We start from the raw sequence: 287,031 nt of genomic DNA, 5'->3' as shown, positions 1-287,031 counted from the left end.
CTCCTGGAGCGGAGCTACAGATGGAGACTATAAACACCAGCAACCATCACCACCGCCTGCAGCAGCATGGCTTTCCCCTTGAACAAGCCTGGAAGTTAAATGCACAATCCTTCTTGCTATTCTAGCAAGTGATGAGCTTGAGCTGCAATAGCAACAGAATATGCTAACTTATTTTGAGAAAGTGTCAAGCAATAGAAAAATCTGTGTAATTGCAAGCAGGAGCAGAATGGAGCGAGGAAATGAGACTGGCTGTGGCCATCTGCTCCACAGAGGTGATGGTGTGGCCTGGGCAGGCACATGCCATGGAGGAGGTAGCAATCCTGCCCTGGGAGAGAGAGGGACGGTTTGGTAAGGCATCCCTCCAAGGCTGGAATTAAAATAGGCAATTAAAAGCTAAATCATTATGCTGTAACCTAACGGGTATTACTCAGAAGTGAATAAGAAAATGATTGAACTGGACCACTAATAAGCATCAGCGAGGCTGTCACTGTCCGACCGCAAAGCCTGAAATCCATGAGAGACTGTTCTCGGACTCCAAGCGCGTTTGGGATTAGGCATGGCCTCTTCGTGCATTCGCTCACATTGTAGAGCCGTGAATCCAATTTCACAGACCACACTAACTCTTTGAAAGGAACTTGTCCGTATGTTCTTTACACCAGCTTCTGCGCTGATCCCTTTGCAACAGCACTCATTTTGTTTCCCAGATTCACGAGGTTCAGAAACTGGACCTCAGGAAACATGCTAACCCGATTCAAACAGACCAAGAAACGTCTTCCCAGATAACATATTAATATCTTTTTCCATCATAGAAATCACTAGCACACATCCATAAGATATCAGCACATGTCCACAGACAGGTCTGAGCATCAGGCTTCCTTCAAAGAAGGACAATCAAAAAGCTCTCCTGGCTCGCATCAAACTCACTCTTTCACTGTATTTGATAATACTTGTTCTTTATGCACAGACAGGAGACGAGGAAAGCAAGGTATTATCTCATTACTGACACTGATCACAGTTCAGGCACTAAATCCTGCCTAAGAGAACATGCATCAAAATATTCATAACTTGATTGCATGAGAAGAAACTGTTATCAGCCTGCAGCGCGGAGAGGCGGTGTCCTGCGACATTCAGGAGACGACGACCAGAGCGTGCCCTTCAAGTTTTATGACTGAGGCCAAAATTTGCCAGCATTTCATTATGATCTTATTAATATTATGAGATCGGGGAAGAGTGTGGCAACAGGCAGAATAGAATTTTTATTATTATTATCATTATTGTTATTGTTATTATTTCAGCCGTATACCCATAACAAATCAGCTCTATTATGTCCCCAGGCTTTCTCTTTGGCTTCCCTAATCTCATTGCTACTACATAACCTCCAGCTGGCTTTAAATCTGACTGCCATGTGCCACTTCCCTATTTAAATCTCCTTGCTTTTTATCGGCTTCATTTTTTAAGTATATAATTTACATTTCGTTCCCAGTGGATATAATAAAATGTCCAAGTGAGTCATTCTCATTGTCTCGCCACAACATGAGGAAATCCCAAATGATGTGATTTCTTCTTCACTCAGCCTTGAGTTACGGGGACAGTAAAAGCCAGCTTAGCCTGGCTGCATCAGAAGTTGGAGCACTCGAGACTGTTTTGTCCTAAATAGATCAGGGACTGCAGGTTGTCATGGGTTTGCATCTATTCACATCTTGGATGTTGGGCATTTTTCCACTAGAACAAGGCACAGATTTCTAGCCCATCCTCTTGGCTGCTACCTCACTGGGGTGACTTCTTGCCCCAAAGCATGGCCAAAACCTCTGCCTGTCCTTGCCCAAACATGAGCACCAACATTTCCCAACGCCTGGCAATAAGGAATTGAGTAATCCTTCTCCTTCCCTTTCCCTCTGGCTAAAAAAGGAGCAATGAATCTCCTGGTATAAGCCACTGTTGGCAAATTATATGTGTTTTCCAGCAATTATGGGATAAAACAGATTCATTCAGTAAATCCAACCACTTTCTATCCAGACCCCCACACCGCAGCTCTTCAGTTGAGAGCCACCACTGCGGAGCAGGGACCTGTCATGGCAGTTTCAGGCTGCCTTTCCAAAAAGCCCCAAATTTGGGAAGCAAACAAGGCCAGCCTGCCCCACACCTGACTGACCAGGGCCAAGAGAGGTCAGAACACATGGGGTTCGCCCAACTTCTGGGGAGGTCCTGGCAGAAGTCCTTCATGGGAGATGTTAAGAGACCCATCAGCTGTGCCAGCAAGGAAGAAGATGCTGTAATTTGCTGTCTGTCCTTGATGTGAATCCTCCCAAGTACAGGAAAAGGTGTCCAACTTAATGTCCCAGAGACCGCAGAACAGGCAAAACTGCCTTTCCTGTGTCATATTTTCAGAGCATTATTCCTAACAGACTCCATGAAATCTCTGGCACATCTTGAATACAAAACCTGTGATTTCACATGGGAAAGGAGCGATGAGATATCATTCGTACAGGAGAAAGACATTTGACGACATCAGTCGTGCACCCTGCCTCCCCGAGTGAACCCTGTCACTTCAAAGAATTGTTCAGAAGAGGCTTCTGAAGACGACATGTTCACGGTTCCCACCACACTGCAAGTCTTGTCCAGCCTGGATTTAGATTAGCACCAGCACACACTCAAGCCCTGCTCCTCAGAGAAGAGCATCAAACCAGTACACGCACTGCAGCTGTGAACTGGAACCAGCTGACAACACAGCAGCCTCTGTGGGGCAACGTGTTCCTGAACTTCATAATCTTGGGAAATCTGATAGTTTGGGTGGGAGTTTACCCCTAGGATTTAATTCTTCGTTGCCCTGTGAAGCTGTGCAGCCATTTACATACATGTCAAACACACACCAGACAGATGTGAGGACTTGCTGCTGCGGCTGCAAAGCCCCATGACAAATTCAACCATTTAAAAGTTCCTAACACCTGGGTTTTGTTAAGTTTTCTGGTAGCACGGCTTTTAAAACTCTGCTACTACATGCTGGGGTATGATTAAAGTGTTTGGTTTTCCATGGTAACATTACCCATCTATAATCTTGTTCCTTAGCGAGATCTGAGCCAACCGTACTAGTAATTTCCTTTAATAATAAGTCTTCAGGAATAACTCTGCCCTTTAAACCTGAAATCCAAGGCAACACGTGATTGACAGATATCACGGCTTTCAGCTAATTGAATATTCTGAATGCTCAGCTGTGGCAGAGTTTTTGAAGGAAATAATTGCAGATGCCAGGCTCCCTGGGGCAGTTCTGCCATCACCTGAAGGTGTGGCGCAGCCCAGGGGTGACTCTGCCGGGTGGTGGGGCTGCTCCCCCCATCTAACTGGAGGTAAATGGAACTCCACCCTCAATTGCACAAAGCAATTAAGCATGCTGTGCTAATTAGTTACAGCAAGGATGATCTTCTAGACAAGGAACATGCAATTCCTTGTAAATGACACTGCCATGGAAGTGTTAATTTTCTTTTAAGAGCAAGCTGCCTGGGTATAAATCAGATGCTGCAGCCACCCCAAAATACAAATTGCCATGCAAAGATCACAGTTGAAGGCAGGGAGAGCGAAGTGCTGCAATATTTTGCACAGACTAGATAGCCTTGTAACACTCATGAGATGTATCACAGAGATGCACTGTGCCATATCAGCTTAACTTTTTTTTTTTTTTTTAATGGTGCGAAAGCATGTTCAGTACATCACAGCTCTGAGCCGGGTTTAGGACTTTGGACAGTGCTGTAATAAAATTATTTGCAGGGAACTATAGAACTGCAAAGGAAAGGCACATTGCCACTTTGCAAGTGTCAGAGGATGAGCTCTTCTGCAGTTTGTCACAAGTTCAGCCCTGCTGCTGTCACTGCTGCTCTTCAGGAGGGAATGCCTTTGTATATCTTTTCAAGTACCTCTGTATTTTCAAACACCTTTGTATTGGAAAGCCCACCTCCAGCACAGATGATCTGTTACAATAAATCTCAACCAAATCAAGTGTGCTGCCAACAGGAGTTGGAAGGTGTCCATGTGCTTATTGCACGCACACGCTACATATCCCATTGCTATTGTTCAGTAATAAATGTATTCATAGCTCATACCAGTTCCCTGCCTCAGATTCAGATAGTGTTACAGCCAGAGAAGACACCTGTGTGGACTGGAAAACACATACCTAATATAACAGTCTCTCTCCACCTCTGTAATACAGAAGAAGTCAAGTGTTATGCACAATTCCGCTGCAAAGATCTCGTCTGCTCTAGGGCCTCCAGGTCAGCCGTAACCTGGGGTCTCCCAGGGCTCAGCAAATCCTTGGGCTGAGCTTTGAACAACAGGCTCCCGGGAAAGGAAGGGAAAGAAAAAAGGCAAAAGTTGAGTTCCTGAAGGAAAAAAAAAATAAAAAAGGCTTTACAACATTTGCAAAACTAAACCCACTCATTCAGCAATTGAGCCCTGGGAAAGTTTTAGCCGCTCTGCGCAGAAGGAAGTATTTACATCTTTTAGTCGCAGGATGCAGGTGGTGATATTCTGGAGAAAATTACAAACATATTGTAGGCATCTTGCAATTTTATTGCTGTGTTATTTTAAGTAGATCTAGGTACATGGCAGCACACCCAAGCCCAGATGGCCGTCATTAGGCACAGAAGTTGGAAATAACCCCTAAAGGCAGCTGCACTGACAGGATCAGGCTGTGGTCCCAGCCCTCACACCCCCCCAGGACCACGCCAGGCTGCCTTCCAGGCAGGGTCACCATCCCGCAGCTTAACGAGGGTGCGTGGATCAGTCCTGCAGGCACAGGAAGGCTCATCTTTCTGTTTGGCATCAAATAAAATACAAGTCGCATCACGTGTGTTAATGAACACACACATCACTGGCAGGGCTACTGCATAATTTATCACCACAAATACCGTCTATCTCCAGAGTTTTCATAATTCTCATATCTTTATAAATAAAGTGTTAGCCTGCCTAAAAAAGGGAAAGACAAAAGTTCAAATGCAAGCCATAAAATGCAGTAAAATAAAGAAAACAGTAACTGGAGAGGAAGGGATTCAATTGTAATTTTGCAGCTTTCAAATGCCACATGTTCCTGAAATTCTAAATTTTGTAGCAATTCTACTCAGCACACGGGGTCTGAATCATGCCCTGAGTGCAGAAGGGGAGGGAAGCTCTGCTATTAGACTGCAACCGAGACACACTTTAGCTGTGATTACGTAAAGCCAAGTGCAATGTTCCCCACTTTTTGGTACACTTTGCAGCATTAGAGGCTCAAAAATTTCTTTACAATTATAAATGTAGTGAGGTAAGGGTTCTCATTTTTCTGTACAACACCTGCATACTTCCACATGCAACTGTAGTACCTGAGTATTTATTGCAGCTACAATAACTTTGAGAACTGTTGGCTCTTGCACTTTTCTTTTGGCCAAAACTCTGCTAGAAGCAACAGGCTTTTGTGTATCTTCAATAGAGGAAAATACCTGAGGGTTTGCTTTTTCTTCCTTTTTTTTTTTTTTTTTTTTTGAGGTTTGATGGTAAAAGGTAAAAGGTGCTATGTTACACATATCATTTTTGTAATGAAGACCTCTATCTGACCAGTGACTCCCACAACAAATGGTAAATGCTTGTATAAAAATCTGTAAATGTCCCACTTGCCAAACAGAAGAAATTGTGACATTCAAATATTCTCACCCAAGAGCAAAAAGACAGTCTTCAGCAGACCAGAAGGGAAACAAGCAGATTACACCCCCAGAGACAGGAGAATATGCTTGGAAAAGCTTTTAAGTATCTCAAAAGCAAAGGGTTATTTGAAAACCAGCGTGCCCGTTGGACATCTTGACGTGAACATGCTGGTTCCATCAATACCTCTATAGCAAATATTTCAAGATAATCTTGTCCCGAAATAGAAAAACTACCTACTATATTTGAACGCTGCCATCACCGTTGGGTTCCTAACAGAGAACTAAGGTTCAGCATGATCACACCGGTGGAGCTGTGTAATCCTGGGGCTGGAGGAGAATACAACCGGGCTTCGGAGGGTGGTGACATTCTGGGGGGGTTGCTGGTACAGCATAAGCACCCCCAAAGTCAGCTGCTTGTTGAGTACTGATGCAAGAGCTACCTGGCCATCTCCTGCTCTGAGCAGCAATGTGGCTCCATCTTCCCAAGAAGGCTTCCCCAATTTGAAGGGGAACACAGCCAAGCCCTTCCCTGAGCCAACAGGGCATCTTCAGCCATGCCTTGCAGCAAATGCCATGAATAGAAGAGAAAGGCTTGTTTACTTTTAGAGAAGGGGCATCTTTTTGCTCCTCTCATAGGCAGCAGCTCCCACCCATACCCCTAACGGGGCATCCCTCCTCTTGGCAAGGTCTCAGCAAAGCTGCAGTCACAAGCCCTGGAGATGGGAGGAAACCACATTCTCCCAGCTCTCAAACCAGGGCCAAGCAGCCAAACCACCCCCTGGTTTTCTGCATTTTCTTTTATTTTATCACACAGGCAAAATGTTTCCCCTTTGCTCCTCACCCTCAGTGGAGCCTCCTGCAGAAACCGCTGATGTTAATCCCAGAAGTGATTTAAAGAGAGGGGGGGAAAGCTCTGTAAACCCAAACAAGAATGAGACCATCTGGCAAAAAGCAGCAAAGCCTGTTAAAAGCCCACTTTGCCCTTCCTGCAACTCCAGCACAAGCTGTCAGTGGCATTTCAATAGGAACAGGTTTCATTTACAGTGCTGCACGCAGTGCTCTGTTTAATTTAGGCGCTTTTTTTCCCCCCCTTCAATACTTGAAGCTGGTGGGATTGCTTACGAAGTCAGGTATAATCCAGCTTGAGTAACAGCATCAGAGCCTGGACCATCATCTCTAAAGTCTGAGCCCTCAATCACCCAAGCATCTGTTTGCAGTTCAGTGTACAGAAGGAATTAAACAGCACTCAATGCAACAAGGAGCTGAGCAGAAATACGCAGACTTGTTCAATCTTGCTGTGTTCCTGGCACTAAACTCTTCCTGCAATAGTCACCCACACTCTTGCCCTGCCTTTCGAGCACAGCCTGTCTCGGGTCAGGTGGTAGCACCACCGCTAGATCAGCGGAGAGCTTTGGTAGGGCCTTTACTCATTACCACTATTAATATCAGGACCTGAGAAGCTTTATGTGACCTTTGGGTCATAGAATATCTCAAGGTAGAAGGGACCATAAGGACCACCGAGTCCAACTCCCTGCTCCTCGCAGGACTACCTAAAACATTCCCAACCTTACCATGGGAAAGCAGCACCACATCACTCCTGCATCCATCACTGGATGGAAAACAGAGAAGCCTAAAGAAGCTACAATGCTTTTATTAAATGAATAAATGAAATTAATTCATTTCAGTCCAAAACTTCTAAGGATATTCAGTTTATGCAGAGAAGATTCAAATATTTAGGACAAGCACTAGAATAATCATGAGTCACCATCCAACATCACTCCGGTGCTGCTGCTGAACCACCACTTCTTAAACTATGTGTCATCTCCAAACTATCCCAAAGTCTCACTGGCATATTTTTAATGAGAAACCATTTCTGCTGCTGATATTTCCACCTCTGGATCCTGCTTTATGGTTTAGAACTGGCATGTTACAAAGAAATAAAGCTGGAACTCAACCAGGAGGCGTGGTGGGAGCCATGGCGGTCATTTTCCTTTTAATAGTTCTTATTAACCTTTGTTAGGAAATCAATCACATTAATCTTGGGAAAAGAGGCGTGTTAATGACTGCACCAATTTAGTGGGTGTTTTATCTTTCATATTCAATTTTATTTTTTGCAGGAGCATAAAAAGGAATAGTATCAAGGCCTAACAGGCTTCGGAGGTACATCAGACTCCTCTGAACATCAGCAAAGCTCTGCTCTGAGCACTCCCTCTTGGGAGTTACCACTGATTTTAAGAGAAGTTAATTGCTGCTGTAAACATGAACATGAATCTCCAGTACAGGGTTGGCTTTAGTCACTCTGGGACTGGGGTTTCTGAGGACAGGGGATGGGAGACCCTCTCCTGCTCTCAGCAATCACACACTGAACACATCACCTGAGCATCTTCTGCAGCCTTCAGAAGGGTTCGTACGGCCTCTGATGGCTCAGAGCCATCGGGGACCCACACAGAGCAGGGCAAGGCTGGAAGGCAAAAGGATGGCTCTTGGATACCGCAGGTGACGTACAGTTCCTGCAGTGCTGCTCGTTGGTCTGGGCTCTTTTCCAGCACCAGGCACTGCATTTCCTTTAGCGCTGGGGAAGGAAGGAAGGACGGACTCAACTGGAGATCACCCAAGATAAAGCAGCTGTTGAATAGCTGGGGAATCGTTATGTCTCTCCCAGACAGAGAAATGTTTCTTCCCTGTTCTGAGTGAGTCTGCCACAGCTTCTAAGACACATTATGGCCCAACATTGCAGCTCCACAGGCATTAGCAATTCCCGTATGACAACTGCACATGTGTGTAATTGGAAGAAGAAACGGCTAAGCAAGTAATTAGGCAAGCAAACTATTTACAGATATAAAATAACCACTTTTCAGATACCAAGTTCAACAAAGAAATGGGTAGTAGCAGCATCCATGTAATTAATCTATTAACTAGTGTTTTGGAAATGTATTTCTAAATCTGTATTTACTCAAGCATGTAGCAATCATTCGTATATTGCTCTGGAAAGGGTTAGATGATGTCAGGTAAAATTCATCATATTATAATCCCATAATTAGCAACATTTTTTCTTTGTATTTATTTCTGTTACCATGCAGTAACATTTAGGGAGAGTGGTGCCTTTCTTTTCGATTGTTTTCCTATTGCACAATAATGGGAATGTATGTCGAGTTGAGAAAACAGACTTGTTTTGCCCAAGGTTAGAGAAGATCTCTGTGATTTTCAAAGTTGGAGTTTATTTTGCCCAGTCCCACAGAAGTAAAGACTTTTTCTATTCATATAAACATACTCTTACAGCTCAGGTGGATTAATACGTAAGAGCTCATGATGTTAGAGACCCACATTTTTCAGGAGAAAAAAAAATAAAAGGTCTGGGGATGCAGTGAAAGAAGAACATAGAATCATTTAGGTTGGAAAAGACCCTTAAGATCAAGTCCAACACACTCAAAGGAAAAAAACTCCATTTCCAGAGGGTTTTTTAATTTAAAAGAAAAAAAAAAAAAAGTGGGTAAGCACCCCTCCATATCGCTGCTGCCCTGGCACAGAACAGCAGCTCAGTTCACCTGCTCCTTACCAGCAGCACTTGCCTCCCAAGCGGGGGGGTCCCGGAGCATCATCCCACCACATCGGCACCCACAGGTGCCACCAGCACCCGCTGGCCCAGGGCTGCGCTTGGGTGATGGGTGCAGCCCTGGCCCCCTCCTCCCCCAGCAAGCCTGAGGGATCACACCGGCTGTCTCACCGCGTCAGCTTGTGTCTGAAGGGATCCCAACGCCGATTTCTGAACTTATTTTGCACTTTTTCCATTTTTTTTTTTCCTGACTGGAAGGCTGCGTTGCATGGCGCAGTCACACTCCCCCCTGCTGGCTGCTTCTCTGAAAGCAGGACAGCATCAGGAAAAGCGGGGGGAAATAAATTATTTTAATACCTAAACTGATGATTATTTTCCTTCTGGGTATTACTTAGAGAAAAGTTGTCCTCAGCAATGACAGTTTCACAGCACCAGCAAGGTAAGCTTGCTCACCAGTTAAAATACCTTCTTCTGCTTGCCTCGCCATGCAATTCTTTCTGTAATACAACTTCAATTCAACGCTTTACCTGCTCGCCCAGCAGCCGAGGCCGGGCAGGGAGCAGGCAGCGCTCCAGGCCAGCGCCATGGACGACAGAAGGATCCTTTTGCTCTCACAGCCACCACCTGCCCAGCAGCAGAATGCTTCTCATTTGTACTGTGATACCCATAATATTCACACTGAAATGAGACAGGATGAGTGTAGGGCTTTCCTGGGGTGAGCAGATAAAGAAACCACCCAGTGTTTTGTCCTGACATTCTCTTAAAAATCAGCTCCTTCTGCAAACCAGTCCCATGCAGACCAAGGCTGACGTGGAAGGACCAACCTTGCTTCTCAGGCTGCCTGTTAACATGCATCCACAGACAGGCCACTGAACTCACACTTCCCAGCTTCTCCTGCGCACCCAGGGCTCAGGATCCTGGGACCCTCCAACATGGATGGTCAGGAAACCTCTCAAATCAGCAAAACCCCATTAAACCTGCCGCACTGGCACGTGACTGCGAGGGAATCGGGAGTCAGGCATGCGCATCCAACCTCCTGCAATCTCTTGACTTCCAGAATGAGCAATCATGCATGGAGCTGACAAAAGGAGCAAGTTTGGATTCCTACAATGTCACATTCAAGATCATACTCTCAGCTGTGCCATTCACGCAGAAAAGCCTGTCCCACCAGCTTCAGCCACAAACAGTTGGAATTTGCAGTATATAAAGTATACATAGCTGCTCCAGGGCTTTCCACCACTTCCAGAGCCAGTGTGATATTGGGACTCTCAAATCTTTACATCTCACTACTCTCCAGAAGGACCTTCTTCACTCAGTTCCAGGCAGGAAACGAGATCCCAGACAGGCACATCTGCACAGCCCGTTAGCTGACAATGCAGCAAGCTTTTTGGTCAAAGCTCACCACCACCTAAACACCTCATCACAAACCACGCAGCCACCACAAAGGACTCAACATGCTGCCACCTCCCCTGGAGTGACCGAGCCACGTGGGAGCACACCGCAGGCACCGCTGCACACAGTTCTACACCTTTATTAAGCCAAACAACAAAGAGCCCAAAAGAAGGCTGCCTCTCAAACCGCCCCAACACTGCTAAGATAGTGTGTCACAGAGCCTTTCCGTCATTTTGCGGTACGACCCAGCCCAAACTCCGATAGGATCAAGGACAGTTTTCCTTCTCTGGGAAGCACCTATTTAAATGCAGAGGATTTTTCCCATAAATGATACTGAAAACATGACATCACTGCTTGGATGATTGTGGCTTAATTTCCACACTATGCCGTAACACCCTTTACTTCCACCTTCTTTCCCTCCCCAAACAAAGTGGAATACAATTCTCCTTTCCTGAACATCTGGTATTCCAGCTGTTGGGATTCACAGGCAGCATGCATTAGAAATTAAAATCTATTCTAGATTAACTTGTAGAACTTGTCAGCTAATACCAAAAAGACAGTTTTTAAATGTTGAAAACACTTTGCATCTTTATAAAGGATAATCAGCTGTTCCTTGCTGGACTGACTGCAGCTCAAGAACAGCCACCCTGTTATAATTTAATCTGGAAATTTAACAGAACTATTAAGAATAAGCATGAGTTATCCTTAAAAAATGCATCCTAAAGTGAGTCATCACAGCCAATTGTAATGCAAAAACTATGCCATGTAGGTACTTTTGAAAGTTTTATTCACTGTCCCCCACCCGCAAATAAATGCAGGGACAAAAAGGACTTCCATCAGTCACAAGTCACCATGTGACACTGGCAGACGAAAGGCAATAAATTGCTAAAAAAATTATCCAACATGACTCCACTGCCTTGCAGCACCAGCTGATAATAAGCATCATCTTTGTGATCAACAAATGCAAAAGTCTCCCAACTCACGGTATCTGAATTTGAAATATTTCAGAATGCTTGGTACATCTGTGAACCTGAACCTCAGTTCTTAACCCCATCAGCTTCCTTAAATAGCTTAATCGCATCTGTTTCAACATTGTTTACAGAATGGTACGAAGTGATTAAATCTGGTTTCACTTAATCTTTAATAAAACCTCAAGAAGTCCACCTCAATAAGGATAACAAGACCTTTGTATTTTGATTTTAATAAAGATGGGAAATTGCCAGGATTAGTGGTTTTAAGTGTTAATAACTTCACAAGGCAATAGACCTTGTAATTAAAAATAAGTTTAAGGGGGCTGCTAAATGATTTTGATATGATTTAAGGACCAATTACAGAAAAGATGTCATTCTTCCCTTTCTAATTAAATATATTGGAAACAGTGAAGCTGAGAAGTTCTGATGTTATCCATTTTTTATTACAGCGAGGACATTCATATGCTCTGTATCAGAAAAGTTTAACAAAAAAACCAGTATAAGGACTCGTCTTTAAAGGACACTTGATTGTAAAAGAAAAGGTGTAAGAATGATGTTATTAGTTCTGCTGCTTTGTGGCAGCTGGGATATATGGCCTTGAAGATTACTGCTCTATCAGCCTTACATCAGGATTTAGCACTCCCATAAAGCTACTCAGCTTTGCAGGAGCACGAAATGCAGCTTCAGTTCGGATTTGGGGCAGGAGAGGGAAGCACCAAGCAGGCGCTGTGGGCGGCAGGGACCATGCACACAGCACCACCGCAACAGGGCGGCACCACCCCTTCACCTCCCCACTCAGGGATTTCCCTCCAAGAAAACTACCACAAAACAACCACCCAAACCAAAAGAAACCTCAAATCCTCAGGCTGACCTGGCCTCTCAGCAACAAAAAACACTATGCAGCAACCAGCCGCTCCCCCGGACTCTACAAGGTAAAACAGTCTTCTTTGGGTTTGGTTTCACAAGACAGCTTAGTAACAGCTTTACAACAAACCAAATCAAGAGTTTGCCGCTACTGGACGGGGAACATCTCCATCTCTCCTAAACATTCCCATCACTTGCCTTGAGCCAGCTCTGGCACTGGCCTGGCTGCACAGTGCCGTGGTTTAACCCCGGCTGGCAATTCAGCCCCCAGCACCGCTCGCTCACTCCCCCGTGGCGGGATGGGGGGAGCACTGGAAGGGTAAAAGTGACAAAACTCACTCGGGGGCTGAGATCAGGACAGTTCAACAGGCAAAGCAAAAGCCGCACAGGCAGAGCGAAGCGAGGAACCCGTTCACCGCTCCCCAGGGCAGCCGGTGCTCAGCCATCCCCAGGGCAGCGGGGCTCCATCCTGCCTAACAGGGGCCGGGGAAGACAAACGCCACCACTCCGAACGTCCCCCCTTCCTTCTCCTTCCCCAGCTCTATGTGCTGAGCACGAGGCTCATGGCAGGGGACATCCCTGGGGTCAGGCGGGGTCAGCTGTCCCGGCCGTGCCCCCTCCCAGCTCCTTGTGCCCCCCAGCCCGCTCGCTGGCGCGTGGGGTGAGGAGCAGCAGAGCCCTTGGCTCTGTGTAAGCCCCGCTCAGCAGGGACTGGGCAGCCCTGTGTTACCAGCACCCTCCCCAGCACAAACCCAAACCAGCCCCGTAGCAGCTACTGGGAACACAATTAACTGTCCCAGCCAAAACCAGCACAGTGGTAAGCCAGCTCAGTGCCCCAAATAACTGCAAATCAAACCAGGAAAAGCAGAAAGATTAAAAAAAAAAGAGGAATTTTTACAGTGTTAGAACCTACTTACCTTCCCGAGCAGGGCAGAGTGGCGAGAAGCAGGAGCTGACACCTCAGGGTATCAGGCACTCAGCACCCCAACCTGCAGGCCCATCCCACCACCCCTTACAGCCTCCATCTCCCCAGCAGCAAACTGGGAGGCCCTGCTCCTTGCTCCTTCCCTCCCAGAGCAAGAACAGCTGCTGCTCACCCTGCCCCCCACCCCAGCCCGGGCAGCACCTGCCTCCAGGTCTAGGCAGGCAACTGAGGCCCCAACAAGTTCCAGCTGACACCCAGATTTCTCCTTGCTCTGCATACCAGCCCTTCACGGACAATAAATCTAACAAAATCTCGCCCCCTGTGGCTCATGGCAGTTTCCTAAACTGACCGTGACCTGGAAAACCCCTGACCAAGGTTTTGCCCACCTTGGCCTGCAGCTGTGCAGCTCCCCGTTACGAAACTCAACAAAGATTTCCCAAGCCTGAGTCACAGCTGCAAAAGCATCCCCCTTCTCCTTCTAGTATTAATAGTAGTCTGTGCTAGAGCCACAAAAATATCCCTTTCCCTTTTCTAATATTTTTGTAGCATTTAAATTTGTTTAAGAGATACCACATTTTTCATCTCCACATTGCAAATTAATTTCCTGTAACTCAAACCACCCTGCTTAGATAAACCATTCACCCTGTACACAACTGAGCCGCAGCCAAGGACAGTTGACTTAGCTGAATAATATGCACTGGTGCTAAATGAAAATTAAACTATAAATATTTTAAAATACCTGATTTCCCAGATAGTAAAAGTGAAATGTATCATTTGTTTAAACTATCCTATTCATTCTTTCTTTCCTTATTTCACAAAACCCAACCACTAACAAGAACCTACATAAATAGAGCTTCAACTTTCATCTTGAGAAGTTTAATCAGAAAGCTCTTCAGGAATATTTTATTCCTTTTATCAGAATATTGATGGAACTCATAATTCACCTTAATGTGAGAAAGTTTCCTTTCTTCAGTAAAGAAATTCATCAAGACATTTCTTGTTGGTAAGATCTGACATAAATCTGCTTGCTTTTTCCTCTATTTGATCTCAGCACTTTATGAATTTTTTTGATTGCCTGCTCTTAATTTTCCACAAGCAAATTCAATTAAAGAAATTAAAAACCAGTGCTCAATTCTGATTACCTCATCAGCAAATGGCTCTTTTATTGCACAACAGATGACATATGCCCCACTCTCCTGGTGCTGCTGCAGCTCTTATAAAACTGGATCATGAGAAATTTTTCCCTCTTTACCAGTACTATTAGGAAACAACTACTCAACCCTGCAAGGCACTTACCCTGTTCAGGGAACAATCCAAGGGCTACTGCGAATGCAAAAATGTCCGGGGGGGGGGGGGGGGGGGAGGAAGTGGCAAAGTCATTGCATGCATTTCAAATCTTCATCTGCACAAGGGCACAGTCCCTTTTTTACAATACCAAGATGACAAAATGACACACAAGTGTGCTGGAGAAGCAATTTAGCACAGCGTTAACAGGGTGGAGGTGATAGTTTTCTCTATTTTCTAGCTTTGTTTCCGGTATCATCTCACTACAAGTGATGGTGAGCGAGTATACACCATGTCACACGGACTGGATGGCAAGACGTCTTTGGTAACAGGCTGATTATTTAGCATCCACCTTTTCAGGACACAAATAACCAGCATTAATTGGTATTGCAGCCTCTATGCTATGCAGCCATTATTAGCTGAATGCTGGAGCAGATCAGCAGCAGACAGGTGTTAAGAATAATGATATTCCACAAACATCATTACCCAAATTAATTCACTTAGATGCATACACAAACTTTCTGCTTCAGTATGACCAAACGTACCTCTTGGGGCAACTTGCTACAATGGCTGTCAACCTGATGAGGAAAGTTTCACCCCTGGTATTTAAAACACATCAGCATCCTAGAAGAGAATCCACTCAGACAATTCCCCAAAAGAAACCCACTGTTTAAAGAACTTCAAGGGTTTCAAATCTATGTTAATTCTCTGTGAATTTAAAAACATTACTTTCAAATAAACTGCCCTTAGTACCATTAGTAAAGAGCCCTTACCAAAAAATATTGGCATAAATATTTCTAAGAACTTTTTCTTATTTGTGAGATAAAGAGGATGTGCACAATATCTAGAGCAAGCAAAGAGTAACTGCTCAGCTTAGGTGCTTGGAGTGAAGTACCCAGAGTGAGGCAAAGTGGCACTCTGCTCAAGAAGATGCGCGTGCAAGCTGTGATTTCTTGACCTCAAACATCAGCTAACAACTCAAAAAGTATCTCAGTACTGATACAACTATAGAGCAAAAGGCTCAAGGTATGATTTCCTCCTCTAAGGTAGCCTCATGCAAGAGAATCTTCAAAGACAGCTAAATGGACTTTTCAAAAAAAAATTTATTAACATCTGCATTACAGCCAAAGTGAGTTGCAGTCCATTAGGTCTAAATACTGTCAGGTGCAGCTAATGAATACTAAATCTGTGGGACAGGTATTGTCACAGCACAGCTGAACAGAAGAGCATTTTAAAATGTGATGACTGCAAAACAAACTGCGAAGAAACAGGTTTAGTAACCAAGCTGATGTGAGGCTTTTGAGCCTTCCCTAAAAACTCACAGATGTTGCTATTAGCTGTGTGCACTCCTCCAGCAAAAGTTACTGGGTTTTGAAAGAGTGGGTTTGTTGGAAAGAACAGCTCAAAAGCTGGAAAGCTAATAAATTTCTCTCCCTACAGTCTTTTCAAAAGGACAAACAATTTTAGGGAGGACAAGGAAATGCAAGATTTATCCTTTTATCAGAATATTGATGGAACTCATAATTCACCTTAATGTGAGAAAGTTTCCTTTCTTCAGTAAAGAAATTCATCAAGACATTTCTTGTTGGTAAGATCTGACATAAATCTGCTTGCTTTTTCCTCTATTTGATCTCAGCACTTTATGAATTTTTTTGATTGCCTGCTCTTAATTTTCCACAAGCAAATTCAATTAAAGAAATTAAAAACCAGTGCTCAATTCTGATTACCTCATCAGCAAATGGCTCTTTTATTGCACAACAGATGACATATGCCCCACTCTCCTGGTGCTGCTGCAGCTCTTATAAAACTGGATCATGAGAAATTTTTCCCTCTTTACCAGTACTATTAGGAAACAACTACTCAACCCTGCAAGGCACTTACCCTGTTCAGGGAACAATCCAAGGGCTACTGCGAATGCAAAAATGTCCGGGGGGGGGGGGGGGGGGAGGAAGTGGCAAAGTCATTGCATGCATTTCAAATCTTCATCTGCACAAGGGCACAGTCCCTTTTTTACAATACCAAGATGACAAAATGACACACAAGTGTGCTGGAGAAGCAATTTAGCACAGCGTTAACAGGGTGGAGGTGATAGTTTTCTCTATTTTCTAGCTTTGTTTCCGGTATCATCTCACTACAAGTGATGGTGAGCGAGTATACACCATGTCACACGGACTGGATGGCAAGACGTCTTTGGTAACAGGCTGATTATTTAGCATCCACCTTTTCAGGACACAAATAACCAGCATTAATTGGTATTGCAGCCTCTATGCTATGCAGCCATTATTAGCTGAATGCTGGAGCAGATCAGCAGCAGACAGGTGTTAAGAATAATGATATTCCACAAACATCATTACCCAAATTAATTCACTTAGATGCATACACAAACTTTCTGCTTCAGTATGACCAAACGTACCTCTTGGGGCAACTTGCTACAATGGCTGTCAACCTGATGAGGAAAGTTTCACCCCTGGTATTTAAAACAACATATTAATATATAGTCTTCAAGAGGACACTGTTACTCATGCAGAAAGCCTGGAAGAAAAACATTTAGACTGGTTTGATTCAGCTAGTTGAACTGTGTTTCAAGAGCTCTGGAAGACACCCAAGATGGAATAAGGTAACACATCTATGAACTCCAGAAACCAACAAAATACACTTTATCTCTACTGATTTAAAGTCAGTCAACACTAATTTTCTGCATTTTTAAAACACTATTCTGGTTTTGTCGTCAAGTGGCTAAATATGTAACATCTGCCTTGATGGCCTAATTCACTGGATGGAAGGGACAATTTTGAAATTATTTGAAAGAAAACTTTTAAAGTGGGTATCGCTGTACTTCTGTGCAGTCAGGCATTTTCAGTTCCTCAGTCAGTGCCTGTGTAAGGCCAGTGGCACTAAGCTGAAACACAAGTGTTCTGCAAAGTGTGAACATACAATTATTTACTGTCAAAATCACGCCACTTTATGAACAGTATTTCAGGAGAAAGCTACTGAACTTCTTGGATGCGAAAACATTAGCCACCTCCTCCAATTCCAGTGCTTCAACATCCTAAATACCTTTGCAAAGTAATCTCTCCCTTTGGATCTTAACCACAACAGTGTTACGCTTTAATGTGGGTATGTTCAGGTAAGAGTTTCAAGTATCTTCCACAAGAATTATTAATTCTACAACTTAAGTAACAAATTACTTGTTACACAACTCAGCAATTCCTACAGCTTAGAAGATTTCATTTAAGCCTTGCTATGTAGTTTACATGCCATTTAACAGATGCATAAAACAAAATTCCATGCACCCCTACACAGAGCTAATTTCATCAGTAACAGAAAAGGTGGTTTTGAACTGGTTGTACAATCCCAAGCAGAAGCAAGCTCTTTATCGTAAGGTACTGTATAAAAGCAGTGAAACGGTTAAGATAAACACAAGCTTATTATCGTCATTTATTTTAAAAACCTTATTCAAAATATTATGTGATACAAGTCCAAATATGTTAAAAATTACTGCAAGAAAAGAGTTTGGGGGTATTTTGTTTGTGCTTTACTTCTTGTGGTTGTGAAAATAATGCATTTAACAGTAGGATTTAGAACTTTTAGCACTTGATTTGTAAGATCATATCATGCCTTCAGATTCCACATGCCAACAGCTCTAAAGTTGATTTTCCAAAATGTTACATAACCACTTGAATACCAAGTCATTAATTATGGGGTTCTGATCCAGCGCTATTTACATATTTATCAGTCTGAAAACTAAATCACAAATACAATGTACAGAAAACTAAGATTTTATATTTTACAACTCATGAAAACATAAATAATGGAAGTACAAAAGACAATGTAAAAAATACCCTACTGTACCAGTAACTTGATTTACACTAATGCATAATGTCTGTCAAAAATTAAGAGTGCACTGTCCACAGACTGGCAGTCCCACACATCATTACTTCCATCTGCCTGTTACCTGGGTCAGAATAACAACAAAATAAATTATTCTCACATTTTCAGGCTTCTTCCATTTATAATACAGCAAACCACATAACCGTTTCCCATCTGTCTTAAAATTCCACAGAAAGCTTTGATGTATTGAAAGCCTGTCAACTATATATATTTTAGTAGGATTATTCAACAAGGCTTATTTTCCATTCGTTAATTTTAAAGACAATGAAGTAGTCATAAATACCATTAGAGAAAAAACATGGACAGACATGAAGCTGCATACCTTTACAAAGATCTTGAACGTTTTAAGGAAATATATGGTATATAACTTCTGAAATAAAATGGGTTATACGTAATTATTTTCAAATTATTTACTGCATGAACACACACAGAAATTATGAAATTGCCACACTAGCTATTCTGCCCAAAATAGGATCAAATTATGCAACAAATCAGAACCAAAAAAACCAAGATGCAGCATCAGGATTTAAGCACAGAAAAAAGTAATCATATTTTAAGTTTGCAATACAGTGGGATTTATGAGCCACATAAGTGATTAGCAAAGAGATCGTTAATTTGATTTAGTGATGCCAAAGTCATTAATTTATTAGACCTAAAATATTTTATGCTTATTTTTTGTATTACCGCTATTACGACTGCTCCAGACAGAAGGAATGATGCTTAATGAATGGAAAGAGCACTGATTATTAAACTCAGCATGTTTACAGTTGATACAAAACCTGACCAAAGTAGCAAACAGATGTATCATGCCCTTGATCTTCCATGAGATTTAATCTCAAAAACATCCAGGTCAAAGAGAGTACATCTCATTTCAGCACAAGCAGCATATTTAGAATACCTGAATATCATTACATGACTAGGCAGGCAAAGAGTGTTAAGTTCAGCAAACTCAAATCACAGTGCTTTCAAAATACATAGTCATTAGTTATTTTCAGGGAAGGCATTGCTTCATTAACATTTTGATCTAAACGATGATATTCCACTGTCCTGGAGCACAGGCCATCCCTCCATCTTCGGCTCTGGACCAATAAGAAGATCTGAAAGAAAAAGCAGCTGATTTACGTAATGCTATGGAGAAACATTTTGGTTGTGAAAGGCAGCTTAACAGTTCTATTGATACCTTTTCCACCCCTTGACCCTGGCAATGGCATTACTGTTGCTCTAAAACACGGCACTGGCAGTCAACCATTTCCATACCATCCTTGCCATCGAGTCACTTACCAGCAACCTCAATTGCAGTTTGGCAATAACATGGCATTCAACCCGTAACTCTTCTAGCAGATGATGTGTGCAGCTTCAGAAGCACTGCATATACAGGCTATTAAATTATCTCCAGATGGTGACATTTTTTAGTTTATTCATCTTGCCTATTCTGGCATTTCAACCTTGTTAAAAATAACTGTATTACTGGTGCTGGAACAAAGGCAACAGAAGCAGCAATACTGGAATGTGATAAACTGTTCCTTCATTACAGCTCAGTGCCCCCTTCAGGAGTATCAGCAGAGCAAGAACAGTTAAAGGGGCTATATGATAAACTACAGCACTCAAGTAACCAGTTTTAAATGTCTATTACCTTCACCCTATTTAGCCTCCTTTCTTACTGACATTATCAAAGAATCCACTTTACTAGACAGCGCAACTATACGGGCAAAAGGGGAAATGGGACAATATAAGTGGGCAGAGGGAAAGAAGGAGGCAAACCTAAACCAATTTGGTGCCTCACGCAAATACATGCCACTATCTACATACTTAAAAAGTACTAGTGTATTTTCTGCTCCCCAAATTATTTTTAAGTGCTAAAAAGTAATACCAACAGACAGCTTTTCAATTACTCAAATGATACTACAAGCATTACTTCACTTACGTAGCAGAGAAAAGGCATTTTTTAATCATTCATTTGAACTTCACTCAAAAGTAAAATTTTCAAATGTAACAGTCTTCAACACTTTCCCCTATAAAAAACTGGCAATGCGCGTTCCAGATAGGCCACTGCACTGTATAAAGCAGAAGTTTGGGGGGTTTTTAGCTCCGTTCTTTTCAGAGCCCCCCAAATCCTCGACCAAATCAGTGCACTCCACAAGAATAAACCCTACATTTTCCTCGTATCTAAAAACTAACCTATTTGTTGGTGGGGTTTTTTTGCTTAATTTCAAATTTGAGCATGCATCTGTACTGGGTCTGGCTGGGCTGGAGTTAATTTCCTATGCTAGCAGTACATTTCGACACAACACTAATCAGGCTACTTTTGAGATAACCAAGATTTAGGTTGTACTGAAGAAACAGCTACCTGAAAACACTAACTTGGACCTTCTCTATGTAAAACTACAGAGTGTTAAACATTTCCTAAAAGTTTGTAATTAAGTTCTCAGAACATCTATGATACAAAGACCACCTTAAAGTGAGTACTTATTACAAGGATTATCACAGTTAGAATAAGAACATTCCCATGTCATTTGGGATTAAACCTTCCTCAATGTGCTGTTTATAATCCTGCGCAGAAACAAAATTAATCAGCCACCTTCACTCCACTTGGGTCAGGCCTCATTTATAGAGCTCATGCTGTATACTGCCAGTGCCCATTAATGCACTGACTGATCACTGATGTTATCAATTAACTGATTTTCTAGCCTAAAATGTTTGACTCGAGTTAATTTTCATCATGCAGATAAAAATAACAATCATGATCTGCATATTAGTACCACAACAAGGCTAAAAGGTCAAAGATTTCATTCTCCAAAAAGCCAAGTTCCTCTTATTAAAAAAAAGTGTAAAAGGCAATACAATTTCATTTTACAAACTGTTTCTCTCAACTTTTCACAGCACACCTACCTTCCTCTTATTGTGATAGGTGACATAAACAACAGCTACTAAGAAAGCAACTACAACCAGATGAAAAAAGAAATGGCCGTCTTCTTCTTCTTCTTCCAACCCTGTGGCAGAAACTTCTTTTATCTTCTCATCAAGGGTCTTGATATCCTCATTGTAATTACTAATGGTGTCAGAGTCATCATCTTCTGGCATGTCTAGAAGATCTGGGTTGTATCTGGAATTTGAAGTCATTTCATAAGGACCATAATCATCTCCTCCATCTGACTCTATAGTTTCTTTTATGATGGGTGGTGAACTATTTACTGTGTCTTTCAAATCTGTAAGAAGATCCTCTTCCTCAATTTTAGTATCTTCAGAAGCATCAACATCCATTTGAGATATTGGACTAGCAGTCACCGCACGAGAAAGAACATACGGTGGAGAATCACCTTTTGCTGTAGATGGTTTTACTGCAGTCACCGGATTGATTTTAGCTGTTGTTGGAACCACCTCTTTTTTTGTTGGGCTTGCCTCTTTTTCTGTTGGGATTACGCTCTGGAAGCTGTCTGTCAAATTTTGGGATCTACTTAGTGTTTCATTCTCACTTTTAGACGAAATATTTTTCTCAAGCATCTCCACTTTCACAGAATCTGAGAAAAGGATGAGAAACAGTCAATACTACGCACAAGGCACTAACTTCTCTTGTGATATTTCAGCTATAAATAAAAATTATTGCAAGGCATTGACTTCACAGACAAGAAATCATACGATGAACAGGGCATATTTCACACTGCAAACTTTTTAGACTTCATATGCAGACATACACACTCCTGTACTTTGGCAATTTCTAAGTCCTGAGTGGGACAAGAATTAAAGCTTGGAAGCACATGTGTTCTAGGTTAGTGAACTAGAGTGTCTCTGAAAAATTTAGCATGCATAATTTCCAGACTCAGAACTTCAGAAACATGTCCTCCCTCCCTCTATGGATTTATGAACTCTTGTAGAATCATATGTGATTAGTCTTTTCTCCATCATCAAACTCTCCCACAGAATTTGCTGAAATCTACAGAGGAAGAAGTTCTCAGTAAGGCTACTCCTGCAGTTACACGTTTTTAATCTTTCACCATTACTTATTTCACCAACAAAAAATGAGAATATGCTACATGTCCCCTTCAGTCAGGACACAACATCCTAGCATCTCTTCCCAGGCACTTATTTTTATTGCATTTGTACACACAGAAAAAGATTTCCATCCTTATGTTAACTCAAATGAAACTACTGAATCACAGCTTAAAAAACAAAGCTGAAGAAAGGACAATCTGACTGCACACGCTCCTGTAGGAAAGCCTTTTGCTGGCAGCAAATTATTGTAATGAAGTCAGCAGCACTGCTATGTAACAGTGCACCCTCAGGCAAATTCAGAATCTCTCCAATGCTAGGATGGCTTTGCAGAATCTACATAAAAAACAAGGTGAGCATTAAAACCACATGCAGGGCCCATCATCCCTGCCCTCTACCCAAAGTAAAAAAAAGCAGGGGGAGGTTATAAATAGCCAATGATTTTTTAATCCTAAAAAAAATAGCAAAGAGCAAACTATTCATGTTTACAGCATGTCACATCCAGTTTCAAATCATGGGGCACCTTAAAAACAAAGAACACATTTTAGACTTTCAGTACACATCGTAATTTAAATAGTGGAACCATACCTACCTTGTATTTTGGCATGCCAAACTTTTTAAAATTTTTATTTTAAAAAAGTAACAATACTTTCATTAAGCACTCCCAAGGAGCTCCCTGGTTCACTGGAAATTTACAGATTCTAGAAATGAAGCATTCAACCGCTTGTGTCAAATTACTCATAAGTAAAATATTGTACAGGGGACACTGAATCATGTTATTCATGAAACATATTTACAGAGGATCAGTTACAACAGACTTCTTGTATACATGGTACACTTTTCCAGTATGAATTACCCTTTAACCAACTGTAAAACAGAGGAGACTCGACTAATCCCATATGAACTAGACATTATGGTGCCTCTCTGCTAAAGTCTGAAGTCAGCTGCTTTACATTTAACACTGTTGATGTTGTTGAAGAAACTACTAGTCTGAATTACCGTATCAACAATTAACTTGTTCAGTTCTTGTACAGGACAGATTTAGAGAATTCTTATCTCCCCTCAGGAGTCAAGCCAGCAAATTGCATACATGGAGATAAATATAAGGAAAGGTATCTGCAAGATAGTTTAGCATTTGTAACTAGCTGGCATGATATGAGTGAGGTAGGTAAACCTCATTGCTACCCTCACCAAACACACCAAAAGTACTCAAAAGTAATAGCTAAACTGTCTGAAATACAAACAAGCGTATTTTTCCAGAGAAACACACTGCATGTATCCTTACACTTCAAATTATTCTTAAACTCATTTTAGCATGAAAGCTTTAGAAGGGTATGTGCTTAAATGCAAAGGACTCCCACTAACTAATGCTGCAGCTTCAGAATGAGAAATAATGATTTCCTATTATTCCTGAAAGAAGTTATTTTTTGTTTTAATAGGAGCAGCAAGTTTAGCAACTACATTACAACTGATTTATATCTACCCAAAATTATTTGGCATTATAAACGGTGGTTGCACTGTTTGTAGTTACACAACACTGTCAGATGATGTTGGACATCTATAGATGCCTGGACTCCAGAGATGCCTCAGCTTCAGAAATAGGTATCAACGTTCAATCATGGTGACAGAACTAACAACGCAGTCCTGTGAGTAAATGCTGCAGATAAAAACATCCCATCGGGTCAAAATTCACTTCCAGGTAAAGTTGCTTTTTAGAAAGCACGCTATTCCATGATTTTTGTAGTTAAAAAACTCCTGGTTTCCTACAGGTTTGTGTCCCACATCCTTAACCTCTTCCTTCATTACTACCAACCAATTAGTCGAGGTGAGGGGCAACACAAGCAGAGCTGGTTTGGATATACTTACTGACAAGCAAGAGAGGAACGCACACCTCAAATCAGCTCCCTTCATGTCCTTAAATAATTCCCTTTCTTTTCACTGCCCAACCAATACTCCACCTAAAATAAGGAGGAACTCACTGCACCTGAAATACCTTATTTCTTATTAGCATGCGGTTTTAGTTGGTCTGTACGTTGAAGGGATGCAGGAGAAGGAAAATGGACTTAACGAAGAGTCAACTCATAGAAAAACATCAACAGATTTTCTCGGGGCAGGGGGGAGGCTAAAAACAGACACCCAACTAGAATAATTAGAAAAGACTATTTAGTCTGATGAGTGAAGTAGTCAGCTAAACTGATTTTCACAGACCAAACCCAGGCGAGCGCCTGGCCGCCAAGGAGCAGCACTTTAAACGGCGCTCCCTCCGGCCAGCCTGCCGCCAAGTCCCTCAGAAAAACAAGAGAACAGCCGGCCGAGACCGGCTCCCGAGGCCGGCCGGCCCGGGCTTGCCCTGCACATGGCCGAGGCGGGCAGGGCGGCCGCCGGCGAGTGGGGCGTCCCGGCGGGCCCCGCCGGCGGCCGCAGACACCTTTAGGCCCAAAACCACTGGAGACGAGGCCGGTGAGAGACCGGCGGGCCGGCCGCGCAGCGCCCACAGACCGCCACCCACCCACCCACCCACCCACCCAGGCAGCCCGCCAGGGCCCGGTCCGCCCCCCGCCGCGCTCACCGGAGGCTTCCTGGCCGCGGGCCGCCAGGGCCCAGCCGCAGAGCAGCAGAAGGCAGAGAACGCGGCCCGCCGGGACGCCCCGCTCACCGGCGGCCGCCATCTTGCCAGGCACCCTCCACCGACGTGGCGCTGGCCCCGCCTCCCGGCGCTGGGCGGGAAGGCGGGAGCTGCGCGCCGGCGGGGCGGTGGCCGCGCATGCGCCTGGGCGGGAAGGGCGGGAGAGCGCCTCACAGGAGCTGAGGGGGAGCGCGGCGGCGCGGGCTGGCATGGGGCCGTGAGGCGCGCTGGTAGCGCGGCCTGACAGAAATGGGGCGGTTTCCGTCTCCTTCCTTGAGACGGAAATTGGTGTTAAGGCTCTCCCCACAGAGCCATTGCCCTGGGAAACTGTTCACCAGCGTCTGCATGCTGCGTGACGGCTTCATGCTGTGGGGCTCACAGAATGCTATTTGGCAGAATTAGATCTAGGAAAAAAGCTTGCTCGTTCTTACCCTCAGTGAGGCGTTTCAGGCTCCAGGAGAGGGCTTGAAGCTGATCACCAGAGCACAATTTCCGAAACACAAGATGCCTCAAGCATGAGAAAACCCAGAGCAATGGCTTCAAAGGCTCACGGGGATGCTGAGGGAGCACAGGATGCACACAGCATACAGGAACGTAAACCTGTTGTGAGCATGTGCCACATTACTGCAAGCTGGTTGTACATGGTGCGTTTTGATCAGTGAAGGCTAATTGCCTACTTTTCCCTAGACCTTAGGTTAAATATCTAAGGCATAGTAGGAAGTACTCAGGAATAGCTTGTGGTTCAAGGGAAGGTGGCCAGCGTTGCACAATCTGCAGCTGTTGCTGAGGCAGATACACAGCCTCACAATGTCGTAACGCCATTGCCTCACCAGGCACATCCTCCTGTACCACAGCCTCTTGCTGTCTGCATGCCACCCACATTGACTGCTTACATACGAGAAAATAACAGTCTTAATGAAAAGCCACTGAAGTTTATCCCAACTGATAGCTGTTCATTGCTCGCGCCTATTCATTTACAGAACGATAATTCAGCTTAGTGAATTCTGCAGTGAAAGAAAGATAAACAAGTCATGTTATCTTGTTTCCTTTGTGAGCTAAACACATGCAGATGTGCAGTTGTCAGAGCTTAGCGAGCATTAAGAACGTGGCCATGTCTGGAACTTGTATCTCCAAAGTTTTTTATTTGTGTGGTACAAAACATGCACTAAGATGCTGCCAGTCTGCTTCTGGAACCAAGAATTAATATGAAATTGTTTTCACAATTAATACAAAGACAAAGTAAAAGGTGGCGTTTCAATATTTTATTCAAGTTGGGTTTGGGTTTTTTATCCATTTTTAGCAGTGTCAAGTACAGCATTTTGGGGTCTAGTTCCACACAAAATGGAAGACTGTCTAAAAATGTACCCATTTAGTCGCTAAAAAAAAGTGGTAATAAAACAAAACTCCATTTGAAATTTAGTGATACAACTATGTGATTGCAGTTACAAAGACTCTTCCCTGATTATGGTCCTGTCTTACAAGCATTCCAGTCAGTGCAAGGGAAAGGAACCACAACACAGGACAGGCAGGATTGGCTGAGTCACATCAAACCTCCTCTGCAACGCACTTAGACGAGGTGGACAACCTAAAGCATTCTGGAGACAGCTGTAGGTGTAAGATAACCAAAGACGACAAACCATTGATGAAATACCTATCTAAGAAAAAGAAAAATTTAAAAAAAAAATCCCTTTTTCAGACAAGCTTGCACATCCCATCATGAATTGAAACCTTAAGGTTGGAACATTCTGCTTATAAAATTTACAGTACAATATAGTGATCTGCAATTCTGAACAACTCAGTTTCTTACCACATCAACGTATTCCTTGTGCAGTCAATGTGTTAGTAAAGGTAATCAATACCTTCCTCCTTCCTACCACATGGCAGCTGACAGATATGATGGGCAGTAACATTCAAAAGAAAAGAAAAAAAGCCTGGAATTGGGAATTTTTTAATGCTTTTGTCTCCATTTCTTTAACAACATCATTTTTAAAGCTTAGCTGTCTTTAACCAGGACTAACAGGACTGATACTGAGCAATACTTGCATCCCAGACAAAACATTGAAAGGTACACTATATTCTGAAGGTAGCTATGCTGTATTTTCAAATTAGTGATTGCAGAATCACTCCTTATGCTTCAAATTCCAATCCTAGACCAAGTTTGTGACCACCTGCGTTGACGTTCTTGCCATCCAACAAAGCTGACAACGTCAGTTTGATACCTGTGAAATAGAGAAAAGTGAAAGAAAAGACAACTCTTAACACCTGGACCGAGCTTTATGTTCAGTAAATGCAGTCTGTGTTAACTGCTTTAATTTACTGGCTAACAAGGGTAATGTCATTTGGCGGCTAGCCTTGTAAGGATTGGGTGTTTTAAAACAATGTGCAGATAACAAATCTTTCTGAATTACAGAAGTTATAATAAACCATGGTGATAGATTCTGCTTTTTATCACTCCAAATAATTAAAGCTGAGTCCGTTCACTGCTGCTGGTCTACTGATTAGATCCAGTGTTATGAAAAACTGGGACCTTGATACATACCCACCTTTCTAAAACACTTTAAAATCTAGGTATGAAAAGGCCCAAGCCCTGTCTACTGTAGTACCTCATTTCAGTCTGCTTGGTATTCTGGCAACAGATTTATATCAAAATAATTTTACAGCAGTAAGACTGTCCTCGTCCTGGACCAGGGGACCTTGAGAAAGTCACATTTTTAAGCAAAACAAACTCAGTAACAGGAAGCCTCTGAAAGTACTAAAAATGCATTTACTTATCTGTGAAACACCCAATTGTAGATAAATTTTGTGCCAACATAAAAGAGTATCTGACTGGTCAGTGGATGGTGGTCTGGTAATTCTGCTTCCAGCAGACATCCAAAATGGACAGAGCAGTCCCTGGAAAAGTTCATCACTGGCTTGCCAAGCAGAGCAGCAGCAAACTTACGAAATCAGTCACATTTTGTCAACAGAAAAACTCTTATGTATTTCAAGATAAAAAAGTATCACTTCATTGATCCTGAATTTCTTCTGCATAGACCTACCTGGCTTTAAAGTCTGAGTGTAGCCTAATCCAATCAGACTGGAGTTGTTCACTTTAGCCTTAAAGGGAAAAAATACCATATGTAAATAACTCAGTATCTTTCTTCAAAGTCCTTCCCACTTGAAAATTGAGTAACACCTTTTCAGCATGTAAAGGATTTCATGTTTTAGATCCCAAAAAAACCTAGAGTTAATTCTGCCCTAACACAAATCCAGAATCTCAACAAATTTACAGTCACTATAGAAAATAATGTGTTTATTAAAGTCGGGTTTTATTTTTTCAAGACTTACATGAAAAAATTTTCAAAACAGTGCCCAACCATAAAACATTCTGTGTTGCTTTTAAAGAAAATCCAATAGTTGCGCTTTCGTGCTGCCATACACAAGACAAATAGATACACATGCCAACTGCGCACAATCGAAAACTGAACTGCATCAAAACCACACTTCATGATTTAAAATTGCTTCACATTTCCAGTATGAGAGCCCATTCTTAAGTCACTTATAAATGTACATGCATAGCACTCACAGAAAAAGAGGCATCTGGGTCAATCTGATACTTGGCTGCTATTCCAAAGCGAGTGTTGCTATTACCGGCTGTCCAAGCAAGATTAACGGCAGTTTCCAGTTTATCATTCACCTTCTGGTAAATGGAGCCTCCAAACTCCGTTCCATCATTCCTGGAAGGAATGCATTAGTCTAGTTTTAGACTGCACCCCAAAACAGTAATCTCTTTTTTTCCAGTAAGATCTGTATTTGTAGAACATTCACTTACACCTCATTTAATATCTCTGTACCAACTAAGATAGAGACATTAGGCCAGACTGGTTATGAAGTCGTTTTTAAATACTTAAATTCATTGATGGTTACTGTATTTCAACAAACAACTTATGAAGCTGAAAAAAAGCCATGACAAACTGTCAAAAATAGACCAGTGATGACAGCTTCCAAATCTCCCTCCTTTGTAGAATGGCAGTCTTTGTAGTGAAGAGATTTATTCTTCCGAGCATACCTCTGAAATAATTATTTTTCCCAGACATCGTCTCCCAAGTGCCCTGAAAGGGCTGCACCCTGCTCACAGAGCCTCAGCAGTCATCCTAAGACTGCCTCGTCAGCATGCTTTTACCAGACACAGATGGACCGTACCAGAAGGGAAGATGCCAATTTAATGTCCAAGTCTATTGGCTTTTGCAAATGAATACCATTTGCAATTGTCCTTATGGTACATCTGGACTGTTGATGTCTGTACTAGAAACCGAAATGAAACTAGTTTTACTTTGCAGAGAGCACTGGCCAACAGCTGAACGAAGACAGCCTTCTAGCACTGCTACCGAGTAGTACAGCTTCCAGTTACTACTGACACCAATGTCACACAGGGAATAAAGTCTGGTAAATAAAATGCAAAACGTTAGAGCATGCAGATCATAAAAATAAGAGCAAAAGACTTCTAAAAGCCTTACACTCCTTGTAAACCAGTGAGCATCTGAATATCCATTTTTGTTTATTTTCTTAAAAGAGGATATAAACTACTGCACAAAATGGGCTTTAACCACAGGAAGGCTTCTACAAATAAAATACTTGTGAATATTTCTAAACTATGAAATAATCTGCTTCCAATTATTAAGAGTATACCAAACCTTCAGTGATTAAAAAAAGGGGCAGATTCAGAATCTTTCCATTTTCACCCCTTTGGCCTGATATTCCTGAGTTCACAACAGTTGCAGAAACAGTAGTGATATGCCTATTTAAAAGTTCAAGCAATAGCAGCAGGCTTTTAAATTGTTAGAGCAATTCTTCCAGAAAAACACTACAATACTTACTTCAGATAAGACTGAAGCTGACACATAACTGCATGTGCTTGGCTCTCAAGAAAAGGAGGGATTAAAAAGGACTGAGGAGAGCTGGTTATACAGGCAGATTTTGTGCAAGGTTCCCACACAGCTCTGTCTTGACCTGCAACATTAGGGGGGGCGGTCTGAGCTATGCTTAAAAAATTAGGAAAGGCATATTTAAAACTAGAAATTATCCAGCCCTACCTCCCTTTAATTGTTATTATTATTAAAAAATAATAATAAAGCCAAACCTCTTTTTAATTCTAATAGTAATAATAGCACTTTTCAGATGTAGATTTAAAAAAAAAACCCAAAAACATTATCCCCCTATGAAAATTAATATATCAAGGCACCATCAAGGAAAGCAACTTGCTGAAGTCCCCAGCTGGTCTGTGTAATGTCAGGAACAAACTACAATGCTTCAGGCCCCACCTAGTTAAATTATCAACCCTGCCACAGCGTTCCCGTGAAACACTGAGCTGTCCAGACGTAACCCAGCAGGCTAGCGATGGGCGTTCCCTACACAGCTGCTTCCGGGATTATATAAACACTGACACATTTCAAAGCTGAAACGTCAAATACCTAACTGATCTATTAATATCAATAAATAAGATTTCTATTCATATCACACATTTATGGTTTTGCCTGTCAATTGGTGGAGTACGAGTATTAAATAGAGAAGGTGTCCTCCTGAAGTTTATTTATCATCCACATACAGTAATAGCAACCTAAGAAACAGACCCTCAGGAATCCAAGGAGCCGTACAGTAAGATCTGAGCTCCTGCCGCTGTTATAAAGTTAAATTCGGCTGTTGCTTCAATCAAGAGTAATAACAATTACAGCATTTTATAGCAAAAGCCAATAATCCACTGTTTTGAACGTCTACAGTGTAACAAAGTTGAAAGTCATTACGCTTGAAGAAATAACTCCTGAGTGAAGGGGGGACCCCGAATATTGTTTTGATTAAACAATTTTGATGAAATTCTGCCCACATTTTCTTGCTTTGGCAATCCTTCAAACATACTGTCTGGGCTGTGAAAGTCCAATTGTTCTGTAAGGCAGTGTGAGCTTCCTAAACCACATGTCTGCAAAACAGCATGAAACAGAACAGAAAGCCTTTGAAGAAGCAGCTCCAGGAAGGCAGAACAGTTGTTCAGCCCCCAAATGGGAACAGCCTGCAATAGCTCTGCTACATGCAAAATATCCAATTACCCAATGGAATGGGAAAGAGGGGGGGGACACGGGGGGCAGGGGCAGGGGGGCAGGGGCGGGGGGAATGGATTAGGGTTTGTCTAATCTTTAAAATCTGTCTTCCCCAAAGGCATACGTTGCTTTTTTAAGAGGAACAGGAGACAGAGAAATAAAGGTTTTCATGGAATTTGGTCCTGGTTTCCCACTGTTCATACATTCAGAAAGGACAAATGCTTGTGTAAATTGATTATTTAGTTGTAACACTATAACCATATGCCTTCCAGTATTAAAACAAACCCAGTTCTTATTTCTTCCAATCATTCCCTTTTGCTTATTCTCATTCATCCTCTGATTAACTCATCTACAGATAAAACCACCATTTTTGTTTGAGTTTGACCTGTGCAAATGGAAGGTATTGCTTTTATTTCACAAAGAATATTTTGATAACCCACCTCTTCTATTATTCAGCTAATAGATTCTAACAACCCTTATCTGTTAGAAAGACAGACACTGGATGCTTGGGTGCTTAGTGTGTTCCAGTTCCTTCCATTGTGCACTCCCTCACCCACATATTTCAAAGAAAAGCTAATGGAGCTAAGAAAATGCAGCTTCCCATCTTAAATGCAGAATTAATTTCAAATCCACCATTCCCTCTTGCACCACTGCTGAACCTCTGTCCCTTTCATTGTGCTAGTAAGCAGCAAAACCCTTTCAAATTCCTTTGTAATGCCCGTCTGCCAATACTTACACATTAGTATGAAGCTGGAATTCATCAGTCTTATAGCCAACAGCAAAGTTGCTCTGGGTTACTCTAGACTTTGTTGTCTCAAAAGTCATTTGGTAACCTGCCAGCCACCCCTCGTAGCCAACCACCAGGGCTCCACGTATCGAAGGACCAGCAATATCGAAATCCATGTCACAGCCGATGTTGATGTGTTCCCTTTTGTACCCTGTCTTAACTTTAGCACTCTTTTTCCTACAGAGAAAAGAAAGAATCTCTTACCTTTGAAAAGCTACATTCATAGGTAGCAATTCAATCAAATCAGTTGCTTTAATTCAGTGTAACAGTTCTTGAAAACAAAGTCTAACCTCCAGAGAGCAACATGGTATGTCACCTTACCTTTCACGTCTGCAGAACCCTAATTCAGCTACAGTGAATTATTTGCAATCAAGCAATAAAATGTGGCACAGTGCCCCAAAAAACACTCCTGGGCTGCGCTCTGAAAAGCAGCAGCACAATAAACCAGACGGGAGGTGACAAAAACAAATCCTCATCTCCAACTAATCTGATGGTTTTGGAAGGTTGGCAGGTGCGGGTAAGGAATGGAAAGTTTCAGGTTTGCCGTAGAAAACCAACAGTGGTTGGCCTGTGCCAAACAACTTTTAAACAATCCTAATGAACTCGGTAATTTCATTTACTGTGACAGATGTCAAGAAATCACTACTTTGTCTCCAGCTTCCTGAGGGAAAGTCTCTGCTGCTAAGGAAGTAGTCTGCTTCAGTGGCTCTGACATCCTCTTTTCTCCTTCGGATGCTTTACGAAGTGTAATGGTTACAGCCATTAGCAAGGCTGCCAGGTTAATACAGAAATAAACTTTCCGGAGTCACTTGTTTCTTTTTATACTACTGGCCAGAACAGTGTTTTCTCAAGTGTCTTCAGGTCGGTTTACATCAAGGGTGCAGACCCTCGCAAGGCAAGACAGTTGCGTCCAATATATTCAGCTACTCTTATTTAAGATGTCTTTCTTCTCTTTTTACCTTCCAAGTGTCTTCTGCCTTTGACCAAATCTTTTACTGAAATCTTTCGGAAAAAGTCAGGCTAATCTGAAATTGCAAATCAACCTTTTTTCTTTTTTATTTCGTTAAGAATCCTACCAGTTAAGAAATAATTATCAACAAACACTAGAGATCATTCTGGTTAACAAACACACAAAAATATGTAGTTAATCTAGAATTACAAGTGCACTGGAACCAGTTGACAATCCAGGACACGAAATCTAAGAGAGGGTGAAACCTCCACTGGGACTGTAACCCCAGCAGCCTGCAGTGCAGCGTGCTGCTCTGGGAAGCTAATGTGCAGAATATTTTGACTCACTGGCAGCACTGCTTGCAAAAAGATAATCAGGGGAAAAAAATAAACCAACATCTAGACCTACAGCTGCTGCTTAATCCCTCTGGCCCACATAAAGCGTGGCGTCCAGTCGCCCTGTCAGAAATACTTACATACCACCAAGGCACGCTGCGGCCAGCAAGAATTCAATGATAAATTCAGCTCGGGAGAAGAGCCCAATTACTGTTTTGAACTATTAGAGCCATGACCACCTGGCTCCCCAAGCTTGTTAAGCTCTGCATTACAGCTGACTTGTTTAGTGCTTTTATTCAGACAGTAGCTCATCCTTTGACACAGCCAGAAATACACAACAGGAGTGCAAACAAAACCTTTTCTTCACACCCTAATTCTGATTGAAATTTTCAAGTTTCTGTATGTGAAAGTCTGCTTGCTATAGCTTAGGATTAAAAGGGGATTGTTAATACTAAGATTTAAATCAGATGTACATGATTTCATCATACACAGGCTGATTATTAACCCTCTTGATATCTTAGGACAGGAGTAAATAAGTAAGACAGCATTCCGGGAAACTTAAAATAAATAAAAAAAATGCCTTTTTTTGTCACTTAAGCTTACTCACTTCTTACCCAGTATTAGGAGAGAAGGAGGAGTCAAAGGTCAGCTTCAGGCCACGTGCAAGCTGAACAGAAAAGAAATTCACTGGTTGGATTTATAATTGGAGTTTGCCATTAAGTGAATTTGCAAATTACCTCTTCTGAGCCAATAATTACCTGATCTTCAAGAGTAATCTCAGTGCCTAGCGTGTTGTCAGTGTTCCACTTTTCTGTGAACATCAATCCATATTCCACCCATTTGTATTTTGTTTCCAAACTACCACTAACTTTGCTCGTTTCTGAGTTTGCTGAACCTGAGCTTGTAAACTCCTAAAAGGAAAAAAAAAATATATATATACATATACACACACACATTTTATATATATACATGTGTATATATTTGCAAATAGATATATATTTACATGCAGGCAAATACACTTGTAGAATATATCAGTCATTACAATTTGGGGTATTTTTCAATACTGCAGAGTTCTCAGAAGATTTAAGTTTGCTAGTCATTAACATCAACGCACTCTTGCCCCCCCAAAATGTCAACGTCAGGGAGAAAAAGCAGGGAATGGATACGGGACAGGAAGGTGGACAACTCTGGCCACCAGCGTCACACAGACTAAGGTGCTATACCAGCTGGATCTGTGCATCAGCATGCAAGTCTGCAAACGCTTTGCAGAGGTATTCTGAATACACTTTAATACACAGTTACATTGCAGCTATCCTTGTTCAGTGACTTAAGAAAAAAGTGCAGCACATTTAGAAACCAGCATATTCGTATTTCTGCTCGTTCAATCCAGTGAAGCAAGAGGGAGACACTGACACTTCCTCCAAGCACAGGCCACGGCGGTGGCCTCAAATAACATCATTTTCATAGTAAGCAATTACCACGGCTGCAAAGGAGCCCTTCGCTGTATTTTCTACTCTGATTTGTGCAGAGTCTTGTATATTATAGAACAAATAAACGCAAAGTAACTTGCAAGATTATAATACAGCTAAAAAATGATAAGGGGGGAGTAAGTGATACATATTTAACTTTTAAAAAGCAATATACAATAAACACAAGAACATTGCAGTGTTTTGGATTTGTTTCCAAAATATTTGTTTCCAAACTCACCAGTCCATTTTCAGATTTTGTTTTCAAGTCAAGTTTTATTAATCCAAAACCTAGAAGTAAAAAATTTATATTTAATTTGAAAAGCATTTCCAAGTTACTTCATAAAACTCCCTTCTAAATCACCTTGAACTACTAAAAAAATTAACTAAGGGTACAGTTGTCAAACCATGTGTTTTTATGAAGCAGATTATGCAGTTTATACTTACTTAAGATAGCACTTGACTGATTAATCCTACTGACCTCAGCAATATAATTGGGACCAAATTAGTTAATAATATCTTCATTCACACTGAGCAGCATTCTGTTCATAAGCAGACTACTGACACCAGTGATCTTATTCATGATACAAGGAAACAGTCAAAATAAAACACACAATTTTATATTTCCAAACAGACAGCAGTCCTATGGGGAACAGAAGAATTCTCTGCAAAGAAAAGTAAGCTACCCTCCCTTTCCAGACCGCAAGGGCAATGTGAAGCTGTGATAGAAAATTCCCTGGATTTTAATGGAAATTATTGGAATATTTATCAGGGGAAAGTAGTAAAATCCCAACAGTTTCATGAAGTAAGTAGATAGTGAAAGACCAAATTTATTTTTGCTTTATTTACCATATCCCTTGGTGAAAACATCTCTGGCGGATTTGCCAAGATCAGCGTAAGCAGGTGGAACAGCCATTTTCTAGGGGTAGGAAAAAAAAAAAGGGACATTACAGTGTTCAGAAATTTAATTCATGTATGTAACAAGAAACTTATGCCCATTTCAGCCAGTTTTATTTTCTATCCACCATCTATTAATTAAATACAGCCTGAAGAAAGTAGCTATAGCAAATAGTGTGATTTGATTTTGTTCATTAGCCAGGAGAAGCAATTACCATGCACTTGCCACTGAGGATGAGGAACAGGTTGCTGAACAAATATGTGTTTTAGAGAAAGAAACTGTCTATGCTTTTCCAAAGACTTAACTGTTGTTCCCTTATCAGTGTTAACTGCATCAACAACTTCGTTTTTTTAAAGGCATTTCTCGGAAACGTTTATCTCGTTTTTTCCATGGATCTACACATTCTGATGCATAGATTAGGGCCCCAAGTCATCCACTCAGGAAATCTATCTGGGACAAGCATCTAGCACCACGAGCATCTCTCTCCCCCTAATTCAGAGCAGCAAACGGCTAACACTTGTGTTAGCAAAATGGACAGTCATTCTTCTGCTTCACTCTTTGACTTTACTACTGCTGTTAATGGGCTAAGAAGTCTCCTTAGACATTGACCTTTAAGTGTTCTTCTGTTCATCAACTGGGAAAAAAATGAGCTTGCTGAGAAAAATTAAGGCTGAATGGATGCTATGCTGTGAAGTCAGGCAGTCAGGAGGGCAGCCACAACCCCACTGCAGCAGCGAAACCTAGACCAGAGTTCCCTGCAAAGCCCAGAGCGAGGCACCAGCGTGCACGCTGCAGGGGCAGCTTTCTCCACCACGTTTTGTTCGGTAGGGATGCCCACATTGCCACGTAGGTCCTCACTTTCCCATCTGCAGCAGGCCCTGACCATTCTTAGTTCAGTGGCCTCCTGCAAGAGACAGGAATGGATCCCATTTTCTCAGCCACTGAGAAAACCATCTTATCGTATACAGAGAAGAAAATAGGATCCCAAGAGGAACAAAGCAACCACATCTACTTTCTTATCCAAGTGTGGTCATTTGTTCTAGGGAAGCAATGTCAAACAATCTGAAATGGCGTACACCTTCTGTCATTATAGACAAGATTTCATAATTTTAAAAAAGCAAAGGAGATAAATCACACTTATATAGCTGTTCCTCTTGATACCAGACGTTGCACTAAAATTCCATACTCCCAAACTTTCCGCTTATGCAAAAGTAATAAGCAGTTTATTATACAGGCATGCAAATGCTTAAAAAATATCCTGCCAATCCTTCCTCCAACCTACTCAATGTCAGCAGAAAACTATTCCTTTGAACCACAAACAAAACAGCTAGCTCTGAGCATGAGGGGGCTCTTAGCAGGCTTTTGGCTGTCAGCTTGGGTGCAGTTCTCTGGGCAAGCACACCGCCCCACGAACGCCAGATAGGGAGTTTCAGCAGTCACTCAACGCCTCAGGCACTCAATCCAACAAGTTGTTGCCTGTTAAAGCAGGATATAGCTATTGCATAAATGAAGAATCCCTATCCTAGAGGGAACAAAACAAATCTGGTGGCTAAATACAAGCAAACGGTCTTCTCAGAACACAAATAAAGTAGGATACGAAGGTGCATACTATGATGTAGTTTCAGTGGCAGAGACTACCTGGAAGCATGTCATCTCTTTCCAGTTATAGTTCAGTAATAAGATGCAGCCCCAAATACATAAGCAGCTAAACAGTTAATGTTAAAAAAAAAAAAAAGGCGGGGGGGGGGGGGGGGGGAGTATTCCATATTCCAAAGCAGTTTCAGGTGCTTATATTAGACCTAAATGTCTCCCTCCATTTTTTTGTACAAACATGAAAGCAGGGATTTACTGTTTATACACAAAACCAGCCTTTAGGAAAACAAAAAACAAAAAAACCCCAAACAAACAAAAAAAAACCCCACAGCATACGCACAAAAAAAAATACCAAGTATTAAAAGATTTCTTTACCTAATTCCTCTGCTCCTTGTTCAAGTCACTAGAAGCAGAGGACCATGCCTTGCTTGGGGATCATCCCTTAAAGTCAGAGCCAAGGCAGCACTTGGGAGAGGGATGGCAGAATTCACAGAGGGCTGTATGTGTTCAGGAAACACTTCTTCCTGGCCAGAGCAGCTCGGTCTCATGAGAACCCTCTGATGGGTATTTCCATTTGGCATCATCAAAAATTAAAAACGTTAAAAATCCCTACACTTGAAAATCAAACAAGCATTGCTTTGGAAGAAAATGACTGCTCTGCCAGCTACACTACGGAATCCACCAGATCTATTTTATCAACAGGCCCTTTTGAGTCACTTCATAAAATCAAAATATTTTCTTGAAGACTGAATACTGTGTACTTTTGGTTTGGATTTTGTAGGTTAAGTGTTTCCCTTATCCAAGCCCACGAAGCCAAGTTTTGCTCCCGCTGACACATGTGTATCCCCACCGGCTGTGGCCGAGCTGTGACAGGCTGCTCCGCTGCTGAGCCTGGGCCATGGCCGTGGAACAGTGGGAGACGTCAAGATCTCCACTTAGGCAATTACTATAATTAGGGGACAATATTGAAAGCCAAATCCCTGTCGGTTGTAAGGCAAATCATGTAATGCACACAGAGTGTGGTGTTTAAAATTGCTGAGTGTGGAAATGACTACGAACTATGTACCTGGCGGTTAACCTTGCTGTTGTCAGCCAGAGCAAAAATAATTATTTCTGTTTGCACTGGCTAATTGGAAGCCTCTTGTTTAACAGATGGAAAGGAAAACTGATTACATCCTGTGCAAGTGCAGGTTGTAAGACAAGCATGCTTAACAGGGATTCAAACTCTTAAAGGATCAAGGAATGGCCGTGGCCAAGTGCCCTTGCTTTTCACCAGTGGAACCCCAGCACATTAACTCAGATTAGTCGGGACTGAAATGCATTCAGTGCTTTTATCCTTGTCCAACTGTGCAAATAGCTCAGTGACTACGCACCTCAATACCCACACAAAGCAGGCCATGCAGAACATACCTAACACGTTCTAAGTTGGAAAATACCTTGAAATACTGTAGCGCAGGTCATGACTGAAAAAAACCTGAGCTGAGGAGTTACCTCCAGGTGCTGCTGCAAGCACAGCCTCCACAAATGCCTCATTGGAACTGCCACAGGGAGAAAATAGGAAGTTTCCTTTGGAGCTGCAGGACCCAAGAGCCAACCCTAATGATGATTTCATTTAAAGACAAACACGTCCAGCAGGCCAAATTTGAATATTTTCCAGTGTCACAGATGGCAAAGTTTTCACCCTATGATGCAGTTCTGGGCAATTAAATCAAAATTAGCCTAACAAGCAGCAAATCCCCAGGGGGTGCCCTTGGCAAATATAAGGACTGGCTGCCGACAAATGAAATCTTACCTCTGCTCGGTAACTCTCTTACGTGCCTAAGTTAAAGTTTCCCTAACACTGACTTATCAACTTTATGATATTTACATGAGGGAAAGGAGTAATATAAAAATTTAAGATAAGAACAAAGTCCACAATAAGAACAAAATTCCCATGAAACACAATGGGAGTCTATCAGATGCAAGGCTAAGAAAATAAAAAGGTTGGATTTAACCTTACTCTAGCCATATTTTTTCCTAATAAATTTGAATCCGTGTACCATTTCTTGATGGTAACAGCCGATCTGAACAGTCCAGCTCCCCATCTCCACAAGCAGCACCCCTGAAAGGACGGTAACTGCAGAGCTGACACATAACAGCTGCCGGGGACACCGGCATGAGGGCTGGGAGGGACCGACTGCATCGGGTCATGAGATCAGGTACAGTCTGTCTGCAAGAGGAAAAAAGTACACGAGGCTCTCTTGCCTCAAGATAAAAAAAAAAAAAAAAACCCAACTGATTAATTTATTTCTCATTTATGTCCTTAATTTTTTTAAAGAAAAAAATATTCCTTGGTATGAAGCAACTTTTAAGCACCTTTCTGGAACCCCAGCCTGTGCAGTGTCATTTCACAACCAACATATGTTGTATCAATAAACAGACCACGAAGGAAGGTGCTTTTGCTCTGGGGAAAAACAGGGCGCAGTTCTCTCCGTGTACCATGACAGGCTTGCTGGGGTCACCAGGTCCGCACGGCACCCATGTCCCTGTCCCACCGTCCAACATCCCGGGCTGCCAGGTGAGCACGGTGCTGGCTCCACAGTTTGGGTTTTATGATCCAGATCACAAATCCATTCAAGTCATGACTACAGTCTGCTTTGAGTCAGGTTCAGAAGCCTAATTGTGATGAGATTTAGAGACACGCATAACTGTAAATACATGAGTAGTCTCACTGAGGTCAAACATCAAGCTCGGCACATGCACGAGTCTTTTGAGAAGCCAGTATAAGCATGGGATTTGTAAATACCCTGCATTGTGGGACACAGTATTAAACAAGACTTTTTGCCCTAACTTGCTCCTGTGCCGACATCATGTAATTCATGCCCTAATTATGACCCAAAATACAGGACTCTGGAATCCACAATCTCTTTCATGCAGGCATTAGTAAACCCATGCAGCATCCCTCTGACACTTGCCAGATCACAGCCTTCCTACCGCAGCTTTGCTTTTGAACTACGTACATGATGGAGCAGATTTTGTTTCTAAAGATTGGTTTATGCAGTATCTCTGCAGCCAATAAATATACAGAGGAGATAAACCCCTTAAAAGCAAATGTAAATATTATTATTTAGTCTATACTAATATTTATGGAATTAAAGAAAGAGCCTGCTCTTAATTGTATGCCTATAAATTAAGAATGGCAATGCTGCATGGCAACCCCTTATTAAACTATCACATATAAGTATCAATTAAACAAAGTTGGGGGATATTGCAGCGTGCTGTAGCTACTGTAGTTACCAAAACTGCAAGGGAAGAACAAAGAACTACATACCCTATACGTTAAATTAAACATTTGCGCTAATTACCTGTTTCTTTCAAACACCTGCAGAGGAGGGGGTGAGCAGCACTGCTGTCCCACCCTGCGCCACCAGCACAGCGTGGGGGCAAGGCTGGCACACGCCCCAGCAGAGCGCTCAAGAAGGGACATGTCCCTCGCTCCCAGCCCCGCTGCAGGAACACCCAGCACCAGATCAATGGGGATGACTAACTAAAACGGCGTGTTGTCTTCCAGCGCAGTCTGACAGCTTGCCCCCCTCACACAGAAGACGAGCACCCACCGCACTGGAGCTCAGTGACGGAGGCGGATGGATGGGTTTTACTCTACCTGCAGCAGATGCCAAATGCCAAGAGGGCCTGAGCTGTGTTCCTGACTGCATCCCACAGACAGCCCCGGCTGGGGACACCGCTCCCGCTGCCATGGCAACCGACAGCGATGTCCCACACACCATCGCACCCCCAAAAAAGAAAAGGTGCAGACTGTGGCTCAGCATGAACCTTCAACGGAGAGCGATGGGTGGAGGCATTACTCTGGGATGTCTTTTCAATAGTGCAAATGCCTTTTTCTGCAGGAATTCTGACGAAATTTTGTAGATGAAATGCCATGAGGCAGGTGATTATTGAGCCATCCAGTGCACCGAACAAAACAAACTGCAACACACTTCTGACCCTCCTAGACCATCTGAGAAATGAGATGGGATATGTTTTAACCGGTACCACTATAAATACTCCCACTGTAATATCCCCCAGAGAAACAGCCCTGTGCTGGTCAGTAGGGATGAGTCAGCTCCACTTTGCTTTCAGAAAATGTTGTTACTATTTTTTTTATTTTTTTTAAAAAAAATGCCTGAAGATGGAATAAGTCTTTCACCCTCCAGCAAGAGTCGTTCCTGTTGAGGGCTGTGACGAGGCAGAATGGAGGCAGCTGCACCGCTGCTGCGGCCGCACTGTGCTCCTGGCTTGGTTTGGGAGTGGAAAACCAAGTCCTCACGATTTTTAAGCTGACATTATTCCCCCCTGCTCCAAGAGAAGAGCTACATCGTGAGAACAAGCAGGAAAAAACGAAACAAAAATCAGTTTGGCTGCCTGGAGTCGTTTTTTTGGTGCACAGAGTTATAGAGCCACAGAACGGTTTGGGCTGGAAGGGGCCTTAAGGACCACGCAGTTCCAGCCCCTTGCCACGGGCAGGGCCACCGGCCACCAGCCCAGGTTGCCCCCAGCCCCGTCCAGCCTGGCCTTGTCAAGATGAATTTGCCAACCTGCCAAAACGCCACCCGACTGCGTCCAGGTGTGGTGGAAGGGATGGATGCCAGCGCCACAGCCATGCCGGACCCGGCCAGGCACGGCCATCTGCCACCTTCGACCCCGGGAACGTCAAGGGCGATCCCCACCGGCGCCAGCCTTCCTGCAGCCCCCCGCCCGCCTTTAACCCCCCCGGCGGGGGCAGCGCCCGGCTGGATGGCCATGCACGCTCGGCACCGCGACGGCACGGCGGGGCGAGGCGGCTGCGGGGCAGCACCAACTCCCGGCCACCCTGCCGTGTCACCGCCACCCTGCCGACCCCCCCCGCCTCGGAAACAGGCCCCAGTTCCGTAACGGCCAAGCATTATGTAAGCGGCCAGTCCCCCCCACCCCGACGTGCCCGTGGATCGCGGCACCCCCCCGCCCCGGCCCGCCGCGCATCCCCCGCCCCAGCCCCACGGCTCGCAGGGGGCGGCCCGGGGGCGATGCACCCCCCAACGCCCGCCCTACCGGTCCCGCCGCGGCGCCCGCAGCCCGCCCCGCACTGCCGGTGCCGCCTGGGCCTCCTCCGGCGGCTGCTGCCCCTGCCCGGCGCCTCCCCGGGCTCTGCGGCGGCTGCTGCGTGACGGCGGGCGGGGACCGGCGGGTGGGGACGGGCGGGCAGGGGGCGGGCGGCGGGGCGGGCCTTGCCGCCGCACCGGGGCTGGGCCGCCCTCCCCGAGCGGCTGCCGGAGCTGCGAGCCCAGACCCCGCTGGCCCCGGTGCGCAGCACCCACGGGGTGCCCCGGATCCCAGCCCCGGGCACGGCACCCCCGGGATGACCTCGCTCCCAGCCCCGGGCACGGCGCGCACGGAGTGACCCCGCTCCCACCCCCGGGGTATAGCACCCGCGGGGTGACCCCGCTCCCGGCCCCGGGGCACGGCACCCGCGGGGTGACCCCGCTCCCAGGCCCGGGCACAGCATCCCCGTGGGGCCCTCGCTCCCAGCCTCGGGGTATAGCACCCCCGGGGTGACCCCGCTCCCAGCCCAGGGGCGCAGTACCCCCGGCACGCCCCAACTCCCAGCTCTGCAGCGACCCCCACGCCTCCAGCCCCCCTGGGTACCAGCACTCATCCTCCCCTCCGGCAGAAACCTCCTGCATAGATACAATTAGTTAAATTAGAATTACCTAGGCTTAGCGCAATTCTATCTCCCCGGCTTGTTAAAATTCTCATTCCCAGTATCTCGGTTGAGTCAAGAGTGGCGAGAGAGGAGGAGGGGAGTTTGGGGGGCAAGTTTGCGCAGATGAAGCCACGAGTGATGGCGAGGGTCCCAAGGAGCTGTGGGCAGGTAGGCTCCCCAGGCGAGGACCACCCACGGGGTGCAGAGGTGCTCCCCCGAAGAAGGGGTTTTACATCTCCCACGGCTCCTGCTCAGAGCCAGAGTCAGCCCACACAGCTTACAGGGAACTTGGAGCTGAGTCGGGAATAACATTTTCCCCGGTGACAAAGGTCAGTGCTATCAGAGGCAGCAGAGCCTGAGGCTGGGCCGCTTTCAGGGTGAGATATAAAACCAGCCCTTGGCTGGTGGAGGCTCCTGGAGTGCTCGGGGCATCACCCCCAAGATAAACAGGAGCATCATCCCACCCAGAAAACTGCTGGTGGCCTTGATAGTCACCCTTCTGGCCTGGGCATCCAGGGGAGACTTGTGTCAGAAAAAGAAATCATTGCTAACAGCTCACAATCCCACCCACGTGAAGTCTTATTTAGCTTTTTTTAATTATTTATTTATTAAATAATTCTTTCTTTCCTACTCTTCCTCCCTCGCGCAGGGGGAAGGGATGGCGAGAGATGGTTTCCCGGCTTGTGCCCTCACCTGACTCATGCCTTTGCTTTCCCAGCATCTCCCCACCAAGGCAGCACTCCCTGTGCCCACAGCCACTGGGTGCCCCAGCACCCCCAGCCACCCAGGCCAGAGTCACCCTCCTCAGAAACACGACTGGAGCACACACACACACGGTACCGGTGAACTCTGAATCAGGGTTCAAACTAAACAAACCTTGTGAAGGACTTCATGTTGAACAGAAACATGTAATTGAAGAGGTGTGAGAGGTTAAGTGAGGTCTCTGGCGTTTCTTGGCATTCCTGATGCGGTGGCAGGGAAAAGGGTTGCATATAGCCACACACAGACCTTGCAAACGCAGTGGTGGCAGCAAAGGCTGAAGTGATTGTGCCTGATAAAATAAACCCTAAAACAAAGTGCACAGCCTGCCACCAGGATAGGAACCCATGGAAACAAGGTCTCTTTCAAATTTGGAGACTGACTTCTAACCACAGTCATTTCGTTGATCCAGCTTCCGAGGCAACCCTACAAGCATGGGTTCTGTAACCAGAGCACAGGGTAAAGAGTCAGCTTTGGGCAGCCTCTCAGCTCTCCCGCTCGCAGCAGCCCATGCCTTCCCTCTTCCCCTGTGTTCTGGGGCTTGTTGGAGCCTACTCAGGGCTGGCTTCACTCCCAGTCCCATGAAAAGACCTACCCCAGCAAAAACAGCGGGGCAGCTTTCTGCTGGGGCACATGGAGCCCCATCACCCCAGCGCCAGAGGAGCAAGGGAGGAGAGGGGGCTGCCAGCACAGAGGCCAGTCCCCGGTGGGGAGCAGGAGCACGGGGTATCCCCACCATCCCTTTGGCTCAGCCACAGGGCACACTTTCATCCAAGCAGCAATTCCTCACCCTGCCCCCTGCCAGAGCGCGACCCCAGCTCTCTGCCCTCTGCAAAGGTACATCACATGATAACGAGCGCAACGTATAGAGCTCTGCCTCCCTGCCTTGCTCCCTCCCCTGGCATCATCCCTGCTGCTGCCTCATCTTCTCAAATACATTATTTTATTACCTCCAAGCATTAAAAGTTCTTTTAGTGCCTGCAGGCATGCAGGGATTTCAGCCTGTTCCCTACAGCCTTTCTCTAGCTCAGGAGATTTTCACACCACGAAGGACTTGCAGTGTGGCCAGAGCCGCGCGCGGGCTGAGATCCATCGCAGCCAGCATGTGGCATGACCAGCCTGCTGCCTGCCTGGTCCTGTTGCAGGTGCTGACGGAGGTGGGGGGCCAGACGGCTCATGGGATGTCCCCTCTGCTGTGGGCACAGGGAAACATGCGGCTGGCACCTGCAGCAGCAGTAACAAGGCAGCAGCTGAGCCCTGACCGTGTTATTTTGAAAATCCATCTTGCGCACTTGCTATTTACCCCACTTTTGACTTTTCTGGTTTTCCTCCTTCAGGGCTTTCACTCCCGGCAGTCTCTGAGCCTTTTCCCTCCACCAGCAAGACCAAGAAGAAACCATCCAGACCCCTGGCCCCACACTCAGCCCTTCCAGCCCCACGGGCATGCTCAGGGTGCTCAGGGGCTCCTTGGAAGGGTGCCATGGGTTGAGATTAATTTTCACAAGCTGCCTCTGCAGTAGAGGCTGAGGCGATGCCGCAGGTGGGCTAAGAACGAGATGTTTAATACCTGCGCAGAGATAATTTTTCATTCCTTTCTGGAGCATGAATCTACCAAAAGATGGCAGCAAATCTCCTCGTATGGAGCTGGGCATCGGCGTCATCTGCTCTGTCGGGCTGTGCTTTATACTGGCTGTGAGCTGTAGATTATCCTGTCGAGTGCCAGATGAACTGAAGGATTACACTAGATGGTCTCGAGGGAAACAATCTGTGCTTGTGACTTCGGTTTACATTTTAAAGACTCCCTCAACTGTATAAGAAATCACCAAAATGCTCCAAGTGTCAGTTCTCTCTTCTGTTTGGGCAGCCCATGGGTTTTGGTAATGCTACACCTTCCTTTATTTTACCAGGTGAAATTGGTATAATGGAAATGGAGTAAAAGGGAATCCATCATAACAGATTTAACAAATAATAATGCCTCACATAGTTCAGATACAAGGTCCATCTAAATGTTCCTTGCCATCACAAGCTTTAGGTCTCGAGCACTCAAGGGAGGCTTGTTTAACACCAGTCTGCTGGAAAATCTGGAACTACCCCACCCTTTGTTATATAAATCTGCGTGTCAGCCAAAGGATTATTTTTAAGCTGTGTCCTATATCACTAATGGATATAGCCTTCACCCTGGGTCTGATACTGTTTCATACCAATTGCACTGGGAATAAATGAAAGTCACTAGCGTTTTGCTGCAGGTACCAACACCACCAGGTTCCAGCCGTGGGGCTGGGCTCCCCGCCGGCTCTGCCCTGGACTCCTGCTGGTGGGGCACAGCTCTACGCCTGTTTTGCACAGCAGTTTGTGGTAGGAAAGTGGGAGACACGGGAGGATCAGCCCTTTGCATCTCAAAGTATGCTTCTGATTCAATTCCTTCATCAAATGGCATCAGTAAATACTATTTTCGTTAATCGCTTTTATATAGCTAAACTATGCAAAACTGTCATTTCCTCCCAAAAGAACCTAGCTGCCTAAAATGAAGCTGTGAGAAAAAATTGCCCTGCTGTTCATTTGCAGCTTGTGAATTTTACATGAACAGCTAGGTCTAATTCAGCCTCAGCTTCACTCATATCATGTAACATGTTTGAACAGCTGAAAAACTCATCAGCCATAGATCCAAGATGTATTTGTTTGGGAGCGTTTGATTTGGCCCTCTTTAATAACAAGAATGTTTTCAGCTTGTTAACTTGCAAGGAATTAATTCATAATCAGTGAAGAACATGCTGATGGAATGATAAAATAAGCGCAGACGCCTCGCTGTTCAGCATCACGCTATCTAAACACATCTTCATGCCTCTTACACTTATAAACTCAAAGCAGGTTTTGTTGCTCAGAGGCAAGCCCTTGCTGCCTGCTGTTCCCAGGTCAGAGGACAGGCTGTTTCCACCACAGAAAACATTACAGCGGGGATGCTCACACAGGTCCAGTGCTCCATGGGGCATCTGTGTATCGTAATAAACAATTTCTACCTTGACCAGTGTAAACGGGCTGCTTCTGGTCTCTAAGAATGAACACAAGCAGCTATTTGCCACCATCAGCCCAGCCAAGTATCTGTGGGCATCAGCAAACAAGCACTTGTGGGGGGTTGCAGGGCTGCATGGCTTCACCCCTCACCCCGAGCATGGCACTGCTGCTGGCTGGGACCCGGGAGCCACGGGCAGGCACCACGGGCACAGACCCCTGTGCTGCGCCGGCTGCAGCGGAGCCGGGATGTGCCCAGCACTCTCACCGCCAGCCCTGCTCCACAGCCCTCACACCCGCGAGCGTCACTGCTCCCTCCTTCCCTGGGCTCTCAAGATCACAGGATCATAGAACAGTTTGGGTTGTAAGAAACCTTAAAGACCACCCAGTTCCAACCTCCCGCCACAGGCAGGGACACCGGCCACCAGCCCAGGTTGCCCCCAGCCCCGTCCAGCCTGGCCTCGGGCACTGCCAGGGATGGGGCACCCACAGCTGCTCTGGGCAGCCCGTGCCAGCGCCTCGCCGCCCTCACGGGGAAGGATTTCTTCCTAACATCTCATCTAAACCTCCCCTCTTTCAGCTTAAAGCCATCCCCTTCATCCTATCACTACATGCCCTTGTAAAAGGTCTGTCCCCATCTTTCTTATAAGCCCTCTGTAGGCACTGGAAGCCGCTGTAAGGTCCCCCTGGAGCCTTCTCTCCCCCAGGCTGAACAACCCCAAGTCTCTCGGCCTGTCCTCATCGGAAAGGGGCTCCAGCCTCTGACCGTCTCCGCGGCCTTCTCTGGACTTGTTCCAACAGGTCCACATCCTTCCTATGCTGGGGCCCCCAGAGCTGAACTCCTTAAACTTCTCAAAAATGGTTGAGTGGTTTAAACTGGTTATTTTCACAAAACAGAGTATGGGCCAGCTAATGGTGCAAGTTTTCCTTGAGGATCTGTAACGTCTGGGAGAAGCAGCCGGGACAGGCAGGCTGTGGGTACCCTAGGGCAAGCACAGGGGAGGGGGACAAGCAGGTTCAAATGTGGCTGTGCAGTGGCAGGGATTCTGGATGACCAGCAGAGATGGCTCAGGCTGGAAAGGTCACTAGTTGTTTCCATCTGTCCAGTCCACCACCTGCTTGGAATTTCCAGCTGCTGCTCAGCTACTTAATCAAGATATGGACCCACAGTAGTCATATTCTGCCCTAGCAAGATAAACCCAGCCAGAGCCTAGTTTTGCCCAGCACACCAGGCTCAGTCCTTCCTGATGCTGAGAAAACCACCATAGCTGGTAACGAAGAAAAGAGATGTAATGAATTGAATTCTGCGGATGGATGCTGTGAGGATCAGCACATCTCTGGCACGATGGAGCCCAGTTCAGGCTCTCTCCTGGCTGCACCTAAGTACCCTTCATCAACCCAGCAGGGGAGGTCCACTGAGAGAATAAAAACCAGTTCAAAGCACAGGAAAAAGGCTTATTTTCATATTTCTGAAGTAGCACCCAGGAGGCTGACCAGTGATGGGCATCCCTGATCGGTGTGCTACCCCAGCATTGTGCCGTGCAGTCTGCAGTGGGCTTGGGGTTAGCAGGGGTGGGGGGCATGGGGGTGTTACAAGCCCAGAAAGGGCTGTATTGATTTTTAAGGAAGAAAGCCAAAAAGCAGAAAACAAAAGGGAATGGCAATAAAAGCTAAACTCCCCCAGCTTCTTTTGATCTTGAAGAATAACAAAGAGATTGACCTGACATTATTACGCCCCTCGCTCACTCCCTTTGGGTTATGTTTTCATTTCCTGTAACCAGCAATGATCAAAGCCAAGAGCTTTTCCATCACTGTATATTTTCCTTCTCACCCTGAACAAAAGTTGCAAAGGCTGCAACGCTTTCTCTCGCGCCTGTCCTGGACCAGTAATCTGCTTCAAACAGAGCTGTTTGCAGGAGCACAAGCTCCCGTGGTCTCGGTAACCTCATCTCCACACTGCAGAGGCAAACCTGCACCTCCCCAGGCAGGTACGCACCCTCAGCCTTGGGCGCGGGCTGTCAAAACAGATGTCATGGCTTTTACAACTTGTTTGGGGAGAGCTGGAAACTTAATATGTCAGATGAGGCTGGCTGGAGCAGTTGTCTCTGAGGACAGAGCACGAATTATATCAGTAACCATGGGGAAGTGGTGAGTGACTCAGAGGCATCAAGCATGCCATCATTGCAAGGAGCTGTGACTGCAGGTGCCAAAGAGATCTTCAAAGAAGAAAGGAGGAAAGAAGTTAAAGTCGTGCCCTCCCAGCATACATTTTTTTCTGCAGATGTTAAAGGATGTGGCAGCGTTCTTCATCTCTCAGGGAAAGGAAAAATCAAAATGAAAGTTTTCACAGGCCACAGTATTTTCTAAATATACATGATTATCTTGTCTTGAGACCAAAGTTAGAGAAGCGGCAAAGATATGGTATGTAAGATAAATAGGTGATAAACATAGGCCAAGCAAAATGTTATTTGTAGGCTATTTAAATCTAGGAAGCATTGGCATTAATTTGGCACATAAGTATTCCTCATTGTGGTTACAGAGCTGCAAACACAATTATTAGCAATACAGTATAACGTTTCTCTTACTTGCCCAGCACCAGACTGCTGAACAGAATTGGAAGAGAAATGATTCATCAAATAAGGTACAAGCAGTGGGCATGACAGAAGCTGGCCCCTAGATTAGAGATTTTTCTGGCCACTGGCTACTGAACCTATTTGCAAAGCAGAGTGCAAATAACCTTTCCAGCCTCACCAGGAAACGTGTTTGCAATGAAGAGGGAACACAGAGACACGAAGCACCTTGTGGTGAGACCAGCCCAGCCCCACGGGGCTGGATCGCAGAGGGGATCAGGTGCAGTCAGGTGGGTCACTCTGCAGGCACCGTCCCAAAACGCAACCTCAAAGCTGATGGCCAGAGCCACTGAACACAGCCTGCACCTGTCTGCCGGGTGTTCCCAGGCAAGAACGTGGTCAGAAAAATTAAGATATCCAGCATCCAACGTTGAAAACTGGCTCAAGAGAAACCAGCCCTCACACATTCAATCAGCAGATATCAAAACTGCAATCGTGGCTCATCCATGGGGCATTTACCAGGGAGCTGCGGTGATGGATGAGAGATTCAGGGAAGGAAGAATCTGCCAAGGCTCGCCGCTGACTGCCGCTGTTGGCACAGCAGCAGGTTTTACAGCCATGTAAAATGTTCGAGGAAAATCCACCTTGGCAAACAAGAACTGCTGGAGCTAAGAGGATGCTTGTTTTTGTCATCTTCGCAAATGAAGTTTAAGCACTAGAACACTGCTGGAAGCAAACAGGGGCTTGGCAGCAAAATATTCATGCTGGATTGACATTTGCAAAAAAAATAAAATTTGCAAGTGGTTCAGCTCTATTTAAGTGATTATTTAATCAAGTCATATTTAGGATGCCTGACTGAATAATCCTGCAAATACAGAAAAAATATAACACGTTTTTTTAAAAAATAAAACAAAACTAAAAACATGTGCTCATCAGCCACAGTGTTTCTTCTGTGCAGTTAAACCAAATGCATGAGATCAAATGTAAATGTGGCTGGGTTACGGGTGCACATCCCCAGCTTTAAATGCAGCTGTAGTTTCAGTATCCTCTAGAACAGGACACATAGGTTTAGACTTCAGGTCTTTAAATTCCTTCAGATAAAACTGAGTATATAAATGAGATCTTCTCTAAGCATTGTCACAAATTGTCCCTGCTGTTGCTCAGTGGACATGACTGTGATTAGCACTGAAGAGGATGGTGGGAACTACCATCAGACTTGGACAGCAGAATAATTTTACCTGTTTAGTGTAATAAGCAGCATTCATTAAATTACTGGGTGTCCTAAATAAGAGGTACACCCATACAGAAGGGTGTGCACAGGGTTTCTATTGGAGTATATATTATTTTATATACAGCTTTGCCATTTGAGCTACTTCTTCCTAAGGCAGCAAGGAATATCTCTGGTTCAGGAAAGAACAGCCTGTACCAATGAGTTGCATTTTTCAGTTTTCTTCCCACAGAGCCCTGCAGAGAAGCAAAGCACACACGGAGGGGACCAGAGATGCCCAGTGGGTCCTCCTCAACTCCCCACAGCTTTAGACCCGCCCTGGGTGTTATACAGGAATAGCCAGAGTTCATTTCAATTCCGCAACACACGTGTTTTTCTCTTAAAAAAACTCAAAATATTAGGACTGGCCAACAACTGACTGGCAAGAATAGTAGGGATGTAATACTAGAAACTCGAGGGGAAGGATTACATGGTCAGGAGCCTGCAAGCGAAAAGACCTTTCACAGCCCTTTGAGCAACTCCTGGCATCAGATTAAAGCTGGGTATCAAGTGCACTTGTAATCCCATCCCTTGCAGGAACAGAACAGCATTAGCACAAGACAAATTGCCGTTCGCAATTGAGGCTGGGGGCTGCTCTGGGGAAGAGGGTGGGTGTTGTTTTTTTCTGGAAGATGAAAGAAGATGGCTCAGCTGCAAAGGGGTATTCCTCAGAGGGCACAGATCCTGCTGTCGGGGGAGCAGGCTGTGCCACGTTGCTGAAAAAGTCTGTCCCCACATCTGCTCCAGGCTCCTCTGAAAGGGGCTTTTTGTGGTCATTACAATTCACACCTTCCAGCCAAGGATCGCACGCAAAGTGCTGGCTGGGAGCTTTCCTTTCCAGCCTGCTTTATGTTTATGAAAGCACCTGAAAAAAGGATTCGTTCTTAAAGAAATATTTTCTAGAGCTGGTGATGAGTGTTGCTGGTTGCCTTGGGGTCACCCCACCGAGCCTTGCAGGGTGGATCAGTGGGTGGCTCAAGCCAAGAATCCTTAAAATTTCTGGTTTGGTGTTTATATAAAAATAAAGGCAGGTGCAAGGTGCAAATGCTGCAAAATGATGGCGCAAAAGATTTTGCATATTAGGTCTATGTGGGAGAGGTGAGGAGGGCTTCCCTTCCACGTTGGAGGGAAGATCAGAGCAAAACCTCCACCTCCTTGCTCAGATGTAGATGAGAAAATAGTTCAGAAGCTTCACTACACTAAGCTGAGCTCAGGGCAGCCTTTTCGTGGATCCCAACGGAGTTTGGAGCAGACATTTTTTCCCGAACACAAGCCAAAGCATTACCCGATGTCTGGCACTTCGTGCTGAGGCTGGGAGCAGCCCATCTCCCGGGGATGCTGGCCTCGAGAGAGAGCTCGGCAGAGATTTGTTTCCCTTTCTGCATCCAGCCTGGATTAAGTCCAGCACGCAGGACAGTAAGAGCTGCTTGCAGAGCATCCTGTAAGGATGTGGGTTTCTTTTTTGGAAGAAATTCTGCTCTTTGATCTACTCCACCTAAGAGAAGGAAAGGGCAATTTTCCTCTCAGCCCTGAGAAACATCAGTCACAGTGTGGAAATACAGTTAGATTATTGTGAAAGAATAAGGCAGAAGCTGACAATAAACACTGACTCCATACACACACATGCACGCACTCATCAGTCTATTTCATTGATTATAATTAGCGCTACCAATTTCTATTCTTTTTTGATCAAAGGGGTTTATTTCTGTCTGTCCAAAAGCCTCTTTTTGATCTTTGGTTTTAAACTTTGATTGAAAACTCTAGTGACAGGAATTCCTCCATGAGTTCACCACGCCAAGCCCTGAACAAGGCACCTAATAAACAGAATAGCTCCTCTCAGCGGACGCTGCAGAGGTCCTGTTGAGCAGCAGATGTTAACACCAGCCTGGGGGCAGTTTTGGAGCACTTTTGACACTTGGTTTCAGCCACTTCAGGCCATAACTCTGATGCACATCACCCCTGTAGTGACAGCGGAGGGACAGATGTCCCAGAGGAAGGGGACCAGCTGCTGAGGGCCACCACCCTGTCCCCTGCCGCCACCGCCCGTTAGACCACTGCTATTCTGCACTTTTAGACTTCACTCACCAATATTTTTGGAGGCAGTTATTCATACAAAAACAGAATTTATAAGATATGCTAAAAGAAAATCCTTATAAAGATAAAGCATTTGTTTTATTTATTATATGGTATTTCTTGGGCTTATGTTTAGTGCTTGCAAAAGAAGGGAGAGTACCTGCCCTACCCTGCTCCATCCCTGCGATGGAGAGAGCAGGAGCAGGAGGTGGCAGAGCCACGCCAGAAAGCAGAACAATATTTAATGGGGCTACAGGGCAGGTCTGGGTGTGTTGTATCTACTCCGACAGCAGAAGCAGCCACAGAAGTATAAAAAAAAAAAAAAAAATAATGCTGAGGGAAGAAACCTCACTGCCTGGCTTAATCTCTGCTAGTCAGGCAAGAGCAACTCGCATGTGCCATCTAGTGATGCTGATATTTCATATATCGAGTTCCCTGAGCAGGATCAACAATATTCAGAAAGGCTTGAGGGTCTGTAGCCTGGAGGACGGCCACCAGCAAGGCTGCGCAGGCAGCCACGTCCGACAGCCCCAGGCTGCCAGCACAGCCCTCCGTGTGGACGGGCTTAGGAGCGACATGAACCCAGACCCCACAAAAAAACCCAAACCAAATTTCCCAAATATAGTAGCAAGGCTTGCATTCACATCTACACACTCTTCCATGCAAGCATACAAAAAAATATACCTGGCAGAACTAGAATCACTAAATATCTAAGAACTAAATAAATTTAACTATTCTATAACCAGAATAACTAGTAGCTAGGAACTAAATAGCACAGAAGGCACCAATGCTTAAATCTGAAGAAAACCAAAGATTTTTTTAAGAGCGTGTTAATCAAAGATGGTCTGGGACCATTATCCAGGGGCAGCACATACATGCGGATCAAAGCCTCAGGGCTGTGTAGGATTTATAAGGGCAAAGTAAGAAAAGCAGCAACCAACCAGCAGACACTGGGATTACCATTTTAATTACTGGAAGTGGGTTTGAAGGGCAAGGACTGAAGGAGGATGTGGGAATAACCATTAAAGAAAAAAAAAAGAAAATGTCTTGCGCCAATAGGCTTACTGCTGCATTTGTCACTTGGACGCAGAACGAGTTATGCAGTTTCCCATCCAGGCTGGGGAGGAGGTGGGCAGGGAGATGCCGTGGAGCCAGCAGCCTCTCCCGTGCTGATGGGCTTGAGACCATATTATGTCACAGCAACAAGGGATGGAGAACCATGGCACTCGTTGCTAAGTGCTGGCAAAGAAGCTCTTCCTCAAAAGCTTATTAAAAATAAAATAAAAAAAACCAATGGGACAAGCAACATGCTCCAGAGCACCTAACAGCACAAAAAGCAAACCAAGAAGGTCAGGGCAGAGAGTGACTACATAGGAGGGCAGGCTCCAGTGTGTTTTGGGGTGGATATTAGAGGGGTGCAAATCCAGCTGCCACCTTGAGACATTTGCTCAGACCTGAATCCATGGCCAGGCTGGGCAGTGTCACTTGAAGAAGTAAAACTGTGCTGAGGGCACAGCCCAGGGCTCCTTTGATCCCAAAACCTCATTAGATGCAGACAAAGTGCTTGTGTTGAGCTTTAATCTGTCCAAACAAGTTCCCATATTTACCTATAACTGCATTGTTTTTCAGGCTCCCACATGCTGTCCTCTATTGCAGGATACTTTCAACCTCCACCGAGGCAGTTACATCTACTCAGGATTGTTGTAGCCCACCTACTACTCCAAGAAACACCTTCTCCAAGCGCAAGGCACAGGGAGAAGAATGGATCAGCATTTTCCTTCGCTGCAGGCAGTGCTCAGCCTTGGCGCCCTGAGAAGGAAAGCTGCTCTGCAAGACGTGCCTCCAGCCACCTTGAGGAGTTAGCTCTTGGGGACAGGACCCAACTCTTCCCTTGGCTGTTTCAAATTCTGCAGCTTGCTGAGACCTTACCTGAAACCTGGAAGACACCCCCAGATTCTTCCTAAAACATTTAATGCCCTGCTCCTTCAGTAATAAGATGAACAGTTCTACTCACTTTCAACCCCCAAATGATTGCCCTTTTCCCTGAAAGAACTGAAGATTTTATCTCTCGTTTCCCTACACACCTACTCTTACTTTTCTTTAAGTTTATCCCTGAAAGCCCTGAATTCCTCTTGCTCGCTTTTCATGGCCTGCAGCTTTTCTTTTAACATTAAGAGCATTGTTTCTGGCAAGACATTAAGGGGCTCATCAGCTGCCAACCTGAAAGCCCTAAATATCCCATTTGCATTCATATTTTGATAGCCCCTCCATCTCTGCTGCGATGGTGTCTCTCCCTCTCCAAAAGGCTGGCTGTCTCTATCCTTTTGGCCCAGGCTGGGATCACACCTTTCCTCTTTCCACCAGAGAGGACTCCAGCCGTGACAGTTGCCCGCTCGGTGAGGAACAGGGGATATTGCCTGGCCTGGACTTCAGGAGCCTTACTTTCTTCTGCCTCAGGTGTCTTCCCTTGCAGAAATCTCATCTCCTGGTGAAAAGCTTGGCTTCCCCATAAAACTGCAAGTTTGGGGAGGTGTTGGTAGGCTGCTCGTGAACTCAGAGATGGTTTCTTTTTCCTTCTGTATGTTCCCGTGAATATGCTGCCTGTTTCCAGCAGCAGCTGGTGCTCCCCAGAGGGCTGTACAGCAGGGTGCCTTCAGCATCACTCTCCGAGTCAGCTGCAAGGTTTTAAATACATCAACCACATTACAGCCTGGCATGGCCTGGCTGGCTCCACATCCACAAACACCCACCACTTGTGGAGCAGAATATTGCTCAACTGTCTTCACCTGCAGGCCACATCTCTCAACAGATGTGCCTCCAGCAGCGCTGTTGCCTGGCTCCTTTCCCTCCCACCCAGTTCAGAGCTTCCCCCTGCAGCTCCAGCAGTCCTCTCCCTGGTTTCCACCACCACACATGTCCCAGCCTAAGATTTGTCACAGCAGGGAAAAAAAAAAAAAAAAAAAAAAAGTCTCAGTCTGCCTTTGTTTCTGAGTTATAGGAAATGCTTTAAAGCAGGCAAAACCAGACCTCCAGTGGAGTGTGAAGTGGGATGAAGCAAGAACAACTCCCAGAACTTGTGATTGCCCGCTGATATTTTTATGTCACCAGATTTTATTAGGTCTTGTCCCCTTATAAATCAATTTCAGGACTTCAGCAAGAAGATTTGAAATATGAAGTGGAAGAAGGTGATTAAGAGCAGCCATAAAAAAAAATGAGCAGAGCTGTCATAAATTATGGGCAGCACCATATATCCTGCCAATTAACACTCTGGGGAGAAAAATATCACTTGGTTTTAGCTCTCCTGCATCCCTTGGGGAGATCGGTTGTCACAGCTCTCCCTCAATAAGTTCTTCATAGATGGAGGCATGAGTTAAATTAATTTGTTCCCATTTTAGGACCAGTAGGATTTGCACTGACAGCTGCCCACATTTGATGGGTATCCCCGTAGCTGCTGTGAGTTTAACCTCATAATTCAGAGATGACAAGTTAGAAATTCCCCTAAGAGTAAAACTCAACGTTCATCACTTCCAAAGCCATGGATGGTGTTTCCCAGGTTGCAAGCTCTTCCTTGTTTGAGTCTGCAGCGTGCAGGGCAACCAGGGAGGAGAAAGACTAAATTCACTTTTCTTTTTTCTTCATATTATTGTGGAAAAGGCACCTCCTGAGCCTAGCTTTGGAGATGGGCACCAACACCAGCCCTCATGCCCTAGCCTTCCTGGAAGGTGCCCTGTTCACAGGCTCTCACAGATCATCCGCAGCAGTGGCTGGCCACGAACATGTGCAGTGCACATACGTTACCGTTTAAACCCCAAAGTGGAAACAGGTTGTGAACGTTCCTGGTACAGATCACGCACAAGGCTTCTTCTTTAAATCAAAGTTTGACCTAGTTTAGGTCTTCCTTTCTCTTTCTTTTAGTTCCTTGGGCTGAAATGAGCTCTTCTGGAGTGGCCCAGTGAAGCCGAGGCTGCCCTGTTCCTCCCATCCCACTATCCTTTCCGTCCAGCTCAAAGCCTCAAGCTATGGAGCTGGCTCTGCCACATCTCCAGCCCCGACTCCTCACACCTCTGCCCACACTCAGCAGTCATTAAGCCAGACACTAAGCCACAAGCACAGCCTGGGATGAGACCGAGCAGCTGAACAGCTGGCGAGAGCCACCCAAAATCTATCCCAAAACTTCTCCAAGCCGTACAACCAGGAAAGCATCAAAGCCAAGGCGCAGAGCTCTGGAGCCTCTCAGACCCAAGCAGGCCACAGGAGAAATAATGCCACACTGTCTTCTTGAAAGAGGAATCACACTCCTCGCGTGGGCAAGGAGCACATGGCGGAAGCAGCTATTGCAGTGTGCTGTGCTGTGCTGTACGGCAGGCTTGGGCGAAAGTCACGTTCACAACTGTTTTCAGGAATGGTGTCATCTTAAAGAGACTAAAAGCTTTTAGCTTTAGGGCAATGAGTTGAGGTTTTTTGGTTTGGTGTTGGGGTTTTTTTTGGTTGGCGTGTTGGGGGTTTTTTGTTTGGGGTTTTTTTGGTTTGTGTTAGTTGGTTTTTAAGCCTGACTAAGCAGAAATAATTCATTTAAAAGATGGCTGCTCACTGGGTTTCTTCAAAAAAGGCAGCACTGTCCATGCAGAGTTCCCTTAAAAACCTCAGATCTCTCCAGCCCCTGAACACAATTGTTGCATGGGCAAAGCTCACCTTTGGCCAAGCTGCCAGCCCCAGCGGTGTGAGCTGGGTGGCAGCAGCATGGCCCGAGCGTCACTGGATCCAAACCCTGCTCTGTGACCAAGCAAGCAGCCGGTGCTGGCAGGGCTGGAGGAGGTCGAGCAGCCAAGCTGAAGCACTGCTTGCCCGTACCCTCGCCATTATAGTAGAGTTGGTTGTTTTATTCTGGGTCAGTGACAGTCCCACAAGATTTAAAGGCCCTTTTGTTCAGCCTCTCAGAAAAAAAACAAAAATTATTTAATGGCAGCCTCCCAAATTTCCCCAATCTCATAGAGACTCACAAACATCCTCTAATACCTCTGAAATAAGGGAAATCAATCATAAAATCCTCCTCCTTCACTGTACTAGAAAGGACATGAAAGCAATTTCTCCCTCCAGCTCTTTGCTGGCCTCAGCTATTTCCAAGCAGGAGTGGCGATGGGGCGAGCCAGGCTGGGACAGACACAGCCCGGGTTACGAGTGTGACACCGTATGGAGGGACGGCTCCTGCACAGGAACACCAACCAGCTCTGGCAAGGTGCCTCCGTATTGCACAGCAGCACCACAGAGGGTTACTTATTTGCCTGTTTTTTTAAGTTTTCCTCTCTTAGGAGCAACATTAATGCCATACCAAAACCTGAAGTGCATGCAGCTACTTCCGACACTGGTAAAACCCAACCCTGCAGTTCTTTGAACATGTGCCTGGCATCTTCCTGAAGCACTTGCTCTACATCTTCCTCCTACTCTTCCTTTTGCTTCTGTAAATTCAAATTAACTACTTAGAGGAGTTATCTGCTTTTCTGTGCTTAACAGTAATATAATCTCTAATGAAATGGCAAAAAAGCTTCAAAGATCAACTGTGTTTTCAGGTCTGTGACATCTACCACATACCTTATTCATAAAACAAATCCGTGTCTCCCTTTAAACTAGCTTGTGAATTGCTGAGGCCTTTTTATACTACCTTAGTCAGATTAGAGATCTTAATTGAAACTTAAATGGTACATGGTCTTTGCAGGCTGTAGGAGCTAATGAGCAGTTTCCATTCAATTTGATCAAGAAATATTTAGGCAGAGCTGGACAAAACCACAGTCTTTACAGAATCGTGGCTGTGTGTCAGGCTACAGCTGCTTCACCCGACTCAAAACATGCGTGCTAGCAGGAAGATGACAAGAGCTCCTTTTTCACTGTCTTTCACACCCCCACCCCCACCCCCACCCATCTCTTGTCATCTCTGCATCTATACCTTGCAACAGCCAGAGTACTCCTGGCGGTGGGTACACATGGGCTTGAACCGCAACCAGACATCCCAAATCCATTGCAAATTACTGCTGTTGTAATAAAAGCTTCTGCTGGGTTTCCTGGCATTGCTAGGGTCTGCTTGTGGTACTTGGCACACGTTCACCAGCTGGGACATAGCCACTGCATCACCTGCTTTCTGCACTGATAGGATGTAGGTCTCGTTGCCCTTTTCTGATGAGTCATGCGCTTTGTAATAAATGTCAAGAGCTACCAGCTCATCGTATGACTTCTGGTAAGCCATTTACCTTCTTTCTAAAGGTAGCACCTACCAGCGTGGCACTGACAGGGGCCAAGTGGTTCAACTCTTCAGTGTGTGTGAAAGGCTCACATAGGAAAAAGTACAGGGCCAAGAACCGGGCACCGCTGCAGAGGGACTTGCTTTGGTTTGATCTTTGCAGCATCCGTCAGTGGGATAACACCGGCTTCACCGGGTCTCTGCCCTGGGCAAAGCCAGGGCTCCATGGTTCATGCCCAAGGGTGGCACAAAGTATCAACTCCACCACCACCTCCTGGGCTGCCCCTTTGCCCCTCGATGCCAAAATCGCACGCGACAGCCAGGGAAGAGCAGGGCTTTGCAGCTCCAAGTGATAGGCACGGGTTCCCCATACCCCTCCGAGCAGCGGCAGCGTGAGATAGTCTCCATTGTGATCCCCTACCACTGCTGCTTTTGCAGCCGCTAGACATAAGTAAAATACGCAGTTGCACCATCACAAAACCTGCTTCCCAGATGCACTGGGCACAGTGAGGGACCTTTTACGTTCTCCCAAGTCAGGAGTCTGCTGCTGTTAGCACTGTGGTCTACCCAATGCTGTTTACTCCGTTACAAGCAAGCAGTTTGCATTGATGGTGCGCATGGCCTTAAACATCCATATGTGTTATAGAAACATTTGGACTAATTAGCAAAATCCACATCAGAAAGTGCAAGTTCCTGCTATCCCTCCCATTTCATTATGAGTACAAGATCAAGAGGTTAGAGACCAGCCTTTCAAAGGTTACCAGCACTTAAATACTTTGGCAATCTGGCCCTGAGCAGTTAACGTGAGGCTGTGCGGCAGCTGTGTCAGAGCCAGGATCTCTCAGGAAGAGATCTGCTGCAAATACTGGTTTTGTTCTTACAGACACAACCCTCCTATATCTTCAGTAGCAAGCGCATTTGCTGATATACAGAGAGGTAACCGTAGCAGGGAGCAGAACAAGGTCACACAGTCTAAGAAAATCAGATTTGATCCTCTGAATACACCCTAGAAGTGCAACCAACCCATTTCCACTGCTCCAACAGTCTTACTCAAAGCTCAGGCAGGGCCAGAGTAAGGCATTTTGAACAAGAAGGGTATGATCTTTTTAGACACTTCTACTGAGGAACTTCCGCAGGATGGAAACACGCGATACCACAAAAGCCATGAAGTGCCCTTATGTACAATGGAAGAACTATTCCCATGAGAAGACCGTAGGTGTGCGTGTTGCTGAGCCCAGGCATGTCTTCTAGGTCAAGCAGTGGGTGTTATTCCCTGTCCAGTAAAGGTATCACATGCTCATACCAGCCTTCAACTGTGTACGTGGCAGTTCTGCCTATCCTATCAACCGACCACTTATGAAAAAAAGTTAAAGTAACAGCAGAGGGACACTTTTGGACCCTACTCTCATGCACAGAAGTGGCAGAGGAGAACTTGTGCAGGTCTGTTTTTACAGACACAAGTGGGAAGCTGGATTTGCCAAAGAAAATCACTTTGCTCCTCCAAAAGAATTTTCACGTGAGGTTGGCCATCAGTCTCAGCTCAAAGTACAGCTCCAGGGGTGTGTTATGCTGGCACGGTGACGATCTCCTTGCCAGGTTACTTGGTATTCAGGATCTTGGAGGGGGGAGCAAAGCTACCCACTATTTCCTAAAGAAAAATGTAAAGGGTCGTTTTGTTTTGATGTTTCAGTATTGGCTTTCGAGACACGCATTAGGAAATACAGGCTCCTACAGAATTGTTTTTAAACTGTGCAGTTCGCCCCATTTGTGAAAGGATTTTGGATCTGCTGCCTAGTGAGACAGACGAGCTTTCTTCTGCATGTCTGTCACCTTGCCAGAGCCTGGGAGCTTCCACAGACACCAGCACAGAATCGGCATCCCCTGGTGGGTTGTTCCTGAGATCCTGATCCTGCCACACAGCTACTTTGACCCTCGTCAGTGTGTTCCTTAAGGCTTGTAAGTACAGCTGAACGCTGGATAAAGCGTAGCAGTGGACATTACTGTCATTTTAAGCCATTTTCCTTATGAAAGATTCTTTCACAGGTATCCTTAAAAATTACATTTAGGCAATTCTCAATAAGACCTCTATAAATTCCTGGTTACTTGCTCTTTGCTGACTTTCTCACTACCAATAATTATCATGGTTTGCCCGCCTTCCAGCAGAACCTTTCTTACTTTCCTAATTAAAATTCTTTTGTGGCCATCATCTAAGAACTCATAATCCAGAAAACTCAAGCCATTGCACAAACCAGACCCAGCTCATACCTAATGTAAGCCCATTGCAATAGAGTCAACAGTTACACCCAAAACCAAAGAACCAAAGCCTGTGAAGAGCTCCTGGGCTCCTCCAGCCTGCCTTTCTCCCACTGGGATTACTCTCTAGCAAACCTCCCTGAGATTCATAGCAATGTAGTTTTCAAGATCTCATTTCCAAGGGCACATCCTGTTATTTCATCTGTAGTTTGCTTCTCCCCACCCTTAACTGCTGCTCCACACACTGTGCTAATGAATAATGGTGGCATCCCAAATGCTGAACCCCTTCAGCATCGTAAGCCGTGACCACCTTAAGCATCGCTTGGCTAAGCTTGCTGTATTTGGCTGGTTTAACCTTTCTTCTCCAACACCCCAAAAATTTTTGCCCTTCTCACAACTTTTAATTAGCCAAGGAAAAACTCCAAACCCCAGTGATGCCCAAACCTGAACACAGCCACTGATGAGGAATACGTAACGTCATGTGGTAGTGGGTAATACCATGAAAATGCCCATTTGCCTGGATAACTGAGATTCATTCCAAAATCATGCCTAACATGGAAACTAACACGCCACCCCAATGCCAATTATTAGCTTCAAAGGCAGCAGCACAGACTAATGCTGTAGACAGATAATATCAGACATCCCTATATTAAAGCAAACACAAATGATTTAATTTCATTTCAGATTCACCTGGAAAATTCTGGCTCTCCCATTTATTGTGCTGGTCCCCACGTGTCATGGGAATGGCAGCTGCTGTGTTTGCCCATCCTACCTCCGTCCCAGCTGCCACCGCTGCCTGTTTGCTAACCTGGGCTGGTGGCACCACGCCTTGGCCAACTGTCAAGTCTGTCACCACAGCACACACTAATAGCAGGTATTGGCTGTATTAAGGTGAAATTAGGACTCTTGGGGAGAAGTTAATCATGAACTTCAGGTATTAAAAGAGAAAAACCGAACTGGCCTCTCACCCGGGTTACAACGGAGTTGTCATCTGATTGGTATTAATACCAACAAGTATCAAAGAAGTTAAAATTTTATTTGGGCTGTACAGTGAAGTTGCACGATGTCTTCTGGTTCAATCCATTTTTAACAAGGCATTTTATTTTTCAGTTTAGTAGCATTTCAGTAGCTCTCAGGAAGCCTTAACTAGCTTGTTTCATGGAATAACATGTTGCAACACATGCTGGCTGCATGGTGGATGACAGGCAGTCTATACTGACTAATCCATGTGGGTCCCGTTGGAGAAACCACTCAGGTCAATGGGAATTGTCCAAACTGGAACCAGCTGCTTGTGCAAGCTTTTATATTGGCCTGGATCATTTCAAGAATTAACTTGCACTTGCTCTACCTCGTGTCAGAGGATCTGCTCTTCTCCCAAATACTTGTGTTTCTGGGTCCTGTTCTGTGAAGAAAACATTCAGGGAATTATCCCAGCCCTCAGCATCCCACAGTGAGTTACACAGGATGATGAGGAGCAGATAGACCGTGCTGGAGTCCCACACCACATGGATTGTGTGGAAATGCAAGGAATGAGTATAGTGCAGTTAAAAGAGAATATCTGCATAATGCATATTTACCTTTAATTGCCAAGAATAAATTCCATGAATGTTTTTATGCGCCTTTTTTCCAAGGTTTCTGGCTTGAGTTCTTTACAAAGTGACTGTAGGTCTTTCAGCACAATCCTGAGCATCTGGTTTCATTCATTAAACAGTTTGCTTCCTCATAGGATAAAAACAAACCTGGCAGTTGACATATCTGTGCAGAGCAAGAGCAATGCCAAGCCATCGTCAAAGCTACTGCAGTTTGAAGTTGGATCTAGACCTGACAAAATACCCCACAAGCTTTTCTCCTCTTCCCTCAGCTAAAAGCTGATCCCTCTGACAGCAGCCGCTGCTGTGCCGCCAGCATCAGAGATCTGAAAGTGCAAATGCACGGGCAGCTCCAACAGCGCACAGACAGAGGGGCAACAACTCCATAAACTCATGCCTCAGCCAGTCACTGCCTGGCTGCCAGAACACTGGTTGTAAGAAACCCTTGTGCGACGGGGATGGAAGCGGTGCTGAGCTATAAAAACATTACAAGGCTTATATAAAGTGACACAAAAACGTGGAGTTTTGTTTATATTCTCCCCTGACAAATCCTGTTGAATTCTATAGGACTCAATGATCCTTATTCATGTGATGGTTATAAAACTAGCAGAAACTTTGTAGTTCTATTAAATTCTACAGTTCCCTCCAATACTTGGGTGTCAGAGGGACTCTCGAGGGTGTGAACTGGACATCAGGAGTGGCCAAAGTCTCTGGATGCCTCTCTTCATGTGATATAAATCTTTAGCTATAAGGGCTCTCTAGCAATTCCCTCTGCAATTCACGGTCAGACAGAGTCAGCGCAGGGTCTGCATTTCACTTAAGTCCCCCTTAAAGTGTGAAAAGAAAAGAGTATTGCTCCAGACTTCGGCAAAGCAGCCAATTTCGCTCCGACAGAGGTAACACCACCAGCTAAGGCATATCCAATGCATTGCCTAGCCCAGCCCGTGGAATAACTGGTGACTGTTTCCCCACTTCTCCCAAGCTATGTGAACTGCTATTTCCATCGCTAACCTAATTTTGTTCCATCAGTTTCACAGCCATTTGCCTTGGCTTAATCCAAATGTTTTGGACAGAGTTTTTAGAGGACCCTCAAGGAATTACCCAGCCTTATCCCTTGGACTGATTCTAGCAGGGATGCATAAGGGGAGTATTTCCATTGTGGGGAGCTCGCTCCATTAAGTCCCCGTGAAATGCCAAGCCTAAATGCCTAAGTCCACCACTGGGAATCGTCACCGAGACAGCAAATTGTGTTCCCGTGTTTCAGGATAAGAGCAGAACGCATTTTCAGCTCATCATGCTGAGCTTTATACCAGACACTGAAACCCAGAAATACCTACTCCTAAAGAGGGGGCAGGAGTGTGTCACGTAACGTGTTCTCCCAGTGGGAAACAACGTGGATTTACAATCCAAAGGCACCCATACATTGCTCAGAAATAAATCATCCACAGAACTGATTTAGCGGACAGTGTGGAACAAGGAACACTGTGCAGAGGATTGACAGAAGCCGACTCAGGCTCCTGCCTTGTGCCTCCTCCCGGGGACAGACTGGGGAGCATGCAGCGGGTCTGGCACCCGGGGGCACGCACCCCCCGCCACAGGGCACGCCGGCCCATGCACGGCTGTGGCACAGCTCGCTCCTGCCTTGGAGCAAGAGCAACCAGAGGAGACAGCTGCCTGCTTTCAGACACGCTTGGATGTCCAGTGCAGACATGCCCAAGCCCTGCCCCAGTGCAGGACCAAGCACCACGGACCTGTGCCCAGTCTTGCAGCAGCCCAGGTGATGATCCCATCCAGGGTGGCTGCAGTCCAAGCAGCCCACTTTCTTTCCTCCCTCCCCTCTTTTTTAATTTCCCAGTAAATTGCTGGGAAGTCTTCTTTAAAAGAGATCAAGCCCATGCAGATTATTTTTAAACAAACATTTGGCAAAAGGCTGGACTGCAGCTTAACAGATGAGCAGAGAATTGGTCAGTATGAAAATTCTGTCTCCAAGCACTGGGGGGGCAATGGAGGGGGTCGTTGTCGTCATCCCCCATTCACAAATGCTGTAGCAAGAAAGCTCTTTAAAAACACGACAAAGAAGAACATTTGAATGATTTTCCTTATTTTTTGAGCTTTCAGAGATCAATGGGGAGAATGGATCAGGTTTTTCTGCCCTTGGTTTTTTTTGCTCAGTCCCGACTGATCCACAGGGCACCATTACACATGTTGTTTTACGTGATCCAAACTTAAAAGTCATATTTCTGTCACCCAGTGGCAGAGAGCAGCCCCTTGTACTCCCAGCGGCCAGCTGAAAGCAGGTCACAGCAAAACACAACTCTTAACACATCTTTTGACAGAAAGGTTTGTTACATGAACTCCAAAGCACATGAAAACATTTTGCCTTCCCAGATCTCAGCAGGAGTTGTCTTATTTTTGTTTTCACATCATAAAATTCTGCCAATTATTTCTAAATAGAAAATGAGCCCAATTAGGGGAATGAGAAAGGAGGAACCCAAAGACTGACACATATGAGTTTGACCCGCGCTGTCAGAACTTGCATTTAATGGGTTTAGGTCCATTACCCATTTGTGCAAGTCCTAACCAAGCCCGTCATGCTCCAGCTCTCCAGGAGATGTACCACAGCTCTGCAGTAATAAGATGTCAACTAAAACCAAGCCAAAGCCCCAAACTTCCCTTCACAAAAGATACAAAAAACCAGATTCTACAGAACACCTGGCTAAAAAGATTATACCTCTTCGCCTTTCTCTTGGGGAGGGAAGGCAAAATTTAAGTCATGGTTTCTCTATAGGTGAGCACAAAAAACACACCAGCGAGAAGAATCAGAAGCTTGGAAGCAAGTATCTGAGTAGGTGTCCAATTCAACTTTTGGACAGTCAGCAGAAAAGGTAAGTGGATTTTTCCCCATGCACTAAACATGGTTTATTGTGCTGGGCGTAAACGATTGCTACAGCGAGAGATCAAAGCCTGACGCATTATACAGAGGCATTAACTGAAGGCTTACCATACCTGCCATAAGATGTGAAACCAAGTTCCTGTGGTCAGTGGAGACCTCATGACCTCTCACAAGAGTTGACCACAGCATCCTGGTGAAATACCAATAAGTTAATTACATTTTGGCTTTAAGAATCCTCTGCTGTGTGAACAGACTACGGGAACTTCTTCTGCAAGGTCCAGAGAGCCCCACCAACCCTTGCTGGCACTTGGCATTCGGTGAGGAGCAGTGCAAGGGGTAGGTATCGGAGTCCAGCTCATTAGGAGCTACTTAAGCCAACCTGTAGGTGGATTTGGACCTTACAGGAACAAAGCTGCCACTGAGGATCAATACCCCCCGCCTGCTCCGCGAGCACGAGTTCCCCCTTCCATGCCCAGACACCCCCGGCGCGGAGGAGCCTACCTGTAGATAAACCGACCTCCATTTGCTGCCTTTTAATCAGGGCTCAGCTTGCTAAATATTGTGATTGGCAATACCCCAAAAGTAGGTTTCCTGAGTACAGACGCTTTTTTTAAAGTGCGACAACGAAGGGAAAACGAACGGCGAGCTCTGCCTTTGAAGCTGAGATTTCGAGGCAAATAAATATCAATGTGCTATCAATGGTGTTAAGATGCACATTCCTCCCAAACACCACGGCAACGGCCCTCCCCTGTTTTCCAGGTCCATGTGCGTGTGCTGCCCGGGCATGGGTCCCGTCCCCTCCCCACGCTGATGCACAGCACCTTTCCCAGGCGAGGAGAGGGGGCAGGAGGTGGCCCTGGTGAAGCCAACAGCTTTATCACTGATTTCACAGGGTTCCACCTAACATGCTGCAAAGCCTCAGCGTTGACAGCACAATATAAAGTTAGTCGAGGCCAAAAATTTTGCTGTGTTTGCATACATCCCACTCTGGCTGAAGAGAAACTGTATGTACACCCTGGGGGAAAGACCTGGCATTTAGTGTTTTGGCCCATTAAGACAAACTGCTAACTACTTATCTGACCCTGGCCCCAGGGAGACACCAGTAACTCTCCCCTATAAAAGATCTTTACAGAATTATTTACCTTCCTCAGTAACAGTTTTATGAATTCCTGTACTTTTCCCCTCACCGTTAAAGATACGCTAATGCCAGAAATGTATTGCTGCTCCATAGAGAGAGATATGCTACTACAATCACATCTAATAATTAAAAAAAAAAAAAAAAAAAAAGAAATCATAGGTTCCAGCTCTCTGTCCTGTAGGTTGTATATACAATACAGCATAAAATTCACAATAGCTCAGCTCTTATAACTTAATTCAAATTTTGACCAGAACTCACACAATTCTTTCAGTAGTTTGGATCAAGTTCTCATAGAAGGAGCTAGTAGGTACCTCAAGGAAGCTATCCGTTTGCTATTTCACTATGCTTCATTAGCTCCAAGCTCCAGACAGCAGTAATGACAAATTTCAAAAAATTAAGAAAAAACAAAAAAAGCCCAACAGTTAGCTTAATTGGTCTAAAAGCAGTCGTTTTCGTTTTCTGTTCTTTGTGAGGGTTATGCTCTTGGGTTTTTTTCAGATGTGGTTACCTTCATTTTTCTTAGAACGGCTCCTTGTTTGCCCTCTCTCCCCTGCTCACAGGGCACTTGCTAACTGGAGAGGCAGACGGGCAGGGGAAGGTATCTTTTCAATTTAAAAATAGGAAACTGCAAAGCCCCATGAAGTTTTCAGTGCTACAGACAAGACATGAGCAGCGGCGCTATTTGAGGTCGCAAGGCTGTTTTAGGCTGGAGCAGGGCAGCACACGGGCCCCTCGACAGCATTTCACGAGGGGCTGATGCTCTCCCCGTGGAGGGGACCTGACCACGTCGCTTCTTGCCTTCCCGGAGCTGAGACCTTTCAGTCCTTCAGCTGCGCGGACAGACGCTGGGAGGAGGAGAAGTTACAGAGTTCGGCCCAAGCGACGGAGCCAGAGGGCACCTTGCAAGCAGCTGGGTTCCCTGGGGCTTTGCCCGGTGTCTGTGGGAGAGGCAGAGCCAGCTGGCCTGACCAGCCCAGGCTTTGCTTTTGCAACAGAGCTGATCACCCTATTCCTTCTCGATGCACACACTGCGGGCCACCCGTGACTCACAACCAAAGAAAACTCAAACCAAAGCTGCACATGGGGAAGAAACGCCTAAAAGTTACATTATTATGTAAAGTGAGTAGGATCTACAGTGCTGAAAATCATTTCTGAGAAACCCACAATACTAGGCAGAGTGCCACAACCCTCATCCTGCTTATTGTCCTTTCTCAGCCTTGGCAAGGGAAATTACTGCTTTGATTTATGGGTCCATTGGTTGCTTTCCTGCATGGAAACAACCCTGTAAAAATCAGGGCACTGTCATGCAGCGAGTGGTGTCACCCTCCAGCACAGGAGCAGCTGTGAACACGTCACCCACCCGCGGGACATCACAGAAACCCACTAAGGGCTGTCGAGGATACAGCAAGGGGGAAGAAACCCAGGATGAACCCACAGCATTGCTCATCTTGAATTTTTTAGCATTAGACAGGAAAGTGAGAGCTGGTCTTTGATCATGAGAAGTCGATGTTTTGTGCCAGAGGGGATGGCACAGAGACCTGAGCAGTAAGTAGGGGGTGTCTTCACTGTACGTTTCCTTTGTGCAGCAAACCACTAAATAACATAATCACAGCTGTACAATTAACACACCCACCCACCCCTGCTGTGCTATTGTCAGAGATTATTTTGGCTGGTCACAACTCACAGCATTTCCACTTTGCAATAAGCTGAACCTTCCCGAGCACAAAACTCTCCCACAACTGTTCCTCCTGCACTGAGACCCCCCCTCCCCCAGCCCCCCAGAGGCACCTTACCGTGGAACTCCTCCTTGGCCAGCCAGGCTGAGTCGCTCCCTAGCAGGGGCAGGGGTAAAGCTGCCAGATAAAGCTGCCATCGCACCTGCAGGCTTTTAACTGCCAAACTGGTCACTTCAGTACTGGCAGGTGGGAGAAAGGAGTGACCGTGGGCAAACGCCAGGGAGGACAACGCAGCAGCTGCCCCCACCAGCCAGCAGCGAGGTGCCACTAGATGGTGACAATGCCCACAGAAATTGAACTACCCAGGAGGGAACCCCATCTCCAGTGTGAGGCCACTGTGCACTGAAGGCATTATTTGGAAATAAAAGGTTAGCACTTCTTGTTTGTAAAGAATGAGAATTAATTTAGTCGGTGTTATGGTCAAAAGCACCGGGAGGCGGCGGTGGTTATGAAGAGGTGAGTGAATTCACCTGCTTGGTGTACGTGTGAAATGAGCTATCTCGGTGTGGCCCACATCAGAAATAGATAAACTCCATTTATCTTCATTTCCCCATGCGGCTCCACTGCATCTCTGGTGACCTTGGGCTTAGATCAAGTGTAATCTGGGCTGTGGGATTCACCCGTCATTCCCAAATTGAGCTGATAATCTTCCACCGGGCAACCTCAGCTGCTCTGCCCTTGTCCCCAGCGCAGGAGCACACGTGTAAGAGCTATCACTGCTCACCTGCCTGGATAGTGCCCTTGTGCTGCTTTTCATAGAACCACAGAACAGTTTGGGCTGGAAGGGACCTTAAAGACCACCCAGTCCCACCCCCTGCCATGGGCAGGGACACCAGCCACCAGCCCAGGTTGCCCCCAGCCCCGTCCAGCCTGGCCTCGGGCACTGCCAGGGATGGGGCACCCACAGCTGCTCTGGGCAGCCCGTGCCAGCATCTCACCACCCTCACAGGGCAGAGTTTCTTCCCAATATCTAATCCAAACTTCCCCTCTTTCACCTTAAAGCCATCCTCCCTTGTCCCTCACCACCTGCCCTTGTAAAAAGCCCCTCCCCGGCTTTCTTTTGCATCACACATTCCTGTTTCAAGCTATTGGTTTACAGCACATTCAAAGCAACATTTCAGCAGGACTCTGGCAGTCCATTAAATAACGATGAATTCAGTAAAAAAAGGTGGTTACAGATAATCCATAAAATCTGTAAGCACCAGTGCTGATAAGCAGGAATTGGACGGTAACTGGTTACCAGTTTGCTCCCTGTGCAAGCACCGGCATTAGGGGATGCTTTATGCCTGCGAAGGCTCCTCAGCCACCTCCTGGAAGTCAGAGTTGTGCGAAAACGAACAGGTTCGCTCACCTATTTCACCTACCAGCGTGACACTGTAAGACCCTGGATTTGTCTTTCATTCTGTATTAATCACCTAAATGATGCCTTCAAGAAAATGTAAGTTTTCCAATGAGTAGCGGAGAAACTTTTTCCTGGCATTTAATAATCTTTGTCATCTCTGATCAAATGAAATTAAGGGCTCATTTACATCTGGCTGGTTATCTTGTTACTGTAGCTCTTTCATCCAAAACACCCGCTAAAACATGAGAAGGAGCCCAACTTGAAAAAAAACAAAAAAACACAATACCCAGATTCTTAAAAAATCTATATGCATGTTGTGACCTGCTGTTTATCAGACTTGTGCTAGCTCTCGGCTTGCTGCAGCGCAACGCTGAGCAAGGCTGAAGCCACCACCATCGTTACCGCTGAGCAGACAGCAAATCCACTTTTTTTTAATTCTGTTAAATAATGCCACAACGGTGATGGAAAGAGGGGAACTGCTGGAAAGAACAGAGAGCTTGCAGAAACAATGACGAGATTTGCAAAAGTATGGTAAATAAATAATCTTTTGAAGGTGGAAAGATAAAAAACCTGTGGGTAATTCTGAAAAATAAGAAGACTATTAACATGTAATTAATATCTGACTTCGGGCTTTGTTTGGCTCTCCTTAAGCCAGCAGAAACATCCTCGTCTCCCCCAAGCAGCAGCGCCATGGATCTGGTGGGCACTGCAGGCCAGGGCTCCGCAGTCACACACTGCAGAGCAGAGCTGCTGTCAAGCCCAGCATCGGCACAAATCCTGAGCAAACCCAATCACTCAGGCCACTAGTGCAAACCACACTCAGTCACTAGTAGCAGAATAGCATTCCTGTAGTGATGGAGTACCTCTGCTGCCCAACTGTCCAAAGGATAAACAATTACAAAAACACCATTTAAGAGTGTGTAGAAAGAAAAGGACATCTTCCGTGATGTGGCAAACAGCTGGCAAGGGTATCTGCCAAGCATCTTCACCATCCTTTTTGGGGGATGCTGCAAATGCCATTGCCCAGCTTCAGTTTTCTGTTTTGCTGAGCAGAGTTCTCACCGAGGTGCACACAGACGGGTGTCACTGTGCAGACCGAGATACTCCCACTGCAAATCCCCTTTGCTTAAAGATAGGACTAATTTTACTCATTTCTAAACAAAGCTTCATCTCTTTATTTGAGAATAACTCATTTCTAAATGGGAAAAAAAAAAGCCAGTGAATATTAAAAAAAAAAATAATAATAATCAGGTTTCAGTTTTACAGTGAGTGTGAAATACCCAATTCTGACACTTTTCACTTTTCCTATATGTTGCATTTATTTGCACAGCTCTCCTCTTAGCCAGGCCAGCAAGCGACTGCAAACTCAAGGTTTCACCCCTTCCAAGACCACATAAACCCTGAGAGCAGGAGCCTCAGCACTGGGGTGCCCTCCTCGGCATTAGCTGGGAGACCCAGAGCTCTCCTGAGGGGACATCTGGCAGGGGTGGGTCCCTGCACAGGGATGGAGGGTGCTCCGGGGGAGCCCCTGAGGGTGGAGGTGTCCTCAGCTACCGACAGTTCCTCTAGTGGAACCACAGACCAAGCTGTGGGCAGCATGGCTGTGGGAAAAATGCCATGTTAGAAGGTGCAAATAAAAAATATTCTTCTGCAAAGTGATGCTCTGGCTTTTTCCCAGTTGTACAGAGATTTTTGTGAAAACCAGTCCGCTCATGTACACAACCACCCACTCTCACCTTGGAAAACAAAGACAGCAAAGAAATTCAGAAAGAAAAGAAAATTGTTTTGTGTTCCCATCATGGGACCTCGGTGTGGGGAGTTCCTCTGCTATAATATTTTGCCTGTGTTCCCTGCTCGGCCCAGCCTGGGGCACGCTGTGGGCCGCGGGGCTGGGAGGGGGGAGGCAGGGCGAGAGGCACGCATCCCGAGCCGTGGTTCCCTGGGCAGGGTCTCCGCATCGCCCCCCGTTCTCCCTGCGCTCTTCTGCGGCTCCTAGACCTTGGCAAATTGTCTGGTTGCTAGAGGTGCCACCTGAGCCTGCCAACTGTCGGTGCAAACCTCACAGCAGCTTCAAAACCTGAAGGGAAAACATCGTCCCAACTTACAGGTGGGGAATTAGTGCTTGGGGTCAAGGCTGCACCCCCTTCTCGGAGAAGCTGGGGTGGAAAGGAGCTGGTGTCCCCAGGGGTAGCAGCCAAGCGGGGGCCAAGCAGACACCTCATGGAGGCAACCAGAGCTTTGGGGAAAATACCTTTAGTCTTTCAAGATTAAAGGCAGGGTTTCAGGAAGAGCGAGCAGGCACTCAGCGCCTGCAGCTCCCCAGCGCGGCCCGCAACGAGCCGGGCACAAGATGGTTCCCCCGGCAGGGCCGAGCCGCGGCCGCGGAGCCCCGCCGTGCGCTGGGGTGTCAGACGGGGAGGCGGCCATGGGAGGTGCGTGGCCATGCAGCCCATTCCCACTGCAGTGCAGTAACCAAAGTGCTTAAAAACAAACTGCCTGTGGTTAGTTAAATGGAAAATATGCAAGATTGTTCCCTTCCCCGCTACGTGTTTGCCCTGAACCCAGCTCTGCAGCTGGGGCCAAGCTGTTCCCATGCCCCACACCTTCGGCAGGGCAGGAGAGGGCCCTGTGCCTCCCCATCACCCTTTCGTGCCCATCTCCCAGGGACGTGCATGAATGAAGAGGTTTTGCAATTTTTATTGCAACTAATAATACCCATGGTAGACTCCAAAACTCCCTCCAGGACCACCCTGGGGCTAGGCGGCCGCAGGAGAAGCCTTGTCCCCCATCGGTTCAATGGAGTGCAAACTTCTCTGGTCTGGAGAAAACTGCTTTCCATAGTGGCCCAAGCTCAGCCGCGACAACAAGAGGGCTTCGTTATTGTAACCCGTGCCTCCAAGGTGACAATTACTTCTCCAGACCTATGAAAAACAAAAATCATTTGAATATTTCATCATATAAACAACCTGATTCTCAAGCCTGGGCTCGGTTATTCCATCTCAAAACAGATGTGCCGTGGAAGATGACAAAGCAAAGGAAAGGGACCACCAAACAAATGCTTTCTACAAGCACAGAATTTATCTAGGTCTCATTGAAATAAACTGCTGTATCCCAGCAGTGAGCACTGCAAACTGTCAATGATTTCCATGTTTCCCCGACTTTCTGGCACACATATGGAAATACGTTGTTATAAAACATAAGCAAAAATTTCAGACTAATTAAAGGGATTTTTATCTGGTTAAAATCATATCTTGTGTGGGGTTTTTATTTTTTAAAACAGGCATCTCCTTGCCTGTGTGTTCTGAATAGCGTCTTAGATTATTAAAGCAGAAAGAAGCTTCACAAAGCTAATTTACACCACGCTGTTATTGTCTGTTTATTTTTGCATGTCTCCCAGTACAGTCTAGTCAGCCCTCCCTTTCTTCACCAGCGCTTTCTAATCAATGGCATTTTCAGACTCTCTTGCCCGAAAGCAGGAGACAGGATGGTTCAGTGGTTAGGGCACTAGACAGAAATACAGCTCCCTGCTGCCAGCGTCCCGTGGGATCCTGGGCAAGGCGCTCACCCGCTCTTTGTCTCTACACCCCATCTGTAAAGCACACCATCTTCCCAACTCACGGGGCTGGCCCAAAGCGCACAGCGTTTTATTTGAGTGGGGTAATGAGGTACAGACTCAGCTTATGTCTGCCTCCCTGCATGCCACCACCGTTTATCAAGAAAAGCTACAAAACGATTGATGGGAGGTGTACGTTGTAATTGTAGGCAGTAACGCAGCTGTAGGTAAGGCATATGACTTTGAAGAAAGGAGATACATGAAAGCGTACAAGGGCGCTTCAGCCCCTGGGGTGGAATGTAAATACTGGCTTTCCGGGCAAACACCCTGCTCCAAAATTGGAGTAACTTTGTTCAGGCATAAATACCGTGCTTTAAATAGCACGGCAGTGCCTTATCTTCCTATCTCGACTGTTAAGGAACCCTTTGTTTTTCAGCAGACTGCCACTGGCCCCAGCGGAGTGTGGCGGCCAGGGTGGGTATTAGCCCCCATGGCGCCTGGCACAGCAGCAAGGGATGCTCGTCCTGCTCCAGGGAGACCCCTGCACGTCACAGACAGCCTGGCCAGCAGTGGCTGGAGATGCACAGGAGAACACCTGGGAGCTGGAAGGGAAAGGCAGGGCCACCTGCTCCCCCACCGCACGTCTTAGACCCAGGTTACGGCCGCGAAGCCGGGCAGCAGCCCTGCAGCCTCCCAGGAGCGCATCCCAACGCAGCCACGCAGCACGGGGCAGGTGCCACGCAAACACCAGCCCAGGTCCCTCTCTGAGCTCCCTCGGGGGCTTCAGGGTCCCCGGAAAATCACTTTTTGTCACCCTGTGGAGTCTGAGAAACTAAGCAAAGGCTCTTGGTTATCACTCTTGAGCAGAATCTGGAAAACATGTGATTTAATTCAAACAGCTGGTCTCTTCGCCCTCTGTAAAATACTACAGGTAGCTTGAACAAAAAGGGTATTGGTATAGAGTTTTCCATTTCAAACAGGTAAAATCCAGCTCAAGTCCAAAAGAACTGCCAACATAAATGAGGTTGTGGTACCAAGTTAGCTCCTTCTCTGGCAAACTCAGCATCAGGACACAGCTGAGCCCGCTGCGGCTCTGGCTGTGCTAACGGGGAGGGGACCTGAGACAACGACCCGTGTCGGACCTGCCGGGGCTCACCAGTAAGACCACTGCCCAGGCAGGGTGGTAGGCTGGGCCCTGGCAAGGTAACCGTGTAATGACCAGGGGAAAGCCTGAAGCGTTGTTACAAACAGTGAGTTTTTGTAACAACCGAATTCCCAAGGCTTGGCCGTGCTGGTGGGAGCCGAGTTTGGTGGCACACCCACCGCGCGTCGTAGCGGGTCAGTAAGCTACACCGCTCTCTGGGGTGTGATGCTACGTTCTCCATAGGCCTGTTTCATCAGTTTAAAACCCTCCATAAATCCAAATGTGTATGTTCATCACAACTGCTATGGATGCTGGGTTGCACAAGCATATGTTCCTAATGCACGTGTGAATCACCAGCAAGGTGAACCCATTTGTTTCCTAAGTATTATGGGGTGATTAAGTTTCCTGTTTGTAACAGAATCCATGAAAAAGCAACAGAATTTTCTGTTTTCTTCCACATGCACAGGCTGGTAGCAATAATCTATCAGTCAATTACTGGGAAGCTTTCATAACTGTAAAACACATACCACTGTATGCGTACTGGTAACAGTAATACCTACAATTACTGAGTAAAGCCCAGTTTGCCTTAAAACAGTAGTTGACTATAATTACTTATACTTACCTAATTGCAGCTCATCACACCCCTGACTAAGCGGGGATCAGCAGCACTTTCATGAACATACCTCTGAATGCAGTGGTGCACATGGAGCAGGCATTGCCTTGGGGGAACGTGAGCACCAAGGACTAACCCATTTAATCAGCACCCAGATGACGCCAGCCCCGAGTCAGCCCAGCTCCTGCCACCCTGTAACGTCGCCCTGCGGCCAGGGAAGCCCCGCCAGCCACATCTACAGGACCCATGTTCATGCACCAGCATCCTCAGTCAGGCTCAGTGCCCGGGGAATCGCGGTCAGTAGGTGAAGATCCTGTGGATAACACGGGGCGTCCACCAAGTGGACACATACAGATGTTTCATAAAGCAGAAGGCAAATAATTAAGACCTTGTCAATGCTTTAATACTCATTTCTGATATGAGCTGCTGATCTGACCCACAGGTACTTATTCATTCAGCAGGACGTAACAGCACGTACTTGACTTTAGCCATGTACACTATGCACATGTTTCTTTTCTGAATCAGGCTTATAAGTAGTCCATACCTGGAGTTGATTATTTTTTTCCACTGAAGTTTTGTGAAATATTAAGAGTTAGAAAGAAAGTTTGAAAGGAAATATTTCTTTTATTGAATGCAAATAATTCCTTTCTTCTTGCTACTGGTCTACAGGCATTTAAGGCAGAGATGGGCTGAGGGAGCAAGAGGTGAAGGTCTTCCCAGGTCTGCAGCTGATCAACAGGAGCACGTTGAACACCAGCACCGGGCTACACAAACAGCACAGCAGTGCCATTTTCTGGGAGCCTTGATATGTCAGGTCTTAGGTGAAGAGCTTGGTTACCATAAATGGCTACTGGGAAAAATGAAAAAAAAAAAAAAAAAATCAAAATTAATCATTTGGGCAGAAACCTGCTGGAAACAGAGAAATAAAGAGCAAACAAAGCCTATTACCGGAATGGCCAGTGTGGTTCTGCAGGTGGCTGGTGGTTCACAAAGGCCATTTTAGCCGGTGTCCTGCGGGGCAGCCCCGCCATACCGGCCGTCACATGCTCCCCTGCCCCGCTCAGGACCAAGAAGTTCCATGACCTTCTCTGCCTCTCCATCTTGTGAGTCTGTAACCATCATTTCAGCATGTATCACTCACAGTCAGTATTATTAGTCATCGTAATATTATCCAGCTGCTTGTTGTTTTTATAAAAAATAATAATAAAAAAAGACGACTATCATATTTAACTTTATGAACATTTTGCTGTAACAAGACTCTACCAGATGTTCTGCCCCTTGATTATGCATGCCACAAAAGCGTGTTTTATAATGACATAAATACAAAGCAAGATGAAAGTCATGGAAATGCCTGTGTGTTCTTTTCTTAACGCAGCTGCATTTGAGACGGTTTTTACATCTGTCAAGCATAAATCAAACAGGGAAAAACGATCCTCGGGACCAGCCCATTCCTTGACAGAGTCAGTGTTTTCTGTCACAAACATTGGTCCACATCAAGGATTAATCTCCATTATAAACTTCCACTTCCCACTTTCATGGGGAGATTAAGTTCAATGTTACTAAAGCATTTCCAAGCCTGGACTGGGAAGTGTTGAGAGTTTCAGTTTGACTACATTTATTGATCAGCGTTACGAAAGGTAAGTAATGAGCACTGCTTAAGGGAGATGCCTGTCAGCTATAATTCCTAATTTCTATTCCCAGCAGTGCCAAAACATACAGCAGTGGCTACAGCCAAATCTTTGACCTGGGCAAGAGACTTTTTTGTGGTTTTTGGGGGGACATCTTAATTAATTAATAGTTGAGATGCTCAGATGAAACTTCCTTATTGGTAAATATGAATATTTATTCTGTTTAAACATTTCACGTGACACCACTGGGGCACTGGCAAGCAGGATATCATATAAATGACAAACAGGCTGAAGTGATAAAGTGTTACTGTGTAAGCATAAAATACAGCGGTACCAGGAGAGAGTACCCAGCTTTTTTCTGACGTTTCCCAAGCAAAGCACTCTCTGTGGCAAGCCCTTGGCTGCACGTTACCTATATCCTGTATGAATGAATTTCTTTTTTGTGTGATTGTTCAAAGCCAGTATGTCCGTTTCTATAGAAGCACCCACAGGATCACTGAAAACCACATATTCAGCTCTTGTTAATGTCAGCAATGACGTACCAGAGCAAGTACTTGTTTGTCCTGAAGAAATACAGGACTTCCACTGCTCGAGTGCGAGCCTGCTGCCGAACGCCTGTTCAGAAAAAAAAAAGAAAAGAAAAGAAAAAAGAAAAAAAAGTTGTTGACATGAGAGGAAAAACCAGGTTTCCTGTTTGAACTCTGACAGGTACTGGAAGATATGAGTAACATCAAATCTTGGTCTGCTCTAAAGGCAGTCTGTGGTCAGGGGGTTCTCACATTTGTTTGTGTGGAACAGCTTTGAATTGTTTGCAGATACCGCGCAGAAGAAACTCAGAGATCTTTATCGGGGCGCAGGACCTGTTATGAAATACATGCATTTGTGAACAGGTTACAGGAGATCAAAACGGCTCCAGATGATATGCCTCACATGCTGTAAAATGTGGTAGATGCTCCCGAGATACCTCCGAAAATATCACATGTCGCAGCGTTGTCGAGTACAGGCAGTGGCCACCTTTATTTCCATTTCTCACTCTGCGGCAGGCGAAAGGAGTTTGGGGGATTTTTTTCCAGATCATTCTTGTTTCTTTTTTTTTTTTTTTTTTTTTTTTGACTGCTCAGATTAAAACTTTCCTTCGTTATGATTTTCACTAACAGAACTACCCAAACAATTGCAAAGGAAACTAGATGCTGGAGAAAATGGCTTAAGACACCCTGGTTTGCGCCGGCTGCGTGCCATGCTCTCCCCTGCGGTGATGCTGCCGGGCGGGTGGGGGGTCATGTCGGCACAGCTGCCTGCATCTCCTCTGAGCTGCACAGCCCGACAGGGAAACCTGCAGCAAGGAGAGCCAGGATGGGTCCCACACGAGCGGTGCAGACCGTTCTGCAGCAGGAGGGAAAGCAGACAGACCGGGATGGGAACCCTGCCAGCAGACGCCTCAGCGGGCCGAGGGGACAGGGCCAGACGGCGACACCCTGCCCAGCTCTAAGAGGTGCTGGTGAGAGCTGCACCGTTGGTAAGAGACTTCCCAAAGTGCTCTGCCAAAGCAGTTGACCAAAATCCCAGCTGGAAGCCTCTTTCCCTGGCAGCACAGCCGGCCAGCCAACAGCACGCTGCTTCCTCCCATCTCAAAGATCAGCCCCTACAAACCTGTGGACAATGTCTAAGCGGTTTGTCAGACACTGTGCGAGGAGCTCAGCCGCCCCCAGACCAGCGACTCACCCTCCAGCCCAGGTCTCCTGGTGCGATGTGAATCACAGAGTCACAGCGGGGCCAGGGCGGCAAGGGGCCGCTGGAGCTCACCCCGTCCCCCCCGCTGCAGCAGCTCTCCTAGAGCAGGACCCACCACGTCCAGGCGGGTTTGAATGTCTCCAGAGAAGGAGACCCCCCCGCCTCGCTGGGCAGCCTGTGCCAGGGCTCCGTCACCCGCAGGGCAGGGAAGTTCTTCCTCACGTGGAGCTGGAACTTCTCGTGGTGCGGTTTGTGCCCGTTGCCCCTTGTCCTGTCGCTGGGCACCACTGGAAGGGGCCTGGCCCCGTCCTGCTGGCACTCGCCCTGTAGATATATAAATAAAGGGCTCCAAGGGCCCTGCTTGGTCCCTTCCTTGTGACCAGCACATCTCCAACTCCGGCACCCAATCTGCACTCACATGCTTGTGATGCCTTCTCCTTTCGACCACCCCAACGTTGCATCACGGTGCCTTTGTATACACAAAACCAAGCCTCAATTTTCTTTACACTCTATTGCAAAACATCTTTTTCAAAACTCTATTAAAAGGCCTCCCCGAGCTCTGCTGCTCCCAAGTCATGTCAGGAGATACAGCTAGTTCACAGCTCCATGGTGCAATTCAGTAAGGGAATTCCCTACAGCGGCTTCAGCTCATCCATCCAGCAGAGCTCTCCTCAAAGCTGCGGGTCCCAAATTCACACCATCAGCGCTCTCACAGCCCAAACTGAGTCCACACGAGGAGCTTCCACCAAAACCAGAGGCAGGTCTGCATGCCCACCCGATGAAAGGGGACAGTCCTCCAGGAGCAACACTCTTCTTGGAGAGCATCGACACCTTGATCCATTACCATGAAACCACCATGCCAAGATACCACCAGGAGTTTATTGGAACTTCTCCTCTGGGCTGTGCCCTGTGCAGTGACGGGGGTCCCCAGCTGATGGGGGACAGTGCTCAGCACCACACAGGGTCAGACCTTCAAAACCATCAATTTTAGAGCTACTTGCACATCACTAACCTCAAACCTGCAGCTGATGAGACAGCGGCAGTGAGCTCCTCTCAAACACCCGTGGCCCCTCAGAGCTGAAGGCTTTGCCTCCTTACAGGCTGCAGACTCAGGCGCAGGAATGGGTCACAGCTACGGAGACTCACCAAAGGCAACGCTGTACAGATCTGTTACTGTTTGATTCTGCCTGCTCTCATGGATTTGGGGTTTATTTTAATTTTTCCAGCTGATGTGTGAGTCTCTTCTGCTATAGTGAACGCTCACGGAAAGCAAGTTTTCATTTTGCAGGCTGTAATACACATGGAAGTAAAGTGAAAATTAAAACCATTCAATCAAGGAACAGAACAATTCCCTACAACAGGGCTAGCCAGTGGCAGCTGAATAACAGTTAGGATTTCCGATCTGGGCTACTCATAAATTCACTTAGCTTGCAAAAGCCTTTCTTCAGCTACTTGTAATAACTAGCAAGTTCGAAGCAGGAAAAAAGCTGCAGGTTCCCCAGACAGCTGATGCACAGCTCAGCCCCTCAGAGCACACGGCTGGAGGAACAGAAACTCAGCAAATAATTACCCCCTTAAAATATTAGGTATTGTGTTTGTTTTCATTTCTGAGCTAGAACCCTTTCAGATTCATTATTCTCTATACTAATTTTTGTAAATTTAGTGAAGTGTTTTTTTCCTTACAAGTCTGGATGGATTTTGCCAGCTGGATTTAGGTGGTGGTTGCAGTGCAGCTGACACAAATGCAGTATTAACAATATGTTCCCAATGGTCTGATACCAAAATCCCCCTGAAATGACTGGGACCTAAGTAAGTAGTTAACTTAGTACCTGTGCTTAAGAGCTTTCCTGACTCAGGGCTATAAATCACAAGAGAAAGCTGGAGGAATCCTCATGTCACTGAAATCATTGCCCAGTCACCACTTATTTGAGGATATCAGGATTAAGCCATTAACTTTTTTGTAGTAATTCATACCAATGTCATTAGAAATGGACTTGTATAATTTAAAAATGCATAAAGTAAAACCTAATGATATCAAGAATAAGAAAACCCAGTAGATTCATAACTAAAAATAATATTGAATTAATTCAGTATTACATGACACAGCAGTGGAAAAAAATTTAAAAACAGGGGCACTGGCTGCTCATGTACAGCACTACAGCATCATAAACTTACCAGAGTGAAGGGTTTAACTGAATACTAATCTATAGCAAATTTTTTAATAACTTTCAAAGTGAAACTGCTTAAAATAGCACATAACAGATCCGTGTTCCTTTGTCTTCAAGTATTGCTGTGAATTGTTACATTCAAAGTGCTGTCCCGGTTGTTGCTGTCTTGTTTTAGCAAATAATAAGGCCAGGTGTGCTCATACTCTTTGTAGATTTTGAATAATAATGGACAATCAAGAAGATAATCAAATTTAAGCAAGAGATAAGAAAGCCAGATTAATTCAATTATTAAATATTATTTATGTTCATTACATTAATTTGTTACAATTTCATTAAGGCATTTTCCCTTTTTAATTAACTCTTCATGCTTAAGAGCTGCTACCAAATGTTTTGATTCTTATTGGAATAAAATAATTACAAGGAATAGTCCTCTTGATCTTATTTAAATTTTTTTCTTTTCAACTTCTCCTTTTAGTTTGGATTTTGAGACAGTTAATAAGATGCAATAGGGCTCTGAGTGCTCTGAGCAAAAGCTTCATTTATTATATCCAGACGTTCCTGGTAACAAACACGCGATCCAGCCCTGCTCTGTAAATCCCACTGGAATTCCAGACATCAGGTGCCACACGCTGTACGTGACTCCAGCTCTGAATTAATATTTATCAGCAATATTACCCGATTTTACATTATCAAATAGGACACAGAGAGGCTGAGAATCAAAATAGCGTGTTGGCTTGTTAAGAAGAAGAAAAAAAAAAAGCATTTTTAACAAAGCGACTGCTTTTCAAAGTGTCTAAATGTTTTTGTCTTTTTCTCTTTTTCTTTTTTTTTTTTTATTCTATACTTTCAGAATATATAACCACAAGCATTTGAGCAAACTAGAGAAAAGAAACTGTTGGTAATTTTCTGTAAGTTTCAAAAGCCAGCAGGATATACATGCCATTTTATGTTTCTATCTATAGAGACCTGCAGGCAAACGTACAGTGGAACAAAGATAGACATCTAGATATATTTGTACCTGCCGTTTGGGTGCCTATATGGAGATAGATTCTTAATTAGATAAGTAAACAATGGAAACTTTTAAAGTTCTCCATTTGAGTGTACTGAACTCTGTATTTCGTTTGCTTCTTTAGTAATAATTTTTGCTCTGCTTTCCGTGCATTACAGCTGATCACAGCGCATCCAGCACTGCTGGTACACGGCACAGCACTGTGGGCTTCTGGACCCAGCTTTGGTCCACACTAAACAACCAAACACATCCAAGTGAAATAATTATCTTTGATTCAAATATTTCTTTGGCATTTAACATTTATTTTTTTTTTAGCAGAAAAATAATTTCTGAACTACCGAGGCAATTGCAACATGAAAGACCTCAAGCAGAACTAAAGCAGCAAGCTAAAATTTGAGAAATGTGTGTTTGTAATAGGTGCAATAACCAGGGTCCCACATGGGACCTTCGGTGAGGGATGGACCTCCCGGAGCAGTGCTGCTCCCCCTTGGCCATCCCCCCTTTCTCACTGCTACCAAATGAATATTCAGCAAAGTCGGGATCATTCTCCAATGAATTCTAGATGGGAAAAGTCAAACATTTTCCAAACCTGGGAAAAACAGATACCAGATCACAAACCACACACACCCAGTCCGTTTCTCTCTTTTTTTGCCTCTCCCCATCTGTTATTACCGTGCTGCTGCTGTGACCCAGCCCCAGGCTCGTTGCCAGTAACCAGCAATAGCCGTTGCTGCTGCAAGATGCTTGAATACAGAACTCAGCTTATATACCATGAAACCAACAGCCACAGTCAGGTTAGATGTTTTTACCCGTAGTTTGGCTGGACATTGTCATCGCTTGTCCCCATGGCTTTGGGGATCACGTCCCTGTCAGCCCAGAGGACACGTGGGGTTTGCCCCAGATCCCAGAACTCAGGTTAAGCCTGCGGTGATGATGCTCCTCTAACACACCTAATGCCTCAGTTTACAACGAACCAAGCACACATTTTGGGGGAAGAGATACTGTATCATTGGCTAGCAGGGATCACTAAAGCTCTGGAGAGTTCAGCAGGACTGTGACTACGCACACAAGATTCAGTTCAGACCACAGGACCTGATTCAGAAGCCCATGAGATCCATGCGCTGGGTTCCCAGCACTGCTGGAAAGAGCCATTCAAGTGTCTGCAGAAATCAATCACTTCTAGCAAACTGAAAAGCAATTTGCTTATTTTTATTAAACTTTCTTTTCCCATATACTGGCAAGGCTTTAAGGAAGCAAAGATATAAAACAGAAATATTTAAGAGAACATTCATTAATTTGTAATAGCTACAACATTGTGTGTTTCAAAACCCCATGTCTCTGGGAATCATGTGTTAAATATTCATCCCAATACTTATGCAATTCCAAAGAGGATATATATTTCTTTGCAAGCAAACTTTAAAAATTAATGAAGTGAAATAAATAAATCCAATAATATCCAGATGATGACTGACTAACTTTGCTCTCTTAAAGAAATCCGATGGCTTCAAGAGCCTTCTCCTCCCCTGACAGCCAATAGAGTTCCATTTTAACTATAGTTGATGGTTTCTTAGTCCTTATAACAAAGGATTAAAATGTACAATTTTGATAATAAAACTTGTCTGTAAAACCAGAATGTGAACCAGGCATCAATTAATAGGCTGAAGGCTTTTCCAAATCTATCACTCCATTCTCCAACAAACTTCCCCCAGGTGCCCAGGTGCAGGAAGGGCTGGATGGCAGTGAGTTTGGGAAAGGAAAACAAAAAAGATATTCCTGGAGAACTGCCCCAAAAAGGGTATGTGATCTAAAAGACAAAAGTCAGCAACTTACCAGTGGGTAAATAAAAAATAAAAATAAAATTTAAAAAGTAAAAAACCTAAAATCTAGTGATAAGCAAAGCCCAGTGACAATGCTAAAATGCCCCCCGGTGCCTGGTGCAGTGACATTGCTGTGGTACGGGGAGTTTATCAGCTCCTTAACCCAAGTGTTCCTGGAGGTTTGGGGCACTGCTCGGAATCCTCAGTACTTTTTGGATGTCTAAAATAGCCTCCAAGTACAGGACATAAAATCTAACGAACAGCTAGGTGCACAAGTAACAAGGTCAGATCCCTTAGTATAACATACAGTTATGTTTCATCTTACGCGAATTTGGAGTGTTCACTAGAAGTGAAAGTTGGCACTGAGATGAGGCTAGCTCAGTATCTCCTGCTCATATCTTCAAACTTCATGTGAGCTACAAAAGCTGCATAGATTTTGTGACAATCCCTCACTTTATTTTATTCTAGGCTGGAGGGAGGTAAAAAGGAGGGAAAGAAAGCAAAAAGATTAACAAAGAAATAAAATCCTTGCTCTTAATAGGAGAAAAATAAAGCAAAAGGATTCATAAAGGGATAATAAAGAAAATCCTTGCTCTTAAGAGCAAAAGATAATTCTTGGGTTGCAAATGTCACTTTTCAGTTGATGAATTTCTCGCTCCCACCAAATGTTTCTTTGATTTTTCACTTTCAGGGTCTGTGTTGTATAAATATTTTATTTTTGACCACAATAGAGGCCACTCATAACCCATTTATGTGTTCCTGGGGCTCCTATTGATGCCATTTCAGGATTCTCTATAGCAACACATTTCGTGCTAATTTTATCAGTATCAGTTTTATCCCACCTATTGTGTGGCTGGTAAACTTGAAAGCACCGCATGACATCCAACACTAGGAAATCACCACGGAATTTTACCTTCAGATTTCAACACTAACTCTTCAGTAGCTAGAAATCCAGGCTCAGAGCAATAATTCTGTTCCTGCCACACAATGTAAGTATCCAAGTGGTTGTAAGTACTGCTATTTTTAGCTCATACAAAGCTTCAGCTTCCCCAAACCAAAAAAAAAAAGGCAGAAATGAATGAGAATCATCTGCAAAGCGTGTGTTCAAATCATCTACAATACTCCAAGTGTGTTTGTTCTAAGTGGTTTTTGGGACTCGGGATTATTCCAGTTTTCTGGTTAAAATCCACATCAGCTTCATACACCAGGGTGGTACAACTTCACTTTTTTAGCTTTCTGGCTATGATCCAGCTCCCAGCCACACTTCTTTCTTGGGCCACCTGAACCTACCTCGATTTTCTCCTTTCAATCCTGATTCTCACTTGGTCATGGCCATGACCACTGAACCGAGTACCCAGACCCAAATCATGCCTTACCCGTAAGTTGCTCTCTACAGTACAGGATTTCCCAGACAGTATTGTGCAAATGCATATGTGCATTGTAAAAAAAACTCCTCTGAATGCAAACTTTCCTAAACCCTTTGATGACAGCAATAGAAAGTGGGACTGCAAGTGCTGATGCAATGCCACTTACTTGCATTTCTCATTATTATAACAAGCAGGCAGTCTACAGGCTCTAGAAACCAAACAGCAGCCAGGGACCAATTCTCCTCCCGTTGCTACCCTGCTGCTGATAAAATGTTATGGCATAGACAAACTCTGCCCCCAGACTTTTATATAGACACTTGTACACATGCAGGCCCACAAAAGGCACTGACATCACTGCTTTTAATAGCAATTAGCATGTCAAGACAGGAGGCAGAGTATTTATCTGTTTGAGAAAAATGCTGCATCCAACCAGCAACATCACAGCACCTTTATTTGAACAGGAGCAAAATACACAAGCAAAGAGGAGAACAGGAAAGACGCTGCGTGGCGTTGGGTCCCAAAGACACACAGAGCCACAGCTCCATCATCCCTGCTGCTGCTGCTGCTGCTGGAGCTGCTGCTCCTGCACTGAAGGCAGCTGGGCAGTTTTCCCCGCAACAAAAGGAGATGTGCTCACTACCCAGACAGGAGAAAGAAAAATTTCAAAGAAGAAACCCTAAAATGTGGCAAGGGTGGTACACACCACCTGGAATTTCAGAAAGCTAGCAGTTTGTTTGGTTCATTTTTTCTACATTTGTTGTATTTCTGTTTTGGTTTTATTCTGTTCCACCTCCTTTCTCTCTTTCAGGTCCTGTGTTACCATTACTACTTAACTGGAAAGGGCTTTCTTTAAACATTTCCAAGTAGCCTTTGGAAGGATATCTTTCCACAGCCCTCAGAGTTTCTACCGAAATTATTTTCCTCTCCTATCTTAACAATCTTTTTGGTTCAACAGTATACTTTATCTTTCTGTGCTCTTCTTTTTTAACAGCCCTCCACACGACCATGAGGTACCAGTCAGAGAGTTTCCATTGACTTCACTGAGCTTCTGTTCACACTTCACGTTCAAAAGTTTTCTGCCCCTTCTCATCTTCAGATCCCTTTACCGCAATGCTTCCTACCCACACAGAAACTAGTTTGTATGAGCTGGAAATCTCATGAGACTGTGGCTCTCAGGTTGTTTCCAGTTCCCAAAGGTGGCAATGTTTTTTGCCCTCAAGGGGTTTTAGTAACTCCCATTCTGAACTGGCTACAAACAGAATTTTTCAGACATAAAAAGTCCTCAGATCTGGTCAGATTTAGATTTTAAAAAACGAGGGTACTCAGCCACTTTTAGACCTATCGATTTCAGAAAGTTTGAGTGATTCTTCAGCATGGATGCCAAAGTGGCTACCCATTGCCAGGTACCTGGGTATCCAGCCGCACCCAGAAGGTGAACACCAACAACGCATTATCAAGTTGATTCACCAGAGATCTGCAGGGAAGTCTCAGATCCAATTCTGTTCAGTGTTTTCCCTAAAATCAGGGATAATAAAACCGAAAGAGCACATTTAGTTTTGCAGATGATGGGAATGTGGAAGCCATTGCAAACATATCAGAGAACAGGACTGAAGTTTAACATGATCTTTACAACAGAAATAAAAATGGATTACGTTCAACATGGACAAGTATCATAAAGGAAAGGAGTAAGCACTAATATGCACCTGCAAATGTGCCTTGTGAAAAGATTATAGTGAACAGGCATCTATAATTGCAGGCTGTTTCCAAAAGAGTGAATATGCAATATTTGCTGTAGAATACACAACAAAATGCATCAGCTGTGTGCAGTATCAGCGTGGCCTCAGCTGTTCCACCGAACCGCTTTGCGCCTTCAACTTCAAGAAGGATATGGAGCAGTTGGAGAGAGTGCAAAAGCCAAAGAGAAGAATGACCAGACAACCTGGAAATACAGCCTATGGGAGAGGACTAAGAAAACTGAGGTTGCTGAGCTCAGAGAATGGGCCACCAGCAAGGGAACAACACAATCACAGTCCCTAAAAGGTATCCAAACAAGAAAATAGTTTACGGGGCACATCCACAGATGATAGTGAAGAGGATGGACTTAAATTTTGGCAAGAAAGATTCAGGTTAGATGTTCAAGGAAACCCTCTAGTGAAAGGAAAGCACTGGAATAGGCTGACTGGAGAAGCTATGGAGCTCCCATCATGGGAAGTCTTTAAAAGCAGATTAAAAAGCTTTTCACTGCAATGGCAAAGGTAGTTTTTCCTGTAGTGGTTCAGGGGATGGGCCAGAAGACTTGAGAAGTCCTTTCCTTGCTTATTAAACAGCTAGCTATGGTTAGGTTCTCTGGGAAGATCAAAGCGAACCCTTAACCAAGCACAATGCAACTGCAGATTCATGGATGTTGTAATGATACAATTTTCTGGATTTTTAAACCCTCAACAACAGTTAGTGGCCAACCTTGCCCAGAAAGTCCACACAGATGATGCAATTCCACTCTGCTGACAGAGGTCTATGGTGGGAACAGGGAAGAGTCCACCTTGACTGCTTTTCACTGGCAGATCCAGAGTTCTCCAGGAACTGGCTTGGCTTGAGAGAGAAGGATGGAGCTCCAGCACTTTTCCATGACACACTTGAGCTCGTATTTTCTTAGTCTTTGTCTAACAACAACAAAAATAAAAGCATTGTCAGATCTCTCTGCTTTTGTGCCATCCTGTTTTCATTCCCACCCACCATCTGCCTGTTCCTTACCCTTCTCCCACCACCCTCAGAGCTCTTCCATCAACATAACATCTGGGCATCGACAAGAACATTAGGATTTTGCCTATTATGGAGAGGTCATTTCTGAGATCAGCCTTCCCAAGCACTAAGAGAAAAGAAGAAATGAAGCAGGAAAAAGATGAGTAACAGCAATTGCCACATGGGCAGCAGAACCGGACATTCTTTGAGCAAAGCGAGTCCCAGGAGTTCCTGCCTTCCACCCCATGCCTCCTTTATGCTCTTCTCAGCATTGGTCAAGGCAAAGGTAAACAACCAACAGAACATCCTGCACTTCAACCAGGAGCAAGACGTTGCAATCATAAACTCTGGGCCAAATCCTCACGTTATGCTGATGATTTATCCCAAAGGAGGGTCTGGCCACCCTGGCTTATTGTTCACACACGCTGTGTGCATGAGGTTCACTCAAATTTTGCTCCCTTGACTAGCTTGATATTTACTTGTACAATTATTTTATGTAGACTTATTGTTCAAGCCTTTTCTTCTGTTCTTGTAAAGATTAACTTTTTAGAAAGATGTTCAGCTGGCAAAACAGTTTGAAATATAATTCTCTGGTGGTCTATTTTCAGAAATGAGATACTTGATGGTCACTATATTTCACTACTAGCATTTAGTGGTTTTAAAAGTTGTTTTCTCTTCTGCATATTAACATAATTTGTTTACTATAAAAAGACTCCTAAACATATATTTGTACAATCTTCCTTGTCCATTACAGAATGAAACCTGAATGTTATATCAAAGAGGCTAAGGCAAAGTCTAGTCTCAAAATGTTCTTACCCAAAACCAACTCCACTTGCAGACTCTAACTGCTTATTTTCCAGATAAGCTCAAAAGCCTTTAAAACAACAACACAGGCACGTACACCACACCCCATCAGAAATGCATCACATTCCGTTATTGTTGCAAGAAATATCATGATAAGAATCCCAGTGCACAGGAGACAGACTCACCAAAAGCACAGACTCTGGTCTTCTGCACTCAGCAGACAATATCAGTGGAGAATAAATAGTGACTTTAAAAACAAGTTACACGACTTACAGCTGTGCTTCAAACACTGCTCCTGCTCTCTGCTCCTGCCCGCAAAAAAGCAGGCAGGCAAAGATCTCGGACACTAGAGGACTCTTCAGAAAAAGGATTTTTAAGAGATCAGGAAAAACTGTCCTCTTCCCTCATCAGTCATGCTTGCCACTGATGTTTTATTCTGGGTAGACATTTAACTGCAAGTACTATTTGACATGCCACACTCCCGTCTGCAGAGGATATGATTACATGGTGGGGCAGGGCATTCTCTGGTTGTGAGAGCTTCCCTAGCTGAGAAAGCAGGATCAGCCAGGTCTGCCCACAAAACGTGACCTCTGTGGGTTGCGTGTACATGGGCAGGAGAGAGAAGAATGCCAGCAAGGCAGCACGAGCAGTGCAGAAATCATCATAAAATAATATCGATAAATAAGAAGTAGCTCAGAGCAGAGCTAGCAAAATAATGAAGAGCCTGAGGGAATGGATTGTAGAGGGAAGATTAGAGGAATTGCTTATGTATATCTTTGACCAAAGGAAACAGTCCGGGGATATCTGACAGCTATCCAGTTCACCAAGGGGAGGGAAGTGTTTGGGGTAGGATAGGATGGGTAACTGGGAGCAATTATAGGAAACTGAATAAAAAGAAATTTATTCTTCTCAACATGAGGAAAGAAAATTAAAGAAGAAAATTAGAATATGAAATACTTGGGGGGAAAAGGGTCATTTGTAGAAACTCCTTCATGGAGCATTCAAAAGCAAGCACGATAAAGCCCTAATAAATATTCGGCGAGGCGAATCATCTTTTGTGAAGTAGGGAAATTGTCTAGGTGACCCGCTAACACTTTGCCAGCTCCAAGATCTTGCGCTCTATTTATACCTGACTACATCATGGGATGCAATGCAATAAAATCTAACACACCCACTTTTAGGGGAGCCTTTTCTTGGTAACTCTGTTTCCACGTGGCCAGTCTTTGATGCAGCTCCACAGACTCAAGCTGTTGTCATGTTCCAGGGCACTTGACCACTGCTACTAGGGACAGCAACGGCCAAGTATAAGCAGCGTTACTCTGAATAGCAACCAAAGCGCCGCCAGATGCTGCCCACCCCCTAGAAGGCAGAACTCTGGAGCAACACGTGCCACTAGGTTATTCTCCTTGTGCCAGAGGTTACATCTATGACACAAACACAAACACAATAGTCTTGCCCCGACATTTGTTTCAATAAACACTGGAAGAGCTTCCCAAAGCCCGTTGCAGATTGTTATGAAGACTAACCAAACCACTGAACTATTATATAAATGATCTTCCAGGCCTTCATTATTACGGGTACTACTGGACAATAACAAGACTCTGAGGGGCTTCCACAATCGCACAGTCTTGTTTGGCATCCCAGAGGCTTCTGGCTCCATCTCTTCTATTGAAACACACCAGAACCAGTCCAGCTCTGAGTGAATTGCAAGACACTGTGGGGTTAAAACCAAGCATTGCATCAAGATTAAATACATCTGTTATGAAAACCTTCTGTGTTTTGCATACATGATTCAATAAAGAGTCTTAGGAGGATAATTGTTTTGCCCAGGTTATTAACCAGAATTTTCTTTACTTTTTTTTTTTTTTATTTTATTACTCTTCAGAATAATGTTTAAGGTAAACAACTCATAATTGTGCAAGAATTGAATTAAGTGGAATGTTCTATCCTGAGCGCCTGTTCCTGGACATTATGTTCTATTACCAAAAATCACCCTTGCTTTAGGAAGTTCAGTTTATATTCCAAGAAGCTAAAGCAGACAATGCATGCGTGTAAAAAAATGTTTACAAGACTGGAAATGAAGTCCTGAATATCAGAGGCGATGTCCAAGCGCGCATTCGGTTGGTGCAAGCTCAGAACTCACCGAGGGCACCACCCGAACCAGGGGGCTGCGCTTCGCCCCTCGGTGGCCGGAGGCGGGCGCGGCTCCTGCACCCCACCGAGCAGAGCGCTCCGGCAGCCAGCAGCGCCCCCGCCACGGTTTGAACCCCCCGCCCACCCCGGGGAGCCGTCACACGCTTGGCCCCGGCAGCAGCCGTGGGAACCGAGCGGTGACGGGCGGCAGGGTCGCTCCGCAAGGCAGAAGCCGACCACCGGCGCGTCCCGCAGCCCCGCAGCGCGGCGCGCCCTCCCCGCCAGAGGCAGCGCCCGCCGCCGCCGCCAGAGGGCGCCAGAGCGCCCCCGCCGCACGCAGCCCCTTGCGGCCGGGACCCGGCGGGCAGCGGCACCCACGGGCGGCACAGCCGCGGGCGGCCCGGGTGGCCATCAGCCAGCGAGCCCACGCAGCCCGGGCTGTGCCACTCGCGGCGGCTGCAGCCCTCGGGCTGGCCCCAGCTCGCTCCTTCACAGCCTGCCGCTGTGGCTCGAACGCTCGAATTCGGTGTCTGCAGTGAAGCGGGACGGTGTTTAAGCCCTGAAATAAAGAGCCGTGTTGGAGGGGGCAGGGGGGGACAGTGCTTCAGGACTTGCAGGTGAGCTTGGGTGCTTCTGTCCCTAGGTGGTACGGGGGATGTGAAATGCCTGATAGAAAGACAAGCTTGAAAATTATGCTCAAATAAGGAACAAGATGCATTGATGTCAACGTTAGTCCCACTTGAAGCCCAAGACCCGAAACTGTAACGCTCAAAATTCCCATCCCGCTGAGGTGACTAAGCGAACACGCAGCCAAAGCCCCCCACTCCAGGACAAAGCATCTCCGAGCCCCACTCAGATCTGAGCCTTCGACAGCCGTGACACAGATTGTTATTATTTCCTGAAAGCTTTGTTCAGGGGAGTCATCAAATACACTTACCAGATCAGGTACTGGCAGTATATATTCCCTTTTCCATGGAAGAATTCAGAAGTTAGGACATTGGTTCGGGATGCTGGGAGCACAGGGCCACAGCTCTGGTTTGCACAGGCAGTATCCCAGCTGGCACGCAGGTCTGATGGGCAACACAAGGCTGCACGCAAACCCTGCTCTTGATGTTTTTCCCTTAACTAGTACGGAATATTTCTAGAGTGAGTGGACTGGAGAAAGGGAACAGGAGTGTGTGGCTCTGGGATAAGACTCTCATTCCTGTTTAGTCACCTTGGAGGTTTAAAGAAAGAACATTTCTCCCAACAGAAAATAGCTGCAAAGTGATTTAACCTCTAATGACTCTGAACTGAAGGGCTCCAACACCCCTTCCTGTGCTCAGGGAAAACTGCCGTTTTGCAAAAGCCCAATCCATCGCAAGTGTTGCTGGAGAAGTCCTGCAAGTTTCAGCCCTTCTGCACAGACAGGCTGAACTTTGCCTACTCGGCAAATCCTGCCAAGCAGAGGTGTTAAATCACTACCTTAAACCCCATGTCGCAATATTTCCCATCCTTGCTCAATTGCCACCTGACCTCAGGGACTTCTGGAGCCTGCCGATGCCTTGCTCGTCAAATTTCGCTTGCCCCAGAACTTGAATGACACAAGAAGGTCGCCAGCAGTGCTCTCGAGAGACCCATTTCCAAACCATGTTTTGTTAAGGGTAATTAGTCAAGTAGCCATAAGGGATGAGAAAGATAACTGGGAATGCCAGTCCAAGCTGAGAGTGACCACTAGTCAGCATTGCAGCCTTCTGACAGAAAACACATTGTTTTCTGCTATGTGGACAAACAGGTTGGACTAATTACCACATATAATCATTATTATTTATGTTCTACAGACATCAGAGTTTTGTCTTTAAATTAATTTGGGGGGGGGGGGGGAATCACAAAGCTGAATAATCCCTTTAATTATACGCTTAAAAATCCTGAATGGAAGAAATTAGGAGACACAAAGGAACAAACATAAACTAATTATTCCTTGTTTTGCAGCTAACGTATTTCTATGGTAACCACTATGGCCTTCGAAGAAATTAAATGATTTTTTAAAATCAGTTCATCAGGAAAGTCACCCAGTAAAGCCACAAAACAAAAATCTTTCAAATAAGTCTAGAGATGAAGGAGAAGAGCATGCATGTTCCCAGCTGTTGATCATTAGAGCTATGAAACTGCATTTTCATTAAAACCACCAAGTAGATTCTCTCTTACATGCTGTTGTGGGGAGCTTGGCGGGTATGTGCGTGGGCACGCAGGCACACATGTATGTGTGTATATAGAAGAGAGGAGAGACAACTTTCACCTCTTCCATATACCATGTGTCAATATGGCAAGGCAAACAGGAGACAAGAATGTATATTTTGTAATAGCTGCGCTTTCTGCTCACACATGCTTTTTTGTTGAGATTGAAGGCTTCCAACCCAATTCTTGAACAACCTCAGTTTTGCTATGAGACTTCAAGTAGGTTGTGAAGTGTTCATTTACATGTGGAGTGTCCCAGCTCTGTCTCTCCAGTACATGGAGAAGCATGTCAGGTAGGCAAAAAAAAGGTGTACAATTTTGGTAGGTCAACAACACATGGAACGTGGCGCAGCGTTCAGTAAAGACCAAGTTTACACATTTTTGCCCTTGAAATGTAGCACATTAATCTAAACCATTCACTTAAAACCTAAACCAGCTTGTCACCAGCTTTATATTATTAAACTTTAGCTCAGGGGGTGCATTGCCAGAGGAGTAATTCAAGCAGAATGGTCCACAAAGCAGGCAGATTCTGGCTCTCTGGGAGGTTCACTTCTTCAGGCTGTGCAGCAAAAAGGCAGCTCATGCAAACTTGCCTTGCTCTTCTTTTGACCACACCACCAAAACCAATGGTTTCCCCCTGTCACATCTGTGGCCACGCTGGCAGCTGCAGATAAAAAAGTTAACTGAGCAGGCTCGGATGAAGGGATCCTCAGGTTACAGTTAAGAGGAAAGCCCCTGCAGTTGAAGCTGTGGAACAAGGTTCAAACTTTTTCACAGAATTAAATTCTTTTTTTCCTCCCTTTGGGCTCCACTTGGCACTTTTACCATCACACTGTTGGATGTCTACCTTCCTTCAGTGCCATGATCAAAACAGGAACTTCACTGCAGAAAACTGTAAATTGAATGCTGTACGTGATCTGCCTCTCTATGCTGGAATGAGTTATCACAAACAGAAAAAATGCCAAGAAACTTCAGCGCCAGCAGGGACTAAAAGGCCACACAGCTCTCTGCTGTATAGCTTTCTACGTAACAGCCATCATCAACTTTACCAGTTCGCTCGGATGGTTTTTGCCACAGCTTTCTAAGGACATAAAGACATGTTGCAATCCAAGGCACCATCCAGCAAGACATTCGTTCCTGCCTTTGGTTAACATAAGACTATTAGTATTCTTAATAATAGCAATAACATCTCCTATTAAGACATCCTGCTAGCTTCAGAGAACAGGTTTCTATTTTCCTCAGGTTCAAATTTTAGAAGGTTCTGGGGACTATATAAACATGTGAGATAGAAACACACAAGAGAACCATATAGATTATTTGCTGAAAGCTTGGGGTGGGTGTTTAGATCCAAATATCCTGCTGCACTGAAGTCATTGCCCTGGACTTTCACAGCTCTGCAGAACAAAGTGCAGCACAAGAATATCAGGGGTCTGGATGGGCTGCTGCCAAAAAGAACTTTCCCATCTACTTTGCCAGGGGACAGCAAACTTGGGACAGAGAGGTTTACTGAGAGCAACGAGCGCTGAGCATCAAATGCTATCAGGACTGGGGAAAGGCAACGAGGATACGTGTACAGCCCTGTCTGGCACCTCACCGCAGGAGTTGAAACTTGCTCCCATTTGTTGCAGGATGCCTCAGCTGTCTGTGCCATGCTAGCTGTGGCCCTGTTCTGCATCTGCTCTGGCAAATCTTCGTGCCCACTGCCTTGTTTAGAAAAAGCTGTAGTGGTGAAATGCTCATTTTGCATTTGTAATAACAGTTTTCTTCAAAAGATAAAGCAGCTTTTCACACACTGAAATATATCTCTAAAGTCAAGCTGGTTCACATCCCATTTTTCTTTTTCGTTAATCCAGCAAAAATAGCAAACACTACATGCCAATTTGCATCACTCTTCTAAACAGACAAAAGAGGTGAAAAATGTTCATGGGATTTTTTTTGGCTCTTGATTCTACAAAGCACTTAAGCAGGAGCTTAATTTACTGCAGGTAAGTAGTATGTGTGACTCCAGTGGGATTATGAATCTGATTAAAGAATAAAAGTGATTGTCTCTATAGACCAATGAGATGATTTATTCCTCCTTGAGTACCAGATGGATCCTTATAGTCTCTTTGATAAACTCATGCAGCACAAAACATTACATAATCCAGCCTATGAAACCACACACACACTCTACTGGAAATCTATATCCAGATATGTATTATCACTATTCAAGTATTTAATTTCTATTACATTTCCTAGTTAAATAAAATCCTTGATTTTTTCAGAACTCTGTATAAAAACCTCATAAAAGCAACCACTCACCTTTTCTGACAAAGTCTTGACAAATTCCAGGCAAAACAAAAAACCCCAAAACCCCACTTATCAGGTCAGATCCCTTTAACAGGACAAGTTTTTGAGACCCTGGAAAAATAACTTAAGGCATTTAGAAGAACACAAAACTTTTTTTAGGCCAGCTATAGGATATTGGAGTTGCCTTTCTTGATAGTTGGTGCTTTGGACACATGATTCTTTATCTGCACTTTAGGGACCCTTATTCACTACTCAATCTTAGCGCATCCATCAGAGGTATGATTTAATGGCCTTCACAGCAAACAGTGACCCTACAGGAAGAATAAATGAGTACGTGTTGTTAGCTGAAGGCGAAGGCATGTTTTGCACACATGATGTCACTCTTGCAACTCAGGAAGAACTAATTGCTTGGCTTGTTGTAAAGTCTCATACTCGTTGGGTTCACTTGCAAATTATAGTTGTCTGGAGAGCTACAGTATGTCATCAGCACACAACAATGTTGTCTGAAGCGTAATTAATATCTGTCTTTCTTTTCAAGTTCCTTATTTACCCTCTTTCCCCCATGACAAATATGTTAATGACCTCTCCAAAACCCACAAGTTGTCATTTTCAAAGAGCCCCCGTCTCTCTGCCTTGAGCTGAACAGTTTAGACTAAATCACGGTGAGCCTGTTCTTGCCCCCATTAAAGCTATTGAGGGTTTTGTCAGTGACTTCAGTGTAAGCAAACTCTCACAGGCTGTAATGAGAGCAGGACCACAGACCTATTTTGCTTTGCACCTTCAGCCAGAGGAGGAAGAAAAAAAAAAAAAGGGCAAAAAAACCCACACCAAACAAACAATAGGCAGGGATTGCCTTACAATTTTGCAGAATTTTGAGTTGAATCAGGTGTCCAGAACAACATAAGGATAGTCAAACCATCCAGTCTTATGGGCTGCAAAGTTTGTGCTGGATTGCAGGGTCCTAAAAGGCTACTTATTTTGCCTTTAGTTTTGATTTTGAGAATGAGGTTTATATCTCTGAGGTTATCTTCAGCAATATTATCTCTTTACCTAATTCTCTTTTGAATACTTATCTGCAAAAAGTTAAATACTGCTCTGAGTTTGATATTGTTGCATGTGAAAATAAACATAAAGTTGATGTGTATCAGTCGCAGCAATAACTGTCATGGTAGCCCAGACCATTACCAGGGAACATTTTGATACCAGCTTATGAAGCACCACTCATACAAGGAACTGGATAATTCTGAATGTGGGCCCACTTTTGTATGTGTGTCTTTAAAAATGAGTCAGGTTTACAAATAACAAATGCATTTATGCTAAAAACAGAAATAGGATCTCCTATAATTAATTACCCACATCTATATTCTACTTTCCTTTTTTATTAAAAAAATCCCCCTGATTAAATCATCTGCCATGCGGCAGAAACCTCTGTACAACAACAACAACAAAAAAGTATTATTTCCACTACTACATAGCTGTTACTTTCAGATGTGAATAAAGCATTTCCCTTTCCAAGATTTAAACACATGGCAAGTCCCCATGATGTATTTATCAAGTTTTCACATGTTTCTGTCCTTCCACAATTAGCAAAGTAGATCTTCTGGAATTTTTACCATATTACTAATGTGAATGTACTTGCAGGTAGGAAGCTATGAGATATAAATTTCTTCTTTCACACATAGTGCTGTGAAGTAGAGGTTGACATCCTTCTTTTTTTTTTTTCTTTTTTTTTTTTTTTTCCAAAATACCTGGCCGTATCCAGATTCCAGCATCAGCTGATACTTAGTGCACCTCTTCTATCAATCTAGAACACCTTGCAGACCCTCTTGGGACCACAACTGCAAGCAGATACTCAGCTATAACTCCAGCACTGCCTCAGTAGCATTACAGCCACAGCAGTAGTGGTGCATTTGAGAGCGAACATGGTGTCTGAGGGACACTGCAAGGTTTGTGTGCTGCTGTGCCCTCAGCTAAGTAGGGGGAAATTTTGCCTTGACTGGAGTGCCTTTTTCCAAACACCTTTTCCCCCCATCAGGAGCATTATACGATCCTATGAGGTTTCCAACGAGAGCACCGAGGCCAGTCTTTCAACAGGGATTTGCAAATCCAGACTATTTTGTAAGTGCAAAAAGCACACAGAGCCCACACCTGCCCCTTACAGTGAAGGCTGATACAGCCTCGGTCCTGCTGACCAGCAGAGGAAGGAAGCTCATGGTCTACAAGCACTAAAGTACGGTAGTCTACAAGCCACCTGCCATTTACCTTTTTAAAATGCTTTTATGTTACATAGGTAGAGCGGCAGAATGGGAGCACAGAATATAAACATTGCTGAATGACAGGAAAAGTCTGTTTCAGCAGGAATGTTTTTTTACTGACCCATATTGATTCTCATTCCACCATGGTTTAGATATGTTTCTTCAGCATTATGTATAATGAAGAATAAATTCATCATTTAATAAAGATAACCCCTCTGCATTTAAAAGCATGTGTAAGTTCCTAAAGTCTCCCAGGCAAGCGGAGTGGATTTTAATGATCTTCTCTTCTAACAATAAATGGACAGCTCTTAGAATAGGGGCTATGATTCAGGGTTCTTGGGTTCTGGTCTTCGTTTTGCAATAGCATCGCTGCCAAGCTACATTTGACACCTCTGTGCCTCAGCTTGCCTAGCTCATAAGTGGGCCCAGCAACACCTCTGTCACATGGCGTTAAAAGGTTTAGTTAATTGCTGCTCATAAATCATATTGACAGCCTTGAAAAAGAGAAGTATATATATATGCAAAGTAGTTTTGATGTTGTAATAGAACTGCATTACTTTCAGATGCAGTGTTTAAAATTAAATTCTTAGGAGATTCATACCTCTTGTATCACTTTGCTACCATTAACATTAAGGATTACTTCCAGAATATTCAAAACCTAGGTACAATATTTATGCAATTCAAGGCTACACTACTTGTGACGCTCATAGGGGAAGATACTGGAATAGGAACAACTTTCTCTACCCGTCTCCCATTGAAGTGGAGTGAGTTTTACATTCATTTCAAGGGCTGTGGGACCCAAATCTAGTCACCATTCCTAATCAGCCTTGAAAAGCAATGCTGCCACTTTATGAGACACAAATCCTACATTTAATAGCTCAGTTACAAACAAATGCTTCACCTCCCTCCTCTTAACTAGTACATTGGGTGGTGGGAGGATTTTAAATTAGGCACCTTCACTTTGTGAAGTGTTTTGAGATCTGCCATGTATATAGTGTTAAGATTGCCATTTTCACTTTGACTCCTTACACATACACACACCTGCCATGAATTACTTGCTATCAACTACAGCTGCTTCGTGGACAAGCAGCAGATAAGGGGCTCAGGAATGAATACTGTACCTTTCATGGTATCACACACACAAATGTAATTTGAAGTAACAGAAATAGGATCAAGCGATGAAGTTTGGATTAGATGAGTAATTCCCTATTTAGATTTTAATATTTTCAAAGCCTCAGTTTTCCTTTTGCCCATTTCCAATCCACGTCCAGAATTCAACAGAATCCAGTAAAGCTGTCTTTATTTGGGCTTTTGTCTCAATTTCATTTCAAAGTTACAGCCAAAGTAGATAATTTCTGTGCCTCTTCCATGTTGCAGTGAAGTGGCACGAAAAGCAATAAAGATTCACAGATGGAGGTGCTTATAGCACCATGACTCCATTCCTACACATCTCTCCCACCGCTCCCGCAGGCTGAACACTCCCTGTGCTCCAGGCAGACAGTGTAGGCGACCACAAGTGGACCTTTGGAGAAGAGAGGACTTGAATCCCTGCTGAGCTGTTCTATCCTGGTATGATTTCTAACCACACAACTACGACAAAATCCCAGACGATGAGACCTTTAGAGACTCATCCTTCACCCCTACCCAGGGCACCAGGGAACGCGAGCTCCTTCCCAGAGCAGCTTACTCAGTCTGTCCAACAACTCATGTCAAACAGGCAGGTAGGTGAAAGTTTAGTCTTTTATTTAACAGTGTCAGATCGAACAATTTCTGGTTCTTTTCACAGACTGGGTGTGCTTTGCCTAGAAAACCTGAGGTTTGCTGTGAGGCTTTTTATTCTTAAATCTTATACATGGGAAGATAAAGTAAAATTACTAACAAGCTGAAATATTTAGCATGCTTCACACAATGAATCTGATGTCTTGGCGATAGTATGGCAACTTGCCTTTGGTGCTGAATTTCAGCTTAACAGAAAATGTAAGGACATCTTAACATTTTAGTAGCTACCTACCACCATATGAAGAAATTACAAATTATTCTCATAGCTTGAGTTATTTCTTGCTTGGAATCAAGAGAAGCAGCAGGTATACTAGATTGCCTAAATTGTGACCCAAATCCGAAGCAACCAGGTTTTACAAGAAGGGGCCTGGACACTGAATAGATCCGTCTATGTGCTAGAGAATGTAAATAGGGAGACAGGTAATATAAATAATACATGACTGCAGGATCCGGCCATCATTTGGGGGCAGAACGCTGAAACTGTAATTGCTCTTGCAATGAATAGCTGATGAATGAAAACAATTAGTCATTTTATTTAAGCTGTTGTTAGTTCTGCCAACACAAGTTTACAAAAGTCATTAGTCAGACTGCACACAGAAAGTAAAAAAAAAAAAGATTCAATTAAAAAAAAATAATCATGAGATTTAAAAAGCCCCAAAAGTGATAAAGATGTTCAGGCTTTCTCTTCCTTTCTGGCTGGGACTTCAGGGCCCTTTTTCCCCCCCAAGGTTTTCTTTGGAGTCCTGAAAACTAGAATTTTTTGTAGGGTTGTTTTTTTTTTTTAACAGGACAGAAAGCAAGCCAAACCTTGGGACTGCAGGAGCAAGGACTTCATAGATTCTCACAAGACTCGGGATAAAATTTGGAGCATGGGAGCCGTGCAGGAGCAGGCACAGGCCGTCAGGGAGCAAGCCACAGTGTCTGCCATGGCACGGCCTCCGTGGCATGGCCTCCTGTGGCAGCTGCTGCCAGCCACGCCACCCGCCACACTGCAATTCAGCAGCCCGCTGGACATGGAAGGAGGCCAACACAAGCACCGTAGGGGCAGCAGGAGGGGGAGAGGCTGGCTCGGCTCACCCCGCAGCAGGACGGAGGGGCATGGCTGTCCCTGGGCCTCCCCCTCCGCTGGCCCTGCAGGGACAGGTGGCTCCTCAGCAAGAGCCAGCCTCCCAGCGAGTGCCCACAGCCCTGCCAGCCAACCCTGCAGCACCAAAACCAGCAAGAAATACCTTGCTTTTCTGCATTTAACCTTCTCAGGTTTAAAGGCTTTGAGAAACAGGGCCACCACGAGCCACTGTATTTGCAGTCTTCCTCCCAGCCTGGCCATCAGCCATTTTGCCTTCCTGCTGAGGGGGTGGTGGGCACTGCCCCGGAGGGGAAGGGCGGCCATTTCGCCAGCCTCAGCCCCCGCCAGGCCCTGCGAGATGGCAGTGCCCCCGCCAGAGCCCGCGCAGCTGTGGGCAGCCTGCCCAAGGCAGGTCATGCCTGGTACTCAAGCCCCACCACAAGACTAGTCTGGAGTTGGCAGAGGGCTGCTGCCATGTCATGGCCACAGCTAGTGCGAGGCTTGCCCCAGACCCCATCCAGAGCCTCCTAATCCAAGGCAAAAATATTGACTGCAAAGAGCAAACAGACATTTTTAGCCCCAAATACTCTGTGCCGGAGAAGGCAGAGCAAGGAGTGTGGGGGAACAGGAGAGCCGTGCCTTGGAGCCAGCATGGGTCTTGGCATACCAGCTGCCTCCCCACTGCTGAGGGGCTTTCAGCATTAGGAATGAGAATCAGGTGGAAACTTTGTGCTTTCCAATACCTTAAAACAAAAAGGGTTAAGACTTTTCCCCTTTCCTGGGGACTTAAAGTAGTGGTTCCGGGTTTGCCTCGCAGCTATTCATGGCATCAAAAGCATGCTCATGAGATCATAACGAGCTGTAGCAATAACACCAGTTGAAGAAGAGCATGTGCTTCTTATTATCACTTCTAAAAAAAGCCATGAATGTACCCACCCAGACATTTTGAAATGCTGAAGTACCACTGACAGAAAGATGGGAAACAAAGCACATGACCAGATTCTGGTGGAGGTTGTAAGGGACCACATCCCAAACATTGTCTGGATACAGGCATGCATTTATTACCCACAAGGAAGGAAAACTGCCTCATAGCATATACTTCTATTATACTAGACAAGATGATCTTGATGTATCTCAAGATGGTCAACTCTCTGATTTATCACCTCTATTGCCCTGGATGCCCCAGGCTCCATTATTTTCACCTCTGTATTTGGTATATTTAGTACTAGAGAGTCATTGTGCTCATATTTTCCTAAAAAATATGGTGTCTTGCTACAAAATACATCAAGACTGAACAGTTACTGACATTCCCAGCAAAACCTGCACAGAACACAGAAGTCTTCTTGCTCCTCTTTAGCAAGGTTGGTGTGCTTCATCAGGGGAGGTACGCAGTGGTTACAGCTGCTGCTAATAATACTGTAGCTTCTCTTTGGCTAAATGGGATGTACATACCTGAAGGAAAACAGCCAAAGCTTTTAGAAACCTCTTCTGTCTTGGCTTATGACACTTATTTGTAAAAAAACTGCCATAGCACGTGGTCACACTCTACGCAAGAAAACACCAAACTCCTGCTCTTTAACACCCACTAAGGAGAAACACCATCACAGACTGAGCCCAGAGGCATAGTCAAAGAGGCATTGCAAAATTGCATAGCGAGTGACATCAACACCTGTGAGCATTACAGCTCTCTATAGCAGATACATGCTTGAATGTGACAGATGCCAGGCAGAAATGGAACTGACTTGTTTAGCAGATTACAAATTGGACTGATAAGAAACAGATACAGGTCAATAATCCGAAAACAAAATGGCTTTGTGAAGGAAAGAATTTAACTCACGTTTAGCTCTGGCTGGCTTAAGTACACAAGTCAGAATTTTATTGCACTTTAAATGCTATTTCATATGAACGACAATATATTGTACAGAACCCAGCAAGGTTCACCAGAGAGCTCAGGAGATGCTGTGCTATTATTAGAAATGAACAAACTCAACTTCCCCTTGCTTTAAAGTGATGTGTTCCAATATCAGTGTTGGAAGAGAAGCTAAGAAATTTAGTTCCTGATTAACTTTGTACAAGAAACATCTAGACTTCACTTTTCCAATGTGTAAAATGGAAGTACTTACATACCTTCACTGCAAAGTGCCTAAAAGGCAGTGGGTGTAAAGTGCTGGAATAGACCTTCACATCATGGATGTACAATCAAGGGAAAAAACTCCAAGACTTAGACCAAGGCCTTGTGCACCACCTTGGCACATGGCGAGGATCATATAGTTCATTATAAGAGAGAATACTGGGAACCAGTTGTTCATTCAGCAATTAAAACTGCTGCTGAGGAAGAGGTTATTTCTCCACATCCATTAAGAATTACAGCCTGGGTGCAGTTTGTATTCACTATACTATGAGGCATTCACGATCTCCTTGGCCCACACGCACACATTCTTTTTGTGCTTTCATTCAACGTGCCTCAAACCTTCATAGCCTAGATTATTTTTTTAAGCAAAAGTTACAGTTAAACAGAAATTAGAGTGGAAAGTTTAATGTGTTCAATGGTCATAAAAAGAAGTCTTTGATAGAGTCTAAACAGACTAATTAATAGGTAAATGCAATTAATGATCCTTTGCTTCAGCTAGACCACCTCAGATGTCACAACAAGTATCTTCTTTAAAGATGCTTCAGATTGTTCCACCTGCTTTCTAAGTGGTATGCCGTGCTCAAGAAAGTCACTTTATAGGTTATTCCCCTGGCTGCGTTTCCATATGCCATATGCTTAGGAGCCTTTCTGCAGTCCTTCTGAGTGAATCCCTGTGAATCTCTTTCGCCTGCTTGGTTCTCCCGGAAGCAGCGTTGAATCTCCTCAGCAGTGTTTTAATTGGCACTGCGAGAACATGCTGTCATCACTCCCCTTCATTTTCTAATGTATCTTTCCAAAATCATAATGCCTACTTCTCTAATTACTTTATTTGGCAACCTGAAAATAAGGGTAATTATAGTGCTCACTATTAGCTTGTAAGAAGGACAGAGGACCAGATCATTTAGAGGAAGGAAAAAAAAAAATCAGACCAGTAGGTCCTGATTGTACTCATATGGGAGTCTCCAGAGGAAACGTGTCGTTGCCCATGAAGAATTACTGGCAACTTTGGGAGCAAATTTCCCTTAGACCAATACTGAACCAATACTCCAGCATGACAACAGGGGCACAGTAACTCTGGATATGCTATATTCCCAAACGAGATGCTGAACAAATGTCTTTACCACATGTGGTCATTAAAGATTTGATGTCGAGATGAAAGGTGCTAACCTTGGAAACCTGGCCAGACTCCAACATCGGTAATTACATTCTGCCTCCCTAAGCAGTTCTCTGTGGAGTTTCAGCTGGACCTTTCAGATCTTAAACCGTTATGTAGCCTTGCTGTGAGTGGCTTAAGAAAAAGACTTTGTTTGATCACTGTGACAACTCACTGATATTCTGCATCAACAACTCGTATTATGAAGCCACAATCTTAGAGCAGTAACAAATCATGTCACAGAAAAACTATTCCAGTTACTGTGCGTTGCTGCAGCCCTTTCACACGTGAGTAGCCCTAGGAATGCTGCTGTGGAGATAACTGTTGTGGGATGGATCTTTTGAAAACAAAACAAACAAAAAAAAAGAAAAAAAGAGATTGCCTTTTCACTCACAGTGTCTGCCTTGGAAAAAACACACATGTACAGGCTGGGGTTGCTGTTTTACTGGAATTGTTAAAGTTTGTATTGTGTCATTGTTTCTCATAGAAGCAATCCGGCTTGGATCTGTGAGCTATGGGGAAATTTTGCGGAGTCTTGTAATGCCATTACCAAGCGTAAGCATGGCATTTGTAGCCTGGCCACTGGATGCTACCAGCACATTAAATACTGTAGCACTGAGACCTGCTCTGCAAGCAGAGCATTTAAAATGCCAGACACTCTTCCTTAGGAAGGTTCCCTAGAGGCAGTATCTACATTGCTGGGCAGATGCTCCCTGCAATCCTTGTCCCTGGGTACACACCCTTGCCCCACACCGTTGCTGTTTCAGGAGGAGATCTGCATGCACAGCCCTCCCTGACGCGCACTACTTCCCTTTGCAAGGAAGCCAGGGCATGCCTGGGATGGGAGCAGAGCTGCACGCCAAGAGGTCCCTAGTCGGTACGGGCTGGGGACCAAGGCAGTGGGAAATAGTGAACCGCAGCTGCTGATACCACAGCGGGCAAGCAGAAAGCAGCCCTGAGAATATTTTACGCAAGTTTCCCAAGTGTTAACAAGGTTCTTGTCATTACCATCCTCATTATTACCATTATGCATCTTTTCCTTACAAAAGGGAATCATATTTTAGCTCAAGCAGACACTATTCCTGCGAGTCCCATACTGAACAACATTGGCTCCATGCAAAACCCCGATGCAGGGCTTCACTGAAGTCTGTCACGCGAGCAATTTAAATGCAAGTGACTTCAAGGACTGCAAACTCAGACACAGCATAGGAAATGGTAGTAAAATGTGTTGACCATCTTATGAATATGAAAGTAGAAATAAATCCTTATTTATGTAAAACATCCTGAGCCTACCCGATCTTGTACTGATTGCCATGCTCTCTTAGATATATTCATTTCAGAAGACCTTTGATAATACTGTGCAATAACCAGAGCCAACGATGATCTCCTTTCAACGTTAAGTTTCTGACACCGTGAAGAGCAGCATAGATAGTCTGCAGAAATTTTCCCAGTGCTCAACATGCAACTTATCAAATTCCCTTCAAGCAGCGTTCATCACACCCATGCAAATAATTTATTCTTCCCCACAGAAGCTTTGTATTTGATCACAATGACAACTTACTGCTGCTGCTCTGTATCAAATTCAGTACCAGCTTCAAACCTCAGAGCAATAGCTAAGTCACATAGAGGAAAGTTATTGAGGTGAACATCCATTCCCACAGTCCTTCCCACAATCACACCTCATGAACTCAGTAAGACTTAGTTATGTCAGCAAGGTCTGCAGAACCAAGACCATGCTTCTGGGGAAAAAAAAAAATTAAAAAAATAGTAAAAGTTGTTAATCCTGAAAAGGATTAACACATTGGAAGATAAGCAAATGTCTAGCTTGAGATTATTGTTACAAGAAAGGCACTTTGATTATAAACTACATTTTTATCATTTAGGAGTCACCTGTCCTGCAAATACACATGCACTAATTTGTCTATTAAATCCCTGGAAAATCACAAACAGGTTTTAGAATCTGCTGATTGGTATAAGTAGTCTGTCAGAAAAGATTTAGCAAATAAAAGAAATGCAAAATACTGAAACGTACCTAGAGGACAGTCTCCTGGCTGAGTAGGATTGCAGGCTGAGACCCAAATAGCTGGTAATTTGGGATGGAACGGCTTCTACAAATCAATCAGAACAGAAAGCCAACATCACACAAGCTACGCATTTACCAGGCAGTGTCTGACAGCAAGAAACAAGCTACAGCATAGAAAATTTCTGTGTATTTTAAGCCTCCATCCCAAACTGACTCCTCATACAATTCATCTGCAGGCTGTAATTTACTAAACCCATCTGTTGTTCCTGCAGCTTGCTTTCTGGAAATGCTGCATTTCAAGGGTCTGCTTGTTAGAGAAGGTCAAAGAGTAAAGCAGGCCCTTTCATTTTAAGTGACTTGAAAGAAAAGGAAAGGAAATTTATATTTAGAAATAGCAATGATTAACTAGGGGAAATATATTAAAGTATTAAAATAAACGGCATAGAATAGCTCTTACTTCCAATTAGGTTGACTTTACTTCAAGAAAAATATTTATATACAAATATAAAAAGCTGGGGAATGCTAACCTACACTAAGATGAAAGCATCACATAACATAATTCATGTTTAGCCATTAAAACAGACTATCACATTTTTAAGTACTTTTTCTTCTTGTCCTTATAAAGTCTCTGCTTCTGTACTTTCTTCTCTAGTCTCCAAAACTCTTGGCCACTTCTGTTTATCTGTTACCAAGCTACCTATTGCAACTGTACACCTTCCACATCGCCATAGCCTTCAGAAACACATCATCTGCTACTACTGCATTGTTCCTGGATCCACACACATCATGAGCAGACAACTAACAGAGTCACCACAGAATTAGGGACACAAACTCCCATACACATCAGTCCAAAACTGAGGGTCTCAACAGCTGAAGCCTGGACCAGGATCCATCAAAATGTATCCTGGGCTCCTGGCTGTATTCAGGGCTTCTGTTATCAGCCCACTTGTTGGACAAGATAAGGAACACCAAAGCCACATTAAAAAAAAAAAAACAAAAAACCAAAAAAAAACCACAAAAGAGAGTTGCGTGTAACTCCTGAGCATACCCCAAGATCAGCAAAGTGCTGGGGGCACAGCACAGAGCCACACAAGGCAGCTTAAGCCAGCCCTGAAACCCAAAGGTATGCCTACAGCCCCTGCAGACAGACACAGGCTTGTTGTAAATGAGCAAGCTCACATAACACCGGTGTTGCAGCCATCGTCAGGAGAAAGGAGGGAGGAGGGAGCTGTGAGACCTCCACCTAAATACTGAGCAGCTGGTGCTGTGGTTGCCCAGGTGTTCGCTTCCAGCTAACTAGTTAAAGGTGCATCACAACCAGCTACAGTCCCGCTTCAGGGCTGTGGTATAGAGCATGGTCAAAGCCTTGAAGGGGGCAATAACTGACAACACACAAAGCAATTACTGAGGGAAAACACAATTAATATAACTGAACTGAACGAGATTGGAATCGCCATCTGTATGAGTGCAAAAATCTCCCAGGACCCTTACGGCATAAGTAGTCAGGCTTTCAGTCTGAAAAAACTTCCTAAGTTTGAGTGTACTAACATCATGCAAGAACACCAGTTCAGTCCTGACTCACAAGAACCCGTGTCACCTACTGAGTCACCAAAACCATCCCTTGCAGCGTGGGTTTCCTTGGAGTCCCCTTTGTAAGCCCTGCTTAAGCCTGACGCTGTTTTGCCTGTAAGATTTAAAATGATGGGAGTCAAAAGTCACGTGATGCAATGAGCTGCGTAGTCTGTTTGTTTTCTTAGGGGCTCTCCCTCCCTTCCCCCCTACTGCAACCCTACCAAAGGCCCTTTGTCTAAGGAGCATAACAGAGTGTTTGCATTTACTTATGGAAGAGCTGCTCCAGCAACTCCTCTCGAGCCTCTGAAGTCAGCTCCAGTACAGTTATTTGGCCTAAGTTCATCTAAACTAAATGGGCTGACTTGGTTCAAGTATATTGCACAACCAAATGATAAAAATGGGGGGAAGGCAGGAGGGGGGGTGACTAGTGATGACACATGTATTTAACACTGCATGTCTCCTCTTTCCAGATTAGGAGGAGCTGGCAAGCTTCAGTCTGTACACATGCCAACAGCGGATGTCGGCACATATACAACACTTTTCAGAACAACATACTGTTGAAACATGTAGTTCAACTCAAAGGCACCCCTTCTGTTCAGCAAGCCCCAAACAACTCTGAGAATTGTCTGGCTTAATATGGTAGGATTTGTAGCACAGCTATTAATGCTGCTTTAATCTGGTTTCTTTGTAGCCACTTCAGAAGTGCAAGGAAGTAGGTAGGAGCAACCATTCTGTTCTTCGCACAAGGTCCCCCACATCCATTTGAGCTAGGGGAAGTGATGAAACTGTTGGCAAGAGGGAAATGGCAAGGATAAAGGGGGTGGCATAAACGATGCAGGAATACAAGCCTCCCTTCCGCTTTTACCTTTCCTCACTTTTCTTTCATTTTTCACTCTGAAGTACAAAGAAGTATGATGCTGACAAGCTCACCCTGGCTTGTCAGTGTGTCTCAAGAAAGTCATCAGTAAAGATCTGAAAGAAACAATATCTGCAAAATAAATAAAAATCTATTCCAAGCAGTAAATTGAAGTGTTCTGCATTCATTAGCAGAAAGCTCTGCCTTGCTGAATTCAGATTTGTAAGTATGTTCGGTTCTTTCCTCCTTTTCCTTTCAATAATTGTGGTGTGAACATTTATAAATTCAGCATTCCCCTCCTAGTCCCATGTTCTTTTCCCTGCTTCATTTTTCCCCTTAACTCTTCAGTTATTTTTCTTCTTTCTCACAGCAGGCAACAATATTAAACTAAAAAAAAAGTTCAGAAGAAAAAAAAACCAACTAGTAAGTGCAGAGAAAGACACCCTTTGCCATGGGTCTGGGGTGATGCTGTGTGTATCAGAAGCGGTCAGTATGCCCCACATGATATGGGTGGCTTTTAGACACTGGAATAATTTTCCTTTGGCCACCTTATTCTACCACCATTATCTTGACAATTCCCTTTTAGTCTCACTTCTCACCAGCTGTTTCCATTTCTTTCCCCCTTTCTCTCTGCACAGCTCTGGCACTGGGAAGGAGGTGATCAGGCTGCAGAGACTCAGGGAGGGCTTCCTGCCATGGGCCTCAAATGCATGTTCGTGTAAGGCAAGAGACTGCTGCAGCCTCCGGCTCTGCTCTGCAGAAGTCTGATGGGCTAATGTGGGCATCACAGAAAGAGCTGCAGCCAAGGTTGTCACAATAATCCTAAACTCTTTTCCCCAGCAGCACCAGCCGCACAGATACCTCTCAGCAAAGCAGCCTCTAGTTTGAGTCTGGGTCCTTTCACTGCCCTCTTGAGCATCCAGAGACAGCAGCTCTCCATTCAGATGTCCCAGGTCGCGGCAACTAAAACCAGGTTCAGCCTGTCACTCAGTTCAGCAGCTCATTGCTGCCATCCAGCCCTGTTATCAGCATGATACTCATTCAGATCTATCTAACCCAGTTTTTTTGAAATTATTTTTGTTAGTCCGGTTTTAACAATCAGGCTGTCTTTCAGAAACTGGCTCATTCGGACAGAACCAGGCTGGGAGTGCCTACGTGTGGAATTATGCTGCCCTGTCTGATGGAGTGCAGTCACATTCGGTGCAAGATGTGCAAGAAGGGAAGAAGTAGTTGGAAGCTGGTTCTGGGTAACAACCTCTTAACCAGGCTCAGCTGCAGCCTGGATAGCATGTCTGAGCAGGGCCTGAGCTAAAAGAACAATATTTGGATTTCTCCTGTACTTTGTTCCATCCAATGTACAAACACGAATTCCAGCACAAAGTGTACTTTATATGAATTGTACAAAATGTACAGCAAGGGGCTACTTCTATTGGCTTGTAAGGATTTTGTTACAATGGAAAGCACGCTGTCAAAGAAAAAAGGTACCCAGCACTTTTGTTTGGTAAAAATAAAGTTTTATGGACCCGAAAATCAACATCGTTTTCCCTGTGGTTTATGGAAAAACGGTTGTGGAAGCAATGAGTGTGATTCTGCAAATCCGTCTTCATAGGTCCTTTTAATTTAGAGGCATGACTCATCAGAGCAGGGACTACTTGGATGATTGTATGACCACAGGATGCAGCCCTGGAAAAGTGTTTTTGTAAACAAATAAACATGCTCCTTCCTGTTTGAAACTCAGATCTTTCAGCATTGGGCAAGCGCCTGAGAACCTGACAGTGAAAGTAATAAGAAATATTAAACACAATGCCAGTTTCTTGGTCCAGTTCCAACAGCAAGAGGTGAACAAAACACATCAACTGAAAAATAGGTATCTTTTAAAGTCCTTTAGTAATCTGAACTGTTACTTGTATCAGGAACAAAGAAAAGACTTAAGTGAAAATGGCCTGAAGAGACGGTCTTACAACTTGACAAAAATTGAAGGAGAGGGTATCTTCCAAACAAAGGATAAACCAAAAACTGCTCTGGGAGATTTTGCGATGGCTTGTGCCGTATGTGCAGGGAGTTATCCAAAGAGCCCAGTCTCCTCCAAAATGGATTTCACACTCTAGCTCCTGACATCTGATAAAGGCTTTCGAGAGAGATTATCCTCTTTTCCTGGAAAAAGCAGGATGTTGGCCCCAGTCAGCAGACTGCAGTGCCTTCGCTACTTGCTTCCCAAGGGGGAAAAAGGGAGTCTCCAGTCCTAACAGCTGGAAACATTTCCAGAAAAGCATGTAGACATTCAAAAGCAACCTAAATATTGCAACGTCAGGGAGTCAATTTTGTGTTGGTATTTTAAAAGCAATCTTTTGGCAGCTGCCAGTGAATCCTTTAAGTACATTTAGATCAATGCACGAAGTCAAATAAACACTTAAAATGGTGCAAGATTAAGATGGGCAGAGTGAATCGAGTAGGGAAATGGCTGAGTGACTGCTTGACCCTTTTTTCTGTCGCAGACCAACAAAACTGGAGCATGCTCCACACCAACGCAAAATGCTGCTCTACCCGGGCGCACGTGAGTGAAGGAAAGGCAAGGTAGAAAGAAGACATGAGATTTTGCCCTTGCCTTAGCTGGGTCGAGATGTTTCAGTTGCAAACGATAAATATATTTTACCTATTAGAGCTTGTCTAGACTAAGGAAATGTTCCTGCTATGACTATGCTGAGGTAATTACACCAGTGTAAACCCCTTTGGGCAAAACAGAGCTTTCAGTGGCCTGATTTACTCTGGTCACTTGCCAGGATTAGTTCAGCTGGTACCAGCCTATCCTCCAGGAGCTCCTGCTCCCAGCTGGAACCCTGCACTGGAGTGTTCATCCGTCTCATCCCAAACATCGGCGCTGCCAATCTATCAATCAAACCATCATTATGGGACGATCATGCAAATGTTTTTCTCCAAAGAACAGTAAATATTTAAAGGGTTCCTCTGTTAGTAGAAAATCGGTTAATTGGCTACAAAAACCCATGCTATAATAAATCTGTTTTTAAATTGAAGCATACTTTGATTTGTGTATGGCTATCAGGGAAACATATTTGCTGCAAATACAATGAAATAGGAAGGCAGATGTACAGTGTTCAACGTTCCAGGGATAGACGTGTCTCTTACCCACATAAAATGAACTTGTACGAGAGGATGAAATGTGTCCAAAGAGAGTAAAATGGGATCTACTTCAAACTGATTCTATTAAATGAACAAAAAAAATGAGAAAACCAAATAAATTAAATAAATCCAAGTGCTTCACTCTGAAGCCCCGTTCAAAGAACAGAAGGTGAAACCCTAGCCTAAGAGAAGTTAGTGGCAACATTTACACTGACATTAAAAGAGAGGCTTCACTTAATGCGTGTTGGGAAGCCACATAATGCACGGTGCGTAGCGCGGTGCAAAAACATGTGCTGAGTTTCACACACAGCATTCAGAGAACACACTGATAAATGCAGGGTGAGGAACAGACGGACTGACAGACAGACAGACTTGGTTATAATTTAATCTGGTGTACTCTTACCTGCAGGTGTTACAGTTAAAATGGTCTAAAAATTTATTATACAACTTTAATTCTAAACAGTTACTGGAAGAACAGTTAGAAACTCTTATAGTGAAACAAACGTGCTCCTTTAACAGTCTCCTTATTTTAAAAACAAAAAATTAAAAAAAGGAGGGGGAAAAAAAGTATGTTTGAAGCACAAAGATGACATCAGAAAAGTTCCTCAATTCACAGATGGCTGCACCTTTCAAAAAAAATTAAAATAGGAACCCTAGATTGATTTAATCACCCATACAAGCGAAAAAACGTAATGAAGATATTTAGTGCCAAATTGGTTTCTTGGGACCTTTTCCATGTAAATAATACAAATCAAACCTTGAAGTTCAGTGCAGATAGGATCTGACAAGTAAGCCAGGCTTTTTGTTTTACTTTGATCAAGCTCCAGAAATATTTTATCCAAGGTAAAGTTGTTTTTAAGTGTTTTCCATTTCAGTTTTTAATTTTGGATATTCACCATATAGGAAACTTGCTTATAATGCTTAAAACATGAGTCTGGCTGAACTGACTCACAGCACCAAACATAAAGATTTCCTTATATTTGCTCCTAAGAGTGAAAACATAAAGAGCTCCCAATGTGACATGGGATCAATTTCAACTCACTCTTTTATTTTTAATGGTACAGTGAGCATGGGCAACCCGAGTTGAATATTTCTAAACATCAAGTCAAGCCAACTTCAATGTTTTTAGCACTGTCCCACTTCTCATAGGTGTGTTGGTGAATAATATTTTTGAAAATAATCAGATAGATAGGCCTTTGTTTTCTAAGCGATTCCCCAAATTCCCCACATGCTGCCATTCCCTCAGGATGCCATCTGGGAGCAACAGTGCCTTCTCTTGGAAGAAAATCTCCACATGTTAGGCTTATTCTGATTCTTTAGTATTTTACTTTTAACGATTCTGTTTGTTAAAAACAAAAATTAAAAAAAAAAATTTAAAATTTTTTTTACTCCATTCTAAAACGAGGATGAAGATTCTGCAGTCCAGAAAACTATGTATATATAAAAAAGTGATCTTGTTCAAAAATTTCAGCATTGTGTACCTGAAAAAGGATTTAGGCACCTTGCTGTAGGCATCCAGCTTTCAGAAATCCAGCTCCTGCGGATAATGTAAAATCCTCTGGATTCTCTTACTCTCACAAATTGCTATGTTGTATATTTAGAATTAACAGGGGCCCTTTTCTCTTTTCACTCAAATATATGGTGTAAGGTTAATGAAAATAAGATGGAATTTTTATTTTGGGTCTTAAATATAATATTATTAAATGTGCCCACCAGAAATGTAGGATAAAATATTTGTTCTGCTTGAAGATTATGTGATATTTGTATTCTAAGCCTCACCACAGTGGGTTTCTTTAAATAGAAGCTATACTTTACTCCTAAATTGCTTAAGGCAAAGGAAGCAGAGATGATGTTTTTATGAATGTTTAAATGCAAATGGAACTGAGAGTGAATGCTATGCTAGCTAACATCAAAGGCTCACCAAAGTCTCTGCATTAATGAGGCTCTTTGTTTCCTGGATCACAGATTACAACAGGTTTCCAACTCATTGCCAAGGCTTTATCTCCATTTGGGAGGGCTGTAAATCTCAGACGATTTTTTTCACATGCAAAACAAGAGGATCATCTGAAAGAGGGGAAAAAAATCTTAAAGTAGCAAATATTTCATTCAAATTATTATTACTCAAAGTGGCTGCAGCTTATTTTATTTTTGTGATGTTTAAAAGAATGGAAATTTGCAATCGGAGTTTCCTATGGGGTAGCCCGCTCATTCATCTGGATGGGAGAGCTGAGCAGGGGAAATAGCCACCGGCACCCTTTCCCTCGCCCACCGCCCTCAGCCCCGCACACCCTGCGCCCCCGAAATCAGAACAATAATTCTATGTCATGCAAAATCAGCAATTAGCAGAAAGACGGATTTTGCTTCATTTAAATATATTCAGTACTTTTCAAAGTGGCTCCAACGAGTTCTTCTCCTCCCCAAAAAGTAATGAGATTATATCCCTAGTAATAATACCCTCATTAACAAGAAAAATAGGGACCGAGATTTTTAGCTTCCTATTCAAGGGCTGAATGTGACAATATGTAGTATATTGGGTCATAAAAAACAATTTACATGGCGTCATTACAGTCTGTAGAAAAGTCTCCAGGACCCAGGGCTATCTTATGCAATCTTAATTAAGGAAAATAAATATCGGTGTGTTGTTTTAAGCTACCGGAGACATGCACAGGACCTGTCGTATGTGATCAGAAGAGATGGGGAGTTTCCTTTTCCATGGGAACTGCTTAAAAAAAAAAAAACAACTCACACTCCGACGCCGACACAGAAGTGTCTAGTGTCTTCGAAATTGGCTGCGAAGATGGTAATTTCGTGTTTCCTGACCCTCGGGGCCGGTGAGGAAAACTAATAATTTTCTGCGATCCGACGTCACGTCTGCGCGTCCGGAGGGGCCGGGGCTGAGCGCGCGGGGTGCGGGGTGCGGGGTGCGGGGTGAGGGGAGCGGGGTGAGGGGAGCGGGGTGCGGGGGCTCCGCTCGGCACCCGGGGCACCCGCAGCCGGGGGGCGCAACCGCCCGGGGCGCACACGGGTGTGCTGCTGTGTGCCCCGGGGTGCGCACACGCGTGTGCTGCTGTGTGCTGCTGTGCGCGCACACGTGTGTGCTGCTGTGAGCCGCTAGGGGCACGCACACACGTGCTGGTGTGTGTCTGCGCGCACACGTGCATGTGCTGGTGCGTTTCGGTGCGCGCACGGACCGTATGTGCTGATGATGTATCTGTGTGCACACACGTGTATGCACTGATGTGTCCTTGTGCACGCATGCATGTGTTGATGTGTGTCTGCATGCACACATACGTGTGCCGGTATGTGTGTCTGCATGCACATATGCACATCCTGATGTGTGTCTGTCTGTGCACACGTAAATGTGTTGATGTATCTGTGTGCACACGCATGCACTGATGTGTGTTGGTGTGCACACATGCATGTGCTGATGTGTGCCTGCATGCACATGTACACATCCTGATGTGTGCCTCTGTGCACATGTACACATGCTGATGTGTCTCAGCATTTGCAAACATATATGTGTTGATGGGCCTTTGTGTGTGCACACACACGTGATGATGTATCTCAGTGTGTGCACACATATATGTGCTGATGTGTGCCTGCAGCTCTGTGTCCAGACTTCAGTCCTCTGCAGGGCTCATGTGTACCAGATGTGTAGCTGTGTGCTGATGTGTGTGCACAACTGTCTGTGTAGCTAGATGTACAACAGACACACGTAGGGATGTGCATGGGGCTTCGCAGATGTAGATGGGTGCTGATGCACATACAGGTGTGTGCACACAGAGCTATATGTGGACATGTGGGAAGATGCATGCATGCAGCCCTGTGTGTGCAAATGAGCACCTACAGACATGCAAGTGCAGATGTGGGCTTGTGGATGTGTGTGCAGCTGAGTATGTGCACAAATGTGTGCGCACAGGTGTGTGCAGATAGGCGTGCACACAGGTGTGTGTGCACAGCTGAGTGTGCTCACAGCTGCGTGGTGTGCAGCTGAGTGTGCACACAGGTGTGTGCATGCACGCGCAGGTGTGTGCATGCACAGATGTGCATGTACATATCTGGGCACAGGTGTGTGAGCGCATGCAGGTGTGTGCACGCGTGGGCACAGGTGTGGCCACAGCTGCGCAGGCAGAGACGCGTGTGCATACACGTATGTGTGCAGATGTGCGCGCACAGCCGGGGGGCTGCACCGACACACTCCCCCCTCCTGCCCCAGCTGCCCACCCTCGGGCCACCAACCGCCGGGAAGGAGTCCCCCCCCTACAGCGCGGCGGCAGAGGGGGGACGGGGACCGTGGCGTGCTGGCGGTGCTTTTAAGGCCGGCACTTGGCGGCGGAGTGCGTGTGCCCTCTGTGTGTGTGTGCGCGCGCGCGCGTGTGTGCATGTGCGTGTTCTCTGTGTGCGTGTATGTGCGTGTGTGTGTGTGCATGTGCGTGTGCGCCCGCCCCCGGCCCCTCCCCGCAGCTGCCAATCACCCGGCGGCGCTTTGATGTCGGCAGCCCTTGGCCGCCGCGCCGCCGCGCTCGCACACAGGCACCGGGCGCTCCGTGCCTTTGGCTGCCGCCGGCGCCCGCTGCTCCCAGGGAAACTTTCCGGGGCTCGGAGCGGGGCGGGGGGGGGGCGGCGGCGGCGGCCCGGGGGGGCCCGTGGAGCCCGGCATCCCGCGACTGCCCGCCCGCAGCCTGCCGAGCCCCCCGCGAGCCACCGGGAGGGAGGGAGGGGAGGGGAGGGGGGGGGGACGTTTAAGAAGGAAAAACATTTTTTATTTTTTTTTTTAAGGAAGGATTTAAAAGGAATTTGGAAAAGGGGAGACAGAATTACGGGAAAAAGTTTAAAAGTTAAAAAGTAAAGGAGCAAAAAAAACTTCGCAAAGAAAAATTTCAAGAGGCAGCAAATTTATTTTTTTCAAGAGGAAAAAAAAATTGAGGGAGAAAAAATATATATATAATTGCGAAGGGCTTGATCCGGGCGGCGGAGAACAATACTCGCCGGGAAAGTTGCTGCGCGGCTCGGGAGGGAGCGGCGGGAGGAAAATGCCGCAGCTGGGCAGCGGCGGCGGGGACGACCTGGGGGCCACGGACGAGATGCTGGCCTTCAAGGACGAGGGCGAGCAGGAGGAGAAGATCCCCGAGAACGCCTTCACGGAGCGCGACCTGGCCGACCTCAAGTCCTCGCTGGTGAACGAGTCGGAGGGAAGCGGCAGCCCGGCCGCCGCCGCCGCCGATGCCGAGGTGAGCCCGGCCGCCCCGGCCGCCCCCACGCCCCCCCCGCGCCCCCCGCCCCGCCACCCCGCGCTGCCCGTCTCTCTCCCCCCGTGCAGGCCATCCGGCGGGCGCAGGATCCGCAGCGGGTGTATCAGGAGAAGCTCCCGGACCACATGGATGATGGTTAGTCGCTCTGTGTGTGTGTGTGTGTCCCGTCCCCTGCCCCTCATCCCCGGTGCCTGCTGGCCTGCCCCGGCCAAGCGGTGAGTGTCCCCGGGGTGAGTGAACCCCCCTGCCCCCCCCCCTTCCCCCCCGCAGGGAGGGATGCCGGCCTGGCTGCCACAGCAGCCCTCCCGGGAAGGCTGCCGATGCCGGCAGCCGAGCTTCCCAGTGCCCCCCTGCCGTGAAGACCCCGCACCGCCCAGCACCCTCTCTGAGGAGCATGGGGCAAAGAGACTCCCGAAACACCCAGCAGCCTCTTCGGGCCCCCCGACAGGCAGAGGAATCACCTGTCGTAGGGCAACTCTTGATGGGGAACTTTTGATTTTAGCAGGTATGAAGCATCAGGACCCAGGGATGTATAAAGGATCTGCGTATTCTGGCTACCCTTTCCTAATGCTCTCAGATCCTTATCTGCCAAATGGATCTATGTCACCTCTGGTGAGTTCACCCCCTCCTTACTGAGAAGTTTCATGGCCTTTCTCACTGCTGAAGTATGTTGCAGTTATCGTGCAGGCACCTACACGTGCTTTTTTCCCCTGACAAATTGCAGCCTGGATTCTAAAATGCCCGGGCGCTCTTCTGTCCAAGCCAAGGGAGGAGTGGGAAGGGAGAAAGATGCTCGGCACCAGTGCCTGCTTCGCTCCCAGTTTGCTGGAGGAGTGCCTTTCCAGTCTCCCCATCCTCTAGGTTCGCCTTCACTCCTCCAGCAACCAAATCCTAACGCTTCCTGTAAGAATGCCCCTTCCTTTTTCTGGGTCACGGGCTTTGGAGGGGAGCAGCTTCTGGTGTTTGCGTTCAGGGACGTGTCCTGCAGCTTAACTTCAGTTCGGCGTTAATCTGCTTGTAAAATGGCCTGCCTTCGGTTAGGGCTGTGTTGGGGATGATGGCCCAGAAAGTGGATGTTGTGCTTCTAAAATGGAAATAGAGGTTTTCAGGAAAAGGCTTAATGCTGCTGGATGACTATTCCCATTTTCTTTCTGTAAAGTTTTCCCCTCTCAGGTCAAATCAGCTTTAGTAATTGTGTATATTCTAATGCTTATAAGTTTTACTATCTGAACAATTAAACTAAAGGCTTCTCTACTAAAGCCATCTTTTCCCATTACCATCTCTATCAGAACTTCAGAAAATAATGTGATGACATTGCAGCAGACAGACAGTGCTCATATCGCTCCTGGGGAGCCGGCATTGCTGCATTCATTTCAAATGTTGTTCTGCATTTGCAGTCCGTGAATGAGAACAAGAACATAATTTTGTTTATCTCAGTTTAAACTTTTAGCCTTTAAAGGGATAAGGTTTAAAAGAATATATCATACTGTCCTTAATTTCAGTCATTTGTTCACTGGAGGGGTAGGATGTTAAGCTGGTGTTGTGAAAAATCGATGGATTGTGGGATATCGAACTCAAAGTGTGATGAAATATTGTCCATGGGAATCGGTGTCGTACCCTCCTGCCCGATGCCGCTGGCCTGGGCGGCAGGAGGAGGCAGGTCCCTCCGTGAGCCTGCCCGTACCCCGGCACAGCCCTTCTCGGAGGAGCTGATTTCCCCGGCTGCAGACTCTTGTAACTTTGCTGAAGTCAGTTTGCAGATACTGAGGATCTGTCCCTACATTTTGAAGTCTTCCTTCAGTTTACAGCAAGAAAAGATGCGCTTGCAAGGCAGGGCCAGTGTATGTTGTTGTAACCCAAACACGCATTCCTTCTGTTTCTTCACACCTTGCCTCCCTTTGTCCAGGTACCAGGTATCCCCCTCGCCCTCCTAAAATACTAAGCTATTCTCTTCCTTATAAATTTTAAATCGTATTAAATTTGTCTCTGTTTAAACGCATTTAGGTTGCTCCCTGGTATAGAATCTGTCTAAGTTCAGACTTCCGTTAGCCCAGCAACTATTTGTTGTAGTAGAAGTATTTCTTTTAATCTTAAACCCTTATTAGATGGGCAGCAAAGTGCAATGGTCTATTAATTAGCAATTAAGCTAAAAAGTAGATGGTGGTTTGTGAATCACCTTTCCCCTTGATAATGTAATAAAAACCAAGTGATTACTGTTGGAGCAACAGACAGGAGTAAATAGACTGTGCAGAACTCAAAGGGGAGAAAACTTAAGTAGCAGGGAAGGAACGATCCCAGCCTCTTGACAGCCACAGAGATCATCCGCTGCCTCAACCAGCTTTACTTAGGCCTGTTCAGAACCTGTGGTGGTTTATGTTGCGTGACTTAAAAAGCTGATTTGATGCTTTCAGCTAAAAAAATTCTTGCTGAACAGACTTCAGCAGATAAACGCTGGCCTTTTGGCTTTTCAAGTTGGTACCATAGCTGTTCCAATATATGGTTCTGGGCAATTTTGTCTTGTATTTATATTGACTATGCAAAGGTTATCACAGTCAATTATGTATTGCTCTCATATAGATTTATTGCTATTGTGTATGTTACATAAAGTGCGGGCTATAATCTGGTGGCTGCTTCCAATAACTGAGGTCAGATCTGTGACCGAAGATTGCAGATACTTAACCATCCATAAAAGTGTGTTTAATTAACACTTTAGCACAAGTAGACTTGGAGAGGAGGGTTGTGTGAGTGAATGGGATTGTGTATCACAGTCATGTGTGCACTTGATAGTGGAGATTGTATTTTGGTTAATGAGGCTTCCTGGAAACAGTTGTTTGCAGCTAAGATTAATTTCAGAATCTTTAAAAAAAAAAACAACTTAAAAAATTAACCCAGGAGTGCTTTGGCAAGCTCTCAGGGCTTTATATTTACCTGATTGGAAAATAAAATACAGCTGCTTGAGAGCCAAAGGGCAGCCAGCACTTAGGCTGCAGGTTGAACCCCCACCCTGCGACGCTCCGTAAAACCACATTTTTTTTTCTTCTGTGGGCTCCTTCCGAACCCCGGCAGGGTGCTGCGAGCAGTGCTGGAGCCAGCCCGGAGCGCCTGCTTGGGTGGGTGTGTCGTTACCGGTGTGTTGCTTTCCTTTTTCCTTTCTTATTTTCTCAGCAGCATCACTTCTGTTTTGTCTCCCTCAAGGTGGTTGTAGCCCGCTAACTGTTACGCTGCTCACCCCAGCATCCTGCTACGCTCCCCATATCTCCCCACTAAAATTGTCTTTTTTTTTTTTTTTTTTAACCAAAGCACACCCACTTGTGTTATTTACATGCTCTAATGTCGCTCCAGAGCAATGCACTGAACATGTCTGGGTACCTGACATCATCATCAGCACCAAGCATAGCTGATGTCCCCCACAAACAGCAGGATGTGGCAAGAGCCCCCCCGCAGCAGACAGATCCTGGGCGTTTGGCTGGGTGGCCCACCTCTGCTGCAGGTGGCAAACACCGCTTTAGGCTAATTCAGCGGGAGTGATGCTGGTTTGAGCATGCACAAGTAGCCTGGACTGGCAGGTGAGCTATCAAAGAGAGAAAGGAGGGCTGGGGGTGGCCGGGGCATGTAGGCAGAGGCTCTCCTGGAGCTGGGGACAAGGCTGAGCCCGGGTGTCTCGCGTTTTGGAAGTGTGCTGTGAACCCCCGTCGGCTGGCCAGGCACACTCTGTCAAGTGTGTTAAGAGCATCTCGGCGCAGACTGTACATGCCTCTGAAATCACGAAGTTTTGCACCAGGAGAGCCGTTTCTCACCCGGCTCTCAGGTGTCACATGCGTGGTGGTTCATGACTGTGCTTTGACTCTCCTGGCTTTTCCCAAGGTGGGGTATTTGGGATTTGCTGGTTAAAAATCAGCAAGAAACTTCCACAGAACAGTAACAAGTTGAGGAACTGTTTTTCTAAATGAAATATAAAATCATAAAACTATATCCTTTTTTAAATAGTACAAATGACTTTAAATCAAATTAAGGTACATCCTTAGTAAGAACATCAGCCTTTTAGGTGGTTACAAACATTAGAGGTCAGACATGGTCAAACATGTTAACACTTTGATCAGATTAAAATATTTTTCTTGCTACAGTTGTATAATTGAGTTTAGACCCGAGGGGGTTTTCTGAACATTGTTATGTCTTGTACCATGTGGTAGTTAAATGGTAGAAGGAGCACTTACAAGTTCCTTTACGTTCCTTTTGTAAATAGGTTTATAAAATAGGGGAATGAGCTGTGCTGTGTGTAAGGCACAAGCTCTCCCCACCCCAGTCGATGTGAGAGCCCCAGGGAGAGCTCTCTGCACCTTCGGCACACCTCTGGTGCGTGTAGTGAGCGTGTGAGCTGTCTGAAGGCAGAATTAGAATGTTCTACGTATAAAGCTGAGGTGCTGGACTTTCTGTCTGTGGGAGAAACAGAGGTTCAAGAGCCTCTATTTCTTTGGAAAACAGACACTACCTCATTTTCTTAATTATTGAGCTGTCTAACCAGAGCTCACATAGGAGCAGGAGGGTGGTGGTACGTTCCCAAGCTCCGCACGTTTGAGGTCCCTGAATGAGACAGCAGGGCTAGCAAATAATGCTGGTGTTCAGAGCCTGGTCCCTGTGGTTGGCCAGGCTCCTTGGGCTTGGTTCCTGTTCAGAGAGTTCGAAATATCCCCTTGGGCAGGGCAGGATGAAAGTGCTTTTACTGCTGGCCTGGGGCCACAGGTCCCAAATGTCTAATATGAGGTCAAAAAGCATGGAGCTGAAAGTCTCCTGCTGCCTTTCACCGGACAGAAGCTGAAGCAGCAGCAGCTGAGCCCTGGGACACGGCTACTTCTGCTGCAGCCCCCTTCCCCGAAGGCTGCTCCATCCCTTTGCGGGAGGAGGCTGTTGCCCCCGCAGCAGTTGGTGGAAGGAAATCTGCAGCTCAGCTGCTTCTGTTTAGAGGTCTTTCTGTCCTAGCTTGCACTGTCAGGGCAGTAGTTTAGTGTTGCTTTTTCCTCCGTCGAGTTCTGATCCTGTTGAAACCAGTGGGAAAACTCCCTGGAGTTGCCATGTGATGGGATTTGTTGCTGTGCTGCTGCATCTCCCTCCAGATGTTGTGCGTGGAGGGAGGGCAGCTGCAAGTGAGCAGTGGCTCTGTGCGTTCCCAGCAGTGCCTGCTGCTGTGGGAGAGCAGCATCACCAGCAGCATCCCAGCCAGGTTCCCTGGCAGAAGGGCTTGTGCTATGGGACCTCACCAGGACAGTACTCTGTCCCCATAAATTGTTACGTTCCTGGCAGAAAGCGTTAGGAGTGCGGTGGCTGCTGATGGATGTCCTGGCAGGCAGACAGATGAGTAATTTGTTCCCTCCTGACAAGAGCGAATCCACTTCTTCCAGCTCTTCTACCTGGCTTGAAATAGGATAATGGTGAAAATAATTTTTTATATTAAAACATAATGTTGGATAGGTGGATGTACCAAGGCACAGGGCTTCCGAGGTCATTTATTGCATGTCTGATTCAGCCTTGGTTCCCCCCCAAGGAAAATTCTTGTGTTAATTTCTGAGTTCATATCACACCCTCAATTTTGAAGCAGAACTTCCCTTTGAAATAAATTAGAGAGTTCTGCTTAAGAAGCAGTGACATGATACAGCACTGCCTGTGTGTGGTCTAATATAACCTTATTTTTAAAATTGTTTGGAATGAAAAAAAGAGAAAAATGTCACAGGGAAACAAAAGCAAGTTTTATGTAAATCCATGCATGTGAATGAGTGTGCATGTGATTCAGATGGTCCAACGATATCTACTGTCCCACTGGGATTCCTTTGCAGGCTACCCTGGAACTGGCTTCCCAAGCACGGGATGCTTTGTTGATGGGGAGTTGGTACGAGATATGTATGATAAAGGCACTGTTCCTGCAAGCTTCCAACTGTTGCTGTTTGTGAAAAGTTATTAGCTCAACCAGTTGAGAATTTGGAGAGAAAAGCAAAAACCGAACATCAACCCAAGCTCCCAAAGCTCATCCATGTTAATGATTAATATATTTGGAATTTTAACTCTTGAAGAACAAAGTGATTTGGGGGTGAGCAGCACACGACATGTCCAAGATGAAAGAACAGAGCTAGTCTGGTATCCAAGGCTTTAACTGAGAGGAGCAAGGAGTGGTGAGGAGGCAGCGAGGAGCTCTGCAACACGCTCATGTGTCGCCTCACAGCTTGCAGTCCCTCTCCTGCCATAACTATTACATTCCTGCGTTCAGGTGGGAACTCTGACAAATCCGTACAGTCAGGTGTGCTGGCGTTTGCTGTTCCAAGGTACCAAGTAACAACACGTGTTCCTGTGACTAAACAGACATTGCCAGCTCCGTAGGGATGACTCTCTTGCCTGCTCTCGTAGACAATCTGTGAAGAGCCAGATCCTAATCACAGGCTGGATCCCTCGCTATCTGTAGCGTGATCTGCAAGTGAATCAGGTTTTCAGGATACGAGTGGTGTGAGCTGCATGCCTAAGATTGCGATCTGGTCCGGTCTGCGTGTGTCTGTGTATACATGATAGGATGGTCATTGGTAGAGCACAATCAAGTGCTGAGAAACATCAACTGTTTTGAGGAAACATCTACAGCTTGCCATTAATTTCACACCTGTAGTTCTTTGTCAGCCCTTTGGCCAGGAGTGGTTAAGCAAGGCCAGATTTAGTCATCATTCTGTATGGGTTGGCCTTTGATCCCCCTCACTAATTTACCATAGAGAAGGTGAAGGAAGGACCTTGTGCATCTGTGAGCATCCTGTATGCTCACGGGGAGGCTGTGCTGGACAGGGCAGATAAGCATGTGCTGCTGTTCAGTTACTAAAATTTCCTGCACCATGTGTGAGCCACAAATTCCTCAAGAAATCCTCAAGGATTGTCTTCTGCCTGTTGCATTGATGTGAAGAGGGACTAGATGCCAGACATCCCCAGCACCGTCCTCTTGGAGAGGGCATTGCCACTGCGGGAGCTTCTCTCCATCCCACCCCACTGATGGGCTGCCTGCAGCCATCACCTAACGCCTCTCTTCTTGTTTGCTGCTCACTTCCTTGGTTTCCCGTGCCTTTGCCACTCCAGCTCACTGCTCGTGGTGCCAGAAGATGGCTTACATCAGCATCTCTCCCAGCCTGATGTATACATGCTCTTACCTCATCATTTACCAATGGTGGGTGGAGGGCACAGAAATAGGAGGGTAGGTACAAGTTGCTTCCTGAACTCTTTGCAGAGCCACTGCGGCAGGGAAAGCTGCTCAGCCTGACCAAATCCCAGGCTGGTGCCAAGCTGGGATGTGTGAGTTCCCCCCCCCCAGACTTTTTCATGTGCTATTCTTCCAAATCTCCCTTTAAAAAATAAGCTATAACACGATACTTGCTCATTAGCCTCTGTGTCTGGAGGATGAAACAAAGGTTTGGTAGGAGGACGGGTGACTCAGAGGGTTGGTAACAGGATACAGAGCTGTTCATTTCCTACTTTCCAGTTTTAATCCAGCTGAATCAGTAAAGGCCAAATGCCTGTTCCGTCTGCCAGTTTGTCCAGCAGCCTGTCCGGGAGGGCATGGCTCCCTCCAGCCCCCAGGCAGGGCGAGTGTTTCATGGTGTGAATGATGAGATGTCCTGGGAACCTGCAAAGTCTGTACCAAACCCTCTGTGAATGTCATCTGAGGTCTTCGTTCTCATCGTGGGACTGCCAGTTCAGCACATGCTGCTGGCTCACAAACCCACCTACTTCATTTCTTAAAGGAACAGATTGCAACAATGTACGCCTCTGAGTCTTGATTATGGCAGGATCTTTTTCTTGGTCACCTCCCAATGATCTCGGACAAAGAGCTCTCTCACCTTTACCTCATTACAGAGAATTTATCACTGCTCCATCCTGTGATGCTTTCTCTGAATTTTTTTGTCTTTGGGTCTTTATAGTGACCATTCCCAAAGTTATGAAGGACTATTCCACCACCACTGCCTCTGTGAAGTGGTCAATACTGAGGATGAGGAGGGTTAGTAAAGCCTGACAGAATTAGCAGTACCCATCCAGAGCATCCTGCTGGCTGGAGGTGCTGGGCAAGGGGTCACCAAGGTGGCTTTAAACCACTGCTTCTCTCCCATCCGCTGTGTCTGTGCTAAACCCAGCTCAGCTGCAAAAAGAATCTGGTTCATTGTGTTTCATGGGGTCCCAAAATTAGTATTTTGTTAAACAAAACAATAAACTCAACAATGCTGTGGTAAGTTTTTGAAACCAAAGTAAAGCTGGATACTAGAATCTAGAGCACTTTTCCCCTCCGGTTATAACAACTTTACATTTGATTAAATGATAGGCAAAAAAAAAAAAGTCTCAACAGTATCTCCTTTGTTCCATTGAGAATCTGGAACTATAATATACAAAGTACATGCCTGCCTTGAAGAGCTACACAGTAATCATGGATTGAACAAAAAAAGACTTTTTTTTTTTTTTTTTTTAACTGATTCAACTTGTATGCTGTATGTTGAATTTGTTTTCTGCTGTGGTTTGCTCTGAGGAATAGCATACACGAGCATAAACAGAGGTTCTCCTCTGATGAGACATACACAAAAGTAAAATGTGAAAGCCCGAGATCATAAGGCACGCTTGACTTGGCACCAGGGGGATGCAATTATAAACACGCTTGTGGAAGAAGTGCTGGGGAAATACTCTTCCCCAGCACACTGCTCAGAAAGGATCAGAAATGTGGAATTTTTATTCTAACTGTGAGGAGATGGCACTGTGGAGGTTGCTTTCATGTTTAGGAAATAAACCATCGTAAGATCTACCACATGAAAATTTGTTGTTCTTAGCACAGAGAGGCTGATGAGTTGGTTCTCGTTATGTGCCGCAGCCCTGGAGTTACTGGCGCGGGAGCGGAGATAGTGAGGAGGAGCTGTCATCTCCGACAAACCTCGCTTTGTCTGACTTTGCCCTAAAAGAAGAAAGGCCGATTCTAACGTGGGAGACAGTGCACAACCCCTGACACCAGCATACCCGAGGTCGAAATTCGGCCTTTGAGCTTTGGCTTCCTGCTATAACTTACGGAGTGTGGCATTGCCAGCTTTGAAATCCGACCGTCCAAAGGGATGTGCGGATTCAGAAATCCAGGTGACGTTTTGCGGGATCACATCGTGCTGTGCTTAGTATTCCTTTGGGACAGCCAGTGCTGTCACATAGGATAAATTAAAATATGCATAGTAAACGTAAATCCAAAACAGAAGCAATAATATAAAATAAGAATTTTTTTTTTTAAAAAAAAAAGACCCAAACCTTTTTGTTTAACTTTCTCTGATACAAAGCAATTTCTCCAGGACTGTACACCATATGAAACACATTATAAATGCTCTTGTAAAATCCACATCATTATACCACATGAAAGGCTGGGTCCTAAAAATAGCCGTTCAGAGAGGATGCAGGCTAGTAGCAATTTCGGTGATCATGAAATAGTTGTGTTGACATCTCTATGCATGCACACCCACAGAAAGCTTTGACTTTTGAATATTCTTAGCAACATTTGTGCTTTATGGAATTTTCCACGTTCTGGTCCCATGAATAGTCCCTTGCACAGTGGTGTTCCTGTCTGATCTTATCCCCATGTTTCTAACCCTGATTTTATTGAGAAAATGGGTAATTATTTTTTTTTAGTTTTATGTGAAACTCTTTCCTTGCTGTCAGTATGACAGCGGTTGACAGTATCAGTTGTAATTTTGCTGTCTTCTATCAACGGGAATATTTTCTTTTTCCTTCAATAGACACACACATCCCTGATATTTTGGAGGGCTAACTGTCAATATGTAAACCTAGAGCATTAGATAACACAAAGAGCTGCCACGTCTACCCAGCCCTTGTATCTGTTGTGGTATTCAAAAGAAAGTACATGAAATCTGCAGTAATTATACAGTAATGTATCCACAACAAAAAATTTTCTTCCTCGTCCCAGCGATCAGAACTTGGCTTTTGTTTTGAAGTACGAAAGGATGCAGCCTCCTGGCTTTGGTGTGTTTGCAGCAAAGCCCTGGCTGGGATAAACTGCCATAGCTCTGGGACAGACAACAGAGTCCTGCCAACTGATATCGCGCGAGATCTTTTTGAAGAGCTCATCAGATTTTATTTTATTGCTGTTGTGTTTCAGTTTTAGCTTGTTATTTGTTTGAAATCATTACTATAGGGATGGTTTTCTAAAAGACGTTTGAATCTTCAGTGCTGATCTCTGCCTGCATTTTTCTAAGTAGAGCTGGTGATGCTGGAGATGTACACCTTCAGACGTGAGGATGGATGTCTGCAGGTTGCGGTTTAAGCCTGTGTGTGGCCCCTCTAAAGCCAGTTGGAAACTGTCTTATTTCCTCAAAATAAGTTTGCTTTGGGAATTGGAGCAAAATCTTTGGAGATAGCGAGTGAAATAATAGGGTGTTGAAGAAAATGACATTGCTTCTTAAATAGCTGGCATGAAAATCATTCAGTCTGAAGTTTCATTCAAATCAGATGTAGCTGTGGTTGTGATGGGGCAGGACACAAACTCTTCAAGCAGTGCAGCTCAGAGTGATTTACTGCCAGACTTACAGTTGCTCTCCGGCTTTAGTTTTAGTGTAAGGGCGGCTCTTGTCCCTTGTCCAGATCTGGCGTCCTTTTGCAATGGAAACAGGCTCTCAAGTGTTCAGATCAATGGGTTGAATTCTTGCAAAGTTGTTGCGACTTTGGAGAATGAAATGCTGTAAAATTACATGAGAGAAGCGTGTTTGCTGTTGCAGATTTAGCTCCCTAAAACAGCTGGACCGGGGAACACGGGAACACCTTGACAATGCGATAATTTTAACTAAACATCATAGAGAAAATGCATTCATTCCTACACGCACTCGGCAGTAATGTAAGGATATATTTCCAACTAAGCGCTAAGAAATTTTGGCTCATGTTAGCATATGTGCTCTGTATAATACAACAGATACTGCTGTTCAGAAAAAGCTAAAAAGTTCTTACTACTTCTGCCTTGAATTTAACATCATGCCTAAGCCCTTTTGTGTTCTCCATAATTAATGTAATGGATAAAACCAGGGTTATATCTGGCAATGTAAGATTTTTACTAATCTGGTGAACTCCGCTTTTCCTGCTAAGAGCAGAATTCAGGTGAAAACACCAAATGTGTGCTGGCTGGGACTTCTGGCAGCACTTGAACACAAGAGCTGTTGTAGAGAAAATTTAAATTCTTCACTCAAGACAACAGAAAATTACTTAGTATGTTAGTGCCAGTTGCTTGGTTACTGGCATTTACTGGAAATAGTATATAACTACATGTGTATATTTAAACTTCGCAAAATACAATGTTTTAGAATTACAATATACTGTTTGTACTGATCTGGTACGTGGATCTGCATATAAATGCATACTGGGGGATGAGGCAGGCTGCAGTGAATCCCTGAAAGATCAGCTCCCATATCCAGAAGCATCACGCTTCATCCAAATTCTCTTCTAAAACCAGTGCCATGGTAAATGTCAGACTCCCGGGCGGGTATGTTGCTGTTTGCCGTGGGTGGGAGCTGCCTCTCTCCTCCCTGCGCCCCGGGAGTTCGTTTGATACAGAGCCGAGCGATCCTCTTACTGGAGAGCACCAGGTGCCGTGGCAGACGCATGTAAATAGCCAACAAAATAGGCATTAGTAGCGCCAGTTGTTTATGTGTTAACACAGGATGTTCTCAAAATCAGGTAAGAAGTGAGGCATGTTACCAAGTTTTATAGCAGAGGAACCGGATAGTCTTGTAACTGCCGTGCAGGGCTGCAGTGGAGGAAGCGTGGTTTTATCCCAGCTTCTGCTCCCAGTCCCCCAGGAGCTTGTTTTTCTGTGACTCAGTTTCCCCCAGGAGCGTTTTGAAGCTTTATCATTTCATGTATAAGCCACGTTTGGAGAGCACTGCAGGGAAAGCCACACTAATACTGGAAAAAAACCCGAAAAATCCAGCACAGGCTGCTGCGAGAGGGGGTGTTTCAGAAACGATCAGAGAAGGACTAGCCAAAAAAAGTAAGCTGTGCTGCTTATTAGACCATTTACTTCAAGATATTAAACAAATTGCAATTTCATAATCTTTTAGCAAAGTGCAGGTGGCCCTAAAACCACAACTCCTTCAAGGCGATTGGCATCCTTTCTCGCTTTAAAAACAAATCGCCTTTTCAGCCCAAATGGTAATTTCATACAGTGGCATTAGTTGGATGGGAACGATGGTCGGACGGTCCAACACGTTGTCTCAAATAGACATGCTGCACCAAACTGCGCTACTACACTGAGGACAAAATGTCATTTCTTATTTACTGACTTGTAATATGCTGATGAGAACAACCTCCACTGTTGCACAGCATAGTTTTTGGACACATGTACCAAACCCCTGGATGCATAATTCAAATTCCTTGTCATGAAGAATGAGTCTATTTATCTTGGAACCTTTTTCACTTAAACAGTAATCTCTAGGAAATCATTTGTTAACAGTAGTTAGCTGCCAGTTTGTCAGTTAATGGCTTGAGGCGAAGTCAAAAGTGAATGAAATCTTTTCCAGGAGATGCTGCTGTCGCATGTGGTGCAGAAAGGTTTATAACAGAAAGCATTAGAGGAGGCGGTCAGATGAGTTCAGTCCAACTTTTAGAAACACAAGGAAACTCGGCATGACAGGGCAGAGACGACCGTTTTGCTAACTCATCCATTTGTAAAATATTAAAGCCATCAATTGTGCCCGTGTCAACTTCTAAGCCTAAATTCTCCTAACTGGAGGCTCCAGGTGTGTGTGTGGATGCCAAAACCACGTGTGGTCACGGTGGCTGGGGCTCTGCCTTGTGCTCTGTGCATCCCTGCATCCCGGGCATCCCTCCATCGCAGGCACCCCGGGCATCTCTGCATCCCGGGCATCTCTGCATTGCAGGCACCCCAGGCATCTCCCCATCCCAGGTGTGGGGGCAGCCGGGCAGGAGAGCCATGGTGCAGCACCCCCAGCTCACCTGGGGTGCTGGGGGGGGGGTGTCTGCTGGAGCGGAGACTCCTCCAGCTCTCAGACATTATTGTTTCTCTATAAAAGTCTAGCAGTGAGTTTCAGTTAGGTAATGAGAGTTATCTGATTTCTCTTTAATCTGAGCAGCATCACTACGGTGCGATAACTAAGAATCACTGTTTATCTTGTGCTCAGTGCTGCAGGGAGAAAAGTGGCAAGAATGGGTGAAAATTCATTGGAAAAAGAGCTGAGAAAAGTCATCCTAGTCTACACCAAATCCCTCCTTCTTGCAGCGGGAGCGGGTGAGAAATAACTGCCCCAAGTAGAAACTCTCCTACGAAGCCACAAAATCCAGCTGAAGTAAATACCACTTCCCTGCAGCATTATCTCCCACTCTGTGCTGTCTACCCACAGAGGATGGTAGGGTGTAGGAACTGGCAGGGGATTAATGGCAGCCTGGTTCATAAAAAACTCTGCTGCCAGAAGGACGTGGGACCCAGACAGAAGTAAAGAGGGGCTGGTTCTCTCTGCAGATGCCCCCAAGTGCTATTTGTCTGAGAGCAGATTTTCCCACAGATCTTTGGCCTTCATATTATTTGAAGAACCCCCTCTGCAGCTGCAATCCTTCCCTCCCCCGAGGGAAAAACAGGGTGGTAACTTTGTGAACTGAATGGTGTGGAGGTTTAGGAGTACTGCCATGGGAGGGGAAGATTTGGCTCATTAGCATGGAACATTATGTTGCCAGGAACAGAGTTTTGGGGCAGAACTAATAACATGGAAGCAGATGCAGTCAGCTTTTATTAAACTGGTTTGTAGATGACTTTAAATAGGCAACATCTTGTATCTGGGGCTTTCCTTGCAAAAGGCAGGATGGCAGACCCCAGCAGCAGAGCCTGGCTTAGATGCTGGCTAAGGAGTACAGAGAAGCCAACCAAATCTCTGGATGAAAGGAAAAATTTCTCCCAAATGTATTAAAAAAAAAAACCAACAAACTAACAAAAGATTTTGTGGTTGTGTTATATTCTTTAAATTCCTACAGTCCACACATCTCACTTTGAGCAAGGAACAGCTGTAGACTGGTAGAGTTTATAGTCTGAAGGACCCAACATTATATCATCTCCTTTTTATCATGGTGTATCATCTCTGCTATGCCATGGACTCCTGAATTTCACTCAGTTACCCCAATAGCTGGACACATCATTAAATGCTTGACAGCACATTACAGGTAGGGATGAATAAATTAATCTCCAGGCCAAGTTTGGGAGCTCCCTTCAACTACCCTTTCCATAGCACTGATTAACTCTGTAACGCTTATCTGCATCGGTGATGGTCAGATGCCATTTCCTGACACATGGCATTCCATGGCCACCGGTAATGATGGGTTGAACTCACTCTGTAATTGTCTTACCCGAGTACACAGGTTGGAATGACCATCAGCCAAATACAAATTTCCCACCTCAGCCAGCTACCAGAATCGAGCAAGGCTGTTGATACCTCTGAGAAGTCACCACAAAGACCATCCATCCATCTGCCAGACCCAGCAGTGACTATTGCTGTGCATCCTTACAATGTCTTTCTGGTCCTTCCACCACCTCTGTGCAGCCTGGACTAACCGTCCGGCTTTCATGCGGGTGTTGGGAATGACCAGCCCTGACGGCGCCGCCGAAGCTGCAAATCTCTGTAGAGGTTCACGCTGGATTTCTTGACTTCTCCGTAGATGTCCATTAGCTGCCACCTCCTTCTTCACCAGCTCCAACCACCGTTTCATAGAGCAAAGAGCACTGTCCAGAAATTCTTTCCCTGCTCCATGCATCCAGGAGGACAGCCTGGCGCATGCACCAGGCCTTCAGGGCTGTGCTCCTCGCAGCCTCATCATCCCAGGCTGGCTGAATAAGGCACAAAGAATCCCATTTGAATGCTGTACTCTGTCCTACCTTTGTTGTGCAATACTTTTTTTCTCAGGCAGTTTCTAATCTGGAGATTTTCTGGGATCTCTACATGGCATGAAGGGAAGTCTCCTCATCACCTCAGGTTCTGTCTTTCAGTACCAAGTGTTTAAGACATAATTCTAGGCGTCCGGGGCCTGCTTTCTTTTTGTGTCTCCTTTGCTGTTGCTTTCATTTACTAACATGTTGAACTTCAAAGTCTATTCTTTCTCCTTCCTAATTTTTATGGAAAAAATGGTCTGAACCCCATTTGCATTTCCTCCCTGAGGATACTGGCAATCCTTAATCCTATATATTAAAGAATCTCAGTTTTCTCAGCAGCCTTTTATACTGGGACTACTATTCCAGTCTGTTTTCTCCTTGAAATTCTCTCCTGTGGTTCAAAATTGCTCTTCATGGTGCCCCTGACCACTGTCACTTTCTGTTATGAGCTATTTGCATGGGTGTTTGATCACTTTTAAGTCCTTTCCCCTTCCCATCCTGTCCTTCGCAGGTAATTTGTCAAGGTTTCGTGCTCCCTTCGTGGCGGTAGGTGCCTGTTTGCCCGCGGTGGCTGGCGTGCCGGGCCGTGTGCTGTGCAAGCTGCCGATCTCCAGGGTCCTGCTGCAATAACTATTTTTAGAGCCAAGATACAGCAGGATGAAAGTAAATAGGGTGAATAACTGGATGCTAGTTTATTCAGGGTGATTTTAATTTCACACCGATGGGCTCCATCTTCCAGGTGAGGACATGGCTCCCAGTGACTGCTGTCATTTACCTGCTTGAGAGGCGATTGCTGTCCTTCCCCGGCTGCCATGCCGGGTGGCACTTGGGGAACCCTGCCTGCCTGTCCCTTGTCCCTCTCCCTGCTTCCACCCAGGGACTGCGGTGATTCCCCATTTGTTCCCCAGCTCTCAGGAGCTGTGGGAAGTAGGTAGGATGCTGGCTTGGCTGGCCATGCGGATCCAGGGATTTAGATCACGCAAGCCCAGTGTTCTCTCCTACAAGTCATTCTCAACGATGTACTTGGGTAATTAGCATGTGCATAAACACTTTGTAATCTTGTGATCACGGCTTGCAGATTAGCTCTTTTGCCAGCTTTGCGATTTCTTTGCCAGTTTTAGTTTTAATTGCAAATCCATTACTGCCAGCTCCTTGCATATTGTAGCAATAGGCAAATTAAAACACTTGGACACAGTTGGGCGGGTTTCAGTTAAGAAATTAATTGTTACTGCCAACCAGTGCTTTTTAATGTGAGGGTGGCATTTGAGCTTGTTTTTGAGGGCATAATCTCCAAGACTTTCTTTTTTCCCTTCTCCTCCCCCCCTCCCCAGACTGCGTTGCCCTGTTGAGCAGCTCCACAGATGGCATGAAGCAAATGCTTGCCTCTTTGATCTCCTAGTCAAGAAATTTGGAAGTCATTCTGAATTTATGAGAATCCTGTCTGAAATAAATCTGTCTGTGCGCAGGGCCACACTAAGTCAACCCAGAGCTGCAGGCATGGCTCACCTGAACCTCCTGGGGAAGCGCAGGATTACATCCCACAAGAGCATCGTGTGATGCTGTAGCGATAAAGAGAAACTTCATGCATATTGTTGAACATGAAAAAGTCTAGACAATCTACAATTTACCAGTCGGGGTAATTGGCTAAAGGCTTAATCCACCCTGATAATCCAGTAATGGTATTGTTGGCAGGACATTGATGTGAATATCACTCAGCAGTGCTGGCAGCCGCAGTCTCCTGTGATTGCTGCCATTCCCAGTTCCCTTTCCACAGTCGTTAGGGCTGACAGGAAATTTTCAGAGTTCTGCAAACTTCTTGTATTTGGTATTTTTCAAAAACTGCCCGTGCTCGGTTGATTCAGTTGTAGTTTTACACTCTGTTTGTTGAATAGCTAACATTTTTCACCAGGTCAGAATTTTCACAAAAACATTCATCAAAAACATCTTTTCTTTCCCTGGTGTACTTTTTTTCCCCGATATATTTTTCACATAGCTCTTTCCAGCCTCCCCGATGCTCCTGTTGCACAGCCTCCCATCGCCCTTCAATACAAATACCATCTGGTTTTGCAGTGGACCTGTGCCAACGCTGTAAGCCACCTTGTGTGTCACCTCCAAACCTGGTGGCATTCACGGAGACTTCGGTGGCATCACTCTGCATGAGCCCTCACGTGCCACCAGCGTGGCACAGACGCTGCTGGGGCACTTCTGAGGTCAATGAGCTGAGCAGGGCTTCTGAAACACACTTCCCATTTTGCAGGGATATTTTTAATGCGTGTCCATTTGCCCCGTGGGGACAAAGGAGGGGGAGCTGGGGCTCACAGGGTGAAGCAGCAGCAGGTGCAGGGGAGGACAGAGGGACAAGTGCCCCCTCCAGATGTGAGTCTCCCACCACCGCAGTGTTTCATCCCTGCGTGCTGCCTTCCGTGGCTTGTTGATGTGTTAGAGCATGGCTGGGCTTTGCACACAGGCTGTCTAAATTATTGTCTAATTGTGCATGAAGCCCGTTGATAGAATCACTTTTCCCACTCCTGTTACTTTATTCCCTTCAACTCATTCCCTCCATTTACCGTATTAAAAGGGGTTGTTTTCACCTGGCTTTACAGCTCAAGGGCTCTGCTCTTACAAGCCTGTACAGCACCAAACAGAAATAAATCCTGCCAGGTACTGGACTCTCCAGAACTTTATTTATAATAGCATCATATTTGCTCACTGAGAAGCCACTTGCTTGTTTCTGATTGCTTGCACGTTTAGTCCAGAGACTGAGAGCCAAGTTAGTTTTTCCTTTTTGTGCATCACCACCAAATCATGCCCTGAGTATTGTCTGTACAACTCCCCTGCCTTCGGTGAGGTTGTGGACAGGTAATTGATTGGAGCTCAGCAAACTGTTCCTCTCATGACCAAAGCAGAAACACCCTGGGAATTACTTTTCAGCAATGGGATTGACTCTGCACTACCAGCAGAAGTAAAAACCCTATGTATAATAATGTAGATAAACTTATTTTGGTCACTGAAACCAGCTGAGATGGCTGCAAATCCTTCACACCATTTTTAAAGCAGCTTGTAGTGGCTTTTTTGAACATTGTTTGGTGGGTGGTTTTCTTCTGCTGGGAAAACAATGGAAGAAGCACAGTTCCGCTGCAAACAAAACCTGAACATGCTCTAACTCACATGAGAAATATCAAAGAGCGCTTATTCAGTACACATTACCACCCTTCCGTTTTACAGCAAACACCTTGTCACGGCTGAGAGACTTTGGGAAAACTATATATAGTGTATTGGGACGAATGTCACCCTTGTAATTATCCCATAGGTCTGGCTCCACGATGTTGTGGCTAACAAATCCAACTTTAATTGTTCGTGATCTCTATCGGAGCAGACATCGGGTTTGAGTTCAGCCAGTACAGAGTCAGGAGGAATAAACACAAACCTACAGTAAGATCAAAGCAGCAGAGAGGTGCACATGTGCTAATAATAATAGCTTATGAAAGCTCATATTTTCCTTCAACAACATCCTGTCATTTGTGTATTAGCTTTGAAAAGGGTAAAAAAAAAAAAATTTAGTGTAATTTACTTCAGCAAAAAATGAGATAAGACAGATACTTGATTGCACCAGCTCGTGTGTGGTTTGCTGCGAGGGTTGTACATGCACCGCGTCCTCCAGTGCATGTGTGATTTGAGTGTGCAGAGGCTGAGCTGGCTGTGACTGAAGTACCATTGTTATCTGATTTTTATATACAGTCTGTGACAATGTGATGAGAAAGGAGGATGAGGTAAACAGTCTCAAAGTCGGTAACCGCATCCACACCTGGTGCACCTCGATTAAATGTCTGTAAACAGTTTGTATAGAGGGAGGTTACGGCCAGGCTGAGGATGCCTAACGGCTCCTAGCCACCCAGGCAAGCACAGGGAGAGAAACACAGAGTCTGGGGGATGGCGTTTCTGTTAGGGCGGAATCCTCCTGGGGGATTAAAATCAGGATTTCACCGTTCCACGGCTGTAGGTGGCTCCGCAGTCGGCTTTCCGGGCAGTGTGTGGGACGAGCGGAGCATGGCTGGGGTGACCGTACCTGGCGAGGCTCTTCGTGCCAGCTCGGCCATAGCGGCTCAGACAACACTGATTTCCCCTCCACATGATGTGACCTCCTTAGGAAGCACTGGTCAGCCCTCAAAACTGGGCACAGCGCTGACCATTTCCTCTGTCCTCTTACTGCAAATTTTCACTATCAGCTTTTTAATCTAGTGCAGTGGCTTGAACCTCCGGCGCGGTTTTGATTTGCCCGGCACTGGGACGCCCGGCCGGCTGCCGGGATCGGGACCCGAGAAACCGCAGGAGGGGAGACGTGATGGGTGATGCTGGCCACTGGGAAGGAGACGGCGTGTGTTTTGAACTCGTCTTTCACGTTGCATGCTGTGGTTGTTGACGTTCAGTTTATGCCTGTAGTTCTCTCTGCAAGCAGGAAAGGGGTTGGGGTTTTGGTGAAGGGGAGGAAGGCTGACAATAAAAGATGACGAAGTGGCCTACTAAATACCGAAGATGGGCTGGCTGAGGAAGGAGAAGGTTGTTTAGGAAGAAAACCGCAGGCAAGAGGACAAACAGGAGCAGGTACAGGCACGGCTGCAGACTTTCTGCTCTCTGCGCAGGCGCTGCGTCTTTAGGTACGGCTGGCTCCCTGGCAAGGTGTGACGATGGCCATAGGGCGATAGTAACAGCGAGCAATCGCTGCGCTGGGAAGGCGTTTTTCAGGGTTGCGAGGCTGAGCTAGAGTCTATCCAAAGTCTGCGGCGGCTGAATCGCAGCATACAGGGACTCGTTAAGAAAGTGGAGCAAATAATAATGATCCATCTGTTTAATGCAGCTGAAAGGCGTACTTCAAAGATAGTGTTATCCTAAAAAAGCCCAAGTATAGAGGGGAATAGGCTTGATCACGGCTTCCAAGTTTTGATGGTGGCGTTGTAAGTAGGTCAGCAAACGGTAATATTTAAATTAACTCCTCTTTCTGGCAACTAGATGGGAATGTAGGTCTGGAAATGGGTAGATGTAGATTCTCTTCCCAGCTCTGCCACTCTTGACAAGTCACTTCATCTCCTCGTGCCTCAGGGAAGAATACAGCTTTGGGCTCTGCCCAGTAATCATCAGCCAAATGCTTCCCCACCTATCTAAAGGGTTTTAGAATATGTGATTGAAAAGTGCAAAGTGTTATTAACATTGAATTAATGTCTGCCATTACAATATGTAATAGAGTATTTCTGCACACACCCCATTTCCTCCTGCTCGACTGTTTTGTCAGACGAGTCCAAGTGTTTACCAGCTTTATAGCTGGCCTAAAAAAAGCCAGCAAGCTGTAGCTGCTGGTAGCTAGTGGAGCTGCTGGGCTTGTTTTCTGGAAGGGTATTTCGGTGGCAGGAGCTGGCAGCAGAGCAGAGCCGCCGGCACGCAGCCGTGGCCCCGGTTTTCAGCAGCAGGGTTGGGGTGGCCGGGCTGCCCCATCGCCAGCCGCCCCGGAGCTGCCGAGCCCACCCCGTGTGAAGCCTGCACGTCCGTAGCACCCTACCGGAAGGCAAGGTGCCTTGGCCGCAGGGTGCACGGTGGGGTGCAGATGTGCCACGCTTCCTGCGGGGGTGGAGAGGACCAGGCTGGTCTGAAAGCAGGGGGGATGCGCTGCCGGAGCACCTCCCTTCGCCTCTTCTCTGGGAGCTGAGAGTTGCAGCCCTCCCACCACCTTGCACATCATCAGCCAACGGCAGCATCCGCGCTCACCCATGGCAGTGCAACAACACCTTGCGCAAATGGCTTTAATTTCTACCTCTAAATATATTGATTTTCTCTATGCAAATAGCCGCTGCATGTTTGTTGACCCACAGCTGTATTTAAGGATACAAACCCAGACCTTTCAAGGCAGCATTCCTCTTTTTTTGGCGTCTGCTCATCCCATCAGACAGAAGTTCCCTGCCTGCCTGTTGCTCTCGCCCACCGGCACTTAGTTCACACACTGGCGCTCAGCAGCCCTACCTCCCTTCTCATTATCGCACCCTGCGCAGACATTTCACTTCTTTTCTAAAATACCTTAGCGCATGGTGTGGGTTACTGTCTAGACTGCATCACTCAAACCAAATGTATGCACCAATATAATATATTATTAGGGCTCACTAAAAGTAAAGAACAAACTACATTTCTTTGTTCACTCCTTAATTGTTTGTTCATTAGCTCGCTTGCTGATTCATAAAATATGAAAACCTCCAATAGGGTATCTAGTCACTAGTGCAAATTAGCTAGTTTCTAATGTACATAAATAAATTAGAGCCCTGCATTTACAATGTGCCTTTACTACAAGTGCTGCGCAGAAGTGCTTTATCTCATCAGGAAAGAATTGGATCTGCTGCTGTGCAGCAAAGCGACAAGTAAAGGCAGAGGCTGGGAGTGCTGTGTCCCACACTTGCAAAACACGCTAGTGGCAAAAATTATCTCTGTGCTGGTGGGTAATCTGTTTTCTTTAGCTTCGAAGGTGGAATGTGACATCCTTGGATGCCTCCCTACCTTTGCAGCTAGGGCTGGATGTTCAGCTGGTGTGAGCTGACATGGGCACGGTCTGTGTACTGTCAGCAGCTGGGAAAGCCCTGAAGCTTTCATTATCCCGGGATTCCGTGTTTTTCCCCTGGTTTCTGTGATCCACTTTTGCTCTTTTTCTCCAGCAGCAGCTCTTCCTACTTTTTGGCTATTATTGTCACTTATGAATTCTTCCCCAAAAGAGCTGTGTCCTCAGACTCTCAAGAAACTTACTGCCAGATAGGATGTGCCCTTGTGTAAGACTCCCAGGGGATCCAAGATCATATTTTTATGGTGTTTTTTTCTAGCCTACAGATTTATATGGTGGGGAATGTAATTCTCTAATACAATTCAGAGATATAATTCCTCACTCCTTTCCATACCACAGTTAACATGCTCATCACAAAGGGTACCATTCTCTAAAAATAGTGTAGGTTTTTAGATAAAATTCTAAAGACGGCTGTTTAATGTCTGCGTATTTTATTGGTTTAATCCCTTTTCAGTTCTGTAATTCTCTTAAATAATGAATACAGGCTATCTGAGATAAGCTTGTGGTACAAGTTGTGGCTCACACTGCACAACCTGTCTACAGGAGAGGTCTGAACTGGTGCAGCTTCACCATCGGTGCGTAAGGGTCCCACGGAGAGAGTACCAGAGCCCAAGCAGCACAAGCTTATTAGTTATAATAACAACAATTAGTTATTAAAACCTCAGGTCCTGTCCGATTTGCATTGACACTGAAGATTTATGGCCATAAATGCCTTGTGTTGCTAAATGGGTGGTTACTGCCTCTTCTGTGGACAGTGTGCCCAAAGTCTTCTCCGTGTGTAAGGCTCGGACCTGCAGATGCTCATGTAGGTAAATGATTTCACATATATGGATGGTCTCGTCGAAACCAGCCTAACAATTTGTGCATAAAATTACTTGTATATATTTGCAAGTGTCAGATTTATACATGCAAGATCAAGGATTTAATTTGTAAATAGTTTTGGTTTGATACATAAAAGCTTTGTTGACTGGGTACTCAGAGGTCTCTGCTGCATCAGTCCTGTTGAATCTCAAGAGCAACCACTCATATGCCTTTCTTGAGCACACCTAGGTATTCACAAAATTTTAAAATTTATGATCAGCTGGAGGATATCCCAGCAGGTCAGCTCCCTGTAGGATGCAACATTTCCAGTGATGTGTTGCCAGCAATCTAGACTCAAAAAATGTGTATTTTTAACAGAGTGAAGTATAAGTTTTTTTCTCAGCCTCTTTCAATACAGTTGATTAAACAGAGGTGAGGGTGATTTGGGGTTCGTATCTTTGGTTATTTTACCTCGGCACCATTGCCATTACTTTAACCAGCTTTACCTCAAAGCCTGTCAAACTTCCTTTTCTTTGCTAGATTAGCTCCTGAATTCTCCACTTGCTCACATGCCCAACACCTCCACCTCTGACAGATGTAGAGAAAACCTACTCCGAGTGCCGTTGTCGTTTTCTTTATCATTATGTGTCCGAAACGTTCCCAGGTGATAACCGTGGTGCACCTTATCACTGCAAAGGGCCAAGGCTCTTCCAGACCTTGCAAACTGGCACTTGTGAGGGGACTTCATCCACAGACAGAGTAGTGAAAGCAAAATCCCAGTCCCAAAGACATTTTAGGACCTCCGTGGTATCAAAAGGGATCATTTTTCTTGCATGTTTTGCATTTGAAAATCCTAAGGCATGATTCATGTGGTCTGGGAGCTGGCAGGGCTTACGGTGCATTCTCCAGATTCACCAGGGGCCTGCAATCTGCTGCGCTCGTAAGTGTAGGGCAGTGAGACCATCAGCCTAAATGAAATCTTGCTTTGGAAAGTCAGGGGCACCTTTCCCCCTGCCCAGTTTGACTGTCCACATTTCAAATGAGTTTTTTCTTGCTTGATCGATCACAGATTTCTGTCATTTTGTCAGTATTGTGCTTCAACAATAAAAGAGAATTAGTTCTAGTTAATTACCCCACAAATCTATAATCTCTAGTTTATGAAGGAAAAATACAGAAATGGTAAAATCTCATGTCATACGGTTGGAGCCAACCAGTACACGATGCTGCAAAGGCCTGCAAAATGACTCCAAACAGTGTCACACAGAAATTCTCTTTCATCTTCATCTCATTCTGCTTGAATTTCTTCATTTAATTGACTAAATCACTGGCTGCACTGGGCTTCTTACATTTTTGGTTTGCAGTGTTTGTAATGCTATCCAGGTCTCTTTGCAGATTAGGTGAAAGAAAATGAATTATGCTTATTTCTGTGCTTTAGGATTTTTTTCATGTGTACTGCTCTATGCAAAACAAGGAGTATGATTCTTTAATGTTTTCTTTAGATCCTAACTCTAATCCAGCCTCCCCAGCTCCACCTATGTGACTGTGAGCATCGCCTTTGCCGCTGTACAGTTTTTCTGCATTGTTGAAGGCAAAGGTTCTTGCTAAAGAGGTAGAAAGCCCTGAATCAACATCTCTCTTCCTTTAGGTTGCAAACATCATTACTTTTTCTGGCCATTCAGTTCTCTGCCTCCCTCTTTGTGTTAGGAGTAATTGTGGTGCTGAGATTTTCTGAGTTTTTCAGACCATCTGATTTCAAAGGCTCCTTGAAGAAGACAGCTTCCATTGCCTGCTGGTCCCGTCTGGATTCAGGGCAGCAACTGCAAAGCAAAATATTTTACTGCAGATACCAAGAGTTTTAAAGTCCTCAAGCAAGCTTGCATTTAAAAGGAAGAGTTGCTAAATTCAACGTACATAATTGACATATAATTTGAAATAATAGCTTTACAGGAGTGTCTGCGTAGAATTTGACCTATATATTCCTCAGAATGGTGACCGTGTGGAGGAAGGAGAGAGCTTGACCCAGCTTGACATTCAGATCCCAGAGAAAGGTTGCATGACTAACATTAAAAACCAGCCATTTAATTTCAGTCTTGGAATTGCATCATGAAATCACAAGCTGACAACCATGGCACCCAATGCGGGCATTTTTTGGAACCATTTACTGATGCTCACCCACCTGAATTAAAAAAAGAGTTAACTGCGTTCTTTTGGACAGCAACTGTAAATTTATTTCCTTTTAACCACCTCACTTTGTTAAGAGCACCTCTTCTGCAGTTGAAGAGGATTTCAGATGTACCTTTGACTCACACTGCTTCTGGGTGGTGGTGATCCTGCTTTTTTGAAATACCTCTACATAAAATTATCCAAATCCCACAAATCACTTCATATTATTTCATTGATGTTCCACTGGCAGAGAGGCCTCGGAAGTTTTAGAGACTCGAAAGGAGGCAGGTGCCTTTTTTGTCCTCCAACCTTCCCAGAAAATCTGGTGATGCTGTGGGATTTCCCCAGTCCTTGGAGTAATTCCCCCCTTGGGGGAAGGTATAGGCCAGGGTCACAGTGGGGGTATTTATTCGCTTCTTCCTGGGGCAGAGGACTGAGTCTCCAGTGCATCTTTCTCCTGCATCTCTGTACCACCTAGTGATGAGCCCTTGCTCTCCAGGTGCCTCCCCAGGTCACTCTGTCCTCTCCATTTTCCCATTCCTGGTGTGATGACACCAGGTAGAGCACACGTGAAGGGACGAGGTGCAGCAGCACAGTGGTGCTTATGAAACAGGGAATGTTATGAAACAGGAATCCAGTGACACCAGCGTCCCAAGTACCAAACTCCCAGAGGAACGCATGAAGTTGGTGCCCAAGGACAGCAGCATCCTCGGGTACTGCACTGGGGTTCTGCCGTTTCCACAGCACTGCCTGTTGCCCTGCTTTGTAGTTTAGCATATTCTTGATCAGCTTTATGGAAAGGACTGTTTTCTATCAACTGTTTCAGCCTCTGTGTTTCATGCATGTGGAATGTCCCAACTTCCATACACAGCAGAAATGGCTGTTGGGTTCATCGTTTTGGCTGTAAGGACTTAGTGTGCTATTTAGGGTGATTCACTGGGCTGCATCACTCTGCCCGTCGGTACGTTTGGTTAAGACGTAACACGTTCTCCTTGGATCAGGAGAGAGCAGAAAAGGAGCAAAATGTTGTTACTCTGATGTATTTTTTAAAACTCTGCTTCTTAAATGATGAGCAGGGCTTGCTGAGAGCTGCTGGGTATTGGTCTCTACTCTCCTGCTCCCACAAACAACAGGTTCACAGAGATTTGGATTTTCCCCTGCAAAGAGGATGGGTAAAATCAGCTAGAAAGGAGAGGGAGTCAGCTCTGCTATCAGATGGAGAGAGCACGGGTGGTGTTTTCCACAAGTGCTGGGGCCACCACCAGCTGTGGAGATCCAGGTTACTGCTGGGTCACCCAAAATCATACCTGGAGAGAGGGAGGGGAGAAACTTGAGCTGCTGTAATCACAGGTAGGAGTGGAAATGCCTGGAAACCATCCACCATTGAGCAGTGGGCCACTCCTTGGAAACAGCAGGAGTAACTCCTGTGCCATCCCAGCAAATGTGTGCTAATGTGGTCTTGCACAGTACTTTCCTTTTCAGTCTAGCTAATAGTCTCAGCAACATGTTTAGATAGATATTTATATAAAAAACCCTCTTATGTTTCATTTCCAAGCCACCACGCATGGATTTACTCGTGAGTAATGGATGAGTCGGCAGGGTATAATGCTCATTACTCACAGGGAGCGCACAGGGAGGTACTTGGAGCCGTGGCGAGGGCCGGGTGTATCCCAAATTTATCCTGTCCCCAAACGCTGGGCATCGCTGCCTGGAGCTGCCGCACTGCTGATGCTGCAGAAGCTGGGAACAAGGAATTCAGCTCATTTTTTCTCCATTTTTTAGTTCAATTCTGTCAAGGTAAACTAAGCCTCTACCATGCCATAGAGTGCAAGGCCATGATAAAGTCTTAATTTCTGCATCTTCTGCCTTCCGCTGCTCTTTGTGGAGGAGTGGTAACAAGTGTCGTTGGATAGCCACAAACTCTCTTTTAAATGAGGATTATTACCTACAAAGAATGTAGGCAAGCCAGATTCAGTGGTGCAACTTTCTGCAGACTAGCAGCCAGTGCTAATGAGAGTATCTGGTCATTCACAAAGATTAATCTTCTTTTCCCTCAGCCGAATGTTTCTGTTTAAAGCACCTGCTAAAAAGGGAGCAATATAATGAAGTGTCTGGGTGGTAAAAAGTGTTTTTAGAGCCCTGGTTTTGCTTCCCATTCTTCAGCCAATGTATAGAGCAAAGAAAAGGCTCCCATAGCATGCGAAGCCAGGAGCAGAGATGGGGGAATTAGGATCTGGGCCCTAAAGCCTGAAATACCCAGCCTGCAAAATCTCATGCTGTGAGTTGGGTGGAAAACGAGAGCAATAATTGAAGCAGAGAGACTGAATTTAGGAACAGAGCAGAACAAATTAATGTGTGGTCCTGGAGGGTGATTATTCCTGCTCTTGTGCCTGAGAATGCCTGGGCTCATCCTGTATCACAGGGATGCACAGGGGAGGGACGTGAAGGATTAGCTTCTCCTTCTGTTCAGAATACAGTCTAGACCAACCCTAGCCAGACCAGAAAGACAACATGGCATGGAAATCAAAACACAGGCTCCTATTTCGCTAATGGTACACAGGATACAGTGGGGCCAGTGTGAGGTTTCTTGCTTGTGGTCGAGAATTTAACTTTCTTTTTTCTGAACACGCTCTAACGTAAGACACTTGAGGGGTGAGGGTTTCAAATCAAACAGGATTCTGTGCATGCAGAAGTTGCTTGTTTGCAAATACAGTGATGTGAGTTTAAACCTCTTGTGGTTTACCGTGGAAAATACAGACTTGGTGTTTTTCACCTGAACCCTGCTACACACAGATTGTAGGCAGAGGAGACTGTAGCTCGAGCAGTGAAGAAATTCAGACGTGAAAGTAAAATTAACTTCCTTGGTGTGCATACAGACAACTACAGATACACACACGCACACGCACGCCGCTGTAGGGTGGTTTCCTCGTACCGATTTTGTGCTCTGTAGGGAGCAGCAGCCTGTGGCCACTGGGAGCGACGGGCGAGCAGAGCTCCAGCCCCCCGGCCGCGTGGGGAGGGTCTGCGTGGCAGGAGCTCACGGCAGCGCTGGGAGGGAGTCAGCACTCACCGAGGTTGCCTTAGCCGTATTCTGTACCAACCTGAACGGGCATTTAGCCTCTCTGGATCTTTGTAGGCAAGTTCAAGTCTTTCTGAGTCTTGAGTTTATAAGTGCTTTCCCAGGAATAAGGCATAAAATCTTCCTTGCTTTTGCACACATGAAACCTATATGCTTCAGCATCCCATGTGGGTGGCTAGCTTCCCAGCTTGCAGGTGGCAGGGAAAGGCAGGGTATGGCCCTTCCGCAGGAGCTGAGAGAGCTGGGAAGAGTTCCTTGTGCACAGCACTCATCTAGGCTGCCTCTGCTCTGCTTCCAAACGTGCTGAGGATCAAGATCCAGGGAGTAAAGCCTGAAAATAAAAGGAAGGTCAGGAGCCCTTTTTTTGTGTCTTGTGCCTTAGCAGCACAGTTACAGCTGCTGCCTGTTTTCCAGTGACTTGTGCCTGTGAAAGGAAGGGCACGATGTGAGTCTCAGGGGTGGTATTATTTGTTTGTTACTCAAAAAGTCAAAGGGAAAAGGATGATTGACCCGATCTACAATGCGTGATCTGACATGGAAAGTTTCCACTTTGGAACTGGGAAAAAAGAGATCTCCCGGTATAGGCTCTATGCAAAGGATTCTTGGTTGTATTTATCATTATGTATTAATGGGGTGGGTGAGAAAATTACCTTCCACATTCATAATTGCTTTTACTTTTGATCCCTCCTGCAGTACGGAAGGTTTACAGTCTGTAACACAACATGTGTGGGTTTCACAGGTCAGTCGACCTACCCTGGAGGAAACAGATTTCAGGTGTAGTTTCTCATTCTCGTTTGCTCCTTGTATTCTTCAGCGGTGCAAAGACCCAGAATGAGCTGAGGAGAACATGAGGCACAATTTGGGAGAACCAAGACATGATCCTTTTTTGCATGGCAAGAATTTTGTTAGGATTTGGCTTGAACATACAACTTGGGGAAAAAACCTAAAATCTGGTTTTCAGTTAGAATGAGGCTTGAGTGTGGCAGGGGAGTTGGTACTAGATGATCTGTAAGGTCCCTTCCAACCCAAATCATTCATTGATTCTGTGTGTTAGGGTTAAGGTTTGGGCTAGTGGAGACCTATGAACTAAATGAGCACAAGTGACAGCTGGAAGTGAGCCTGGTGACCAGGACAGAGCACTGACCTGCGTGGTGGATAGGGCTGCTTGGAGACACTGGATAGGAGGGGAAAATGTTAGGATTAAGATTTGGCTGAGAAAATACGTGAGACAGCGTAGCTGCTTCTGAATTCCCATGATACACTGTTTAATCGGCACATTCCCTCTGAACTTTACCTACTTACCTTGAGCCTTGGTCAGCAGTGCCTTGGTGGCCGTGGTTGGACATGTGGCCCAGGGGCACCCAGCAGTTCTCAGATTGCTTTAGCAACCTCTGTAGTGCCATCTCAGTGGTTCTTCCTGGTTCAAGCCCTAACCCTACACTCAATAGTGGCCCAGGCCTAGGAATGTCTCCCACTTCCCAAACTAAATGTAATGGCTCCAGATGTGGCAGCATGTTCAGAGTCCACGATATAATCTACTGGACTCAAACCCTGACCTCAACCTCAGCTCTTTCACTGCTCCAGTGACTCCTGGTGACCCCAGATTTCAAAGGAGTCACAGATTCACTCAACATGAGCTCTCAGTATTGGTGCTGCTGTCTCCCCCAAATCCCTTCATAACCTAGCACATCGGCTTATTCTGATAAAACTGTAATTCTGGACCTTCCCAAACTCATGCAGCCATCACCAGTCCCAGAAGAAAAAGGCTGCAAAGAAAGAGCTCTGTGTCCTCTTTGTTGATTTGTCTCCACAGAACGTTCTCATGACCTGACTTCATCTGTTCATCCTGGCCTGGGTTATAATCCTAACACCTCCTCCAACCTCAATTCCACCTCTTTCCCTTTGTCAGATACTAACCCTAGCCAAAACTCTCATGCAAGCCGTAAAGATGCAAGCTATGTTCAGCCTGCCTCAAAGCGGGGTCCAGGTGGAGCTGCTAGAATGCTTTTTTAAGTAGGAAATGCACTAAGAACTAGAGCCCCATGAGTTGGGACTAGGGTTGGGTCTGGGGTTAATATAATTTTCCAAATTAAGTTTAGGGTTTAGTTTAGGCTCATGTTTCACAGGAGCCATGAGCTAGGAACAAATGGGAGAGTGCTGCAGTGCGGCGTGCCTCCGGTCACCGGTGCTGCTTCCCTGTGCGAGTGGGTCAGGGAGTTCCTGTCCCAGATTTCGCTGCCTGCTGTCACGTGGACAAAGTAAAAATTGGTACCGTAGGTGCACAGCCTGACAAAAGTCTTCCTCGGAAAAAACAGGTTCCAAGGAAGAGTATCTGATGTCGTCACTGTGAGATGACTGGGCTAGAGCTGTTTCCTTAATTAACCTCTTGTAAATAAGGTGCTTTGATGGACTGCAGCTCAGCAGCAGTGCAGGGATCTATTTCTGAGGAAATTCTACTGAATTCCAGAAGAGGTAAAGATGCTTTGACTGAAAAGGTACTGTATCCAATAATAGCTCTAAAGTTTGCAAATAAGTCTTTGATCTCTTCTGTTTCATAACTCAATGCTGGTTTTGAAAGACAGCTGAACCTTCAACCCCCACAGAAAAATTCAGCTTTTTTTTTCTTGTCCTGCTTACAACAAATGCAGGCAGGTGGCAGGTGCTGGTGATGCGATGAGTGCGAGGGAATGACCTTCCCTGCCTTGTAGCTCCGTGACAAATGCTCAAGAAATAGGAATGGAATGGAACGGAATAGAATAGAATAGAAATTTCAGCTCGAAGGAGTATGACAGCTACTCCTGTTTTACTTATAAAAAAAGTGAGTTTGGGATTTACATAATCAACAGTTCAAAAACTATCAAAAGAAGAGAAGCTCCAGGCTGTTTGCATGCTTGCTGGCAACGAAATGCAAAAGAACTTGAATTCCATCCCAGACTGCATGCCCCCATGTTGCGGGACCTCCTCCCCCCATCAAAGCTGTGTGAGGATACACCACTCCATGTCCAAACCTGCGTGGAGTGGCGATGGCCTGGCGGTGCGGGGGGACCAGCCATCTGCACACCTCTCCGGGGAGGTGCACACATCTGTGAGGGCATCCTTTCTGATTTGATGCATCACGTACGAAAGGAGGAGGCTCGTATTCAAACCCGTCCCCACTGTGCCCGTGGCCACGGGAGAATAAAGCCGCGTACCCAGGAGTTAGTTCAGAGAAGCAGTCACAGGTTTTTCCATTGATTTCCATTCAGACTTCCAAAGGTACTTTTTCTTTTCTCTCTGTTTTATAAAGTGCTGCTTACACCTACTTTCAGCTATAAATAAGAAATAATCATGTGCATTTAACACTTATTAAAATTCTTTTTAAATTTATATGCAAACGAGGAGCAGCCACAGGCTCCTGGCAGGTTGCCTATAAAGCCCTTTGTTCTGCAGAGATTGTACACCACTGATGAGGCAGATAAATTTGTCTTCAGTGCCATAGTCTTGTCTTTGCTCTGAATCTTTCTTATAACTACTGGAAGGTGTAGGCTGAGAAATGCTGGTTTGATTAGCTGGGCTTGTGGTTGGTCCCTTTTCATGCCAAAATCATTTAAGTGTTCCAGACATGGCATACACCCATGGAATCTACAAATATATCTCTCCCCAGTGCGTCATAATTCCTGGGGTAGTAAGTGATGAATCATCAGGATCTAATGTGAAGATAAGCTAATTAGCATTAATCAGAGCTCCTGCCCGAGGTGGGAAAATGCTAGGTGAGCAGTCTGTTGGCTGCCATCTAAGTTATTTAATTATTTTATTTTCATTTCTTTCGATTTTACAAATCGAGCTCTTCAAAGCTCCCAAGCTCATAGACTGGCAGTCTTCAGTGCTATGCAAAATACCCTTTTGTGTCACTCAGTCTCCATCCTGCCCTGATCTCACCCATCGTCTCGCTTCTGGCATTGCCTGGGAGCCCACAGACTGTGGCTGGGTCACGTTGTGGCGTGGGATGGCTGCTGGACTTAGAAGTTTCTCCCTGCAAGACATCTGCCTGCATCCCCTTCACATTAAAATCGTTAAGTGACTGTCTCTAGAGTTTAAATTACTCTTAACTTATTGCAGTATCGTGGAAGAGAGAGGTCCCATCACATGTGCTAAGTAGTGATGAGAAGTATTTCCCTTATGTAGAGTAGTTGTGGTATCAGGCTGTTTCCTTCTTTCTACTCCGGGGACTAACTTTTTGTAGAAATTTTAAAAATTATATTACAGTTTTTTTCTTCTAGTAACGTACCTTCTAGCAGAAAATTCCAAGTAGCAGGGATGACTGTAAATACTTCCTTACGTGTCCTGCTGGGTGCCAGCTGCCTTACCCTGGTCGGGGCAGGGCTGTTGCAATCAGCGTTCAAGTCTGTGGTGCAGAAGCATGAGGAATTCAGTCTCAGCAAAAAGACACCATCAACCACCACCCACCACGACTGCTGCCCTGTTTGAAGCACTGTTTATGACAAATTCCCTTACGTACTGGCATCTGCAGCATGCCTCTAGATTTTGAAACGTGTTGGCATTGGTGGTGTGCCGCCTCCTCTGCGTTCCTGGCGCACCTTTGGTCTGGTAGCAGGTATCCTGATGCAAAGGGAACCAGGATTCAGACTCAAGACATTAGTGTAAAGGTAATTAGCTTCCAGTGAGACCTAAACCTTACGAGGAAAATTTTTTAAAGATACTTGGGCACCCAACGCACGGTGTGGCACAGCAGGGAAGCTGTGGCTGCCCTGCTGCCCCGTAGCCCCGGCGGCACACGTGCCACCCAGGTCAGCCTCGCCTCATTGGGAAGAGCTGGGGGGCTCCTGGGGGGCTCCGGTGCTTTGGGAAATGATACCCAGCGCAGCAGCGGGCTTGCTGCAGCCTCACTGGGACACTGGGGATGCGCGTTAGCAGACCCCCCAGAGCAAGAAAAAGGAAAATGTTTGCTAGTCTGCAGGCTCGGGAGTCCTGCAAAACTCAAGTCCTTGTGGTCCTTTGCCGCCGTGTCCAATGCGTGTCTTTACCACCCAAAGACAGAACTGAGGTTATCTTTCCTTGAAACTGCTGGAGATCTGCCACTGGAAATGCCTGCCTTTGCTCTGGATTTTGCCGTGATCCCATAACTTATAATTACGACTCTTCCATGCCGGTGAAGCCCGCCCTTTCCTTTTTTAGCCGTGGCACAGGCTTTTTAGAGAAACTACCAAGAAGTTTCAGAGCAGCGCTGTGCTCTGGGGACTGCTGGGGTTGGTCAGTGAGTTTTTTACCTCTTGAGCTTGTTCAGATGTAGCATAATTATTCCTTTTCATTAAATCATGGAACCACAGAACGGTTTGGGTTGGAAGGGACCTTAAAGACCACCTGGTTCCAACCCCCTGCCACGGGCAGGGACACCGGCCACCAGCCCAGGTTGCCCCAAGCCCCGTCCAGCCTGGCCTTGAAAAACTGTTCCATAGCTCTGCACTGAGCTGGGGGAAAAAAACCCAACCAAACAACAAAACCGAAAGTGGCAGGAGCACATAGCTGCTTCTTTTACTATGGTGAATAAAAATCCCAGCTGGGAAGGTTTGTAACCACCAGCAGATGTCATTGCAGCCAGCGCAGCTTGGGACATGTTGGGTGAGAGCAGAAGCACGCTAGGTATTCGGATAATACCCGATGGAGAATGAAAATAAAAAATTAAATCATGTAATCTCTGATTGCCAGGTAGCTCATGCTTAGATCACTGGTAGCTAGTTTATAGTAGATAGAGTAGATATGAGGGATTAAATTCCACACTACAATTTGTTTTCTGCTGAATAATTATGATTTATTAGTTCCAAGCACAAATTATAGTAATTTAAAATACTAATACTTTTTTTAAAAGGGAACACGCAAGTGCACTGTGTTTAATGGGGATAGCTGGGTCCTGATAACCTGACAAGCCCAGAAATTAGTGATGAGGGCTGGCAGGGGGCCCCAATCCACGTCACAGTAAATTTGGGCATAGTGCTTGGGGGCCGGTGGGGCGAGCGTGCCTGGCTGGGGATGCAGGGCACCTTTTCCTCCCGCCCCTCACATCATGGGATGTGATTCTGTGATCCCGTGTTCCCGTGCCACGCTTTGTGCCCGCTGCTCCGGTGCTCCATCCCACGCTGGCCCCTCCGAGGTGAGCGGGGGGCTCAGGGCCAGTGGCACCCGGGGCCGGGGGCTGTGCCAGGGGCCGGGGTGCACTCAGTGCCAGTACACGTTATCTTGGCTTCCCTCCTTTGTTTTCTCCACTGGGTCTCCAGGACGTGGTAACTCCTGCACATCCCCGTGTTACAGTTGTGTTGATGCCGGTGAAGCCTCAGCGCTAGTTCAGACTCATGGCCAGATCACCCTCCAGCTGCACCATCCCAGAGCCTGGCCATGTCACCCAAACGCTGCCTGGGCAGCGATGGGCCATCCCTTCCCATGCCATGCTGCTGGAAACGGGCCATCGAGACCTTGCCTTTGTGTCACCTCCTGCTACGGGGCCACGGTTGGTGTTGTACTGGAGCTGTGCTGCTGGCGGGTCACCGTGCCTTGTCCGTAAGCACCAGGTGATTTATTGCCGTTTTCTCACTGGTTCAAAATAATTTCATGCTTCCGTGGTGCAGGCACCCTACAGACACACTGTGTACAGCAGCTCTGGCATGGCTGAGGGGCTGGATTGCAGTTGTGCTGGCTGCATGTTTTATGTTAGCATGGAAAAGGCGGTCCCCAGCATGCAGTCGGACTGTGATGCTGCAGACATCTGGAAAGGAGCCCACCGAGCAGTTGAGCTGAGCATCTCCGTGCCAGTGTTGCATCTTCTGCAGCGCGTGGATTGCAGGGTGTAAGACCTCTCTGCACAAATCTGCTGCCTGCAACCTGGCAATGTGCTGCAGCTCCTGCTGGGATGGCCGGTGGCGTGCGGAGTGTGCTCCAGAGAGCCTTGACGTGTGTGTTTGTGCACGTGTTTGCCTTGACGTGTGTGTATGTGCATGTATCTATGCTCTTTCTAACCAATTTCTAATCCTAATAACGTTTTTATGCTAATGGCTGTAGAGCGCCAGACCATACTCCTGTTGGAGTCAGTGGCAAAATTTGATGTCATAAAGACAAAATAAGGAAAAATGCTAATTAGCCTCTCTGTTCATCGGTAATTTCCCCACTCCTCGCTCTCTGGCGTCAGCAAACGGAGAAATGCCAGCAAGCTGCATGTAAGAGCTTGGTCTGTAGCTGGTAGTTATTCTCACACTATGGTATAAAAAGATTTTATATAAAATCTCCTGTTATAAGCAATATTTACTGTTTGCATGGTGAAGATCACAACCAGAAGTGAGTCTGCTGAGCTCAATGTTGTTCAGATGTGGGAGATAACAGGTCTCCGCCCTAAAAAATACTTTACAGTTAAGAAATGCAGTTACTGTTAAACCCTTGGTCTGAATATAGCCCCGTACGAATACGAAACAGTCACGCTGAGGCAGATGGATGTGGAGATAAGAGAGATCGACTAAAGGCAACGTTTTACGGGCTGTGTCACCAGCCTCCTCGTAACACAACAAACAAGTATTTGTCTTGTGGGAAGCTTTGGGTGGCTGGTGAGGCTCTCGCAGGAACCCCGCGCGCCGGAGATAAGCGGTGATGCAGCGCTGTGGCCTTTGCTCAGCACCCAGCCCCTCCGAAACCCATCGCCTTTCATGTGGTGGGGCTGGGAACCGGGATCGGGGCGGTTCTGCTGTGGGGCCGGAGCTGGGAGCATTGCAGGGAGCGCTGCAGCTGCAGAGCCGGTGCAGCCAGGTACCTCCTCGTACCAAGGAGCGCGGCCGGGAAGTGAAGCGGGTTTCTGAAATGAGTAAATTCGAGTTGAAGCAGAGGTGCTAAAACATTGCAGAGCTCAACAGACTAAAATTTCCTGCTCTTGTTAAACTCACAGTTTAAGAGTGATTTTCTTCCCTATATACTGCACGTCTGCCACGCATGGTGCTGCAGAATTGCTGTGCCTGACAAGCTGAAGGCACCTCGTGTTGTTTATGCACATTTGCAAAAAGCAAATGCAGCAGATAAACCACCTGAAATCTCCCAGGCCAGTGAGGTATGGCGTTTGGCACTTTTATGGTCTCTCAAAGCCTGAATGAACGCCTGCCAGCACTGGAGATAATGGCATGTCTTTGGCCTTAGGTGAGATAAATCACTGGGAAAACTTATATTGACTTTGGCATGGTTTGAATCTTGTTTTCTATCCTGTAAATCTAATATCTAAGTTGTTGCACTTCTGCTAAAAGCCGTTTGGAGATGTGGCTGGTGTGTCCCTGCAGGGGCTGGTGCGGGGATTGTAGAATTGTTTAGGTTGGAAAAGACCTTTAAGCTCATCAAGTCCAACCATGAACCTGGCGCTGCCAAGTCCACCACTAACCCATGGCCCTGGGGAGCAGCGAGCTGAGCACGTGAGCACGTTATTTTGCCCTGGGGAGGGTCAGCCCCAGACACTTCACTTACGAACTCGCCTCTTCTGAGATGGAGTTTCCTTCTAAATCACATCAGCTGGGTCTTGGCTGTGTTTGGGGATTTATTTTCTTCAGCAAGTCCCAGGCTGCTTTATGTCCTGAAACAGTGGAGAGAGACAGCCAAAAAATTAAAGGGAAGATATTATGTTAAGCATGAGTTTTAAGAAGAAATTGCTTTCTCTGTGTAGCACCTCAGTTAAAAACAAGAGAGGAGTAAAAAAGCATAATCCTTTATAATCTATATGGTTTTTACCTTTTGCATTCTAAGGAGCTTAGATGATGGCTGTAAGATAGATGGGCTGGTTTTCTTAATTGCAAACTTTGCAGGGAAAAATGTAAATCCTAACCCAATGGTAATATTGTTTTAATTGGATTTTTTAGCAAATTTACAATCCACTGATTATGAAGAGCACTTCTACTTTGAAGAATGAAATACTAGTATAGGTTTTGATCATGTAGTAATGTCCTGAAGCAAGGATTTTTTTGCCTGTGGATCACTGTCCCCATAGCAAGAGTTTTTCACTTCCAGATTGTCAGCAAGCAGATGTGGGACACAGACTTTCAGCTCAGGCCCTAAGTAATACCTAAGCTAAAAAATTGCACTGTAGGCATGTGGAGGTTGTATGCATACAGGTGTGGTAGATACATATTTTTTTAGTATAATTGATGTTCTGTGTAACCTCAGTTTCATCATTAAGCAAATACAGCTGGCAATTGTTGTAATAGATCAGAGGGCATTGCAAGTAAGTTAAAAATAAAAAGTCTGTGTTACAAAATGACGTACAGTTAAATAGCTGATCCCTGCTAGTGGGATAAATTAGTTAATTATCTGCTTAGGAAATAATCTGTGCCAGAAGCTTGATACATGATGGTACCCTGGATTATCATCTGTTCTTCCTTCTTCTTTAATTCATTTTCTTCTTCTTTTCATCTAAATGGGGTAAATGCTGTTGTAGTGGATCAGTTTGTATTTCATGACAACAAATGGCATGGAATAGGACCCAAATCAGCAAGTTCAGCAAATGCCTCCATGGAAACCCTGAGGTTTTTCTGGTGTCGGAAGAGGGCTGAAGCCCCCATGCTCTCCCAGGGTGACCCCCAGGAGGAACTAAAAAGCCACCCTCCACTTCCCAGCAAATCCTGAAAATGAGCTTCCTAAAGGAGCACAGTCATCTGCCTTGGGGACAATTCTGGTGGCACCAGCGTCCTGCATGTTGTCGGTGCTGGGGTCTCACGGTGCGGGCAGGTCCAGCGTAGGCAGAGGCAGACTCTGCAGGGACCTGTGCACCAGGGATGTGCTGGGATGGAGCTGCCTGCTTGCACGGCAGCAGCTCTGATCTCTACCTGCCGTGGGACTGCTGTATACACACCCCTCTGTTTGCTCAGTTCTGCTTTGTTTAACATTTCTGGAAAACCTTTTTCATGAAGTCCTGTGCTGCAGCTGACCGTGGGGCAGGGCGAGCTCCCAGGGCAAACTGTTTTGGAAAACAAGTCTAACCTCAGCCAGAAAAGTTGGTATTTTAACATTTTTCCCTTTCACTGTCTACGTGAAATTGTGATATCTAAAGTCTGTGATGATGGGAATGGACGCACACCTCCAGCTGCCACACTCGTGCTGCTCTGCCTGGCCAGGGTCAGGCCACCGGGACCCTCTTCGTGATCGGTCAGGGTGGTTCACATAAAGCAGCCCAGCCCAGCAGAAGATTGAAGATTTCAGAGCATGAAAATGAAAATGAAAATTCAGGGTGAGCATGTCTTGTATCTGGATCTTCTGCCTCCTGGGAAGGCGAGTGCATTGACCAGGACATGGCTTGAAACTCTGTGCCAGACCTAAACTTCTCCCAACAAAACTGTGGTGAAGATACACCCCACGAAGAGTTGTGGCTTCCATAATGTGCTTTTTCTGACAAAAGTAAATAATGTTGCTTAAAATCCCTGACCCCATGCAGTCCTGGAACAGGTGGCGAGCTCCCAGTAAGAACCAGATCATTACAACTGTACTCGGGTTTCCGCGGGTTTGTGCCCGTTGCTTCCTGTATTCAGACAAACCCCAAACTCAAAGCAAAACCAAGTTGAAAGAGCAAAAGTTCGTCAATTATTTTTCTCATCAAAACCATATGAAATTGTGACTTTCTCATTTTTTCAACGTGAAGCCTTTGATCAGTCCTGCCTTGTGAACTTTTGATCAGCTGGGTTAAAATGAAATCCAAGACTGGGCACATTTTGTGTGGTCTCTGGTTTCGAAGTGAAAATGTTTCATGTCTGTACTAACCATGTTATTCCTGGGCTGTTGTTCACAGTCGCCCTCATAAAGCTGTAGGCAAAAACCTACTGGAGCTCTTGGAAAAAATATGCTGAGAAGCCAACCTAGCCGTAGCATGATTCATTGATTAGTTATTGCTTAGCATAAAGCATGAAGGTTGCTGTGTTTCGTTACCAGTCCAGGTTACAACCCCCCATTATGGCACCTCCTTCCACTGTATTTACCTGGATTTAGAAAACGAAACTTTCAGCCAGGATCTGAAGTTTGGAAACCAGCGCTCTCAAAACTGCTTTCCATATTGAAACCCAAAGAGGAGAATAATCTCATGACCATCCCCTCCCATAGTAAAATCTTACGCAATTAAATCTATGAATCTCAATACCTGAAAAACAGGATTTGATGACACATGACAAGAGCCGAGTTAAAATATGTATGACTTCATACCAGCACGGTAGGTAATCTTCAGCATCACCAGAGCAGAGAAGATGAAATCGAGGCATGGGGTGGGGATGGCACAGTGCTAAGGTTACCTCATTTATTCCCATCCCTTACCTTGGGTCCCGTTCTGAAAATGAGCCCAATAAGTATTGCTAAATAGACTCTTCAGACAATACTGGGGAAAAAAACCCCGTGGTCAAAAATCTGAAAAAATGCCTGTACGGAGTCAGGGATTGCTGTGGTACTTGGTGCATCCCATCTCTCTTGGTTTGCTGTCTATTCATCCTAGTTCATCGTGGGGAATTAGGAAATACAGGAGCAGAGCCGCCTGTTTCTCTTCACTGAATCCAGCTCATGTGCCGGGGTCAGACCACTCAGTCCTAAATCTCGGCCGGGAGGCTCGGGGAACCTTTGCCCGTGCCACCGACGGCCACAGGGATTAGCTGGCAAGCCTTTAAACTGCGCCTTGTTTTACATCTCATTGGAGGTAACATTTAAGGAACTTCTAGAAGTCAAGTGGCAGGACAAGATTAATTAGTATTCCTTTCTAATCCTAATTACAATGATATTTGCTTCCCAGGATAGGAGGCGTTCATTATCATATGTATGTTTGTTTCTTTAGTCTGTCTGCTTCCCTCCCCCAACAAAAAAAAAGGTTAAATAATATTTAATACATTTTTATAGTCATTAAAAAAATTCAACTCATTTTAATCTGGTAAAAACATCAGATGGGCAGAGGAGAAAGCCATTCAATTCCCTATTAATTTCCCTTGCTCTCTAATTATATGCAAATCCACCAAGCCCAGGTTTTAATTCAGCCATTCGCATTAAGAGATCAGAGAAAGATGCAAAATGGGAAAGCGGAGTTTGATGTATCGTCGGGGGCTCGTACGAATTCGACTGGAAGATAAATTCCACATTTTAATTAAAATGTTTATTCCGCTCTGCACAATAACGCTTGCTTGCTTTCAGAGGAAAAAAGGGGTATTAAGCATTAAAGGAACTAATTCCTCCTATCAAGAAAATTAGGATTTCTCCCAGGCAGACACAGGGTATCATCCAGGATTAGCGGCTGTAGCATTCTTTGTAAACATGTCACCCTTGAAAGTGAGCAACAAGGAAAGCTGCTATCGCCTTACAGCTGCAGGGTGTCAATAAAGCATCCCTTCAGCTCCAGAGGGGATTATCTTCCCTCCGCGTCCTCCAAAGAGCCGTTTATCATGGAAGCTGGGAAATAAATGTGAGCACAGATTAGAATAATGCAGAGGCAGCTCCAGGCAGTGGGCAGCTCTCCCCGCTCCTGCCCGGGGGTTCCCGATAGATTTTGGGGATCCCTGTGGGGAGGGGTGCCTCTCGTCGCAGCCCTCATCCCTTGGGCTCCACAGCTGGCTGGCAGAATGAATGTTAGGGTGGGAGGGACACCCCGTGCCACAGCCGGCTGTCCCTGTGCCCTCCTGCTTGAAAGGTCTCGGGGAGACCCCGGCAAAGACTCAGAGCAGCCACAGTCCATTCCTTCGTGGCCATCCGTGTTGGAAATGTGCTTGACATCCGTGTAAAAATCAAAGGATTTCACCATAGCAAGGAAATGTGTACCCGAGAACGACAATAACTAATACAAATTATCATCTCTGGTTGTTCCGTCTTATCTGTTAATTAGCCAGTGGCATGTGCTTGGGCACGGCCGCCTCCAACACGTTAAAAGATCTCTTGGTGTCATCTGATGTTGTGCGAGCACGTGGCCTTGGCCATCCTATGCTATGGGAGAAAGCTTTCTCTGAGCAAGTCAGCAGCATTACAGGTATTATTTTTATTATTTTTATTATTATTACTGTTATTACTATTATTTTTTCAAAGCACAGTCACCCAGTTGGGGATTTGCTTTCCAACAGCGTGAGACACTTTTGGTTTGTTGTCTTTTTTTTTCAACCAGTGATGTTCTGGCACAGTGAGACACCACCACCCCCACCACCCCCGAAGCTGAGCTTTGAGACTAGCTGATTGAAGAAAAAAAAAAAAAGTAGAATAAAAATAAAATAAAGTAGACTAAAATAAAATAAGACAGGAAGTATAGTGCCTGCCGGGGGATGCTGGCAGCTGTCCCATCCCAAGCCTAGAGACAGGGACAAAAGTCCTGTTGTGGGTCTCCTGCCCAGGTTCTGGGGTGACAGTGATGACAGCACCAGGACAGTGTCACCCACGGTGGCCATGCACCCTGGCACTGCTGTGGTGTGAAGGGGCAGGTTTCATCCCCTCTGATGTTTGCTGAATCGAAACGCCTTAAATCACATCAGCGTTTTTTGGGGGTTTTGTGCTTTGTTAACTCCTCTGCGCTCTTTCAAGTACATGGGCTGGTTTTGTTTTTGTTTTAAATGGAAAGAAAAACCCCAGGCAAATGGCCAGGAGCCCTTTCCTGATGCCATGGAGCTGTGTAAGCAAACATTTGCCTCGAGAAAACAGCACAGCACCGACACCTGGAGGGTTCCTGTTGGGCTGATTTGCTGACAGATGCACCCAGAAATCTCAGAGGTGTTTCCATCTGCTGCGGCAGCGCGTCCTCGGCGGGGAGGGATGTGACAACCAGATGCCAAAGCCACCTCAGTTAAGATCCCAGACCCAGCTGGGGCTGGGGCTTGCAAATGATTTCTCAAAACCGGTGAAAATCCCCCAAGACCGGGACATGGCTCTCACAGGGCGAACCCTCTGCGTTTCACCGAGCCCTCACACCCCGAGGTTCAGCCGGTCCCGGTGCTGCACGTGAGCCAGGCACGCGGGCGCTGATGCCTCTGGTCCTGTCAGAAACAAGTGTCTCAAGCCCTACCGAAGGGCAAACTTTGTCATACTTTTATTTCGCTTTCTTCCCTTGCCCTCTTGGACATTTTCCTGATTAATTCTGGGTATCAGACCAACCGCTTGTCTTTGAGAAGTGGAGCGAAATAAAGGAGGTCAGATACTATCAGCCTCCACGGGTCAAGTAAGCGCCTTCTGATTTAAGCCTCAAGCGTTACTGGTAACTCCAGGGTTTGCAGCTTTTGATTCAAATTCGCAGAACCACGTAGCACAGAGAGGACCGAGGGGTTTTTCCTTCATAGCCCAGAGCACGAGAGGCAGTAACTAGAGCTGGATGTTGCAGAATAGGGGAACCAGCTCTGTGTGTGTGTGCGTGATGCAGCCTCACCATTATATTGCCCTGGCATTTGGGAGAAAATAGCTGAGGTTTGGTGTTGCGCTGCTGCCCCTGGGTTATATTGCCCCAGCATTTGTTTCCATGAAGCCAAATGTCCCCATTGCCCCTTGGGGCAGCTGGCACCTTGGGGCCGGGGGGTGTTGCTGTCCCCTCCTCAGCAGACGCAGCACCGTGAAGCTGCTTTCAGCGTCACAGCAGCAGCGGTTCCCAAGCAAGGCGAGCGTTGTGCAAGGGGACTTTCTGCAAAGTTGAGGAGGCTTCTGGACTGAGGTGGCTCTTTTGCTGAATGTGACTGTAAACATCGGGTGGTGATGCCAAAGGTTTATTTTTCAGGGGGTTTCTCCTCTCTGGTGTGGGGTGTGACTGCCTCCACACTTGCCCCCTGTCACTGTAAGAGCGCAGCATCTGGGAGGGACTTTTGATCTTTATTTTTCCATGTCTTTTTTTTTTTCTTTCTTTTTAAACAAAGAACCACCTACATCTTTCTCTTAGAAGATAAATACTTGAGAAGTGAAATGGCTCTTCCTGTGCCTGTAAACGGTGAAAAGCTCAGCTATTTCCCCTGCAGAGTTTAACTTAAAAAAATAATAACCATCATTGCTTAAAACCAGAAAGCAGCACCAGCACAGAAGGTCACTGAGAACTTGTAAAAGGTTTTGAAGTTCTTTCCCTGTATTTGTCCCCATCGTGTCTGGAGCTTGGGCACCTCTCCGAGGGCTGGGGCATGGAAGGTGTTAAATGCCAGGGAACTTGTGCCCTGACACCCAGTCCCCTAACACAGCTGTGATGCACGTCTGAGTCGAAGGGGAGAGTCAGCATCACAGGAGCAGCATTTTGCTGCTCAGCTAAGGCGAGTACATCCCCTTGAATGTGCGAAAAGGAGCAGGGTTACTCAGGTGCCCCGTTAGCATTTTCAAAGCAGAGCTGGATTTTAAAGAGGCTGAAAGAAATCAGAGGGAAAGGGAAAAGGGAATAAACACTCCATCAACCACAAAATGTAGAGTGTAGGGATACAAACCTGACCACGGACAGTATTTGCCTGTTTGTGTGATGTGTATCTTAAACCACTCAGCTCCTTGCTGCAATTCATACGCAGAATTGGTGCAAGAATTAATAGGTGCAAATTATTACTTTCCCCTTTGCTGCTTGCAAACACTTCTGGGCCAGCCAGGGATGGTGTACATGGGGCAGCTCTTCTGGTCATGGGAGACATGGTCTTCTGGTCCCTGGAGGCACCCTTGGTGGTGCTGAGGGTAAGGGCCAGACCCAGCCCTCGGTGCTGCTGCTGCTGCTAAGATTTGGCTTTGCTGGAGGGGTGCACGTCTGGGCGAGGGCAGCACCTGAGCGTGGGTGGCTTTAACTTTCCCTGTTTCCTTTCTGCTGTGGCAGCGGACTTGTGTGATGTGACTGCAGCAAAAGTGAGAAAACAGAAAAAAGTGTGCCGAGACAAGAAATGAGTCGACGCTGCCTTCACCCGCGGGCTGCCCCGGTGCTTGCAGTCAGCACCGAAAACAGTCTGCCGTGGGTATTTGGGGTGATGTTTTATCACAGCACCTCCTGGTGCAACACCACAGGGAAATGAGGAGTGAAGGTGTCTGCTGACACAGTCTGGGGCCCCAAGCTGGAGATTTTATCAGAACTTGGAGGTACCTGAAACTCGGCAGAGATGGGTTTGGTTTGTGCACAGACTCTGCGTCCCCAGGCACCCCAAATGGCAGCGTTGCCCTGCGAGCCCTCCCAGGAGCAGATCTGATGCTGTGGGATGTACATAATAATGTCCCTTATCGTATATCCCTAATAATTTGGTAATTTGGATTGATTGTTGGATAAAGAGCAAAAGGCACAGTCCCCTGGTCACAGGTACCTTCCCCGGCAGCGGTGCATGCTCGGTGCAGCCTGACCTTATACCTTTCTTTCTGTGGCATGATGACTAATTTTGCAGTGAAAAGGAATTAATTCCTCATTGCATCAGCCACAGCAAAACTTCGTAGGTTTTGTTTTTCATAGCCGGCACATCGACTCATCTTGTCCTCTCTGAGAAGTGACGTCAAAGCAAACACGTTCGGGGCAGCTCGGGGCTGGACTGCAGGCTGCAGCACGTGTGCTGCGCCCGGGGCTTTCAACCCGGCGGCACCCGAGCAGGGCAGAGGAGCACGGAGACACGCTCAGAGCTCACCCCATCCATCTGCCTGCTCTGAGCCGGGACCAGCCCCAGGGCTGCTCCCGGGAACAGGACACACGGCACAGCCCGCAGCATGGGGCTCTGGGGCTGCCAAAACCCCTCTGCCTTGGCAGTGACAAGTCTTGCATGCGGACTTGCATGGCACAACCTGCAGCCCAAGCTCCCGTCCCTCGGCCAGGCCCCTCGCGCCACACCAGCCGCCACTGGGCTGGCCCATGGCTTTTTTGTTTCCCCGGCGATGTGGGAAAATTTGAAAGTGACGTGACTAATCTTGCCTCACCGCGGCTCAGCTCCCCGGTGAGGCTGGAAACCACAGCACTCTCCCCGGCCGCCGACCGGTGTGCCAGGGCGCTTCGTGCCCCTGTGCCACAGGGAATGGATCCTGCACCCCCAGGGTGCTTCCAGTCACCTCTTGCCCAGGAGGCTGCTGCCAGCACCAGCACAGCCTTGGGTGATGGGGGCACCTAGCTGCAAGCACCACAGCGGGGTGGCAGGGCTTTCCTCTCCCTGCAAACCCCCCTGCATCCATGGAGGGGCCGCCAGGACGGACGGCAGCTCCCACAGAGCGGGGCTTTCCAGCAGGCTTCTCCCTGCTTTTTTGCTTTTGGGCTGACCAGGGGGTTTGGCTGTCTGAGGTGTTGGCTGGTGCTTTTGCACCAGCGAAGTGTGTTTGGGGGCTGGAAGCTGAGGTTCGTGCAAGGCAGGCAGCACCCTGTTATCCTGCCTGGGGAGCACGGCACCCCTTGGAGTCATGTCCCCAGGGGTGCCGGGCCCCCGCTGTGCACAGTCCTGACTGCTTCACTGGAAGGGTGGTCAAGCACTGGACCAGGCTGCCCGGGGAGGTGATGGAATCGCCAGCCCTGGAAGAGTTCAGAAAACCTGTAGATGCAGCGCGTAGGGCCATGGGTTAGTGGTGGGCTTGGCAGTGCTGGGTTGATGATCTTTAAGGGTTTTTTTCCAACCTCAGTGATTCTGTGACATTGTGTTCCCTGGCCTGCAGGGTCCCCATGGGGTCCCCTTTGTGCATGGCATTCCCTGTGTGCGTGGGGTCCCCCATGTGCACGGGATCCCCTCTGTGGAGGGCACCCCGTATGTGCGCAGGACCCCCTGTGTTTACGGGACCCCCAGTGCCTGCAGCCTCCCATGTGTTTCAGGTCCCATGTGTGTGAAGTCCCCATGCCTGTGGGGTCCCCTTTGTGTTTGGGGTCCCTGGCAGCTGCGAGCCCCCCCCCCCGATGCTGACCCTGCAGAAGTTGCTGTCAGCTGGAGCCTGAACACTGAAGCCACTTTCCCATGGTGAAGCCCCAGCTGGCTCATCTGCAAGCACAGTGTCTTTCGTTTCGGAGTAGCTGTTAGGACAGCTTGTAAAAGAACCATACAGCAGTGGTGTAGCAGGATTAAGATATCCAGAAGTCCTGTGGATGAAACTTGAGTGGAGTTTTCCCCACACGGAGTGGGGAGCGGGGTGATGCTGTGAAGGATTGCCTGGTATTGCAGGGAGGCGATACGGCACGGTCGGAATTGGCTGGTGACGCAGCACAGCTCCTGGGGGCTTAGGGCTGACTTTTATAAAGTGAGAGCAAATTCTTAAATTCATTCTATTATTTCAAACATATGGGAAATCTGTAAAATATAAGTTTCTTTCCTACAAAACAGCGTCATCTATGCAACTGCCATAAAAACAAGCTATGAAAAAGCCAGCTTTTCACTTAGGGGTTTTGTGTTCAGAATCTGGGGAAAACATCAAAACACTTGAAATATAGCCCTCAAAACCGAGAGGGGGTGTTCCCAGGAGGATGCTTTTTGCCTGTGTGCGACAGGGCAGATCAGGATCAGCCTTGTAAGATGAGCTCCTGTATTCTGTTTGTGTAACCTGGACTGTGGCAGACAGGTTTACTCATCTCCTTTAATGCATTAAACAACTCGCCATGGTGCAGGTCAGGCACGCAGCCCCGACCGCCCCGTGCGAGGACCAATCCTGCGTGCTTGCTGCAGCCATCATCAAATTATAACAAAACATTTTTCACTAAATTAGGCACCATGTGTCAGAAGGGGCAGTAGAATTAAGCTGCTTTATTTTAGTTATGAATTTTCTTCTACCAGAAAATTAATTAAATTCCTGTCTGTATGTAGCCTGGTGCTGGTGGGATGCTGGGATCCCCAGCAGCCACCCAGGCAGCTTGGTGTGATGACTGCAGCTTTTAATAGCTGCTTTCAGTTGTAGCAAGGAATAGTTTTCACAGGTTACAAAACATTGACTTCTGGGTTTTTGTTGGTTTATTTTCCTAAACTGATCCAAGCAGAAAAAAAAAAATATTTACAAGTTTTTGTAATATTTTGACAGAGCTAAAAACCCTAAGAGTTTTGCCAGCCATGGACGTTTTTTGGTTTCATCATTTCACTCAAATTTTGCCTTTTTGACCTTCTGTGCTACATTTTGCTAAGATTAGCTTTAAAGTTTAAAAGAAAAATCCTGTCAAGCCAGCAAAGTAAAACTACTCATTTTTAGCGTGTCACAACTCAATAGCTCAGTCTTAAAAATATGAGTCAAAATACTTCCTAACACAAGGTGCTTTCCAGAAAATGTTTGATTACAATCTCTCACCATTTTCTAATGAAAAACCCACGTTTTGTTTAAAAAAACCTCCTTTATATTTCTGATCAAGCAGCACCACCCTGGCAGCTATAATGCAGGGCTGCAGCCCTGGCGGGGCATGTGGGCTGTGGGCTGGGAGCAGAGGCGAGGGGCGCTACGCCTGGTCAGGCACCTCGGAGCCACACGACATTGCAGGTCTGATCGAGAGGGTGATCCTCAAGCGAAAGACCTGCTGGGTTTGTGTGTGCTCAGTGACCAGAGTTTTCAAGCTAGCCTCGAGCTGCCAGCGCAGCCAGGCACCCGCGCGTGAGCGGCGAGCTCTCCTAATTTTGCCTTGCCAGTATTTAGTCTCTCTTAATAAGTAATGTGACTGTTTTCTCTTTGCTCGTCCAATTACCTCTGGTTATGAAAGTCACTTCTCGGCTTCGAAGTGGGAGGCTTTTTTCCCTCACAGTTGGGGATTCTTTAATTATTTTCAGCAAGGTTGATGGGGGCCGATAGTGCTGGTAGGGCGATGCGCTGCAGCATCAGTGCCTGCCCCAGTGCCAAGTGGCACCGGCTGCTGGCACGAGGCACACGGGGACCCAGTGGGCATCACTCACTGGGGAGGTGGCCACTCAGGAGAGTTGCAGTTTACCAAATTTGAGAGGGAAAAAGGCCCTCCAGGCTTGCAAAACCCATTCTGCTTCTCCGTCCCCTCTGGAAATACCATTCTGGTGTTGCTGTAAATGCACCTCTTCATTTCTGTGGCAAGGTCGTGGCTGCACAGCTCATTCCCCGACACAAAGCTGTCCTCAGAGCCCTTTCCTGTCCTACTACAGCTGCCAAAGGATCGGAGGTGACTTGGGATGACTTGGGGTTGGGGCCATGACGCTGGGCACCGGCTGTGTCATTTTAGATGGGTGGGTAGCGAGCAGCTCCATCACCACTGCTCTGAGCTGTATTGAAACACGGCTTTGAGGAGGAGATGCAGCAGGATGCTTCACCAAACCACAGCACATCCCCGTAATGTCCTGGCCAGCACCACCCCGCATCCTCCGAGGGGATCTGCTGAGAGGACACCAAGCCAACTGCCCGTGTGTTAAATCAGTTTGCTCGGCAGAAAACTTACACCAGCTTAATTTTACGGTATAAGACTTTGTCGTCTTATAAGTTCTGGCTTTGAAAAGCCTCTTCGAGGTTCATGTGCTGCAGCTGATTTGCAGGCACTAAATATAGACCTTGTAAAAAAGAGGAATTGATACCATTTCTCTGGCATATAGATTTCTATAAACGAGGTATGATTTCACAGCGAAGACGCGTGCGGCAGCCGCAGTGCATCTGATGGAGACCAGGAGCTGCAGACATGGCCACGGACTGTGACCATTAGCAGCTGCCATGTTTAAACCGGCTGTCAACACGGAAAGAGTCTTCTCTGTTTCTCCAGATCATTGTGCAACGTTTCCTCCTTCCCTTGGTTGGTTCAGTTTGGGAGATGGGTTCCTGTATGGAACTTCCTAATGGAGGAAGCGGGACGGGGATGAGTAGCTGCTTACAGAAATTTTTACCTTACCTCCTTTCTAAGCATCCTTCCCCGCCAGCTTTTTATGAGTTTAAAGCATAGGAGAAGAATTTTAGAGCGAGGCAAGTGCAGATGTAGAAGGGACATGGGGATCACCAGCTATTCTTACTGGTGCAACATCTTGCTTCCCATCTGAACTGATGAAAAATCTGAGTAACTGAACTGCAACCTATGGTACCACCAAGATACCATGTTCCCGTGTCTGGGGAGAAGCACAGGCTGTGCCTTTGCTGTAACCACGTGTGCTCTGTGCTTTTCACTGATGAGGTATCCTGTGGATCAGCATCAGGACTGTTCAGCTGCCTTTGTAGTGGTCTGTGTCTTCTGTCATTGCTCTGAAAGCTGTTAACAGTCATCAGGCAGCGAGGTTGGCTGGTGGATGGCCCTGTGCTTTGGGTAGGTGCAAATGGGAAGGAAAGATCTGTCCTACTTTGAACAGCAGAAGTGTTCCAAGTTGAGGTTTTCAAAACGGCTCGGCATCAAGCTTGTTCTGCTCCAGTGTCATGTTCAAATGTACACGTACAACTGCATAGCCCTAATTTAGGCTTTCTGGCTCCTAAATAAGCTAAACCATAGCTAATTTTAGAAATATCACTGAAAAGCCATTCATCTCATTTCATGGACAAGAACAGTAAAAGCTCAGAGTGCCCAGGGCTGCTCTCGATGGGAAAACCACATAGCCCACAGCCCTGCTGCAGGACAGGAATGTCTGTACCACACCAGTTTATGCTGGGGGAGGGGGGGGGGCAGTTATATTCCCAGTATCCCGCTGTACATAGTAAATCTACACCTGGTAAGTGCCAGGAATTAGGGTTTTCATGCATTCTTAAATGCAAACCTGTATGCCTCTTGGTTTTTATTTGCATGAGCAAGCCTTTGTGGGAAAGACAGATGTAAAGCAGCGTCTCCATCACTCTGCTTTCCTTTCTGCTTCATGGGTTTCCTCCTTGGAGCAGGGATGCAAAAAACAGGACTTTCCCAGGGCTCTTGGACCACTAGGGAAACAGCTCGGAGTGGCAGGGAGAAGTCCAGGACAGATCCTCCAGAGCCATCAGCTCCAGCTGTGCCACCTCCACCAGAGCTGACTGGTGTTTTGTGCTCACTGTGCCTAAGCAAAATCATTACCAAAGTGAAAGGCGCCGGTGAATCAAGTCCAGAGACTGTAAATGACTTGTCGAAGTCACACAGCTAATCATCTGTAGATGTCCTGGTGGGACACAAGAGGTCTGGCTAGCAGTACCCAGCTCCTAGCCCCTGGAGAGCTGTCTTACCCAATCCATTCTCATTTTCTCCCCATTTTGGGGTGCTGTCAGTTCTCTTTCTGGATTTATCTGGGACAAATCCTAACATTCTACCACCAAGGCAAAGTCAGTTTGGGTTTAAAGGCAACCATGGGCGAAACCGGGCATGTAGGGAGCAGCCTGAGACGCTCGAGGCGAGGAGGCTGGCGGTAGACGGCAGCGTGTGCGTGTGTGTGTGTGTGTTTTCCTTACAGCTGCGCAGCTCTTTTGAACAGGTTCCCCTCTCTCTGCTCCAACATGCAGAAGTACTCCCCGTCCTGTTCACAAAAAAAGCGCCTTTTACAAGGGCGTTGGGCTCTGATGGCCTTGCTGTGCGTAACCAGGAGTAGCTGCCAGAGGAGACAGACTTTTCATTGCTCAGTTTTCCTGAGTTTGTTGCATCCCCAGAGCTGCCTCTGCTCCCTCTGGTCCTTCTCCCAGTGCTGGAGCTCAGACCGAGGGGGGTTTCAGCCCGAGGGCTTGCTGGTGACCATGCCATGTTTTCAACGGCATCTCCCTGCTGGAGAGCCCTGGTTAGGAGAGCCCGAGCATGGCTTTCAGAGTGAACATGCACGATGTGAAAATACAGATTTAGATCCTGTGGTAGCACAAGGCAGAAACCAAGAGTAATGCATTGGGTGACATGCTTGTAGCGTTTATCCTGGAATAAAAGATACCAGAAACAAACAAAAAAACGTTCTGAGTTTTGAAAACTTCATGCTGATTTGAGCTGTTTTCCACCTACCCACGCAATTGTCTTCAGCTGCTGTCACTGCTTGGTTTTTGGATTTTTCTTGCAGGATGCTGTAGCATTTATTTAAGCAGGCAAGGGCTTTTTCTGCCCTGCCCCTGAGAGTCACTGGGGACTTTTAGCAATTCCCAGCCTCGCTTGCAACGGTGGGACTGCAAAGGGCATCTCCTTGCTCATGGAGCCTGATGACTTCTGAGCCCTCTCTCTCTTTATGTCTTGCAGTCCAACAAAGTTCCTGTCGTGCAGCCGTCCCACGGAGTCCACCCGCTCACCCCACTCATCCCTTACAGCAACGACCATTTCAGCCACGGCTCCCACTCGCCCCATTTGCCCGCCGACATCAACCAGAAACAAGGTAACAGCACCGCTGGGCATCTGCGTGGTGGGAGGGCAACAGTGCTGGAGACCACTGAGGTCAGGGCTGTCACCTTGCTGGTCCCAAATCAATGGGAAAAGTCAAGAGCTTTGGTCAGCTGGGGCATTGCTTAACAGTAGGAATTTATTTAGCTTATTGGCAGTGCTTTGTAGTCCTAATCAAGAGGAGTTTGATATCAAAAGTGCCGTCCCTACTGATCAAGTGTGCTCAATTCTCTGTGCAAGCTGTCCTGTAGTTTGAGACCAGACCAGAGCCTCGAGATGATGCGTAAGAGTCAACCAGAAAATGGAAAGTAATCTTTCCTTTGACTCATACCCAAACTGTTATCAAGTTGTCATTTTGAGAAAATAAATGCTTGAAACATGAAATATTTTGACTAAATAGGATTGGTGCCTGATAGCTAACTGGATTGTTACATGTGTGTGTGTCCGTAGCCCCAAGTTATGTGGTTGTCATGTGGTTTGGCTCTTTGGGTTCCTGTGTGAATCCAGGACACGCCAATTAGCTTGTGAGCTATGGAGGAAAGTACAGTAGGTAGAGGTTAAACCCTGAACTGTAAAATATAGGTATGTGCACAGGAATTCACCCCAGCCCGTCATTCTCTGTGGGTTACTGGCAAGCTGAGTGTAAAGTCAAACTTTTCTCCGCCTTACATTAGTGCAAGAGTCTTTCGACATCTCTTAGATTACCTGGACTTTTACACAATCCTGGTCTTGATTTCATGTGAAAACCAGCACATGAAACCATTTAGGAAGGGATTCAGGGTCCGTCAGAGCCCAGAAATCAGTGAGAAAACAGAGGCACAAAAACCAACTGTTGTGATTTAGGCAAAGGCCTCCACCCAGGTGTGATCCAAACTGTCCCAGAGACATCGGCTTTGATGAGTTAACGTCATTGATAAAACGATGGGGTATCGAGGATGCTCTTGGCTGGAGGATGTGCTGAATTACCCCTGGTCCGAACCCAGACACCGCGTTCTGGACTCATCGGGGATGCTGATGGGGAAGATTGAGATCTGGTGTAAAAGATACCCAGGCACATCCTGGTTTTCTTCCAGCCAGCACACTGCTTGTCAGCCACCAGAGCATAACAAACTCAGCAGAAAAAATATGAAGAGTTAACAAAATAAACCTATTAAAAGCTCAGCTAATGGCAGACTTCCGAGTCTCGAGAGGAAGCGTGCAGATTTCTGCGTCTCCAGGGAGGGCGACCCGACACACCTTCCTTCACGCTGCTCTCTCAGATGCCTCACAGAGCACTGCCCCCTCCAAGCCCCCCTCGCTCTGAGCTGCCCCCAGGGACTCCCTGGTAGCCTGGAAAGCCTTAAGCACTACGGGAGCAGCTCGCCTAGGCAATGAGCTGGTTATATCCCTTCGTGGAGGCTACAGTTGGCACTGGAGTATTCCCTAAGCATTCCTCTCTGCGGTGGGTCAGTGATTCTGGGAAGCTGTCCTCTGGCTGCACACCCACCTGCACCCTCACTGCAGGCACTTCCCAGTGCTGTACTTTCATGTCAGCGGCAGGGGGAATCTGTCCATCCCAGAGACCCTCGAGGTCCTATTTGTGGAGAGGTTCAGACCGTCATTCTCAGCTGGGACCTGCCTGCGTGGTGCAGCTGTGATCAGCTTTACATGCCCCATCGCTACACGGCTGGGGTGAGGGTTTCCTTCCCCGTTCATTCTGGATGTGTCCCATCTCTATTTTCATCACTGAAATATCTCCCTTTATCACCTAGTGTAAGCGCTTGAGAGTCACCATCGTACTCATTCTCACAGCATCGCTTTAAAGTATTTCACAGTAGCCCAAGGACACACAGACAAGGAAATACAAGCAGGATCTTCTGAGTCAGTGGCTGGTGCCCCAACCACTGGGCCAGCGAGAATAACTTGTGCTCTGGCTTACGCAACTTGTATTGTCGGAGGTGCGAGTCTCAGGAAATCCTGGCAGCTGCCTAATGCAGATACTGGTTTTGTTTGACCTTCAGTGGGCTGCTGCATCCCACTTGAGCACAGCTGTAGGTAAATCTCATACTAAGTTGTATTCCTTTCAGTTCAGTTAGGTATTTATTTTAGCTAACTCCTAATACGATGCTTGGAACCTATTGGTGTCATTCCTAATTAATAATTTATCATTAGTACACTTAGGAGAATAATCCAGACTTCTGAGTTTGCAAACCGCTTGCAATTAATCACCAATTTACTCAATCTATTTATTGCTCAGGACAGCTGCTGGACAACCTCTGTACACGATTTTTATTCCAAGGCTTGATCGCAGTTGGCATTACATGGCACTGCAGCAGAGCTCAGCCCCAGCTCCTCTCCAGCTTTCCAGTCCAGGGGTCAGCTGGAGGCTGCTTTTACCAGCAGCGCCGCAGTTGTCTGAGTCCCACCCGCAGCCCCGGGCTCTGCGGGGTGTTTTCAAGTCCAAGTAGAAACGGATAGATGCTGCGGCTGTCTCCTCTGGCCATGCTGCCCCTGCCAGTGGCTTTGAAGATCATGCAGGGATTCCCCGTGCAAAGGGTGAATTCCCAGCTGGCACCATACCCACCTCGCCATTCCTTGGCACCCAGAGAACCTGCAAAATGATTGCTTTGAACAGGGACTCGCAGCGTTTAAAATCAGGATAGAAGTGATGCCTGCTAAAGCATCCCCACTGGCTGCTCACGGCAGGTCACGGGGATGACTGACCGGAAGGGGATGTAGGAATGGCCTTGACCATCAGCCATGACCAGCACCTGAACGGGCTCTCTGGGAAGGGCAGAGGGATGTCTGGAGTCCACCAAGTCCTTACCAAAGCAAGTTGCTGCTTGGCCTCAGGGTGGCACAGGGCAGGGATGGTGCTTGTGCAGGAGCAAGCTGCCTTTCCCAGCCCATTACGCTAATTTTTTTGATTCTGCAGCAACACAGACAACACATTACATCCCCACAGAGAGCCACAGCAATAAAAAGGGTAATTATAATATCCTGCCACTTGCAGACAGCTATTTCAGATATATTCCCTGGTGCCCACAAGTGCCTGTAGATGGAGCAGCCAGGCTGTCAGCAGTGGTCTGGGTCAGCCGAGGAGTGCGGTGCTGGGTCCAGCTCATCTTCTCCCTTCTTCCAGGAGTGCACCGTCCTTCCCAGACGTCAGACATCCCCGGTTTCTACCCCCTCCCTCCCGGTGGAGTTGGACAGATCACGCCGTCGATGGGATGGTGAGTGTGGAGGGCTCGGCCCCCTGCAGCCCCCAACTCGCTGGCTGCTCATACAGGGGACGGTTTATTGAACACACCGCGTGCAGCCGTCCTCTGTAACCTCTATGGTGCTTACGCCCTGCCTTCATCCCTCCGCTGTGCTGTGCGATGGGGAGGAGGGTTTAGCCCTGCTTTAGAGATGGGGAGCGGATCTGCAGAGAGGCTGAAGGCTTTGTCCCAGCTGGGGCATCCCTGGAGCAGGATTACAACCTGCCTGATTCAAACCAGTCTCCTGCCTTGCATCAAGTTGCCTGTGTGGATTAGGAAACCCAGAGAGAGCTTCCTACTCACCTCTCCTAATACCAACAAAAGCTTCTCTATTTGAGTAGGAGGTAATTTTCTCCCTCACTGGGGTTTTCGGTACAAACAGTGCTTTCCCTGAGCATGCCACCAGTGCAGTGTAATCCCGTGGGATGCTCCATCTGCCAGGCCACAGTGCTTCTTGGGGTCTGACATACAGGGAAGAAATCCAGTGTGGTAGAGACCTGCCCTGGCAAAGGACCCCAGTACCCACAGCCTGGCCACAGCACAGCCGGCTTAGTGGTACCCACTGCCCCAGCGGGAATGGGGAAGGAGGGACCACGGTGAGTTGGAGCACTCCCAAAATGTCCCTCCTGCATGGGCCAGCTCTGAGGAGCATGCCACTAAGCGGAGCCTATTGGGAAACCTGCCCCAGGGACAGGACTTAAAAATACACCTGGACGTGCTCCGTGGGCATTGCCACTGGCTTTTGTCACAGTGATCGTAAGCACGCCGCGGGAGCCGGTCTGGCGGGCAGTGCCGTGCGGGCATCGTCACGCTTCAAATTAATTTTTAATCCCCGTCGGTGATGCAGGGGCCTTGCAGAGGCTCGCGGGGAGGCTGGTGGATGCAGGCAGCGGGTCGGGGTGGCCTGGATGAGGGGGAGAGCGGGGAGGATGATCATCATTGCAGGCAGCCAGATCCCCCCTGGTGCCACCTGATAAAACCCCAGCAAAGCCCAGCAGAGACCTCCAGGTACAAGACCATATTGCAAAATGGGAGAGGCGAAGCATATTAAGAGACAAAGTAAAAAGTTAGCTTTTTGTTTTGGTTTGATTATGAATTTCATGTTCCAGATATTTAACCACAAGGAAAAACAGGGGCTGAGGCCTCTGATACAGAGTTTGCCTTCTGTGCTAAATCTGCTACTCTTGGGTGATGATTTAACTCCTCATATGATGTGATTCATCCTCAGGAAAAACAAGTACTGGGGTGACTGGGCTAGAACATGAAAGAAGTAGTTGGAGGTGAGAAGGGAGCCTGCTTGCCAAATGCAGGGTCCACACTTGGGGTGGGATGCTGCGAAGGGCAGCCCTGGGTGTGCGGGGGGAGAGCAACCTGGTTTGCACAGCGGTGGTGTTGGTCGGTCGGTGGTGGAGGGAGTTTGCAGTGCTGAGAGCTGCTCTGGCATCTGCGGGGTTTGGCATCCTCAGACGACCTCGCCAGACGCATTCATTAGTGACTAATAGAGCAGATACGATAAAGCAACAAACGGCCTGACAGAGCGGAGCAGCACCTCGAAGCACATGTCTGTACCAGAGCCTTTTGTTGCCCATTTTTTATGGAAAGAGCCCCAAAAGCACTCCCGAAGCGCCCAGAGGCTCAGCAGATGGGCGTGGGTGGGTGCAGAGGCACCGAAGCCCAGCAGGTTTGCGGCAGCACGGACCCCTGTGCAGGGGGTGGCGGGCAGCGGGGCCGTGTGCCAGGGATGCTTGTGCCAGTGCCACGGAGCCGGGGCAGCCACGCGCGGGCAGCAGCTTTCCCTCCACGAGCCGGTGGGCAGGAGCTGGGCAGAAACGGGCTTTGTTCTCACCAAGCGCTTTGGGAGGAGGAGCTGCAATCGCTCTCTCTGTAATTACCTGGGACGACAGTAGATAAAAGCCTCCGAGAGTCCAGTCGAGTGAGTTTTGCTCACGGGAGCCTGGCAGTGAACGCCGGCGGGAGCCTGCGAGCTGTGCTGCGTGGCGGTGCCGTGGCTGTCCCGCGCTTTTTTCCAAGCCGCCCTCCCACCGCTGGGTGATACGGGCTGTAATTGTGCATTCCCAACCCTCAGGGACTGATTTTGGAATTGCATTAATTTGCACGTCAGAATCACTTGGGATGGAGCCACAAGTGCCCGGCTCCTTTTCTATCCTGGTATCTCAGCCTCTGCAGTAACGCGTGTCGCTTCTGGATTAGCTCCGAGTGTTTTCTCGGCCCTGGGGCAGCCGCCTTCAACTTCAAAGGTGTTTTTGGCTCCCCGATACACGGTAGCACTTGGCTGTTTGTTGGTGTGTTTATACCCGCCGACATCTAAGGGGTGGGAGAGGGCCTCTGCCTGGCAGGGTGTAAACAGAGCCCTGCCGCCTCGGCTGCCTTTCCTGCAGACAGATCCTGCAGATTTCGGTCAAGCCGAGACACAGCAGCTCCCTGAGTGGCAGAAACAGAAACTCCTTCCTCCCCAGCACAGCTCAAGGGCCCCACTGCCATGGCACAGCACTGCCGTTACTGCTCTTCAGGGCAGAAACTGTCTTTAGCCCTGAAAATCCCTGGAATCCAGGAGCTCGGTCCTTCGCAGGGCACCGCACTGAAGGATAATGGGTTGGGGGTTTTGTTTTGCTTATTAGAGCTCAAAATACCAGGTGCTGGTCGTACGCACAGCTCTGTGCAGCCTGGCTGGAGGAGCATGAGCATCAGTGCAGGTTGAAGCACCCCATCATGGCCTCCTCAGGCATCTCGGTTTCCATGCACAGTTTTAGGCTGGGAGCATCTTTTGGCGGGTTTGCAGAGCAAGCCAAGGTATTTTTGAGCTATCTCCATATGAAACAGGGGGGGGGGTTTCCCTTGCTGGGAACAACAAGGAACTTCCTGCATACTTATGTTACAGTATTAAAAATAATTTCCAGCTCCAGGTCTGGTACACACCCCATCCCCCGTATGAAACAACTTTCAAAAGAAACTTAGGACTGAGTTTTTGGCTTCTTTAGAAACGACAGGCATCCTTAAAAGGATGCGCTGGGGAAATCAGAGCATTTCTGAAGTACGTACAAGGGCAGAGTAGGTGCTTTCTCTCCAGGCACTGGGAGGTTGCCGTGCTCAGCCACCCCCCAGCACAGCCTGAAACTGGGCAGCCTCTTGTGCACCGCAGGGGGAGCCTCTGACCAGGGTTTAGTTTTTTGCTCAAACTGCGCTTTTTAAAGCAACTTCTGTGCAATAGCACATCTCCTAATTTTTCAGCACACCTCTGCATTTTGTGTTTTATAAACTCAAAGCTGCAGCGTTACTCAACACCAGGGATGGAGGGGGGTCAGAGTTGGATCCAACCTTTGCAGGGAGGCCCAGCTTCTCACAAAATAAATCCAGGTCCCACACTGCCTCTTGAGCCCAGGGGCACCCCGAGCATCCCACCAGGCAGAGCTCCTGGGGCATCAGTGCTCTGAGTCTCCTTAGCAAATCTATGGGAAATACCACATAGCTGTGGATACTTTATAGACTCTTTCTTCCCGATCCCAGGCAGAGCCAGTCTGTCTATCCGCTCCCGTCATGTGGATTTAGACAGCCGTATTCGTCAGCGCTTTCTGCTGGGGCTTCTTTCTCCAGGTGAGTATGAGCTGTGTGAGACAGGGCAGCAGCTCGGCTGGTCTCACAGCTTGCAGTTTGTGCGGCAGGAGCTTGCAGCAGACCGCAGCCACCCAGGGACGGCCACGCACCCTCCCTGGGGCAGCCGTGGGAAGAGAAGGTGCTTTTAGGCAGTGTCTGCTCCAAAGGGTAGTCAGGGGAATAGCGAGCATCCCAGGAGGATGCACAATGATTAGGTTTTAATCAGCAGAAGTCAAAACAAAGCCAGAAGCCCCTGCCTTCAGCTCAGCACTGGGAAGACGGGGTGAAATCCATTGCTCAGGATCTTGCTCCTCATCACTAACCCTAATCCTGGATATATCCCTTCCGCCACCACTGCTGAGTTTCGCTCTGCAGAGACTGATCTGCTTTATTTGGTCTCAGCCTTAAAAGCCGGACAGGCGGCAGGCAGCGATTTGCTGTCATCCCATCAGCACAAGTCAGTTCTCTGAGACATAAGCACAGCTTCTGCCTCCCCCATCCTGTCATCGGGCAGCACGGGGCTGGCATGGCCCCAGGCCAGACCCTGCACATGGGAGGGGGGCGGCAGAGCCAGCCATGTCACTGCCCATCTTCTCCCTGCGAGGACCTGGCCCTGCAGCGTGACCCATCTTTAATATCAAGCAGGTTGAGCAATGTACCGCATTCCCAGGCCGTTCATACTGCAAGTTTATGGTCACCCAGGACCAAATTTTGCCCTCTGTAAATACACCCAGACCCCAGCGATGTCCCCGTGAGCAAAATACATCCCCTGTGGATGGAAATTGCAGAGCCCAGCCCCTCTGGGCGTGCTGGTGGGCAAAGCCCCATGGCCCCAGCGAGGCCGGCAGCACCACGGGGACACCTGTGCACGCTGCATGTGCTCGTGCACCAGCTTTCGCTTCTGCTTCATGTTGTCCTGAAGAGCCATTAGTGGAGGTTTCCCACAGGAAAACCAAGCAAACCCTTATCCATGCTAGCCCTTAGCCATGCAAAAACCTCGATCCATGCAACCCCTTAGCCCTGCAGCAGAGGCGAGGGAGCGCTGCCAGCCCTCCTTGCCTGCCGAGGCATCGCTTTGTCCGACCTCAAAGGTGAAGGCGAGAGAGGAGCTAACGGTTCCCTGCGGAGGCCCGGCAGCTGCCCCGAGCCCGGCGCAGGAGCTCGTGCTTGCAGGATTTTGGGGCAGATTTTGCAGCACTGCTGCAGCCGAGAAAGTACACCTGGTCAGATAAGGATCAGACTGTGCTGGTGGATTAAATTAAACAGCTTTTCTTTTTGTGCCAGCATATCTAATGAACAGTTCATCTCCCATGGGCAATTCTGCCATCTCAAGCTGCAGACATAAAGTGGCAAGCTTGGCAAAGCTGACTGCGCTGGCTTTACCCTCCAAATCTCGAGAGCGTGCTAATGAAGCCTGAAAGCTACCAAGACCTCTCCTGATCTCAGTCCTGGTGGTGGAGAGCATTGCTTAGGCAAGGTGCACCTCCTAGAGTTGCACTTCGGTTCACGTTCAGACTTACGCTATTTCTGTTAAAAGAAAGGTGCGGGGTGGTCCTAATCTCTCCCATCCAAACCCTGGGTTGAGTTTGTTGTTCCTTTCTGCAGTGCTGAGAAGCTATTGCAACAACAGGGATCTGAGTAGCTGGAACTGCTGGTTGAAAGTGCCCTTGACCTCGGTCAGGCTCCCGCTGCAGGCTGGGCTCCTCGCAGCGGCACCCGGACCCTTTCTGCCCGCTTGCCTGCGGCCCGTCTGGCCGTGCCCACTGCCGGCGTGGCAAGGGCTGACCCAGGGGTGGTGGGCACTGCCTGCCCCGCACCAGCCCAGCAGCACCCACCGCCGGTTTGCTTTCCATGTCCTCCGCTTACCGTCTGCTTCTGCCACGTCAGAGTGCCATCTCATGAGACACGCCGCTCCGGCTGCCCCAGCATCCCGAGCATCCCCAGCGCAGCCCTCCCGGCATGGCTCATCCGCTCTCTGTTGCAGGTTCACTCACCCGCTGATGCTGGGCTCTGGCATGCACACCACCGGCATCCCGCACCCCGCCATTGTGCCCCACTCCGGCAAGCAAGAGATGGAGCACTATGACCGAAACATGTAAGTTGGAAGTGCCAGGGCAGGGCTCAACAGCATTACCGCCTTAATACCCATTTCATTTATCACTATTAATGCTTGCACCAGCGGGGAGGATGGATGAACGCCGAGCTCTGCTTGCATCAGGCAGCAGCAGGCATCCAGGGGACAGATCTCGGGCCCCTCCACCCGCTCGTACCATCGGGTTGGTTTGGTGTCGAGTCTTCTGCTGAGCTTGGTGCCACCAGGCTGGCAGTGATGCTGACAGCTCCTCCTTTGGTCCCACCAAGGAAACCTCAACCAGAACCAAAGAGAGAGAAGGAAGCCAAGAAGCCCACTATCAAGAAGCCCCTGAACGCTTTCATGTTGTATATGAAAGAAATGCGGGCGAAAGTCATTGCCGAATGCACCCTGAAAGAGAGCGCCGCCATCAACCAGATCTTGGGCAGAAGGGTAAGAGCACACGGGGCTCAGCACCGTCATCCCAGTGCAGCATCCCCATCCCTTGCAGCTGCTTTTAAGCATGTAACAAGCATCTGCTTGCAAAACCATGTGCTCTTATCCCTTGAACACGCAGCACGTGCCCCCCAGCACAGGGCAGCCACGGGGGGCTGGGCTGGGGAGGGACAGTGGGGCCACATCTCACCACCGCACTTGTCCTTGCAGTGGCACGCGCTGTCCCGGGAGGAGCAGGCCAAGTACTACGAACTGGCTCGCAAGGAACGGCAGCTCCACATGCAGCTCTACCCCGGCTGGTCTGCCAGAGACAACTACGTGAGTGGCCGCGGTGGCTCGGACCCCTCCCCAGGGCATGGCCGAGAATGACCGGGGAGGGGGGAGGGGATGGGGGGTGACAACTGGTGTTTGCCAAACAACCCGCCTGTCCCTGGTGACACTGTTCCTGGCAGCACAGTAGCTGTAGCTCTGTAGCTGTCTGAGCTGCGCTCACAGGAGTGTAATAGTGGGAGATAATTTTTTAAAAGGCAAAATAGCAAAGTGTAAGCTGCTTTGTGTGAGCTGTAGTGCAAACCTTGGTCTCGCAGGCTGTTCAGGTCTAATTGCAGGCTCTGTGGGGTTGCATCCCAAGCAGCAGCGTTGCAGGGCAGGTAAGCAGCGCTCAAAGTATGACAGTCACTGAGGTTCTGTTTATCCCTCAGGGATGTTGATCCCACCCTGACCAGTCATTATTTGAGGACCCTGAGCAAATCAAGCCAACCGTGTTCAAAGGATTCCAATGCAATCTGAGCAAACGCAGGCAGCACTGCTTGCTCTGTGAGCTGGTGAGCTCAGCCTAGCTCTTTGGTGAGCCTGTTTCCCAACCAAGGTTGCTGTTAGGGAATAAAAAACCCTTTCTGGGTTGAAAAAAGAAAAGAAAAAAAATTTCTCAAACCAGGCAGTGGCTGCTGAGCGGAGCAGCTGAGCCATGCAGCAAATAGTGGTGGTTCTCAGCAATAAAAATCAGTCCAGAGGGCCCTGAAACACGCTGAGGGTTGGGATTGTGCGTTCCTGTAGCCAGGAGAGCTTTCCCTGTGTACAAGAGAGAGAAGGGAAGCTCCCGCCTTGGTGTTCCCCAGTTTTGGCTGTAGTGAGGTACACTGCTGCAGCAAATCGATGCCAAATCAATCGCTGAGGCCTGAGCAGAGAAAAACTGTGTTTAGTTTTCACAGAGAGATTACTTGTCTCTACGGCCGAAATAGTGGCTCTTTTCCGAGGGGGCTGTGGTGGGCTGGCACGGCCAGGGCTCCCGGAGCCCCCCACTCCCCAGGGAGAAGCAGCGGCAGCCCCTGGGCTAGCTGGAGGGACAGAGCTGCTTTGTAGCTTGTGGTGGTAGAGCCAGCACTTGGGAAGCCTCTGGGCTACTCTCTGGAACATTTAAAGGTTACTCTTAAAAAAAATATTCATTTCCTCTTAGCTATATTAATCACTTCAGCAGCACCGTGTTAAAAGAGGTGGCATAGGTGTAGCGGTGCCCCAGAAGCACAGGATACACTTCAGGTCTTTTCCAGTGGCCTTCTCGACCGTTTTGATCTTACATGCCTAACGAGCTCATTAGAGACCTGAAGCAAATCACATGTAAGTCTTCAGATGTCCATCCATCCACTCCAGGGCTCTGCCCTTTGATCTGAGGCTCTGTCATTTCCCTCACAACTGCTTTCTTTCCCCTGGGAGCTGCACAGTGAGCACCCATCCAGCCCACCCTGCCCCAAACCCTCCTTCCAGAAAGCCCAAACTCCACTGAGGGTGAAAGAACACCCTTAAACAGACCAAAACCACCCCAAAAGCCAAGGGCAGAGATGATGCAGAAAAAGCAGAGGTTGCGGGAAGTCCCCAGCTTGCGTTTCCCTGCAGCAACACAGATATCCCTGCCTCCTTGCAAGCACAGGTGAGGAGCTCAGCATCCATATGCAGCTTTGCAGGATCAGTGCTGGACGCTGCTGCCCTCTGGAGCCACCCTTAGAGAAACCAGAGCAGTACCAAAGGGCAGCACCATCGGTGGGCACACATCTGGAGGGCAGCAGCATCTGGAGGGCAGCAGCTTTGCTGAGAACAAGGCACCATCCTCCTCCAAGGCCAAGCGCATCCTCCCTGGAAATCTTAAATCCTGTAGCATCCTTCACCTGGGTAAGGGCTGGTTCCTTGCTCCAGAAGATGGAGCAGATGATGGGCTCCAAAAGCACACATTGACTCCCTCAGCAGCAGCTGCTTTGGATCTTGTGGTCACTGCAAGAGATGCTTTTCTCTCCAGAGCCTGAGCAGGGAGGAGAAGGAGGAATGTAGGTCACTTCTGCAGCACGTGATAAGGATATCAGGCAGGAAATACAGTTGCTCCCACACTGAAGAAAAAGCTTACCACAGCTCAGAGCTTTCCACCTTCACTCAAACCACAAGGAGTCATATAAAAAGTCACAGGTCAAAGGCAGCCCTGCGAGCTGCCTGCTCCCCACAGGCCAGATTTGCTGCTGTGCCCTCATACTAAGCTCATCAGAAGATGCGGGGGGTTGTTGCATATTGAGAATCAGAGAGGCAGTTTGGGGATAAAACTGGGTTTTCTTGTTAGTAAGGGAAGGAAGAAGAATGAAGGATGGGTCCAGAGCTGCACAAACATTGAAATAAAGAAGTATTATTTACAAATGAATTTCTGGGGATTTCCTAAAACTCTCTTTCCTATTTGAAATCAGGGATGCTCCTCCTGGTAACACATTACAGATCAACTTCTGTTCAGGTGTAAGGCATCGCATTAGAGCACATAGTGGAAATAGGGAAGGTGCCAAAATAGGCCAAGTGCTTTTTAGAACCATGAAAAGGGAGGAAGAATAAGAATACATCAGGAGGATCAGCTGTGGAGCATAATGCCTCCGTTGCATGTGGTAAAACTTCTTTAATCTAGTTAAATATATTAATTAAATTATCTATCGATTAATTAACTAAAGCAATAATGGGTGGGATTCTCAGGTGAGGACACATAAGGGTGGGCTGAGGAGTGCTGGCAGGAGTTAGCAGAGGTGCTGAGCAGCACAGGTAGGGGTGCTGTGTTTATTAGTGCTGTTTTGCACACACTGATGTTTTCTCTTGCACAGGCTGTAGTATAAATCAGGGTCTGGGCTGTGTTTCTAGTGTGCTTGTGGCCTCAGACAGCAGAGCAGGGGAGCAGCGTGTTGGGAGGAAGGTGCAGCAGATGCAGGGGGGGTAACAGGGCCATGTTGCCTTTGAGTTTCTGTTGCTGTTTCAATGTATATGCAGATCTCGCGCAGAGTGGTTTGGGGGTGAGTCAAAATGCTGATGGTGCTGGATCTGGGGATCCTGGAAATGAGGGGTTATTCCTGAGATAAGGTATATACCCAGAACAAATCTGTGCCGTGTAAAAGGCAGCCATCGGCACGTGTGTGAACACAGATTTGGGTGGTTGCTTTGAGAGTTCCACCAGCAGCCCAGTCCAGCCCCAAAGCCCCTGCACAGCACCCTCGTTCGCCGGGGAGCATGGACTGATGGCCTTTCCTTTGCTTCCCTAGGGGAAAAAGAAGAGACGAACACGGGAAAAGCAGCAAGATTCCAACTCAGGTAAATGCGTGCGACTCGGTGGCTGTCCCTCTGTTTTTCTTGGAGGGGATAATCCGAAGCAGTTGTCATGTTTTACTGTGTTTTCTTCTATTCTCCTGAGCTTAACTGAAGAAATACATTAATTTTTTTTAATACATGGTAAATTAACATTTCTGTGACCTTTTCATAGACATATTTGAATTAGAACTTGGTTAGTGTGTGAAAACCAAGACTAGATTTTGACAAGTGCATAACTTCATATAAACTTCCTCTAAACTTGCGCTATTCAAAACGTGCAGGGTGCATGTCCCCATCAGCCCTACAGATACCATTAATTAAAGAAAACTCCTCTCAAATGCATCAGTATTGCGTGTGGGACTAAATGCAGTGACAAGATTGAAGATCACCTGTGGGGTTACCCCAAATTTGGTTTTCATTTCAAAGGAACCTAGAGCTCAAGCGAAGTCATGCTAAAACCGAGTACCAGCTGCCTCCCGGCCCCACGGTGTTGGTTAGAAGAGGGCCTTTGGGCAGGTTTCAGCAGGTGGCACATGTTCCCATCATCCAGGGCTATTCCTGTGCTGGTTTCTTAAGTATTTCTGTCATATCGGGAATAAATAATATCTGTACCATTCAATATTCATTATAAAACATCAAGAGCCTGTCCTTGCCCACGGTGGCATCACGCATACATGAAGTTAGCCAGCTGGGTTTTTTCAGTACATCCAGCCTGTGAGTGCCTGTAGACTTAACAGCTTTTCCCATTCTCCAGCCAGCTCATTACTGCTCATTGCTGTTATTTGCTTTTGGGTGAAAATCAGTCAGCCAGATGATAGCCTGCATTAATTCATAAAGTTCAGATCATCTCATGAATTTAATGAATCGCCATTGGACAATCTCTTTGAATTGTCCATAAAATGCAATTCCATGACTGTGTCCTAGCAATATCTTTGGTTTGGTTAATGCTATTGATCTCATTCTGATAAGGGGACTATAAGCTTTTAGGCTTGTATGTAGTGTGTGTATATATATATATTTATATATCCATATATATGTCCTGTCTGTGTGATACAAAAATGATAATTTCACCTGTTATGGATTGAAAATCAACTGCTGGTCAGACACAACAGGAGACACTGGTGGTGGCTGAAAGAGGGAGCATGAATCCAGCACAGAAATGTGCTGTTCAAATCCCGTTTACAGCACTACAGGAAAAACATGATGTGCCTGAAGGTAAACAGGGCTTCACCCTCCTGAGTTCCATAATTACCCAGTAAACCGGCCACATTTTAGGAAAGACCACGGAGAATAGCTTTTCTGTTAAAACTGGAGGGGCAATGATGGGGGGCAGAGCAGAATAACCTGGGCCTGGGTCTCCCTCATGCTAACTACGCTTTCAGCCTGCTTCTGCAACATTTCCTCCTGTTCTTTTCCATGCGCAGTCCGAGCTCGCTGGCAGCCCTGGTTAGTCACTGCTGGGAGGGCAGGGAGCAGGTAAGGATGCAGACACAGGAGGCAGGCAGCACCTCTGGGATTTCGCAGCTTTTCCAAACTTAAGAAGTTTGAAAAGCCATGAACTTCCCCGTAATTGCCCATATTTCCCAGAGCTGAGGCTGTTTCCCAAACCTCCTTCTTCTCCAGCTGCCAGCAGTGATCACTGATATTTGCCTAACCATCACTTTTTTCTAGGAGAGGTGGTGCCGGCACTGTTCTGTTAGAGAAAAAAAAAAATTGGATTGTAGTGTGTTCAAGTGGCTAAAATGATGTTGCCTCTTTTCTTCCTCCTGCTCCTCCTCCTCTTTGTGCCTCTGCCTTGCCCATTCTCCGCCACGCATGCTTCTGTGTTCAGATCCTGCCTCTCCTAAGAAATGCAGAGCTCGCTTTGGCCTCAACCAACAAACGGACTGGTGCGGCCCGTGCAGGTGTGTATCAGCATCTCCTCGCTGCTGGGGTGCTCCTGGGCGAGCGGGTTCGGCTCCGTGCATCCCCTGCAGCCACCCCAGCGCTGGCGGTGGCCGCTCCAGCCAGGCGGGGATGGGGTTTTCCCTGGGTCCTCAGCAGTTGTCTGAGCTGCGAGGGTCAGGCTACGCCCTGCCTGGGTTTCTGACCCCTGCCTGGGGCGACGTTGGTGTGATGCTTTATGTGTATCTCAGCTGATGGACTTCCCTGGTCTTAAAAGCTTATTTCCAGGGTGGTGACCTCTGTGACCCCGATGTGTGGCTTTTTTCCCCTGTTAGAGATTTCCTATCGCATAAATAGCACCCTAGGGCCAGCAGTGAGTAGTTAATGGGTTTTTTTTTTTTTTCCTGTTTATGCTGGGTATTTCAAGATCCAGCTTTTCATGGCCCTGAAATTTTGCAGTAGCCACCATGGGCGAGGTGGGACGGCCTCAAGCAGCAAGACAGTTTGCAAGTGCCCTGTGCCTCGGGCTTCTAGAGAGTGGATGTGGCCAGGTGATAGAGAAGCTCAGTGCATGAGCCAAGTGCTACCTGGCTCCGGGGTCTGCAAATGCAGCCAGGCAGAAAAAGCTCCTGGGGGGCCCCTGGACCTGGGCACCAAAGCACAGAGAGGCTCCAGCCTGGGCAGAGGGCTACGATTCATAGCATGTTTTTTATACCAGTGCACTGAGGACTCTAGCAAAAACTGGAAGTGTTGCTTGAAGTGCTTAAGTGCAGCTTCAAGTGACTGAACTCATTTAGCCTACCCAAACATGAACCCTGAAGCGCAGCCCTGCAGAGTCCTGATGGTGCTTGGCCCCTGCCCTTGCTGGCACCCGAGCTCGGGTCCCCACGCTGAGCCCGAGTGAGTATATACCCCCTCCCTGCAGCCGCATCCCGAACCTCGGGTGCTGTGCAACAGCAAACTGCCCCACTCGCCTTTTATACACTGGACAGCATCATCAAGCACCATTTTTTAACTGATTAAGAATCCAGACAGAGCTCACTTAACGTCTCATTAATACTTTATCCCGACTGCCCAGAGAGGGGTTTTTGTGACCTCCGTCCCTCACCCGGCAGTGCCACCGAGCCCAGCGCCCCGAGCGCAACTGCAGCTCTGCGGGCAGCTCCCCCAACCTCGCTCTGCCTTCGTTTGAACTCTCTGAATTCAGCTTCTCCTCTGCGCTGCTTCCCAATTAACACAGGCTGCTGAAGTGCTCGGAGACCTTAGCATGCTTTTATTTTTTAACCTTTGCCTCTCAACCCCTGGCTGGTCGCAGCCGTTCTGCGGTTCCCCCTACTAATGCGCTGCCACTGCCTCAAGGGCTCCTGTCCTGCGTGCTCTGCTCGCCATGCGGAGAGCAACTCCCCGGAGGATTTCCACCCCACAGGAGAAGTGAACTGCTTGAAACTGGGTGTTCCTGCTCTAGAGCTTTCACCCTTCTCCCCCTTGCCCGGGGCAAACAGCTCCAGGGTGCTGTAGCAACTAAAGGGGGAGGGGTACAGCCCCTTGGCTGTGTGATCACCACAGCAGCGAGCCCCCTGGCCCCTTTGTTAGGATCAGATCTGCTTTTCCCCTCCCCCCATTATTTTAAATCAAATTAGTGAATCGATGGATAGATTTGTATCACAAACAGGTCATTGAAACTCTCTGTCCTGCAGCTTCTCCTTGGGCTTCTCTGCTCTGGGGAGTCACAGCCCGTGTAAAACAACCTCTGAGTTAAAGCAGGGCTGTCGTGTTTCATATGGCACTAATTGGGTCACCACGGCTAATGATGACACTGACAGCAGTAATAGCACTTCTCTTGTTCGCATCCAATGCGAAGTCATGTTTAATACTGGACTAGTTAATACATATTCTAACAGTGTCTAGTTTTTCATTAGGAAGATCAAAGAAAGGTGTGCGCCCGCATTAGCGAGTTCTCCAGCTGATCCATTTGCCTCAAATGAGGCAGCTGGGCGGGGGCTGGGGGGGGGGGGGAGGAGGCTCTTTTGAGCTGTTTTAGCTGTAAAGTCATGAATGCCATCCACAGCAGAGGGACTATTCCCTCGCTGCCATTAAGGTGACATCCTGAGAGCTCTTTCCTTTAAAACTCTGCTGAGATGCTGGAGGACCGGTGGCAGGTGGCGTTAGGGCTGTGTCCCAGGAGGAGAAGGAAAGCCTGCTGAGCAGCGGTGGAAGGGGCACAGGAGCCCTGGCTGGCCGGGGTGGTGGCAGAGGTGGCAGCTGGGGCTCCGGGCAGAGCTGACCGGCAGCATCACCCAGGGGGGCGGTTACAGCAAGGACGGTGTGCGACCTGGCTTTTTGAGACCCCCCCAGTCGTAACAGGGACAAGTGGGGAACTGGGGGGTGAAGGCTGGGTTGGTCCCCGCTGCCCCAGTGCTGCTGTCTTTGGGACCTTCCTGGTCTCTGCTAGAAGCACAGGGCCAGGGGAGGAGAGCGGCCACTGATGGGGCTGCAGGTCTGCTCAGGCGCCCTTCTCCCGCCGGAGCTGGCGCTCCAGCCTCTGCCCATGGCACGCTTTGTACCGCTGCCTCCGCTTCCCCAGGCAGCGGGCGCAGCCGGCAGCTGTCCGGGAGAGCCACGGGCGGGAGCTCTGCCGGGGCAGCCAGTGGCCCGGTGGGCTCCCTCCGACAGGCTCAGGGTCGAGCTGGTGGGCAGCCACCTGCCGTGTCCCCCCAGGCCGGTCCCTTCCCTGCCCAGCCTTGGCTTGGCGCTCCAGCTCCGCGGTCGCGGCGGCGGGAGCAAACGGGAAGGGTTGGGCGATGCAGGGCTGGCGGGACCGGGGGCTTTGCTGCAGGAGGCAGAGCGGACGGTGGTGCTGCGCAGGGCCTAGGCAGGCGCTGGGAACGGGCTCTTGAGAGCTTCGGATGTTGAGTTGGCTTGTGCGGCCTGAGGAGAACAGCCAAAGATGGCGGCAGGGGCACGGCACGGACCCCTGGGCATGGCCGGGCTGCCCGCCCGGGGGGCACAGCCCAGCGGGGCACAGCCCAGGGCTGGCTGCCCCCATGGCAGCTCCGTGCCACGGCCTGCCAGCAGGTCCTGTGTCCCCTGTGCCCTGCCCACGCCGTGGCTGCCAGCATGTCCCATGTGTGTCCCCCGTGCCCCCTGTGCCCCCTGCGGCAGGCGAGGGGGCTTCTGCCCCGGGGGACACATCGTAGCCTTGACCCCAGCGGGAGCTGCTTCACCCTCCCAGCAGCAGAGCAGCCGGGGCAGCAGCTGGTGAGAAATGCCCTCCTCCTTTTACGTTTTGTTATTGCTTTGATTTGTTTTGTTTATTATTGCTTGTACTTTTATTATTGTTAGTATTACTTTTTATTATTGTTTTCATTTTCATTGTTTGGTTACCTTTCACCGTTTCTGTTTTTTGTTTATTGTTTTGATTTTATGATTTATTTTCATTGGTTTATTGCTTTTTTCATTTTGATTTCTATTATTTTCGTTTGTTTCTACTTTATTAATATTTTCGTAATTGTTTTATTACTATTTTGATTTTTATTGTTTTCATTTTTGTTACTTTATTTTTATTCTTGCTTTGATTTCATTATTACTGTTTCGACTTTACTCTCATTTTCATTATTTAGATTTTTACCCCCGTTTTTTCATTTTTAAGCTCGTTTTTACGACCTCCCCTCCGCACTCCGCGGCTGAAGCCTCCCACCGCCGTTCCGCTGCTCCCCGCCCTCCCCCGCCCCCTCTCCCACGCCGCTGCTGCGCGGCCGCGCTGCGCCCCCGGTCCCGGCTGCGGGGCCGCCGTTACAGCGCCGCCTGGCGGCCACGGTGGGAAACGCACAGGGACCACCGAGCCCCCAGCGCTGCTGCGCGCCGGGTGTGCAACCGTGGCCTCGGCCCGTATTCACAGGTAACTCTCTCCACTGTTCTCAGGAGGAAAAAGAAGTGCATTCGGTACTTACAAGGAGAAGGACGCTGTGCCAGCCCAGTTTCTTCCGATGGAAGTGCTATAGACTCCCCTCCCTCTCCTCCGGACACACTCCAATGCATCTCCTCTGCTTTTCCTTCAGACAAGCTTGCAGCCCCCGCTGACTCCGCACACAGAGAACAGCCTGACCCCTTCCCTGGCTCCGCTCACCTCCAAACTGCCTCCTGCTCCTCCAGACTGCCTGCCAGGTGCTCCTCTGCGCCCGCAGAGTCCCCAGCCTACAGCGTGGCCTCCAGCGGGACATAGTCCCACGCCCAGCCGCGCTGGCCGAGGCGCTGGGCGCTCCGTGCTCTCCCACCTGGCTCCACCCAACAGGACCAGAGGCCCATCCAAATTCCCCATCTCACTGTAAAATGTGCAAAGTTAGGCAACAGGATGACTTAAGGATGCTGGAAAACTCATTTGGTGGTGTTTTTGGTGGGGTTTTTTTTGGGGGGTGGGTGGTGTTAAAGACAGAAATTGATTTCAAAAGAAAAGGTAAAAAAAAAAAAAAAAAAAAAAAAAGTACTTGCCAAAATTTAAAGTGCTGATGAGTAAACAAGCCTTTTGTCCCTGGCCTGTGCTGCTTTTTTCATTTGTTTGGGGTTTTTGTTTTGGTTTTTTTACTGCATTATCTTCAATTATGGCTGAAAGCAGACAGCTCCCCAGCTTGCCGCAGTAGATGGTAGGTGCTATCGCTCTAGCGCCGGCTGCCCCTGCCTGCCCTCCCAGCTGCTTTAACGTGTAGCCACTCACACACCTCTCACAGCCGTGATACCACAGAGCTGGAAAAGCTGGACTAGGAGCATTTTTTAAAAGCCCTTATCTCTGAAAATTCAATGTAGCCATGCTAGCTTTTTGATCTGACCAGGTAATAGAGAAATGAAATATTTAAACCAACGAGGCCAATTTTTTTTTAACTTCTTGTTTGGGAACAGGAAGGTACTGTTTACAGGTAGCAGGTCTCTGCGCAGACACGTCCCATGCCACGAGCATGTGGCACGGCAGAGGAAAAGGGAGCACCAACCAGATGGTAAAAGGAGCTTGGACAGGCCGCTGGAGGCTCTGACGGTCGCTTGCTCACTGTGTCAGGTGCAGGGTCTCCCTCGCTGTCAGGGATTGCCCACTGCAGACATGGACAGCCAGAAACCTCACCAGAGGCTGGGCAAAGCCTCACAAATCAGTTTGCTACTACAGCTGTGACCCACCCGCAGCGGTGGGCAGGGGGCCCCAGCCCCGGCAGGCTGACACGGGGCAGGGGTCCCTGCTGGCCCATGAGCAGACAGGCTGGAGGAGAGATGCAAGCTCTGCCACCCGCTCTGCTCTCTCCTTCCCTCTGGCAGTCTGGCAGCAGAGTGGCACACTACCCTGCTCTTCGCTTCAGGCATTCATCCGTACGTACCCTCAGAAAGATCAGAACCTTTTTTTTTTTTTCATTATTTGGCATGTAACTTTTAAAAAAACCCTTATTCTAGCTTTTTCTAAAAGATCCTCCCTCTACCCCCATGATGCCAAATGTTAATGTATTCTCTCCAGCTTATAAAAGTTTACTAGTTTCTGGTATTTTTATTTATATTTTGAGCTTGATAAACAAAACAACACTGTGGACAGATTGCGATCTCCCCAAACTGATGTAAATCCCAAATTAATCCAAGTTCTTAATTTACTTCAGGTTTACAGACTTGTCACAGAGACCATAATCTAGTCCAGTGCAGATCTCCTCCTGCTTGCACATGCTAGACTGCTGAAGAGAAATATAACACCACAGAGGGAGAGGGGGGGGTGTCCTATTTTTTCTACTTCCTAGAATAGGTTTCAGAGTACTGAATACAAATTGTGTAGTAATATTATTGTAGAACTGCAAGAGATTTAAGATTACCTTTATAATGTACAAAATATTTTTATATTTTTTCTTAATGCAAAAACACAAACCCTAATTTTTTACATTGGACTGAACATAACTTTTTAGACAAGTTCATGCTTCAAAGACTGAAAATTTAAAAAAATAGAAAAAAAACCCAAAAACCTGATTAGTCTGTAGAGCAGCTTTAGGTTTATTCCCTTTATTTAGCTAGCTTTGCTTATAGTATTGTAGATTTTTTAATTCCAGTTTTAGTTTAGATCTCAATCTATTGCTTTATTCCTCTCCTGTGTAAAAGTAAGTTCAGAAGCACTGAATGAAAGCTATGAGTACAAACCTGAAACATTTGAAGATTTTAAAGTCTGAATCACTTTAACCCTTAGAGAAGTAGCATTACCTGAATCGACTGCCAACTGTACACTTAGCCATGTACTTACTGCACTCAGAGGGTTAATTACATAGCACTAGATCAACATGCAATCTGCTCATTTTTAAATTATTTTAGCAAGCTTAGACAACAGCATGCTCCAGTGCTAAACAGAGGAACTCAGCAGACTCTTCCCAGCTCTGACATAGTCTCTTTATCACTTGATTAAAAAAAAAAAAAATGTTAAAAGAACCCCCAGCTATGTCTCAGCTACCATTTGTCACTGAGCCCCTCTGAACTAAGGTGCCGTACAAGTGTCAGCTACTCTAAACACCACAGATGACGAAGCCGCAGTGACCTAGCATAACTCAACACTGGGTGTAAAGCTGGCATCACTTAATACCCGATTGGTATTTTGTGGTTGGATCAAACACGTAACTTAGCAGCAAAGCAAAGGCAGGTATAAAAGAAAAAGTAGATGCATCTAAACGCCACCAGAGGAAATGTAGGAGAAAGTCCTGGACAGTATTAAACCACATGCCCAGACAGTACCAGCGTACGCAGACCAGCCATCATTCATTTCAGAATTCACCAGGACTTTCACCCATTTATTATTTCAAGGTTACTTCAGCCCCTCTATGGTGTTGTGGACCCCTGCCTCGGCTCAGGGCACACTGACCGGCAAAAGGCCTGTCTGTATTACACCCTCCTCCCATCACTGCTATTCCATCCAATTCCTGCAAATCTTAGTGAAACCTACTGGCCCGCCTCTGGGAGCCCACCCTTGTGCGCTCCGGGCACAGCAGCATTGCCACAGCCACACCGCTGGAGCGGTTACACTCATTTTCTGACACAGCATTGTTCTGACCCTGTGCTCTGCTCTACAGGGACAGGTTTAGAGCCAGACCTTACCCTGGTGCTTTCAGCTACTGCAGTATAAACTCTGAATATCTGCTCAGTATGCTGCACTGTGTTCCATTTATACTGGTGTAACTGAGAAAATTTCATTTCTTTTTTCCTTCCCAAAACACACAAGAGACCTTTAAGCTGCCCATGTCCAAGACAAAACAGTGACCATGACCAACTTGTTACATGTCCCATGGCTGACAACCAATGCCAAAACAAAGTTACTTTAATACCAAAAAAGTGTCTTTAGAAATGCTTTATGAAGTGTTACTATTTTGTGTTAATACTTTTTTAATAGAAGGAAAACGTTACCCTTAAGTTTTTATCACAACAAGATCTTTTTTTTTTTAGTTCTCTTACAGCAATTTCAACACTTCCATATTTGAATTCCTGAAATCAGTTTGAATGTAGAAGTCATGGAAGTACCACTTCATTAAACCAAGTAAAACCACTGTATGTATGTAGCAGGGATAAATGTTTTGCAGCTGTACTTTCATTTGTCCAATGACTACCCATCACTTGTAATTTTTTTACTTCATTGAGTTTGTATTTTTTGGCTTTTATGTTCAAAAATATGTTTATAGCTTTATAAATAAAGTAATTGCCAGACTGGCTATTCAAAATAGGCCACTGGAAGTTATAATCCTATCAAACTCTCAAACAACTATTTCTTAGAATTGATTCAAGAGGACTCCTGCATTTTTTTCCTTCTGCATTTGTGTGTATAGTTTTTAAAGTAATTGCCAATAATCTTCAATGGGTAAGACTGAAATACTAAGCCAAGACTAAGAAAAAATACCTTCTTCTACAGTCCCTACCAACACCTTGGTTCCCTCTCCCTACCCCCACTGTTAATCACTTTGGCCAAGAGCTGTCCCTGATCATGCTGGGACTGTAAAAAAAAAAGAAAAAGAAAAAAGTTAAGGCAGCACCGTACAAGTTAAACAGTAACAGAGTTTAACAGTGGGAAATTGGACAGTCTCTCCCCCTTTCAAGAATTTCCAAGTAAGAGTTTCCAAGTACACAGCTGGTGTCTATTACAACAGCAGGCAACTATTGGGTTCAGCTGAATTAGAGAGCACACACAGCAGCCTCACAAGAGAGGTACACAAGCTGCCTCAGCACCTTCACGAAGGGCATCATTCTCTACAGCCCAGCACTCATACTGCTAGAGTGGGTAACAACTGAGAGGTAACACAACCTCCAGAGACCAAAAAAGGTCAAAAAAAGGTGTTCTCTCATACTGACATATGTGTCAGGCAGCTACAGATTTTGAATCTGGGTAAGTCTGAGACAGTACTACAGGGGGACTTCAATTAGAAGAATGTAAGTTGCATGGAATCCAAACTACCAGATTATTAAGATTAAAAATCTGTCAAAGCTATACAATGCATTCACCACACAGACTAGCCCTTTCTTCTGCACACTGCTATGCTGTACCTCCCTCTACATTTGCATCAGTGTCAACAGCCACCTGGCAAACCCTGGACCTTCAGCAGAAGCTCCACCATTACAGCATTTGACCACCAAGGGTGATGTTTTAGGCAAGCTGTTTAATAATTAGCAAGTCTTACCACAGGATCACAGGTGTGTGTTTTATGCAGGTATGGCAAGCAAAGTAGAAGCAAGGTAATGAGGAAGGCAAACTAGGTGTCTGTCTCTTCCTCATCCTACAGCACAGCAAGGCATCATGCGAGGCAGTGGCTGCTGACAAACAGGGATCCTAGTCTGCTGACAAGCACCTGAAGGAATTTATATAGGCTTCTATCATTAAACACAATTACAGTACAGGCTTCTGTATTAGCAACGCAGCACTCCAAGGATGAACTAGTGTGTTCTCAAACACTAATTTCACACAGACTGACTTATTTCTCATAAGAATACAAGAGAAGCTGAATATTATACAACCACAGAAAGAATCATCAGATTTTCTCTAGTGGCACTTTTAAACTGAGGTGTATTGTTTGCAATACAGGATGCTGCAAAAGCTCCAGCATGTCCAAGTCTAGCACTGGAGTATTTTATGCCCACTGACAGTATCTAATACGCCCATATAATATGCCCACCAGCACAAAGGCAGGCCCAGCAACCTCATGAATAAGCAGATGTAAGCAGCAGCTGCATCCAAAGCATGGGTTTGAATGCTGCTTTAGAGAGTTATAAATGCTTTCATTGATGGTTACATCAAAGATTACCTAAAAGCTGGTAAGCCATCAAAAATTTATCCATCTGGATTGCCTGCTATTTAACTTCCGACCTAATCTGAGAAGTTGCCCACTGTGACTAGTGGCTTGCTTAAGTCATTCAACAAAGTCTTTACACCCGTTTTATTTCAATTAACCACTGCCTTAGTACTGAGTGTACTATAGCACTAAGTGACCGTAAGATTGTCTAGTTACAAACAACTAGAACCACTTGCCAACAAAAGTTTAAAAGCCCTTTATTAATTCAGAAGTGAAACACTGTTATTTAAAGTGAGATAAGTAATGTTTATTAAGGTTCACTCTACTCTAAGGTTTATACAGAGAATGGAATGCAATACAAGCTAAGAGCACACCTCAAAGATCTAACACAACCATCCCCTACTCCCTATAAGGGAACTGTAAAAAAAAATTAAAAAAAATCAGAAAACCAGTTACTGTTTAACTAGTTGCAAGTGGCTTTGTCCAAAGAAGTTAAGCTTGATATTGCATTAGCTTTGTATGCAATAGTTAAGTCTCTACAAGCTGAAGTATCGCATACAGAGGCGTAAGATTTCCTGTGGACACATGAAACCATGTTTTAAAGAGCTACATCACAAGGGTTGTTTAAAATTGCCTAAAAACCAGCCACTAATGACATGCACAGGTCAATAATATTAACTTTGGTAGTGTCAGTCATTTTTGGTCAAATCTGGATTCCACTTTCCACAGTAGCATGTATAAAAACACATCCATCCTGTGCATAAAGCAACACACTTTTCACTTGCTACCAGCTAGAGGCAGGTCTTCAAGACATGGTTGAAGTATTAAAATTTAACTGTTAGGAGCTTGCTTAGTGCTAGATCACATTTTCACTTGTCTATAAGGCAAGACTAACAGGACAAGAAAGTGGTCAAATATTTTTTCCTTTTTTTTTTTAAATGCAGGACAAGAACCATCTTGAAAGTTATATAGCTTTAAGTAACACTAATTTTCCCCACAATGTTTTTGGAAAAAATCCAGTAACTTAACTTTACCTAGCTCCCCAAGCCCCAAGACACATTCTAGTTTGTTTTTCTTTCTGAAGATATCAATACCCTGTAATTACAAGTGTTCTGTTCTTCTTGAGGGAGAAGTCATAGGTGTTTTTATTTACAATGGAGTCAATCCTTAGCACTGTAACTGGACTTGAACAGCTGAAGTGCTACTTTCCATACAGAATCCACACTTAGTTCAGTTTTATTCATTGCAGAGTAAAGTAAAAAGACATCTAATTACACTAATAAAAACTCAGAAGATTTAAATTTGTACTCAAAAAACACTACACATGCAAAGGGAACAATATCCTGCTAACACAACTTCATTTGCTGCTGCATTTGTCTAATATTAACAATTATGAACAGAGCAGTGCAACTAGTATTTGGAACAATCCTTACAGTGTTCGAGTGTCAGGCACAGTACTTCACTTCTCTTCACACCACTGGTTCTCTTTACGTACCTGAAAAAAAAAATTAATATGTTGCAGTGAACTTCTAAGAGTTAACTGTAAATAGCCATAAGCATTCAGGATTACTTACTTATTATGCAGGAAGGCATAAACCTGGAAGCAGCTTTAATTTTTCATGTAGCATTTGCAATTAGAAAGTCAGTCTTCCAGAAACTGACCTGTTTATCAATATAAGCCAAGAAATGTATTTCTCATGCCTAGATTTGATCAAAACAGAATTTTTCCCACCAAGGAAAGGAAACTGACTAGCTTAAGACTAAATCGCTTGTTTCATGGCACAGCACTGAAGGCAAACCAATGTGTACGATTCACTACTTTCATATTTAAACAAGGCATCTTACTCCAATCTTTCTCAACTCTGCTATTTTGCAGTTGGTTTGTTGTTCAAGTTTTAAGATCAATGAGTTCATTAGTTAACGATGAGAATCCAAACATCTTACCTTTATAACCACATGCAACAATACATCTCCAGCACAGCTCCAAAATGGCTAACTAGGGCTCCCAAAAACAATCCTACATGCTTCCTTACCAGACACACCTCCGAGCCAGGAAATCAATATGCTTTGTTTTGACCTTTTCAGGTAATGGACTATGAGCACTGTAGGCACCAAAAGGTCTTCCACTAGTAGCAACCCAATTACCAGGGGGTGGTGTGTTAGTTCACCTTCATTGTTAAAAGGTCAGTTGCACCACACATTAAATCATGAAGTGCCACACAAATTCAGCACAAAAAAACCCAGCTAAATTATAATTAAACCTAGATCAAGTACCTGTGCTTCCTCCTCCTCAGTGAAGTCATTCTTAATATTGAATGTCTTGCGAATTTCTTCTGGAGTCTTCCCCTTGATCATGTTTGCAACTGTCTTGCATGTGACATCAAGCAAACCTTTGATGTCCAAGTAATTTGCAGCCTGTAGAAGAGTTTTCAAATTTAAAGCCTCCATATCGATGTTCTGCCCCTGCAGATGTACTACCAGAGTTACAGTTACACTGAAGTTGTAGAATATTGTAACTGCAAACAGATCATCTCCACTTTAAGAAGCTTCTAGCTAACTCTGAAGTAACAATGCCTAAAACTTGCTTGCCAAACAGAAGGGAAAGTTACTTGTACCACAGAAGATACAACTGCCCTGCTCCCCCTTTTACAAAGAGCTTCAGAAGCCTACAATCATCCAAGATCTTCAGTGTTGAAGTACTATTCCAGCTAGTACTAGCCAAGACAACTAATGCTGCCCCACAGTACCATACAAGGGACAGATTTAAGAAGTCAAAGCTAGGGTTTAAGTTGTATGCGGATCTCCAGTAACATCATCTATTAACAAGCCCCATATTCAGAAAAGCATATTAATTGATAAATGAGCAGGTCTAGATTAATGCCTAGCATTAGGTTAGCAAGCATTCCAACCTCCTCAACAATCTGAGCCAGTATTAGCCAGAACAACTTGCCCTCCCCACATCCCCTTCCCAATGAAGAAATTATTCAAGAAGCATAAAGACTTTGTGAAGTGCACTCGCAGAGCACACTCCACAGGCATAGCCTTTACGCTTCATGAACGAACTTACCAGGATAAGTTCAAAAAGCGTTCCTTGGTCTACTTTCAGAAACTCTTGATCCCACACAGGGATGTCATCTGTTCTTTTTTCTTTGTTCTCATCATCCTCAGGAGGAGGTGGATCATCCTTGTGATGGGTGCACCACTGAATCACCTAATTACAGTTTTGATATTAAGAGTTTTATCCAAATGATTCTCCTGTTGGGCCCCAACTATAACTTACCTTCATTTCAGAAGAAATGCACCTTTTCCTCTAGATTCGTATTAGAATCATGTAGGAACATGCTCCAATACCCAACATTATAATTTTAGAACAACTGATCCCCAGTCCTGGAGTACAACAGCCTTCAAGAATCCCATCTGAGACAGTAGCTAGTTAATTACTCATGATCTTAAAAGCCAGCTGCAGGTGTTCTAAAGTTATTCAACCCTGTGCTAGCACACACAGGACTGCACAAAGAAAACCTAAACCTCATTTTGCAGTGTCTAATCTGTTTGCAGAGACACAATTTTTATTAAACAGAACACTACACAGGGGAAGAGCATAGAGTGGTTGGTAACAGCTATCAGCAGAACATGCTCACCCTAGTGCAAAGTTCACCTGGCAAAAGTCTGCCTTTTAAAAAAAAAACCACACACAACCAAACACTAGCTTGGGAACATGCAATTTCATCACACGATACAAGTAAAATCCCGTCCCATTCTGCCAACCCAAGAGACTTCACAAGTTATTTATGTGCACTTTCACTAGGAAATAATTCCTAACCATTTATTTACCCCAAAACAGTCCAGTGCTTATTTTGGCATAACACTTTCTACTTCAGAGTAAAAAGCATCTTAGAAGACAGCAACGTATTTTTTTGCTTTTCTCCCTTGACCCAACAGTAATCATGGTCTATTACCCAATTTAATACCATTGAGTGCACACAGTGACTACCACACAGGCAGGCTACTGCCAGTATTCTCACCACCACCAATCCCTTAATCCTTACTCTGAACATTTGGATCTCATGAACAGGCACCTCAGTTCACAGAATCCAATAAAAAAATCAGTGCTTTAATACCACAGAATACTAGTGTGCACCACTTCAGCACCTTAGGAAGCCTGTCTGGCCTCCAGCTGCTGTTCCAGAAGGTCACCTCTGTAGGTCTTCTGCCATTATCTGCCTACCAGCCTCATCCCAGTTCTCAGAAACTCTAGATGCCTAGGTTCATGCACCCCAAATTGGTTAAGCTTGTAGCTAGCACAGGAAGAATATTTTTAATACAATAGTTCATAATACCCAACTCCAACATGAATTTCACATTTCATTACTGCCACATAACCCTACTGTTTTCAGCATCTTACCTTTTTTAAGATAGCTGCATTAACATTTGGAAGAGGGACTGGGTCATCATCACCTTCATCATCCATTCCCAGATCTAAAAATGGAAAGATGACTAAGCAATCAGCAGGCAAAGCCACTTGTTCTTTTTCTGAACTGGGCTGCTTCACCAATTCTCCACTATTCTAACAGTGAGGCTGAACAGATTGGTAGCAAAGGATCTCTAACTGGTGAAGCCAGTACCTTTTAGAAAGCTTTGTGGAGCCACAGCTGCATTACACATACAAGGTTATACCAAGTTTAGGCTAAGTGGCTAATCAGGCTACCTCATCAAATGAGAGCATCAACAAACCACCAGTTAAGCGGTCAGTTACTTGTCAGAGCAGAACCTGCTAGTTCAGTGTCCTGGGAAGAGGAGACATTGGAGGAATCAGACACATGTATGGATTTTTACCACTTTCAACAGTTCAAAGTGCAAGTTCAACCGAAATGTTCCAACTGAGATCTCCCATTCCATTTCTTATTTAATAAGAATTCAGATCTACTGTGGTAAGTAGAGACAATGTTTTGTCTTCTACAGGAGCAGTAAATACTTCACTGTAGTGCAGAGATGCCAGTTATCTGGCCTCCGAAGCACTCATACCGATTCTCATCGGCTGAAGTTCACATGCTAAGACAGCAGTATAAATCCTTCACTCAAAAAAGCATTTATAAAGCACGCTTCCAATACTCCTTGCTTTCAAAGACTGCCAGCATGCTCAAGACAGATTTGGATAAACTTTGTCACTTTGACCCCTTGATATGATTAAGGAATCAAAGTAAAAAATGAGAAAAACAAAATCTGTACTTGATATGCAGAACAAATACTACATTACCCATCTTTGATCAGAGAATATGCTTTTTTATTACACAAATGCGAACAGTTGGATGACACCCCAGCTGTCAAAGATTAACATCTTGTAATTAGTTATGTAATCTAGTAACTATGCAGACCTTCACTCATTATATGCACAGATAAGCCAATTCTACATCACCAAGGAAATTCATTTTTAAGAACAGATGACTGTCACACAGGCATCACTGATCAAATCTGTGCACAATTAAAATAGCATGTACTTCTGTATTTAGGCAAGTCAACTACTGTTATTAATGGGATATTAATTAGTACTACCTTTTGTTTGGAAAAACTAACTTCATAGATTCAGAAACTAAAATACTGACATTAAGGGGTACTGCGTACATCAATTAATGGAAACTTCAAATGCATACTTTGAACATGGTGACAGATACTAGAGTAACAAGCAACCAGTCCAAAATTGTTGGTATGGGGAAATAATTCAAGCAATATCTCAAGTTCAGTCAACTCTGCTCAGCTTGCCCCCACCACCTCCAAAACAGCAATTTCATCTGTTATCAGAAAATTAATACTTCATTGGTGGTCCCATGATGCTCGACAACCCCACCTTTCAGCTCCTCCCTTTTCAACTGTAGCAGGCAGCACACAAAACATTGTTTATTAACTGATGCTTAACCGGCTGTACTGCAAATGCATTTCATCTGTACTAGAGTATCAGGTCTCACCCAGATTAGTGAGAGGCTAGTTTACATTGCCTAGCTTACAACACTTACCACGTGTAACTTCCCTTTCATCAACACCCAAGTGTCACTAAACACCGGCAGTGACACAGCTTCTGCATGAGAAAACTGAGAAGAATTGCGTTTCCTAACGTAATCCAACCAACTGCTATGTTTCCTCCTCGTGTTGCTAGTCATGTTCAACAGCATCTTACTAACAGAATGAAAGTGTTCAATGCTTGGAGTATACATAAACCCAGTAAAAATAAGGGTGAAATAAGGTGTCACAACCAGACACAGATTTATACCCAAGAACATAATTTTAACTACATCTACAGAAAGACTGTTTTCTAAGTTAATTCATGAATACACCCAAAAACTGGAAAAAACCACCAGTAAACAATGAGGATTTGCACTAGAGGGATTAGACACAGTTTGCACTGTATCCTAGCCATCTGGCAGATTTCCCCTCCCCCGCCACAAGTTCTTTTGTTTCAAATTTATGTCAGCAGGAGATCAGAACTAAGCATTTATCCCAAATAATTCAACTGCATCCACAATATAGGTTTCACTTCAGCTCTTTCTTCATTGCACTGGTTTACAATCTCCCACCCCATTTAAAAGATACTTACATCATAAGGCTGGTTTGTAGGATTAAATAACCTTAGTTTTTAGTATTATGAGATGTTCTGTTTGCTTAGCTTTTACAAAACTGAAGTAGGCTGTAAGCAAGGCAGTGGGGTGCTTCTATTTTACTAGCTTCCCTGTGAGTGCTCTTAACAAGAGGACTGAACTTTAAGCTTTTTGCAAGAGCACATCCACCCAAAACATAGTTCCAGCTACAACAGCAATTGTTTCAGCTGCTCTGACATAGGACAGCGAGCTGCTTCACAGGACTGAGAATCCATTTTCAGCACAGTACTAGTTTGTCTCCTTTGGTCACAGCTACTGTTCAAGAGGCTTCCTTGAATACATTGCTATCTCCACACGAGCTAGTGGGCCTCAAGGCTTCACACTCTTACCTTCCAGCATAGTCTTTATAGTTACAGACTGTTTTGCAATTTCAACATCAACTTCAAAGATTTCTCCATCTGAACTCTGTAGTTTAATTGAAGGCATCTACAAGAGAAGGACAGTTATTTCCACACAATATTCAGCAGATGTTACAGGTTTTGCTGACTTGAGGATATACATTAATTTATACTGCTTCTTACCAACAGCAGATAGCCCAGTGCCACTTAAAGCATACTCAGATTATTCACTGCTTGAATCAACAGGCCTAAATTCATTAATCCTCATGCTTAAGAAACAGGATTGGTAGAAGCCTAACACTAATTTAAGAGAATTTTAATTTTAAAGCATAAAATATACAACATTAGCCAACAGCACTACTTTTTTTCCATGCAACACTAGAGCTACCTTTCCTTTGAATTAACTCAACAACAGTTCCAAAAAAAACTTCCTTCTCTTCAAATCCAAACAATTGCTATTCATTTTGACTACTCAAGCTACTTTTGAGATCTGACTTCATTTAAGTGAAAGCCTCTGGAAGAGAATCACAAAACTGAGGTTGGAAGGAACCCCTCTAGACAGAGCCAGGTCCAGCCTCCCTTGCCCCAGAGTCAGACAGACAGATTGCTCAGGATCAACAGCTTTCCTTCAGAAAAACATTTGTTTTTCTGAAGAGATTAAAAAGCAATATATCACTACAAGAGAGTCTTTCAGCACTCAATACTACTCTTACAAAGTAGCAAGTTAGATGAGCACTTTGTTAGCATTAAGAATGGCTAAGATGACTCTGCATTTTAACAAAGTTTTTCAAACAAACTGTAACAAGACCAAGAATAAACAGAAGCAGCAGACTGCAAAGAAGTTATAACTGAAAAATAATCAAATTTTACAAGAACGCATCTTTGCAAATACTTTACAACTCAAACCCAGAAGTAATGCACTTGATGCAGCAGCCAGTAGGTTACAACTTCTGCCTGAAACTACACATGAAGTCTGTTTGGGTATCACTGCACCTGAACCAACTGACTTGAAAGACATGATAATCCTAAGTGCCTGGCCACATAAACTTTATTAATCCGTTCTCAACAAACTGGCAGGATGTGTTGAGAGTTCCTTTACCACTCCAAATGTTTGTTAGCAGCAGACCACTGCAAGAGGTTTTGGGTGGGTTTTTTTCTTTCCCTCAAGTTATCTCCTTGAGGACCTCTAAAGCATGTATATATAAATACAACCCAGAAGGCACTGTAAAGAGGAGCTCCAGGAACAGAGAATATCAAACCAATTTAAGTTAATTTTCAAGTGTTCTTCTCCCACCAAACCTAAGAAGTATGCATGCTAGTTCCTTACAGTACTTTAACTACCAAAATTGAATTAGCTAGACTACTTTCAGCAAACTTACACTACCCCTTTTTGAATGCCTCCAGTAGCTCATCAGTATGGCTGAGCCTGACACTACTGCAACAAACCCAGTCCAGTGGAGGCCAGCCAAAGCACACAAAGCTTAATAAGCAGCTCACACCAGTCTGAAGCTCTCATTGCTTTAATTTCCATTTGGCAGAGCAAGTAGTTAGTTAATATTTACCCAGTAACGAAATGATATGACAGCACTACTTCTAATTAAGATGGGTGTTCTGGAGGGGCACAGTCACGACTGTTCCAAAGATACAAACACACACACGCACAAATAAAATCCATGTTAAAGCATAGTTCTGAGTTGGTAGTTTGAATGATGCTCTAAAAAAAAAAAAAACAAGCACTTATCTAGGCATAAATTTCAGATTTAATGCATCTGTTCTTGCAGTGATTGTCTGAGAGCACTCAAGAACAAACCCAGCTTCACATGCCAGCCTTCCCGTGCTTGTGTCTAGGATTACATAATGCAGCAGCACGGAGCCAGCAAGGCAGGGATGCTGCAAGGCCAGCCCCTGAAGAATATTTGCATTAAGACCCTTGTATCACCCAAACCCATTTCTTGCAAGACCTTTAGGTCATTGTTATGGGTCAGAATCAGGTCGAAAGAAGCTAATCTACTGCCTCATCATTGATAAGGGATAAGGATTTCAGCCATATTTCATTATTTTTATATCACAGAGCTCAATCTCCTGGAGGAAGAAGAAAAAAAAAAAGTCATTTTTTAGCAAACTGCAGTACAGCTCTGGAAATAGACTGGCCTTGGACAGCAACACAGCTGGGTGACTAAGCAGACCAGTCCTAAAAGCTTTATTCAACAACAGCAAAACAGGTTGGGAGCTCGTCAAAAGCCAAACCTGAATTACAACGGTAATTTGCATGTATAAGCCTGAAACACAGAGCTCAGCCATCTAACACGGCGCTACTGGGCAACTCTGCCTCCCAGAGCTATTCCGGATGGATGCTCGCTCCTTCCCCTCCGCTTCCCGGTGCCACCGGCTGTAGGGCCGCGCTTACTGACTCAGCTCAGCGCCGCGGCCCCAGCCCGCCTCACTCCGCCGGGGCGGCAGGGACAGCCCGCCGGCCGCCTCGGGCACGGCCGGGCTCCGCAGGTGCGGCGCGGCCCGGGGTGGGGGAGCACCGCCGCCCGATTTACCGGTCCCGCACCACCCCCCCGCCCGCTTCAGCCCCGCGGCGTCCAGGACGGGCTCAGCCCCCAGTGCACACCCTCCTCCCCCGCGGCCCGCCCGCACCAGCACCTGGCAGCCCCGCCGCCCTCGCCAGGCCGGGCCCGCCTGCCGCAGCCAGCCGGCCCCGCCACCCGGACCCTACCGCCGCCGCCGCCCCCGTGCAGCCCCCTGAGCCCCGCAGGCCTCACCGTGAGGCGGCGGTGGCGTCCGACTCCGCGCTGACTAGACCTGGCGGCGGCGGCGGCAGCGCTCAGGGCCCAACTGCGGCGGCGGCTTTATATGGCGGGAGGAAAGGGGCGCGGGGGAGGAGGCAAGGACCCGCCGCTCACTGCCTCGCAACCGCCGGGCTGCCCGCAGCGAACGCCTGACCGAAACACCCTACCCGCCTCCCTAAACGGCGCCCAGAACAGCTGACGGTAAAGAAACTGGCCACGCCGTCCTCTGCCGGGTGCGGGGAGCGGGGGCAGCGGGGCGGCAGCGGCGGGACGGGGCGGCGCGCGGCGGGTCTTTCAGGCAGCGGCGCGGGCGGCCCCGGGGCCGCGCAATGGGCGGGGGCGCCTCGCACGGGCCAACGGCTGCGGCGTCTCCTCCCCCCCCCCCCCCCCCCCCCAGCCTCCCCCGGGCCTGAGGGGCCGCCCCGGCCACCGGCCCGGTGTTGCGGGGGGAGGCCGGGCCGGGACCCTCGCCCGGTGGGGGGATAGCGCGGTGTCCCCGTGGAGAGCACCCGTGATGGCGAGGGGTGCCCGCCGGTGCGGCTTGTGGCAGCTGGAGGCCGGCCGGGTGCCCTCCTGGGGGAGCGAGCGGCCCGCGGGCACGGCGGCCATCCTGTGCACCGAAACACGGCTGTTCGGAGTCGCGGGGACCTGTCACCGAGAGCCCGCGCTGGGGGTCTCCCTCCTAGCGGGGCTGCACGGGGAGACAGCCCAAGCCCCCCGCGAGGGCCCCTGAAGCAGGGAGCTGGGCCAGGCAGCTCCTGCCCCTGGCAGCCCCCCCCCGCAGTAACCTAGCGAAGCGCCATCTGCAGCGGACGCAGAAAGCAGTTTAACCAAAAGGCTACACTGAAAAACTGGGTAATTTCAGATTGTTACAACAACAGGTTGCTGGCCTCAGCAACGGCTCAGGACAGTTCACGCTGCTGGAAATAGATTTAGGTCTAACAAGCAACCACTGAACATCTGCCCTGGGGCCCACCAGGAATTTTGGTCTGTACAGCTCTGCCCGTGGCCAGAGCCCATGGAAGCATCTCCAGACACCAGTGCACAGGGAGCCACCAGGCCCGAGGACGGACTAGCAGCCAGGAACCACCGGGATGCAGCCAAAGCAGTGCTGCGTTGGCACAAGCACCCCACCTAACATCTCCTGAAAGGTCAAGAGCATGGGGTCAATAGTGACGGGCATTAGGTTTTCAGGATTGGATTTTCAGGAAAGGAGGGATCTGAAGGTTTTTGCTCAAGTGAGGAAGGCAGAGCAGGGTATGAGTGCACCAAAGTAACCATGAGGTGTCCGTGGTGCTGTCACACAGAATTTGCCCTGTGCTCTGCTGCTGAGCCCAGTTTTGCATCAGCTGTCCATGGCAAAGTGGCTTTTAGGTAGTTAAAATATTTATGCAGTGACAACTGATGATGATGACAATTTGCTTTACTTGAAATCTTCGTTGCAGATGTCTACAGAACTGAAGAATGTGTTCACAGCATTTCAGTGCGTACATAGCCAGGCTGTCTGTAAGCAGACTGGTACCAGCAGCAGCATTCCACTGCAGAACAACAGTATAGTGGCATAAGTCACAGTTTTCCCCTTCCTTGTGGTCTCAGGGTGTCCCAGGCTGTGCCCCACACCTTACTGAACAAATGACAGCCAGACCCACTAGAAAATACCTTCTAATGTAAAGGATTTTCCTGAGATTCAGAAATTCTCAGTTAAAAAGCTTGCTTTGCTCATTTCAGAGTCCACAGCCCAGGACAGGAGCCTCGCCACAGAAGTATCAAGTCTTCTTTCTTTTTTTCCTTAATTTTCTATCTGAATGACATAACTAGCGACACCACACACACTAGAAGTATTTAATATTAAATAGTCTGTTGGTTAGGGCTGACTCCCTGGAGAGATGGAAAACTCAAATGCAGATTCTCAGCCAGGAAGAATCTCTTAGAGCTCAGGTGACAGTGAGGCTACTCTACATCACGTACTATTACTTAAATAGGTTTCACTAAACATTCCAAAGAACTGTCAGAGACAACTGCCTGATGGGGGAATCTTGTTTCTTGGGCTGTAGGATGCCGAGCAACTCGTTAGTTACAGCATGCTTGAAGATGACTCTGAGCAACCCAATCTGACTTTGAAGATGGATCTAAATTGAGAATGTGGTCCAGAGGACCTTGGTGGTCCCTTCTAGCCCGAATTACTGTGGGCTTCTGTAACATGCACTTCAGCCAAACTCTTTGTAACAGCTGAGGGAGCACCCAAAGATGTCAGGTAATGCTTATACAACAGACTGATGCTAGCAGAGGTTCCTCAAAGATCCTAGTATTAGTAACGAGATAAGCTGTTTGTTCACCATTTATGAGGACCTAGTTATCATATTTTTAATTCATATGTATCACATATAGATATGTGAAGCCTCCAAACTATGCCAAATGTGACCTTTTGATTGTGCCGTCATCACATTTACCTCTTCCTAAGTCACTCCATCTCTTAGTCCAATGATGAGAACCACGTTCACTGCACTAAAAAAAAAACCCACCACTGCCTTTATTTTCCTATAATGTTCTTTTTTTAATTTCTATTAAAACTCCTTAGCTTAGAGGATCAGACTACAACAGAACATGGTCTGTGGAAAACATATCTGCAAATCCTAAATCCCCTTCCTGATGTTGCCAAAGACCAAGGTTTCTGATTTGGCTCTTGTTCAGCAAGCACAAGCTCTCGGACTTCGAATCAGGCTCCACAAAGGGGGGATGGGATTTGCTGTCTACACCAGAGAGATCTAATAAAATCTAGGAACAGGCAGAAAGCTAAGTTCCATGCTTAATTATGGTCTGCATGTGAAGTTAATTTGAAGCGATACTGTTGATGAGCTTTATACTTGAGATAACTTTCTGAAGGAGAAAATTCAGTCCACAGTGGACTTTGAATTTAGCTGTTGAATTAGAACTCTGGAAAAGTTAAAACAACAAAAACATCCCACACCCAAAAAAAGTGGCAGACGGCTGTCATAGATAGGCTCTAATCACAGGACGGCCACCTCCCACTGTGCCCTACATATCGTACAATGAACCTCCCCAGCCAGTCCAGATGCTTTCTGTTATCTGTCATGAAAAAGCAGCTGCTGCAGCATTGATAGCCAAAGTGCTGCAAGTAAGTCAGTATTAATAACACAAAAGACCCATCCTTCACTAAAGCGGCAAGGCAAAAAGATTTTTCAAAAAATGGGTGGCCCAGTTTCAGTTGTTAGGCACGTAGGTAATCGTCACAATGCAAATAATCATAAACCTTAGCATTGCCACCCTGAGCCATAAAGATAATCACACCACGTATGAGCCATAGGTAAATCACAATTAAGGACCTTTTACCACTGAGAACCCAGAGGAAGGGACAAGCTTAACACTAAAGCAAATACCTGAAAAGACTGGAGCACCCAAGATCAGTGCAAGCTTGATTTAATGCTTATCAGATCCAGAAGAGCTATGACCTACATACTTGCAGCATCCCTGGGCTGCGGGCACAGCTAGCTGAACAGCAATGCAGCAGCAGGGGGAAGGGGGTTTTAACACACAGAACATTAGGGAGCAGCCTCCCAGACACAGTGCTGCTGCATCTGTTCCACGACCTTGGATTCTCGGATTCTCTTCCTGGCTATTTCAGGCAAAATTTATTGTGCCCCCACCCCCCCACCCCCAGCCCTCAAAACACTTCATATTCTCCACTTTACAGAGAAACTGTTTTGGGGTTTTTTTTGTTGCTGGGGGGAATTCAGAGACTATGGAGATAACACACTGAGTATTTTTCAATACCAGAAGCGTGACGTGGGATTGTCAAAGCCTAATGAGAACCAGGCTTGAAAGAGATCAGCTTTGCTCCATCAACAAGCTGGGAAACTTCACAGAACTCAGCCTGGATTCCCTGAGCTGCAGGGATGGGATGCTGGGGAGGGCTGAACTTGAGGAGTCCTGAGAGCACAGCTGCGCTAGCAGAGAGCGCCCAAAATGATTTGCTGGAAAGTGAGGTGTGAACATAGAATCTGAACAAGAACCTAATCCACATGTAGGGGAGGATGAGACTTGCTGCAAAAAATCCTTTCTGCCCCCCCCCCCCCCCGCCCCCCCCCCCCAGAATACAGATGGTGAGGAATTTTTTTTAAAACAAGCAGCTATATCAACAAGTTTAAAAAAAACAACAAAAAACAACCTGGTTTAGTGTCAAACCAGAAAACATCAGAATTATTCATGTGAGAGAGTTGGTAGAAAGACATTGCTGAGCTCAAAGGCCTGTGCCAGTGCTGTTTAAAGCAATCTTGCAACAATGCAGCAACAGAATAGGAAAATTCTTGTTCTCAGTACAACTCTGGAAAAAGGTCATTATTGCATTTCCAACTTCCATTACCTAAAGGGGCCTACAGGAAGGCTGGGGAGGGACGTTTTACAAGAGCGTGTAAGCAACAGGACAAGAGGAAATGGCTTTAAGCTGAAAGAGGGGAGATTTAGATAGCGGGAAGAAATCCTTCCCCGTGAGGGCGGCGAGGTGCTGGCACGGGCTGCCCAGAGCAGCTGTGGGTGCCCCATCCCTGGCAGTGCCCGAGGCCAGGCTGGACGGGGCTGGGGGCAGCCTGGGCTGGTGGCCGGTGTCCCTGCCCGTGGCAGGGGGTGGGACTGGGTGGTCTTCAAGGTCCCTTCCAACCCAAACCGTTCTGTGGTTCTATGATGGATCAAAACTTGTATTACAGGAACACCCACGAGGTGCTGTTGCTTTCCATCCAGGTTGTACCCCAGCAATGCAGGACAACAGGTGGCAGAGGCCACCGGTTGGATGAGAGTCCAGTTAACACCGATAGACTGACAAACCCCAGTAACTAAATCCTGTCGAGCAGACACCAGCTGTGGGGTTTGTTACCAGCTTCTGTTTCTTTCCCTAATGCCACTCTCATTGCCCTTACATAACTACAGGGATGCAAGAGAGTTTAGAAGACTAAAGATGGGGGGAAGATTAAAAACAGAAACACACCTACCTCATGCGTATTTGCAGCATCTACTTCCTACCCTCATCCTCACTCCACCTCCACTCAGAGATTTCTGTACCAGTTGTGCCCTAGCACCCTTTCGGATCCCTCGGGCTGCTCCGACGGAGTCACCCACCCACCGCCTGCCCGGGCAGCGCCGCCGGGACCAGCCTTGCGGGCGGCCCCGGTCCCGGTCCTGGTCCCGGCGGGGCGGGCACGGCCAGGCGGTGGCGCCGGGGCTCGCTCCGGGAGCGCTGCGAGCGGCCTCGGGGTCCCGCCAGCGCTGCGGGAGGAGCGGGATTGCTCTAGGTGATCTGGAGAACTCGCTTAGCAGGCTTCCTTTAAGCGGTCTTAAGCGGCAATGTATAAAAAAATTGTGAATATCCTTGATAACCAAGCGTGAGCCTAAGTGAACTAGGTTAGTGTCATGGTTTAACCCCGGCTGGTAATTCAGCCCCCAGCACCGCTCGCTCACTCCCCCGTGGCGGGATGGGGGGAGCACTGGAAGGGTAAAAGTGGCAAAACTCACTCGGGGGCTGAGATCAGGACAGTTCAACAGGCAAAGCAAAAGCCGCACAGGCAGAGCGAAGCGAGGAACCCGTTCACCGCTCCCCAGGGCAGCCGGTGCTCAGCCATCCCCAGGGCAGCGGGGCTCCATCCTGCCTAACAGGGGCCGGGGAAGACAAACGCCACCACTCCGAACGTCCCCCCTTCCTTCTCCTTCCCCAGCTCTATGTGCTGAGCACGAGGCTCATGGCAGGGGACATCCCTGGGGTCAGGCGGGGTCAGCTGTCCCGGCCGTGCCCCCTCCCAGCTCCTTGTGCCCCCCAGCCCGCTCGCTGGCGCGTGGGGTGAGGAGCAGCAGAGCCCTTGGCTCTGTGTAAGCCCCGCTCAGCAGGGACTGGGCAGCCCTGTGTTACCAGCACCCTCCCCAGCACAAACCCAAACCAGCCCCGTAGCAGCTACCGGGAACACAATTAACTGTCCCAGCCAAAACCAGCACAGTTAGCTTTATAGGGCTGCACGGCACCAGTCTTCAACCTTGGAGCTATTCAAAGTCCAAAAAGCAGATTCCAGGCTGGTTATGACACCACAGACGATAAAGAGCAGTTGCTGTACGGTTTCAAAGTCCATGGGAATAAATACAGCATGTTTCAGAAGCAGTCTAATTCAAAGCATTTTTAAAAGACATTGCAGAGGAAAAAGGACAGTCCAGTAACATTTTGAGATGGATTAGCTAAAACTAGATAAATTCACGACCAGACACAACAGAGAACCCATCACCAGCCTGTTGCTGAGAGAGGGAAGAAAGGAGAACAGGCTCCCAGGGAGCCATGGCACCCCCTCTCCTGGGCAGGCATCCCCACTTCAGCGGTGGTGGCTGCGGTTCTCCGCTTCCCCAAGGAGAAACGTGGTGGTGGAAAAGGAGCGATGCTGCCTGCAAAGTGGGTCAAGCATGGAATGAATGCTGTAGGATCCTCTCAGACACAGCTCCTCCACCGCCCCCCACCCCTTTTTTTTCTTTATAAAATAAGGAGGCAGAAAGAGCAGTGGTCACTGACCACTCTTGCACTGACTGCTACAATAAAGGGGGTTTCACAGCAAGTTTCATGATTAAGGCAGGGCAGTGGTGGGTGTTTTTTCAAACTCCTGAAAAATAAAGGCAGTTGGGAGCCAGACTAAAGCCTTTTGGCCTAATCCATTATGCAATTATCAGTTTAAATAGTACACTACTCTTTGACAGTTCAGCACTTTTGCTTTCAAATGCATAATCCAGAAAACAGGTTTTATATTTAATGAAAATTTACAAATGTAAAAAACCAAAAACAACCCCCCCCCCCAAAAAACCCAGTTGTGTTTTGGGGAAATCTAATGAGGAAGATGTATACAAAAGCCAACGAGATGACCAAACAGCAAAAGTTTAGTTTGATTTACACAACCCCACACAGCAATACAAATGTCTGCAAAATGAGCAGTCTTCTCATCAGAAGCACCTGCCTACAGATTTTTATCCAGGATGCTCACCCCTAATGACACAGCTCCTCTTCCATCACCAGTCCCAGGGCGGCAGAAGGTGGCACAATGCAGCCATTGGCAAGGCCAGATGAAAGGAACCGATACTGGTTTGCAGCTACTGGAACATCCCCACTATATTTTTCAGTTGATGTTCTGCAAACCACAACCAAAGCCTTGACAGCCGTTTGATGAAGAAGCTAACAGGATATCCACCAATCCCGAGCCTCGTGTGCCGTAACCCCGCAAGGTGCTGTTTTCAAGACCGAAACATCGTCTGGAAGGGACCTCAGTCTCCCCCGTGAATGAACACCAGCACCAGCACAGCTCAGCTGTGGCTTTTCCTAGCCCAGTCCTGAAAACTTCCAAGATGAAATATTCTGCAGCCTTGCTGGTTAACCTGTTCCAGTCCTACAGTGCCCTCCTATTTTAAAAGCTGCATGTCCAGCCTGGTTTTATATGTTTATTTATATGTAGCATTTAGGTACTATTAGTGATTGTTTTATACAACAGCAATCAATTTAATCTTCATCCAAAAGCACTTCTGTTCACCGTACGGTAATTAAAAGATCAGGAGCTGTAGTTCAACCCATCTTAAAGAGTAAAGCTTTTAAGCCACAGCACAGGTTTTAAAAAGCTAAAACACAGAGCACTGCTTAATTTAAAACCAAATGTGTTGTTTCAGCCTTTTTTTCCTGTATATATGCCAAAGAACTCTGGTCCCTCGCTCAAGAGAGCAGCTCGCCTTTATTCTCATCCAAAAGGAGTACAGCCAAATGAATTAGAGCACCGAAATAACTTTTTTAAAAACCACAGTAGGCTGACTCATGAACTGCTTACTCTGCAGGGCTTTTTTAGTGTATTCATGGGTACTGCAAGATCTCTACAGTCCCGTGCAATTTTCACTTGATACTTTAGCTGTTTCCAACCTTCTCCTGGAACTTGCACAGAACCGATACTCCGTGCAGTGACCACTGTAGCATACAGAGGACACCCTACGCACTCTACACTTCAAAAACCATGGCTTGCAAACATTTTGCTCCAAAATCTAAGCTCGTATAAACTATGCATATGGTTGCAAAACCCACGTTAATACTAAAAAGCTATTTCTCTCATGTAAAACTTTCCTTTAACTATGCAAAACCCCCTAAAACGTATCTTGAGTTTCCATGAGTTCTCAGCATACAGACCAAACAAGAAACAATTAAAGAGTTATAAATGAGTGTCTGACAGGTGCATAAGGAAGTGGTGAGAGTGGAGCCACACCTTCAATTAATTGAATTTGGAGCAGCATTTAATTTGAAATTCAAAATTGTGATTTGATCATGCTTGCTTCTTCTTACAGAGCATTTTTGCCACAGGAACAAGCACATTTATCCTTCAGCTCCCTTTTGCTCCTCAGGTCACAGCTCCGATAGCAGGAACCGCGCTCCAGTGTTACTAAGGAAATTAAGGGGTGAGAGGGGGGAAAAACAGAGGAATGGGTTTATTCAACTATGAAAAAAGGGCCAAAATAAAGCCAAAAGCTAGCACTTGTGTACCAGTCAGTCCTGGTTTGTACGTGACAATCTTTTACCATTAAGATTCAGGTCGTGTTTCTAAATTGCCGAAGACTTTGTCCCAGGCTCTTAACGCACAATTCTTTTATGGAAATGACTTTCAGTCATACTATAAAAAAAAAGAAAAAAAATCCCCTCATGCAGAATGTGGAACCGTGGACTGGCAGGCATCAGTAAGTCTCAGAAATCTTTTCTCTACTAACATGTCCAGATGGACTTTTGAAACTAACCAGCCTGAAACATAGGCAGAGGAAATGTCAAAGCTTTCGGCAGCAATGTCCACTCACCACCTTTTCCCCTCCCCAAGGCAGAATTTATCGTGTTACCATCCGGACACCCGGGGAAGAGCGAGGTAACCAGCTCTGTCTCTCTGCACTTGCCTGTGCGTCAAGTATCCTTCCAGGCTATTACCAGATCTAAAATCGGTAATGCTGCCCGGGCACTCGAAGCAGGGATACTGAACACGTATGCAAATGTCAGCAGCTGGAAACAATCTGACACGGGCACAAGGACAAACACACATGCTGGTTTATCTTGGAGAAAAGGTCCCTTGATGCCCACAGCACTCCCCGTCACTCACCGAGGGAGCTCCGGGGCTCTGCAAAGACGCAGCAGGGCAGCTCACCGGGACGGCTGCCTGGAAGGCAACTGGCAGAGGGGGCCACAGGAGGGATACAGCATAGGATGGGAACTGGCAGAAAAAAGGTTTAGAGTGCAAAAAGGGGAAAAAAAACCCTGGCAAATCTGTGTACTTCAAATGTCCCATTTTTCCTTTCAAAAGCAGTTATTGAATATTTCCCTGTGTACGAGTGTAATTTTGTCTCATTTTTGACATAATGATGCCTTAGTTCAGAAGGACAGGCCTCCACAAATGACGGGTGCTTGCCTCTGTCTGATAAGCAAATTCAGAGAAATAGCTAAATGACAGGTCCTCATTAAGTGTGACTGAAGTAAAATGAAATTTGGTAAGCTCAAAACCCTCTCCCATCTATCCAACAACAGGATTCTACCAGCTACCCAAATTGTGAGAAACAGAAGAAAAAGAGGAAGTGTTTAGAGCAGTTCATACAAAAATGTCCGGTTTCATTCATGGCTGCCTTCTGACAACTTAAAACCCCAACGTCGCCCTCCTCACTAAAAACTGGTTAAATTTTCCTGCTTAAAAAACACTGAATTGCCACAACATGCCATTCCCCGCTACTCCTATTTCACATTTTATGGAATTCACCAGTCTCTGTAGTGAAGGAGGAAACATCAACGCTCATCTCCAAAGCAAGTACAAATCCTAATCATGCTCATCGCTCTGTGGTCAGCATCCTTGCAGTCTGCAGCAAAGGAAGTTTTTGCTCACATGAACCAATCAATCAGCTACCAATGAATCAGACAGTAATTATATCTGAAGTTTTCTTTCTCCTCTTGAATCTTCCAAACATGCCTTTAGCTGGTTAGTACTGCTGGTGGCCAATCTCCATCAAAGTAACAATTTTTTGTTCACAACATGATATCCTCAATGAAATCTTCAAATGGCCAGTCAGCACAATTATGGGGTAAAGTGCAAAAGCTGGAGTGACTTTCAACATTTTCCACCGACTTTAGTAACAACTGCTTGTATTTGTGTACAGACACTGAACAAATGAACAGGCTGCTCCCCCCAGAGCAGATGAGTCACACCAATTAAAGTAGCAGAAAACAGAAAATAGGGTGAAGTCATTACTCTTGAAGGAATGGTGTCAATTAAGGCACAAAGTTCTATCTACAAAAACATTTAGAGAGAAAGGAATTTGAAGGGAGCTACTCTCTACAGCAAAGGATTATTTTTTCTTAATAGTGATCAAAGCAAAAGTTCCCAAGATACTAAAAAAAGACACTTCAGATGCACTTATTTTTGGTATGCGCTTCTTCCTGTAGGAGATCAAACTGCAGAAGACTGAATGCTCTCCAGAAACCATTTGGAATCCAACCTACAGGACAAGTCTGAATTTTTGCTGAAGAAAAAAAAAAAAGGCACCACTTAAGCCTTTCAGAAAAGGGATGAAGTAATGCTTGGTGAAATGCAGCACCTTCTTTGCCAGTTGGAGAATTAAGCAGTCCTCCAGCAGAAAAGCAAGAAAGCCCCCGAAAACATGTCTAGGTCTAAGCCTCCAGGTAGGATAGACATCTGCAAAATATCTGTATTTTCCCTTAGAAGCAAACAGTGTAAAAAAATAAAAATCCTCCATGTTGTTGCAGAATCTACATTGTGCCCAAGGAATTTAAAGTCTCTTAAACAATATGAATATTAAGAGTCCTCTATTAAAGCAACAGCCAGGTACGTCTTTTCAAGATATGCCCAGGAAATTTCAAGCACAAGCCTTAAGAAGGCATAAAATTTGAATTTGTTTTGAACAACAGAATCAAATTGGGATTCAAATTCTGAAACAAGTCAGTAGAAAGGAAATATTTTAACATAAGTTAACATAAAATACCAGTATTTTTCAGAATGGAAGCTTGGGCAATACACATAGCACTAAATTTCAAGTTATTTCCTTTAATATTTAGAAAACTGGTTTTATTCTTAGTTTTTCAGAAAATGATTTTAAGTATTAGCACCTACATTGTAAATAACTCAAAATTCGATTTACACTTGAAGAAAAGCCACGCTCACTCAACCAAGTGGTCCTGTATTCTTCCATTTTTAAATATTTCAGTAAAGCACCAAGAGGGAAAGAGAGTAACACATTAGTATCAGTAAGGTCTGTCCTCAGCTGCATGACGACATAAGACCAAGCATCTCCCTGGGACAGAACTCAAAGGATCAGTTTTCCAGCACACCTCCAATCACTTCAGTTTTAGTTATTTAAGGTGGAAAATTCTATGCAAATTTCTAAAACCCATCCAGCTACACGTTAGTTTATTAAACCAAAGTTGACCTGTGATGCAATTAGGATTTGACATTTTTCCATACTTAGTTCACAAGTTTATTATGAAAAACACTGCAGCTCTGTCCTGCAGTAACATTGTTTTACAGAAAAAAACAGTTCTGTTCAAAGTAATTCACTATCCTTGGACAATTACAAGGGACAATATGGTAGGGCAAAGAGTGGAAGAGGGAACTGAGTGCAGACAAAAAAAAAAAATCAATACAATTAAATTAAACAGTATTCCCTGAAAATAAAACAAACAAACAGTTTCAGAACAAATATGAGGCCTTGGTACTTATTTTAAAAATGTTCTTTAAGCTTCAATGATTGTTTGCTGCTACCCTTATCTACAGTCATGCTGAATAAAGCTATAGCTAAATGGAAAGTTAAATGTATTCACGAGGTGTTAATGTCTACATCTTATTATTTGCAGTCTCTCAGAGAAAGCAAAAGTAACTACAAATAGCGCTATGCCAGAAACTGGTTTCTTGACCAACAATGTTGCTTCAGCATGCAATGAACTGATTCATTCTAAAGTGGTCACAGTTGTTGACGACAAGAGGCTTTGTATTTGAATATGGCACGTCTTTTGGTCCATGTGAAAACAAGTTTGAATGTTAAATATTTTCTGACACTTTGGAGTTACTGTTGCTCTTCCCATTTTCTTCAGGTCAACATATGGTTCATGGCAATACTGTACAGGTCTAAAATCTCTTTACAGGAAGTAGTCTGGGGTGCGACGAGTCACATGCGGTTCACCTCTGCGCGGTGCTGGATCAAACTGCAAACTGAAAAGCACAGACATTAATGAAACTGCACGAGTCCCATTTACATGCAAGTATGTTTTATATGTGAAGTGCAGCAGCAGCAGTCTTAACACAGGTACAATTAAAGTCTTCTAGAACGAGCATTCAACTTCTTCCACTCCTCCTAGCAGGTATTTATAACCCCCATATTTTAAACTTCTCTTACGGTTACTGTGAAGAACTGGAGAGAAATTAACCTTAGCTTTAAGACTCAAACTGGTCAAACTTTAGCATATTTTAGAGAGATAAAGTCTCCAGTAACTGTGAAAGGGAGCAGTTTACACAATGCTTTTGCCTCATTTACTAGTAAAGTCGCTGCTGAGGTAGTTAATTAGAAATCCCATATAAAAAAGCAGACATCCTAACATCCGAAGAACTCAAAGATTCCAAGTTTCTTGCCCTAGACTGATAGGAGGGCAGTATCTCAGACGTGACAGTACTCCTACTCTGAAATCACATACCTCTACAGTATTTCATTAAACTCATTACACAAAACAAAACCGAGGAGTCATCTTGGTTGAATGCAACAACTGCTCCAGATATTTGACTGCAAGATTTTAGATGCAACTAACCCAACAATTCCAACATTCACTTCACCTCCCAAAAGCATATAGGGGGAAACCCCCCATACCTTAACGTGGTAATTAAGTGGGATCTTGCTACAGCAGTTATCTTAAAATCATAAGTAATGCAGTTCTCATTTTTAAACATACTTACAAGGAGTATTTTAGAGTATCATCAAGTTCCATAATTGCAGCCTGGTTGCCACAACGGTAACAATAGTTTGGAGCGCTGAAAATCGTTACTACATTCCGATCATGGCACCAGTTGTACCCCTGAAAAAGGGAAAAAAAAAATTATGACAACCAAGTTAATTTGTTGTACCCCATATAAACATCTGACTAGTAATGCACAAAACCCTAAGTGACATTTGTAGTGTCATTTTAAGTAAGATTAAGGCTGTATCTTTGTCTTCTTGAGAGAAAAAGGGTAAAAAGGAATTCTGGCCTTCATGTGTTGCTTACTAGTAAGCACGAGCTAAAGATATTTATTAAGAAAACCAGCAAGAATTGTCCATTGCATTAGCATTAAAAAATTAAAACGGCACTTCAGCAGTACACAATCTATTCTAAACCTTCAGCTGTGCTTGCCAAAACCAGAATCAAGGCATACATTTAGAAATCTTAACTGCCAGGGATAACTAGAGACTACGAACCAAAAACAGTCATCCAAGGTAAAAAGGAAAAATACATCTTTTTTTCAAAGCACAAGCATTTATGTGCATTTCCTTACCGAGGGCCTCAGCATTTACGTTTAAGAACCCTTTTACCTACACAGAAATGCAGTACCACATCCACTACTGAAGTCTGTTTTGGAACATGACTGTAAATTTTCAGAAAATAGGCCAAAATAAAGGTTACTCTACTGTCAAACTGAGAATCTCCTTTAGTAGCACATGAACACTGTCAGAGTTTCTGGAACACTCTCAGCTGGATCATGAGTTGTCACAGCAGCATATGCACCTCTCTGACATGCAGAGTACGGTATTAATGGACCAACTATACAATCAAAAGTTTAAAGGCACAGGCTATCCTGCTTACCTCCATTACCAACTGATGAGCTCTTGAAACCAACGTAAGGCCATTAGCATGGTTAAAGGTTTCTGAAATATCCTGTCCAAATGTATAACCTGCACCTCGAGGAGAAATTCCCCAGCCACCACGATCATCTGGATCTGACCATAGCAAGTCACACATTGGACCCTAGAAGAGATGTAGATGTTTCGGAAACAGAACGCAAAAAAACCAAAACCAAACAAAACCACAGAAAACCTGCACATAAGCCACCCCTGCACAACTTGTTGCAGCACGTCTTTTAAGACTTAAAAAACCCCCAAACTCGTCTGTCTTTAGGCAAGCACATGCCCCTTATTTGCCTTCAAAGAACTAAACGAGAACAGGAAGACAGACACTTTCATATTGCTAAGTTGGTTTGAATTTCATTTTCGGTCTGTGTACTCAAAGTCCCCATATACATGCTGAATCATGAATCCCATGAGTTTAGAAAATTATTTTTCAGTACCTCATGGGGAACTTCCTGCAAGCGATCAAGTGCTCTGATGTGATCCAGTGTATCTATCGATGGAGAGAGGCCACCATGTAGACAGAAAATCTGGAAGAGTTAAATAGATGAAGTTTATCTCATTCATTTACATTAATTGTAAGAGTGCAATTGTAATTTTCTAGTGTAAATGATTAGGAGAAAATCTGCAAAAGATCCCTTTAAAGCCAAGAGCTGATAGTATAGTTTTAATAGCTTCCTTTACAACTAGTAACATTTAACTTTGTCAAATATTAACGTACCTGGCCATCCACCAAGGCAGTTAGAGGCAAGTAATCAAAAAGGTCTGTAAAGTATTTCCAAACATTTGCATTTCCATATTTTCTTAAACATTCATCATAGAAACCATATACTTGTGTGATTTGCCTGCTTTCATGGTTCCCTCGAAGAATTGTGATACGTTCACGGTAACGGACCTAAACATTAACAGTTTATTTTAGAGGCATTAAAATATGTATGTCTTCCTAAAAAACAGAGTTTGCACCCCTCACCCCCCCTTCACATGTCAATAAATACCAAACACTTTTCAAGATGAAGATTCCATTATAACCTTTGAGAAAAGAAGGGATAATTCAGCCAAATCTTCAGCTGCCAAATACTTTTGAAATTAATTACAAATTTTATTCATCGTTCCTAGTGAACTTCACTACACCCCTGCATCAAACTGATATCTACAAGCAAATTCTTAAATACCACTACTTCGGCAGGTAGCAAATAAATACAGCACTCATTTAAGAAAAAAATTAGGCTTGCATATGAACATTTGATTTTTTCAGAAGTATCTTCGAAAACTATGCCAACGTTTCAGTTTTTGTACCTAGAACACCAATGTAGTGCAAATCATAACAGATATTAAGTGTAGTCAGGATAGTAATTATATGCATTTCATACAGAACTATACAGCTGAGAAGAAAAGTTACCTTAAGAGCTACAAGCAATGTGACTGTTTCGACTGAATAATAGCCTCTGTCAACATAGTCCCCCATAAACAAATAGTTTGTGTCTGGTGATTTGCCTCCAATTCTGAAAAGTTCCATGAGGTCGTGAAATTGTCCGTGGACATCTCCACAGACTGTGACTGGACATCGCACTTCTTGTACATTAGATTCTTTTGTCAAAATTTCTTTAGCCTATAAAACAAAACACATATAAATTGTCAATTTGTCTATGAACAGTCAAAGTACGCTCTACCACTTCCAGCTCTCTACTACCTGCTCTCTTTATGAACTCCTGTCCCCTGCTTGTCTGAAGTGCTTGAGATAAACATTATCTTTACTTAAAATAAGATTTTGCTTTATGCAACCCTGTATTAGTAACAAAAATTTGGTTTGGTGGTTTTTTCCCCCTCCTTGAGGAGGGTATTTCAGAATTAATTTCCAGCATAAGAAAAACATCAGACTTTCTACAATAACGGTTCTGTGAAGCATAAACCAGCAATTATCACTGCTGGAACTGAAGACGTTCACAAGTATTTGGAAAAATTAAAATTAAAAATCATGTTAATGTCTTATCTCCAACCCTTCAAAAGCCTGAACTCAGGCATGGCCAAAACTGACACTCTCCCTCTGGGAGGTGAGCACAGCCATATCAGCGCCCAGGGTGCTCTACACTGCAGACACCTTGCTTCAGAAGACTGTTTGCCACCCATCTATACATACATCTTTGAATGCAATGGCAAAGGTTCTACATGAAGCAGAAGCAAGAACGTAACTAACATCCAGTGGTACCAGCCACTGCAGAGCAGGTGGATTACCTGCAGAAGCTTCCTGAACAAGTTTTCTGTTTAAGTACATGAGTAACGCCGAGTCGTGTCTTTATAAACTAAAGTAGGGAAAACATCTCTGACACCACCATTTTTTTCCAAAAACTGTATACATTAAAGTTGCAGGAAAAGGCAATGTACATGAAGAAGCACAAGCTAAAAACAGCATTAGAAAGATGATTTTGAAATAACGCAAGAATTCCTTACTGCCATCACACTGCCAGTTGTTACAATTTGTTCTCAGAATAGTCACCAAACATGTGCCACAATAATTTTCTAAATCAAGAGGGTATTAAAAATATATATAGTAACAAGTTTACAAATTCCCATCTACAAAGATTTCCATGCCTTTCAACTGCTAACGTTCCTATTCAGAAAGGATCCCTTTTTACCTCATTCCCAGAACAACAAGAGAATATATAAAAACCGTCCTGTATTTTATAACCCAGTGTGTCTACAAGACTTGCAGAAACAGCACCAAATACCACCTATGCACAGGCCACACAATCCAAAAAAACTCTGAAGCACACACCAGCATGAGACACAGACAGAAGTGCAACACTGTGTTCATTTTAGGGTCACTTTCTTAACTTTCTCAAACCTAACCTGACAACTAAAGCAGAATACTCATTTTTGGGGGCTTCTGCTCAGCAAAGTAGTAGTTTGAGAAGCTAGAAAAAAATCATCATAATCTGAAGAGCATCGTATTTTAAAAGATTAGGAAAGAAAAGATTTGAATTAAAATCTAAACAGTACATTAAATATTGGGTATTGACATGAACCCAACTATTAAGAAACATGCTGCTGTGTCCAAGTTTCCACCCTATTCATGAAGCCATTAGCAGGAGACTGACTGACACTCCCACCCCCAAAAGTGGTGTCTCACTGCTGCTGCACATTGTCCAGGCTAACCACCACAGTCACTGCTTCATAGAAGGAAAGTGCCAGCAACACATAGTTTAATGATGGAGACTCATGAAATCCAACATTTCATTCAACACCAGCAAGAACTGCAAAAATGCCATTGTGGTTGAGCACCCTGCACAACACAGAGCTTTAGATATTACAGCATGAGCAACAGAGTTAAATCATTCTGCAGACATATTTACATGAAAAGTCAATCTCATATGACAGTTTCCACTCATGCTGTGCCTAGTACTAAAGATAGGTCATTGCTGGCTTGTGGTAGACGCTAAAAGTGTAGATTTATTTTAAGATAGCCTGACTTACATTCATTTTAATGCAGTGAAGCTCACCGGATGTTTTGAAGGTGTTTTAACAGACTTAGCCTCTTAATACACTGTTAAACTCTGAAGCATTAGCCATATTAATTCTCCTTTTGACAGGAAACGTTACAGATGCTTATAGTGCTTCGATACAAAATGACGTACTCCTTTTATTAGAATGCTTTCTACCACCATATTTTCTTAACACAATGGAAGCACTGCACAAAGAACACACCATTTATTTTTCATCAAAGGTATGCAACGTTTATGCTGACTGAGATTAAAATGGCATAGTTCTCAGCATCAGAGCTGTTGCTTCCTCAGTTTTTGAAATATTAAATCACTCAGATAATATGCACATGACCAAACACCTAGATAAGTCAAACAGCTACTCTGATGGAAAAAGACTGTTCCAGGTCAACTTGCAAAACAGCAATCTCTATTTAAATCCTGCAATGGAGGAATGCTGTTGCAAGGATTTCAGTATTTCCACATTCTGAAACAGGTTTTGTGAAATACTGCATTATGAACTGCTTAGTCCATTTACAGTCTTACCATGTCCCATAGCATTAACAGTGGCATATACTGAACTGCTTAAGCAGTGTACTTCCTGCTACAGAAGAGGTTCAGCAGAGCTGAAAGTGGAAACAGTAACACCCTGAAAACAAGCCACCAACCCATGGTCCCCAGTCCATCAACCATACCCAAATTTCCACATTAAATGCATTCTTATAAAAGGGTAAAGCAAAAAGTTTTAATATTCTGTAATATAACAAAAACGCAAGTTGGCAAGACAACAGTATGTGCAATGCTACAATTTCACAATGGCAAGCTATCACTAACACTATTACTGAAGTACCCGTGACCCTAACTTTGTACTGCACTACCCACCACCATGTGTAACCTCATCTGGTTCCACTCCCTTTTTGTTGATCCTTTCCCTGAGATCCACAATGATGCTACTTGCTCAGCCACGTCATACAACTCCCTCCCAGTCCATCCTCTGCCCCCCACAAACTGGATTTCCCACCAGCAGCTCTCCTACACTTCCTCATGGAAAGGAAGCAGTAAAGCATTTTTCAGCAGAAGACAAGAGTCCTCCTTGGGCAAATCACCTGATGAAGGAGAACCAAGAAGAGACACACACACCAGATTCCTTGTACTTCCAAAACCCAGCGACCTATTTATTCAAAGGATAATAGTGCAACACTCTGTAGTATTTTGACATCAACGTTTTGAAAGAGCCAGGTTTCATTGCCTATCACCAGGATAAACAATTATGCAATTCTGAAAAACATTTTTCTGAACACTTATTAGTGCTTTTGTTTTTCAGTCTTTTTTCCAGTTCTTACCGATTCTTAATATTAAGACAACCCTGAACATCTATGCCTTCAGTCCCTGTAAGTACCCCACATGACAAAAAGTTTAACTTGTGGTGGTATTCTAAGATTTGAAGTAGATTAACTTCAGCAAAAGCTTGCTATCAACAGCCTACTACATTACAGTTATAAGACCCTGTCTCCAAATCAGCTTAACTATTTTTTCAGCATTACACACTCTTGGGTTTCAAAGTGATAACAGATACAGATTAAGACTGAAAAGAACCCACTACTTCAAATTGATAAATGCTAATTTTACAGCCAAACACCAGTAAAGTCTAATGCAGAGAAAACACGTAGCTGTAAGACCTAGTTGCACAAGAAGAGCGTAAGAACCACCAAGTAAAATACTGTCATGTACAAGTGCTGAGGTGGAAAGGCACAAATTTTACTTAAAGCAACCTCAAAGTTAAAACCAGCACACATAAAATACACTTCAGCTTAGTCATAGTGACTGGCATTCATTCCTATTTGATACATGAAATATTGCCTTACTCATCCATTTCGCTGGAAAGAGGCAACTTGTACAATCCCAGAACACCCAAAAGACAAGAATAAAACCAGTATTGGTTTCAACACACAAGAAACCAACAATTTTTCACTTTATTGTAAAGCAAGTAGCACTGCATAAAAATGCAACCTAGTATTTAAGAATTAAAACATTCCTGGACTGCTGCACATCTTCTAAACGGCCAGATGAACAGTAAAGCACTGTTTTGTTGCCTTTGTTTACAAAAGGCATCTTTTGTGCAAAACACTGTTCTTAAAATACAAAGATTAGCTTCATTGTTTTGAGACAATGTGAGATACAAGTGTAAACTGTGTTTTATGATGAACAGTCAGGGATAAGAATTAAATTGTACGACCATACGATTTTTAGATCTTCACAATTTTGTTTAATGAGATGCAGGGGTTGTTTGTACCCAGAGGCATCTCCTATTTCCCTTGTTCCCTGCATGTTTTTATCCTATATGCCACAGTTTAAGGCTCAGAGTCAAGTCCCGTAAAGGCTATAATCCATCCGTTCTCTTTCTCAACTCACTCTACGCTAAGGACAAGCAAGTTTCCCTCATGAGGAGAGTACATGATCACCCTCGCCTCACAGAATTAATTTCAAGTAGTCCATTTCTAAAAAATCCTCTGAATTAATCTGTACCCAAATTCCTTTGTGTTTCTAGAACATACCAGGTATTTCTCAATTTCTCCTACTCCTTCTTAGGTCCATACATTCTAGCAGGAGCTCTGACAACTCAAACCAAGTAGCTACCCTGAAAAATTCTGGGGCACATAAAAAAAAAAAAAAAAAAAAAAAGGCAGTAAACATCACTATGGCTTTGTAGAATTGTAGATCAATGCTTGAAACTGCTGCACAGCAGCAAACCACTGCTATAAAGCACTTATCAAAAGATTACCACTAACTCAGTAAAGGAAACACAACCATTATTTTCATTAGACAACATGGCTCCAAAGTCATGGTTGCAGATGGTAACGTGTCATTCTTGGCAGACCAGAATTCACACCTGCAACCCACCATGCTGTCTAGTAAAGTGTGCGTTAAGAAGCATCCACTGTAACCAAGGGAGGGAAAAAAAAAAAAAAAGGAAAAAAGGTAATTGTAGTTACCATAAAGATATTCTGACGAAATTGAAGACTTCAACCACACCCCTAACTTCCTGTCATCAAGATGCACAGGATATGACTAAAGGCACAATGACCAGCTAATTGGGATGAACACTGGTTTTAGCTGGCCTGGCCAAATATCGTGGCCTGGAAGAGATTCCAAGCAAAGTCATCCATTACAGTCAGCAAGTCTTCTGCAGAGGGAATACATTTGTTTCTTTCAGTTTAATGGTTCCCCCCATCCCTTACTTGCTGAGGGAAGAGTACATGTTCAGACAAAAGATGGGCTCACCATTTTTAGGGCAAACTGTATTTTCATTCGCTGTCTGACATTTTAAACAAACTAGAGAAATGAGGCTTCCAATATCACCCTTCTGTGAAGAAGGTACAACAGCAGTCAGATTACATATAACACAAATGGGAAACTGATTTATGCTGCACTTCAGAATCCACTAAGGAGTTCAATATGAATGTATAAGTAGGAACAAAATTAAAACACAAAGCTCCTCATTGACATTTAATTATTTAGTATTCCGAAGTATGTAAAACCAGGATTTCCATCCACACAGAAGCAGCCACAGCAGAAAAATACTCTTTTCCCAGGACAGAAACAGAAGATAACCAATCTGCTTTCTCTGGTTTCATGACTAGTGCCTACGCTTCTATTTCTAAGCTCTTTCACTACCAGTGATACTGAAGGTTTCAAAGTCAGTGAAGGAAAACAAGGCATACCTGGTCAGAGAATCACAGTGTAGCTCCTGGGAACATGGGTGTCATGATGTGGTCACTACATTCGTAGCCCTTAATTTTCTTGGGACAGGGTGAACAGAACTAACAAATTAACTTAAAAGTATCATTTCAATTCAAAGTGCACCAAATTAGCTATAAAAAGTTTAGTAGCTGATGTTATCACTGACAGTATTTGTCATATACACTGATGTATTCGTTAGAGAACAAGAACAGGCAATTAAGTAGCCAAAAAAACATAAAATATGATCTGCTTTGTACTCTCAAAACACACAAAGTACCCTTCTTCACTGCTCTGCAATTCAGCAACAACTGGGCCCTTACTCTTCCAGTAATTTGTTTGGTTAGAAGAGGACAGTTAAACACAAGATGTTAGCCAACCAAAAGACCAATACTAATGCCAGCACTGCATGCAAGATTAAATGACACAACCACCTTCCTTTTTCTCATGCAAATCCTAGAAGGTCTACAAGAAAGCATGCAGGCAGTAAACTTTTGCCAAATAACCCTCTATTCCTTTGTATTACAAAGTAATGACTGACACCATTTGCAGTCTTGATAGTCCCCTCAATGCTTCAGTTTGGAAAAATCATTAGCAGTCTTACATACTCAGCATAACTGAAAGGAGTTTTCTTTCCCCCAGAGGCAGATTTGGGATAAGGAAAGGGGAACTACTATTTAAGTATCAGTGCTTGACAAGATCAGATGGAAAATGAGAATAGAAAGGGGCTCCTCTGAAGGAACTCAATATCATTATTTTGCTTCATACAAAAGACCTTCATGTCTTTAACTATAAATTAAAAGTAAAAAAAAGTCTAGAAGTCTTTTTTAAAAAATACAGGAGGCCAAATAGCTGAAGAAATCCTGATGCCTTCCTCTCTAGATGGAGTTCTGAAAAACACTGCAACAGCAGTAATGCATGAAGCTGACCACATATACAGAAATGGCCTTCAGTCCTGTCTGTAGACAAGCCGCATTCTATCATTCAGTCATTAAAAAAGAAAGAGGCTAAAGCTATTCCCCAGCTATTTGTGCCCAATATCTGTAAGTCCAGCTTCATGCAGTAAACTCAGAAGGTTTTTTAACTCTTTTGCTCAAGTAACTCCAACCACAGCTACATACAGTCACGTTAAAGGTACGGTCAGGATACCTGTTGGAGGATGGGGTGAGGCACATGTCTCAAAACTCAAGAAGTATAATTCAAAATCAAAAGCATGTAAGACCTATATTGGAAGGTATTTTCAATACACCCAGCAGAAATATTGGAAACCTGATTACTGAGCTCCAGTATTTATTCTTTAGCCAGGAATAAGCTGTTTTTCCAGCTTAACACACCACCTAAAGAAAAGGAACAGAGGGCAAGAACTGCGTTACTAAATGTAGGTGTAGTGTTTAAGAGTCCCTAAGCAAGGATGGAAATTCAGTCACTGCTCCTTTGATTCCCTTCACACAGCCTTTTGTACAGGGCCTCCTTAACTCGTGCCAGACACAGCCAGACAGGTTAGGTTATTACCCTGTTTAAGGCAACCCAGATGACTAACTGAAAATGGCTAGGGAGCAATCACAGAGCAGCACTGTCATCAGATCTAAGGAGGCAACAGCCTCACCACAGGTAGATTTGGAAGAGGACATCAATCTACAGCCTCATCTATGTCCTGAGCCTTAAATTGGTAGAACTCAAGTAGGAACTTGTCCGACTTACGAGTGCTCACTTCTGTTATCTTAAGCTATGCCCAAAATAGCTTTTAAAACAACACACACACACACAAAATCTTTCATTCCTATCCGATCACAACTAACGTAATTGAAAAAAGAAAACCTGAATGGCTAACTGCCAGCACAACTCAATTTTACGGAATTTCCTAGAATTGAAAAAAATTAGAAAGCTGCTCATGCTCACATGCAAGACTTAATTCTCATATGCACGTCAAAATGCTATAAATATTATCAGAACTAGATGAGAAGGCTAGGAAGGTAGATGCTTCAAGTGCATTTTGTGTAAAGAGACAATTTCCATTTTATATTACCAATCATCACCAAAAAAAACCCACATAACACTAGGAGTGAAAGGATTTTTTTTTTTTTGTGTAAGTATTCCAGAATAATCTAAAACCATTATTAAAATGTCACAAAAAGCTTTTCACAATACACCTGTAACTCTTCAGAGATGGAAGGTATAACTGTACGCACCATCAATGGCTCGATCCCTGGGTACATTCAACAAAGCAGCAAAGGAGTCCTAAACCATCTTCTCGTCTCCCACAGCCCCTGGAACAATCGAAGCTGGCAGTAGTTCAAGGGTTCCCTGGTTAGTGAATCCAGAAGCCAATGCAGTAGTAAGAAAGAACTAAAACACTGCACCTTCCAGACCCATGTTCCTTCCTCTTCTGCCGGGGATAGGTGTGCAGGGACACAGAATGTGTCCAATACACAGCCCACCACACAGAAACTCTCGCTAGCAGGGATTTCTGTTGAAGCAGGTTTTTTCAGTTGACTTACCGCAAGTTCAGACAGGAACATTCATTTTTACAATCACTTAGTCTGAAGACTAGTTGTATGTGATGGCTGCATGCAAAGATACAGGAATGCAAAAAGCTAGTTTATGGAAAAGCCCTTGCAGATGCAGCTGGGAACAGTTTAAAATATTCACTTCTGGCCAAAAATAATTGAAGAAAAGTAACTCCCCAACAGCAGAGGATACAGAGACAACATGTGCCTGTGTCTGAAAAGTGACGGGGCAACATCTCAGGGCAGTAATAGCTTAAAACACAGGAGTGAGATCCACAAAACTTGCCAGTCCTGTGCATGACAGGAACTGAACTTTGATTATAGGGACAGGGGTTTAACCCAAAAGGACGCTTCATCAGTAGCATACTGCCTTCCCCGAACTAAGACGCTTAATGTAAGCTGAATGAGAGTACAAGCAGCTCAAATGGTTGCAGTAGGTACATGCATGTTTGGTTAGTTGTCATCTGCAATTAGTCTCAGAAAATGTGATTTGGAAGATCCGGTGTTAAACAAAGGTGAAAGTTCTGCAACAGGAAAAAAAATTTAGAAAAACACACCATTAACAAGGTACATAGCAGAGATCAGTATGGCCTGGAAACATAATTATAGATTAGCAGCGATGACAAATCAAAACACAAATGTAACCAAGATCATTGTTACAGATCAAAAGCTGCAGGAGACAAGGCTTGAAACAAGGTTTCTCAAGTGCCTTTACCAGCATCAGCCCTTCACACAGTTTAAAAAAGGATACCTTCTGAAATAACCAATGGAGACTCTATCCACAAACTCAACTCATTCTTTTGTAACATTTTTAGACTGTCATCCCACCTTCCTGAGCAATGCACCACACCTCCACCTCCTGTGATAAAGGGTATTTATACACCAGTGAGGAGACAAGATCATTTCCCTCTACCTTCACACAAACATGGAAAAGAACATTACTCCAAAACAGCATCCTTTCATTCAAAATGGCCAGTGGAAAAACCCTCACCTGACAATAAAGGACTTCCTCTCCTCTGTTCACAGACAACAGTCAATAATTCATCATTAACAGGACAAACACTAGGGATACGTAACAGTGACTATATGGTGTACATTTTGACCACGTCTTCAAAAATTACGCTTACCAAATCCTTAAGCAAAGCACACACAATTGGTCACATAACCAGTGTGCCATAAAATAGCACATATTAAGCCTAGAATAACTTAACTGCCACTCAGAGGCTCCTATATTTTCAAATCATCAGTGAAAGCATTATGTATTATTCATGGTTACAAATTATTCCTAGACTTAGAAGACATTTCTGGCCTGTTAACCACCACCATCACCCAGGTAACTAGGCACAATGTTGGATGCACTAAGAAAGTTAACTGGGATGCAGGAATGGCCACACTTAATTATCATGTTTGTAAATAGCTGGTTTGTTCTTTAGGTATCAATACTGAAATACAAGAGAGCCCTCAGGCTTATTCTTATTAGACAGGCACCAGTCTGCACACATGATGTCCCAGCAGATCAAGAAATACCAGTCAGGAAGATCATCCAATCAGATAGTATTATGGGGGGAAAGCCCTCGCAAAGATATTTTTATTTATTTCTTTATTTTAACTAGCCCTAGTTACAACTCAGTGTGGTGAAGAATGACAGTTTATACCTAAGTAGGGTCTTTATCTGTCATTAGGAACAATAGCTATATTTCACACTGTCCTTAACACATTAAGCTATTTACAGAAAAACGTAACCTTTGGGTGTGATTATGTCCACGAAACTACTCAAGACAATCGGAACACGAAGCACAACTCTGCAAAGTTTCTGAGAATCAGTGCTGGAAGCACGGAAACACACTAAAGCAAACGCTGCCCTCTCAGCAGGAAGACACAGAATTCAACTAATGCCTGGCTTTCACTAACACAGCTTCTCACTTGATGGGGCCGAGACAACTTTATGGAAAACTCGACTTCAGGGGGCCTACTTCCAATTCCTTGCATCAGCAACCATGCAGAAACTCTTAACTACTCTTAGCAGGGAGTCCCAGTAAATCCACCTGTAGTTACCAGCACAAATCATTTTTTGTTAACATAAACAGCTACGAGGCTGTACTCCGTGAAGTGCTGACCGCAGATCAGCCAGAGAGGGAATTTCTGCTCAAGCACAGTATCGTGCTACCCAGAAAAATACTACTGTTGGTCTGGAGCTGGCTCATATCCACCCAGCTTGAGGTTGCTGCTAAATGGTATTTTTCAGGTAGACTTCTCTCACGCATTCTTGTGGTCTCTCATCTCAAAACACAGCAGTTAGACACACAACTTTCTGTGACCTTTCGTTTTCTCTACCATTATTTTGGTGACGAGCATCACACATCCAGAAACGCAGCTCATTTCCATTCCTCACTGGGAAAAAATGAAAATATCATCTTGCACAACAGTGATGACTGAGACTACAGTATCTTCTGTAAGGAATTTCTAGTGGTATGCCTACTCACCTATCTAAACTCCCAGTAAACTGAAAGCTTTTTGTACATTCCTCATGCTCCTGCAAGTTACCATGCAACCTTACAAAACACCCACACTCACATGGTATTCAGGACCCTGCATCAGCACCAGTTTATAAATGATGGTGAGTGGAACGCTCACCTCTCCAACAAAGTAATACAAGGAAGAAGCTGGACCGCTGTCATTTAGACAGCCACATGAAAAACAGTCAGGCAGTGACATTGCCACTTGCTTGCAACACAGTTTAAAATACACAGACTGTATCAAATGGTAACAATTTTAAGTTACTGAAATATCAGTGAACTAAAATTTGCACTCACCCTAAGCACCCGCCTCACCAAAACACACTGGAAGTTCTTTAATAAAGTTCATGGACAGTCCTCTGGAAACAATTTGCTTCCAAAACAAAGTGCTGTAGTATTTGAAGGCATGATGCCAAATTTAAAATAGTCTAATTACTTCTCGTGGCAGGTACGCAGGCTTCTTTAGAAGCCAGTATATCAATAACTTCCCATATTCTTCAATTTCCAGTCCCCGAACAGTCCACAAATATTACTTCCTTCAGTCTATAAATGCAGGAATACAGAAAACCTCTAGTAACCAAAAAAACTGCTCAGCTATTAAGTTAGCATCCAGCTGCATTTTGCAATTGGTTTCTAATTCTGGATGTACTAGGGCAAATTCTTCCTTCAGTTTCCAGAAGGCAATCTATCCTGGGCTGATTTTGAGACCTTCCTAAACTATAGATGTCTCAATCAACACAGTACTCTAAACATTTTCAATCCACTATCACAAAAATAGCTGGTGGCATGGGATCTCAACTGTCTATCCTGTGAATTTCCTGAAACCCAGAATCTTATTCACAGAAACCGAAGTTCTAAAGGCAACCTACCTTTTCGTCGATTATAAATGCATCTGTGCTTATTTATATGAGAAATGAAAAATCAAAGCCGTAACATTCAAGCAGCAGCTCTTCACCCCGTGTAATCTTCTACCAATTACCCTGAGCTTTTATTTTCATTGTAATAACTTACACTTTTTGGACTGCTTTAACATTTCAGCCGTATCATGAGAGCGCGTCGCGTTGATTCACTCGCGACCCCCCGCACAGGACGGGCGGCCGCGACCCTGCGGCGGGCACAGCTCCCCCGGCCCCAGGGAGGGAAAGGCGGCGGGGAAGGGCCGGGGCCGCCCGCCCGCCGCGTCCCCGGGATAGCGGCCCCGCTCGGGGGTCTCTCCCGACAATCCCGGCCGCGGCGCCATTTTAGGAGGCGATGAAAAGGCGGGAGGCGGAGCCAGGCACCCAGCGCAGCGAGAGGGGGCGCGGATCCGCCCGCGGAGGGGCCGCGGCTCGCCCGGCGCCCCGGCCCCGCTACCCCCGCCGGCGGCTCGGGCGCCAGCCAGCCCCGCGGCGCCGCCCGCCAGGTCCCGGCACCTCATCCCGCGGCCCGCCCGTCTCGCCGGCCGGGCGAGAGGCGCCTCCCCCGCCCGGCAGCACCTTCCCGGGCGCCCGCCTTCCCACCGAGAGGCCGCCTGGGCCCCGCGGGCAGCCCCCGCCGGGCGCCGCCTCTCCGCAGCGCCCCGGCCCCGGGCCCCCACCCTCCGCCCCTCACTCGCCGGCAGGGAGCGGCCCCGCCGCCGCCCGCTCGCCGCCCCTCACCTTCTCGCAGAGGCTCTTCACCTGCCCCTCGGAGAGCTGCTTGCACTCGTTGAGCTGCTCCACCCACTGGTCGAGCTCCTTGGTGAAGACCTTCTCCTCCATCCCGCTCTCCCCCGCCTCACCGGCTGCCGCCGCACCACCCCGGAGGCCCCTGCGATCCGCGCTCCCAACGACAGCGGCCGCGACGCGGCAGGACGGGCGGGCGAGTGCGGAAGCGGCCCGGAGCGCTGCGAGTGGGGCGGCCGGCGCGGCGCCCTCCGCTGCTGCAGCTCTGCCGCCCGCTGCCTCGCACCAGACCGTGTAATGGCCGCCGCTCCTGACGTCACCGCCTCGGCTTCCACTACGGGGAGGGGGGGAGACGCCACGGGGGGCGGCGGCGGCGCATGCGCGGGCGCTGGGCGGGGCTGCAGCTGCGCGCGGCGCGCGGCGCGGCGGGACCAGCCCGGCCGGCGGGACGGCGAGCGGTGGGACGGTGCCGAGACGCGAGTGCGCCTGCGCGGCGCCGCGCGGCACAAAGCGGCGGGGGCGGGGGCGGGGGCGGGGGGCGTGAGCGTGAGCGTGAGGACGGTGCTCGCGCCGCGGGGTGAGGGGCTACCGGCGCAGGCGCGTAGCGGCGCTGCCGGGATGCGGCTTTCCCGCCCGGCGGGTGAGGCGCGGTGCCGCGTCCCGGCCGTGGTGGGGGACGGCTGGCCTCGGCAGCCCGCTGGGCCTGTGGTGCGTGAGGCGAGCGGTGCTGCTGGGGGCTGGTGCCGCTCTCAGGGGGCTCCGCTTGGTGGGGCCGGCGCGGCCCCGCCCGCAGCCCTGAGGCGGGAGCGAGGGGCGCTGCTGTGAGGGGGCCGCTGGCCCGGCATAGCGGCGCCAGCCCCTGCGGCCTGGGAGGGCCGTGAGGGCAGTGGGGCGGGCCGCCCCCGCTGTCTACTCTGGGCGCACGGGCACGGCGGGGGGCTGCTGGGCATGGCTTCGTCCGGGCTGACGGGATTTTTTCCCTGTAACCCTGAGCGCGGTGCCCTGACCCTTCGGGATCAAAGCAGCGCAGGGTTGGGTGCTTAGGAATACGTCTTTTCAGGCCAAGCGTGACCATTAAACATTCTCTTGTTTGTACCACTACATAGTGCTTACATTAAAAAGACTGTGTTGCATTTCTTCTCTTTCAGGTTAAATTGTTATGAATTGTTTTAAACGCTTCTTGGAAGATGATGTATTATAACCTGTTAAGAGAAAAGGAGTAAGTGAGGCACAGCATAAGCTTTCAGCAAACTGGTGATGGGCCTCAGCTGCCTCAGTGTCCTCTCACAATTCCTTTCTACCTAAAGGAAAATATGTCAGTGAGAGAGAGACAAATAAGATGCAATGAAAAGGAATGAAAGACATGCATCTGTGATCTGTAATGGTTTGTGTATTTTACTGTGATTTGCATCTTAAATTATAGAAGTACTAGTCAATGCAGGATTTCCCTTGAGTAACTTCCGAAAGACATGAAATGATCAATTACAAAAACGCACTTTCATTTAAATGGGTCAAAATTTGGACAAAATGTGCCCTGTTGAAATTACCAAATGAACAAGGACTTTTCCTAGATAATAGGTGTTAATTGTCTTGCTCAGAGTTTGCCTAATACAGAGTCTAAATTGTTCCATTCTTGGCCTACTATTGAAGCAAATTAACAATTACGTAGTGAGCAAGGGGAAAAGAATGTTTGCTTCCGTAGGTCAGTCTTGGTTTCTTGGTGTCATACTCTCCTTCTAGATGTTACTTTGTTTGAATGACCTAACCCAGGTGCGTTGATTTTTCCGCAAGCATGTTTTTTCTGGTTTTATGTAGGTCTTAGTTTTGTGCTTAAAGTTGTAGAAAGAAAAGTGTTCATGGGAGAATTATTGGTTTCAAGAATTTACTTTGTAACACATCTTCCTTAGTACTCCCAAAATAGTCTTGAATAAATAAATGCAAAGAACACGAAGCAAAACATCATCTCTCGTGTAACTTGCCCAGCTGAAGTTTATTTTCCATAATAACCGTTGACCTGGCATAGTCAGATGTTTTAAGACCACATTTAGCTCAGTTTTCCATAGAGATAGTGAAATTCTTGATGAAACTTGAGTAGGTTACATCTTTGAACTCATGGTGTCAACCTTACTGTTAATTATGCTTCTGTCTACAGAAAGTAACTAATTACCGTTATTTTTTACTTCCCACAACATTCAGAATGATCTGAACCTGCAATTTTGCTACTCTATGCCTTACTCTCGAGAGAAGAGAGTGCTTCAGCACCTTGTCAGAGTCTAACTGTGACCCAGAACAAGGTGGTCTCTGCTCTAGGCTGGCACTGGTGGCAGCCCCCTCTCAACATTATTCCCCCTCTGTTGCCAGCAAAAATGAGTGTTCAAAAAAACCTTTGTACTTGAAAAATAGTGTTCTTTGCTGCATCTGTACCCTTGTCCACTTCTTCACATGGATATACAAATGTTTTGAGGTGGCATGGCAAGGGGTGCGTGAGGTCAGGCTCAGAGAAGGGGCTGGGTGAGGAGGGAGCTGCGGAGGCAGGCTAGTCCAGCCTTCAGCTGAAAGCAGGGCCTTGCTTTGGGTGATCACTGTAACTCTTGGCCTCTCTGTGCGGACAGTGGATCCAGCTGAGAAAAGAGCGTGTGCTTGAAACAGGGCAGGACTGCATTGCCTGCACCCGTCCCTGTTTCTGCTATAGAAAAGATGGAGTGAGAGGAGAAGCAAAACCTCAGCAGCAGCAGGAAACTTAACCTGACTTATTTGCTTATAAAACTACAATCAGAGTCCTGTGATGTTTTATCTGATAGGTGTGGGGAAAGCACAGCTAGTGTGGATTAGACAGGGCTCCTTACAGATTACAATAGCAATTGCTGCTGTCTTCAGAGCAATTGTGATGGTTCCCAAACCCACCCTTGGGTCAGGATAGTGCTGAAGTGCTCACCTAAGAAAGGAACCCTTTTTGTTTAAATAGACTCAGTTGTAGTTCTTAACTGCCAGGACAAATGTAATTTTGGAAGGGGTAGGTGATTAAGCACTGCCTGCTTGCAGCTGAAGCCTTGTCATTGACTAGGAGAGAATTCAGGACTCTGCACAGGAAATTCAGGCTTCAGTTATGTACACACACAGAGAAGGGCGAAATTTTGGTTTCTATCTCCATCCTAAGCATTAGTTCTGTATTTTATCCTCATATTGTTTTGAATAGTCTGTATGTGAATCAGAAATCAGATCTCATTCCTCCCTCCTACTTGAGAGTCGTAATCAATAGTTTAGAGAATCATGGCTGCTTTTCTCTTCTTTCTTCGATAGTTATCTGAGCCTTCAAAGGAGAAGGAAATAATGAAAGAATACCTGCTCTGTTGCACAAGTTGGGGGTTTGTCAGTATGTCAGATATACAGTAAGATTAAACTGTGAACTGTGAGATGGCAGTAATAATACTTTGTATTTAGTATGTGAATGTAAGCCACGCTTTTGTGTGTGTGGTTTGTAACTAAGGAGATCGACTGGGTGTGACTGCCATGATGAGTCAAGGGTGGTTTGTACTGCTGTACATGATCCTTACACTAGAGTCAGTGACAGGTGTTTGTATGTATGGTATTCCTTGAAAAGGTTAACTAGTCAAGCTGACTGTACTTAATGTTTACACTCATGGAGTTGGTAGGATTCTCAGCTTTTTCGCAAAACCATCTATAGTGCCAACTAATTTATGTAACAGTCTTAAATGGATCTCAAACTCATTGATGTGTGTGTTAGCAATTGCAATAATCTTATCGGTTACCGCAGCACCACGATTTCCATCATAGTATGACACATCAGTCAGTGTTTAAGCTATGCAGATTTATATTGCTGCGCATTGTACAACTATGTGAATGTAGTGTTGATTAAGCATTGTAGAGTAAGGAACACGTATATTAGTTTTCTTCACACTTATCTCTCTCTGAATATTTTACCGGTTCTAAATTATCTGCCAATGCATGTGTGAAATGTCTGTTGCTATGGTGTTTTAATACTAAATGCAGGATTAAAAGGCTATACAATATTGTAATAATGAGTTGCCACTTTTTGATGTAGAGCTGCCTTTTTTTTGTAAGCAAAGAGTATAGACATTGGTGCTTCAGTATAGAAGTCAACTGCCCCTATGAGGAAAGGGGAGTTTTCATGATCAGATGAAGTCAGAAGTACACATCATGTAATCTCTTGCATAATCAGATACTGGCCACTGAGACAAACTATAGCATGTTTTGTGTCTTTATAGTCCCATTCAGTCCAGTAGATCCCGTGATCTTTAGGAGAATGATTGCAAAAGATGGGAACTAGAAGACAAGCTATTTATGTCAGGTATTCGTGTTTAAATCAGCATGAAAAAATATTATTTCTGTGTATTTGATTCATTCCACTGACAAAATTAGTGACATCAGTAATACCACTATCAACAGAGGGCTGCTGACAAATGGCTTCTGTAAAGGGTGGAATCTCATTATTAATCACCTCACAAACCACAAAACATATTACTTGAAATTTACTGGTTCATAATTCACTCTGGTTGTGTAGAGAAAGCAGGAAGTGTACAGGCTTATTGAAAGAAGAAGTTACAAAGTAACTGAAAATCACATTTTCAAATCACTATGGATACAGATATTTCATAGTCGAGGATCTTTAAAAAGCTAGGAAAAGAGTGCTCAATCTCAAACATTTAGGTTTTAATATTTTGCAACTATTTTGTGTCCTCTCCCCGCAGGAGTGTGGCAGTGAATGCTGTTTTCAGCTTGTGCATTTGTCGCCCAGCTGGCTGGGCAGGAGCACTGGTGAAGTAAGTATAGCACATGGCCATATTCCTCCTCAGTTCTGAAAATGTTATGTATCATCTAACAGTTTTAATCTTTAGAGCACTTGACAAATACTACCGCTGCCAGGACAAATACTACCACTAACGTGGCCAGATGGACAAATACATGCTTTCAGCCCCGTTGAGGAAACAGATACTAAAGTTAACTAACTTTCCAAACATGACAGGCGCATTTAGAGTCAAGAGAGTAGAGACCCCAGTTCAATAGATACTTGGGCAAATGCTTAAATTCCTTCCTTTTAAATAAATAACGTAAGCGTCTGTGAGATGTCCTGCTAAGCTTGTGCTAGGCGGCTTTAGGCTTGCTGATTGCTGGTGTGGTGCTCCCATCAGCATAGCTCAGGTTACAAGTACTTTGGAAAAGCTCTCCCGTTGTTCAGTCCTTTCCATAAGCTACATTTAAGGACACAACAAATTATTAATACATACAAGCAGTTGTCATGGAGATAATATGATCCAAAGTGGTTTTTTTTTAATAAGTGGCATAAACTTGGCACATCCCACATGCCTTGTACAGACAATTCCTACATAATTGTTCCTGGGTTAAACATAGGATAGATATATATCTTTGCTTTTCATGCCAGCATACTATGGAGAAACCACTGTTCCTGGCTTTCAGATGGTTGGCTTTAGGAATCTGAAAAATGTGGGACTTGAAGATATGTGGGGTTTTTTTTTTCAAGTCATAACATCTTATCAAGGGGCTGCACTCCTCACTTCTGTGAAATCTCAAACACAATGTGACAGCTGAATTATGGCTAAAACATCTGCAGGGTGTATTTTCTCTCGTCATCTTGGTGCATAGACTTAGGGCAAAATGCAGTAACTAATCCAAAAAAAAGCAGCTGGCTAATGTAACTGGGAGAGGCTTCAGGGCCGTAATGAGGATCGTTTTCCTTGGAACAGGACTGCAATCCTATTAAATGCCTATAAATCCAGGAGGACTGAGTGCCATACCTGAAGACTTAAGGATATTAAGCCTGAGCTCTCCAAGACGTTTTGCCATGCTTATCATAGAATTTCTGCTCTTTAACTGTGCCCTTGTAAAGTAGCACACAGTGCGCTTCAACCAATAAGTAGGACTTTTACCTTTAGGTAATTCTGTGTCTCTTCTTGTCTTGTCCTGGAGATCCTGTTACACTGAAGCCAGGCAACCCCCAACTGACATAGCCATTCTGTAGCCTATTTATTTGAGCAAATGAATGAGATTTTCTGCATCTTATAATTACTGCATTATTTTTTTTCCAGATGTATACTCTTCAGTTAATACTATGTCAAAGTTACTGTCCTAATGACCTTCATCTGGGCCAAGCAACTAGAGAGTTAAGCTATAGAAAGACAGCAAAAAAGGACTGCAGCAAGAAAATGTGACTTATTCATCCCATGCTTTCCTGCCAGGTAAATACATGGTTCCTTCATAGCACTGCCAGTATCTTGTAGTGAAGGAAGCCTGAACCCAGTTGGCATGTGCCCGTAAGTTCTGGAAGTGTGTTAATATAATATCCATATTGCTTTGGAGATGTTACAGATGTCTTGCATGACAAAACTGCTACACACAACCTGCTAAAGATGGCTTAGCTGAACTGCTGCCTTGCCCTCTAGCTCAGCATTAGCCCTCAAGCTCAGTTCCAAGCAGTGCTGTGTCCTGGCCACCACTTAAATGCATCCTCTGAATAGAGAGATCGAGGAAGGAAAATTTCTTTTGAAATCTATTTGTGTATGTACTAAAGGACAAAGGAGAACCACGATATTCACTGCACAGGCACACTTATTCTTAGATCATGATTTCACTTCACTGTGGTTAACAAGTGTATTATTAGTAATAGCTAGTTACAAATAATAACCTGACCTTATTTTTATCCTAATACTGAATCAGATTTCATTGTAATAGATGGATTCACTGCTGTGCTTTGCTCTTTGAATATTATCATTCAGAATTTCAGTGCTTTCCATCTTAGGTATTAAAAATAGGTGGCAAGTTGGATAATTATTATTGTTCCAAATCTTGTTCGCAACCTTACATAACAGTGTTCTCACCAAAAGCCTTATTTTAAGGGTGGAGTGGAAGAACATGCTGTAGCAACCTGAAATTATTTGCACTACTGTAGCTGGGTTATACAGAGCCTGGATGGAACTGTCTCTTCTTTTTTGAGGAAACCTTGACAGTCAGTTTAACATTCATGAAAATAAAAATGCATGACTGCCTCAGCTTTGGCATTATAAAGTCCTGTGTTGTCAGCATACCTTCGTCCTGAGCATAAGCATCTTTGGTAATCCTATATTGCCTAAGCAGAAACTACTAGTCATGCCAACTCAATGACAGTCAAAATAGTTGTGAGTGTAATAACAGTAAATATATAAACATGCAAAATGAAATAACAATGGTAAATTACTTGGACAGAGAATATCCCCAGGTGGATGGAACTACACTTGATAAACCTGAGTTTCCTCAGCTTGATAAAGCTGAGCTTCCTCATTAGTAACACTGTGTTCATAGGCAAAGTACTGTCTGTTTCCACGGACTAAGACTATTTATCCTCCCAGCCCTGACTTTCCCCACCTTTCCTCATCATATCCATCAAACTTGTATGACTTGGGAAGGATGAAAAATAGTTGGGAAGAGGCAGTGGTCAATCCTGAGGACGTTAGATACCCCCCTTCAGCTGTAACAAGCTCCCCAGCAATCCCGGTGATCACAAGCCTTGATCTCTTCTATTTGCACAATACTTTTTATTTTTTTCATCTCCTGTTTCATTGCATGCTGTGACCTCCTTCTTCCTTGATTGACATCTTCTTTGCATCAAAGCTGGCATCGTTCTTCCTGATGGCCATTCTTCTCCTCTATCCCTTTTCCTGTGCATAACTTCCTTTCTTCCCCGTTTTCAGCCTCACTGGATCAGATTTAGCCAAATGATCCACAACACCTCATAAGCTCTGGAAATGTCAAAAGCAAAACTGAGAGGCTTTTCTTTTCTCCCTGAGGCTGTGTATAAGATAAATATAATGAAAATAAAAAATACACTATTATAAATTAGTAATAAAAATCTTGCTTTTGGCAAAAGAATGAGAAATGACCGTGAAGAGTGACCCGTTAATTTCACTGGTAGATGGTAATGCCATAAGTCCCAACATTTCAGCTGGAACCGAAATCTTATTGACAGAGCATCTAACTTCCTTTTTGACCTATGTAGCATTAGTGGTAGCTATTGAGTGCGTTCACAGGCAAGGTGACACACTCCTAGTACTGGCTCCAGAGTGAGCTATATTGTATTGCATGTCTGTCATGCAGATGTTACATGCACACAGCTGTTAGAAGCCCAAGCCAATAAATCCTTAAAGTTTGCTGGGCTTGTGCTGGGCTGCCCAAGTGCCCACTGAACTTGAGCTGTGTTAGCTGAATTTCACTCACAGGTGGGCAGTGCATTCAAAAGCCGTCAGTCTCTATGTGTTCAAAGACAGGGGCCGGAACTAACCTTGCTTGCTGCTGTGGTACACAGAGACTTTCCTGCAGGACTGCGTATCTAGTACAAGTATAATGTTAATTTGTACACTTCACCAGTGTGGTTTTCCTCCTCAGATTACAAACTGAAAAGATCAATGAAATTATGACTGTTGTTATTGGATGAAAAATTACTCCATAATTAAATAATTGTATTGGGTGTATTATCAGAGAGAAGAACTGGTTTCAGAAAACTGTCATTAACTTGAGCAATTAGAATTTTTCAGTTCTGTAATGAATGTATATTTGTTACAGGACTGAATGAGTAAAGAGGCGATGTGAGGTCTATTACAACAGTAGCTGATCTCAGTTGTGCCGAATGAGAGGGAGGAGCTTTTCAGCTTCACAAGGGAGCTCTCTGTCACAGAATTACTGGCCCAGTGCTTTGGAACACTGCACAGCAAGTTTAATTTTGATTCACATTTTAGTATCAAAAATAATCTTACAAAAGCCTGGCTCAGCTTCCTCAGAAGAATGTTTATTTCAGAAACAGCACCTTCAAGGCACCAAAGCTATAATACAAATTAGCCTCAACAGCTTAAGTGTGAAACCTACCATTCTTCTGTTGCAGCTGTTTCTAGATAAAGTCACTCAGTGTACCTTTTCATAAATTGCCCGGTCTGTCCTGACTATAGTTACACTTCCCTTAAAAAATGTTGTCTTATTACAGCAGTAAATAATTCATACTCATTCTTATAGTAGACCAAAAAACTTTATTGGTGTAGCTACTACTGCTCTAATTTTTTGACAGTGTCCAACTGGACACAGTCAGGCAATGTACTAAAATCTATCAAGAATTACTCATGTAGATTATACACCAAATGAAAGAATTTCCACAATAAAGGTGTGTACATTATAGTAGCCTTGAGATAGGGCTGACTTCTTTCAAAACAAGTTCTTCTGGTTTTATGCGACTATTTAATACGCTTCTGTGTTCAAGAAAATAACTCTTGCTCTTACTCTGTACTATTAAACCAGTATAACAGGAGGCGCCATGGGCTGGTGAACAGATCTGGAGACAGGAGATGTTTCTTCTATCTGTTTAAAGATTTTCAGGGCCATTTCAACTCCCGCTTCTCCTTCTGTAAAGTATTACAGCTACTATTAATTTTGCTAGTTAAATGAGCAGATTTTTTAGACTTAAACACAGTTTTCTTAAAAATATACCTTTAACAGAAAAGTCATAATTATTAGGTGAGCAAGCTCATTATTTTCTTATGTCTGTGAATGAAAAAGCTTCTGGGCAGTGTTACTGAATGCAAATATTTGCATTTTGTCCATCTGTTTTAAATGTAAATGCTTTCTACATATCATCCAGAAGAAGAAAAAATCCCTTTTAGAGAGGATAGCCTCTCTAAAAAATACTGACAAAGGATATTTATAATGTGGGTTTTCACTGCATTTCTGTACCCTCTTTTGCCCCAAAAGATTCTGCAGTGTTCAGTGGCTTCTAGGCATTAAGGTAATTTCACTTATCCTGAAAATCAGCTATATCTAAGATGAAATCAGAACGACAGTTCTGGACAATAAGACTTGTAGGTGCAGGAATGACTAACAATTTATCCACTTAAAACTACCAATACATATTTTTAAAGTAGGTGTGCTACCAGCAAAGTACAACTTACTGTCAAGTGAAACGGTGTATGTGACAGATGCTGGCAGTCTGAGTATAATACATACCTGTGCGTCCAAATCACTTCTAGTCCTCTTTTCTTTTTTTCTTTATGATGGAATTGAGAATTGTACTTTTTTGTTTTTGTAATTAAAGGGTGGAACAGATGGTGAGAACTTGAAGAGCTGCATCCATTAAATTAATGTAGAGAATGTCTCCACATTATAATTTAATATAATGGGATTTTACTTCAGTGAAATAAAACTATACAGTCTAGTGCTTGGGAATGTTTGCTATATGAGAACCTTCACTGTTAAAAGATTTCACTGAGTCATGGTATGACTCTCTGCCAAATACCAATCATATGACCAACCCTGTTAAAAAAGGGTGTTTCTTCGTGCCAGTATATTTCACATGCCACCCTAAAGTCAATCTTTTTTTGACTATACACCTGTGGATTTTATGTAATGCCAAAGGGGGACAATGTAATCAGACTGCATATGTTTAAAAAAGAGTAGACAGGAACAAGCACAAGCTAGGTGGTCTAGTATTGGTGTCACAAGAGGGGTTGTGTTTGACATGATTTCGGGGGTAGACTTAAGGCAGACAATCCACTGGTAAAAGCAATGAATGTTCTGCCAGTTCCAGGAACAAAGATGCTACTCTTCAGATGGCAACCAATTTCAAAAGTTCAGAGAACAAACTTCCTTGTTTCTGTTGAGACAGGGGTTTTAATTACTATAGTTAAGATAGAGAAAGAAAATCCGAAAGCAGAGGCGTGAAATTTTATAAGCAGCAGTGGACACTGCTAGGTTTTCCTAAATCTCAGAAAATATTTATACTTAACTGTAAACATTTGAGTGAAACTTGTCTAAGCTACATTTTGGAAACCCTGTGTTTTATTATTGAAATGGTTTTTATCCATGGAAAGTTACAGCAAATGTTTTGTACTAGTGATTCTTTACTCCAGCAAGCTCCAGCTGTAGATACATAATACTCGTCTCTCACGCAGCTCCACCATGGCTAGCAATCAATACATTGTTTTCTGCATACAAAGGCTATTCCTCTAGTAATCGGACACTGGGATAGAGATGAAATCATTATGGAAAATAGTACTAGAAAGAACAGAAAGAGTCGCAATGGGCCTAAGTGTTTCTGCTGCAGCCCTTCCTCCAGCTAAAATACACTACAGATTAACTTGCCTCAATAAGACTACTGCATAAGAAAGTTAAAGGGATGAGCACACATTCCATAGAAAGTTTAAATTACACTTCCCTCCAGTGTAATCTGTGAAATCACTGTTACGCTGCGTGGGAATAATTGAGAGGTCACAGAGGATTATGTGGGCATTTATGTTTCATTCTGTCTTAAGTGTGTTCAACTCCAGTGATATCAACAAAATTGTTTCCGTCTTCAGTAATGCTGCATTTGCTTCTGGGACTTAAAGAATAATACATTTATTAACTGCACATATTGATCTCAGGTTTTCAAATTTGCAGCATTCATTCAACTACTGAAACTCCTTTTCAGACATACTGAAGCTTCTCTACTTGGTATATGGAAATGAAAAACAGGATGGTTAATAGTTTGAGAATATAACACATCCCACCTCTCTCGGAACAAAGCAGAACATTGCTTTAATGGCAATGGGTTTTGCCAGGGAACCTGACATGTGGTGCTTAAGTCTTTGCCTACTGCTGCATGAGATGAAATGTATCACTCTCTCCTCCCTGTTTCCTCTTGCTAGGGAAGGAAAACTTTCACTATACTTCCTCTGTAAGCTCTCAGTGGAGGAATGGCTCCTGCACTGGCTGTTTCTCGCTTCTCAACTTTAACTATTAGCTTATCCTTCCTCCCCTTCAAAAGGTAGGGACTTCTGGTTCAGAGAAACATTCATGCAGTTGAAGTAAAGCCTATGGTGTTACTGAGCAGTTTCTCCTTTGGCATCATGTGCTCTTCTAATTGCAGCAAAACGCATTCTATGAGATAATTAGCAGCTGTATTCAAGTGTCTCAAGGGAAAATTCGAGTTCTGAATTTTGAGAAGATGTTTGTATATCTGATGTAATTTTGTCTCATCACAGTCTGCATAAGCTTTCTATGCAGCAGAACAAAGGAAAGAATTAACCAATGAGTCCAAAATACATACACTAGGAAAATAACTATTTTGTTTCAACGGCTGGCGCAACTTCTTCTCCATTAAGTCTAAAGAATGCCATTGAATAGAGGTTTAAGAAGTACAACTTTTATTATCAGTAACACCCCACAACTAACAGTAAAGGAAATCTGTTTGAAGCAAAAGTAACACTTAATATAAGCTTTGTCTAACACACTCTCTGACAATCAGTCTTTTTCACTTGGAAAATACACTTCTGCAGTTGAGGAACTGTGATCTGTTTCTTAAACATTTATCCATATATGCAATAAAATACTTAATGATTTTGATATCCTCTGCAGAAAAAAATTAAAAACAAGTAGATAGAAAGTGTTGGCTGCGTGGTTGGTCTGCCTGTGCTAGATCTTCTTACATACCCCATGGCTGGTGGTGCCGCCATCTGGACATGCTTTCAGCTGAAGCATGAAGTGCAATAGATATTTCTGAATTCAGTAGTTATTTCCATATTATTTACAGGAGCACCTTTTTTTCCCCAGTGTTTTTCCAGAAAGGAGGTTCCTGCTTGTGTTATGATTTCCTTTTTCAGTAGTGTTATATTTGCTAACTCCACAGAGTGGCAGGAGGCATACAGCATATAGGCAGATAATTACTAATTTTCCAGGGGCAAAACATTTAACAGCAGAGATAAATTGTTTTATCTGGTCTTCTCTGACCACCCTTCTAAAACCTGATAATTGTTTGTATCTGAAAAAACTGCGCACATTTCTAAAAGAATTCAAACACCAGTTTAATACCAACCCTAGAATAGCATTGTCTATCAGTAGCTCTCAGTGGGCTTTGCAAAGTCAATACCAGTTCACAGATGAGGAATCTGACTTGTTCAAGAATGAGATTATTTACCCCAAACCATCTCAGCCAGCAGCACAGCAAGGAACACAATCCAGATGTCTTCTAGGCTAGTGTCAGATCTAGTTGGCTATTTTTAATGGACAATATTTAATTACGTGTTCTTGGAAAATTTGCGAGCTCTGCCTCCCTTTCACAATTTTTTTATTTTGACCCTCGTAGATATTCTTTTTCTTTCTGGGATCTCCAAGGTATGTTGTTCCATCTCCTGAGCTGGGATGTAGTGAATGAAATCTGCTTTTCTGAGCTCTAACTAACCCCTAGCCCCTGTAAGCTTTTTCTGGATTTGGTGACTTTAAGCCCCCAGTTCCCTACTTAACCTCAAAATACATTTTTAGATAGGATTATATGGGAAAACACATTAGGAGAGGAAGAGATTTTAAAAATAGCCTAGCATCTAAATCTCAATATAATCTCTTCTAACTGTCCCAGTATTTGAGCGCAGAGCATGGAGCTGTACTAGCCGAGTGATGGCAAGGACGAGCCATGTGTAGGATATACACTTTACAAATACTAACAAATTTATGAAGCATTCTAAAGTTTGGTCACACCCCAGTGATGTCATTAAAGGTTTATCTATTGTAAATCTGCTTTCTTCAGAGGGCTAGTGTGGCTTTTTCACACCCACACGTGCTAACCCATAAACCAGCTGGTACAGTTAGTATCTGTCAGTCAATGCTTTATTAATCCTGCCACAGCAGGGACATCGCTCCTGCACAAACAGGCTGACAGCAAATCACAAGTCAGAGAGCAAAATCAGAAGGGCTGTGCTATTCTCATGCTTAAGTTTTAATAAACAATGCAAGACTAAATAGGAAGACATGAAGATGTGCCCAAATTGTCCTAATTTTGATAGTGTGACATTTTGTTGCCATGAAATGTTATCCAAAACTTTGTTCGTATTTCAAGATTTTATACCGTAATTGCTGAATTTAAATAGTTACCATGCTATAAAGCCACAACATAAAAGAAATATTTATTTAAAACTTAAGCATAACAATAGCGCTCTTTTAATCAAATATTTTTTTTTACATTCCAGACCTTTCATAGCTTTCTACCATGTCCTACTATCTATGTTAGGGAATTTGTACTTTTTTCCTAGCAACGACCGTGACCGCCTGGAAAACACAACAGAAGAAAGCTATGAAAAATTTTATATACGTGACAATAAACAGGAAAGGTTATCACAATAAGAACTGGAATTTGCTTCCTAATTCCTATAATAAACAAAGGCTTCTAGACTTCACAGCTCATGAATTCTTCCAGTTTCCTTGTTGCATTAGCTTTGCTGCTCAGCAAGATTCTTCAAATACTTTACAGACACTTCTCAATACCAGATAATGTAATGATTAAGCAGAAGTTGCTTCTCCCAAAAAAAGCCAGGATGGACAAGAGAGCCTCAACAGTACTTTCCATGTAGTCCAAATAATACAGTTTCTGTATAACCCAGACTCCTACCAGCTTCAGTTCAACATGTGGAACGGCAGCTTAGCTCGCCTCCATAGGTATTTTTCTAGTTCCAGCTTCTTTTACTGCCTCTGCAGGTAATTTATCCCCAGTTCACACCCAGGGAATACAAAGAGTCAGGGATACTGATACCTCTTGAATGAGGCTGTTAATGAGTAACTGTTCATCTTGCTGCAAAGCCATCATCAGTCAAGGCTGGTAACAGAGAACAGCAAGATAAGTATAAAATACTATGAATTTTCTGTTAGGTTTTCTTGTATGTAATTTATATTCTTTAAGTAGATCTTCCTCCCAGAAATGCATGTTTGCATGTTTTCCTTAATCTTACATTATTATGCAGATTCCTCATATGTTATCTTTGTATACTAATCCCTGTAGCATGCCATTAATTCATAGTACACTCAGTTTAGAGAAACATAATTAAAACATAACTACAGTATCATAGCTATGCAATTACTTTTCTTTTTTTCGTTTTTTTCTTTTTTTTTTCTTAGTCATCGTAGGGGTTTTCAGTTGGTAAAGCGAAGGCTGCAGTTTTGTGTCCTGGGTGAAGCAGCCCCTCTTTTCCTTGTGCCCCTCTCAGCCTTCCCTTCCCCTGCTACTGTCTCAGTGATGCCACCACATCTTGATGAGGCTGTCATGCAGGAAAGGGATCCAAGTTCAAAATAGCCATCTTTGGTCAGGTTATTTTAGTCCAGATTAAGTCCTTGACCAGGTTGACTCCGCAACCCCATATGCAATTATGCCAGCACAGCCTAGGGAAAGATGTGGAACTGGAAACAAACAACATGACTTTGGGCTGCAGAAAGCAGAGCTGCTGCCAAAATAAACATTCATCAAGCTGTACTGAATACTTGTTTTGAAACAATTTTGAAATAAAGTTTCAGAACACATGCAGATGAAACATGTTTAGTTGTTGGGATAAAAGGCTACAGCAAAAGTTAAATCTGGCTTCTAATTTTACAGAATTACAGATACAAAATTAGACTCTATGAAGTCTAAAAAGATGATTTCACAGTGAATATTTAAAAGTTAGATATTTAACAATAAAAAGCATTAAATAAATATTTTTAAATCCTTCATGCCTGTCATCCTGTCCACCAACCTACAGCCTATCACCACTGCTTAGAAGTAAAGGGGTTTCCTGGGCAATGGTGGACCACTAACTCTAGGATTTTCTCACATCACTGTGAAAGTACACCAAAACCAGCTTTTGGCTAAAACGTCCCTTCTCACTTTTCCACACTAGCTTTATTTTTGTTAATGATGCTGGGGCTGGAAAACGTAAGAAACAGAGGTAGCTGAGAAATTATACCCTGTAAAAATCCATTATTTAAAGTTTAGCAGATAAAAAAATACCTTTTGTTCAAACTGTTTTTCATCTGCCGACTGTTTTCCCTTTACATGAAAAAACCTGAACTAAAAATAATCCTGTTGGCTGTTCCAGTTCAGGAAATTTCTATGAGCCAAGTTTTGTTGTTTTTTTTACTGGCTGTTATTCCAAGTGTAAGTGGGCTCAGCAATTGCTGACTCCACAATAGTGACTGGTTTTGTACAATCTTCATTTACTTTCTTTTATTTTTGGAAACTATGACAAAACATCAAACAGAGCACTCAGTTCACTGTTTCCTAACATACCTGGAACAAAACGGCAGATGACCATCTGCCAGAGAAATGTTCTGTAATAATGCACAAACCCCCAAAGGATGTCCCATACTCCCTAGCTGGAGATCCTTAACAAGTGAAGTTTTTGGTGCTGGCGTTTAAAACCTCCTGTAAAATACTAACACCATTAGACAGGAAAAGTAGGGAGGTATCAACATGTGAAGTTTCTGAGGTTGGATCCTACATGCCTTTCCTCTCCCTGCACTTATTCTAGCTACAGGTGTGTAGTCTCCAGTTCAGCAGTGGCATTAAACTACAGGTTGGTCATCCTGCTATGAAAGTCGGTGTGTACATGCTTGACTCCAAAGCACTTGTAGTTGAATGTGTGCTCAGTTGTTCTGTTAAATACAAATGAACCACTGGATTGAAGTCCAATTTAAAATACCAAAAGAGAAGACACCAGATTAAGAATCTGCTAACTTTGTTCTATTTAATTTCGGAAATACTTCTCACTCAAAATCAACATTCAGTTTTTCACTGCACTGATACTGATGAGATTCAACCCCATGAAGACATAGCTAATCCAGCATCAGTGTGTTGTAATTACAGTAACAGTTCTATGCAGCAATAAATATTTTAAGAAAAGCAGTTCTCACCTTCCCAAATCCTAGACCATTCTGACAGGCGTTTAAAACAGCACTTCTCACCTTTTTAGTAGTTCTTTGTTATTCTCTTTGTGCTTTGAAGGAGAATTTAATTTTCTTTCTTGTAAGAACTTGGCTTTCAGCTCTGGTAGGAATCTCATAGCAAGAAGTGAAATGATCTTTTAAGTTGTATTAAAGAATATTTTCTCTGAAAATTATATGCTGGCATCTAAAGATAATCTGTTATTTAACAACTCAGAGAGCCAAATACCTCCGGAGTAGTTCCAAGGAGAATACCAGCTGTATACATTAAAAATGGAGCTTGTCAGTAAAGGACGCAACTGATAGTTTCAAGACCTTGGCAACAAAAGATACTGACACTACGTCTGTGTAAAAGACATCCGTCCATACGGCACTCGTGTGTGCAGTTACCTTGAGATTTCTGAGGGTGAAGGCAAACACATAGCTTGTTAGAATGTCCTTGTAAGAAGGGGGACAGTGATGACATCTCTCCACAGCCTCTGGACCGATGGAAGAGATCCGGTGGATTTCAAAAGGCTCCACAGCCACACCTGCTGGCTGCCGGGCTCAGCACAGCACGGACCGAGTGAACGGTCATTTTTAGAGAAATCACTCTAAAGCAATGCTTTGTGCTGTTATCACACCATGATGCCCTCAGTATGTCATAAAGAAAAATATTAAGCATTTTTTTAAATTACTATACAAAGTGCTGTATGGAGGTTCTTGTAAAAACCTCTTTGTGGCCAAGCCAAACGTTCACCGAGTTAAAAACTAAAAATCGCATTTCCTAAGCTACCATAACCCATTGGCTTTTCTTTATGCATTAAAAGGTTATTGCATGTTTTCTGCTATTTTGACAGTTTGCTTTACTCAGCCTCTGTATGAGTGGCAGCAAAATGTTTTTTCTTCACTGTTCACTGTGTCATTTCTCCTCACTGTGCAAAGGACCAGATTCAGTGCTTTTCTATGATAAATTTTTGCCTCTTGAGGAGCAGGCTCAGCACAGCAAAGACTTGGCCGGTGTCTCTGAGTTCATTCTTGTGTAGGAGAACATATAATTAACATTTTGTGAGAGCTCTTATGGAACTTTAGGGAGACAGAGACTTTTAGGGACTTTTTAGGATATATTCAGGCTCCTCTAAATATCTCTGCTTTGCTGCGCACACACACACAAACCAAGGGCAGTTTGCAGTCTACAGGTGTGACTAGTTTACCAGAGTGTGCATAGTTATGACTTTGTTCATATAATTAGATTATTCATAAATTCAGATCATTAGGTTATTAAGAATCTTTTCATCTAGTTCTATTTGGTGTCTGTTCTCAAATTATCTCATAATTTTTTTGTCATTGCACCTACTTCAGTAACATCTAGGATGTCTGGATCTTATTCTGTTGCTGTGTAACCTAGTTCACAATTTTTGGCTCATCTTTCTGAATTGGCACAGCAGGTGGGTGGAAGGTGAGGTATTATTTTAGTTCCCAGTTCTAGGGTAGGTAAGGGCCCCAGGGTTTTACCTAAATTATACCGGAGAAAATATTCCCTTTAGGAGCACTGCTGGCTGAGGACTGGCCCAAAATACTCCTCTGATTTGTTAGATAGGGGTTATGAATGGACTATCAGGGTAGCTGTGGCAACTCAAGGCTTTTTCACTTCCCATGCTGCCTTATTCTCTCTACAACCAATGATTTGTCCTTATATCTTTATTTCCAGATTGCATTTATGCATGCTGCGCTACCCTTTATGCTTCTGTGGATGTGATTCATGTGCACAAACAGAGCCTGAAGTTCTTACAGTCATGCAGTTTTTGAGCATGGAATAGGAAACAAGAGACAGGTACCATAAGATCATCAACTTAGATCTTCTGGCCAGCCAGGAAAATGAAGCATCTCTTCCTCCAACATGTAATGTCTTCCCTGAACATACCAGAAGATACAACAGGTTTGCAGCCCAGCCCAGGTGGATTCAGGCTTCCTGCCAGCAGTGTTTCCAGAGCTGATTCTACTGTATCCACATTCACACGTCCCTCTTCTGCATACCTGAGGGATATCACCTGACTTTTAAGACTGCCTGCCTGGAGCTTCTTAAATTAAAGCGCCAGGGTGAGAAAGGTAGGATCCCTATCCCCATAAATAGAGACGTTCTTCCATAAGCAGTTTTGAACATCTGATTTAAGAGTTTAATTATTGCCTAACTGGGGTGATGTGAAGCATTTTCTGAGAATCTCTGCTTCTCTTCATTGGTTGTTGAGATGAAAAACAGGTGCTTCTAACCGAAAAAAAATAAATTGGATGTCTGAAATAGATGTACTAATGCCCCTCTAAATGCATAGGATGACACTGACTTCCTGTCTTATTCTCAAAGAACAACCTCTGTCCCTCCATTTCCATTTCACTTCCAGCTACCACAGCTGGATAATGGTGGCCACTTCTGAATAACGTCCCTTTATGCTGTCTCTGTGTGATTAATCTTAAACATGGGAAACCTAAAAGAAACCCAAATAAACACACTAAGAAAAAATAAAATCAGCCCTCCTGGAAGCTCTTGAAATGTTTCTGAAAGGATTTTGAAGGGTTATAAAGACTTCAGAGGAATCAAAGTACCCTAGTGGATAAACTCCTTTCCCTTTCTTCTGTCATACACTTCCAAGCTCCATTTCATTTGAAGTATTAAACTTAGTTGTCATAACTCAACACCTTCTGAAAATACATCTGTAACACAAAGTCAACCCATCATCAACAAATTCAGTGACTGGAGTTTTACACACATTTCTTACTACAACTGTCAGAGGTTTGGAAGGGCATAACAGAACCAGAGAAGGAAGGAGTAACGCTCTCCAATGCTGTAATTCAGCCGTGAGAGGAAGGCTTGGCCCCTGGTCTTTACTCTTCCCTGTCCCCCACGAATGAATGAGATCCTTCATTTCCCTCCAGCAACTGCGTTTTCTATTGCCAAAGAAAGAATGAGTCAGAAAAGCCTGCTGCTGGTGAAAGCTTCCCTGGTCTTTACTCAGCAGAGCGCTTCACACTTTTTGTTTGAGTTTTCCTGGTGTTAATAGGTTATTAGAAATGCCTGGTATCACCACTAGCATTCTGCATTTGTAAAAGAGCTTTTTGCTTGCCATTTATTTTAAGGCTTAATGAACAAGCTCTCTTTGGGCAAGAAGACATTTTAGGTATGCTCTTAAAAATTATATAGAGCAAGCTAATAAAAAAGAAAATGCATCTCAATTAGATTATTCTTCTTCCGTCTGCTCTCTCAGATCTTTTTATGACAGGAAATTGCCTATTGGATTTTTGATTCTGCTTAATGGAAATGCCGAAACCTAAATCCATTCCCGTTCCCACTGACATCAGGGGAAGCAAGATTCAATGTCTGAGTAGAACACTTTTTTTTAAAAAAAAATTAATATCTGCAACTGCATCTCAGTGAATATAGTAATCATAACATAAGTGAATTTAAATTAAACACTTAGGAGACTGTGGACTGGCACTTACATGTCTGAATCTCCTTGGCATTTCTGAGAATCCCAACTTCTCTAATTACCGATTTCTGATGTGCCACTTTCTTCATGCATGGCCATCCCAATTAAACCCACTGAACTCCTCATGTGAGTTAGGGTGACATACTGTAACTCAATGGGGTTTCTAACAGAAAATGGGGTTTCTAACAGGAAAAGGCATCTCCAGTAAGGCAGTGAGCTGGGGAAACCTTTTCCTTGCATTTTTAGGAGCTGGACTTCAGGAACTACCGTTCCTGAAAATCCTGGGCTCTATAAAATACTCTGAAGAAGAGGTATCCGGCTGCTTGACAAAAAGGACATTATGAACAGATAATAAATCAGCTGGTTAAAACAGATATAAAGATTGTATACCGTATTCTTATTCTTGTATCCACATGGGGATGGCTAAAATACATTAAAAATCCCTCACCAAAAAGCCTGCTATCTTCAAAACTGAAATGAATCCAGCTATGGAACACTGCTGTATTCCTCTCTGTGCTTCCTCTCAGAGAAGGATATGTAAAAGCAGGTCCTTCCCGCTGACTTATTCTGCTCTGTAAATTGTATTTGAGGTTTCAGAATAAAGGAATTATCCTGGCTTGTTAAAAAGCTATTTACCTCCATGTTTATAGTTCAACACTGCCAGAATAACTACTGCAGTGTACTGTTAATACTAAGAATAACAGCAATCAATACCTAAGAGCATGAAGGAGGGCATACAGACAGGAATTATCACTCCTCCGCTGTTCCAAACCTCTTCTACAGAATTTCATAATAGTAGGGGGACAATAACAGAATTTTATAAAATACAGAATAAAATCTTTAGTGGGAATTACACACTTGGTAAAACTTTCAAGTTACCATGTTCTTAACCATGTGTGCTACACCTCCAAAGTTCCATGTGGATCTTTCTTCCCTCAGTTTTACAGCATCTTCTCTTGCACTGGTCCTTGGAGCTCTTCAGACAGCCCTTGCCACTGACACAGCGGCTCAGTGCCAACACTACTGGACATTTTTGGTATGGATAATGTGGAAAATCATCTGCAGGGCAAACAGGCACAGGTTACCTAGGAACATCTTCTAGAGATTTATGAAAAAATTACAAATGATCTGTTTGATTTATGCAGTAACAGTGCTGTTTTTAAAGATAAACCTTGCCCTGCTTTCACTGAATCACGAACCAGAGTGCAATGGCTATCTTTGACCTTATATGTAGGCACATTATATGTCACTGTTTTAATTTAGCTTTTATATAATTATTTTATATGATTATATTCCTTTTGCTAATGTTGCATTGCGTGCAGAAGTTCATGTGCAGGAGACTGCTTCTCCTATAACAGCTGAATTACAGATGCCACACCTGCCCCAGAAAAAAGCCCCACGTATATTTTCCACATGTGAGGTCTTTTAAAGCCAGTTCAGGAGCCCTGTACCATCGTGTAACCACATAATAGGTATAAACACCATCAGGGGTAGCTCTCGTTTAAGCAAAATGAAAATCACATAGTAATTCCACTTTGTGTTAACAAAATAATCTCAGGTGAGATCACGGTGTATAACAAAGGAAAGGAAAAAAAAGAAAAAGGAAAAAAAAAACCCCAAACAGTTTATAAGAAGCAGGTTCTGTTTGCTTTAGAAGTTCTCAAGGCATGAAAGCATGGACTGAAAAAAAAAACTCCTGTTACTTCAGAATTGACTCTGTGAGGCACACAGTGCCCTCATTTCCCAAAGTCATCAATGTCCTGATCCTACTACAATTAGCAACTGCTTAATGTGGGTGATGTGCAAAAGAGAGCAGGATTTCTGCACAGTACACTACAGACTTCTGCACAGCATCCCACCCATCAACAGCTGGACAAACCAAAAGTGATTAAAAGAGATGAGACAGCATGAAGGACAAGGTGGGAGCAGGGAAGGATAAGCAAGCTGTTGCAACAGCAGGGAAGAAAGCTGCTAAGGTAGTAACACAATGGGCTGGATAAAGTGCTCTCCAGGCTATGAACACTGCTGAGCCAGGAATACAGCAAAAAAATTAACAGCTCTTTTCATTAGCTTTAAAAATAACCTCTTGGATGTATTTTACTTATACTAATAAATCATAGATAAGAACTGACATATGAAAAGAATCACATTTAAAACATGTACTATTTCACATTGAGGTGCATTTACTGTTTAATTTTTACATTACTATCTGTTGGTATTTTGAAGCAGCTTAAAGTTAAAACCAAAGCTATTTTTAACTCAGTACAAAAGTATCTGTCCTTTTAACTACCTTTTTTTCTTCCCTTTTTTTTTTTTTTTTACCTGGGGGCCACACTCTGTATACCACATCTCCTTAAGGCCACCGAGACCCAGGACATCAGTCTGCATTTAGATGTAAGGCCTCCACGTACAGTAACTTCCAGAGAAGTCGAGGAACCCATGTGGCAAAATGTGCCATTATGTCTTACTAACATAGAGTGGAAGTGGGCTGAATATACAGAATAAAAGTAATAATCCAAATTTATAACCTTGTAGTCTGACTACAAGTTATTGTACCCATACTTTGCAGAAGTCCAATTAAACCAGTGACCTGGCTAGAGGAAAATCCAACATGACCTACATCCAGATTAAAATTCTTGCAGGATTTTAATGGACTTAGGTCTAAACTCGAATATTAGCACGGAGCTTTTAGGGGAGATCTCCCCACTGCACTATAACAATGCTGAAATATCTTTATGAGGAAGTATTTGTAGATGATCCCTCTTCTGTTTAGGGATGACACAGAACTGGTATAATAAGTACACCACCCCTTTTGTGGCCAATGTGCACTGGGGATCGGGGGAAGAGAGCCAAAGCAGAGTGAGGTAATCCACAGCTGACAGAAAAGGCCACCTGGGGAAGCTGGGACAGGACACAGTGAGCCACAGCACTGACCTTTGTGTTGGAGCTGCAGCAGGGGAAGCCAGTTCTGCTTTCCCTCTCCCGTGGCCTGATGCAGCTGAGAAGAGGCAAGAGCTCTGGTCCAGAAGCACCCACAGCAACACCCACGCAGGATAAATAGTAACTCACCAGAACCCATACATATTCTTCCACTGCTTAGTTTAAATCCAGACTGATTTTGCCAATGTAATTTTCAAACGTCGTATCCAAATTTTAAATGTTTATTTTAATTTGACATCAAACCATTGAAGAAACAATTGTTTTCATGCTGTTGTGTGCACAAAGCAGCCTACAGGTCACCACATACCCTGGAAACCCTGCAGGTCTAATTCTGAAGCCATTTCTGCTTTGTTTCACACATTTAAAGATGCTAGCCTGTAGAAACTTTACATCTCTTGTTGTGCTTGACAGATTTTTCTGATTTCTCATGCAATATTTTAATGTCTGCTGTCTGTCCCCTGTCTTTATGCTTGCACTTCACTGCTGTTCCTGAACTTCCCCTCCCACTTTGTCAAGGATTTTGTACATCATCATTTGGTTTTATTTCTTCATGGAAGGACAAAATTTTTAATTTGAGGCACACAGTTCTTCACACATGTACTTACAGATGGTGTTTGAAGAGGAGTAACACCTGCAGACAGCAGCACTCACACCATCCTAAACGTTTCTGCAAGTACCGGAGGCTCCCAGCCCCTCAGCCCAGCTGTGTTTAAACATACACAGCGACAGACAAGAACCAGCTTTACACTCATACACATTCCTAGAGGCTTCTCCAACGCCCACCTTTAAATGCATACCACTTCAAATGCGGAATGAAAATTTAAAATTAAATAAATACGGCCCCATCTTCTAGAAAAAACAGGTGTGACCGGCGCGCGCGGGAGGGCCCAGGGAGTTGGGCTGCCGCACTGTTCCAGGACCGGCTCAATGGTGGTTCTGCCACGGGCCTGCGGCGCGGCGGGCTCGGCCCGGTGTCCCGGGGGCTGCGGAGGAGCGGCCCTCAGCACCCGCTTTTCGCGGAGGGCGCTGCTCCGGGGGGATGACGGGCGAAGCGGGCCAGGCACCGGGCACAGGAGCTGGCCTCAGCCCGCCGGACCGCGCCGCCAGGCCCCGCTGCCACGGCAACGGGCGGGGCGGGGCCGCGGTGACGTCAGACGCACGGCGGGGCGGGCTGCGCCTCGCGTCCCCTCAGAGGGCGTTTCCCGCCGGCGGGCGCGCAGCGGGGCGAGGGAGTGTGGTGTGAGTCCCACAGGGGCTGTGCTGCCGCCCAGAGGGCATCGCCGGGCTGGCGGAGGGGTAACTACTGCCCCCAGAGGCACAGCTGCCATCCCCCAGCTCACGGCTTTGCAGCTGTAAATGAATACACGCATAAAATTTGAGGGAATTACTTTAAGTTTTGGAAAATCCTGCAGCAGGTGGCAGCGTTCAGCCTGTGGAGAAGTGGGGGCGCTTGGAACAAGTGTCACATACCGCATGGCCGGCTGGTTCAGAGGGGAGAGGGAGGCCGTGTGGGAGCACCGTTGTGCTCATGGTTCCTGTAGGTTGGTGCCCTTCGGTAAATAAGGGCACACCTCACAAGTACAGTCAAAGGAGAATCTTTAATAATTTCCTGGTAAAATAAGAGGGTAGGTTGAGCAGGTCCATACAGGGATTTTTTTTCCAAGATGTGTTTTTCTTGAAAACCTGCACTGGGGTGGAGGCAGTGCTGTGCAGGGGGCGGGGGGGGGGGGGGGGGGGGGCTCAGGGAGTCTGGAAGATGGGCTGGGAGTCGGAGTACACTGAGGTAGCATTCCTAAAGAAATAGGCTGTGCGGGTGCAGAGGCTGCTCCTACCTCTGCTGCTGTGTGGGTTAAACAAACTCCATTCTCCTTTTTACTATGGCTCTGCTCACCTGCTCCAATATTGAAGTAAAGGATGAGCAAACCAATCATTTCTTTGCCACATGACCTTCTGGGTTACCTTTGTGTCTGGGAGAGTTTTGGCTGGGAGAGTTAATCTTCCTAGCAGCTGGTACAGTGCTGTGTTTTGGATTTGGTATGAGAATACTAACCATGATATTTTGTTCCTGGCTGCTTTGGGAAGAAGGATCATCTCTCCTGAAGAACAGCATGGCATGGCATGGCACTTGGCATGGCAGAGTCTCCTCATGTTGCTCCTCAGTGGCCACTGGAATGAAAGAGAACAAAACCAGTTTCTAACAGGTGACTTGGCTTACTGGTTTCCCTAACTTTGGAGTCTTGGGCTTGGCTGATGTTGGTACAGATAACTCTTCCCAGAGGCCACTGCAAAATGAGAGACTGACCTGAAAAAGAAAAAAAAAGTTATTGGAAGAATGGATTGTTTTAACAGAGAGGCAAGTAGTTTGCTTTCACTGTTAGTTCTCAAGCTTCTCATTTTATGATGGGACAAATCTACCTTAGAAACATTTCATTTTTGCAAAATGCTACACAAATATGTAATATTTACTCAAGATTTATATAGATTGACTATGCTGGAAAATGTGATTTTCATTTAATGTAATCCCCTATTAACTATCATTTTTTGGGAAAAAAAGTTGGGAGAAACATGGAACTCAAAACAGCTTTCTGATCAGGAACTATCTATTTTTTTTAATTCATATAATAGATATGAAATTGTATCTATTTCAGTACTATTCAAGAAGTTGGTAGAAGAAAAACATTCATGCTCTAGACTGCACACTGTAAGGATTTTTTCCCATTTTTTGAAGCACTTGTTACAGTGGATAGTTTTAACGGTTGCACAGAAAAAAACTTTCTCCAGACACCCAATGAAAAAGTTTAGTTCTGAAATTGTAGTTTCCACCTGGCTCTGGAAGTCGGTGGGTTACAAGTATATGATAAATTGAAAACTTTTAAACTGAAATGCCTGTAGTGAAATTGAACAGTACTGGCAGTGATGCATTTAAATTCATTGAGCAAGGAAGTACTGGAAATAATTATCAGCAGATATAATGCTATGATGGTTATTTAGTGCAGATTTGAGACCTATTAAACTACCTTAGCAAGGGTAGAGCCTCTCTATTGTTAGTTGGGGCTGTTTTTTTGAAACCAGCTTGGGATATAGTTAACTTCATTTAAAAACCTCCATGTGCTGTACAATCAACAGAGCAGAAACGCAGCTGGTTCTTTATAGGAAAAAAAATAAAGCTTTCAATTTATTAATAAGACTCCTGGCCACACCTGTGTAACAGGCAGCTAGGATTAAAAAGAAAACATTTTATTAGGTAACGTCATAACACCGTTTCTTGATGGTGTTAGAGGAGACTGAACACTGTCACTGTTGAGATAGTGTTGAAAAAGTTTCCAAGCCAGGTGGAAACAAGACAGGATTTCAGATTTAGCTCGTTTGGGGTTTTTTTTTGTTGTTGTTCCCCTGTGCAGGCCATGACTGTTGCCCTGCGTGGAGCTCTGAGTGTGGGGTACGTTAGGAGTGACGGGGGTTCAGGGGCTGGAGAGCTGCCTTTGGGTAGTGGATGCTCTTGCTGCTCTGCTGGGGCCATTGCAGCAGAGCACATGGTAAGAGTGAAACAAGTAATGGTGCTAGACCGATGTTAATTATTTATACAGGTCCAAGCTTGCACTTGTTTTTTTGCGGTCTGCTTTCTTCCTTACAAATTAGCTGGGGCTAAATATAAACTGTATAAAGCTAGAGGAGCAGCAGTGGAATGTAAAATCAAAACGTCTGTGTGATGGGGGGAGGAGGAAAATCCAGAAGAGGATTGCTTGGCAGGATCCATTTTGCGCTAGTGCAGGGAATAGTGTTTTAGTGGCTGGGGAATGATAGTTTCTTATTACCAAGCCTCTTTGAAAAGCTCACTCCCTTGCAGCATCAGGCTTTGTGTGGATTCCTATGCTTGTATCTTGCTTTGAGTGTCTGAGTATTTTCACCGAGATGGGACATTGGGTTAAAAAGTGTGCAGAGCGTAAGTCCTTGTGGAGTAAAATCCTGACCCGTGTGGGGTATTGATTCCGAGCAGTGCTCAGGTCAGTCACTTCTAAAATAATCCATGTCAGCGGAGCAGCCACAGCACGTGCTTGGCACCAACTTTGGCAAAAAAGCAGTTAGGAGCTTTGTGCTAATTAAACCAGGATCGATGCTTGTCAAGCACATGGGTAGCCGGAGGCAAAAGAAATGGGCAGAGGATGAAGATGTTTATATCTGTCCCTTCATTATGAGTCTCAGGGTGTTCTGACCTCCTTAAAATCATGTGAAAGAAAAGCAAGGGGGCACATGTCACCAGGCAAACCCAAGCTCCAGGGCTGAGTTCTGAGGCGCCATGTAAGAATTAGGTCATGACTTCAAAGAGGTCTGCTCTAGCCCGTTGGAGTAATGGCATTAGAAAACCAAACCACTTCCCTGGTTCCCCGCTACCCTCCCGCAGAGCAGAAGCCAGTGGGTACGAATGTTTTTCCTAAAATGATTTCTGGCAATATCCATGTGCTCATTTGTCCGCAAGGCCGTGCCAGCCCTCGGACCCCTGGCCTGGGATGCTCCGCGCTGCAGGCGCCCTGCTCCTTGAGCCGGTTCACGGTTCTTCAGCAGCTCCAAATTAAAAGCTGAGCTTGCTGCTTCTCCGTCGCTAAAATCTGCTTGCTTTAAGCCCCAAACGGTAATTAAAAAAAATATTAAATCTGTCTTCCACGGGGGTGAGGCAGTTCTGGTGACAGACCAGCGAAGCCGGGCACTGCGGTGGCCGATCCCGCTGGCTCCCCCAAAACGCCTTTAAGCGCGGAGGCAACGCGGGGCACCGGTGGGGGGCTCCGCGGGCGCGGAGCTGCGCGCAGGCGCCCACCCCCGCGCCGGGCTGGGTCGGGCCGGGCCGTCCCCCCGTCCCCCCGTCCCCCCCTTGCCGCCCGCGACGTCGGCCGGCCCAGCGGCGCGGCCCGCCCCCCGCGGAGGGAGACGCCATTGCGGGTTGTTTGTGCAGGCGCGGAGGGAGGTGGCGGCGCCGCGGCCGCGGACTTTTTTTTTTTTTTTTTTTTTTTTTTTTTTCTTTCCCCCCCCGCGGCGATCATGTCCACTCCGGCGCGGCGCAGGCTGATGCGCGACTTCAAGAGGTGAGCGAGGCCCCCGCCGGTACGGGGCCTGCGGGCACCGGGCCCCTACGTGACACGGGCTGGCTGGCAGCGGAGGAGGCACCGCGGCGGCTGCCCGGGCAGAGCCGCCCGGCCGCGGGCCTGACCCGGCAGTTTGTGGAACCGCGGCTCGGGCTCGCACGGGCCGGGCCAGCCCTGGCGAGGGGGCAGCCGTGGGCAGCTGTGGCGGGGGCGGCGATTCCCGGGGCGTCCCTTTGTGCTGAGGGACGGGGGCTGGCCCGGAGCCCCCTCCCCCGGGGGGTGCCGCGGGCAGGGGCGCGCTCCGAGCCGGCGGCTTCGCCCTTCGCTTCGGGGCAGCGGGGGAGGGAAGAGCCCTGCGGGGCGGCCGCCCCTGCGGCTGCCGGGGTGAGCGCCGGGGTCCTGCCGGGCAGGGCCGGCTTTGTTTGTGCCGGGCGCCGCGGCACCGGCCGCCCGCCTCGCCCCTGCGCCGACGGCTGGGGGCGTCTGAGGATAGAAGTTGAAGCGGTGCCTTGAGGCAGGGGCAGCCCCCGCTGCTGGGGAGGGCCCGGGTCGCGGGGCAGGCCGGGCTGGGGGCCGGTGCCTCGGGGTGCCCTTGCCCTGGGGTGCCCGGCGGTGCGGAGCGGATTGGGGCTGGCTGTTTGTGCCCTGCTTCCTGCGCCCCCCGCCTCAGCCGAGCTCTGGCACACCGAAGGGGTTTGGCCCAGTCTGCTGAAGTGAGCAGGCAGAATGTAGGTAGGTGTGTTGGAGGCTTGTTGGGTCGACGGTGTCTCCGAAAATGAGTATTCGGGACAGACGTTAAAAAATGAAGCCCAAAGAATTAGAGAACGCTTAATTTGTCTGTATGCAATAAACAAAACGCCCTTTAATGTTTTTATGCACATGCTATTCTGTCTAAAGCTTTCAGTCATGAAGCATCTTCTGTATAATACAAACTGCTAAAGAAGCAGTTATTAGTTGCGCTCTTTTAAACATTAATGGCTGAACCACAGGCTCTAGAATAATTTATTTCCAGTCTAACATGTAGACGCATTTAAGAGAGTGTGGAAGAAGGTGGGGGGATCTTCTGTTAGCTTTAGAATATGTCATATTGTTTCACTGGACTGTAGTCGCTCATAAGTTGTTGGAAGTGAGTCAGCTTTGATAGCATCTCTTTTTTTTAGCGTAGCTATGTTATACCAGTACCTGAAAATACATCAGGAAACAGTTGACATGTATTGTAGTTGCTTTACATGACTGCATGTAAAACTACAGTGGTAAGAGGCTGATCTGTGGATCTACAAACAGTTGCGTGTGTTTGAGATGTGGAGCCTGCTTCTCTTGTACTCGGGTGTTGGTGTTAGCTAAGCGGGTGTTGCTTGATTGCTGTTCAAATCAAAACAGGATATTCAGTCCTTTTTATTGTATCCAGTTACACAGATGACGTGAACCAGTGATTTTTTTTCAGGGTGAGGGACTAAGTAATATTTCAAGACTGCAGCCAGATGTGGGTTTTATGATTTTATAATCTTAGAATAACTGGTTTAATAATTTTGAAATTTAAGGTGGAGTAAAGATTTTAAAGCTGTGGAAAAGTATAACCAAGTAAACACAAAGTAATCAAATGTATGTATCAAATATGCAACAACTTTGATACCCCCAAACTTACGTAACTTCTTCATGTCAGTTTTTATTCTTCTCTTTCCCACTGTTATATATTTGTTTAGCCTTATGTTACTTCTACCTCAGCAGACTGTGTGCTGTGAGCTGTGATTCACTTTGTTAAATATAAACTTCTTTTGCATGCTGTGATTGTCAAGAGCAATTGCAAAGAGAATAGTTCAACAGATTTTGTATCTCCTTGAATTTGTTTGACTAAACCAATAGAAAAAATTAGTTTGTTTGGGGTTTTTTTTGTTTCATTTTGGTTAGATTGTTTGGGGTTTTTTTTCCTCTTAAAAAGGGGGTACAAATGCTGCATTTTCCCAAGCTATTTAAGACTTCCAGGCATTTTTTGGATCAGTCTAATTTCCAGTCCTTGCCACAACCTTTCTGTAGTTAGACCCTTTGACAGTAGGGTGCACATGAGCTTTTAAATTGATCTAAAAACCAAAGCCATCTCTCAGATGCACTTGTCAGGCTGAATGCTTAGGCATTATTGTTGGCCTGCAGCCTGGCTGTCATGTTCCTGTTCTCCCTGACCAAAATAGTAGGTGGTTTATGCTGTTGATACTAAGCTGTCTGAACTGCGTGTGCTTGGAGAGCGAGGGTGTAAACACAGAGTTCAGAAGGGATCTGAGCTGTAAACAGCAAGCCCTGCTCCTGGGCTGCCTCTGTGGGGCAGTGCCATTGCTCAGCATCCACGTATGCATGCAGGCTTATCACAGACTTGGGCAGTGCAAATGCAGGAGAGTTTACTGGCTGTATACCAGTGTCAGCTCTGAACAAACCTCCATGTACACGCTGATGTTCAGTTAGAATTTGTCCCTTGGTCTGCAGGGCTTTTGGTAGCGACTCATTCGTAAGCGTACTGTGATCAAGCCTCATGTTGACACTGAGGGATTGCTTTTGAAGCAAGGGCAGTCACTGGGGGCAGGTTCTTTATTCTTGCATAACTCGAGAGGCCAAGTAGGTGAGGTGGGTAGGAGCTGCCACTGAAGAGGTTTGATCAGGAAAATGCTCATCAGGTGATGAGGGCTTGCTGACCATTGTTCAGGGTCTTATGTGATCTTCAGCAGAAACACTGGTGTACAGAACCATGGGCAGAAGGAAAGTAACTGGATCCTGTTCTCCGGTTGCGATACATATTTCTGTGTGGCCCAAGTTTATGTGGTTTTCAGTGAGCGTGCCTTTGCCTAGTCTAAGGATTAAGTAACTAAAAAGAATTAAAAATGCTTCCATGATTACTTTAGAGATAAACACATTTGTTGAACTGGTAAGAAGAAGCACTATACAGATTTTCCCCTTGTTCCCTTTTAAGCAATCAGCTTGCCAGTCAAAATAGGCTTATACCAAATTTAGCCACATCATGCACACAGATCTGGGAATGCACGAAAAGCTGCACTGACAGTCACTTGTGCTTAGTCCCAGCAAGTGTGCTGTGTAAGTCTCACTGGCTGGTTTTTGGCTCCTGTTTGTGGCTGCAGTTTGTTCTTGTCTTCATTGGTGGCAGCCAGCAGCAGTTGCTCTTTCATAGTTCACTACATAGTACCGTAAATCTCAGCTGTACATGGTGCTTCAAAGTATTCTTGCCCTTAATGCTTTGCTCCCTGCACACTTAATGTAACCTGTTGGGCCATTGTAGTGTGTTGGTATAATACATGAGAAAATCTTGGTGTGTGTTGTCTTGTAGGTTTGTCTTTTGGAGTATTGATAACGTGTGTAATGCTTTGTGTATTCTCTGATTTAGAGTGATAAAATATTTACAAAATATGGATATTACTGTTAAATTGAATACTTCCACCTGCAAGTATAATTATGTAAGGCTTGTCATTCTATGTTTGTAATTCTTAGATTGCAAGAAGACCCTCCTGTGGGTGTCAGTGGTGCACCATCTGAGAACAACATAATGCAATGGAATGCAGTTATATTTGGGTAAGCATTTGTGATGACTATAAAATCCTGTATCAAAGGACTAAATAAACCTGGGTTTTGTTTTTACAGTTATTCTCTTCTTTTGTGTACGTAAAGTCAGCAAACTTAGAAACATGACCAAGTGTACTGTTGCAGTGTTTTCAGGGGTAATGTAGAATGCATAGGAAAGAAAAAATTAACATTTGTTCATCTTTTTTGTTGAATAAAGCTTGCTTAATGGCTGAATAAATAGGTTAGGCTGTGTAGGAGTTACGAAAAAACAGGTTTCCTCTCTAAAGAACCTAAGAGCCGCATGTTCTTGGCCATTAAATCCAGATGTATTAGCGGTGATTGGATTGATTCCCAGTGGAACGAGGTACAGGTTCTGTCTAGAAAGTTAACATTAGAAGTCCTACAGAACAGGAGCTGGCTTTGTATCCTTTCATAAAACTGAAGTATGCTTGCTAGTAATTTGCTCGTTAATTCTAATCTAGTCGCATAATGGTGTATGTATCATTTGAGATGATGATAAAGTAGGTATCTTGACTAGCAGATTGACTATGGGAAAGTGTCCTAGGCACAACAAAGCTCTCGGAGTTTGCCTCTGGATACTTGCCTAAATATTTAAATTGTCGCCTCTGCTTGTGTCTTGGGGAGGATGAGGAAGAAGATCTAAATGTATTGTGCTTGTTTAGAAGTAGGTAGTGATCGTTTTTAACTGGAGTTTATTTTTAAAACCTTTCAGGCCAGAAGGGACGCCTTTTGAGGATGGTAAGCCGCTAACTTTTATATTCTCTGTCACTATAACAAATCTTGCCAGTATTAACATTGTTCTGTTTTGAAAAAATAATAGACGTTATCTGTATATAATTTGGAACAAACCAAGCAAGCAAGTGAAGGAGTAAGGTCTTGTTGGCTATAAAAATACGTCTATTGATGTACGCAGTGTCTTGTCATAGTGGTTGGTGGTTGGTTAGAAAGCTACAAAGCAATGCTTATATCAAGACTTGTTTATACATATACGCTAGAGCTTTTAATGGGGGAAGTTGGTCTAATGGTGCCAGATGTGTTTTCACATCTCCATAGCTAAGCTCAGCAAGACAGTGTGCTTTGCTGGTTTCATCTGTGTGGCATGTTTGATTCATCTCCATTCTCCTAATGAAGAACAGGTGAAAAATCTTGACTTGTTCTGAATATAGAACTCAGTGAGGGGGAGGCAATACCGAATTTGTACATAAACATGAAAGTTAGTGTGTAATGAACCTCCCTTAGGCATATGAGGAATAATGAGTTTAATAATTATAGTATTATTGCAGTAATTGGCAGCAGATGGGGTTTTCCTCTGTGTTGGGTTGGAGGAGTTACAGTAAATTATTCACTGATCCATAATAAAGGTTTTCAGTGAATCAGTCATGAACTCCAAAGACTGAGATTGCTGATTATGAAATTCCAGTGTTTCTTTGCTGGCACTGCAGTGCCAAATTAATGAAACACCTTAAAGTCACCAACCATCGTGTTGGGTCACAGAAAAGGGGGAGGGCAGTGGGACAATTGGTGCTGGATGTAGCTGTCCTTGCCATGTACACAGTGAGTCTCCGAGCTTCTACCTAGCTGTTGCTGTTGGGTTTATTACTGTCACTAAGTAGTAGTTCCATTACCGCTTGAAATACATGAAAAGAAACCAGACTCAGTGTTGTTAGCTTATACAATGGTGAGAAGAAATACTGATCACGAAGCACATAGGTTAACCTATGTTGTATATATTTCTGGAGGTGTTCTTTTGTTGTCAGTTAATCTGATTGTATTTGTTTTTGTTTGGACAGGTACTTTTAAACTAGTAATAGAATTTTCCGAAGAATACCCAAATAAGCCTCCAACTGTTAGGTTTTTATCAAAAATGTTCCATCCAAATGGTGAGTAAATCATTTTGTTTTAGGCATAATACCCATTAAATACTGTGGTGTGGTCATGTGTTCTGTGAAGCTCCAGAATGCTTAACAGCTCTCAATCTCTCTTCATTGCTGCCTCCTAAGTAGATGTCTGGGACAGCAACTGCTTGATGAAAAATTAAGAATTATGATGCTATTAGGAAGCAGCTATCTGTCTCTTTCTAATCGATAGATAGCCTCAGTAGCAAAGCCTGTGAGCATTTTCAGCAGCAGCTGCACTTAGGTTGGCTTAAAGAGGCAATTCTGGTTGCAGATTCCTGCCCTCTTCCATTTAACAGCAATTGTGTATGCGCAGCCACATTGTGAATCGGAGCAGGGAAGTGATCAAGCCAGATGTTATTTATTTCTGTCAGATGAGATTTCAGCCAAGTCCATGCCTTCATTTGGTTCCCTGTACCAGCCTGTGCTAGCACAAGGAAGAAGGTGAGAATAACCAGCCGTAGGGAAGTGCGAGGAGGGCTGACCCGAACTCAGTGATGAGAAAGTGCTGTGGTTCCTGCTCCAGCACTTGATAGGTTTTATTCAGTTATTCTTGCATGCAGAAAACACAAACCATGCCTTTTGCTTTTCCAAGCCCCTCTGTAGCAATATGTCACGTAATGTGCAGGGCAGTGTGCCTCTGCTAGTAATCTGTTGGGGTTTATTGGTACAAACAAGCCTGAAGACAAGGGTTTCGGAGTTTGAGTGGTGAGTTTGTTTCACACAGGCTATATTAAGACAACTGGTAGGTATCCAGACAGAAGCAGTGTTTCAAGCACACTTTCCAGTATTTTTTCTTACCTGTCTTGGTGTGTCTCATAGTGAGCATAGAGTATGTGAAAAGAGGGCAAGAACTCCTGCTGTGGAGTGTGTGATAGCTGTGAGATCCCCAGCTGGCGCAGTGGATTCTGCTCCCGCAGTAAATGTCTCGCTGCTCTCTGGGAGCATGCTCTCCACTGTGTGCATAGGGGCCAGTCACACAAGAGGAGCAAGAATCAAGTCTACCAGTTCCTGTGCTAATGCCATCATCATTAGACCTTCCTCCTTTTCCTCTTAAGTGTTGTTACTTCCAGTAATACATCTTCAAAATACAAGGTGTCATATGACGGAAGATTGTGAAGCGTAACTGCTGTCTTCTTCCCTAAAGCATTAATTTAAGCATAGACTGAATTGGAATGGTAAATCTGCCTTGAACAGTATGTAATGAACAAACTATAAAATAAATCTGATTGTTTCCAAATATCTGTTGTATTTGCAGTTTATGCGGATGGTAGCATATGTTTAGATATTCTTCAGAATCGCTGGAGTCCAACATACGATGTTTCATCTATTTTAACTTCAATTCAGGTAACTTCACATCTCTTTTAGCAAATAATTCTGTTGTTGTTAGTCTCTCTTCCAGAATACACAGCTCGGTGATGGGGCTAACCAGGTAACTGTATCAAAGGGGACTTCAAATACTTGTGAGCTAAGCAGTAATTTTTCTGATCAAATAAAGGCTAAGGTGTTGTCTGATGTAATGACTAATTTTGAGCTACAAAACTGCTGTTCGGTATTTCTTGCAGGAAAAGTTACTGGTTTGGGTTCCTTTTTAGCTCTTTTTTAGTCAAGACAGGACATCAGATGGTAGAAATTTGCCTAGTGTTTGAAACACTAACCTTTATCCTGAAGCCTTGCCCACTGAAGTCCTCGGGGAGACAGTACTGCTAAAACCTAATTTACTTGGAATAAGTAAAAATGGCGTGGCTCAGCAAAAATGCATATTTTCTTTTCTCCTGTGTGATTGTTTTTATTTGTCTATAGTGAAGTTCTGTAGGAGGCATCTTAAGCCCCTCTTCAGTCCTGAATGACAATAGTAGTGTAATTGCCAAATAATCAATTACCATCATACTGCTAACTGGTACAAATGACGGTGTACCTGTGAGGTTTGAGAACCTCGAAGTGTATGCAGTGCTACTGCTTCACAGTGTATAATTTGAGGTTCAGTGGTGTAATTATGGGTGCCTAACCATGAGTTTAACTGTTGGTTTTTTTCAGTTGGGCTCTTCTGAGTCATGTGTGCCTCCTGAAACACAGTATTTGAAAGTTGTAAGTTGATTTTTCCATGATTTAAAAGGTGTTGGCTTGTCTCATGTTTTGTTTTCCCCTTTTTGCAGTCTCTGCTTGATGAACCTAATCCAAACAGTCCAGCAAACAGTCAGGCGGCACAACTTTATCAGGAGAACAAACGTGAATATGAGAAAAGAGTTTCAGCTATTGTTGAACAAAGTTGGAATGATTCGTAACAGCTGCTTTGTTACTCTCCATCCTCATAATCATGACGTACAATTTAACTCTCAATAGAAAGGCTACCAGAAATTTCAAGTGCCACAGTTCTAAGAATTTGCATAAAAACTCATTTGCAAACAAAATTAAGCCCTCCAGTTTAGGAAACTTAAAAGCTTGTGTATCTCGATTAACGTACTTTTTATTGCATGGTATGAACTAAGTTATTGCTACATAAATTTGTAATATATCCTGTTTGTATTTTTTTCCCAAGTGTATAATGTTGGTGTGGAGTTTTCATGACAGAATATACACATTTTGTAAATCTGTACTTTTTCAAATATTGAATGCCTTATTTTTGAATTCTTTAGATTTTTAAATTGGAGAAAAGCACTTAACAAAGTTTTTATATATAAATATTTCATGTAAAACTGTTAAATACATAACCTTAGTGCAAGACATTCTGCTTTCACTCTGTATCTCTTTCAAAGGGCTCATTTTTACTCCATTTTTCCTCTTGGTACATGCTGATGATACCATGCACTTTACAAACAGAAGTTAACCTATGATGTAGCTGTCTTTACTGGATATTTGCTTCTGCACCAGGGCTTAACTTGATTCTTTGTGTCCTCAGTTGTATGAGGAAGAGAAGTATTGGTAGCTGCCAACTTACAAATGGGGAAACAGATGTAACGGTTTTGCTAAAAGTCCCACTTTAAACCAGCGACAGAGTTGCAAACGGGACCTGGGTGACCAGGCTTAATGATGATGTATTCTGATAACTTATTTTTTTTAGGGAGATTGTATTTTACCAAGTTGTGAAATGCTGTCATCTAAATCTGTCCTATATTCACATACTGATACTGTAATATTGTTTTTAATATCTTCTAATAATTAAAGAGGTGTCCCATTAGTTTCCCTTGGGGGTAGGGAAAGAATTAATAACCAATGGCAGCAAACTTGGCTCTGTGCACCACGTGGTCAGGTCTTGTGTCTGTTCACAACAGTTCCACGTACTCTTAAATTGCCAGTTTTAAAGAAGTTTGGTCTTGTTTCTGTAAGTGTTGATGTGGTAATTTCTTACTGTATTCTGTAAACCAGGCTGGATAACTAGAGTAAAGATTTAGGCCCTTTTTTTTTTTTTTTTTCTCCTTTTCCTCCCAGCAGCAGAATTGTAATCCCTTTGTCGTAATTCCAACCAGCATTACATATGTATTAAAACCCCAATCCCTGTACCAAAATACAGCTCAGCGTTGCCTGAAAATCAGTGGAAGTTTATTTTAGCTAGAAGAGAAAATGTTTATTTGCAGTAGTCATTACTAAAAGTTAAGTCTCTCTCACACCTGCTTGCAAAATTATTCTTTAATTTATAGGAGCAGCACTACTAAGTTTTGAAACAGCAGAGTACTAGTTAGACTGCTGTGTGTTAGTAGCTTGTGAAACAAAACTAGTTTACCTTAGATAAGAACTGTTAGGAAATTTTAATTAGTGTGCAAAGGCTCTGAAACTAGTGCTAAGTAATACTAAACCACAGTCTTGAAAAGTCAGTTTGCTTTCCTTGAGTCAGTGAATTTGTGTTTAAAAATTCTTCAGTCTGCATCTGATTATTAACAGAAACCCCAAAGGATCCAGTTTGCCTCTTGACTGATGAAATTACAGTAACTCTAGCAAAGTGGTGGTAAAGCAGCATCAGTGCAGATATTTTGGTTCACAGAATACAGAAGTTTCCTGCTTCTAAGAATTACTCTAAACTTTTAACATTTTTAAAAAATTTTACCTCCTGTTTCAGTATTTTTGTTCATTTGACATGTGGGTGTGAGGTGATGTTTGCCATTCATCGGAGTCCACGTTAATTTGATTGCTCCTGAACAGGCAGTTTAGCCTAGTTACAGATTGGTGAAGCTCAGAACATGTTCCTGTGCATCTGGGACGGAGGCAGCGTGTGTCTGAGAAACCTGATCGGAGCAGAAGGAGGTTTAATTGGCGATCAGCACCGCAAACTCGCAGTGCCCGTGCCTGGGCAGGGACCCACAGACACGGGTCCAGGTGTGCGTCTGAAGTGGTAAGGGCAGCGCTTGGAGCCTGCGGTTGGTAAACTTCAGGTGGGAAGTGCCCTGCTGGCCCCCAGGCAGGGGTCCTCGCTGTATTCCCAGCCTGTGCTGGGCAGGGACGTGGCCTTGTTTGACGGGATTTTGCTGTGTGAACTGCGGAATGTGGATGTGAACATCGGGATGGCGAAACCCAAGTTTTCAATGACCTGCCTAGAGGAGCCAGCGGCTGAGGGGGGAGTTTCAGAGCACAGGACACATGGCATCCCCCGAGGGCTGCTGGGGTGGACGAGGACTGGCGACTCGCGAGCCCTCCCAAAGCACGCGTTAAAAATCAGCACAGGGTAGAGCTTAAAATCCGTTGGTAGCCACAATTGGATTACCAAGCAAAACGAGCCCGTTGATGATGGTGTAATTAATTTACCGCGAAGCCTGACTAACAGGAGCTGCCATCACGTCGCTCCCGCTGCTGGCGCTGCTCGGGAAGGCCAGCTCGCCATCCCGCACCGGGGTTCCCCCGGGAGCGAGCCTGTGCCGCCCGCAGCGGGGCTCCCCCGGGAGCCTGCCGGTGCCAGCCACCCGCTGGGTTATTCCCACCGCCGGCGGAGGAGGTGCGGTGCCTCCCGCTCTCCCGCGGTGGGAGGCAGCTCGCTGCCCGCCTCGCCACGTACTGACGCAGCGGCTGGGGGCACGGAGCTGATATTTAGCGGCAGAGGCCGCGGGGCTCCCCGGGGGACGGGTCTTTCGCCGAGGGCCGAGCCCGGCTCCCCCCGGCAGCGGCGCCGTCCCCGAGCCGGGCCGCTCTGCCCCTCGGCTCGTCTGCCCCGGCGGAGCGCGGGCGGGGCCGCGCAGGCGCTGAGGGAGCTGTGGGCCGCGCCCCCCCCCCCCCCGGGCCGCCGCGCCCCCCCCCCCCCGGGCCGCCGCGCCCCCCCCCCCCCCCGGGCCGCCGCGCCCCCCCCCCCCCCGGGCCGCCGCGCCCCCCCCCGGGCCGCCGCGCTCCCCCCCGGGCCGCCGCGCCCCCCCCCGGGCCGCCGCGCCCCCCCCCGGGCCGCCGCGCCCCCCCCCGGGCCGCCGCGCCCCCCCCCGGGCCGCCGCGCTCCCCCCCGGGCCGCCGCGCTCCCCCCGGGCCGGGGGGTGCGGGGCCGTGCGCCGCTTCGTGCCCCCGCCCCGGGCCTGCCAGCGGGCCGGGGCCGGAGGCGGCTGCGGGCGGAGCGCGGCCCGGGGAGGCCCCTGGGCGATAAGCCATTGCCCGCCCGGCGCTGCTGGCGGGGGCGCAGCGCGGCCGCCTCCGCTGCCCCCGGAGACCCCCCGGGAAGGGCCGCGGGTGGGGGTGACCCCCCGCCTGCAGCAGGGGGGACCGTGCCCCCAGCGCGCCGCTCGGTGTCCCGGGAAGGGAGCAGCCGGTGGGGCCCGTGGGTGACAGCAGGTGCTGCCCGATCCCTCCGCATGCCACAAAGCCAGGGAGTCCCGTGAAATTCCAGAACAAAAATGCCCAGGCATACCGACTCACACGAGCACCGTCACGAGAACCTTTGCAGTGCAGTTAATTTCTTAAGTAGTGCACCGGGATGCTTGGTTTTGTAATTAATTAGGAGACGTAATACAGTAAGCTTGGTAGGACAGTGGGATTAATTAAGGAGGTACTGATGGGTACGCAGATTTTGGTTTTATAGCTCCTCACGGGGCTTTAGTTCATTGATACTAAACAGCTCATAATTGCTTCTTTTCCATGGGATTCCGTATAAAGCTCTAAAATCACTTTGGAGACTTTGTAAAATCACTTACCCCAGTGCTTTTGTGCCACATAGGCACGTCAGTCACCTGCTTTTGCAGAGGGACATCGGGAGGTGTCCAGCTCCGCAGCTCGGCGTAGGTCGGGAGGAGGCCGGTGCCGGTGGCTCTGCAGCCCGAGCTCCAAGCGTGAGAACTCCTTCGCCTTCAGGTGTGTCGCACTAACGTTACTCACAAGCATCAAACACTGCGCTGCTGCTGCTGCTCCTCTCCATTCCCTGGAGATGTCTCTGCCAAATGCAGTCCCAAGCCAAAACTACAGGACTTGGATCTTCAGAAATGTGGTTAACTTCGCTTGTGTGAGTCGTCCCGTTGGGATTCTTCACCGTAACACAGCTAAACGTGTGTAATTACAGAATCGAGGCCTTAGGCTGTGAGAAGTGAAGAAATCACAGCTTGAGGTGGTATATCTGTAGCTTCTTTGTGGGAGGTTTTGTATTAATAGTCAATTAATTCAATGTGTCAAACAAATAAAGCTTTAAATATTTAGAGATTAGCAGGTCCCTAATAAAAAATTTACAGGAAAAAAGGAAGATTCCCTGATAGCTACAGTGGCATTCGGTTATAAAATAAAATAACTCAAAATAAAATAGGTAGGATAATGTAGACAGTTAAATACTTTGTGTTTAGCATGTCAAGACTGTGTGAGAACAGCTGTTGATGTGTATAAAAATTCATCAGGAGAGGAAGAGCCTTCTCATCTGGCCAGACTTCCCCACCTAGTGTTTTTATTTGAGCATTTTACTGTTTGTGGAAGCTGTCCCAGTCAAATACTATGCCTTATTTGTTTAGAGTTGTTTTTTGGAAGAGGAAAGATGTAATCAACAGACAATCTGCTGTAATGTGTGAGTTGGCAAGGCGGCGTTCTCCACCTCTCCTTTTGATGGAGCTTCACAGTGCAGGAAAGAGTGAGAGGCTGGTTGGACTGCAAGTGGGAAATGTGTGACCAGAGACTCCGCGGGAGTGGGCAGGCGTTTGCCTGTGAGCAGCTCTAGCTCCAGCAATGTTTAATTTGTTACTTAAGTCACTGGATAAAACAATTATCTGGACTTCTCTCCCTGATTTCATTAATCTTTCTAATGGAAGAGCTGCAACAGACTACAGAGATTACATGTGTGTCCCCTGTAGCGTTGGAGTATTCTGGAAGGGAAGAGCTGCGGGTTCAAAATTCCTCAGGCAAGGAATAAACTCAGGCCTCTGACTGCTGTGTAAATGTAGAAAAATCAGATGGTGCCTCCTCCTGCTGTGTTTTGAGCACACTGGCTTTGGTCCGTGCAGACCAGCGCGTGCAGGATTTAAGGTGCTCTCCTGTATGGTGTATATCCCCCTGCCTGTGCTGGCAATGGCTTATGGATCCCTCCCAGGGCACCTGGCCTCTTTAGAAGGTGTAAATTCAGCTGTTGCACCGGTCATTGTTGTAAAGCCTTGCTTGGATCCAGCCTTGGGCTGTACGAACACCGTGTAGCCAGAGTGGTGAGTGATTTAGGAGGCATTCTTTTTATTTCATGAAAGCTTTAGGGATAAAACCAGTCCAAAACTAGGAGACCAAAGAAGAATTGTGTGTTATTGTACATGTGTGGACAGTTTTGCTGAACATAAGTTTTCTTCACGGTTAATCTCTAGAAGTCTCTTCATATTAGAAGAATCGTGTAAGAGGCAAAGGGAAAAGGAGCTAAATCTAAAAAAAAATTAAATATGTAGAATCGAAGAATAGAACCCATTAAACCCCTACACTGCTTTGCTTTTGCTGTGCATTCAAGGACAGATGTCATTTTAGAAAATAATATACCTTGGATTATGTGTGTGTATGTACATAGGAGAGGAGAGGGCTTTTTGAGTTGATTATTACAGAAACTTTAAATAATTAGGTAGTAGCATTGAAAATAAACGGGGTTTAGGGTTTGGGATTTCTTTTTTTTTTTTTTTTTTTTTTTCCCGCTTAGCATTGTTATTGCACTTTGAGATCATCTCATATCCCAGCTACCATGAGCAGATAATGAAAAATATGCAGAACTTTTTAGACTCTTTGATAATGACTGTAATTAGCATCACAAGCTATGGAAATTGCAATATTCCCTAAAGGTTTCTTGTCATTCTCCCATATTTCTGCACTGCAAATAAAGATTTTTAAGACAGGGTATCTTCTGTGTTTGGTACTGTCCCACTAATGATAACGTTCCAGCCTCGGTGACTGTGAATCCATTCTTAATGCTTGTGTCAGAGTCGTATTTCTGAGCTCGTCTGTGTGAAAGCTGTATCATGCCAGAAAGTAAACATGCTACCCCTAAACAGTGTATGTTGTTCGGCATCCAAAATGAAGCCTTTTTCGTTATGATGTGGTCAAAGTACGTAGCATGAGTTTTTCAGAGCTAGTGAAAATGTTAGTAAATGAAAGTTTGTTTTAAAATCCCAGTATGTGAATGTTTTAATCAGGAATTCAGTGATGTCATAAAATACAGTCTTTTTGCTTTTAAACATGTGCCAGGGCCGGGTCAAACTACAGTCTTAAGGGCATTATTCTGGTATGATGGCGCTGGCTGATTTCGCAGAGACCTCGGCACAGAGGCCGTTGGCACTGAACGTGGGTAGGCTTTGCCTACCCAAGCCCCCACCTGTAGCAGAGGGTAATCGGTCCTGAACCTGGATAACTGAAAAGATCTTGTGTTTCTTTCCTTCGTTTTCGGTTTGGTCATTAACTGCCGTGTCTGATTCATTTCTAAGCTGAATAATTTTGACAGCTGCCAATTTGGTACACATACCATAGGCTGAGCTGGGGAGCTGCAAAGCTGGAAAGGGCACTGCAGCCCAAGCAGAGGCTCTACCTGGCACCGCAGCACCCCCGCACCCCTGCAGCTGGGGCGCAAAGGGGAACCTAAATGTGTATTCATTGGAGGGCTGCTGGTCAAAGTAAGGTTGTCCCAAGCATCTAGACCCACGTCGGTTTTTATCCTAGCTAAACCTTTGCTTACAGAGCAGTGAACATGTCCGTGTTCTTTTCAAAGCTGAGACAAACTTTAAACTGCTCCATCTCAGCATCATATTATTAATAACATTGTTTGTTACCGTTACCTTTTACTTATTTTTTATATTTCTGTTCATTCTGAAGTTTATTTGGTGAGAAGAGCAGGTGAGTTCAGGGGTTTGTCCAGGATTCTGCCACACGTGAGTACAATGTCCAGTAAATGCAAATATTGTTATTTTAATTACTTCACGTTATTGCTGTCATGATGGGAATTGAAGGATTTAGTCCTGAACTGTGGTACTTCACACAGGCTGAGAGGCAAATTGTCTTCAGTGACTGACCAAAACCGGGAAGAAGCAGAAATGCCATCTCTTCTGAATTAATTATGAACCGCACAGCTCTTGCTATTATCTGTTTACACATTATTGGCCTTGTGATGTGCTGGTGAGAGATTTCCTTTCACTGTCTGGTCCAAACGTACGTTAAGTCCAATTTCATTAAAAAGCCTGCTCGCTTTCCTTGTTGAAAGGGTCATTGTGTTAGTTATTACAGTGTTTTCTTTGTGCTTGCTTTCCCCAAATTCCAGTAACTATTTTGTAGAAAAGTCTGAAAGTGAACTTTTGATGCCTGTGAAAGCTGCTTCATTGACTTTATTGACTCCAGAGCCTGAAGTTCTTTATCCACAGAGATCTTTAAAAGGACACTAAAAAGTTTCAGCCAAAGCTTATAGAATTTGGTACTTATAGTTAAGTATTATAGACCCAATGCTGTTCCCATGGAGACCTAAAGGAATTTTTCCATTGAATTAAGTGGTAGCAAAGCGTACCCTTTATTAAGTGGGAAAAGGAGTAGACTGGAGAACTCAGTTTGTTGTTCCCCATTTTATTTGTGTGCTTGCTCTTCTGCCTAAAGAAAAAAATGGGTGAAATGACAGATATCTGCGTTGCGATTCATTTGCTTCGAGCTTGCTGTGTTTGTAGGTAAGGGCGGGTGTGCGGTTACAGCGTTATAACCCACGAGGCCAAGGCAGAGCTCTCCTCATTTCACTTGCTGCTGGTGTCTTTCCCTGGAAGCCGGGATGAGTGTTTCAGTCTCCCGTGTCTCCTGCTGGGGCAAGCTCCGTGGTGCTGCGCGTGGGTGCTGTTAGCAGGTAGTGTTGGTCTCCCCTCCAGCGGGTTGCCTGCCAGCTGCTCTTGAGGGCACTCTTTAATGTAAATTTGTCAAAACACTAACTTGTTAGCAGTGAAATTCCAATTATTTCCAAATACACAATGGAATCCCAAAGTATACTCACATTTAGAAAGCATCTTCCATTCTGGAAGTTTGGGCTGTGGCTCAGGGGGTTGTTGGAAGCCCCTGGTGAGCCCGGCTTCAGCCACGGCTTCGGGTCGGGCTCTGGGATGGGCAGATGGCCGCATCCTGCAGCTCTGGTGTGTGAAGATCCTTAGAGAGTCACAGAAAAAGAGAAAACCGAGGCCTTAAATTGTACAATATGGTGCTGAATATTTTTTTTTTGTTGTTGAAGCTGTGTCATGAAATCCTTGGCTACTGAAGTCAACAGATTTATGATTGATTTAAATGGAGTGAGGGTTTTGTCTATAATGAAGTCCTTTCATTTTGGCTCACTGAGATTTCTCTTGTTCTTTCTTAGTGCCTTATGACACATTCACGCCATCCTTGCCTCAAACAAAGAGAAATTATACTATCATGGTCTCCCTTTAAATATTTTCTATTTGAGGGCCTACTGAAAAGACTCCAGAGGCAAATTCTTGGTTTAGAAGTTGCTATTTATGTCTAGACACATCTGAATGTCGTTATGCTTTGAATGTTCTGGACTGCTTGCCATTTTCTTTGTAAAGTTGTATGAGTCTAGAGAGAGTGCGCATTATTTTAAATTAACTTGAAATAAGCTTTAACCAGCTCAGGGTTCTACTTGTTGCAGCTGGCTCCCTTGATAAAAATACATAACAAAATAAGCAACACCCCAAGTAAGATTCTTATTTATTGGTGTTTTGAAGCGGAGTGGAAACGAGTTCTCCATATGACGTTGGATTCTGTTGGCATATTGGTATTTGAATTATTGTAATGTCTCAGACTCCTGGTCGTGGCCAGGAGCCTACACGCTCCGGGCTCTGCACAAGCAGAACCAGCGCGCGCTGTCGTTATTCCAGAGGGCATTCAGCCCAGGGGTAAGGCGGGTGATGACAGGGAACAGAGTCAAGCACAGAAGAAAAGGAAATAACAAGATGATAATTTTGTTATTTTGCCAAGAAAGCTAGCAGTTTCAGTATTGCTAATCAACTGTCAAACATCTTAAAAAATAAATAGATAAGTTTGGCAATTTATACATTTCATTAAACCCCATGATTACAGAGTTATGCACACCTGAAATAAGAAGTTGAATTGTCCTCAGTGTGTGTTTCGGCTCCAAAACCAGGTCACACAACACCATTTTCATTGACCGGGTGATCTCCACCTCTATTTTTCTGAAGTTCTGTTTTGCTAAAAGGATTCTTCAAAGCATTCTGAAGTACTAGCAGTTAAATTGCTGCTTGGCTTTGTTCTTTCCCGCAAACCGCTACTTGCTTTCCAAGCAGGTAAGAGTTACGGAGGGCCAACACGAGGAGCAGCCTAGCTCTCACGCCAGCTCCCTAGCTCTGCTGATGCACATCCACTTAAGAGGGATGGACTCACAGCTCTTGTAATTATGCCTTCCTGGCCGTTTTGTAGGTACTGATGTCACAGGCATTCCTGTATAGGTTAAACTAACAAATACAGATTTTTCTAACATTTTTATTTTAGGAGAAAGAAATCCTCTGGGTCAATCCCAAGACTTCTTGTTTCTGAATTGGGTATAGGCAGGGCAGGACTCATGGCAATATTAGTTGGGGAAATGCGGGGCTCGTACTGGTACAAATCTTCAGGCCTGCTGTGGATCTCAAGGGAGCGCACGGTACGTGCCAGCTGGCTGTGGCATCAAGGCTGGCTATGAATGCTCAGCTCAAACGGAAAGCTTGGGCAGCATCTTCAGGGACATTTGGTCCCTAAACCTGGCAAAATAGTCAAGTGTATGCAGAAGAAGAGAGAGACTCTTTGGTTTTACATCACTTTAAAGAATACATGATGTCATTAAATCTCTGTATATCAGTTCATCCAACTTAATTGTCTTACTGCTGACTACATGCTGTTTTGCATCCATTTTTAAAGGACAGAGAAAAATATTTCAAATGAATGATCAAAAGATTTTACTCTTTTTCCATTCAGACTATGGAGTCTATGAAACATTTATTCAGGAAATGAAATATTAGGGCCTGACAGATAATCTCTACGTCACTGAGCAAGCAGGTTATCTGGAGATTTCTAGTGCAAACAATCCGGTGCTTTGATGAATACATGAGTAATACCATTACAGGAGTCTGAACGCTGGATTAGATTGGTGTTGAAGTTACAGTCGTTTCAGCAATTATAATAAAGTCTGAAAATTAACAGTCTATTACAATGAGAAGCATCTTTCTTCATCAGGGTGCTTCTTATGCGAAGCATAACAGAACATTTTGCTTTACAGTGTAAATAATATTTTTGTTGAGCAGTGGGCTGGGTGTAATGGAAAGAGACTGATGCCCGGTAGCTTAGGTTGCAGGGAGTTTTGCAGGAGGATCAGTGAAATACTACAGTCCTAGATGGTCACAGCTTTTTGTTTGTCGTTGGGTTTGTGCACGACATTTTTCTGGGATTTTGATACTATTTTCACTCAGTGGTGTTGTCAAAACAACGCAGACTCTCCCTGTTAACTGAAGTGGTTTGGAGCTCTGAGACCTTAAATTGTAATTACATTGCTTCAGATGTCAGGTTCTTCAACAGCATATCACTTCTGGCGATAGAAACTTAAGCAGCTTAGGTGATACAAACCTAAGTAGCTTAATAGCTCCACGGTGCCATATAATGTAGGGGATCTCCCTGCACCGGGAATCTGGTTGGGGAGATCCGAGTCACGGTGTCAGCTCCAGCCCACAGGCAGGCGGTGAAGTCAGGGAGCGTGTGATGAGCTCCGGGGAGGTGAGCTGATGATCTGCTGTTTCCAGATGCACGAAGGAGCTGGGAGACAGGAACTCCAGGCAGGGTCACCCTTTGGTTCGCTGTGAAAACGATTCCTCCTCAGCTGCCAGCAAAACCCAGTTTGTAGCTGGCACAGTCTGAGTGCCCTGGTTGTACCAACACGTGGACTTGCCACAGGAGCAGATTATGATGACAGCCTGAAATACAGCACATTTTAGCAATATAGACACTGCTGGATTTTATCTTTCTGTTCCTTGGTGAGCGTGTTTTGTTTTTACAGAGAGAGAATGAAATGATGCTGTGTATCCTTTATGCCAAGAGCAGTCTCCCCTCATTATCATAGGATAGAATTCAGGAATTTATTTGGTCCAGTTTATTTACTGGAAGATTCTACCTCTTGCCAAACAATTCTGGAAACTAGAGTTATAGGACTTAAATATGGTAACATCTTCTTCATAAGAGACATTGATGATTACAAAATCCAGTTGCATCTAACTTATCGCCATCAGCTTGAATTAAAAACAAAGAGATTGTGTTTCAGTTATTTGGTAAAACGGTGTCAGTTTTACCTATTTCTTCAAAAAAGGGGACTCCCAGACTGCCACTCTCATTACTTGGAGATCTCCGCAAACTGAGTCCACAGGCTGTAGCTGAAAGATGGCTGTGTGATGAACCTGCCTGCGGCAGCTGGCACAGAACCAGCCCTCTGGGAGCGCATCTTGATATAGGGCTCAATGACATAATTAATAGTTGAAAATGTACTGGTGTGTGCACCCAAGAAGCTGTCTGCCCAAGGCAGAGGGGCTGTGGTGGTGGGCAGTGGGAGGATGCTGCTGGGAAGGTGGTCGCTCTTCCAGGAGCCTCCCGTGCAGCGGCTGCAGCTGTGGCCGGACAGGGAGCCGCGCCAGCGCCCGTGCTTCCCGCACCTGGCGGGTCCCTGGCATGCCTTCAGCTGGGCTCTGCACTTTCCCAGACCATTCCTGACCTAGACAGGGCTTAAGAGTTAGTTTGGGCCATTTTCAGTACCTGGTTTGGACATGCCTCTCTGCTCCAGAGAGGGGAAGGCTTTAATAATAAGGACGATAGCCACCCCAGTGCTGGAGAAGGGTCCAGCACGTTCAGTTCAGTTGGAGAGACATACCCTATTTTCCTGATAAAAGAAAAAAAAATCTAGTTAGAAGAAGCTATGAAACAACAAGCATTATAATCCTACAAGTAGGTTGAAAGTTTTGTCATAAAATATTTTCTCAGTAAGATATTTGCTGCCTTTCTGCCACAAGAAAAAACCACCTTTCTCTCCCGAAGTGACTGAATGTAGCTCTGCTACTGCTCTGGCTTAGACCCACGTGTCCATCAGAGTCGGGGATGAATGTCAGGTTTGTTTCATAGATGCTGAATTGAGTGCTTAGGGCCCAGCTCCAAGAGCCTGCCTGCCCTTAAATCCTGATGGGATCAATGAGCGCGGAAGGAGCTCATCACCTCGGCGGATCAGGCAGATACCGAAGCCAGCGCTGCCTCGCCAAAGCCCATATCACATGCTTAAAAAGGTCAGTCACATATTTACAAAAGCCCGTCAGAGTTGAATTGTGCCCTAATTGAGATTATACTGGAAGCAAGACATGTGATTGTGCTGATGTTTACATTACTTCCGGAGAAGGTATAATTCAGGCATTTATTTTTGACAGTTTGGCACAGCGCAGAGCTGCCTGATTTGTATTCAGCTGCTGTATATTGAGGCTGGTCATTGGTCTTGTAAATGGTAGATAGGAGGAATTGCTATAGCAGAGAAATATTTCCTCTGTTTTAGGATAGATTTTAACTGTAGCCCTCCGACTCCTGATAACCGAAGCAAGAGTTATGTGTCTGGCATTCTCTGCCCTGCACCCCTGGTTATTTATTCCGCGATGCGCAGGAAGGAAGGAGACGTGCGCAATCTCCATTCTTGTTACCAGGAATTGTGCACCTAATTCTCTGTGCATTGTACTGAGAATGAACTAGTAAGATGTGTTCTGCATCAGCAAAAAGGCTGCCTTATTCAGCTGGAATGAGAACATGCACGCTATAACTTGGGAGTAAAGAAAATCACTGTAAACGATTTCTTTAAACAGAGTCTGCTGCATTTTTCCTGAATTTTTTGCTGAGAGTGAAGATTCTGCAGGGTTTTTTTCTCCCTTTTCCTACCCAATTGCTAACCTTTCTGTTGCATGCGTTTCTGCTGCTTCTAGCACTTTTCATTCTGATGGCAGTTTTTCATCTCTTCACTAGCTTATGGCTAAAACAGCCCTCGTAACAGGAGTTTCGGTTACTTACTCTCCAGAATAACTATTTCCATTTGTTCCCACTCTGGTCCTGCGGGAGAGGGCTTCCTCGCGTCTCGCCTTGATGGATCTGCCCTCCCAGTTTCTCTACTTCGTGCATATGTCTTCTCTGCAGGTGTCAACACCAGGTGACAGCACCTTTCTGAGATGTATTTTCAAGTCAGTCCTAGCTAATACATTACCTAAATGTATTGGCACTTATTATTAGGACTGAATTTTTTCTGGTTGGCTACTCAATTAATAAAAATGCATCGGCATATGCATGCATAATTATGGTAATGTATATAATTCTGTGACTTCTGCTGTCTGAAAACTTTGCAGAGCTTCAGAGAAGAGCTGGGAAGTACTTACTGTTAATCATAGCGCAGAGACTGGAAACAAGCGCAGGGAACAGAGCGGGTTCTTCTCCCATTGTTACTCAGCAAGTCCCTGAAATAACCAGGAAAACACAGTCAAACTGGGGACTCCTCACCCGTTCTTTGTGTTAGCCACTACCTAGATCCTAGGTGGTGTTCCTATAGCAAAAGGTAATAGAAAATCACAGCTCAGGTTTTTTTGCTGAAGCAAAGTCATTTGTACGCTGTGTGATTTTATAAAAGCATAGACCTCCTGCTTTTTGCGGTACCTTGAGCTTTGAACATGACTTTTTTTCTTTGAATCTGAAGGATTCTGAATCTGCTAGAAGTTAATTAATGAAAAAAATCACTGAAGTTAGCAGAAGAGCAGCTGCTTATCTACTCCATCCGTGTAACAGCTGAACACCATTCTGTACAGTCTTTTTTCCTACCAATGCCACGTCCCGTCAGAAGTCAAGGAGAGGTGTATAGGGCAAAGGTAAAACCGTCATGGTTTTGTAAAGGCAGATGTTGGGGTACAGCCTGAGCACATCCACGCCAGCTATGCAGCCATGTACCAGGAAGAGGACCAGCATTCTGCACGCGAGGCGAGGTGCTGCAGGGACAGCAGGGAATTTCTGTGCAGCTGGAGACGGAGCTCCCCACGTGGCACCTCCCTGTGCTGTGCACCGACACACCACGGAGACCATCTCCAAGAGGAAGCTGCCTCACTACAACCAGTCTCTAAATTTAAATCAATACGAGTAATACCAATTTTCCCTGGTTTGGTTGGGAACGCAGTTGACTAACCCGTAATAAGCTACTTTATATGGAAATCAGTGTCCACCAGTCCTCGCCCCAGTCAGACTGTATTGGTTTATGGATGTGCGTTAAGTTCTGCAGCAATACAAGTTTCTTCTGTAGCAAAACCCTTGGAGAGTGATCAGCCTCCTATGGCATCAAGGGGTGGAAATATAAAGTGAAGGTTTAGAACATTTCAACTGCATCAAAGTAATGAATTCTGCCTGAATTCATGAAGCTGTTGTATTATTTAATGCCTCGCTGTATCAAGAATCAGAGGTTTGTTTCAAAATTTATGTTGCCTGCTTCAGGCCTGAGCTTAAAGAGTTGCGAGAGGCGCGCCCCAGTGTCATTTACCGCAAGGAGCGGCTGGAAGGAGGCGAGGATGCTGAGCCGGGTGGCAGTCGGGTCTCTGCATGTGACTGACCGCAGTGGAGACCGGCCGGCAGGGAGGAGGAAAGGCAGATGTGTAAGTGCAGTGAAGAGGGGACATACCTGGCGATGGGAGGAGTGGTACAAACACGTTGTGGGCAGGAATCATAACGCAACCTGTGACCAGGGAGCCCAGAAGGCGTGTGACAAAACTAAAGCAGAAGCTAAGCGATGGTGTGGGTTCTGAAGGGCTTGGAATTGCCTGGAGATATTTAATACGCCACTTAAATCTGTGTGTACGCTCAGCCGGTGGGTGAGTAAATGCCTTGTGATCCTTTTAGCCATTCTTCCGAGAGCCCTGTGCATGGTGCGCTGGTTCAAGCATTATTCCTCAAGGGTTAAACTATAAACTGAAGTACTCTCAAGTGTGGAGCTCAAGTGAGGGTGGTTTTGAGTATCCAGCAGCCTTATAGCAGCTGGAATGCAGAGTCTCATTCCCGAGCAGTAACAGCAGAGCCCGTGCAGACCTGCTCACAGCAGCTTCTCGGTTTTATGTAGGTCGTAAGCCCTCCAGTATTGATTGGAGGGGTTTCGGGGGTACTAACCTGCATAAAAGGATAAGTGGTTTTTAAATACTAAATAAAAAAAAAACCAACACATTTTGAGTGTCACTGTGACGAGGATTTTCTGCTTGCTGAGAACAGCGTCTCGGTGCTCATGGACTGTAGAGCTGCTGGAGGAACCATGATGTGATGTGCAGTTCTTGTGTTTCTTCTTGTGCATGAGCATACGCAAATAAAATACTGGCCCCAGTTCACAGCTTCTAAACTCTACCAAAACCCCTTTGCCTGGGGTTTCGCACTGGCCAGACGTTGCTGGTAGTAGGTATGGGGACCAGAGCAGGTACAACAGGTAACGGTGTGAAGCCAGGTGGAGAGCATCCCTTTGGTTTCCAACAGATGAACATCGTGTAAGACCTAGTGGCTGCTAGCAGGTGCAGTGCCTGCCTCCTGGCGTGCTGCTGTGGGCTCGGGGAACGCTGCCCAGGGCATGCCCCGGCCTGAGCCGTCAGCGGCTTTGTCAGACAGTGCAGGCATCTTGGGTGGGAGATCTTCCTGGGATGCAGGAGCCAGGACGCTGACCTCCGCGCATCCATCGGGAGCCAGGGCCATCCCGCAGCCTCACGGCTTGTCCTGTCTAGCACAGACCCCTCACATGAAGAAGGCAGGTGACCGTGGCTCCACGATTTCCAGACACACAGTTCTGTGACTTCTTGCCTCTACCTGCTGAAGGACAAGCTGCTGCCGCCTTCTCCCTGGGGATTAGTCCCAGGCAGGGCTTTTTGTGCCTGTTACGAAGACACTTTATCAGCAGCGTTGTGTCTGCCATGAAACAGCAAAATGACCTTGAGTAAAACCGTGGACGGGAGACAAAGACAGCTCTTCCATCCAGCACGGTCTATGTCTCCTACAGCCACAAATGAAACACCAAGCCAACCCCAACCTTTTCTTCCTCGTGTAGGGGCCGAGGAAGCAAAGCGCAGCTGTGATTACGCTTTATGTCAAGCCTGTCACACATCAGTAAGTCACCAATACAGAGTTATCTGGAAAAGCTGGCTTGCAGGTTATATTCAGCAACAGGATGGTTTTCCTTTACCCTCCAGGGTTTACAGTGGGATTTACACCCCCAGGCTGGAGAACGGCTGGGCAGGTGACCCTGCTCCCCAACGCCTCCACGCACGCTGACCAGCTCGCTTTATTTTTGGCTGCCTTGTGTTTTTTCTTTTGTCTTTGGTCTGGTGACTCTGCCCTGTGAAGGAAGTATATTTAGGGAGGTACCTATATTGTTGCAGTCTTTTCATTACGTTTCCCTCGTACAGGATATTTAACCGCTGCTGCTGGAATGATTCTACAGTTGTTCTTCATTGCTAATTATTAAACATCCAGTACAAGTAAAGTACTTTCTTCTTTGCAACCCTGGGGGTAAATTTTAGAGTATTAGATTTATTTTATTTTTTAAAAACCAGTCTAAAGCTAAACTTTCTGTATTGCCCTTGGGTTTTCATACTGCAGACTTGATCAGCCAAGCATGCAAAAATCTGGCGAAATAAACCCTAGAGACCAGATCTGAAATGTGGCTTTCACTGTCCAGAATTCTCTTCTACTCAAAGTGGTTGCCCAAAGTCAGCACACAAAGCTTAATAATAATTAATTACTTTAAGCTAGATAATGAAAAAAGTGGTGTGGACAGACTCCATGTAAGCATACCATTTAAAAGCATTAAACTTATTTTCTTGCGGTGCAAACCATCAGTAATCAAATTTCCATTACCCAGTGATGGGTGTGAACAGACAAGAAAAATACTGAGTCAACAGAATACCAATTAGAGATCTGCAAGTATCCTGCTTTAAATACGGCAAAGCAAGGCGATGCTTTCCCAAGAGGTTGGTCTTCTAATGAGTAAGCATGACTCTTAAGTATTTTTTTTTTCCCTCTTGAGAAACACCCTCTACTTCTGGGTGTGCCAGGAGATACGCCAAGGGAAAAGGATCTGTTCACAGCCTGTAGTGAGTAGTTGGCAGGGACAAAAGCAGCGAAACAAACCTTTCTCAAGTGTCCTCTGAAGGGAGGAGAAAAAGTGGTTTACTTTGTAAATTAGTTTTGTCAATCTTATGCTGGAATTGCTCCAGAAAACGTGAAGAAGCTTGAAAACATGATAGGACTGTCTATCAGATGCGATTCTTCCTGCTGGATTTATGGCACGATACTGTTTCTTCCATTTCGTCAGGTTTGGAGACACTGCTCAGCTTTGGGTGGTGTTGGCGGTGGGTAACGGATGCTACGAGACGCTGTGGGGCAGTAACTGTTCCTTGGGAAAGCAGCGGCAGCAGCAGCCATCCCAGGTGCTGGGGAGGGGGCAGGCTTAGGTTTGGTCCCAAAGACGAGGGAATCAGGAGGGAAGAGTACTTCTGACTTCAGAGTCTTCATGCCTTTCACAACCATCTAACTTTCCCAATTTTTGCCTCGAAACTGTATGCCTGAGCTACATAGGATCATGGAGTATCTTGAGTTCAAGGGGACCCGTATATCACCCATGAGTTGTGAGATTTAATTAATATTAATAAAGCCCATTATGTAAAATTAGCCATAGACAGGAGATTCTTTAAAAGGTGAAATTGTAATAGTCATGATCAGTGTCTGTGTTGCTTGGAAACTGAGAGCTGTCCTGCTCTGCTCCTCAATATTTGCCTTTCATTACAGTTATTTCCCCCCTACTTGGGGAAAAGGAGTTTTAAATGAAAGAAATGAATCTGTTGACAGTGATGAGCACAAAGGAAAGTCTTTGAGCTTGATTTTTTTGCAGCTGGGTCCTGGGTCTGGCAGGTGGAGTCCAGCAGAGGTTGGTGGCCATGGTGCCCGGCAAGAGCCAGCAGTGCAGGTGGGTGCGGAGCGCGGTGCTTCTCAGCTTGCTCATTTGGGGAGTAGCTTTCGGGCGATCCTCATTACCCCTTTTTCCAGTCTGTCTTTAGAAATGTTTGGACTGGTTCCCAATCAGACGACCTATCTGCCAACCATCCATTTCCCACCACAGACTGTGTGCGTTAATCCGCGAACACGTGCTTCAGCCGCTCCAACAGCTGCCCGGCGCCGCCAGCTTTTAGCCACAGCCTTCAAATAAAGCAACTACACACTCTCGAAAAACCTGCAGCAAAAGTACACAAGCTTAAAAATAATCACACGAGTGGCGTATTCAGCTAATCAGGAGTTCCGATTGTCTCGGCATTTCTGCGCACAAATCAGTTGTATTTAGGAGGCTAAAGCAGGTAGTCACCACTGGAGCCTGATTACATATTTTAAAAGTGCCTCCTGATTAGATTACATTTGGTGCTGTTTGTGGCTGATTTTGAGTAAATGGGAAAAATCAGAGCTGGGATCCAGACACATAAGCTGATCCAGGTTTTGAGAATGAAAAAATTCAGGACGCAGACCCAGACCTAGATCCAAGTTTTAGACCGAGGCCCCAGGCTTCAGAGTGGACCGATTCAAAATCCTGCAAGGAAAGGGTCTGGGTTGTTCCCCTGTAGGAAACTCATATTTGCTTAGAAATAACTGGCTTAATTCTTAAGGATTCTGGGAGGCTTGTGTCCTCGGTACTGAGTTCACTTTAAACGAAGATAAAGTGCTAAAACACTGAGTGGTTTACTTAAACGCAGAAATATGCATCAGAAGATATTTCATCAGTTCCTATAGTTTGCAATCCAACATCTTTGCAGGTTAGCACATGTATTCTGTTTCAGGCTTTTGATTAATTACACAGTACCAAACCCATACATATTTATAGTGTACAGAATTAGATAAATTCTCCAGATGTGGCTTCCTTTTAGTTAAGTCGAGATGAATGGAGATCAAAGCCTTTGATCTTTAGCCTGACTGAAACCTGCTGCTGACATAAGCCTCTAGAAAATGATGCAGCGAGGGGAACTGGCCACTCTCAGCTTCGATACAGAATCATCTCAACCAAAATCTATGGGCAGAAACTTTGTGGAGGCTATATCTATACACACCATTGAGTCTCTGCTCCTGAAAGTAGGAAGGCAATTTTCAATGAACCTTTTATTCTTAAACAACATATTTAAATAGATTGATTTTATGTTCCAGCTCAGAAATGATTTAAGACATTTCAGTGCATGCGTATCCTCTGCGATATACAGAACTGGCAGAAAATGTCATCATGAGCTAGTTTATAGCCTCAGTTAAGGCTATTTCCATTGCTCCAGATGTGTAAAGCAGACATATAGCTGAGTTCCTGGTATAGTGAAATCCCTGATGCATCCTAGGATCAGCACTGCCAGCTCAGTGATATCTTCTTCGTGACCCTTGGAAAAAATGATGAATAGCCAGGGAGCTGCAAATTCAGACTGAATTCTGGCAACATGAACATTTTAGACAAGTCTTAGCCAGTCAGGCAGATAGCATGGTCTGGAAGCTCTTATCTTGTACCACGGGCTGTTCTAGCAGCCCCAGCTGCAGAGCAAGGCAAAGCGCTGCCTGGCTGCTGCTGCCTGTCTCCGCAGCTTGGTAAGCCCCACAGCATGGCCACAGACCCGCACAGCTGGGGGGTATTGCTGAGGGGGTGCCAAATCCCACAGCCGAAACTATTCCGTGAGCTGTTTTCTATAAATGAAGCTGATACTAAAAAACAAAACAGAACAAAACAAAAAAAACCCCAAACCACCAAAACCCAGACCCAAAACCCAAGCAAAAAACAACCCACAAAAATTTAGGTTCACACTTGTCAGCATCAGAAAAAAGGAAAATTAATCAAGGACGCTGCAGCATGGCTGACCCACAGCAACCTGGAGAAGTTGGAAAGGCTAGGGAGGGAAAAGTTATTAATAATGAAGTGAAGTAACAAGGAGAATGGGTGACTGGCCCAGCAGAGCCAGCAGAGTGAGCCTGCAGCAGTCAGGAGCGTCGGAGGGTTGGTCTGTCACCGACCAGAGCAACCTCAGCGGAGCCTGAGGCTGTCAAGGGATGCCACCAGCTCTTCTGAGAGCCTCCTCTGAGACGTTTAGGCAGGTTTTGGAAATGGAAGATGAGGAAAAGAATTAGAAGGGAGGCTCTTGGACATCTCGTCCTTGCAGGAGCTGGAAATACAAAGGCAGAAGGTGGCAGAAGCAGAAGCTTGGTGGCACTGCCGGTGAGACAGTAGCTTTCATTGTCCTTGGAAAGGGGGATTGGCCTCCAAAATGCCAGATTTCAGTAAACTCAGAGAACTGACAGGTTTTCATTGGAGAGAAAAGGCAGAAATGCACTGTCCCAGTGCAGGGAGAGCATAGGAAATGTATTTGATTCACTAAATCATAAATTCTTTATCAACATCAGAAGAACAAACTATAATTTGTAAGATTATTGAAGATGATCATAAAGGAATAGCTCAAATACGTAAGGGAAAAGTCAAAATGGAGAAGGTAGAAAACCAGATGCAGCTAGCAAGAGGCATCAGGGATAACAAGAAATAATTCTTAAGCCCATTAATAGTGGGAGGAGGGGCAAATGAAAGATTTGTCCATTACTTTGTAGAAAGGAAAAGCTTCTGATCAATGAAAATAAGAAGAATGAATGCCCTTTTTCACCTGTCTTCAGTAAAAAGTAAATGGTGAGTAAGTGTTTACCACAATTAATACTAACAAAAAGAAATATTCCAGCATACATTAGGGGAAAGCCTGGTTAAAAATACTTAGATAAATTAGAGGATTTAAAATTGTCTGAGGCTGGCTTAATCCTGCAGTACTTGAAGAACTGGCTTTAGTAATCTTGGAACTGTTAATGGTATCTCTGAATTTGTGGATGGGCTGGGGTGATACCGGAAGACTGATGTATTGCTTATCTTTAAAAGGTGGACGAGGTGAGTGGAAAAAGAGCAGGAGAACTGTACGACAGTCAGCTTACCCTCAAAATCCAGAAAAATGCTGGAAGAAATAATCACGTACCTGGAAAATAAGATGAGCAACAGCTAACACAGATTTGTCAAGAACAAATCATGCCAAAGTACTCTAATTTAATTTGAAAGAGTAACAGGCCATGTGAATAGGAGAAAAACCGTAGATGTCAAATATATTGACTTCAGTAAGGCTTTTGACACTGATGATATTTTGTTTTTTGTCCCTTGTAGCATTTCCCTTTCTTCTATAATTTCTTTTCAAAATAATCTAAGGGAAATGAGTATCTAATATTAACCAATTTAAAAGATCCTATTAAGCTTAATGATCCAATGCAATGTATAAACAGAGGATAAACATTAGAATTTGTGAAGGGTGCCAGGGCAAGCTTCTTCATACCCCTCCAGAACTATTCTGGGGGCTTACATCCCCTCCTAGGTGACAAGGTGTTTGTGTCTTTACCATCAGTGAAGATGGTAAGGAAAAGGTGTGAGGAATAAGATCCCCTCCCGTTACAGACTCACTAGGGAAGAGCGATGTGAAGGGCTCATGTTTCCCATCCAGCTCAGCCTTGTAGAAATACTGACCCGAACACCTACAGCCAGCGCATCCTCTCCAAAGGTTCCCGCTGCTCCTCACCTCAGCGTCTCCATGGTCTCGTCGGCAGCTGGTCGGTGCCGAGTCAGCACATCTCCCTGCCAGGACAGCCTTGCCCCATAACCCCCTCCCTGCCCAGCCCTGCTGCCTGGCAATAGGACCTTGTTGCAGGCAGCTGCTCATGCTCCATCCTTTCCCCTGATGGACCTGCTGGGCTCAGTCCTGTGAGCGGGTTGAATCAGACGCTTTGCATTTAATGCGCTTTGCTGGAGAGCACAGCTCGACTGCTCCTGCACGGCTGAGGAGGTGACCACCCTCAGCTATCACCAGCTTCGTGTGTAACCATTCATCTGCCTGGGAGAAAGGAGTTAACAAAAAGAAATGGAGACATTATGTTATATATGTAATAATATTTCCCCGCTGTGTGGTATTTTTCATCCCAGTGTGGTCAGAAAGGACAGCATCACCAAGATGCCATGCCTTCTGCTGTGGAGGGCGGCTGGTTTGCGATGTGCTGCAAAGCAGTTGGAGAAATTCTTTGGGACATCCCAGGAGCCTTTCACTTTTAGGTGCTCTCAAAGAATTCCCAGGTGGAGGTCACCTCACCTGAGATGGACACGGTGATGGAGAGCCCAGCGTGGGCATGTCCAGAGGACAGTTCATCCCCTCTTAAGCTAGGTGTCCCGATGGGTGCGCTGGGCTGCGCTCTCTTCTCCAGCAG

The 287,031-nt window shown here is 45.4% G+C and overlaps 6 protein-coding genes and 2 long non-coding RNA genes across 31 annotated transcripts; 3 read left to right on the top strand and 5 right to left on the bottom strand.

Annotated features, from left to right (window-relative positions):
• Positions 1–18,069: 18,069 nt before the first annotated feature.
• Positions 18,070–25,253, bottom strand: C8H5orf15 (chromosome 8 C5orf15 homolog). The gene is made up of 3 exons (XM_056349941.1): positions 25,103–25,253; positions 21,436–22,064; positions 18,070–19,643 (listed from the first exon to the last, which is right to left on the bottom strand). The coding sequence occupies exons 1-3, from the start codon at positions 25,200–25,202 to the stop codon at positions 19,512–19,514; spliced, it is 861 nt and encodes a 286-aa protein (XP_056205916.1). The 5' UTR covers positions 25,203–25,253; the 3' UTR covers positions 18,070–19,511.
• A 1,153-nt stretch (positions 25,254–26,406) lies between these two features.
• VDAC1 (voltage dependent anion channel 1) lies at positions 26,407–42,466 on the bottom strand. 3 transcript variants are annotated; one of them, XM_056349664.1, is made up of 9 exons: positions 42,326–42,466; positions 35,617–35,686; positions 35,009–35,058; positions 34,060–34,212; positions 33,916–33,968; positions 31,967–32,194; positions 28,725–28,875; positions 28,198–28,255; positions 26,407–27,378 (listed from the first exon to the last, which is right to left on the bottom strand). In XM_056349664.1, exons 2-9 carry the CDS (start codon positions 35,681–35,683, stop codon positions 27,287–27,289), a joined length of 852 nt encoding a protein of 283 aa, XP_056205639.1. In that variant the 5' UTR covers positions 35,684–35,686; positions 42,326–42,466; the 3' UTR covers positions 26,407–27,286. The 3 variants fall into 3 exon arrangements, with proteins under 3 accessions (XP_056205639.1, XP_056205638.1, XP_056205640.1); XM_056349663.1 differs by lacking the exon at positions 42,326–42,466 and adding an exon at positions 39,298–39,481; XM_056349665.1 differs by lacking the exons at positions 26,407–27,378; positions 28,198–28,255; positions 42,326–42,466 and adding exons at positions 30,016–30,148; positions 39,737–39,913 and having other exon boundaries at positions 28,738–28,875.
• Positions 42,467–75,752: 33,286 nt separating this feature from the next.
• Positions 75,753–109,176, bottom strand: LOC130154401 (uncharacterized). 6 transcript variants are annotated; one of them, XR_008823732.1, is made up of 6 exons: positions 108,747–109,176; positions 105,467–105,542; positions 87,329–87,528; positions 86,276–86,383; positions 77,319–77,391; positions 75,753–75,995 (listed from the first exon to the last, which is right to left on the bottom strand). It is a non-coding gene; the product is annotated as an uncharacterized LOC130154401 (long non-coding RNA). The 6 variants fall into 6 exon arrangements; XR_008823729.1 differs by lacking the exons at positions 105,467–105,542; positions 108,747–109,176 and adding exons at positions 87,620–87,734; positions 88,597–88,940; XR_008823727.1 differs by lacking the exon at positions 108,747–109,176 and having other exon boundaries at positions 105,467–105,699.
• Positions 109,177–115,514: 6,338 nt separating this feature from the next.
• Positions 115,515–189,560, top strand: TCF7 (transcription factor 7). Of its 8 annotated transcripts, none has more exons than XM_056348014.1 (11): positions 115,780–116,254; positions 116,344–116,410; positions 116,778–116,887; positions 166,791–166,923; positions 170,050–170,140; positions 173,693–173,779; positions 175,764–175,874; positions 176,141–176,303; positions 176,517–176,624; positions 179,861–179,909; positions 185,849–189,560. In XM_056348014.1, exons 1-11 carry the CDS (start codon positions 116,057–116,059, stop codon positions 186,010–186,012), a joined length of 1,281 nt encoding a protein of 426 aa, XP_056203989.1. In that variant the 5' UTR covers positions 115,780–116,056; the 3' UTR covers positions 186,013–189,560. The 8 variants fall into 8 exon arrangements, with proteins under 8 accessions (XP_056203987.1, XP_056203989.1, XP_056203990.1 ...); XM_056348015.1 differs by having other exon boundaries at positions 185,712–189,560; XM_056348016.1 differs by having other exon boundaries at positions 189,231–189,356.
• Positions 189,561–190,412: 852 nt separating this feature from the next.
• Positions 190,413–205,870, bottom strand: SKP1 (S-phase kinase associated protein 1). Of its 4 annotated transcripts, XM_056348020.1 has the most exons (7): positions 200,819–200,973; positions 198,042–198,138; positions 195,468–195,541; positions 194,130–194,273; positions 193,337–193,477; positions 192,496–192,557; positions 190,413–190,621 (listed from the first exon to the last, which is right to left on the bottom strand). In XM_056348020.1, exons 2-6 carry the CDS (start codon positions 198,136–198,138, stop codon positions 192,522–192,524), a joined length of 492 nt encoding a protein of 163 aa, XP_056203995.1. In that variant the 5' UTR covers positions 200,819–200,973; the 3' UTR covers positions 190,413–190,621; positions 192,496–192,521. The 4 variants fall into 4 exon arrangements, with proteins under 4 accessions (XP_056203995.1, XP_056203997.1, XP_056203993.1 ...); XM_056348022.1 differs by lacking the exons at positions 190,413–190,621; positions 200,819–200,973 and adding an exon at positions 205,849–205,870 and having other exon boundaries at positions 191,304–192,557; XM_056348018.1 differs by lacking the exon at positions 190,413–190,621 and having other exon boundaries at positions 191,304–192,557.
• Positions 205,871–212,354: 6,484 nt separating this feature from the next.
• PPP2CA (protein phosphatase 2 catalytic subunit alpha) lies at positions 212,355–228,955 on the bottom strand. The gene is made up of 7 exons (XM_056348508.1): positions 228,634–228,955; positions 216,159–216,368; positions 215,481–215,654; positions 215,200–215,289; positions 214,719–214,880; positions 213,835–213,953; positions 212,355–213,099 (listed from the first exon to the last, which is right to left on the bottom strand). The coding sequence occupies exons 1-7, from the start codon at positions 228,733–228,735 to the stop codon at positions 213,027–213,029; spliced, it is 930 nt and encodes a 309-aa protein (XP_056204483.1). The 5' UTR covers positions 228,736–228,955; the 3' UTR covers positions 212,355–213,026.
• A 76-nt stretch (positions 228,956–229,031) lies between these two features.
• On the top strand, positions 229,032–252,627 carry LOC130153549 (uncharacterized). 7 transcript variants are annotated; one of them, XR_008823444.1, is made up of 5 exons: positions 229,032–229,119; positions 229,788–230,023; positions 233,370–233,441; positions 234,726–234,875; positions 247,058–247,872. It is a non-coding gene; the product is annotated as an uncharacterized LOC130153549 (long non-coding RNA). The 7 variants fall into 7 exon arrangements; XR_008823443.1 differs by lacking the exon at positions 229,032–229,119 and adding an exon at positions 229,172–229,347; XR_008823445.1 differs by lacking the exon at positions 229,032–229,119 and adding an exon at positions 229,178–229,216.
• A 4,054-nt stretch (positions 252,628–256,681) lies between these two features.
• On the top strand, positions 256,682–265,049 carry UBE2B (ubiquitin conjugating enzyme E2 B). Its single transcript, XM_056349909.1, has 6 exons — positions 256,682–256,846; positions 260,336–260,416; positions 261,141–261,166; positions 262,219–262,308; positions 263,582–263,670; positions 264,480–265,049. Exons 1-6 carry the CDS (start codon positions 256,803–256,805, stop codon positions 264,606–264,608), a joined length of 459 nt encoding a protein of 152 aa, XP_056205884.1. The 5' UTR covers positions 256,682–256,802; the 3' UTR covers positions 264,609–265,049.
• The last annotated feature ends 21,982 nt before the right edge of the window (positions 265,050–287,031 follow it).

The sequence above is a fragment of the Falco biarmicus genome, chromosome 8 (assembly GCF_023638135.1).
Source record: "Falco biarmicus isolate bFalBia1 chromosome 8, bFalBia1.pri, whole genome shotgun sequence".
Lineage (NCBI taxonomy): Eukaryota > Metazoa > Chordata > Aves > Falconiformes > Falconidae > Falco > Falco biarmicus.
Note: the sequence above shows the minus strand (reverse complement) of the source record. Positions and strands in the feature narration are given on the sequence as shown.

Bases quoted from the DNA above. Each gene is read 5' to 3' on its own strand.
- C8H5orf15 (XM_056349941.1), bottom strand. From the start codon at position 25,202: ATGGCGGCCGCCGGTGAGCGGGGCGTCCCGGCGGGCCGCGTTCTCTGC. The intron at 22,065-25,102 runs GTGAGCGCGGCG...TCCTTTTCTCAG, and splicing joins CCGCGGCCAGGAAGCCTCCG to ATTCTGTGAAAGTGGAGATG. The intron at 19,644-21,435 runs GTAGGTGTGCTG...TTTTTCTTTCAG, and splicing joins CCTATCACAATAAGAGGAAG to ATCTTCTTATTGGTCCAGAG.
- VDAC1 (XM_056349663.1), bottom strand. From the start codon at position 39,342: ATGGGGAGCTGGACTGTTCAGATCGGCTGTTACCATCAAGAAATG. The intron at 32,195-33,915 runs GTAAGAAGTGAG...TTTTCTCTGTAG, and splicing joins TCCTTCTCTCCTAATACTGG to GAAAAAGAGTGCTAAAGTTA. The intron at 28,256-28,724 runs GTGAGTGCTATG...TTTCCCTTTAAG, and splicing joins ACCCAGATGCCTCTTTTTCT to GCTAAAGTGAACAACTCCAG.
- TCF7 (XM_056348010.1), top strand. From the start codon at position 116,057: ATGCCGCAGCTGGGCAGCGGCGGCGGGGACGACCTGGGGGCCACGGAC. The intron at 116,888-166,790 runs GTGAGTTCACCC...TATGTCTTGCAG, and splicing joins ATGGATCTATGTCACCTCTG to TCCAACAAAGTTCCTGTCGT. The intron at 176,304-176,516 runs GTAAGAGCACAC...TTGTCCTTGCAG, and splicing joins ACCAGATCTTGGGCAGAAGG to TGGCACGCGCTGTCCCGGGA.
- SKP1 (XM_056348022.1), bottom strand. From the start codon at position 198,138: ATGCCTTCAATTAAACTACAGAGTTCAGATGGAGAAATCTTTGAAGTT. The intron at 193,478-194,129 runs GTAAGTTCGTTC...ACTCTTCTACAG, and splicing joins CGCTTTTTGAACTTATCCTG to GCTGCAAATTACTTGGACAT. The intron at 192,558-193,336 runs GTACTTGATCTA...TTTTTTTTTCAG, and splicing joins CTGAGGAGGAGGAAGCACAG to GTACGTAAAGAGAACCAGTG.
- PPP2CA (XM_056348508.1), bottom strand. From the start codon at position 228,735: ATGGAGGAGAAGGTCTTCACCAAGGAGCTCGACCAGTGGGTGGAGCAG. The intron at 216,369-228,633 runs GTGAGGGGCGGC...TTTGTTTTATAG, and splicing joins TGAAGAGCCTCTGCGAGAAG to GCTAAAGAAATTTTGACAAA. The intron at 214,881-215,199 runs GTACTGAAAAAT...CATCTCTTCTAG, and splicing joins TGCAGGAAGTTCCCCATGAG to GGTCCAATGTGTGACTTGCT.
- UBE2B (XM_056349909.1), top strand. From the start codon at position 256,803: ATGTCCACTCCGGCGCGGCGCAGGCTGATGCGCGACTTCAAGAG. The intron at 261,167-262,218 runs GTAAGCCGCTAA...TTGTTTGGACAG, and splicing joins AGGGACGCCTTTTGAGGATG to GTACTTTTAAACTAGTAATA. The intron at 263,671-264,479 runs GTAACTTCACAT...CCCTTTTTGCAG, and splicing joins CTATTTTAACTTCAATTCAG to TCTCTGCTTGATGAACCTAA.